The sequence below is a fragment of the Rattus norvegicus genome, chromosome 11, assembly GCF_036323735.1.
Source record: "Rattus norvegicus strain BN/NHsdMcwi chromosome 11, GRCr8, whole genome shotgun sequence".
NCBI classification, from domain to species: Eukaryota; Metazoa; Chordata; class Mammalia; order Rodentia; family Muridae; genus Rattus; species Rattus norvegicus.
This window is the reverse complement of record NC_086029.1, coordinates 81,788,760-82,072,772: the sequence shown is the minus strand read 5'-3', so window position 1 is coordinate 82,072,772 and position 284,013 is coordinate 81,788,760. Positions and strand designations below refer to the sequence as shown.

General features: G+C 43.3%; 11 protein-coding genes, 2 long non-coding RNA genes and 1 other non-coding gene across 35 annotated transcripts in view; 9 read left to right on the top strand and 5 right to left on the bottom strand.

Moving 5' to 3' along the window:
* Positions 1 to 692: 692 nt before the first annotated feature.
* Fbxo45 (F-box protein 45) lies at positions 693 to 16,316 on the bottom strand. Its single transcript, NM_001398607.1, has 3 exons — positions 15,956 to 16,316; positions 7,789 to 8,145; positions 693 to 4,235 (listed from the first exon to the last, which is right to left on the bottom strand). The coding sequence occupies exons 1-3, from the start codon at positions 16,280 to 16,282 to the stop codon at positions 4,050 to 4,052; spliced, it is 870 nt and encodes a 289-aa protein (NP_001385536.1). The 5' UTR covers positions 16,283 to 16,316; the 3' UTR covers positions 693 to 4,049.
* Positions 12,827 to 12,969, bottom strand: LOC120095776 (small nucleolar RNA SNORA79). Its single transcript, XR_005491560.1, has one exon. It is a non-coding gene; the product is annotated as a small nucleolar RNA SNORA79 (small nucleolar RNA).
* A 239-nt stretch (positions 16,317 to 16,555) lies between the features above and the next one.
* Wdr53 (WD repeat domain 53) lies at positions 16,556 to 25,099 on the top strand. 8 transcript variants are annotated; one of them, XM_039088580.2, is made up of 3 exons: positions 16,556 to 16,737; positions 20,281 to 20,836; positions 24,471 to 24,601. In XM_039088580.2, the coding sequence occupies exons 1-2, from the start codon at positions 16,688 to 16,690 to the stop codon at positions 20,825 to 20,827; spliced, it is 597 nt and encodes a 198-aa protein (XP_038944508.1). In that variant the 5' UTR covers positions 16,556 to 16,687; the 3' UTR covers positions 20,828 to 20,836; positions 24,471 to 24,601. The 8 variants fall into 8 exon arrangements, with proteins under 8 accessions (XP_038944508.1, NP_001386224.1, XP_063126777.1 ...); NM_001399295.1 differs by having other exon boundaries at positions 16,699 to 16,737; positions 20,281 to 20,776; positions 24,471 to 25,095; XM_063270707.1 differs by having other exon boundaries at positions 16,713 to 18,197; positions 20,281 to 20,776; positions 24,471 to 25,099.
* A 27,648-nt stretch (positions 25,100 to 52,747) lies between these two features.
* Smco1 (single-pass membrane protein with coiled-coil domains 1) lies at positions 52,748 to 55,631 on the top strand. Its single transcript, XM_006248472.5, has 3 exons — positions 52,748 to 52,923; positions 54,333 to 54,482; positions 54,879 to 55,631. The coding sequence occupies exons 1-3, from the start codon at positions 52,874 to 52,876 to the stop codon at positions 55,321 to 55,323; spliced, it is 645 nt and encodes a 214-aa protein (XP_006248534.1). The 5' UTR covers positions 52,748 to 52,873; the 3' UTR covers positions 55,324 to 55,631.
* Positions 55,632 to 59,466: 3,835 nt separating this feature from the next.
* On the top strand, positions 59,467 to 81,421 carry Rnf168 (ring finger protein 168). Of its 3 annotated transcripts, NM_001127597.2 has the most exons (6): positions 59,467 to 59,788; positions 63,452 to 63,528; positions 66,731 to 66,910; positions 70,480 to 70,601; positions 74,815 to 74,893; positions 78,891 to 81,421. In NM_001127597.2, the coding sequence occupies exons 1-6, from the start codon at positions 59,482 to 59,484 to the stop codon at positions 79,824 to 79,826; spliced, it is 1,701 nt and encodes a 566-aa protein (NP_001121069.2). In that variant the 5' UTR covers positions 59,467 to 59,481; the 3' UTR covers positions 79,827 to 81,421. The 3 variants fall into 3 exon arrangements, with proteins under 3 accessions (NP_001121069.2, XP_038944559.1, XP_038944558.1); XM_039088631.2 differs by lacking the exon at positions 74,815 to 74,893 and having other exon boundaries at positions 59,482 to 59,788; XM_039088630.2 differs by lacking the exons at positions 59,467 to 59,788; positions 63,452 to 63,528 and having other exon boundaries at positions 66,768 to 66,910; positions 70,485 to 70,601.
* Positions 81,422 to 107,630: 26,209 nt separating this feature from the next.
* Positions 107,631 to 139,829, top strand: Ubxn7 (UBX domain protein 7). The gene is made up of 3 exons (NM_001107086.1): positions 107,631 to 107,758; positions 130,954 to 131,101; positions 137,373 to 139,829. Exons 1-3 carry the CDS (start codon positions 107,683 to 107,685, stop codon positions 137,467 to 137,469), a joined length of 321 nt encoding a protein of 106 aa, NP_001100556.1. The 5' UTR covers positions 107,631 to 107,682; the 3' UTR covers positions 137,470 to 139,829.
* An 11,945-nt stretch (positions 139,830 to 151,774) lies between these two features.
* On the top strand, positions 151,775 to 169,538 carry LOC134481087 (UBX domain protein 7). The gene is made up of 6 exons (XM_063270938.1): positions 151,775 to 151,865; positions 152,602 to 152,729; positions 157,232 to 157,370; positions 164,297 to 164,690; positions 164,802 to 164,881; positions 167,615 to 169,538. Exons 2-6 carry the CDS (start codon positions 152,677 to 152,679, stop codon positions 167,774 to 167,776), a joined length of 828 nt encoding a protein of 275 aa, XP_063127008.1. The 5' UTR covers positions 151,775 to 151,865; positions 152,602 to 152,676; the 3' UTR covers positions 167,777 to 169,538.
* Positions 169,539 to 173,169: 3,631 nt separating this feature from the next.
* Positions 173,170 to 196,059, top strand: Tm4sf19 (transmembrane 4 L six family member 19). 4 transcript variants are annotated; one of them, XM_039088113.2, is made up of 5 exons: positions 173,170 to 182,790; positions 189,950 to 190,151; positions 190,930 to 190,995; positions 193,856 to 194,025; positions 194,154 to 196,059. In XM_039088113.2, the coding sequence occupies exons 2-5, from the start codon at positions 189,951 to 189,953 to the stop codon at positions 194,335 to 194,337; spliced, it is 621 nt and encodes a 206-aa protein (XP_038944041.1). In that variant the 5' UTR covers positions 173,170 to 182,790; position 189,950; the 3' UTR covers positions 194,338 to 196,059. The 4 variants fall into 4 exon arrangements, with proteins under 4 accessions (XP_038944041.1, NP_001099343.1, XP_038944043.2 ...); NM_001105873.1 differs by lacking the exon at positions 173,170 to 182,790 and adding an exon at positions 183,127 to 183,270 and having other exon boundaries at positions 194,154 to 194,337; XM_039088111.2 differs by lacking the exon at positions 173,170 to 182,790 and adding an exon at positions 184,456 to 184,547.
* A 4,158-nt stretch (positions 196,060 to 200,217) lies between these two features.
* On the top strand, positions 200,218 to 208,578 carry Dynlt2b (dynein light chain Tctex-type 2B). Its single transcript, NM_001109054.1, has 5 exons — positions 200,218 to 200,371; positions 203,607 to 203,740; positions 205,585 to 205,654; positions 207,268 to 207,331; positions 208,118 to 208,578. The coding sequence occupies exons 1-5, from the start codon at positions 200,250 to 200,252 to the stop codon at positions 208,163 to 208,165; spliced, it is 438 nt and encodes a 145-aa protein (NP_001102524.1). The 5' UTR covers positions 200,218 to 200,249; the 3' UTR covers positions 208,166 to 208,578.
* Positions 208,579 to 210,149: 1,571 nt separating this feature from the next.
* Positions 210,150 to 253,859, top strand: Pcyt1a (phosphate cytidylyltransferase 1A, choline). 4 transcript variants are annotated; one of them, XM_008768694.4, is made up of 9 exons: positions 210,150 to 210,288; positions 229,120 to 229,246; positions 232,907 to 233,006; positions 241,057 to 241,173; positions 242,289 to 242,440; positions 245,069 to 245,147; positions 245,582 to 245,724; positions 248,730 to 248,918; positions 250,187 to 253,859. In XM_008768694.4, exons 2-9 carry the CDS (start codon positions 229,130 to 229,132, stop codon positions 250,391 to 250,393), a joined length of 1,104 nt encoding a protein of 367 aa, XP_008766916.1. In that variant the 5' UTR covers positions 210,150 to 210,288; positions 229,120 to 229,129; the 3' UTR covers positions 250,394 to 253,859. The 4 variants fall into 4 exon arrangements, with proteins under 4 accessions (XP_008766916.1, NP_511177.2, XP_006248506.1 ...); NM_078622.2 differs by lacking the exon at positions 210,150 to 210,288 and adding an exon at positions 210,376 to 210,468 and having other exon boundaries at positions 250,187 to 250,737; XM_006248444.5 differs by lacking the exon at positions 210,150 to 210,288 and adding an exon at positions 210,441 to 210,729.
* LOC134481088 (uncharacterized) lies at positions 234,547 to 239,404 on the bottom strand. The gene is made up of 2 exons (XR_010056307.1): positions 239,269 to 239,404; positions 234,547 to 238,363 (listed from the first exon to the last, which is right to left on the bottom strand). It is a non-coding gene; the product is annotated as an uncharacterized LOC134481088 (long non-coding RNA).
* Positions 240,639 to 247,434, bottom strand: LOC120095669 (uncharacterized). Its single transcript, XR_005491385.1, has 3 exons — positions 247,341 to 247,434; positions 242,130 to 242,201; positions 240,639 to 240,936 (listed from the first exon to the last, which is right to left on the bottom strand). It is a non-coding gene; the product is annotated as an uncharacterized LOC120095669 (long non-coding RNA).
* Positions 253,860 to 254,233: 374 nt separating the features above from the next.
* On the bottom strand, positions 254,234 to 268,632 carry Slc51a (solute carrier family 51 member A). The gene is given in 9 exon segments (NM_001107087.1): positions 254,234 to 254,598; positions 255,075 to 255,180; positions 255,873 to 256,019; positions 256,254 to 256,365; positions 256,993 to 257,151; positions 257,412 to 257,485; positions 258,386 to 258,540; positions 267,124 to 267,218; positions 268,243 to 268,632. Coding segments are annotated over 9 exon segments (1,023 nt in total). The 5' UTR covers positions 268,281 to 268,632; the 3' UTR covers positions 254,234 to 254,461.
* Positions 268,633 to 278,667: 10,035 nt separating this feature from the next.
* Zdhhc19 (zinc finger DHHC-type palmitoyltransferase 19) overlaps positions 278,668 to 284,013 on the top strand; it is an 11,207-nt gene continuing 5,861 nt past the window's right edge. For 2 of the 7 annotated variants that reach the window (XM_039088116.2, XM_063270375.1), the window contains exons 1-6: positions 278,740 to 279,115; positions 279,748 to 279,881; positions 280,208 to 280,329; positions 280,813 to 280,952; positions 281,752 to 281,924; positions 282,238 to 282,343. In XM_039088116.2, the coding sequence (XP_038944044.1) occupies positions 279,095 to 279,115; positions 279,748 to 279,881; positions 280,208 to 280,329; positions 280,813 to 280,952; positions 281,752 to 281,924; positions 282,238 to 282,343 (696 nt within the window). In that variant the 5' untranslated portion in view covers positions 278,740 to 279,094. Of the gene's footprint in view, positions 279,116 to 279,724; positions 279,882 to 280,207; positions 280,330 to 280,812; positions 280,953 to 281,374; positions 281,660 to 281,751; positions 281,925 to 282,237; positions 282,344 to 284,013 lie in introns of those variants that run through there. The other 5 variants (XM_006248447.5, XR_005491000.2, NM_001039259.2 and 2 more) reach the window with 5 other exon arrangements.

The window sequence follows — 284,013 nt, the reverse complement described above, 5'->3', positions numbered from 1 at the left end:
CTAAACGGTTCTGCTTCACCTGGACACATTGTTCCTTTCTCATTTGTCTTTGCTGACGCTTTGGTCTGTGTATTTAGAGGTCATTATTCCTGATTCTTTCTTATCCATAGAAAATATGTGAGTCCCTACTTACTAGGCTTAAAGACTGGAAAGGCTGCGTCCAAGATGCTGTGTTTGTATTGGGGAGCTAGATGGCAACAGTTATGTGCAGAGGGGAAAGCCCACAGTTTGAGTCAGGTATGTGTTAAAAAACAAAACTAGGAAACTTGCAAGGAAGGAGAGAATCTGTTGAGAGGGCCTGAGAATGTTACGAGAACAGGCATTTGGTTTGGACGCAGTCTGTTCTCACAATCATCAACAGGGCCTTGCCCAGTCTCAGCTGTGGTAGTCTTGGATTATGGAATCTTTTTAATACTAATACTTTTGCAAACTCCATATTTCTGTCTCATCAAACTGCTATTTCTTGACTAAAAGATAGAAAAACGAAGTCAAGTGTAACTTCTGTAAAGTTTAGGTCTTTGCTGTTTTTCACACTTCCCAGTCACAGTCAGACCCAAGAGGCAGGCTTCGGATGCTGTCACATCTGTAAGTAAGCTTATTTGTGTTAAAATGAGATGAATGAAATGGCTTGACATTCAGAAGTCAACAATGAGAACAATGGCAACTATGAAATGACATCTACTAACACAGAGTTCCTTGTATGAACTTTTTAATGAATTATGAGCCAATGAACATTACAGAATTAAGCCTTAATATTTCTTCTTTCCTATGAAAACTTAGATAATATAACCGCCAGTTTCAAGTAGGCTAGAAGACCATAGTGAATAAGAGTAGTCATCAACGTTTGCTCCACCCCTACATGCTTCCTCACGGAATCACATTAAGAGCTTCCTACAACAACAACAAATTCAATTATCCGTTTTCGATCGCGGCTGCAGCTGAAATTGAGAACTGTGACAGATGCTTGCACTTCTACAGCGTCCTCTACCCACAACGCCAACACTCCCAGTGCGCTCTCGTGCACCCTCTGTATCCTTGTGAGGTAGTGAGGGGAGCAAGAATTTCCTACTTTGTAGATGGGAAACCTCTAAGGGAAATTGAGCACAACTGCTCTCAACCTTTGGTAGCATTCTGAAACCAGGGCATTTTTAAATCCTTATGGTCAGAGCATATCCCAGTTCTGACACCAGAATCAGGATACGGACCCAAGCTTAGTATGTTTTAAGCCACTCTGAGATCCAGCCATACTTGAGCAGCACTGACTCAGGTACAACTGTGTGTGGAAACACGCTCTTTAAGCACCAACAAGAACATGACTTCCTTCAACACTGAGCAGTTTGCCTTAATGATCTGGGCAGCCACTACTGGTCTCTAGTAACAAGATTTCTAGTAAATAGATCAGGTTATAAATGAAGGTCCTCTGTTCTCTAGATGCCCATCCTAACTAGGAACATTCAAATCTTTGAGCTAAAATGGCTTGTTGTTCTGGGAATGTAGCTTATATCTCTAATCCCAGTTCTGGGGAGGCTGACGTAGGGAGACCGCTGTGAGATCACGGATAGCCTGAGCTACAAAGTGAGAACCAGTCTTTTAAAAAACCAAAAACAAGACAAGACACAGAGAGAACAGCTTGGTGTTAAATTGTTAGGCAATTATCCGACTCTAAGTTCAATGAGAAATGAATAACCACGTGATTTTGTTTTCCAGTCAGCACCTTCAAAAACTTGTTGCGAATGAATATTTACCAACAACAAGACAAAAAACAGAAGTTATGCATCAAACTCACGAGAAGCTTGAGGGGCCGTCACAGCTGAAGAGGCAGCAAGTATATATGGACTGCTGGCGCCTTGTAACTAGTCAGTCTCCATCCTCTTAACTAGTCAGTCTCCATCCTCCTAACTAGTCAGTCTCCATCCTCCTAACTAGTCAGTCTCCATCCTCCTAACTAGTCAGTCTCCATCCTCCTAACTAGTCAGTCTCCATCCTCCTACTAGTCAGTCTCCATCCTCCTAACTAGTCACTCTCCATCCTCCTAACTAGTCAGTCTCCATCCTCCTAACTAGTCAGTCTCCATCCTCCTAACTAGTCAGTCTTCATCCTCCTAACTAGTCAGTCTCCATCCTCCTAACTAGTCACTCTCCATCCTCTTAACTAGTCAGTCTCCATCCTCCTAACTAGTCAGTCTCTATCCTCTTAACTAGTCAGTCAGTCTCCATCCTCTTAACTAGTCAGTCTCCATCCTCTTAACCAGTCAGTCTCCATCCTTAACCAGGGCTTTCATCAATTCTTAAATGCCACCATATTGAGTTGTTCTAGAGCAGAAAAACAAAACGAAACGAAACAACACAAAAAAACAGGAAAACCAAAACAATTCCTGGGCCAGCTATCTTCTCTAATACATATAATTCCACTTTGTACAAGGTTTCTTCTTGATACAGATTATCAAAAGAATCTTTAACAAATTTCTCTTTCTCAAGCAACAGATCAAATGTACAATAAATACCTGTAACCCTCTCAGGAGGCGATACAGACCGTTGTGTGGCCAAGCCTCCTGCTTCATAGCAGTATTGACAAATTTAATTATCAAGGGCCTCAAGAACCCCAGCAAGCTGCTCTCTGTCCCTAATTTTATTAGATTTAAAACAAAATATACATACAGCAATCATGTAAAAAGTACAAAGATTTTACTTGCCTTCAACAATTCTTATGTATCGGAACCATATTAATTATCCTTTTATACAGAAAGATGTTTCTGTTCTAGCAAAAGAAAAAAATCAACAGCCACCTCAGCTCATGTGCTAAGTGTTAGTGAGAAGTTTTAGGGGTTAAAACAGGAAATAACATTCACCTCTTTGCAATGAAGCTTCCATATTGCTGCCAACCTGAAGTTTTCAGCATTAAATCCCAGGGGGCAACACCTAGGTGATTAGGAACACTCTGGCCTGACCTGGTGCAGGCCGGCACTGGTTCAGACGGGTGAGTAAACATTTGATGACAGCCCCAATGGAGACTTTGAGGCCTCGACTGTTGTATAATGTAAACAATATGAAATTAAAAATTCTTCATAACATCTACAGCATTATAAAGTTAAGAAATAAAAGAACCGCTGACCATGTGTTCTGCTAGGGTTTATACTAACAGTGCTCATACTGAGTACTGTAAGAGCAGCTGAGACTGTTCTGTGTGGAGACCAGTTCTCAGAAGGCCAAACACTGAAGCCAGATGCCAGGAGGCACATTCCTATACTTCTGAATCAGCCCTGGGCATATGCATAATTGTAAGTAGACCTGCTTCCCGCCTTTAACCAACTGAGGAACCTTTATCATAATTCTCTTCTAGCCATGGACTATGAGCCCAAACACTACCAAATGAGCCAGCACATGTCTCCTCTTCTCTCTCCTACCCTACTGTCCCCTAATGTCACTCTAATGTTGTACCATGTAGTGATTTTTAAGAAATTGAAGTAGAACAAAGCAATGCCTTTGCCCCCCTTTTTTTACAGTTTTATATACATTATATATACAACTTTTAAAATAGCTGCACGATTTTATTTCTCATTGCTAGAGAAGTGCAGTCCAGGCAGACCATGCTTCTCAATATATTAAAAATATTAAATAAAACCCAGCCAGTTTCATACTTTCTAAGTCAAGCTGGCTAGAAATAAAGGGACTGGAGGAGGGACAGGCAGATGTAAGATGGGACCGAGCCTTCTCCATGAACTCTACATAAACTCCTGCGATTCCCTCCTACAGCGTCTCTACACGCTCACCTTTAAGCTGGAAGTCACACACTGCTAACTTAGAGAAGACTCTGTGACAACATGCATATGTCTGTCAACTGCCCACTCAACCAACTGCAACCCTGAGGATTTTCTGGCCCAGTGGAAAGAGGAAACACTATGACCATCTCTGTTGTAGAGTTGCTTCTCTAGTTCTCAACTTCATGTGTCTTCAGGATGTTTCTTGGGCATGCACACATGATACTTCACTTCGTGGTTCTACTTTCCACACATAGATCTCTTCTCCACTGTCCTTTCCAGAAAGCCACTGTCATCCATCCAAAGGTTTTCCAAGATAAACCAAAGTCACTTCTGTGTTGCCATATACTGCAGAAACTGCTGGGTATAAGCAGGCTTTTGGAAGTCCTCGGAAGGCAACCCCCAGGAACTCATACCCACGCTCAAAGGCTAAAGTCTTATCTTCCATGTCCAAGATGACTCGGATTCTCTCTCCTATCTGTAAATAGACATTACAAGGTTAGCAGGACATCCACCAAAGTCATGGCTACGAGAGAGGATAAGTCAGGAGTGGAAAACGTACAAAGAATCTCTATCTCTAGGCTATCTCTGGTAGTGAGAAGGGGAGTTTCTGGTTGGGGATAAACAGTTTGAAGAAAGAACAGACATTATTCTCCCCACGTTTATTCTGATTTTTTTCTTTTTCTTTTAAAGATTAATTATTTTGTATAGTGTTATGCCTGCACACCAGAAGGCATCAGATCCCATCACAGATGGTTGTGGTTGCTGGGAATTGAACTCTGGACCTCTGGAAGAGCAGATAGTGCTCTTAACTGCTGAGCCCTCTCTCCAGCCCTCTTTTTCTCTGTGTAGCCATGGCTGTCCTGAAACTCACTCTGTAGAGCAGGCTGGCCTTGAATTCAGAGATCCTCCTGCCTCTGTGTCCTGTGTGCTGAGACCAGAGGTGTGCGCCTGTGCTGCTGTGCCTGGCTTTAAAAATGAGCAGTACCTGATGGTTTAAACTGCAAACGCATTATGTCCAGCTTTTCTCCCACTTTAAAGCCTGGAATAGCAGGACTGTGTCATCTTTCTAATTGGCATCCATAAAGGCTGGCTACAATGTATGCTGAAGGCGGGAAAGAACTGGCCACAGCCTCCTCTGACAGGCTGCTTGCCTCGCATGCATGAAGCTCTGGGTTCAATCCCAAGCACCAAACTGGGAATGGAGCATGCTGGTAAGTAACCCCGGCACCTGGGTGGGAGGTGAGCATAGAAGTTCACAGTTATCACTGGCTGCACAGAGACCAGGGCCAGCTAAGACACATGAGCTCCTGTCTCCAAAGGGAGAGGAAGTAGAAAGTCCTACAATTTATAATTGAGATTTAATACTTCATAATTATGGTAACTCCTGCTGTTGTCCATAATTTTCCTTCATTTATTTCCTGTCACAAATGACCACCAACTTCTGCTTTTAGCTACTCTTTGCCCAACTGAACCACTAATATATCCAATCTCTTTACGATGCCTACCAGACAAATAGAAGGAGAACAATACTCCAGCTCTGTCAGGCAACAGAGTTTGTTATCCTAGGAGTCTGGCCATCAGTCTCAGGGACTAACCTTGTTCTGAAGCAGATTAAGGCGACATAAGTAACCCCGCTGAAACTTCCAAGTTTGGGAACCTAGGAACCTACAGCATGTATGTTCACAGTAAAGAAACTGCAAAGCACAAGTCTCCACAGTGCTGGTATCAGGGGGTAAAATACACTCTGGAGGCAGAGGCAGGCAGAGCTCTATGAGTTTGAGGCTAGCTTTGTCTACACAGTGAGTTCTAAGACAGCCAGGGCTACATGGGGCGACTCTGTCTCAAAAATTAAAAATTAAAAAAGAAAAAAAAAGTGGATGGCAGAACAAGTAGACACCGTGGAAGGGAGCAAAGCAGAGAGGAGCGAGCATCCAAATCTGAACAAACTCCACCCAAGCCCACAGGAGACCACAGAGATGACACACATGAAAAGCTCCCAGGGAAGTGGACTGAGAGAGCAGAGGCCTAGAAGACCAGAGGCGAAAGCTGCTGCTGCAACAGGTTAACTGTCTTCCTTTAATAGAAAATCAACATGCACCAAAGAATAAGGCAGTTTCTAGAAAAAGGAGACATTCTAGAGTTGTTAATACACCTTACCACACATAAAATTTTCAATTCAAAAAGAAAAATCACTAGGCTAAAATAAGAAAAGTATGATTCTTGAAGTAGTGGGAAATCCAAAGAAACTACTGGACCTAGGCTTTCTTTCTAATTTGACAAAGAATTCAAAGTATGTTTAGTTACTCTGTGTGTGGAAACAAATTTCAACAGAGACATGGAGACAGAAAAGGAGAGCATACAGTAACAGTAACTCATCAGCCTGGTTCAACAGCAGCTGAGATGGTAAAATAAACGGGCAATGGACATGAGGCCAGAGCGATAGAATCTGCAATCAAAGAAGACAAAGTGGCAAACACGGTGGTGCACACCTTTAATTCGAGCACTCGGGAAGCAGAGGCTGGTGGATACCTGTGAGTTCCAGACCAGCTAGGAATATACGTAGTGAGCCCTGTCTCAAAAGCAAACAAATAAACAACAAAGAGAACAAGGTTGGCAGATGAGGAATAAAAGATCATGAATTATGGGACACAAAGATACTATTAAGTTGTCTAACAATTATAATATGTACAAATGGACTAAACTCTCAAGAGAGAGACTGAAATGTTGTTGAATAAAGAAGACTAGGGCTGAAGAGATGGCTCAGAGGTTAAGAGCACCAGCTGCTCTTCCACAGGTCCTGAGCTCAAATCTCAGCACCCACATGGTGGCTCACAACCAAATGTAATGAGATCTGATGTCCTCTTCTGGTGTGTCTGAAGACAGCTACAGTGTACGCATATATAATAAATCTTAAAAAAATAAAAAAAAACTAAACCACCTGCTCTTGAGGGCCCCATTTAAAAGATGGATCAAAAGCAAAGGGCAGGAGGATGCCCTGTCACAGTACTCCAGGAAGAGTTGGAGTGACTACATTAGAGTCAGACAATACAGACTCAAACACAGGCATACTGGAGGAATCAAAGGTCATTTAGTTGATAGGATCTGAACTCTGGAAAAGCATCAAGTCCTCTTAACCACAGTTAACTCAGTGTTTGTAACCCTACTTAACTGTCTTCCACTCTGTTGAGTCTACAGTAATGTGGCGTCAGGACACAGCCTTGATTCTGGAACCAAGTGACATAAGACATAGGATGGAGGAACAGGGCATGGAGAGGTGGCCCAGCAGTCAAAACACCGTCTGCTCCTCTAAAGGACCCAAGTTCAACTCCCAGCACCCACACAGTGGCTTACACTGGCTGTGACTACAGGTCTAGGGGATCTTACTTCCTCTTTTGGCCTCTGGGGGCATCAGGCATGCATAGACTTACATGCAGACAGAACACCCATACCCATAAAATAAAGTTTAAAAACACATTTAAGATACTAAAAAAATAAAAAAAAAGTAGCAGCTTGCCTGAACTCATCTCTAGAGAAAACGTTACACCTCCAAGGACTCTGACTCCACATTAGTAGGAAGCAGAGTAAATATGCACGTATATGCGCATACATGCATTTGTTGTGATGAGATGACCAACAAAACCAGACCTGTGGATGTTTCATGACACTTGAACATGAACCAACGGACTGCCCGTGGCCAAACTAGTCCTGCAGCATAAATGCGGTCTTTCCCAGCACACCATGCTCCTTCATTCACAGTATCTATAGCTCATTTGATGTTACACCAACACAACTGCTGACTTTTCTGAGACATACAGCAAAACCCAATAAATCTACCCTTTAGCCTGTACAGGAAAAACTTGGCAATCCCGATCCAGGGCAAGGAAGGACTGCTCAAATGTGTGTTAAGAAATACTGAATGTAACCCTCTACCATTTATTTTAAAACTCGTCAAAACAAAGAAAAAACTTAGAGTAGCAACATTAAAACAAACTGGAAAAGGCCCACACTGAGGAAATGCCGTCTCTCACCTGATATTTGGGTGCATTGTTGCACTGTGGAAAGCTGCCATTGACTTCCCCATTATGTAGTAGATTATTGTCCACCAGATTCCAGCCCCAGCTCTGGTCGTCGCTCCCCAGCAAAGCCACATAACCTTGGCACTGCATGGGGGCCCGTTTCGTAGCAATCCCTATCACTGCCACAGTGCCCAAAGGGCCCTCCCACCAGACTTCCCAGGCGTGGCGGCCCTCACTGAAACCAATCTTGGTCCTTGCACCATCGGTGCTCTGAGCGATGGGGTTCCGATGTAATGTAAAGCCATTCTTCTTGATGTAGACATTCCTGGAGCAGTCGTTCGTGCTGAAGGCATGTTGGAAAGCACGTACCTAAAACCACAAGAAACAGAACAAAAGAATAACTGACTTTTACCTTAAAGGGCAGCAAGTGTAATGTGATGGCTCACATTTGTGATCTCAGATCTCAGAGCCCTCCGGGATGCTGAAACAGGATTGAAAATTCAAGGCCAGCCTAGGCTACTTGGCAACTAAACCCCATCTCTCTCCCCTGTCCCAAATCAAAAAACCAAAAGACTTGAGGCATTGTATTTATAGATAATAAGATTATAAACTTTTTTTTTCTTTTTTTCGGAGCTGGGGACCAAACCCAGGGCCTTGCGCTTGCTAGGCAAGCACTCTACCACTGAGCTAAATCCCCAACCCCAGATTATAAACTTTTAAATAACACTATTTCCAAATAATGACTAAATTTTCTGGTGGGAAACTGTCATTAGATACTAAGCCCTGTTAAAAATAACTCCTAGCTAGAGCTAGGCACGGTAACACATGCGTGCAGGCCTAACGACTCTACATCACTTGAGCCAGGTCACAATGAACAAGGGAAACAGAAAACTCCTGTTCAAAGAAAGAGGGGACCAATTCAACTGTCTAACTGACCAAATCCCAAACTAGTATAATTTCTACAAGTAAACTTAAAACGTAACAATGTACACAACTATTCTTGTACTTTATAGAGATATTACTAAAATGTTTATGCATAAAATAACTATAAATGGTGACTGCTTTGAAATAGCTAGAGGGAGAATGGGGTGAACATGAAACCAGATTTGTCCTGAGTCAGTGTTAACACTTGTGTGGATGGCATATGAAAATTCAGCACATCACTTTCTTTGCTTTTATTTACACTTAGGTGGTGTGGTTTCCACATCGTCAATGCTGTAATAAACAAGAATCATAGCCTACTGTGGCACACACTGAGCTCATTGCTGGGGAAGAGGAGGAAGGAAGAGCTGAAGTTTAAGGTTATCCACAGTAGATATCATGTTTGAGGCCAGCCTGAGCTATGTCAGGGCTGAGCTCACTGGTAATGTTCTAGTCCAGCATATGCAAGAGGAAAATATATGTGTGTGTTTTATATAAAATATTATATAAAGACCTTAGTCACTGCAGTTCTAAAGTGAAGAGAGGATTTTACTGACCACAAACTCCCTTAGACTCTCTGTTTACTCACTAGGCATTACTCATACACTGACATCAGCAGTCTCTTTTGTTCCAAGTTACATCCCCTAGACAGCACACAAACTCAACCAGAAGAAGCCAGGTACTAGTAGTGCAGGCCTTTAATCCCTGGAGGAGGCAAAGATAGGCAAATCTCTGAGTTCAAGGACAGCCTGGTCTACAGAGTGAGTTTTAGGACAGCCAGGGCTACACAGAGAAACTCTGCCTCAACAGAACAAAACAAAACAAAAAATAAATAAAATAAAACAAATTCAACCAGAGGACTTAAAAGGAGCAGCTATCAAGAGGATAAATGAGCTGACCTTTCATAAAGTTTTTTTTTAAGGTACTAACATTAAAACATTAAAAAAAAATAGCTCCTTTGTACAAATAATGACAAATTCTCATCTTTTAAAAATATAAAACTTAGGGCCAGGCATGGAGGCACATGGTTTTAATCCCAGCGCTTGGGAAGCAGAGGTTGGTAGATCTGTTTGAGGCCAGGCTGGTATCCAGAGTGAGTTCCAGGACAGCCAGGGCTACACGTAAGAGGGGGGAAATACAGATATATGTATTTATATGTGGATATATCTATGTATGTATGTGTGGCTGGAGATATGGCTCACCAGTTAACAGCACTTGTTGCTCTTGCAGAAGACCTAGGAACCAATTCCCAACACACTGAAGCTCTAGTTCTAGAGAACCTAACACCATCTTCTGGTCTCTGTGGGCACTGAAGGAACAAGGTATATACAGGAAGAACACCCATACACAAAATAAATAAATCTGAAGGGAAAAAAGGGAGGAGGGGGAGGTTACAGACCTAAAGAGCAACAGCACGCAGGAGAGCCTTAGAGAGCCAGGGACCCAGCTCCCAGGTCGAGGTCATTTTTCCACAGCCAGCACGTCACTGTCTCACTGCTGCTGTGCTGCACAGTAAGTCCTTGTTTCGGGCATTCTGTCTCCACAAGGAAAATGGACAAACGAAGCACTTTTTAATTTTTCCTTATCTGTTTCTGTTTATATTTTTTTTTTTAATTATGTGTTGGTGTGGTGTGGTGTGACATGGGCATCATAAACGTGAATAGGGGAAGGAAATCCCCACCAACAAGTATGATTCTAAATCAAAAGAATGACAAGAAGAGGATGAAGTTCTCAAGATAATGTTAAACTACGATTTCCTCGTCACCTATTCCTAGTCTTACAAGTTCCAGGTGCTTCTTCTCTAATTTTTCCCTTTGCCCCAGTGATATTAACAACCTCTTCCTCAATCTCCGATTTCGCTGAACTGATTCGACCACGTTCATTTACAGTGACTCCCTCCCTCTGCTCTCCAGAAGTCTCTTCTAAAACATTACTTCCACTGAATCTCATGGCAGCTAATACCTTTGGATAGCACCACAGCAACTGCTAGCCCTGCTTGGCTTCAAAGCCTTCCAGAGCAGGCTGCTGCCCTTTGTTCCCACCTCCTCGTGCCATATCTGCGTCCTCTTCTTAGTTTTCTACCGCCACCTCCATGAAGGTGTTCTTTGCCAGGACCACCCAATCCCCATCATTCCTCTCTCCTGAACTCCATTCACTAACGTCACACTTAGGATCTTGTTTTCTACCATACCTCTAAACACATGACTTTAGTAAAAAGTATTTTGTAAAAACCACCACTAACCAACCAACCAACAAACCAAACAAACAAACAGAAATGTACTGTAATCTAAACTGGTCATGCTTTGCACTGTAGAGTCTATAGGAAGGGACGGAGAAGAGCATGCTGGGTAACATTAAGGAAGGTAGATGGTGACAAATGAGCTGCAGAGGCGGGAGACAGAATCAGTCTGTTTACTAAGATAGCCTTAACAGACCTCACGACTCCTTCTCGGTTCTTTTTTTTTTTTTTCCCCCCGGAGCTGGGGACCGAACCCAGGGCCTTGGGCTTCCTAGGTAAGCACTCTACCACTGAGCTAAATCCCCAGCCCCATCACGACTCCTTCTCGAAGGACATATACAGATCCTGATTAGATAAGCCATAAGTTAAACTATATATTTCACATTTATGAGACAATACTGCAACTTCTGAATTAAGGAATTACTGTTAGTTTCATTTTGGAGATGACAGTAGCATTGTGATTATATTATGGATCTTTGTTCTTAGAACAAATACTGAAAAATTCAAATGAAATGAAAAATACCCAATTAATAAATTTTAAAGGCCAAGTATACCTACCTTTAATCCCAGCACTGAGGCAGAGGAAGGTGGATCTTTTGAGTTTGAGGTTAGCCTGGTTTATGGAGCAAGTTCCAGGACAGCCAGGGCTACACAGAGAAACAAACTCTATTTTTAAAAACAATACAAAAAATTAAAGTCATAGTTTCTGTCTCTTTCTGAAAAACGGAGGTTTCCTATTTCAACAGCATGAGGACCTAGCCCAGGGCTTCTGAGTGCACACTTTCCCCAGCTCTTAGCTCACCCTTCTTCTGCAGAGGGCCTGCCCTTTCTCAACAAGCTGTCTCTAATTCCACTTCTAAAAACAAAAATGAAAAAGGTCTAGCTCAGAATGTAAGTCTGAAAGTTAGGGTATACTTTGATACAAAATATTTGGGATGACTAAATACTACTTGGAAATAAGTAAAGCGTGAGTTATAAAAAAGAACATTTCTGGAATGTTCAATGGCACAGTGAGTGCTAAGCATGCCCTAGTTTGAGCAGCATGGAAGAAGGAGATAAGACAGAAGGACGGGGGCTGGAGAGGTGGCTCAGTGGTTAAGGACACTGACAGCTTCTTCCAAAGGTCCTGAGTTCAAATCCCAGCAACCACATGGTGGCTCACAACCATCTAGGATTTGATGCCCTCAGAGCAACAATGTACTCATACATAACATAAATAAACAAGTCTTTTAAAAGGTAGGGATAGAAAGGAAGGAGAACAAAATGAACCAACCAAACACTTCCCAGTGTTGTACTCTCCTCGCATTTGCTCAGCTGCCTTGGGAGTTCTGCTGGATGCACCTTCCCTCAACAAGCTGTTGGTCTACTGTCACCATGCAGAGTCGTTCTCTGTGGCACTCCTCCAGTTGTGTCTTTCTCTCCTCTGTATCCCATGGCCTGGTCTTTTAAAGCCCAGCTTTACTTCACTGTTCTTCTGTTCAGACTTGTATGGTTTTCCAGGTGCAGAATAAAGCCCAAACAATACATAACAGATTGTTTCCAAAGGCCCTCTTCCACGATACAGCCAGTCCCCAGTCACCTTTACAGCAGTATTTCCCTTCATTCAGTCCAACTAGAAATTCCTATCTTTAGCCTAGACTGCTTCTAACCCTTGGCTATCAGGAGCTGCCTATCTGAAATCTGACGAATATCTCAAAGACACTATGAATTCTGACCTTCCACAACTGAACTTGCTGTCATTTTCCTCCAAACTCTTGCTCAAGTGATACTTAGATTATATAAGCCAAATATCTAGGAGTCATCCTTAGCTCTTCCTTCTTCCTCGTCTTTATTTCAAAACTACTGCCACATTCTACAGATTCTTTAAAAAAACAACAACAAAAAAAACAAAACTGTTTGATCCCGCAAATTTCAGAGAGTACATAGATAATCCCAGTATCTTAATATTCTCTGAGTGAAAAAAATCAATTTTAATTTATGATGACCTAAAATCCTAGTGCCACATCTAAAGGCAATAGGAGGAACAGTCATCAAATTCTGTTACTCTATTTCCTAAGTTTGTCCATTTTCCCCCATCTCCTTCACTACCCTCTTTCTAGTGGATCTACCACATTTCTAAAATCGTATTCCAACCTGTTCTCCATAGTGGAGTCAAAACTAACCCACAAACTGATCATGGCACCACTCCCCACGGCCATTGTTCTTGCTTACAACTAGAAAGGCTTCAGTGTAGTGTGTCCCACTCCTTTTATCTTACTCAAACCAGCGTCACCTGCACTCTCAGAGCAACCACTGGCAGTCACCTTGTTTCTCATACAAGCAGAGTCCCTCCTCAGAGGCTCTTCTTGCTCCTCTTGGCCTCTATACTTATCTTTTAGGTGTCACTAAGCTTGTGCATCATGTCTTATAAGAAAGTCTCTTCCTGACCTCCGTACCTAGTTAAATCCTCCATTACTGACACTCAGAACAGATGTGACTCTCACTCATAATACTTACCAGATGCAGTTTCACAACGGCAGTGATCAGATTAATAGCTATTCCCCCAGGCTGGGGGATGCAGCTAGCACATATTCAATCCCCAGTACTGAAAAAAGAAACGCAGGCAGGGAGGCAGGCAGGAAGGCAGGAAGGCTTGTAGGCAGGCGCAGGCACATGAACACGCACACGCACTCTACTACACTGTAATCCCCACAAGGCAAAGTGTGGGTAAGAGTTTGCATTTTTGCTTTCCTTGTTTTTCTGCTCAGAGTTTTTCATAAAATTTAACATCATAAACCTCATCTTAAAGTTCAGCTTTGTGGCATCTTAATCTCAAACTTTTTCTCCACTCAGCTCCTAAGTTCTTCCTCCCCACGGACTGCTAGTATTCCTATACTACACTAGGTAGCAATGTGTGCCACATGTTAGTTATTTCCCTGTCTAAGGACTTCTACACTGAGTCCTCCTGAATTAACACTGCATTTTCACAATTGTCACCTACAAGAACCTGGGTAAGACAAGCCCACCTTGGAGCCGCAGTGCACGCAGCAGAAAGATAATGAAGATTAGAAACTTAAAACTATAATCTCTCCGGAAAAACCAAAATCAGTATCAATTTAGTCTGCAGTTAAGAGTGCCCCGGGGACTGAAGAGATGGCTCAGTGGTTAAGAGCACTGACTGCTCTTCCAAAGGTTCTGAGTTCAATTCCCAGCAACCACATGGTGGTTCACAACCATCTGTAATGAGATCTGATGCACACTTCTAGTGTGCACATACTAAATTAATAAAACCTTTTTATTTATTTAGAGAGCACATACATAAAATAAATAAAATCTTTTAAAATTAAAAAAAAGAGTGCCCCCTGATTTTCCTGTGTGTGTGTGTGTGTTGCAGAGGGAGGTCACATGTCTGTAACTCCAGCTACAGCAGTAGACATTCTAGATTCTGTGGGCACTGGTATTCTTCACATATGCATGAGTATGTGTACTTGTGTCAAAGAAAAAATAAGTACAAAAATATGATGGGGACGGTGGCAGGAGTGGTGGCACTTTTAGACTCAGAACTTTGAAGACAAGAGGCAGGTGGATTTCTGTTAACTTCCAAGCCAGCCGAGGCTGAATACTGAAATCCTGTCTCAGATAAATAAAGAAAGAAAAAAAGAAAGAAAGGAAGAAAGAAAAAAAGAAAGACAGACAGACAGACAGACAATTTATTTGGTAGTTGACATAATTGACAGCAGTGTTCCTTCTCTCATCAGACGAAAACTCGTCTTAATATATAAGAATATATCAGTACTGTGGCCCATCCTATAATCCCAGCACTCTCAAGGAACAGACAGAAAGATGGCAAGTTGGAGACCACCCGGACACACAGTGAGACCCTGTCTCCAAAAACAGACATAAAATATGTGTATACACATATTTATAATAATACATGTATATTAAAAGAAAGAGTGCACCTATTTCACATTAAAAATTACTTAGACACTCACTGGCAATATAGAATTAAAAAAGAAAAGATATATTTACTACATTCCTGGTCAGACGTCTATCATCTCTCGTATATGCTCCTTGTTTTGGACAGTCTCTCATTTTATGTAGCCCTGGCTGTCCTGGAACTCACTTGGCAGACCAAGCTGGCCCTAACTCACAGAGGTGCACCTGCCTCTGCCTCTGCCTCTGGAGTGCTGGGATTAAAGGTGTGCGCCACCACATCCAGCTTCATATGCTTTTGATGACTGCTATCCTGAAGAGCTACTATCTACCTACATGAACCTTAGTCCAAGGCCTTTTGTTTGTATGCTGGAGAATACTTGGTCCTGCCACGACCTGTTTGTTAGCATTTTAATTTTGTTATGAAAGCACAAGAATCAAGAACGACAACAACAAAAGCCCAGCAAAACAGGAATAAACATATTACATGACAAAAGAGACATCACCCCAGTAGAACTAAGAAAAGTTATCAATAACAGCAGGACAAGGCAGTTTGATGAGTTATACCGCACCAATGAGAGGAAGTAATATTAAAGTCTCTTTCTTACAAGTTAGTTAGCAGGATGCCTACCCTGATCATCACTTGGAAGCGTTAAATATTGTGGCCCTAAGAGAACATGGGTGAAAATAATGAAAACGTGCTTATTAATCAGAGCCAAGAAAGGGGATGGTGAACGCAAAAGCCCCAGCAACTAAACCCATTTTAAAGCGACCTCGAATGCATTAGTGCCATTCTACTTGGAGGCCAGGGAAAATATATGATCAAGGGTATCGGCTGGTCTTTAAGAGCAAAAACTGTTGAAAGTAGAGCTGAGGAAAATGAATGATGGGAAACCACCTAGTATTTTTAAAAGTGAGGTGGATTACGAAGCACAACTTCAATCCAAAGAAAAGATCGTTATGGAAAGGAGGGGTGGTACTGACTGGCTTAAGCCGTAGAAAGACGGGATGGTGAGATGAAACCTCTAACTCAAGCTTTCAAGGTAAACCCCAAGAACACCGGGCAGGAGAGGAACTGGGCTTCGACATGGCCCGGGATTCCCTCACCTTGGCCTTGTAGCTGGGCAGGTTGCAGAGGATGTCCGTGCGCAGAGCCTCTTCTGCTAGGCTGCGGGCGCACAGGCTCCGCCACACCTCGCTGTTCTCATCGCCGTGGAGGCAGCGGTACCAGTGCTTGCACACCAGGGCGCAGCTCCGCAGCTCGGACAGCTCCAGGTAGGAGAACACCAACTCCAGCACCCGGCTGGGCAACCGGCCGCCGATCCCGGAGGACGCGGATCCCGCGCCGGCGCTGGCGCCGGCGCCGCCGCTGGCGCCGGCGCCGCCGCTAGCGCCGCCCGAGGCTGCCCCAGCCCCCGGGCCCGGCGCCGCCATCGCCTCACCAGCCGGCCCGAGGGCCGCCGCTGCCGTCGCTGCGCCCCGTCTCGGCGCGGGAGGCCAAGCCTCGCCTAGAGACCGGAGCAGCTCGCTCACCGCCCCTTTCAGCGACAGCCGCTCGCGCCTCCACCGCTCCCGCCCCTGCCCGGGGGCGTCCGCTGCGCGCCCCGCCTCACTGAGGGCAGATGGCGCGGGCCACTCGGGTCCCCGCCCCTCGTAGCCGCTCAGCGCGGGCGCCGGAACCACCCGCCTCGCCCTGCCTGCCCGCGACGCGCCCCGGGATCCGCCATGCGGGTTGAGGGCAAGAAGCAAGGGCGCACGCCCAGCTCGGCCGCCGCGCCTCTCAGCCCGGAAGTGACTGTTCGGTGGAGGCGCCTCGCTCCCTAAGCTTGATGGGATTGGATGCTGCGCCTGAGGTCATCACTACGCGCCACCGGGAACTGGAAGCCCAGGTATGAGGCTGTTGGCTAGTGGGATTCTGATCTGTTCTCAAGTGCGTTTTTCTGTTTTTCCTCTAATGGCCTTGAGTCGGCTTTCCTTGGCCTCTCTTCCTACGGAGTTTCCCGTTTCATTTGCTTTCTGCTCATTCTCCAACTTTGTTTACGACAAAGTTTGCTAGCCAGTTCTTAGATCCTTCATCTTCAGTTCGCTTGGATCCATTAACTTTACCTTTGGGCAGTTGGAGACCTCTTGTCGTGGTCAGGTTAGATCCATTTTACTTTATTTTTTACCTTGAGAAATTGACATCGTCTTTTCCTGGCTAGGACAGTAGGGGACTCAACAGAACATCTATACAGTATCCATTCTAAAAGTAAGGTGGCTAAATCTGAGCAACCGTCGTAAATACGCAGGTTTTTATTATATTTGATATTAAACAAGTTTGGGTAATTTCAAAGGGTCATTTGAATACCAAGTGTCACAGTCTTTTGGACAAAATATAGTGAATTCGGTTCATCTCATAGTAAAAAGATTAAGGAAATATGTGTAGTTTTTTGTTTTTTGTTTTGTAATTTGTAATCCCAACAGTGGGAGGAAAAGAACCTAGCATTATTTGAACTTCAGTTCAAGGGGAGCCAAGCCTTCCAGCTTCACGAATGACCGAGGTGTACGCATACACACGCCATACACATAAAACAAAAGAACTACAGTGTGAGCCAGGCATTGATGAGATCTTTTAATCTGACTTTTATAATTCTCAAGACTATGAAGTGATTATTGTAATAGGGCCCACAGGCTCAGTAGTCAAGTCCAGTATTGTGCAATTTTTTGTAGCAAGAAACCTTGCCTGAGATCCACCTATGTGCAATCCACTTCCTGATTTTTAGTAAAAACAAATGAACAACAACTGCTTCCCTACTGGGGTATAATTACATGCTTATGCCTTGCTAATCCCTTCCTCAAGGTGTCTTCCACCAAGTAACCCAAATTTTTGTCTATTGTGTCTAGGCTAATGTCACAGTCTTTGAGTTGTTTTGGTTGTCACTTAGTTTCTCCACATCAGGACTAACTTTAGTCCAAATCTATGAAGAAATGTTGACCCACACATTATAGTAATGGCCTCTCTCTTCATGGCTCCTGAATGTTGAACCAAATTTTGTCTGAATGACAATTGCTTTTCCTTTAAATTTTGTGGATCTGAAAAGAAAGTAAAGAACTACATACATAGAATGGTTAGATTGAAAGGCATGGGCAAAGCACCATAGTACTGAGAGTATAGACTCTAGTTACTTGGGGACCCTAGGTGAGACAGATTCAGACGGTCTTTCTTTCTCTCTCTCTTTCTCTCTCTCTCTCTCTCTCTCTCTCTCTCTCTCTCCCTCCCTCCCTCTCTCTCTCTTTCTTTATTTCTCTCTGTCATCTATCTATCTATTTCAGGCTTGTACAAATGGATAGTGGAAATTCATAAATAAAGGTATGACTGAAAAAACACTGATGGCAGAGATCATCCACTTATCAAATACTTTATCTTGTCTTAAGACGAATCTTTGAAGTATCCAATGGTATCATTCTGCTCTCTTTTGTTTTTTTTTTTGGGGGGGGGGTGGTGCTTGTTTTTTAAGACTGGATTTTTCTGTATAGCCCTAAATAATCTGGACCTTGATATGTAGACCAGACTAGCCTTGGATTCACAGCCGCCTTTGTGCTAGTATTAAAAGGCATGCCCCACTGCCCAGCTTCATTCTGTTGTGTCTTTACCCCAGTTGTTCATATGACTCTAGTGGCATGTCGTCACACAACTAGAGCCAGGATGGTTTCAAAGTGTAAGAAGATGGCCTTCATCACTCCCTTCTTGTTACAGGTCCTTCACCTGCTCTTCATGAACCTCCCCTCCCCACCTCCCCCAGGACTTTATCCATTCTACCTGCTCGGAACTGCCCCCTGTGGCATTTTACCCTTTTAAAAGATTCCTTTAACATGCCCTACTTTGCTCTTACGCATTCCCTCATCAAATTAGGAGTTGGAGGAAATGAATCTATTATCTAATTAAACTAATCATGGTAGGATATGAGTAATTCTGTGCTTTAGGTGACCTCACAGTGCTTAGGAACTCGATAGGTGAGGGAAGTAATTTTGGCATGGACACATTTCTACAAGGCTGTCTGCTTCAAGTGTACAAAGTCAACAACAGCAGCTTGCAAACACTTCATTTCTAAATTGTTTTGACTTAACATATATTTAAATAACTTTCCCCTACTCTGTCATAGCACTCTGTTTCACACACACACACACACACACACACACACACACACACACACACACACACACACCATTTTTTCCTTTGAGGGTCTCAGTATGTAGCCCACAGTGGCCCAGAACTCAATATCTTCCTGCCTCAGCCTCCTAAGTGCTAGGATTACAGGTGTGCATGTGTTTAACACATTTGATACCCGGTACCCTCAGAGGTCCAAAGAAAGCACTGGATCTCCTGGGACTGGAGTTATTTGTTGGTTGTGAACTGCCATGTGGGTACTGGGAACCAAGGTGATCCTTTCAAATAGCAGCTAGTAAAGTTCTCTTAAGCACTGAACCATCTCTGTGGCTCCAAATGAGTTTTTTTTTTTTCTTTTTTCTTTTTTTTTCGGAGCTGGGGACTGAACCCAGGGCCTTGTGCTTGCTAGGCAAGCGCTCTACCACTGAGCTAAATCCCCAACCCCCCAAATGAGTTTTTTGAGGCTTTCTGAACTCTTTTTTTTTTTTTAAATAGACTCACTGATAGTTGTTTGTTATTTTTCTGACTATGTAAGTGATCAATAAATATTCACGTGATTCATTTAGTGTATGGAAATGTAATACCTCCCTTCTCATGTGTAGACCTGTACTGTTCTTGGATCTTAAAAGATTGATGTAGTAAGACTTAGTACTAGGGCTGGAGAGATGGCTCAGTGGCTAAGAGCACTTACTGTTCTTCCAGAGGTCTTAAGTTAATTCCCACCAACCATCTGTAATGGAATCCGAGGCCCTCTTCTGATGTATTTGAAGATAGCTAGTCTACTCACATACATAAAATAAATAAAATCTTTTTTTAAAAGAAGACTTACTACTAGACCTTTATGGAAAAAATTATCAGAACTGTATGTGTCTGTAATAGTCCTTTTAACTATACAGCCTGCTCATTGCCTAACTTCTCATGTTTTCTGTAGGATAGAAGTTAGCCCAAAGTACCTTTAAAATAGAGTTAATCCCTTTAAAACAACAACAATAACAAACAAACAAAACCAAAAACAAGGATAAGTAAGATTAGGAGAAAACCTAATAGTTTATTCCTGCTAGTCGGCGTGTATTTGGGTTTCCTGTAGATGTGTACTAGAGAAGCAGTCTTATATTTAACTAGAGATTTGTAGATTTAGTCCTTAAATGTCTTTTGAGAGGAGAGGGCAAGGGTTGTTGAATTTTTAAGCAATCTTTAAAAACTGTTGAAATGTTGGTAATTATATTTGTCTCATAGTATCGAGTTCTTATACAAAATCTGATATAGGTTTTCTCCCTCTTCCCAGAATTTTGCAGGCCATCATGGCAGTCAAGTGGACTGGAGGACATTCTTCTTCAATCCTTTGCCTGAATGCAAGTAAAGACGGGCTGGTGGCTTCAGGAGGAGAAGGTGGAGACCTTGTGGCTTGGGGTGAAGATGGGACCCCTGTAGGACACATGCAGTTGGAAGGGGCAGATGATGTTACCAGCATCGTGTTTTCCGCTTCCTGCCCCACCAAGCTCTATGCCTCCCATGGAGAGTCCATCAGTGTACTAGATGTCAGGTCTCTCAAAGGGTGCCTGGACCACTTTCATGTGAATGAGGAAGAAATCAATTGTCTTTCATTAAATGAAACTGAAAGTCTGCTGGCTTCTGCTGATGACTCTGGGGCAATCAAAATCCTCGACTTGGAAAAGAAGAAAGTTACCAGATCCCTGAAGAGACATTCCAACATTTGTTCCTCTGTGGCTTTTCGACCTCAGAGGCCTCAGAGCCTGGTGTCATGCGGCTTGGATATGCAGGTGATGTTTATGCAAAGAGCACTTGGGTACTTTCCGAGCAGAATTTGCTAAGAAAATCAAGTATGTTCGGCTTGGTCTCCTTGGCAGCTATGGAAATTGAGCTTAGGACCTGTACATGCCACACATGTGCTCTCCCACTAACCTCTATCCCAGCCCTTGAGTCAAGTGTTGATCGGGTGTTTTCTACTCTAACACTTTTTTTTTTTTTTTTTTACTCTAACACTTCTTACTCAGTTGTGGATCGCAGCTTACTTCTCCTAGCTTGAGTGCTAGCCTGACACCATATTTTATTCATTAGCCTTTGGTCTTCCTTTGTCCATCCTTAAAGACATTCTAAGACCTTAGGATTCAAATATCCAGTTCTAAAACTTGCTTTAAACAAAGAAGTAGTTTTAGGTCAGCTTAACAAAAAAGGGGTGGGGGTGAGATGCTGAAGGCAGAGTTGTTCTACACATTCTCTAGAAACTTAAATAGTTTAAAAGGGGGGTGGGGGGGTTGCATGGTCTCTTTTTACTTAAAATTTGAGGTGATTGAAATGCGTGTGAGTGATCAGAAGCAAAACACTGTATGCAGTACTAGACTTTGGAAACAACATCACAAATTAGCCTGACTTCAGAGGAAAGGCATGGGGGTATAAAGCACACTGTATAGGGAAAGCTGGTGGGGTTTAACGTTCTGTTTTCACAGGAGCAGATCTTGGAGTAACATGAGAGTTCTTAGGTAGCTTGAACTGGTGAGCTGGCCTTCCTCCTGCAAGAGAAAAATCTCATCACTGGAATCGAGTGCTTAGGACTTTGGGTGCTTTGCACAAACTAGTCTTCATTCCATCATGCCCTCCTAACTACTGTTCCCTTTAAAAGTAATTTCATTTTACGTGTATGGATGTGCTGCCTGCATGTTTGTCTGTGCACTGCTTGTGTGCCTGGTACCTGTAGAGGCCAGAACTAGGCATTGAATACCCTAGAACTAGAGTTACAGACAGCTGCAAGCTACCGTGTGGATGCTGAGATTTGAATCAGGGTCCTCTGGAAGAGCAAACAGTGTGCTTAACTGCCAAGCCTTCTCTCTAGTCTCCTGTTGTTCCTTGTCAATAATTATTATAAGTGAGCCACCTGACTATAATTAGACTTCAATGTCTGTCTCTGAAACCCATGCTTTTCTCTGTTATATGAGGTATTCAAAGTATTATCTACACTTGAAGTGTGCTGGCCTCCTTTAATCCCAGCTCCTGGGAGGCAAAAGCAGGCATCTCTCTGTGAGTTCAAGGCCAGCAAGAGCTACATAGCAAGTTATAGGATGACAGCCAGAGCTATGTAATAGATCCTATCTAAAAAACAACAACATACTACGACACCAACAAATCAGTATCACCCATAAGATTGAAGGCCACGGCAGTGGAGCCAATACATGTCCTGTGTGCTGGGACTCTCACCAAATAATAAAGAATTCCCCTGAAAAACATGTGTAGTGCTTCTGTAAAAATTCTATATACAAAATCATTCAATACAGAATTGCTCTGGGTGTATTTGTTCTCTGTGTTGCCCTGGCTGTTCTGGAACCAACTTTGTAAACCAGACTGTCCTCAAATTCAGAGATATCTACTTGTCTCTCTGCCTCCAAGTACTGGGACTAAAGTCATACACCACACCAGGCTTCTTCTGTATTTATAAGACACAGTTTCCCTGCAGCCTACAACTAGGTCATAACCAAAGCCTTCCTAAATCTGCATTGTTCCCCAGCAGGCTGGATCTTCCTGTGGTTTTCAGGGAGTACTGGAACAGCTAGCTGGCTGCTGGTTAGCAATACTCAGAGGTAGTGTGTTTGACTACCTCTCTCCTCCTTCAGTTTTTACCACTGGCTCACTAACTCCTACATGTAAGTTAGATATGCAAACGGGACCTGTACTCTTGAGGTGAGATTAGGAATGGACAGGAGCTAGAGAGAGGCCCAGTAGTGAGAGTTCACACTGCTCTTGCAGAGGACCTGAGTTGAGTTCCCAGCCCCCATGGCAGGTGGCTCACAACTGCCTAACTACAGCTACAGAGATCTAATTAATGCCCTCTTCTCTTCTGGACTGCCAAGGCACTGGTATTTCTCTCTCTCTCTCTCTCTCTCTCTCTCTCTCTCTCTCTCTCTCTCTCTGTCTCTCGCTCTCTCTCTCTCTCTCTCTCTCTCTCTCACACACACACACACACACACACGTAAAGTTAAATGAAGCTTTGTGGGCCGGCCATGGTGGTGCCATCTCAACATTTGGAGGCAGAGGCAGGCACATCGCTATGAATTCAAAACCAGCCTGGGCTATATAGAGAGAGAGGCCTTGTCTCAAAAAATAATCTTTTTAAAAAAATAGACATCCAGATTTTGGCATTTTGGCTCCAATTCCGTGTGAAACATTTTAGGGGCATGCATCTGCATGAGAACATTCTCAACGTTCTGTGGAAAGGCAGGGTATTTTGATTTGCCTGGTAACGTCTCACGGTGTAGCAGGGAATGAGCTAGAATTCTTGCCTCTCCCTCCCAAATTCTATTTGCTGGGTTGTACATCAGTGCGCACACACACACACAGATTTTTGCTACATTGGAAAAAAAAAGAACCTGGGGCTGGAGAGATGGCTCAGTGGTTAAGGTCCCTGACTGCTCTCCCAGAGGTCCTGAGTTCAATTCCCAGCAACCACATGGTGGCTCACAGTCATCTGTAATGAGATGTGATGCCCTCTTCTGGTGTGTCTGAAGACAGCGACAGTGTACTAATATAAATAAATAAATCTTAAAGAAAGAAAAAACAACCCCCCTCCACTGGTATTTCCTGGCCCCAGATAAAGAAAAAGAGTCAGAGCTGGGTGTGGTGATACACACTTCTGATCCTAGCACTGGACGAACAGGCAGAAGGGTCATCATAAGTTCAAAACTAACTTGCCCTACATAGTGAGATCTGGTTTGAAACAAACCAAGAATTTCTTTGGCAAGTCAACTATGAAATATTTTTTTAAGGTTTTTGTGCTTTGTATGTTGAGACAAGGGCTCACTGTGTAGCATTGGACGGTCTGGACGGGGTGATGTAGACCAAACTGACCTTGAATGCATAGATCCCTGCCTTCCATGCCCTGTGGTGGTGCGCCTTTAACCCCAGCACTTGAGAGACAGAGTCAGGTGGATCTCTGTGAGTTTGAGGACACCTGGTCTACAGAGAGTTCCAGGACAGCTAGTGCTACAGAGAAACCCTGTCTTGAAAAATCAGGGGCTTGGGGGAGGGGGTGGGAGGCTGGGGGTTTGCTTCCTCTGCCTCCCTAGTGCTGAGCTTAAAGGCAGGCATATGCTGCTGTGCTGACTGGCTTGTTTTCATTTTTTTTTTTTTTTTCTAATTTGGGGAGTGATGTTGGACGTCTCCCTTGGTTTTACAGTGGCAGATACGTGCTTGTACCACTAAGCCATATCTTTATCCTCATCCCAACTACTGGATTTTCATGGAGTCTGTTCAATAAAAGTGTTAGTATCCCTCCCCCTGTAAATTTTACCTGTGCATGTGCATTCTGGTTTTAGTCTAGTGTGGGTCATGTTATCCTGGCATGTCAGCTAACACCATTTAAAGTGTGAGAGGAACTGTGACCTATTTTATTAGAAGCTCAGTAGACACTGTAGTTGAGCAATGAGCCTAGAACACTGTGTGACTGTAATTTCACCTTATTTAAAGGTAATGCTGTGGAGTCTTCAAAAAGCCCGACCTGTCTGGATTACAAATTTACAGGAGGATGAAACAGAGGAAACGGAAGGCCCCCAGACCCCTGGTCGGCTCCTAAACCCTGCACTAGCCCACTCTATCTCTGTGGCATCGTGTGGCAACATTTTTAGCTGTGGTGCAGAGGATGGTAAAGTGCGCATCTTCAGGGTGATGGGAGTCAAATGTGAGCGAGAATTGGGATTTAAGGGACATACTCTGGGTGTATCCCAGGTCTGCTTTCTGCCCGAGTCCCATCTGCTGCTCACAGGAGGGAATGACGGGAAGATAAGGTTGTGGGACGTGAGCGGCAAAATGGAGAAACAGCAGAAGAGTCCCGTGAAGCACATCCACAGGAAGAAAACAAAGAGGGCAGTGCGCCCCACGCAGAGTGGGGACTCTAGAGCCCCGGGGGCCGAGGACGAGGGACTTGCAAAGCTTCTACCGAAGCTCGATATTGAACACGGAGAAAAAGTGAACTGGCTGTTGAGTACAAAAATAAAAGGGAACCAAAGCATATTAGTGGCCGATCAGACGAGTTGTGTGTCTGTGTATCCCCTGAATGAACTTTAGGTCCAATAAAGTGCTTTGAAAGAACCGACAAAGCCTTTGGGTTTTTGTGTTTCCTTGCTTCCTTAAGACACTTGTAGCCCAGGCTGGTCTAGAACTCACTCGCTATATAGCATAGGCTGCCCTCAAACTTCTGACAATCCTCCTGTCTCAGCCTCCAAATTCTGAGATTACAAGTATGAGCCCCCTCTGCTCTGCTGACAGAAGCTATTTTTGTTTTTCAGTCTAAGAAAAATTCTTGCTTTGAGCTGTTTGTCATGTGTAGAATCATATAAATTTGAACAAAAGAAAATCATTGGATAATAATTCATAGAGCAAGTGACATTAGAGTTTGGATAAAGGGATTCATTGAGTGTTAATTGTGCCAGCTGATAAGTTATTTCTCCACCAGTAAAATGAGTCAATTCAAACCAGATTAAATTATATATGAAGTCAGGCTTACTGGGGAGCTGCTCTCTGGCTGCTCTCCAAGGGTAAGTTCACTGAACCCAAGGAAGGAGGCCAGGGAGGTTGCCATGGGAAGGGAAACAGAGGAGGGGGAAAGATAAAGAGAGAAGGAAAAGAGGGAAAGAAGAGAGACAATCCAAAATGTTCAGATTATACAGCTAAAAGCCTCTGGGGGGAAGACAGCCCAGCCCCTGGGCTGCAAAGTTCAGGATTGGGGGCAGGGATGCGGAGAGAACCTGGAGCAGGTCTGCTTTGGTATGTAAAATATGCACCTGGGGGGTAAGGGGTGCTTGTCCCAGGGAGGAAACCAAACACCAGGTATTGTATATTGTATACAATATTTCTTTTCTCCCCATACAAAGTTTGAGGCTTTCACTGTGTTCTTGTCTTTTGATTTTCTTTCTTTCTTTTTTTTTTTTTTAATAATGTTCCATTAAAAAGTTTTTGGTTAGGTTTTACCACTTACTGCTTTTTCAATATTTTTTCTCATTTAAAATTATGATCTTAGAAATCATAATCTATCCAGTCCATGCTTGTTTCCCAGCAGTCAGGAACTTGGGCCAATGGCTGTGATTTGAACTCAGGACCTCTGGAAGAGCAGTCAGTGCTCTTAACCACTGAGCCATCTCTCCAGCCTAGAGAAGAGTTTATGACTGTGTCATTCCTCTGCCTGTGGTAATATCTTGTCCAGTGCTAAGAGAACCTGCTCTAAGGTAGCCAGCGCCAGACCCACGCGTGATTCCGCAGGTGATTTGGGTTTAGTGAAACAGCCTCAAGTGTCATAGTAAATGAATGCTGCCGCTTAAATAGTTGGAATTCAATATTTACTATTTATTGTTATAGATTTACTATTCATTTTGTTAACTTAATTTAAATAGCTTGCATTTGATATTTAGATTTGAATCATAGTTGCTAAAGAACTATATGTGTAAGACGCTTAGACCTAAAGTTGGGTTTGGACACATTTAGGCAACTTTATATACAATTTTAGCATAGAAATTAGTGATAAACCCTGACCATTTAATAATTATTTTAAAAGAATGCAGTCTGGGTGAGATGTGATGACACATGCCTTTAAAAAGCCTGACAGGTGGCTTTCTGGGAGTTCTAGGATATCCTCATCTACATAATGAGTTCCAGGCCAGCCAGGGCTACATAGTGAGACCCTGACTCAAAGGATAAAAAGAATGCAGTCCTCAGGTCCTCAAGCTTCAGGTTAACTGCTTTCTCTGTAGGCCTGACAACCTGGATTCAATCCCCAGGATCCAAGTAAAGGTAGAACAGGAGAGCTACCTCCACAAAGATGTCCTCTGGCCTTCACGTGTGTGCTGGTGTGCTCTTCACCCCTTGTCTCTGTCACACACACACACACACACACACACACACACACAGAGCAGCAGCAGCAGCAGCACCATCATTTATACCTACACTCACACGGTAATTACAAATGAGATTTTAAAAGAACGCAGCCCAGGCAACTGGGTGCTTCCCAATATCATAAATGCAGGTAAAGAATGCATGAGCATAAGCAGTTTTGACTAATCCCTACCTGATCTGCCCAGACTTGCCCAGACCAGCCATTCTGGTGTTATTACCAGTTTCAAGCAGCACGGAGCTTCTGATGCTAGTCAGCACTCTTGTTTCCATGTGATGGAAGCTACCAGACAGCAAGGGCAATGTGTCACCACAGGGTTGAGCAGACACTTCTCTCTCCTTGTTTCTCTTGCTCTAAGACTGGCTCCTTTGCCATTAACATACCCCAGTTCTTGCACACCCCCAACTCTTTTATACTTCCTGATACTGCGGATTAAGCCTAGGGATTACACATAAGTAAGTACCCCAGCATGAAATAGTATTGCTAGCCTTTTCGTTGCTTCCTTACTGTTCTGGGACCGGCTCTTTCTGATCTGTCCATGCTGTCCATTAAGTCTCAAAGAAAACGAAGGCAGGTCTCACTCTGTGTCCTGGCTCCCCCCAGCACTTCTCACTCCGCCCTACCCTAAGCCTCTCCTCAGTTGGGTGCTTTGGCTACAAGGTCTCTTGGCCTCTTGGCTGCGTGACCTCTCTTGACCTCTCTCTTTTTCATCTCTCATTCTGTTCCCCCTCCCTCTCCTTGAACAGCCCAGTTCAGTCTGCTGGCCATGTTCAGTGTGGACTCTTCCAGATGCCTGTAACTGTCTTCTCCCTTTTGTTTACGATAAACCCCCGCAACTGTAACTAGGAGCAATCAGAGACAAATTTATCACTACTTTTTATTTTTTTTCTCCTTCGTAATGAAAACAGATATGTCAGCTGATAAGTTAGATGAAATAAGCCAACTCAAGCCACTTTAGAGTATAAAGGCAGGTTCGTTGGGAAGAACTCTCTGGTGAGTTCACTGACCAAACAGGAGGGAATCAGCGAAGTCACCATGGGGAGGAAGACAGAGGAGAGGGGGAAATGAATGATAGGAGAAGGCGAAGAAAAAGAGATAGACCAAAATGTCTGCATTCTATAGGGAAGCCTTTCTGGGAGAGGGGAAGCCCCGCCCCTCAGCTGAAAAGTTCATCCAGGGCAGAGGGTAGAGGGTTGTATGCCAGCCATGCCCTGTAACAGGTAGGGACTGAGGGATGCTGGGAAAACCTGGGAGCCAGATCCACTTAGGTGTGTTAAATACGCACCATAGCTGTTTATCCTGGCTCTGAATACCAGCCATCTTGATTAAGATTTCCCCTCTATCAACTCCTCCCAGGTCGTTCTCACTTCCCCCCCCCCCATCCAGATCCACCCCCTTTCTGTCTTTCATTGGAAAACAAACATGTTTTTTTTTCCTTTTCTTCTTTTTTTCTTTCTTTTTTTTTTTTTTTTTTTTTTTTTTTTGGAGCTGGGGACCGAATCCAGGGCCTTGCGCTTGCTAGGCAAGTGCTCTACCACTGAGCTAAATCCCCAACCCCGATTTCTTCTTTTTTTAAAATCTATTTTTGGACACGGTTCTTCTGCATAGCCTAGTCTGTCCCAGAATTCATTCCGTAGACCCAGGCTGGCCTGGAACTCAGAGATCCACCTGCTTCTGCCTTCCAAGTACTGGGATTAAAGGGATGCACCACCACCTCCCAGCTAACAATCAGGCTTCTAAGAGATAATAATAATAATAATAATAATAATAATAATAATAATAATAATAATAATAAAATTTATAATATTATGAAAATAATAAGACAAAAACTAACATCTCAGAACAGAACAGAATAGCAGGAAAAAAGCCCAAGAACAGCACGAGAATGAGAGACCCACTTGTTCTCACACTCAGGAGCCCCGCAAGAACACTAAACCGGACAACATGATAGCATGCAAAGAGTCTGAGGGGTAAACGAAGCAGCTCCTCTCCATCTTGGGCTTCAAGGCCATCTTACAGAAAAGACAAACTGGGCTCATCTTCTCAAGGATTGGGTTGTACCCCACCTGTAACCTTAACTACAAATGGTTCTGTCCTGCCTGTTCCAGGAACGCCAACCACACCTGATGGCTACCTTCTTCGCCCACCTTGCGACCAGGTCTTTGTTTCAGGGGGGGATTAGTTTGCTATGCTTATGCTCTGCTCCTGTAACCCCACCTAGTTTGTCCACTGAATCCCCCATTTGGAAACCCCCTACCCTGAAGCTCTAAAAGCCTTGTCTTCCTTACATCTCAAACCCCACATTGTTTTACGTGAATAAGAAAATAAGAAAAGCTTGTTTTAATTAGTTTGGCTATAATAATTTGGATCAATGGCCTTTCTCCTCCCATTTTTGAGATTAATATAAAAGGAGAGGAGAAAAAAACTACATGAATAAACTAATAAAATGGTGGTGGTGGTGGTGGTGGTGGTGGTGAAGGGAAAGCCCAGGAATCACATAATGAGACAAGGAACCTCCAAAGATCCCATTGAGTTCTTTATCTGTTGGCCATGTATCGTTGGATGTGCAGCCTAACCTCTTTTTTTTTTTTTTTTTTTTTTTTGGTTCTTTTTTTCGGAGCTGGGGACCGAACCCAGGGCCTTGCGCTTCCTAGGCAAGCGCTCTACCACTGAGCCAAATCCCCAACCCCGCAGCCTACCCTCCTTAAAACTATATTTTCCCTTATGAGAATCCCTTGGAGGAAACTAAATTTCCTTTCGCAATTAATTATCAATTGGGAATTTCTTCTGGGTTAGGAGTGGGGTCATGAGTTCATTTCTCTCAGCTCTAGGACCCCGTCTGGTGCAGGTCCATACAGACACTTGCAGGCCCTGTGCATGCTGCCTCAGTCTCTATGAGTCCATATACACCTTGATCTTGTTGGTCTAGAGGGCCTGTTTCCTTGCTGTTCTCTATCCCCTCTGCCACCTCTTCTGTGGAGTGGGGGGTGGGGTAGTCCCTGATCTATGAGTGTATTAGTACAGCAGAATGTCATTAGATGTCATGTCATTAATACTTTTTTTTTTAAAGTACAGTTGTGTTTGGTTTTACCCTAGATCCCTGGGCTATCTAGTCTCACATTCCTGGTCCTCCAAGCAGTGCAGGGTATGGATTCCATCCCACAGAGAAGGCCTTAAATCAGATCAGATATTGGTTGGTTACTCCCACAAGCTCTGTGCCACCCGGTGCCCTAGCATATCTTACAGGCATCGTAGAGCAAAGGGCTTGTGGCTGGGTGGTGTGAGCGCTGAGTTGATTCTCTTCCAGGACCTCTTGAATGAGACTCACAGGTGCAGTGATCGATGAAATAGCAAGAGTTGTTTAATTCCAACACGTCGGGGTCCTCCCACTTCAAGGGGAGACGACTTTGAGCAGACTCTAACAGAGAGTTATATACCTTGCAAACAATTGTGGTAGAATTCAAACAATTGGGGCAGAATTCAAACAATGGTACCTAGGCAGGGTACTATGCACATTTGGTGAAGTGAAACAACTTTCAGATCGGACTCAGTGTATCATTCAAGACTTTCCCAAGGAGGGGTAGGTTGGACGCCATAGGTAGCTTTGTGTGACAGTTTGACTAAACCAGCTTTTTTCTTTCTGGAAGGGAGGGGTCCTTGTGCTCAGAGGTTTGTGGTGGGAATTTTCCCACTGGCCCCAGATTGGCCCCAACTCTGGCCAATTCAGTGGTATTTATTTTTCTCCTTTGGTAGTGTGCTGAGTACCTTCCTGTACCAAACACATATATGTAGACCTCTGCATGTCTCATGATTTGTGCAGTTGTCTTCAGCAGTGCAGCCTTGATGTCAGCTGTGGAGAGAAACCTATACTTTTGACAACACTTTGGGCTGCTCGGAAGTTCCCATGGGACACCTGTGGTCAACATCTCTATTAGTTAACCCAATTCCAGTACCATTAGCTTCATTTGGTGGCAGGAGATATACATTAGGGCCCCTGCCTCCCAATTATTTGTCGATTTCATTTAGATCACCTTCACACATGTACACATTTTAGGAAGCTTCAGTATTAGGTCTCCATACTACCCCTCAAGTGGCCTTTAATTATAGGTGTCTCTGCCCATATTCCTTTCTCTTGTCTTCCTCTTCCCTCCCACTCTACTTCCCTGCCCAACACGAGTGTCCTTGGTTTTGTCGGCCATTTTGAAGGGTGTAAGATTAAACCTCAAAGTAGTTTTGATTTGCATTTTGTAATGACTAAGGATGTTGGGCGTTTCATTCAGTATTTCTTTTTTTTTTTTTTTTTGGTTCTTTTTTTCCGGAGCTGGGGATCGAACCCAGGGCCTTGCGCTTCCTAGGCAAGCGCTCTACCACTGAGCTAAATCCCCAACCCCTCATTCAGTATTTCTTAGTCATTTGAGTTTCCTCTTTTGAGAATTATCTGTTTAAATCTGTACCCCATTTTTTAAACTGGATTATTTAGTTTCTTGATATCTAGTTTCTTGATATCTTTATATATTTTTAAAAGGTTTATTTATTAATTATATATATGTACACTGTAGCTGTCTTCAGACACACCAGATGAGGACATCAGATCTCATTACAGATGGTTTGTGAGCCACCAAGTGGTTGCTGGAATTTGAACTCAGGACCTCCGGAAGAGCAGTCAGTGCTTTTAACTGCTGAGCCATCTCTCCAGCCAGAGTTCTTTATATATTTTGGATGTTAGCCCTATATTGAATATAGCCCTATATAGAATATATCTTTTCCCTTTCTATAGGATTTTTCCCTTTCTATAGGATGCTGTTTTGTGTGAATGATGGTTTCCTTTGCCATACAGAAGCTTTACAGTCTCAGAAGGCTTCATTTCTTTTTCTTCTTTTTTTTAAGATTTATTTATTTTATATGAGTACACTGTTGCTGGTTTGTCAGACACACCATAAGAGAGCATTGGATTCCTTTACAAATGGTTGTGCGCCACCATGTGGTTGCTGGGACTTGAACTCAGGACCTCTAGAAGAGTAGTCAGTGCTCTTAACTACTGAGACATCTATCTCTCCAGACCAGTGTAGCTGGTTTTTTAATTGAAGTCTTTGATTCCTTTGGAGTTGAGTTTTATGCATTGTGATAATTATGGATCTATTTGGGTTTTTCTACATATGTCATTCCTTCAATATGACCAGCAATATTTGCTAAAGATTCTGTCTTTTTTTTTTTTTTTCAGTGTGCAGTTCTGGCTTCTTTATCAAAAAAAAAATCACATGTCTGAAAGTCTGTGGATTTATGTCTAGGTCTTCAATTTGATTCCATTGATCAATATTGTCTTTTTTGTGCTAATATCCTACTATTTTTATTATAGATCTGTAATACATCTTAAATGTTAGGGATGGTGATTAACACCAACAGTAATTGTTCTAGATATCCTTGTTTTGTGTGTGTGTGTGTGTGTGTGTGTGTGTGTGTGTGTGCGCGCACACGAGATTCCATATGATGCTGAAAGTTATCCTTTCAAGATCTATGAAGATTGAATCTGTACATTGCTTTTGTTGGAATGGCCATTTTACTATATTAATCCTACCTACCAATTCATGGGCATGAGATCTGATCTTTCCAGCTTCCAATATCTTCTACATTTTTCTCAATGTCTTTGAAAATGAGGACATGGCTGCTCCTGGGTATGATTGAGGAGAAGGTTATTGTGGATATGTGGGAAATCACAGTCAGAGTCATCTGGAAGGGTCCAGACTGAACTGGGACAGTAGAATAGACCAGGTGGAGACTGGAGATATGACTCAGTGGTTAAGAGCACTGACTGTGGGGTTGGGGATTTAGCTCAGTGGTAGAGTGCTTGCCTAGCAAGCACAAGGCCCTGGGTTTGGTCCCCAGCTCCGAAAAAAAGAGAAAAAAAAAAAAAAAAAAAAAAAAAGCACTGACAGAGGTCCTGAGTTCAATTCCCAGCAACCACATGGTGGCTCACAACCATCTGTAATGGGATCCAATGCCCTCTCAGGGTGTGTCTGAAGAGAGCAACAGTGTACTCACATACATAAAATAAATAAATCTAAAAAAGAAAAGAAAAAAGAAAAAGACCGTGGGAAGAGAGAGGGGACGGGGAGAACAAGAGAATAGAAGGGAGAGGAGAAAGGGATCAGAAGAGCACATGGGATCCAAGAGATCCCATAGCTGAAATGGCTGAATTATATAGGGAAGAGAAGCTGCAACCTAGGAAGCAAAACTCAGGGACTCAGCGAGGTTCAGGGTAGAGATAGGGTATGCCAGCCAGGATGACTGTAACAGGTACTTGTAAGTAGGGATTGAGGGAACATACACAGACCTTGATATGCTAATGGGCATGACAGACACATGTCCCTTGAGAATTAAACTCCTTTTACCAAGTAGAAATTATCTTCTTAATACCCTGGCTTTTGCCAAACACCTAACTTTGGGGAAAAGAATTTCTTGGAACATAACAGTCTTCAAGTTTTTAATCATACAAATCTTTCACTTGCTTGATTATAGTTAGCCCAAGATATCTTAGAGGCTATTGTGAAAGGTGTTGTTTCTCTGACTTCTGTCTCAGAAGTTTAAACTCAGAAGTTGGTTTATAGGAAGGCTACTGGTTTTTGTGAGTTAATTTTGTATCCAGATACTTTGCTGAAAGTGTATATCCACTGTAGGAGTTTCCCAGGGGAATTTTTAGGGTTACTTATGTATACTGTCATATTATCTGCTGTTGACACAACTCACAAATAATGTATTACTAGCTATAAAAAAGTGCGTCCCTGTGTTCTGAATTGTTAGTTAGCACTCAGTTCCTCACCTGCTCAAAAAGGAAGGCTTGCTGCCCTGGGGAAGGACCACACAGCCAACTGGCTGAGTAGGTTGGGCTTTTGCATAACAAAGAACTGGCAGTCAGAAATAGGGCGGGAAGAACAGGCAGAACATCTGGTCAGACAGACACAGGAGGGAAACAGAAGGGAGACAGGACAAAGCAGCAAAGTAGGGCAGGGAGAGCCACATGAACAGACATATGCCCAATGGCAATGGCAGAGAAGTGGGCTAATGTCGGCACCCGCGCCGCCATGGTACCAAGAGCCGGGCATAGATCTGTGAGGTTTAAGAAAAAACACAGACTCAGGTCATTCATGTTAAAAAAGAATGCCAAATCATTTACTTAGATTCCCAGAATATATACCCCAAGTTCACGGAGTGGAGAAATCCAGGAAGCACAGTGGAAAAACAGGCTAACGCCCTCAGGAACAAAGAAAGAGGAACAAAAAACAGGAACCGATTTAACAGTGTTATCACCCAGGTGTACCACCCAGGCGTGATGCTCAGGGCAAACAGAAAGGTACTGCAGCACCCAAGGGCCATAACATCGGGGGCCATTGTAAGATTTCACACAAACGTGTGAAAATAAGAGATCAAACTGTTCCTGTAAAAGCACTGACTGTTGATTTAAATTTAGAATTCCCAATTGTCAGCAACTTCTCCTGAAAGTTTACCCACTGTGCTGACCTTAACATCAGAATGGGGGAGGACAATCCCAGACACCGCAGCCACAGTGGCTGCAGCAGTAATGGCTGCTACAATAGCAGCGAAGATGCCAAAGTCTTTCCCATGACGGTTCAGGATCAGCCGACCTTCTCTGGAACAACCAGCAGGCAATGGAACCATGCCTGAGATCCGCGCAACCCGGGAAGAATTCCCTGGTCCTCAGCAGCTTCATGGAGATGGCATTCTTGTGAAGCCATGGACTGCAAAATGGCAACACCACCCACAGTGGCACAACTGCCAGGGGAACGGGGAGGGGCAGGGGTAACAACTGGAGTCCACCCTTCTCCTCTGGCATGCAGCGGTGTGCAGAGGAGTTGGAGCGCAGGCCGCAGTGGGACAGGATGTGCAGTGGCAGTAACAATGACTGCAGCAATGCCAAAATCTCTTCCATAACGACACGAGGTGAGGGGAAATCCATCTTCATCCAAGGGCACAGGAACGACTCCAGGGACCCAAAACACAAGAGCTGAATCTTCATGTTCCCAGCAAAGTCAACAGACAAGACAGCTGCTTTCTTGTGGTTCCATTGGTGGCAATCACCATTCCCATGGGCATCAGGATTGGAGGATTTTTCACGAAGCTCCAATAGGTCTCCATCCGTACCAGATTCTGTAGGGACAGGAGGTACACAGGACGTACACAACACTCAGAAATACAAATGGGTGCTTCAGCATCTCCAATAAGTCCCTCCTTCTTCACTGGCTGGCTTCCTGGGACGACCTTGTCAGGAATTCCTCACTTTCCTGATCTTGGTGGGACCTCCACTTGTTGGCGCCCACGCTGCCACGGTACCAAGAACCAGGCATAGGCCTGTGAGGTTTAAGAAAAAACACATACTTGGGTCATTTGTGTTACGTGAATGCCCTCTTCCCCACATTAAATACCTGAACAGGATCATGCTATATGCCAATATGTGGATCCTTCCATTTCACCTAGGCATAAGTGTGCCTAGTTGTAGGGTGCCATAAACACTCAGAGAGTTCCTTGGCATCAGAATTTTAAAATTTAAAAGAAGAGCATTATTTAAATAATTATATGGCAGAGCGGTAGGGATAGCGGGAGATAGTGAAGGACACCACGGGAATTGAAAGCACATGCAAAGAAAAATAAAGATTTGGGCTAGCACTGAGTAAACCTTGTTAAAAAAAAAAAAAAGGACAAGGTAATGGTAAAGTGTTTTTGTGTATGTGTTCCTTTAGAGTTATGCTAGAATCTAGAGAAGCGAAGTCAATTCTCATAGTGCTTTTAGTCTTTGAATCCTAACTGGAGAGAGTTTACACCCTAGACATGAGAGAGAATGGGTTTGAGAAAAGCAGTCCTCCCGGACTCTCTGCAGAAGCTTTGGCAAAAGAGAATGAGTGTAAGCTTTTTCCAAGCTCTCCCAGGGACAGAAGGAGATTGGAGATGTCCTGCCTCCTTGCTGTCTCCTATTGGAGAAACGCTTACCTCTGGTACTGGGTCCTTTAAGTAGGATATCCGGGTCCCTTTGGTGGGACACCATCTAGTTCTCTCCCTCTATGTCTATTGTCTGTCCTTGGTGCACCAAGCTGTCCATGTCTGTCAGTTTATGCTTTTTGTTTCATTGCTTGAATGCTGTTCTGTGTTTTGTGTTCAAAAGAAAAAATAGTTAAGGGGTTGGGGATTTAGCTCAGTGGTAGAGCGCTTGCCTAGGAAGTGCAAGGCCTTGGGTTCGGTCCCCAGCTCTGAAAAAAAGAACCAAAAAAAAAATAGTTAAAACTTTAAATGCTGGCTGTTTACCCCTTGATTTAGTTTTAACTCATTTCAAAAAGGAACAATTAAATAAAAAGCCATTTCAATTGACTTTTGGAGCCCTGCACCTGTAGCTAGGAGTCTAGGTCAGCTGGACAGGCTCCCCAGGGGCTGAGCGTCTTGCACGAGCCGATATGAAAGGGGCCAGCAGCTCCTCAGCTTCTGTGGTCAGGGAGCTGATGGCTGTTTCTCTTAGAAAAAATCTCTGACTTCAGTGATTATTGGATTTAGCAGTTGACAAGGTGCTTCTCTTAAGATTACAGCTAGAAAAGGTAAAAATTGTGTTTGGTCTATATATTAAAGATATGTGTAGCCACTTTATTGTTTTGTTTCTGATTGGTTTTAAATGTATAAATATGCTCTACATGTCTTGGCTATAGATTATTGGCTTTTAAGTTATTGGGTATGGTTAAAAATTTATAACATTGGTAACAGAAAGTTGGCTTAAAACTGGCAATTCAGATGGAGTCATTCTAGACAACACATGGCATGAGCCAACCCAGGGAAACAGGTCTAAATTGGGATAATGTTTTTATATAGTTCTTATCCTAGAAACAAGACTTATGAATTTAGGGCAATGTCTCTCTGTTGAGGTATTAGAGACTGCACCATCGTGTGTTTATATGCAGGAATTGGCAGTCAAACCTTATAGCATGAGAGATGGATTTGGTGTTTTGGAGAGACTGGATTTTGGAGACTAGATTGTTTGTTGGAGGTTGAGTTTTGCTTTCCAAAGTTATGGTTTTGCTCTGGTGTTACAAGGAAAACTTGAAGATTGTGGTTAAAAATTGCCAGTGTTACATTGGCTACAGTTTGCAGTTCAATCACAGGATCAGGACTCACACATATTTAAAATTAAGAAAAAAAATCAAACAAGTGGAGATTATTACAAGATTCAATGGAAATTAATAAAATTATGATACTCAAGAGACCTACTCAGCCCAGTCTCCCTTCTCCTGTAGCTATACCAAAAGATTGGCATATGATAGTTATTGACTTAAAGGATTGTTTCTTTACTATTCCACTAGATCCTAAAAATTGTGAGATTTGCTTTTAACATTCCTTCCATAAATTCTCAGGAGCCTTCTCCTGGCTATCATTGGGTTGTGTACCACAGAGAAGGGCCAACAGTCCTACTATGTGTCAGGTGTATATAGCCTCTACCTTAAAGCCTTTGAGGCAAAAGTACCCACAGTTATATATGATACTGATGGTTCTTCTAATAGATAAATAGTACTGCCTATGATAAAGCTTTACAGATACATAGAAAATTTCATCTTAATGCTAATTCTTTGAGGTTTCACAGTAGAGTAACTAAAGAACAAACAGCCCAAATAGTCAGTCAATGTCCCTAGTGTGCCCCATTTATTTCCTCTCCCAATTTGGGAGTTAGCCTAAGAGGGTTACATCCTAATAATATTTGACAAATCGATGATACCCATATTATTGAAATTCCTTTTAATCCTCAAGGACAAGATATTATAAAACAGGTATTATAAAACTTTAAAACAATATCTTAATAAATAAAAAAGGGGGAGTTATATCCCTGTATGCCATACAATTATTTAAATAATGCTCTTTTTATTTTAAATTTTAAATTCGGATGCCAAGGAACTCTCTGAGTGTTTATGGCACCCTACAACTAGGCACACTTATGCCTAGGTGAAATAGAAGGATCCACAAATTGGCATATGGCATGATCCTGTTCAGGTATTTAATGTGGGGAAGAGGGCATTCACGTAACACGAATGACCTGGGTATGTGTTTTTTCTTAAACCTTGCAGGCCTATGCCCGGTTCTTGGTATTGTGGCAGCATGGGCACCGACAGGTTAAGTTAGAAGCTAATTTAGAGACAGCCCTAGAAAACAGGCCTACAGCTTTAAAGTATACAGATGTCTCCTTGTCTTTATTATTAAACCTCAAGTAGGATCCAGAAACCTTCACAATATTTGCCATACAAGCATGGGGCGGGAGATCCAAGTTAGGACCCAAGATGCAGATTGAACAAGAGTTCCAGACACAAGACTCAGAGGAGAGAATCCAGGCACAGGAGCATGGAGCAGAGACAACGGCTGGTGTGGAGGAACTGAAGTCCCAGAGTTCAGAGTCAGTAATGTATGCTTGGAGTGTACAGTTCTAGAAGACAGAGTTTAGAGAGGCTTAAGTACTGAGATAAACAGTCATAGAAAGAAATATTGAATTTGAATATAATAAAATAAAGTCTCTGAAGGAAGGAGTTAGCAAAATTAAAAAGAAAATAAAATTTTGGGCTGGAGAAATGGCTCAGTGGTTAAGAGCACTGACTGCTCGTCCAGAGGTCCTGAGTTCAAATCCCAGCAACCACATGGTGGCTCACAGCCATCTGTAATGGGATCTGATGCCCTCCTCTGGTATGTCTGAAGACAGCTATAGTGTACTATATTTATAATAAATAAATTATAAAAAAAGAAAAGAAATTTTCTGTATTAAAAATGGAAAACACTATAGAGAGGGCATGTGGACCTCATTATTTTGTTTTAATTATCATTACCGAGTGAATTATATATAATGTTTGGTAATGATCACAGTTTTTTCTCTCTAAGAAAAATCAGAATAAAGTAGAAAGGAAATAATCTCTGAGAGGTTATCTCTCCACCGCAGGTGAAATGAGCCAATTCAAGCCAAATTAGAATATTAAAGGTGGGTTTATTATTGGGGAGCTGTTCTCTGGTGAGTTCTCTGGTCCCTAGGATTGAGGCCAGGGGAATTGCCATGGGGAATTGAGTGTGGAGATGGGGACAGAAAGGATGTGCAGAGAGGGAAGGGGAAGAAAGAGAGGAGGCCAAAATGTCTGGATTACATAGGGAAAAGTATCTGGGGGCAGGGCAGCAGCCCCTGGGGCTGGTTAGTTCAGGGTTGGGGGCAGGGTATACCAGATGGGACTGAGGCATGCTGGGAGAACCTGGAGACCAGATCTGCTTTGATATGTAAAATATGCATCTCAGTCCCAGGGTCTGAAACCAAACCATCTCCTCATCCTTCTTCCTTGATTTCACAGGCATAGACTTAAAGAGAGGATTGAGAGGTGGGATGCTAAATTACAAGCAGTAGAGTACAGAAATTGGACTATCTTTTTAATTGGGATATCAAGCTAGCTCAGAGAAATTCAATGTAAAGCCTATGGTGCTACCTTATAATAAGAATGCAGGATAGAAGTCCAGGCCTGTTAAAAAAAAAACTACAATAAAGGGTTGGAAAGATGGCTCAGTGGTTGAGAGCACTGACTGCCCTTCCAGAGGTCCTGTGTTTAATTCCCAGCAACTACATGGTGGCTCACAACCATCTGTAATGGGATCTGATGCCCTCTTCTGGAGTGTCTGAAGACAGCTACACACATTAAGTAAATAAAAAAAATCTTTAAAAAAAAAAACCTACAATAATTTTTCTATTTACTGTAATATAGTTACCTTCAGATAAACGAACACTACAAGGTTATCATGAATTTGTGTGGCAACCCCATTGATGCTAAATCTAAGATTTTAAGAGTCAGTGGTAGCCTATGGAATGCACTTACCTTGTGTGAAACAGGTACTTAATGACTGGGCTATGCAAAATTATGTAATTCCAAAAGATTGGAAAGATTTAATGACAGCCATATTGGATGCTGGTCCTTGGCTACAGTGGCTGACTTGGTGGAGTGAGGAAGAATGTAATAAGAATCGAGAGATTAGGGGTTGGGTATTTAGCTCAGTGGTAGAGCGCTTGCCTAGCAAGCACAGGGCCCTGGGTTCGGTCCCCAGCTCCGGAAAAAAAAAAAAAGGAATCGAGAGATTAATATTGTCAAGGATCAATCGCCAAGTGAAGGTGAATATGTTGAATGACAAATGCAAATTCTGTTTGATGATGTCACCTTAGGACAATGTCATACAGTTGCTTCAAATGCTTGGGACAAGGTTGAACAACAGGGAATGTTGTTGTAAAAATAAAAAAAAATAAAAGTATGGTTGTCTTTTATCCCCCTAGATCCAGCACCTCAGTGTCCCAAGATATCTGCTGGATATCTTGCCAGAAGCACACATTCCAATTCTGTGGCAGCCCAGACTTGCCACCCCACACTCCATTACACTTAAATCTACACATGAAAGAACACACAACACAATAACCTTAGATCTAATTGATAAGATATAATTGCCCGGGGTTGGGGATTTAGCTCAGTGGTAGAGCGCTTGCCTAGGAAGCACAAGGCCCTGGGTTCGGTCCCCAGCTCCGGAAAAAAAAAAAAGATATAATTGCCCACCTAAACATACAAAGCCCAGTACCATCCATCCCTTAAGAACATTAATAATAACAACCTATAAATACACAGAGCAGAATCTTAACGTCACCTGCCATATTGTCCTGCCACGGCTTCTCTCCCTCTCCCTCCTGTCTCTTTTCCTTTCCATCCCAGTCTCCTCCTCTTCCTTCAAACTTCTCTCCCATCCATCCTTCATTCTCCTCTAAAGACAGGCCTCTTTCTATCCTGTACCTGCCCCTCACCTGTATTTTACAAATTCAATGGGGAGAAAGTTCTGGTGAAGTCACCTGAGTCCTGAGTACTGACTAGGCAGCCGTCCTTGGGACAGTGGAATTTTCATCAAAATTCAGATAACTCCAGGGCAAACCACAACAAGGGAAACTATCTGAATCACTTACCAAGATAACCCAAGGCTCAAATGAATCCTTTACTAATTATTTTTACAAAGATTAACTTCAGCTGAAAATAGAGCAATTTCAGATCCAGATGCAAAAGAAATATTGAGTCTTTAGCTTTTGAGAATGCTAACACTGAATGCAAAAAGTCAGAACTATATGGTAATTCTCATGGCTCTATTAGATGTTCCAGAATCTCTTAATGTAGTTATTGACTCTCAATATGCAGAAAGAGTTTGTTTGCATACAGAAACTGCTGAATCCAGATGAATCAGAATTAAATTTGTTATTTATACAACTACAACAGGTAACTTGAACATCCATTATCTATAACCCATATTCGGTCTTATACAAGTTTGCCAGGACTATTAGAACTATAAATAATCATACCCTTCAATGCATTCAGAACGATACAGTAGTCAGGCTAGGTAAGTTTGTCTAATTAGATATACTTTAGACAGATGGTCCTCAAACACTTCGAGATCTGCAGACATGGCACTTAAGATATTGCAATAATAAAAGACTTTCTAACACACATCGGCTTCTGGCAGCATCTCCAATCTCCTCTGAAGATGATGAGCATAAAAGAAACTCCACCTGGAACTTGCTTCAGATATGGTAAAGCTGGGCACTGGCCTTTACCTCAACTGCTGACAGCATGCTCTCCAATCTGTGGATAAGCGGGACACTGGGAGGTCAATTGCCCAAGTTTGCCTAGAAAAAGTAGAACAGTCCCCTTCACAAAAAAAGTCTGTCAGATCCTCTGTGCCTGACGGCCATCCCCACCATCACAGAGGAGCCTTGGGTGACTGTCCAGGTAGCCAGTAAGTCTCTGTCATTTTTGCAGATGTGGAAGCTGTTTACTATGTACTTTCTGTTTAGTCAGGTAAGACAGCTGGAAAATACTGCTACTAGCTATTAAAAAAGTGTGTCCCTGTGCTCTGAATTGTTAATGGGAGCCAGGGGCGCCCTGCTAGTAGGATGTTGTAAATGTTGCTCCCTCACCTGACATTTGGAAAGGTCTCGTAGCCCACAACGCAAACTGGCTCGAGGAAGGGTGTGGCTTTTTCCATAATAAAGAACTGGCAGCCAGAGCCGGGAAAGGAAGAACGAGCAGAATGTCCAGGCAGACAGACTCAGAAAGGAGAGAAGGGAAACAGGGCAGAGCAGGGCAGTGAGAGTCACAGGAGAGGTGCAATGGCAGAAAAGATAGGTTAAGTTAGAAGCTGAGAGACTGCCTCAGCCAACAGGCCAACAGCTTTAAACTAAACAGACGTTTCTATGTCTTTATCATTAAACCGCAAGTGGGACCCTGAAAACCCCATTATAATCTACAGATAAAGATGTTTTGACTTCTTCCTTTTGAATTTGAATCTCCTTGATCTCCTTCAGCTGCCTTAGTGTTGTTACAGCTAAGAACTCAAGTACTATATTAAGTATAGAGAGAGTGGACACTTTTTTTTAAGGTTTATTTATTTACTTTATGTATGTAAGTACACTATGGCTGTCTTCAGACACACCAGAAGAGGGCATCGGATCCATTACAGATGGTTGTGAGCCACCATGTGGTTGCTGGGATTTGAACTCAGGACCTCTGGAAGAGCAGTCAGTGCTCTTAACCACTGAACCATCTCTCCAGTCCTGAGAGTGGACACTCTTGTCTTTTTCTTGATTTTAGTGGAATTGCATTGAATTTCTCTATTTAATTTGATGTTGGCGACAGGCTTTCTGTAAACTGCCTTTATTATGTTGGGGTATGTCCCTTGTATCCTTAATCTGTCCGGGACTTTTATTATGAAGGGGTGTTGGATTTTTGTCAAAAGCCTTTTCTGTATCTAATGAGAGGATCATGTGGTTTTTGTATTTCAGTGTGTTTATATGGTAGATTATATTTATTGATTTATATATGTTGAACCATCCCTGTATCACTGGAATGAGGCCTACTTGATCATGGATGATAAATTATTTCTCCTCTGGTGAAATGAGCCAGTTAGAGCCAGATTAAAGTATATAAAGGCAGGTACATTGGAAACTGCTCTTGGGATGAAAGACCGCCCCTCTCTGGGAAAATGAGCTTCAGGTCTACAAAAATAAAATAAAAAGAGTAAGTCTTAAGATCCATAGACTCGGGGCTGGGGATTTAGCTCAGTGGTAGAGCGCTTACCTAGGAAGCGCAAGGCCCTGGGTTCGGTCCCCAGCTCCGAAAAAAAAAAAAAAAAGAACCAAAAAAAAAAAAAAAAAAAGATCCATAGACTCAGTTGGGGATTTAGCTCAGCGGTAGAGCGCTTGCCTAGCAAACGCAAGGCCCTGGGTTCGGTCCCCAGCTCCGAAAAAAAGAAAAAAGAAAAAAAAAATCCATAGACTCAGAGCTGAAACAGGCCTGAATGAGCCCAGACACGCCCAGACACACAGGGCCTGGGTCGCCGTTAAAACTAACAGACCATAAAAGGAAAGGAATGCAGAACAGACCAGGAGTATCGGATCTGACTCACAGGCCATCTGGCAGGAAGAGATAAGCCCCCAGCCCCTGACATTCCAGACACCCCAGCCTGCACGTACTCTTTTACCATGTTGCAACCTCATTTGAATATGTTTAAACCTGCCAATCGTGTGTACTATATATTTGTGCCTCATTTGAATATTGTGTGAAATAGCCAATCATGTGTGACCATGTCTATGCGCCTCGTTTGAATCCGCCAATCCCTGTAACCATGCATCTGCTTCTGTATGCCCGCTTCTGCTCCCCAGGACCCTATAAAAGCCCCATGCTGGAGCTGCTCGGCGCGCAAGTCTTCCTAAGAGACTGTGTGCCTGCAGGTACCTGTGTTAATCAATAAACCCTCTTGCTGATTGCATCCAGTGGTCTCGGCTCGGTCTTTGGGCGCGTGGGTCTCCTCCTGAGAGAAGGTCCTCTCACGAGGTCTTTCAGGGAGCGTTCACCACTGGTTTCAAGGAAGGAAACCAGACAAGTTGCCATGGGGAGGGAGACAGGAAGAAGGGAGAGAGAAAGGGAAAGAGAAAGAACATGTATATGGAGAGAGAGAGAGAGAAAGAGAGAGAGAGAGAGAGAGAGAGAGAGAGAGAGAGAGAGAGAGAGAGAGGAAAGACTAAAATCAAAATGTCCAGATTACTCGGTCCCCAGCTCCGAAAAAAAAAAAAAAAGAACCAAAAAAAAAAAATGTCCAGATTACATATGGAAGAGCCCCTGGGGGAAGGGAAGTTCAGGGATGAGGGTAGGGTATGGCAGGTCGTGACTGAGGGATGCTGGGAGAACCTGGAGGCCAGGCCTGCCTTGTTATGTAGCACCTCAGTCCCTTGCTCCATGTCTGAAATCCAACAATGGTGAATGTTCTTTTTGACGTGTTCTTAGATTTGGTTTGCAAGTATTTTATTGAGAATTTTTGCATCTTTGTTTATAAGGGAAACTGGCCTGTGTAGGATGATGTCACTATGCAGGTGAAGGCAGGTACAAGATAGAATGAGGCCTGTCATTGGACGAGAAGGAAGGATGGGCGGGAGAAAAGTTTTAGAGAGAGAAGCCTGGAACAGAAGGGAGAAGCAGTGGAGAGAACATGGAGGCTGATGTTAAGATTCCTCTCTGCACATTTACAGGTTGTTATGAATATTCTTTTTTTTTTTTTTTTGGTTCTTTTTTTCGGAGCTGGGGACCGAACCCAGGGGAATATTCTTAATGGATGGATGTGTACAGGGCTTTTTATGTATAGATGAACAAATTATATATTATCAATTGGATTGGAGGTTATTGTGTTGTATGTTCTTTCATGTGGCGAGTTTAAGAGAGTGTGTGGTGGCTAGACATGCTAGCCTGCCACGAAATTGGTATATATCTGTTTGGCATGCGGCAGCCTGCCTCGGGAACTAGATGGGTAGAGAGATTGTTACCAGGCTCAGAGGGTACCCTTCGGCAGTGTGATATGGGATGGAGCAATGTGGGTGAGACGCTGACTGAGATGATATCTTGGGGCACTGCAGTGCCAGACCTAGTGAGGGTAAAAAGACTCTCTCTCTCTCTCTCTCTCTCTCTCTCTCTCTATATATATATATATATATATATATATATATATATATATATATATATAATTTTACAGCAACAGGTCTGTAAATTTCTTTGTTAGGTTTGTATGTGGTTTGGGTATCAGAGTATTCTAGCCTTGTAAAATTAATTGGGCAATGTTCCTTTTGTTTCTATTTTGTGCAATAATTTGAGGAGTATTGGCATTAAATATTTGAAAGCATGGTAGAACTCTGTGCTAAAACTTTGGTAAGTGGGGTTAGGGATTTAGCTCAATGGTAGAGCACTTGCCTAGCAAGCGCAAGGCCCTGGGTTCGGTCCCCAGCTCCGAACAAAAGAAAAAAAAAAGAAAAAAAACTTCAGTAAGTGGTATGTATTGAGAAAATTACTCATTTCTGTTAGATTTTCCAATTTGGTGAAGTATAGATTTTTTTAAAGCTTGTCCTTATGATTCTCTAGATTTCCTTGGTGTCTGTCACTGTTGTTCCCCTTTTCATTTCTTGTTAATTTGGGTTTCTCCTCTCTGCCTTTTAGTTAATATGAATAAGAGTTTGTCAACTCTATTGATTTTCTCAAAGAACCGACTCTTTTTTAATTCTTTGTATTGTTTTGTTTGTCTTTTATTGATTTCAGCCCCAAGTTTGATTATTTCTTGGAGACTACTCCTTTTGGATGTGATTTCTTTTTGTTCAAGAACTTTTTGTTCAAGAACTGGGGATTTAGCTCAGTGGTAGAGCACTTGTCTAGCAAGCTCAAGGCCCTGGGTTCGGTCCCCAGCTCCGGAAAAAAAAAAACCAAAAAACTTTCAGGTATGCTGTTAAGTTGCTCATATGAGGTCTCTTTACTTTTTTTTTTTAATGTAGGCACTTTGTGCTATGAACTTGACTCTTAGAATCACCTTCTTTGTGTCCCATAAGTTTGGGTATGTTGTATATTCATTTTCATTCATTTCTAGAAAGTCTTTAATTTCTTTATTATGTCTCAACCTATTTTTCATTCATTAGTGGAGTTGTTCAGTTTCTGTGAGTTTGCAAGCTTTTTGTTGTTTCTGTTGTAGTTGATGTCCAGTTTTAATCTGTGGTGGTCTGATAAGATGCAGGGACTTACTTAATTTGCTTTGTGCCCAAATATGTGGTGAGTTTTAGAGAAAGTTCCATCTGGTACAGAGAAGAAGCTATATTCTTTTGTGTTTAGGTAAAATATCTTACTGGGTTCATATAGTGTATAATGTCGGTTAGCTCCAGCATTTCTCTATTTAGTTTTTGTCTGGATGGCCTGTCTGTTGGTGAGAATGGAAGTTGAAGTTGCCCACTATCAGTGTTTGAGGATTGATATGTGATTTAAGCTGTGACAGTGTTTCTTTTTTTTTTTTAAGATTTATTCATTTATTATATATAAGTACACTGTAGCTATCCTCAGACACACCAGAAGAGGGCATCAGATCTCTTTACAGATGGTTGTGAGCCACCATGGGGTTGCTGGGAATTGAACTCAGGACCTCTGGATGAGTGAGTAGTTGGGTGCTCTTAACCGCTGAGCTGTCTCTCCAGCCCCGACAGTGTTTCTTTTATGAACGTGGCTGCCTTGTGTTTGGTACATAAATGTTAAGAAGTCCTCTTGGATTTTTCCTTTGATGAGTATGTAGTGTCCTTCCTTACCTCCTCTGATTAACTTTGGTTCGAAGTCTATTCCGTCAGGCTTTTAAATGGCTACTTTAGTTTGTTTCTTAGGTTCTGCCTCAGTCACTGTTCAGTGCTGGAAAGAGACACCAGGCCAAAGGCAACTCTTATAAAAGAAAGCATTTAACTGGGGGCTTGCCGATAGTATCAGAGGTTTAGTCCATTATAATCGTGGTGGGATGCATGGCAGCAGGCATGGCAGGCATGCGGTGGGAGACACTGCTGAGAGCAATATCCTGATGGGCAGAGGGAGACACACTGGACTTGGTATGGGCTTTTGAAATCTCAAAGCCAATTCCCAGTGATAAACTTCCTCCAACAGGACCACATATCCTAATCCTTCCAGAGTGCCATTCCTTGGTGACTAAGCAGTCAAATCCACGAGTTTATGGAGGACATTGTTATTCAAACCACCACAGCCCCATTTTCTTGGAATATCTTTTTGCATCTTTTTACTCCAAGGTAAGGTCTATCCTTGCTGTTAGGTATGATTCTTGGTTACTGCAGAAGGTTAGATCCTGTTTTCACATGCATTCTATTGGTCTGTGTCGTTTTATTGGGAAATTGAGACCCTTGATGCAGACTGTGTGCTGTGGCCTCTCCTCACTCTCTGCCCCCATTCACAGGGACGTAAGCAATTTCTGGTGGAACACCCTGTTTTCCTCCCTCCTGTAGACTCCCCATCACCACCTAAACCCTTCCCCATTCGGTGTATCAGCTCCCAATACCTAGTAATACATTGCACCTGGAGCCCCCAGTGGCCACACTTAGCAGGATCCCAGAAGTATTTCCTACCGGGCAAAACAACTGTCTGTTGTTTCCAGTTACATTGTGATTGTCGCTGTTTGTTGTTAAGGTGGTGGTAGTGGTGTTTGTTTCCCTCTTTTGACTTGCTAGTCTAGAATTATTTATTCCTTGTGTATTCTTGGGTGTGGTTAACCTCTTCGGATTGGAGTTGGGTTTTTTTTTTCCTAGTGCCTTCTGTAGAGTGGATGTGAGTATAGCTATTACGTGTATTTGGTTTTATCACAGAATGTCTTATTTTCTCCATCTATTGAGATTGAAAGTTTTGTTAGGTAAAGTTGTCTGGGCTGTCATCTGTGGTCTCTTAGAGTCTGTAAAATAAATACCTGTCCAGGACCTCCTGGACATTGAAAAGTTAGGTGTTATTCTAATACGTCTCTCCTTACTTGATCTTCTTTGTAGCTTTTAATATTCTTTCTTCATTCTATATACTTAGTGTTTTGATTATTATGTGCTGAGGGGAATATCTTTTCTGGCCCAGTCTATTTGGTGTTCTGTATGCTTCTCGTAGGTTGATAGGCAGTTCTTTAAACTTAAAGAAGTTCTTTAAGATAGGGAAATCTATCATTTTTGTCTAAAGTATTGTCCTGTGCCTTTGACCTGGGTTTCTTTTCCTTCCTCTATTTTTATATTATTAGAATTGGTCTTCTCACAAAGCCTCAGATTTTCTAAATACTTTATGCCAGATGTTTTTAAAAGATTTATTTATTTTATATATATGAGTACACTAGTTGTCTTCAGACACACCAGATGAGGGCTTCAGATCCCATTACAGATGGTTGTGAGCCACCATGTGGTTACTGGGAATTGAACTCAGGACTTCTGGAAGAGCAGCCAGTGCTTTTAACCACTGAGCCATCTCTCCAGCCCCAGCTATATTTTTTTTAACATTTTCTTTGGCTTGTGTCTCCATTTCTTCTATCATGTCTTCAAGGTCTGAGATTCTCTCTCTCTCTCTCTCTCTTTTTGGAGGGGTTGCTTGGTTTGTTTTGTTTGTCGTCTCAAGACAGCGTTTTCCTCTGCATTGTCCTGGCTGTCTTGGAACTTGCTCTGTAGATCAGGCTGGCCTCTAACTCATAGAGATCCACCTGCCTCTGCCTCCCAAGTGCTCGGATTAAAGGCATGTGCCACGACCACTTACTTGTCTTGTTTTTGTATTCTACTGGCAAAGCTTGCCTCTGAGGTTCCTGCTCAAGTTCCTAACGTTTTCATTTCCAGATTTCCCTCAGTTTGGGTTTTCTTTATTGGTTCTATTTCCATTTTCAGACATTGAACTATTTCATTTTTGTTCCACTGTGAGTTTTTTTTTTTAATAGAAAGACACTGTTGCTGTCTTCAGACACACCAGAAGAGGGCATCAGATCTCATTACAGATGGTTGTGTGACACAATGTGGTTGCTGGGAATTGAACTCAGGACCTCTGGAAGAGCAGTCAGTGCTCTTAACCACTGAGCCATCTCTCCAGCCCTAGATTTCTTTAAGGTATTTCTTCCTTTTCTTTTTAAGTGCCTCTATCATCTTCACAGAGTTGGTTTAAGGTCTTGTGCTTCAGCTGTGCCCCAACCTCAGAGCCTGTAGAGGTAGGGTTGCTGGGCTCTAGTGCAGACACTGTCCTGGCTGTTAATTGAGTTTTTATGCTGGCATCTGGGTAGCCGGATTGACTTTGGGAAGATTGTAATTCTAGGTGCCAATATCTGGTCTTGTCTTTGTGGAACGGGTGTTTTGTTCCTTGGTTTCTGTTGCCCTGCCTGGGTCTTAGGTAAGTGTGGTGGCTGTGTGTTGCCTGGTAGGAAATACTTCTGGGATCCTGCTAGATGTGGCCACTGGGGGTTCCAGGTATAATGTGTTTCTAAGTATTGGGAGCTCATACTTAGGAATGAGGATGGGATTTAAAGTGGGTCAGTTTAAGGGAGTCCGCAGGAAGGAGGAAAACAGAGTATTCCACCAGGATCCGCTTAGTCCCCTGTGAATGGGGGCAGAGAGTGAGGAGAGGCCACATCAGATAATCTCCCAGACTATGGGAATAGGGGACAGGATTTGGATGAGAGGAGAAAGAATGAAAATATAAAGCCCTTAGCTGACCTGCTTTGATGGCCTACTGGCTTCTCCGCCACCAGGCTCGGCTAGAGGGTTCCAAGGGAATGCCTGCCGGAGCTGTGCGTACGTGCTTGCGTGCATGCGGAAGTGATGAGATGGGGTGGCGGTGAGAAGGGTTAGCGGGAAAGACCCATGTGATCCACTGGAGGTGGGGCAGAGGGGAAGTCCAGGCCGAAGGAGGTAGTCTACTACAGAACTGGAGATGAGACTGGGGGATTGGATTGGAGGAAGGGAGGGAGAGGTGAAGATCTACAGTCACCCTACCTATCTCCTGACATGAGTGGCTTGTGGGTTCCCAGGGAATGTCTGCTGGAGGTGGAGGCTAAGATAAAGCAAAAAGGAATAAAGGTGCATGCCTTCTTACTCAGAGGTCCATATTAGAAGTGGATCAACCAACCAGATATTGTTGTTAATCCCAGCAGATGCAGAGGCAGGAGGATCTCTGTGAGTTCAAGACCAGTCTGATCTACAAATCTAATTTCAGGACAGCCAAGGAAGTTACACAGAGAAACCTTGTCTTAAAAAACAGAAACACCAGGGGTTGGGGATTTAGCTCAGTGGTAGAGCGCTTGCCTAGGAAGCGCAAGGCCCTGGGTTCGGTCCCCAGCTCCAAAAAAAAAAAAAAAAAAAAAAACCAGAAACACCCCCCACCTGCTCCCACACATCTACACATATAAAAAGAAGTGAATCAACTTATTTTCCCCACAGAAACCCATTTTGAGATTTCATTTCATTGTAGATGTAGTCCAATTGACAAGAATAATTATCACATTTTCCTTCAGTTTCAAACTCTCAGGTAGATTTATTGATCTTTTAAAATTATGTCATTAGGGGGCTGGAGAGATGACTCAATAGTCAAGAGCACTGATTGCTCTTCCCAAGGACCCTGGTTTGATTCCCAGCACCCACATGACTGCTAACAGCCATCTGTAGCACCATCTCCAGGGGGATCTGAGCCCTCTTCTGGCCTCTGTGAGCACTGCAACCACACGGTACTCACACAGGCATCCAAAACACATACACATGAAAAGAAATAAACCTCAAAACTTTAAAATAAACTGTGTAATTTAGTATTATTTTCTACTGAGGTTTTGGTGGTTTGTTATTTCTTTTAGATCTCAGTCCTTGTTTACTTTGTGACGGTAATTCTATTCTTGTTTAATTGGTTATTCTATTCTCTTGTCTTGCAGGTGGCCTCTCCATTCTGTTGACTGTTTCCTTTGCTCTCTCGAAGCATTTTGGCTTTGCTACCCTCTGCCTCTTTGTTAGCATATTCCCTGAGAGGGAGGTTTCTTGTCTTCTCATCATTCATTCATAGGTCTTATCTATTTATTTCATGTTTGTGATGCTCAATAAGTATTGAATGGGAATAAATCATTCAATTGGATTTATTGTATGGACAATGCACAACTTAGTTTTCTTAGGCTCGCATGAGTCTTTTGATCAAAATATACCTTCTTGAGCTAGACTTGATAGTGCATCCCCGTGGCCCTCACATTTGGGAGCTAAGGCAAGGAGGATCATGAGGTAGAGGCAAGTCCCTGCTAGATAATCATAGCAAACCTGTCCCAAAAACAAAGAAGCAAACACCCACCTACACTGTATCTACCTGAACGAACTAGTCACCTATCACCTCTGTGACTTTGCTCATGCAAGTTCTCCAGTCTATAATCCTTCACAGTTATGTCCCTGATTGCTACACAATACTTTCAGGATAATTCCACCTTTAATGTGAACATTTTTCTAATGACCCAACACTTCAGTAACCTACTGTTATCCTCTATGATTTTTGTAGTTTGCATGTTTTAATAATGTACTGGTTGGTTTTGTGTGTCAACTTGACACAAGCTGAAGTTATCACAGAGAAAGAAGCCTCAATTGAGGAAATGCCTCCATGAGACCCAGCTGTAAGGCATTTTCTCAACTAGTAGTCAAGGTGGGAGGACCCAGCCCACTGTGGGTGGTTCCTTCCCTGAGCTGCTGGTCTTGGGTTCTATAAGAGAGCAAGCTGAGCAAGCAGGGAAAGTAAGCCAGTAAGACACATCCCTCCATGGCCTCTGCATCCTGACCTGCTTGAGTTCCAGTCCTCACTTCCTTGGGTGATGAACAGCAGTGTGGAAGTGTAAGCTGAATAAACCTTTTCCTCCCCAACTTGCTTCCTGGTCATGGTGTTTGTGCGGGAATAGGAACCCTGACTAAGACAAATATTGATAGCACATTTTTTTTTGAAAGGGTCAAAGGGGTGAGATATGGCCCAGTTTTTTTGGTCTTGAATTCATAGCCTGGGGAGATTCTCTTGTGTTAGTGTCCTAAAAAGAGGACTACTGCCTCCAACTACCTCACCACAGAGAAATTCTGTTTCATGTGTGTCTCCCATCGATTCCTTACTTAATACCACTAGAAGCTCTCAACAGTACTCAGTAGTTTCTACCGTTGGTTAGATTTTTAACTTTAAAATCATTATTATCATTCTTAAGAAGTAAGGCACTCTTTAAAAACTGACTTAGTTCCTAATTTAGTAAGAAAGCTATTAAAATACGAAGCCTGGGGCTAGAGACATGGTTCACAGGTAAGTATTGTTACCTGGGCATAGTAGTCCATACCTTCAATCCCTGTAGTAGGGAAGCAGAAGTAAGCAGGCAGATCTCTGAGTTCCAGGCCAGCTTGGTCTAAAGAGAGGGTTCCAGGATAACCAAAGAAAACCCTGGCTTTTTTTGTTTTGTTTTGTTTTAAGTGCCAGGGGATTGTAGCACATACATTTAATCCTAGCACTAGGGAGGTAGAGGCAGGTGGATCTCTGAGTTCAAGGGCAGCCTGGGCTACAGAGATACCCTGTCTTGGGAAAACAAAAGCACTCGTTGCTCTTCCAGAGGACCCAGGTTGGATTCCCAGCCCTCCCATTAAAGCTCACAATTACCTGTAACTCCAGTTCTCTTCTGGCACATGGTGCACACACTTATGTGCACACAGAACACTTACTCATACAGCAAATAAAAATTTTAAAATGAAAGCAGCATCGCTATCAAGTCTAACTGTAGAGTAACATATACATTGTGTGGCCTATATACCTTTTGTGGTATAAACAGAGTTGTTTCTGTGTGGTTGCGTGTTGCTCTATAATGGCACGGTCTGTTTAAAAAGGCAAATGTCACAGTGCACTGCAGGACACCTCTGTTCACACCATCGGTTCTTTGAAACTGTATCTGGAAGCTATTAAAAGCTTCGTGCACTGGGTGACCTTCCAGGCAGTATTTAGATGGGATAACCCCCCTTGCCGCTGCCTGTTGCTGAGTGGAAAACAGCAGAAGATTTGGGATCTCAACCTCCACAGAGTATTCATCGGGCTGTGTTTTGTTTCCTTTCCTTTTCCTAAAGAAGATGAACCATGAAACCACAACCCTGATATCCTTGAAGGAAGCAATGAAAAGGTGGCTCAGGGCTCCAGGGAGGGAACCAGCCCGGGTCTGCTGTTCTCAGAAGATGGGGACTGCAGAAGAAGAATAGGAATAAGCAGAGAGCAGCAGACACACTAACTAGAACCCTGTTTGCTGAAGTGCTCTGAGACGGGCAGGTTCAAAAACTGAGACAGGAAAAACAAGCTGGGGCTTGGGGGTAAGCTCAGAAGTAGAATGCTTGTGTAGTTGAAAGGTCCTGGTTCTTAAATCCCCTGTACTCTACATGTGCATGTATACGTGCATGCATGCACACACACACACTCTCTCTCTCTCTGTCTCTCTCTCTCTCACACACACATGTGCGCGCACACACACATAGAATAAAGAAAGAAGTCTGCTTTGAGATGCTATAACTCTGTTCAATTTATGCTAGATTTACAAAAATAAATGTGGCTTTTCCCCTCAAGGAGTTCATGGTATTTAAGAATGGTAGAATTTGTTTTAAATACAGTTTAGAACAAGTGACCTTATACTGTGATGTTCCAAAAGGACTAGAGGAGCACGATGGAGGGATCGGTTTATTCTGCCTAAGAAACTCAGCTCTTTAGAAAGGGACACTTTAGCTGGACCAAGCATCCCAGTGAGTTTATGAGGAAATAAATACGGGGAGGAATTTTAAAGTGAAAAAACCACGTTTTGGCTTCAAATGAGACTGAAGTTAAAGATTTGCAACTAGAACGTGTGAGAAGACTCAGGAAGACACACTTCTTGCAGAAGAGATCTGGTTTGGCCAAAAAGTCAGATTGCAAAAAAAGATTCATCTTTAGCCGAGTTAAATGATCACAATATTACTTTACAGAAGTGTGTGGAGGGTGATTGGAGACTGGAGCAAGGGTCCAGTGAGACTACTGTAGTCCTAGGGCCAGGTAAAAGATGGCAGACTGGCTTATTTCGGGTGGAAGCAGGAGATGGGTGAGATAAAGATCAGTTGGAGGGGTGTTGAGATTATTCTGAGATTTCTAGTTCAAACAACTGAATAAACTGTGAAGCTTTTAAATGGGCCAGGATAGGAAATGTCACACTCAGAGTTATATTTTAAATTTAAGAATTCTTTTTAAGATGAGCAGAAATGGCCCTTGATCTCCTATCTAGAATTCACACTTTATGAAAAGTAAACTAAAACAAAAGAAGTGTGTGTGGTAGGAGCAGGCCCAGGGAGGGCAAGCACTTCCCAGAGACAGGGTTTAAGAAGGCAATGGAGAACTGGACATACTTCGGAGGTGGATCTCTTGTCCGGAAGGTATGAGGTCCTAGGTTCAATCTCCAGCATCACCATTAACACACACACACACACACACACACACACACACACACACACACACACTTATATGGGAGTCCTAGGCTTCGCTTGACCTGAACTTTGTTTTTTTTTAACCCTGTAGAGTAGACAACAAGCTCCAAGCTCTAGACACACAGTTTAAAGAACTAGACACCATCAAGGATAATCTGACACTTCGATTTGAACACCACAGCAAGACTTTGGCAAGCCAAGCAGCCCAAGACGAGATATGGACAGCAGCTCTGGCCCTGGGGTGAGCAATGGTTGAAAAATCCTGACTTTTGGGGCTTTGTGAAAGCTTTTAGCGGGCCATTCCAAACCTGAGCTTGACACGCTCCCCAAAGGTGTCGGTTGTGCTTGGTTCCTCCGTTCAGAAGACATTAATCTGGGCACCTGTTCATATGCCAGGCACCGCAGTACACCTTTGTGGGTCTCTTACCTGCTGGTCTTACCGACAGGAAATGAGTAAAGGCGTTCCCTCTCCATGCAAAGCTCATCCCATGGGTGGCTGAGAACGAGGCTACACAGTTTGGTGTAGGTCAGACTTCTGAAATACACGGCTGGTTTTTCTAGAGGGTTTACATTGAGCCAACCTAATCAGATGCAGCTTTTGTTTATCCATTTAAGGAGTTTTGAACATTTGTTATAGGTTCACCTCAATGGAACTGAATATTTTATACAGCTATGTCATCGAGGTCCTCATTTGCTTGCACACTCGAATGCTTCAGAAGCTTCCAGACCTGGTGAGAAGTCTTCCGACTTTAGCCTCTGTTCTTAGAAGAAAGACCAAGAACAAGCACATTAGAACTGTGTGGGAGTCCATCCTGGAGGAGTATGGGCTGCGAGAGAGAGATGTCACAGCACTCTGTACCTTCTTTGTTGTACATGGAAACAAAGGAGAACACTATACCGCTAATGTAAGACGGATGCACATCAAAGATGTGTCCTTCATGATCACCAACATGGTAACGAACCAGGCTCTACAGGAGGGTCTGCTTAGAGCTGTTCAGATCATCGAGAAGGGGAAAGCAGCAAGGACCCCTGAAACCTCAAGGGCTCCGCTGAAAGAGCTGATGCCCCCAGTTAAAGGCTAACCTGTTACCTCTGACCCAGCAGTTCCCCTTTCAGTCATTTGTATTGTAAAAACAACAAAAAATGCATACTTTAATTTTTTTTATTTATATGAGTACACTATAGCTGCCGTCAGACACACCAGAAGAGGGCATCAGATCCCATTACAGTTGGTTGTGAGCCATCATGTGGTTGCTGGGAATTGAACTCAGGACCTCTGGAAGAGCATCTCTCCAACCATCTCTCCAACCCTACTTTAATTTTTATAGGCTTATTTTATAGCAAAAGTGGAAGGACTGTTAAATAAATTATGACAAATTGATACAATGAACAGTGTGTGTAGCCATGTTTTAAAACTAAGCAAACTCTTTATAATGAAATAGGGTTTGGGGGATAGTTCAGAGTACTTTTTTTTTTTTTTTGTATGTATGAGGTCCTGGGTTCAATCCCTGATACCACCAAATACATAATAAAGAAATTTATAGGGGTTGGGGATTAAGCTCACTGTGCAAGGCCCTGGGTTCGGTCCCCAGCTCAAAAAAAAAAAAATGTATATGGAATCATTACTCGGATTTGGTGTTTTGTTTAAATATTTATAATGTTATATACAAAAGGGGCGAAACCAATTTGTGTGTGTGTGTGTGTGTGTGTAATTTTTTGTTTCAGGACATAGTTTCTGTGTCCTGGAACTCATTATGTAGACGCGGCTGGCTTCAAACTTGTGCTGGGACTAAAGGTGTGCGTCATGCCCACCCAGCTTATCTATAATAAGGATTTTTTTTTTCGGAGCTGAGGACCGAACCCAGGGTCTTGTGCTTGCTAGGCAAGCGCTCTACCACTGAGCTAAATCCCCAACCCCAATAAGGATATTTTTAAAAGATTTTAAAGTGTATAAGTTCAGATATATCCACTTCTGCAGTGATACTTAAGTGATACGGTTTTAGGGAGGGGAAATTACGAATCTAAGACTCAAAGGGAAAGAAATTCTTTTCACCGGATAGTGGAACTTCTCCTCTAGGCCTGACATGACATGATTGCCTCGAATCAGAGAAGCTGTGATCAGCCACGGAGCAGGGTCATGGGATCAGGCCTATCATCGCTTCCTCATTGATGGGAAGGGGAAATGTTACTTTCCCCCTGAGATTCCAACCCCAGACATCAGCTGTTAATAATCTTGCTCCAGCCGTACCTGATCCTGGGGGGATGCTGGACTGTACAGAAGGTGGACAGTTGATTGTGGTTTGGAATGGGATGATGCAGTTTTTGTGGGTCATCCCCACACTGAGGTGGGGATTTTAGATGGTTTGCCTTTGAGTCATCCGTGCTACTGAAGTAATCCCACACTCACGTTTCTGTAAGACCAGTGAGCTCACTGGTTCACCAAGCTGAACTTGGATGGAATCTCTTCTTTGGTCTGTCTTTGCCCTGTCTGGGGGAAACAGACATCTCTTTACATTTCCCTAGGAAGAGTCAGACTGCTTGCTCATTTTGAATGTTGAATGCCTTTTAAAGGGCAATTAATCAATTGAAAGCTTAACATATAGAGGTGGAGAGATGACTCCGGGATTGAGAGCAAGTAGTGTTTTTCCAGAGGACCAGAGTTCCATTCCCCACACCTATGTCAGTGTCTCAGAGGCACAGCTCCAGGTCTTGCTAATTTCTGTCAAGCTTATGGGTCTTAAGTCTTTAGAAAGGAAGGCTGAAGACCTCAGAGGACTGTGCCATAGAAAGAAATGTAAATGTTAAGTTGTCACAGGTCTAAAGATTCTCTGGCCAAGCATTCAACTTTCTGGTGAGATCAGCCTTCTTACAGATTTACAAGGGAGTGGAACTAGAGTCCGTTATACTGGGAAATCACAATTACCCAAATTGAACTCTGTCTTAGGGTTTTACTGCTATGAACAGACACCATGACCAAATTAACTCTTATAAGGACAGCATTTAATTAGGGCTGGCTTACAGGTTCAGAGGTTCAGTCCATTATCATCAAGGTGGGAACTTGGCAGCATCCAGGCAGGCATGGTGCAGGAGGAGCTGAGAGTTCTACATCTTCATCTGAAGGCTGCTAGGAGGAGACTGGCTTCCAGGCAGCTAGGATGAAGGTGAGTAGGTGGCAAACCTACTCCAACAGGTTCACACCTTCTAATAGTGCCACTTCCTGGGCAGCGCATATACAAACCATAACAGACTCCAACTCCAGATCCTACTGCTTCTGCCTCTGCCTTCGCTACCTAAATGCTGCGATTACAAGACACATGTGACCATGCCTAGTTCAGAGTTTCTTTCTGTCTTGTCTTTCTTTTTTCTTTTCTTTTTTCTTTTTGAAACAGAGTTTCTTTAAATAGTACTAAACTCACTGTATAGTATAGACCAGGCCAACCTCTAACTCACAGAGATCCTCCTTCCTCTGCCTGCAATGTGTTGGCATTAAAGGTGTGCACCAAGCCATAGGTATTTTTCTTTTCTTTCTTTTTTTTGTTCTTTTTTTCAGAGCTGGGGACCGAACCCAGGGCCTTGCGCTTCCTAGGCAAGCGCTCTACCACTGAGCTAAATCCCCAACCCCCATAGGTACTTTTCTAATGTTAAGTAAAGTTAGGCAATTGATGAGAATCCATTGACTGACTGGCTGAGCGATTGAGGAAGGGTCTCAGATAGCCCGGGCTGGCCTGGAACCAGTTATGTAGCAAAGGCTGGTTTATAATAATTCTTTAGTGGCTACTTTCCCAAATGCTGAGATTACAGAAATGTGTCTCTTTGTTGAGCTCTTCAGACTCAACATACCAAACCCAATAGGCATTTACTCATGTTAAAGTCTGGGGTATAGGACCAAAGCTAAACACCCCCAAAACCAGGAGGGAAGCAATAACAGCCAATCTCTAAACTGCTGAGCTTTAGCCAGTACCATAAAGATATTATCACCCCCACTTTAACCTTTAACAAGTATTCTTTTTTTTAAAGATTTATTTATTATATATAAGTACACTGTAGCTATCTTCAGACACACCAGAAGAGGACATTAGATCTCATTACAGATGGTTATGAGCCACCATATGGTTGCTGGGATTTGAACTCAGGACCTCTGGAAGAACAGTAGGTGACCTTAACCATTGAGCCATTTCTCCAAAGCCCTCCCCTACCCCCCACCCTCCAAGATTCTTTGAAGCCTCCAGTGTAACTTTTTGTTGCTGTTTTCCTTGAACGTCACATGTCTATAAAGCCAATATCTGCTTGTCATAAAGCACATTCTATAAAATGCTAGTGTTGCAAATAAATGCTAACAAAAATCTTTACAGTAAATTTGTTGCAATTTCTTCTTTTAGCACTAAGAACTTTAGAAAGCTTGGTTGGGAGAAAAACAGAAGGGTAGCCCGAAAAATACTAAAAGAATAATTACAAAAATTATTGTTTGTATCTTGGTTTAGAGAGTTACTTTTTAGCCAGCGAATAACAAAATTTCTACAACCTACAGTGGCTGAACCACCAAAGGCGGGAGGAGTTGCTACTGGCAGGCCAAGCGCGAGTGCACAGCAGCTCCCGGAAGTCCCGCCCAAATGGGCGGTTCCTTGGAGGAAGACAGTTTTGGCGGGAGTTGTGACATTTGTAGCGCCTGTGTACCTACTCGGGCCGCGCCTAATAGATCGACTGGCTTGACAGCGAGTCTGAGCCGCTGGGTCTTGAGACCCGGGGGAACCGCGAGGCGGCCAGAAGCTGGAGCGTGGGCACTGGAGGGCTGCCTCCACTGCAACTGCGACACGGAAGTCCAGCGGCGGCCCGAGCCCGGTTTCCGGGTGATCTTGGAGCGGCGGTCTCCGGGCTTCCGGTGCTGGCCGGCTCGGCGGCCTCGCGCAAAGAGGCGGGTCCTCCACTAAGTAAGAAGGGGAGCTGGATGCGACCTTCTGTGGCGCGGGGAGCTAGAACCCCTCTCCGCCCCGAGGCCTCCGCGCTCCGGGAGGAACGTTCTTTCATTCCCTTGCTGGACGCAGGGCATAACTGTTTACCTGACATCACAGCTCCTGTTCGCCTCGGGCCTGTGGAAACTCAGGCCGTCTGGATTTCAGTACGCTGCTGTATGTGAGAATAAACGCCAGAAGGCTCCTGATTTTCTTCATACTTTATGTGCTTAGCCGAAAGACGACTTTTGTTCCTTTCAGCTGTTGACGTTGGGTAGGCCACATTAGCATATGAAGATGGCTGCACCTAAAAACTCCATCCCTTCCTTAGCGGAATGTCAGTGCGGGATCTGCATGGAAATCCTCGTAGAGCCTGTTACCCTACCTTGCAACCACACGCTCTGTAACCCATGCTTCCAATCGACTGTTGAAAAGGCCAATTTATGCTGTCCCTTCTGTCGCCGCCGGGTCTCTTCGTGGACTCGGTACCATACCCGAAGAAATTCTCTGGTCAATACAGACCTGTGGGAGATTATTCAAAAGCACTATGCAAAGGAATGCAAGCTTAGAATCTCTGGACAAGAATCAAAGGAAATCGGTAAGTAAGATTAAACATGTTTATTGGGTAAAATCCAAAATCTTTTAGAAAGGGAACCATTTTTGTTTCTCGAGACAGGGTTCCTCAGTGTAGCCCTAGCTAGCCCCGAACTCAGAAATCTACCTATGTCTGCCTCCTGCGTGATGGGATTAAATGTACTCGACCCCACCGCACTGCTAGAACCATCATCTTTTCTTTTTTTTTTTTTTTTCTTTCTTTCTTTTTTTCGAACCTAGGGCCTTGTGCTTGCTAGGCAAGCGCTCTACCACTGAGCTAAATCCCCAAACCCCCCCCCCCCCGCCTTTTTTTAATATTATTTATTTAATGTGTATGAGTATACCGTAGCTGTGAGCCACCATGTGGTTGCTGGGAATTGAACTCAGGACCTCTGGAAGAGCAGTCAGTGCTCTTAACCACTGAGCCACCTCCCCAGCCCGAATCATCATTTTCTAATTAAAAAAAGAAAAGAAAAGAAAAAGAAGGCTAAGTAGTCTGAATCGTGAGGATTTGTGGTTTTGTAGGCCTTGCCCACACAGACGTTAAAGTCAAGGACAGACTTTATCACATGTAATAATGGTCAACTTGTGTTCATCTACTGTGAATTTAGGGCTTTTTTTTTTTTTTTTTTTGGGTAACATTTTTTAGACATGTTTTGAGACAAGGTTTTATTACTATGTAGCTTGGGCTAGCCTTAGCCTCACACATAGTGGAGTTGTAGCAACTCGAGAACACACCTGCGCTTTATTCTTAGAATTAGTGAGGGTTGGCAACCTTTTCTGTAAAGGGCAGAATAGTATTTTGTGGACTGTATAGTCTACTGAGGACCGTGATATCTGCCACCGTAGACAATACATTAATTTACATTGCCCTTTGTAATTGAAGGCAGAGCCTGTGCTTCCATAAAACTATGAAAAGGAAATGTAAGGGCAGATGTGGCCTGCCAATGAACCATGACTAAATAGCCCCCGTCTTTAGAATATCACTATTACCTTCCTAAGAATAACTATCTGTGGAGGTAGCAGAATTAAGTAACTGCAGATACTCATGAAGGAAAAACTTGAGATCTCTTTTTTTTTTTTTTTTTTTTTTTTTTGGTTCTTTTCTTTTGGAGCTGGGGACCGAACCCAGGGCCTTGCGCTTCCTAGGCAAGCGCTCTACCACTGAGCTAAATCCCCAACCCCGAGATCTCTTTTAAGTATGTATTTAATTGAGTATGCGAGTGTATGTGCACCATGTGCATGCAGTGCAGAAGAGGCACGAGATCCCTAGAACTGAGGGGCAGACCGTTATAGGCTGCTATGGGAGTACTAGGAACCAACCAAACCTGCTTACCCTGAAAGAAGAGTAGGCATCCTTAACCACTGAGCCAACTCTCAGAAAATTCTTACCCTTAAAAGAAGTTCAAGGGTTGGGGATTTAGCTCAGTGGGCCCTGGGTTCAGTCCCCAGCTCCAAAAAAAAAGAAAAGAAAAAAAAAGAAGTTCAATTGATAAATTAGATATCAAGAGGTCAAAAGAGCCTACAAAGTGGAAGAAAATATTTGTTAAGAAAGTAATGCCTAGGGGTTGGAGATTTAGCTCAGCGGTAGAGCGCTTGCCTAGCAAGCGGAAGGCCCTGGGTTCGGTCCCCAGCTCCGAAAAAAAAAAAAGAAAAAAGAAAAAAAGAAAAAAAAGAAAAAAGAAAGTAATGCCTAAATAGAAGCAAGAGGATCACTAAATTCTAGGCCTGGCAGGGATAATTTGTGAGACCCTCTTAAAAATAACTGACCAGGGAAAAAACGCACTTAAAAAAGCTCAGCAGGAGTTTAGCCAAGACTACACAATAAGATCCTGTCTCAAAAAAAGATTCCTGGGGGCTGGAGAAATGGCTCAGTGGTTAAGAGCACTGACTGCTCTTCCAGAGGTCTTGAGTTCAATTCCCAGCAACCACATGGTGGCTCACAACCATCTGTAATACCCTATTCTGGTGTGTCTGGTGTACTCATATCCATTAAATAATATTTTTAAAAAATTGTAGTGTGGGATGAAGGCTTTGTTCAAGCTGTCATTACTTAGGAAAGCATTAATTTCATTAGTGGATCAATCCACTGATAAGTTCATCCCAACTGGGCTGTTAGGAGGCGAGGCCTGTCTGGAGGAAACACTGGTCACTGAAAATGCCTTTGACAGGTATACGTTGTTCTGGTTCCTCTCTGTGTTTCTTTGCTTCTTGACTGCAGTTGAAGTGGGCAACTCTGCTCTACCAAGGCTTTTCACAATTGCATAAAACCATAAATGTAAATTTCCGAATGAGCCAAACTAAACCTTTCCCCTCTGGTGTTGTTATGTGAGGTGTTTTGTCATAGCAGTAGTGGCTAACAGGAAGAAAATTGACAGAGTCTAAATTGAAGAGATAAAGAGATGCAGGCCAGCCTAGCCTGAACTCACAACAGTCTGCCTGCTTCGTCCTCAAGCTAGGACTAGAAGCGAGTGCTACGTGCCTGGCTCCGCCTCATGACTCTAAACTATTTCTTGGTACTATTGAACTTTAAAATCTTCATTAAATTTCTAAATTGTAGGCCTGGGATACAGTTCAGTGGCAGAGTGCCTCCGATTCAGTCACACATACACACACATTAGCCTTTAAGATGGAGAGCCAGCCCTGGCGGTGATGGTGCACACTTTTAATCATAGCACTCAGGAGGAGCATCAGTTTCCTAAAGCCAGAATGACAGAGTACCACAAAGTATAAAAAAAAAATGAAAATTTCATATTAGTTTTGGAGGCTAGAAATCAAACTAAGGTCAGGGCCTCTGACATTCCACACTGCTTTGTAGCTTTTTGATCTCTTTTGTGTGATGGCGTTTTGCTTCATGTATGGTTGTATGCTGTGTACGTGCCTGGTGCCTGCCAAGGCTGGAAGAGGATGTCGGCTCTCTTGGAGCTGGAGATAGAGGTGGTCATGAGCCACCATGTGGATGCTGAGAAACAAACTCAGGTCCTTTGCAAGAGCAGCCAGTGCTCTAACCACTGAACCCTCTCTCCAGTCCCAACCCCTTCTCTGCATGTCTTGATGCCATCTCCCATTTGTGTGTGTTTGTCTTTATGTCCAAATTTGTCCCATAGTTAAAGATTACTAGTCATAATTACAAGATTCGCCTCAATGACCATAGTTAATTTGATTACCTCTAAATGATCCTGTCTCCAAATAAAGCCCTATTCTGAAGCACCAGAGGTTAGAATTGGAACTCAGCTCAACAGGATAATCTAAGGATTCCTCTCAGAAAAACTTCAAAACATTAGAGAAATGGGAAATTCAAAGACCCAGCTGGGCATGGTGGTTTGTGGCTTATATACTTCTAATTACAACAGAGGAATCTGAGGTAGGAGGATCACAAGTTGGAGGCTAGACGTTGTCTCAATTTTTAAAAATTAATTTATTCACACTTCATTAATCTCTTAGGACGCCTTTTCGTTTGTTTTCTTAAGTACTCTCTTGGTGGGTTTTTATGGCCCAGTGCATGCTAGATATGACCTCTACTATTGACCTTCACCACTAGCTTGACCTTTTGCTGTGTGTGGGGTGTGTGGGTGGGTGGGGGTAGGGGTGTGCGGTTTTAGTGGGAGGCCTAAGTTAGTCATAAAGTTCTGTGTTGCCCTAATGCTGTTTTTTTCCATGAAAACAGTTGATGAGTACCAGCCAGTTCGTCTACTCAGTAAACCTGGGGAGTTGAGGCGAGAATATGAAGAGGAGATAAGCAAGGTAGGTATGAAATAATAGTTCAGTTTTTCATTCTTTTATTTTGTTCAAAATGCCTTTTCAATCTCATAAATTCTAGATTTACATAAAAGCACATGTTTATATAACTATCATGTACTGAGAGGTTAGTTATTTTAATATACTTTATAGCTACAACACCCTCTCCCCCTCCCCATTAAAAAGTGTTTGGTTGTGTTAGGACATGGCTTCACAGAGATTGTGTATGAGTTTTGCCCGCATGTATGTCTGTGCGTTACTTGTGTGATTAGTGTCTTTAGAGGCCAGAAGAGGAGGGCATAGGATTCCCAGGAGCTATAGTTACACCAAGCCACCATGTGGATCCTGGGAATCAAATCTAGGCCCTCTGGAAGAGCAGGCAACTGGCGCTCTTCTTTGTTTATTTTTTTAAAAGACTTATTTATTATATATATGTGAGTACACTGTCACTCTCTTCAGACACACCAGAAGAGGGTGTTAGATCTCATTACAGATGTAATGTTGTGAGCCACCATGTGGTTGCTGGGATTTGAACTCAGGACCTCTGGAAGAGCAGTCAGCCATCTCTAGCGTGCAGTTGGTATTTCTCGTATATAATTAATGGTGGGTGCTTTTTATTTTCAGATAGGGGCTTGCAGTGTGGGAGTGGCTGCTTTAGTACTGTATATAGTTAGTATACATATAGTTAGTATATATACTGTATATAGTTAGTGATCCTAAACGTTGAAGTATAAGTACTTCTTTGATTTCCCTAGGGTTTTCACCTTTAAAAAGGGTGATAAAGAAGTGGTAGATCGTGGGTTTGGTGAGGAAGGAATCCATCCAGTGGGGACTGGAGTGCAGAGTGGGAAAAGGTTTAGCTTACAGTGAAGCCGTTGGGCTTCACTAGGTACGATGGTGAAGGGCACTCACTGTGTTTGAGATGGGATCCTGCTCTACATCCCAGGCTGTGCTAGAACCCACTGTATGGAACCTACCTACACTGCCCTCACGCTGGTGGTCCTCTTGCCAGAAGCCTCCTCAGTGCTGCTGTTATAGGTGAATAGCTGCATGCCAATTAGTAAGTTTGCTCTGCAGAGGAAGCAGGACAGCAGAGAAGAAAGAGGAGCTTGTCCAGGGCTGAAGCCCTCATGGTCCAGTGTAAGGGAGCTGGGTGCTGAGGAGTGGCCATGGTGGATGTTTCCTGCACAAGTGAAATAATTGATTCCTGTGTCTCGGAAGTTCCTGTAGAAGTTTGAAGTTAGGGACTTTATGACAAACTGAGAAACAACAGGCAAAATGCTAGAAATTAAATGCACCAGTTCGGGTTAGTACTTCTGAGACTGCATGCTGTTGTTAAAGCAAGCCTAGTGCTTCTTTTTTGTTAAAGACCAGTTTCCTGAATTTGTTTCAAAGGAGTATCAGTAGGGGTTGCTTTTCTAACTGGAACTCTGTGTTGTGCAGCAAAATTTGAAACTGGGCCATGTATTAAGCTCAGTATCAGTATACTACAGAGGAGCTGCAACATCACAAAAGAAAGGGTTTGTCTTTTTTTTTGCCAGCAGGTGGGGGAGGGGAACTTCACTGGCTAAGGCTGGTCTAGCAAATAAAAGAACTGTTGACTTCCATGAAGCACAGTTGTATATTATTCATGGAGGCATCATCTAACTCATGGGTGAATGAAACACGGTGCGCTTCGGTCAAAAGCTGCCACAGAATGAAGCAGAGTTCTCGAGTAAACTCTTGAGGAAAAGAAATGGGCCTTACTGAATCTACACAACCAGCTGGGAGTCTGGTGTAGTAAGTATTCAGTGTGGAACTGCTGCAGCAGCTGCTTCCTAAACGTTAATAGAATGGAAACATTGTAAGCACCCAATAGAACTTCCAAAAAGAAGACCTGTTTGATTAGGGAGGGGAGAGGTTGGGGACAGGGCCTTAAGACCTAACCCAGGTTAGCCTTGTCTGACAGGTTAGCAGCTGTCTGCCTGATTCAGTCTCTCAAGTGCAAAGTTTACAGGTGTGTATTACCACGCCCAGCTAAAGTCAAGTGTTTGGTTCTTGCTTTCTTATTGTGTGTGTACATTCAGTCTCATGGAACTTCAGCTCATCAATTCAGCTGGACAGGCTAACCTGTGACCACGTGGGATTTAGAGAATGGGGGGACACCTCCTCTGTGGTACTGGGGATCCAGACTCAGTTCCCAGTTCCTTAAGCTTGGATAGCATGCACTCTACCACACCGAGCCATCTCCTCAGCCACCTAAAGTCAAGGTTCTGTTTGTTGGTTATAAAGATAGTGTGTGCACAGAGAGAGTTCCTGTCGTGTATAGTTAGTTCTCCACCTATTCCTTTTAGGCAAAATGTCTCCTGAACCTGGGACCTGCTGTTGCTGCTGCTGCTGCTGCTTTCTCAATCTGGAAAGCCAACAAGCTTCAATGACCCTCCTGTTTCCACACATAAACAAGCAATATTTAAAAACAAACAACATGGGGCTGGGGATTTAGCTCAGTGGTAGAGCGCTTACCTAGGAAGCGCAAGGCCCTGGGTTCGGTCCCCAGCTCCGAAAAAAAGAACCAAAAAAAAAAAAAAAAAAAAAAAACAAACAACATGCCAGCATAGTGGTGCATGTCTTTAGTCCCCATCACTGGAAGCAGAGGCAGGTGGATCTTTTTGAGTTCCAGGACACCCAGGACTACATAGAGAAGAGACCCTGTCTTTAAAAAAAAAACAAAAGTAGCAGCTAAGTCTAGGGTATTCCTGCCCCGCTCCACCCCAGAAATCTTTCTCCTTTCCTTAATAAATCTGTCTGCTCTGCTAAAAAGCAGCAGCAGCAACTAGGTTGGTCTTAGGCAGCAGGTGGCTTTCCGTGAGCTGAGGAAAACACTTGCATGTCTGCTACTGTGGTGGAAACCGGTAAGGACTGAGGGCAAGCGGTTTGAGTCTTCGACCAAAGCTCTGTTGGGCTGACCAGGGTTTGTTTCCTGAGGGTAGGATTTTGAACTGGCCGTACAGAAGTTTGTCCATGGAGACTTGCATTTCATTGGAGATACCTTCTTCCTTTCTTTTTTTTTTTTCCGGAGCTGGGGACCGAACCCAGGGCCTTGCGCTTCCTAGGCAAGCGCTGGAGATACCTTCTTAGTGGCGGTTTTCACTTGAATTTCCTGTTAAAATTATTGTGAAATACGAGTATTTTAGAGATTCAGGAAAGGGTATCCTTGATTGTGTTTAAGGTGGAGGCTGAGCGACAAGCCAGCAAGGAAGAGGAAAACAAAGCCAGTGAGGAGTACATACAGAGACTGCTGGCCGAGGAGGAGGAGGAGGAGAAAAGGCGGACGGAGAGAAGACGAAGTGAGATGGAGGAGCAGCTGAGGGGCGATGAGGAGCTGGCGAGGAGGCTGAGCACCAGCATCGTAAGTCGGACCACGCGCTCCCGCCTCCGGTGCCTGAAGAAGGCGCACAACTAGGAGGTTTTTAGGATATCTTTGTTGTTCTAAAGGAAAAGAGTTTTGTTTGTTTTAATTTGTGAGTATGTACCACATGTGTTTGGGTGTTCCCAGGGCCAGAGGGGCATCAGATGCTCCTGAATTACAGGCAGTTGTGAGCACCTGACATGGCTGCTAGGAACGAGTTTTCTGGAAGGGCAGTGCGTGATTTAAACCTCTGAGCCAGCTCTCCAACTCCAAGATAATAGAAATAATAATAACAGACTTCTTGTGTTTTGTTTGTTTGTTATGGTCTGTTTGTCTGTTGTTTTGAGACAGGATCAGTCTGTAGTCCTGTGCAATCTAGGAACTCCCTGTGTAGATCTCACAGAGGTCCACTTGCCTCTGCCTCCCTCTTGAGTGCTAGTATTAAAGGTGTGTACACCACTCCCAGCTCAGTAAACTTTTTATGAATGCAACATTTCTGTATATTGTCGCATATTTACTGTGGTCAGGTACATATTAATCAGGGTCAGGGTTATGGATTAAATCCCAGGATAGGCAAATAAGTTATACCCTCAGCCAGATCCTGTTTTATTTTAACATTTATTAGTGTGTAGGCACCACATAAGTGGCAGTCAGGGGACAGATTGCAGGAGTTGGTTCTCTCTCCTCCTGTGTGGGTTCTGGGGTCAAACTCGGGTCTCCAGGAGTGCTGTCAAGTGTGTTTACCTCTTGAGCTGGCTCACTGCTCCTCCAAGCCTAGTCCTTAAATAATATATTCTTATCTTACTATTTAGTTACTGCTTATAAAGAAAAATGAAAGGCAAGGTAGTAAAACATGCTAAACCCTGAGGGTTTTAGGACCCAGTGGCTTAGACTTAAGAGATGGAAGAGAAAGCTGTAGCACATGCTAGAGCAGTGAGCTGCAGACCTAGGTTTCTTTTTAAATAATATATGTGCAGGAAACAGCTATGACGATGTTTAACTCCTCCCTACTTTGAAAAACACACCTGAGAATAAATATATATATATATATATATATATATATATTTTTTTTTTTTTTTTTTTTGGTTCTTTTTTTCAGAGCTGGGGACCGAACCCAGGGCCTTGCGCTTCCTAGGCAAGCCCTCTACCACTGAGCTAAATCCCCAACCCCGAGAATATATTTTATAAAAGTGAAGTATACCTCGAATTTTTTTATGACTCTTACCATTTATAATGTACTTTAGCTTTATGATCTTATCCGCCTTTTATTGTATAGCCTTTCGTCAGTTTGAGTTAAAATTTAGAGAGATGCACCATCAGGAAATTAGACTGACCAGCTATGGGTTAATCCTAGCACTTTGGGAGGCTGAGGTAAAAGGATCACTGCAATTTCAAGGTCAGTGTGAGCTACTTAGCTAAAACCCTGTCTACAACAATCATAGAAACCAGAGAGTGGTGGGGGAAGAGAGGCAAAGAAGGAGAGAGGGATGGCCAGATGTAATAGTGTGATGAGCTGGGTTCGGTCCCCAACTCCGAAAAAAAGAAAAAAGAAAAAAAAAATAGTGTGATGAGAAGGAGACACTGAGGATGGTGAGTGGGTTGAGAGGGAGACACTGAGGATGGTGAGTGGGTTGAGGAGACACTGAAGATGGTGAGTGGGTTGAGGAGACACTGAGGATGGTGAGTGGGTTGAGAGGGAGACACTGAGGATGGTGAGTGGGTTGAGAAGGAGACACTGAGGATGATGAGTGGGTTGAGAGGGAGACACTGAGGATGGTGAGTGGGTTGAGAGGGAGACACTGAGGATGATGATGGGTTGAGACACACTGAGGATGGTGAGTGGGTTGAGAAGGAGACACTGAAGAAGGGAATTTGGAGCCACTTGTACCTGCTAATTCTAGTTTTCACATGAGGTAGAGTAGATTTATTGAAGTTTTAGGATTATTGTTGGTTTATTGTAAAATTTTAGAGATAGGTAAACAATTAATGACTTATTTCTGTGTAATAACTTTTGCTCTAGATATATTCTTGGCTCTTTAACTAATATTTTCCACAACAGAGTAAGGTAGCTACAATTGCATGAGACTGTCAGGCTGACGAGGTAGCTCAGTGGTAAAGAGTGCTGCTTACACTCAAAGAACCCCAGTTTGATTTCCAGTACCCACATGTCAGTTTACAGCCGTCTCTAACTCTGGTTCCAGGGTATCCAACATCCTCTTCTGAACTCCCCAGCTATTCGGCATGCATATGGTGCAGACATGAACTGGTAAAATACCCATACACATAAGTAAATCTTTTTTAAAAAAACAAAACAAAGCCATGAGATTATCAGATAGAAGATTAATTAGTATCTTCATTTCTTTGAAAGAGTATTTGTGTGTGTGTTGTATTTAATTTTATGTATCTGATATGTGTGTGTATAAGGTACAATTTACATATGTTACATATGTAACATGACTAGATATATAGTAATAGATGCATTTAATTTAGCAAACTTGAATAGGCTTAATTTTGTTTATAGAGGTATACCTCTATATTTCAGTTAATTTTGTGATCTATCATACATACAAAAATCTAAAGATGATCAAATCTTACATAAAACGGCATAGCTTTGCATATAACCTAAACATGTCCTCCTGTATGATTATTTTCACTACATTTATGTGTTTGGCGAGTATGTATGCACGTGCACATGCGCTTACACGAGCAATCAGTAGACAACTTGTGAGAGTTGGTTCTCTGTTTCTATCTTCTTGATCTTAAGATGGAACTCAGGTTGCCAGACTTAGTAATGAGCACCCCTAACTGATGAACCATCTTGCCTTCCATGGACTTTAAGTCGTTACTTATGATCATGTAAATGCTATATGGATGCCTGTTGCAAAATAAAGTCTTGGGAATGAAAATGATGTATATAGATACTTGGTGGTCTTTAAATAACTTTACAGAATCTAAGTTAGGGACTAGAGTGATGGCTCAGTGGTTAAGAGTATTGATTGCTCTTCCAGAGGTACAATTTCCAGAACCCACATGTCAGCTTACAACTGTCTCTAACTCTAGTTCCAGGGGCTCTGACACCTTCACACACACATACAAGCAGGCAGAAGACCAATGTACATAAAATAAAAATAAATTATTTGTCTTAATTGGTGTTTTACTGCTGTGAAGAGATACCGTGACCAAGGTAACTCTTATAAGGACATTTAATTGGGGCTGGCTTACAGGTTCAGAGGTTCAGTCCATTATCATCAAGGCAGGAGCATGGCAGCATCCAGGCAGGCATGGTGCAGGAGGAGCTGAGAGTTCTACATCTTGTTCCAAAGGTAAACAGGAAAAGACAGGTTTCCAGGTAGCTAGAAGGAGGGTCTGAAAGCCAGTGACACACTTCCTCCCATGAGGCTGCACCTTCAAAGAGTGCCACTCCCTGGGCCAAGCACATTCAAACTACCACATTATTTTTAATTTTTTTAAATTAAAAAGAATTTTGAGTTAATACAATTCAAAGCTTTCTATTTTTCATCAAGTTCTCCTTAATAAAATGTCTTTGTATGTGTTTCTTGTTACTGAAGAACAGTAACTACGAGAGAAATATCTTGGCATCTCCTTTGAGTTCCAGAAAATCAGATCCCGTCACAAACAAGTCACAGAAGAAAAATACGAACAAACAAAAAAACTTTGGAGATATTCAAAGGTAAGTGAATATGACTGTCATTTATCCACTGATCGTCTACTGTATGTAAGCCTTTGGGTGTGTTCATATTGACTACCAAGTCTTTAAGGTTTGTTAAGGAGCTTTGGTTTTGTCTTTTAAAGACTTACTTATTTACTTATTTTTATGTGTTTAAGTGTTTTGCCTGCATGTAAATGTATGGAATGTGTGTCTGGTGCCCTCAGATGCCAAAAGACAGCACTGGAATCCCTAGTACTAGAGTTATGGGTGTCTATGAGGCAGTGTAGGCACTGGGAACTGACCCGGCTCTGTATCAGGCATGGCAGCAAGCACGTATACCTGCTGATCATCTTGCCAAAAAGCTGTTTCAATGGAAAGCTTGAGCCAGTCAGTGAGTGTCGCACACCTTTAATCCCAGTACTCAGGAGGCAGAGGCAGGCAGAACTTTGTGAGTTGAAGGCCAACCTGGACTACAGAGCTAGGTGTAGGATTGTTCTAGTTCTGTGTAGCCTAGGCTACACAGGGAAACCCTATCTCAAAACAAACTAAGAGCTGGAGAGATGGTTTACTGGATAAGAGCACTTCTTGCTCTTTCAAAGAACCCAGGTTTAATTCTTGGATTTAAATCAGGTGTGGTGGCTCCTAAACCACTCAAGGGATACCATGCATTTTTCTGGCCTCTACAGACCATGAATACATATAGCATACAAACATACATAAAGTAAACATTAAATGAATCTTTAAAATGTGGGCTGGATCTGGACACAGTGGGGCATATACATGTGCACACCTTTAATCCAAGCATTTGGGAGGCAGAGGGAGGTGGAGCTCTGGAGTCCAGGACAGCCAGGGCTACATAGAGAGTCCGAGTCTTGAAAAAACAAAACAAAAGCTTCTGTTTTGTTTTTTTTTTTTTTTTTTTTTTTTTTTGGTTCTTTTTTTCGGAGCTGGGGACCGAACCCAGGGCCTTGCGCTTCCTAGGTAAGCGCTCTACCACTGAGCTAAATCCCCAGCCCCTTTTTTTTTTGTTGTTGTTGGCTCTGTTTGGTTTGGTTTTGCAGCCTTGGCTGTTCTGGAATTCACTCTGTAGATCAGGCTAGCTTTGAACTTATAGAAGTCCACCTGCCTCTGCCTCTCAAGTGCACTACCACTGCCCAGCTAAAATCAATCAATCAATCAATCAATCAATCTCTTTTTCTTTTTCTTTTTTTTTTTTTTTTTTTTCTTTTCTTTTTTTTCGGAGCTGGGGACCGAACCCAGTGCCTTGCACTTGCTAGGCAAGCGCTCTACCACTGAGCTAAATCCCCAACCCCCCCCCCTTTTTTTTTTGAGGCTAGCCTGGTCTACAAAGCTAGTTCCAGGACAGCCAGTGCTGTTACACAGAGAAACTGTCTGATAGAAAAGAAAAAGAAAAATGAAAAGAAAGGAAACTTTTTAAAGTAACAATGAGGACTGACAAGGTAGCTCCATGGTAATCTGTGTTAGTTCCCTAGAGCCCGAGAAAAAGAGGGGACAAAGAACTCCACAAAGTTGTCTTTGGAATGCACACACACACATACACACACACACACACGTGCACACACTGTGGCAGTCATGTGCTAATAAACATCAAACCCCTTATACACACACACAGTAATAAGTAGTAAGAGATGAGATGAGAAATGGAAGTCTGTATGAGAGAGGTGAAGAAGAGGCCCTGTAGGGAGGGAACTTTATAACCAGACCTCCTCCCAACACACAACATTAAACCAAGTAGTGCGTGTGAGAGTGCGCCAAGCTCAGCAGTGTTTCCTGGGGATTTCCGCATGGCCAGAGACCCTTTGGAGTAAGGTAGAGACTATTCGTACAAGTGTCAAGTGTTGTGGTTCATGAATCCCCATACATGGAAGACAGAGGCAGGGAGAGCTCTGTAAATTTGAGGGTCTCCTGTCTTGGAGACCTTTTATAGAATACTATCTCAATTTTGGAAAGAAGGAGAAGAAAGAAAGAAAAAACCTCTTTCCAAATGGTCCCATATTACCCCCTTCTTGCTGTCTTTCAAATTCATGGCCCCTTTTTCATTAATTGTTATTACGTGCATATATGTATGCTTATATACATAACATATTCCTAAATACAATCTGATCAGTCTTTATATTGTTACTTATAGGCATGTCTTCAGCAATGATCATTTGATACTGGAATTGTTGGGCTTTTCCCTTAGGAAGAGTATTCCACTCTCAATGTTGCTTGTTTGCTTGTAGTTCTTTGTTTAGGGTCAAGGCTTTGCAGGCTTTCCCCTGTCTTTGGCATGTCAAAGCTGAGTAATTATAATCTCAAAAATAATATATACACACAGAAGTTCACATGTCATTCACTCTGGTCTTTTCCAGTGATATTCCTTTCCTATTACTGTGTTTTATATGGTTCTTAGATGTGGGCACTACTATTCTTTCATAAGCTGGTTTTTTGTTTTGTTTTGTTTTGTTTTGTTTTTGAGACAGTCTCTCTTCTTTGTGTAGCCCTGGCTGTCTAGGAACTCACTCTGTAGACCAGGCTGGCCTCAAGTTTAAATATCAGAGGCCGGGGGGCTGGAGAGATGGCTCAGTGGTTAAGAGCACTGACTGCTCTGCCAGAGGTCCTGAGTTCAAATCCCAGCAACCACATGGTGGCTCACAACCATCTGTAAAGAGATCTGATGCCCTCTTCTGGTGTGTCTGAAGACAGTTACAGTGTACTTATAAGAAAGAAAGAAAGAAAGAAAGAAAGAAAGAAAGAAAGAAAGAAAGAAAGAAAGAAAGAAAGGAAGAAGGAAAGAAAGAAAGAAAGAAAGATCAGAGGCCGACAGATCTGTCAGCCTCCGCCTCTACCTCCACCTCCTGAGTGCACCACCACTGCCTGGCCATAAATAATTTTTTTTATGCCTTATATATTTCCTTGATAAGATCTTTAAAAAAAAATCACCAAGGACTATGGTTGCTTTTTTTTTTTTTTTTTTTTTTTTTTTTTTTGGAGCTGGGGACCGAACCCAGGGCCTTGCGCTTCCTATATGGTTGCTTTTTAAAAGATGCTTCGAACTAGGTGTGATTGATGAGACATAGTCCCACTTATTCTAAAGGCTAATAAGTAAGACAGGAGAACTTGGGTTTGAGCCCAGCCTGGGCATCGTAAGTGACCTGGTAAATCCTTGTCTAAAAAGGAGAAGGCAGAAACTGCTGAAATCCACGTTTTGCGGTTGGTAGCGGTGAGTGAGGTGGGGTACTGCAGAGCCCTTTGACACTTCAGATTGCCAGGAGAGCCTTAAGGACTGCTTCCTGCAGCCATCTTGAAATCAAGTTCCAGAGGAGAAACAAAGTCATCAGAGGAGGATAATGAAATCCTCTCATCTAAATTTGGGGTGTCAGATGCCTCTATGGTTCGTGGTGTTGAAAGAAGAGCATACATCATGTGTCAGCTCTTGTACTAATTGCCACCAGTAAACCTTTTTTACCATAGGAGAGAATTGGTTTAAAGTAATAACAAATACCTATTAACATGTGTGAGAACCTGGATTCTTGCTGGAAGAAACAATTAAAGCCATTTTCTCACGCTTTTATTGTAAGAAAAAATAATAGCCAAAAATTCTGGCAAGACATAATAGCCTCCTCTTAAAATAATGATTTATTATTATTGTTGTTATTTGGGTTTTTTTTTTTTAATTTTTTTTTTTTTTCGGAGCTGGGGACCAAACCCAGGGCCTTGCGGTTGCTAGGCAAGCGCTCTACCACTGAGCCAAATCCCCAACCCCTTTTTTCTTTTGGTTATTTTTTGATATAGAATTTCTCTGTGTAACCCTGGCTGTCCTGTATATTTTTGTGAATTTTGAGAAACTTTATGGTCTTCCACTGTTTGATCCTATCAGCCTTTTAAGCCCTTTTCAAGAATTATGAGATATTTAATATGACCTCGTCTTTCTTTTTGTTTTTACACTAAAATACAGTACTGAACCCTCCCTCCATCCCTTGCTGTGTTATGCTGCAGGAAGCTTGGGCCTCCAGTGTGCTAGCCAGGCAGTCTCAATGTCCTGAAATACTCAGAGTTCAAATTTTATCTTACAGTTGTCCTGAGACCTGGAGATGCTTCAGTAAGATAGCCAGCAAACACAGCCTTTAGGCATAAGTGGTTCATCGGCCTTTTACCATATCGAATTTTTTCAAAACATTAACGTTTTACTAAACTTTAAACATTTTTCTTTTTGTTTTGTTTTTATTTAAAGATACTTGTCACCTAAGTCAAAGCCTGGGACAGCATGGGCATGTAAAACTGAGCATGGAGAAGACATGTGCAAGTCTAAGGTAGGTGTGTCGGTGCTCGGGGGGTGGGAGGGCCTTGACTCCTGCTGCGCATTACTGAGCCTGGTGCTATCTTGGCTCACTCTCCTCTAATGGACCCAGGCTGATAGACCCTTCCGTCTTTGTTATCAGAGGGCTCTGTCCTGGCTACCAGTGGATGCCTCCAGTAAATACACAATCACGTGAGCTTTCTGTATCTTAGTAAAACTTTCTCTTTTCTTTTAAGACTTTATTGATTTAGTTTTAAAGAGATTTTGAATTTTTTCTTTCGAAAGAGACGTGGTTTCTCTGTTGCCCTTGCTGCCCTGGAACTGGCCTTGCTGGCCTTGTAGACCTCCTGCCTTTGTCTCCTAAGGGCTGGAGTTAAATGCTCTGATTTGTTTTTATGTACATTGGTATTTCCCCTGCGTTTATGTATGTGTGAGGGTGTTGGATCCCTGGAACTGGAGTAAGAGACCTTTGTAAGCTGCCATGTCCTTTGGAAGAACAGCCAGTGCTTTTAACTGCTGAACCATCTCCTTTTCCTACATGTGTGTTTGTACAACACATGTGGATGCCTGGGGTCCAAGAAGGTCATAAGAGGACATCACCTTAGTACTGGAGTTAAGGTTTTGAGCTGCCATGTGAGTGCTAGGAATCAAACCTGAGTCTTAGAAGGACAGCAACAGGTACTCTTAAGCCCAAAACTTTCTCTTCAAACATAGGCATTGGCCAGATTTGCCCTATGGGCCATGGTTTCTTTTTTATTTCGTTGGGTTTTTTTGTTCTGGATGGGGTTTCTCTGTGTGTTCCTTTGGCTGTCCTGGAACTCACTCTGTGGACCAGGCTGGCCTCAAATCTGTAAAGATCTAACTGTCTCTCCCTCCTGACTCCTGATCACTGGGATAGAGGTGTGTACCACCACTGTTCAGCTAGGCCATAATATTTTTTTAAGGATTTTATATATACATACATACATATACATATATATATATATATACATACATATATATATATATATATATATATATATATATATATATATATATATATATATATAAGCTGTCTTCAGACACACCAGAAGACAGCATCAGATCCCATTACAGATGCTTGTGAGCCACCATGTGGATACTAGGAATTGAACTCAGGACCTCTGGAAGAACAGTTGGACCACTGGATCATCTCTGTACCCCCCCCTCCTTTTTTAAAGAATTTTTACTTATAGGCCATAACTTTTCATCTCTGACTAATATTAAAATGTACACAACTGGGCTGGAGAGATGGCTCAGTGGTTAAGAGCACCGACTGCTCTTAACCTGAGGTTGAGGTCCTGAGTTCAAATCCCAGTAACCACATGGTGGCTCACAACCATCTGTAAGGAGATCTGATGCCCTCTTCTGGTGTGTCTGAAGACAGCTACACTGTACTCATATATAATAAATAAATAAAATATTTTTAAAAAAATATACACAACTGAGTAGGTTACGTGTGGCTCCTGTTTACCTGGACTTTCAGAGGCAAAGGGCAGGCTGTTAGCGTGTGTTAAGGAGGAACCCTCACAGCTGAAGCTGTAAGCAGTGACCTAAGACATGACACCAAACATGGGTGTGGTGTCACTCAAACCCCGTCAGTGTCTTTGGGGCAGGGTGGTGTGGGCCTATAATCCTTTCACACAGGAGCTGTAGCCAGAGGATTATGATTTGAGCTATATAGCAAGTTCCATGCTGGTCTACACTACATGGTAAGACTGTTTCAAAAATAAAGTCAATCAGAGTCACTTCAAGCTTTGTCTTGTGAGTATTTTGCCTGTTAAGTGTGCATGTCTGTGTGCTGGTGCTGTGGAGACCAGAAGAAGGCCACAGTTCCCCTTGGAAGTGGAGCTACATGACAGTAGGTCCTCTGATGTGAAGCCTCTTTTCTTAGCCACTGACTCATCTCTTCAACCCTGCAAATTAAGTTCTTTATCCTAAGGGTTAGGTAAAAGAAAAGGTGTATTTTTTTTTAAAGATTTAATTTGTTTTATGTATATGAGTACACTGTTGCTGTCTTCAGACACACCAGAAGAGGGCATCAGATCCAATTACAGATGGTTGTTGAGCCACCATGTGGTTACTGGGAATTGAACTCAGGACCTCTGGAAGAACAGTCAGAGCTCTTAACCACTGAGCCATCCCTACAGCCTGAAAGGGTGTATTTTTGCTAATCTCTCATTAGTGTTTCTTTTATTGTTGAATGTAGACACACACACACACACACACACACACACACACACACACACACACCCAGTTACTAGTAATAGTACTTGTGACTCTGTCATTGAGAGAAAACACAGGTATTATCTAGGAATGGTAGCATACTCAGGGCTTGGGAGAGCCTGAGAAACAAAATGGGGCTGGAAGTGTAAATCAGTAATACATACAGTCTGTACATAGAGGTCCAGCTTTGATCCTGAGCACCAAGGGAAGAAGAAGGGAGAGGAAGGGAAACATATTTACTACAAATTTCTCTCTTCTTTAATATACAGATGATTTTATTTGCTACTGTATCTTATTTATCAATAAAAACCTTTTATGGGTTAAGAAATTAAACAAAAGGGGCTGGTGAGATAGTTCAGCAGTTAAGAGTAGTGGTTGTTCTTCCAGAGGTCCAGAGTTCAATTCCCAGCAACCACATGGTGGCTCACAACCATTTGTAATGGGTTCCGATGCCCTCTTCTGGCCTGTGGATGTATATGCATCAGAGTGCTCATACTTTAAATAATTTTTTTTTAAAAAGAAAAGAAATTAAACAAACAAAACAACAACAACAACAAGCCAGGATCTCACATAGCCTAGACTGGCTTTTAACTTGGGTCTGTAGCCAAGGAGGGCCTTGAACTACTGACCTTTTCACTTTCACTTTCTGGGTGCTGGAGTTCTGGGTGTATACCAACATGTCTGGTTTTATGTGGTGCTAGGGTTTGAATCCAGGATTTCTTACATTGTAGGCAAGGATTTTTGCAATTGAGCTACATCACCAACTCTTCTTACACACTTACTTTTGGGTTTAGTTAGTTTGTTTTTGAGGCAGGGTCTTAATCAGTTGTCAGGGAACTCATTATGTAGAACAGATTGGTCTTGAAATCACAGAGATTCACCTGTCGGCCTCCCAAATGCTGTAGTTAAAGGCATGCCCCACCACTCCCAGCTCACACGTTTGTTTTTAAATAATAACCTTGTTACCATTCCCCTCGTCAGGACATGTATTGCAGGGTTTTTTCTGGATATCAGAAGTAGAGCACTAACCTAGCTTGTGGCAAGGGTCCTAGTGTGATACCCATCAACACTTGAAACAACAAAGCTTGAAGCACAGTGCCACATGCCTGTAGTCCTGTCCTTGGAAGGCTAGGGTCTCAGGATCTCTTACCCAAGAGAGTCAGGTCAGTTTGATAAGTTACCAGATCCTATCTCAAAAAGTCGGTTCCTCTGAAGAGGTTTTTGTAGACACTTCATTAAAATACCAAAGAAGGGCTAGAGAGATGGCTTGGTTTTTAAAATCACTCACTGCTCTTCCAGAAGACCTAGTGTGGTTTCCAGCATTTATATCAACTGTCACTCCAGCTCCAGGGACTCTGGGGACATTTGCACTTGTGTTCATACATCTCCCCTGCCGCACACTCTTGTACACATAGTTAAAAATAAAATCTTTAAAATGTCGGAGAAGGGGCTGGAGAGATGGCTCAGCGGTTAAGAGCACTGCTGCTCTTCCAGAGGTCCTGAGTTCAATTCCCAGCAACCACATGGTGGCTCACAGACATCTGTAATGAGATCTGATGCCCTCTTCTGGTGCATCTGAAGAGAGTGACAGTGTACTCACATCCATAAATCTAAAAAAGAAAGAGAAGAAAAGGTAGGGCGACAATGGTGATGAGAATCCCTGATTAGTAATATGTGATTGTGTCCAGTGACCATTCATATAAGATACTGGTGTAGCTGGCTTATATGTCTTCCCTTTATATACTCAGGAATTTTGTTTTCTACAGGAAACAGACAGTAGTGACACGAAGAGCCCTGTGTTGCAAGACACAGACGTTGAAGAAAGCATGCCAACACATTCTCCTCAGACCTGCCCAGAAACTCAAGGGCAAGGTCCGGAGCCTTTGACAGAGATGCCTGTGCCATGGCTATGTGCAAGGAATGCTGAACAGTGCCTTGAGGGAAAAGCTGAAGCAGTGTCAACCAATCCTGATGATTCATGTATTGTAAATGATGGTGGACCTAGAGCCATAGTTTCTAACTCTAAGGAAGCTGCAGTTAAGCCTCCTACCAAGATAGAAAACGAAGAGTATTCTGTGTCAGGTGTGACCCAGTTAACTGGGGGCAACGGAGTTCCAACAGAGAGCAGAGTGTACGACTTACTAGTCGGAAAAGAGATTTCCGAAAGAGAAAACCAGGAATCTGTGTTTGAAGAAGTCATGGATCCATGCTTTTCTGCAAAAAGAAGGAAAATATTCATCACATCCTCCTTAGATCAAGAAGAAACAGAAGTGAATTTTACACAAAAACTGATAGATTTGGAACATATGCTTTTCGAGAGACATAAGCAAGAAGAACAGGACAGGTTGTTAGCATTACAACTTCAAAAAGAGGCAGATAAAGAAAAAATGGTGCCAAACCGGCAGAAAGGATCCCCAGATCAGTACCAGCTGCGCACATCTTCACCCCCAGACGGGTTGCTGAATGGACAGAGGAAGAATGTCAAAGATAGGAACTCCCCAAAGCAAACTGCAGATCGTTCAAAATCTCAGAGGAGCAGGAAAGGTGAATACTGGGAGACCTTCGAAAGCACTTGGAAGGGTTCAGTTAATGGAACGAAGATGCCAACTCCTAGGAAAGATAGTTGTAATGTATCTAAACGTGCCTGTCCCCTACAGCACAGAAGTGCACAGAAAAGCATTCTTCAAATGTTTCAGAGGTAACCAAGCAAAGCACCGGGAGAGAGTTCTATAGTCCAGTAAAGCTATATTATAGCAAAGCTAGCTCTTCTCCCCTAAAATCCTGAGATGTGTCATTAGTTTCTGCTCAGCAAACACACTTCTTCTCTTTAAGCTGTGATTACAAAGGAAGAACTTACGAATGTGTTTCTGCAAAAGTCAGTGATGAGGAAATGTCCTTGAGAATTGTTTCCCTTGTTAGCAGCTGCTGTGTTCTAAGTGTGACACCTTTACAGGTGTAAAACTCCTCGGTCAGGACATCTTCAGGGCCACTCCCTTTTCCAAACTTTTTTTTATTTTTAATGAATGGGTAAGGAGTCCACACAGGGATCTTCCGTAACACCAGTAAGTCCCCATCCCAGTTTTAACTCTAAGCATTTTAGCATTTCCTTTGGTGGAAAGTGGGTTGGTGTCAACAGCAGCTAGTTACAAAGCTGCTAGATTGTTAATGCAAGGGCTTTACGGTGGGCTGGGCTGAGTGCTGGAATGGGAGTGAGGGGAATCCCTGAACTGAATGGGTGATCAAAAACCGGGTCCAGCATGGGCACCAGATTTCCTGTGGCAGAACATTCTCCTTAGTTCCTTTGTTAAATGACAGAAAATATTTGGAGTTTACAGCTTTTCACGCCATGGCATCTTGGTGTGAAAGGGCAAATTGGTATAGTTTTACTTATCTCTTCTAGAAAAGAAATAAATTATTGAAGGAAAATTATACTGTGCTCTGCTAGCATTATACTGAACACCCGGCATTACCGTCTTTATTGCGTACTGGCTCAGACTCATGCCTGTTTGTGCACACAGGGACGTGGTGTGTGGGACTTGTCATGGATTGTCCTGGGTATGTGGGGCTTGACTTGGATTGTCCTGGGGTCCAGACTGAAGTCACCTCGTGAAGCTGAGCCTCTGCTATTCACCTTCTGTTAAAACAGCTCAGCAGGCTGTAGTCTCAGTAGGATTTCTCTGGTGTCTTGGCTCCACTTATGTCCTGCAAACATAATAAACCGTCCTAATGCACTGTTTGCCTTTATCCACACTTTGGTCATTTGAATTTCTTCTTACAAGTTTTGAGACTTTTTTTTTTTTTATGTTTATCTTGGCAGAATTTTTCTCTAAAATCAATTTAACTTGATGCTTTAAGGAGACAGTGTTGGAACTTCAAATTAGAAATTATCACATTGAGTCTTCGTGGAATAGTTCATGACCAAAAAGGGAATAAGAAAAACATTCTAGTATGATATAGTGGGAATTTATATATTCACCACTAGTTTGTCCATGGGGAGTCATCCTGATTGAAGTTGTTTTCAGGTTTTTCGTTTCTCTGTTAGCCTTTCTGTTATTCTTATTGTTGGTGCCTTTGTGTTAGAAAACATTAGATTTTTTAAAATTGGTCATTAGTGAACTGCTTTTTCCTCATTTTTGTTGGAAAATATTTAATATCTCAGTATTAAAGCTGTGCAGCTTTGAAAAAATAAAAGACGCCTAACATGGTGGCACGGCCTAATTAATCCCAGTACTTCAGAGACAGGGAGATCTCTGTGAGTTCTTTTTAAAAAAAAAATTAAAAGAATGGTTAATAAAAATTGACTCTCATGTTTATTTTACTACACTTTAATAAAAAATGGCTACAAACCAGGCATGGTTATACATGTCAACCCTATCAAGGAAGGCTAAGGCAGATTTCGGTGGCCAAGCTGGGCTGCATATTAGACCCTGTTTATGGTGTTAGAGGGCACAGCCTCACACATGCTCAGTAAGCATTCTCTCTGAGCTGCATTCCCAGGCCAAGTGAGGGAAACGGTCTCAAAAACCAAAACAAAATCGGCTGCATAGAGATCAGACTTGTGTTAAAATTCCATAAAACTTGACATACTTGCTTGGCACCATGCCATATGCCGTTTATCCCCAGCAGTAGGCAGGTCTCCACAGTGAGACCCTGTCTTCGCATTCATTTATCGTGAGGGCTGGCAGCTGTGCTCAGGTGTTGGAAGAGCTGGTCCTTCCAACATGGAGGTTGTGGGGTTGTGGTGGAAGCCATCTGCTGTCCCTACAAGGCACTTTTAATGAGTTTTAAGCGGTAGGGTTAAAAGAGGGAAAGGCACACAAGAAACGAGAGTTTTTCAAAGACTCATCTCTTTAATACTTGGGAATTCTGAATCATGCTAAAAATATCTAGTCAAAGTAGCCTTAAATGTTAAAATATTTTATTGTGTTCATAAAGCTCAGCCTGTACTACTACACATGACTTTTTGGTCTTGTTTGGCCTTTTAAATTTTTTTTAGGGTATGTTGTACATAATGGGTATTAAATTATGTCATTTTCATACATGTATATAGTGTAGTTTGGTCTTACTCATATGTCCCAGCGTCCCTCTTAACTGTACAGCACAATCTGGCCCTGAACTTGCTTCTGCCTTTTCAGCATTTGTGTAACAGCATCAGCCACAACCAGATAGTTCTTAGAATTTTAAATTAGAATTTTTCAGCATGGAAAAAATAGAGCATTGAATTTTTTTTTGGATTATTTTGCTTTTATCATTTGAAATAAAATTTAGGCTTTCCAGGAAGGATTGTGGCAGACCTACAGTCATGCTGTAAACAAAGGGAAAAACTGGATTGAAAACAATGCAAGGCAGTGGTGGTACAGGCCTTTAATCCCAGAACTCAGAGGCAGCTGGAGGCCAGCCATACATAGTCCCAGGCCAGCACTACACAGAAACCCTGTCTTGGGAGGGGATAAAAAGAGACTGGAGATAGAGCACAATGGTTGAGTACTTGCCTGACAGTCCCAAGGTCTTAGCTTCCATACTTATTATTAACCCACAGGGTTAGGGTTGGGACACTGTTTCACAACTTAGACTGGGCAGGAAGATCAGGAGTTCTAGGCTACAGGAGGTGGAAGGCAGCCTGAGAGTTATAGCTTCTCTGCCCTGGAGTTCTCCTTAGGCCAGCGTCTCAAATACAAACTGAACGACCACCCTGTGGTTATATAGACAGACGGTAACAACTGCTGAAGAGAGAAGAACTTGGTAGAACTACCTGCAAGTCCTACAGGAAGTTCCTTGGATGCAGCTTTAGTAAGCCCATTCTGGAGTGAGCCTTTAAGTGAGAGTTAACAGCCGCCTTGAAATCACCGTGTGCCTGTAAGCAACCTCTCCTTACCCGTGCTCCTGAAGGTAGCCTCAAAAACCGCCGGTTCACAAAACAAAAACCACTAAGAAAGCACAACCCCAAACTGGGTCTACAAGAAAACACAAAGTTTTGATATAGCTGGATGTGGTAGCCCACACATTTAATTCCAGCATTCTGGAAGTAGAGGCAAGTCGATCTTGTAGAGTTCGAGCCATCCTTGTCTCTATAGAGGTTCTAAGCCAGCCAGGACTGGAGACAGTGCTATATAATGAGATCTTGGTTTTTGTTTTGTTTTTTAAAAGCAAGAGCTGGAAAGATGGGTCATCAATTAAGAACACCAGCTGCTGGGGTTGGGGATTTAGCTCAGTGGTAGAGTGCTTGCCTAGGAAGCGCAAGGCCCTGGGTTCGGTCCCCAGCTCTGAAAAAAAGAACCAAAAAAAGAACACCAGCTGCTCTTCAGAGGACCTGGATTTAATTTTCAGCACTTGAATGGCAGCTCACAACTGTAACACTTCTGGCCTTCCTGGGCACAGAAATACATGCGAGCAAAACACACTTGTAAAAGAAGCAAAAATAAAACCACAGCGAGTATCCAATCTCCTGGCTAACCAGGTGATGTTGGAGCCAAAGAGGTTGTTACAGCTCTAATTGATAGCGTCCAGAATGCTGGGATTATATGTGTGTGCTACCACACTTAGCTGTATTAAAATTTTGTGTTTCGTAGACCCAGTTTTAGGTTGTGCTTTGTTAATGGTTTTCATTTTCACATGTATTGAAGATCTGAAGGGGTTGGGGATTAGCTCAGTGGTAGAGAGAGCGCTTGCCTAGCAAGCACAAGGCCCTGGGTTCGGTCCCCAGGTCCGAAGAAAAAAAAAAAAAAAGATCTGAGGGGAGAGGTATCCTGGCTGTTGGAGCCAAGGAGTAGCACGAAGTCACACCCCACAACAAACCTCACACAAGATACTTTATTGGGAGAGACACAAGAGGGTGGATGCCCATGCTTGGGCAAAAGGCAGCAGGGAATTAAGAAGACAGGCTTACATAGATTAGTCTGTCTGTACACACAGAGGGGGAGAGGAGAGGGGAGCGGAGGGGAGGGAAGAGGAGAGAAGAGTTGAGTTTTCCTGGGTGGCTATTGGTGGAATTTCAAGTCCTTAGCTTTTGGGATGCCCAGGGATTGATTTTTTTTTTCTTTTTTGAGCTCAATGATTGGTGGGTTTTCAAAACCAGGAAGTGAGCTTGGATTTTATACCCTATAGGAGAACACTGAAACTAACAGTAATTGAGGAAGTAATGTATTGCTTTCCTAAGCTATCAGGAGCTCGGTGTAGGAGAGGATGGACCCTGAAGACCTCTGAGGAGGAAATACTTCCACTGTTGCTTGTATCTTTGAGATAGTCCCATTAGTCCGCTGGAAGGCATTGAAGGCTGGAGTCAGACTGGTGCTACTGTAACTGTAAGAAAGCCCAGAGCACACCACAGCTCACAACTGTAACTCCAATGCCCAGTTCCAGGGAATCCACCACCCTCTTGGTCTCTACAGGCTGTACACACACACACACACACACACACACACACACACACACACACACAAATAACATAAAACCTTTTTCTTTGGGCGGAAAGCAAAATAGGGTCTCATGTAGCCCAGGCTGGCCTGGGACTTGCTATGAAGCTGAAGATGACCTCAAACTATTGATTCTCCTGTCAAATGTTGGGATTACAGCCGTGTGCGACCACACCTGGACGAATTTAATCCAGCAGCCATTTACTCCTATCCCCACTCAATTTTTTAATTTATTATTTTTGTTCTTCAAGACAGGGTTTCTCTGTGCAGCCCTGTCTGTCCTGATACTCTGTAGACCAGGCTGGTCTGGAACTCCGAGATCCATCTGCCTCTACCTCTCTTGTGCTGGAATTAAAGGCGTGTGCACCATACCCAGCTCAAAATCCTTTTCTTTATAGCAAAGGAGTCTGAGAATTGTTTTTTTTTTTTTTATCTTTATCTATTTATTATATTTATCTGAGTAACACTGTAGCTGTCTTCAGACCCACCAGAAGAGGGCATCAGATCCCATTACAGATGGCTCCGTGGTTGCTGGGAATTGAACTCAGGAAGAGCAGTCAGTGCTCTTAACCGCTGAGCCATCTCTCCAGTCTCTGAGAGTTGTTTTAAATCAGCAACTTAGAATTCCATCTTTGAGGGGTTGGGGATTTAGCTCAGTGGTAGAGCGCTTGCCTAGCAAGCTCAAGGCCCTGGGTTCGGTCCCCAGCTGCGAAAAAAAAGAAAAAAGAAAAAAAAAAAGAATTCCATCTTTGAGCTGAAAAAAAGAGAAAGGAAAATGTCATAGATGTTAAGGGAACTGGAAACCTATTTCTACTTAGAAACAGTCTTCTGTATCCCAGGATGTTCTTGAACTCTAGGCCTCCGGTAGTTTAGGACGATCTTGAACTTCTGACCCTCCTGTAAAGCCCGACCGACTCCTTTTTGTTGTTGTCATTGTTTTTGAAAGAAACTCCCTTTTTATGAGACCAGGGGGCTAAACCCCAATTCTAGGAAGAAAATCAGAGCCCTCTTGAGCAAACATCCTATGGCAACTCCCATCCCCACTCCCCAGTCAGGCTACAATAGCAGGGTCAAGGTACATATAGATAATCTAAGACATCCTGCAGATAGAGAATAGATAACTTAGCCATCTTGTCAGGTGGTAATGCAGGTTTTAAAATTATTAACTTGCTGACCCGTATGGAAATTCCCCAAGCCTGCTGTAACTACAATAAATACCCTGCACCCTTTGACTCAGGACTTTCACTCTGACCTACGGTAACAGGGACAGTGAGAGACCTTACTCGGGAGCTCAAAAGAAAGATCCTTACGTGTTTATATCGGAATTGGCTTTGGAGTGCCTGTAACTTGGGCATAACACTCCAATTCTATGGACTGAGCACAGGGCTTTGTACAAATGCAGGTACACTATCGATGAGCAACATTCTCAGCCCAGATACCTAGAAATACCTAAACCCTCGGGAGGCAGAGGCAGGCTGATCTCTGCGTTTGAGCATATCTTGGCCTATACAGTGTCAAGTCCCCGAGAAACTCCTTTTCCCAAAGCCTGGCATTTAGACAAAAGTCAGCATTCTCTCAGTGGCTTGAAGATAGTTTCTACTTGCTAGAAGGAGTCATGCTGTCTGGCAAAAGGAACCTATGGCTGTTCCAAGAACATCTGACTGTGGTGATATTAGCATGTTAACCTGTAGGCTCCTTCAGTCCCAAGTCACAGCCCCCACCCCCACCCCGCTCAGCTCTCAGGCTCCCTTTCCTCCCGGTACCCATTTCCATATAACCCCTACCTCCAACCCTGTTGCTCCTTCCTGCCTTCCCAAGGGACAGCCTTGGTGGATTGAAATGAACTTTTTCACCCATGGGGCAGCTGTTTTGGTTCCGTTTCATTCAGTTTGTTTTTTGAGACAGGGTCTCGTGTGACCACCTTGCTATGTTGTTCCTGTAACCCCATCTATTTGCCTTCCAAATCTCCCACTTGAAAACCCCCTACCCCTGAGCTCTGAGAACCCTCTTCTTTACCATGTCCAACGCTCATCTCTTGAACCCTGCTCTTAAAGAAAAACATCCCATGTGTACAAATTTTTTTTTTTTTTCCGGAGCTGGGGACCGAACCCAGGGCCTTGCGCTTCCTAGGTAAGCGCTCTACCAAAGTTTTTTTTTTTAAAGTTTAGTAAAATTCATTGCTTCCTTGAATTAATTTGGCCATGATGATTTGGGTCTGCAGTCTTCCTCTTGGAATCTTTGGGATTAACGCAGGGTGAGAAATGGTGGGAGGAGTCTCAGGTATCGAGTGAGACTTGTTCTGGGTTTTCTTGGGACCCGACACAAACAAGCAAACAAAACCTGTGTTCTGCTAGCCCGATAAGATGGGGTGATAATGTGTGGGGAAATGAGGCTCATCCACATACTTCCAGGAGAGGAAACTTCAGTATGGATCAGTTAAGGACAGGTATGGTAGTACACTCCTTTAACCCCAGCTAGGGAGGCAGAGGTCGGCATATTTCTATGAGTTTTGGGCCAGCCTGGTCTACATGAGTGAGAACTTGTCTCAAAAGCAAATAGAGCTGGAGAGATGAGATGGCTCAACTGTTAAGAGTACTTGTTCTTGGGCTGGAGAGATGGCTCAGCAGTTAAGAACATTGACTGTTCTTCCCGAGGTCCTGAGTTCAATTCCCAGCAACCACATGGCTCACAACCACCTGTAATGGGATCTGGTGCCCTCTTCCGGTGTGTCTGAAGAGACTGACAGTGTACTTATATACATTAAATCAATAAACAAATCTTTAAAAAAAAAAAAAAGAGTACTTGTTCTTGCAGTTCACAGTTTCAGTTCATAGCACCCAAACGGAGGCTCACAGCCATCCACAAATCTTCCATGGCTATCAGGCACACATGATGCACACACATACAGGAAGACAAAATAATCATACATAATATTTTTAAATCTTAAAAAAATATATAACCAAAACACACACAAAGGATCAACTGGAGAAAAGAGAGAACCTGAAGGATCCATAAAGGGTGTTCATGGTGACCGTGACTAAAGTTGTTCCAAAGAATGAGGGCTGTGCCCACTCCATGCCCAGGCTGTCACCTAAAGCTCCTGACAATTTCACTGGGTCCTTACAAATCCCTCAAACCTGTGCAATTCCTTACCCAGGAGGGTGCCACGAATTCCCCCTTCAAAATTGCCTCCTTATAAAATTAAGCCCTTAGACATAAGCATTAAACTCCCCATGTTCCTAGAAATAACGGACGGAGCTGTCAGGTAAGATCAGATTTCTCTCTTGAAAGAAGGGCACAATAGCAGTTGGAAATGGAGCATTAATGAAGTAACTCTCCAGAGTAAACCTGGATTACAAAAACTAAGGCTAGACCAGGAGTAACAGTTAGCAAGAGATACTGGCATCAGGTCAGTCAAGCAACATACAGCTTGCTTCCCATCATCAGTGAGTGTTTATAAATCTAAAGATTGGGCTGGAGAGATGGCTCAGTGGTTAAGAACACCCGACTGCTCTTCCAGAGGTCCCGAGTTCAATTCCCAGCAACCACATGGTGGCTCACAAACATCTGTAAAGAGATCTGATGCCCTCTTCTGGTGTATCTGAAGACAGCTACAGTGTACTTATATATAATAAATGAATAAACCTTTAAAAAAATAAATAAATAAATCTAAAGATTACAGGTGCTCCAGCCAGGCATGGTATTGCACACCTACAGTCCCAGCTATTCCGGAGACCGAGGATGACCCAACTGAGTTCCAGGGCAGCCCATTTCAAAAAGAGAAAGGGGAAAAAAATCATTTAATTTATTTTTTTTTCTTTTTAGACAAATTAACTTTTAAACCTGTCTGGTGATGGGAAACGGGGAGATGTTAACAGAGTCTTGCTGGCCTGGTAGGAGATATCACACGAGTCCTTTCTATCAAATATTATAAAACTTGTCTTTAGGACAAGAAATTCAAGTCTTTTTTGTTCTCTCTCATTTTGTAAGACTTCTATGCAAATATCCTTGAAAACACACACACACCACACACACACACACACACACACACACACACACACACATACACACACACACACACACACACAGAGTAAACTTTTGTTTAAACAAAGGCCCCTGCTGCACTCCAGGAATTCTACAAGCTGGAGCAGTGAGCCTTTTCTCCTTGGAACAGCGGCCCCTCACCCCTTTCTCCTTCATTTTCTAGTTGCCATTTCTTTCTCAGCCAGCCTTTAAGAAAAGTCTGCCTTGTCCAGGTGCTTCGGTTGAAGGGGTATCTAGGGCATGTGGGACCTTGTTACAAGACAGGCATAGGAAGTGGTAAGGCGGAGTGAGATCTACCCCGGGGAATCTCAGAATCGAGAACCGCAAGAGTGGAGCCATCCCTACCTCCCTCTACCTGCTCTAGAACCATGACAGCCCCACTGAGGACCATGGGCACTGGGGCATGTAGCATAACATCTGGAGTTCTTCTCCATGCTAATGAGGCATCTAGATGGTCCTCAGCCTTCGGCCAATGAGCTTCCCTTCCTGGGTATTCCTTCCTGCAAAAGGTATTTAATTCCTGGACTAAATTGTATGCATTTACATCAACCATCAAATAAAACAAGAAAGGGTTGTTTCAGAGCGCTGCTTTCTTAAGAATCTGTGAGGAATGTCTTCATCTTAAAGAACTGTCCCGGGGCTGGGGATTTAGCTCAGTGGTAGAGCGCTTACCTAGGAAGCGCAAGGCCCTGGGTTCGGTCCCCAGCTCTGAAAAAAAGAACCAAAAAAAAAAAAAAAAAAAAAAAGAACTGTCCCTAAGGGCTGGAGAGATGGCTCAGTGATTAAGAACACTGACTGTTCTTCCGGAGGTCCTGAGTTCAATTCCCAGCACCCACATGGTGGCTCATGACCATCGGTAATGAGATCTGAAGCTCTCTTCTGGTGTGTCTGAAAACAGTGACAGTGAACTCACATATATAAAATAAATTAAAAAAAACTCCCCGTCCACAGGCGCCCAGACAGGAGACCCGCAACCACAACATTTGTTCAAGACCCCGCTGTTTCGCCCGTGGACCACCATTTTGGACTCTGTTCTGCTTGCCCTGAGCTGCATGCCAGCGGTGCCCAGACACCACCAGTGGAGAGGCAGTTTGCAAGACGACACTGGTGGTCTCTCTCTTTGCAACCCTGAACTTCTTTCTAAGACTTGGCACTCACCGTCCTCTTCACAGACGCAGGCATGGACTAGGATGCTTAGTAATAGTGGTACATATACAGTTCTGATATCTATTTTATTATTGGAGAGGGAGCACTCTTGCTATGGCGGACATGTCGAGATCACAGGACAACCCTGTGAGGTCCGTTCTTTCTTTCCATCTTTATGTGTGTTCTAGGAACCTAACGCAGGTAAATTGGCCTGTCAGGCTTTCTCAGCCAGAGCCTTTACCCGCAGGTTCCCACAGAGGTACTTCCGGTTTTGTTTGTTGAGACGGGCTCTGGCCTTGTAATTCTAGTTGGCCAGGAGCTCCCTGTGTAGACCAGACAAGCCTCAGACTCAGGCGCTCCACTTCCTTCTGCTTCCAAGTGCTAGGACTGAAGGTGCGCAGCGCCATGTCCTGTTCTGTACATTTTTATAAAACATTTATTTAAAGCTTGGTGGCCGGGCTGTGGAGATGACTCAGCAGTTAAGAGCACTGCCTGCTCCGCTAGAGGACTAGGGTTTGATTCCCAGCACCTGCTGTCAGCTGACATCTGTCTATTTTCTGGTCTCTGGGCACAAGACATGCACAGGCATACATGCAGGCAAAACAACTATACACATGACATAAAAATGTTTTAAATTACTTTTTGATGGGCTGGAGAGATGGCTCAGCGGTTAAGAACACTGACTGCTCTTTCAGAGGTCCTGAGTTCAATTCCCAGCAACCACGTGGTGGCTCACAACTATCTGGGATCCAATGTCCTCTTCTGGTGTGTCTGATGACAGCTACAGCGTACTCATATAAAAATAAATAAATATTTAAATTATTTTCTGAGATTAAAATGACATAGAATTACATCATTTGCCTCTTCCCTTCCAGCCCTGTAAATCATTCCAAATTCAAATTCATGGTCTCTTTTCTCATTGTTGTTACAGGCATGTGCGCGTGCGCACGCGCGCGCACACACACACACACACACACACACACACACACACACACACCGCACACAGAGTGAGAACCAAAGTTAAATGCTGCAGGCCACAACTATTTATAGGAAATAACAGCCACACGTTTCCATCCCTAAACAACTGATGTGCTTAATCACATGGAGGTGAAAGGTGCTCAGGACGCGTGCTTGCCCTTGATTGGATTCCTAAGTACAGCCTGCTCAGCCTAGATCGTGTTACTTGTGTGTGTTTCCGGGGCTGACCTTTTGGTATCAGATAACCAACTGATATGCTCTTCCCTGGGGAGACTTTGTTCTCCGCATTCCTCCGTGGCCTGTGGTTCTTTGTAAAAGACAGACCTCCTGGGCGTAAATATTTTAAATTCTTTTAGTGACTAACCTGGACAGTGTTGGTCCAGGTCTTTAATCCCAGCACTTGAGAGGCAAGAGGCAGGCTGATCTCTGTGAGTTCAAGTCCAGCCTGGTCTAAAAAGTGAGTTCCAGAGCAGCCAGGGTTACAGAGAAAAAAAAGTCTCGAAAAACCAACAACCCAAAATAAAACAATTGTGGTGACTTACACATTAACTGTCCTTTGATTTTGTGCCTTAATTTCGTGGCTGTGGGTTGTGCTTTTCTGTAGCACCTTGCACGTGGTTATTAAATAAAGGGTTTAATACAAAGTCTTTGGGCTGAGAGTCTTTGAGATGGCCCAGTGGGTAAAGGCACTTGCTGCCAAACCCGATGACCTGAATTTGACCTCTGGGAACCACATGATGGAAGGAGAGAGCGAGCTCTGCTCCTGAAAGTTGTCCTCTGACCTCCACAGCTCTACACTTACACACAAGACACTCACACAAAGTCAATTAATTAATTTTAAAACAATGGGGCTGAGATGCTTTTTCGTCAGTGCTGGGGATGAAGCCAGGCCCTTATGCATTGCCAGCCACCACTCAGCTCTCACTCTGCAGCACGGAACTGGTTTTCTTCCGACATTCCGGGCTATTTATATTCATTTTTCTCTTTCAGTCCTTTCGGTTGGGATGTTCATCTTTTTCTTCTCAATTTCCAGAGAAGTCTTTATACACTGGGAAAAAATCGACTTCTTTTCTGTAGTAAGTTACAAAAAAAAAAAAAATTTCCCCAGGAGAGTAAGACTCTCTACGTTCTCAGGAAAAGATTGATTTTTCAGTCTATATCCATGGTAACAAGTAATACCAGGACAGGGTATAAACCTAACTAATCCATCAATGACACCTGGGTTTATAGACTACACCTCTGGAAGCTGAAGGAAAATGAGGACACGACCGCCCCAAGGTGGGGTTGAGGAGGATTTTATGGTAGGTATGACAGAGTACAGCCACAGGCATCAGGAAGAGTCCAGACTGAAGCCGGCCAGGAAATGAGAGAGGGAGACAAGAGATGAGGGCACGAGAGAGCTCAAGGAGGAAGCATCAAGGTTAGAAGTTCTGGGAGGAGCCAGGTCCAGCCGAGCCTAGAGTTCCCAGTACTTTGATATGCTAATACATACCACAGTCTCCCGTCTGTCCTGGGTTTCTTTGGGTCCTGACAGAAAACCAATCCCTAACAGTTTCTTGCCTTTGGTGTTTCTTCGCCAGTATTCTGAGGCTGACTGCAACCCACTCCTGCTTCAGTCAGACAGACAGTACCATCTTATGTAGCCCAATACCTTGAGTTCTTATCGAACTGCCTATCACCAGTTTGCTTTGTACCGAGTGATGTCCAATCACAATCGTTATTATGTCTGTCTTTTGCATAAGTGGTAAATTCAGATTTAGGGTCTTAATTTTGGCATTTTTTGGTCTCTCGTTTTTACACCAGTTTTTTCATTTCACCTTGCAGAGTGTTTGTATGTGTATAAGGCTGATTTTTAAAAATCCACGTGATTGATTCCTTTAATGTGATGCCCGCCTTTAATTCCAGCACCCAGAAGGCAGAGGCAGATCTCTTGAGTTCTAGGCGAGCCTCGACTTCGTAGGGAATTCAAATCCAGCCAGGGCTATCTACTGAGATCCTGTCACAAACAAACAACAAAAATACAACAACAACAACAACAACAACAACAACAAAACAACCAAAAACCCTTTGAATTTGAATTATCATCTATCTAGAGTGTCTTGATTGCGTATACACATGCCTGGTGCCTGACGAGCCAGAGTAGGTCTCAGATCCCCTGGAGCTGGAGTTACAGATGATTGTGAGCTGCTGTGTGGGTGCTGTACTAGAACCTGGGACCTCTGGAAGAAGACGCAGTGAACTTAACCGCTGACCCATCGCTCCAGACACCAGCCTTTGGGGTTTTATTGTTCCAGTTTTGTTGGGAACTGGGAGAAACTGAGGGCAGTCTGCTAGGGCAGAGTTTGAGATGGGCTTACTACATAGTTCAAACTGCTATTAAGAAATGGTCGTCTGGTGTCCTGGTTGCTTGTTTTGGTTTTTGGGTTTGGTTTTTTTGTTTTGTTGTTTTGTTTTGTTTTGTTGTTGTTGTTTGTTTGTTTTTTCTACTTGGCACAAGCTAGAGTTACCTAAGAAGAGAGAACCACAACTGAGAAAATGTCACATAGGTTTGGCTTGTGGGACATTTACTTAGTGACTGATGTGGGAGGGCCCAGCCCTTTGTGGACAATGCTACCCTTAGGCAGGTGGTCCTAGATGGTATAAGAAAGCAGATTGAGGGACTGGAGAGATGGCTCAGTAGTTAAGAGCACTGACTGCTCTTCCAGAGGTCCTGAGCTCGATTCCCAGCCATCACAACCATGTGTGATGAGATATGATGCCCTCTTCTGGTGTGTCTGAAGACAGCTACAGTTATATACAATAAATAAACAAACAAATAAATAAATAAATTAGGCTGACCAAGCACGAGGACCAAGCCAGTAAATAGAGTTCCTCTATGGCTTTTGCTTCACTTCCTGTCTCCAGGTTCCTGCCTGGACTTACCTAGATAATGGACTACAAGCTGTGAGATTAAATGAACCCTTCCCTCCACAAGTTGCTTTTGCTCATGGTGTTTTATCGTAGCAATAGAAACCCAAACTAACCGAGCCACTGGATCTGTGGGGAGAAGCTAGGCTCTGAAGAGTAAAGCTTCACAGTTGTTATCAGCCCCAGGGCCTGAGAGAGGAATTAGCACCTTTAGATCTGATAGGATGGTTATGCCTATGGGATAGCACTTGGGAGGCTGAGAACAAGGGATTGCAAGCCTGAGGCCAGTCTGGGTGATACCCATCTAAAGATAAGAAGCCAGCACACCGCCCAGCCTCACGGTGCAGGCCACTCTTTGGAAATCTACTTGGAAGTCTTAGGCAGAAAGAGCACAGATTCCAAGGCCTCCTTGGGTGCCAGCCTGGTCAACTTAGTTTTGAAACCCTGTTTCAAAAGTAAAAGAAGGGCTAAGAACACTTTTTTTTTTTTTTTTTTTAGTATCTGTGGAGCACTGAATTCCAAATCCACCTATATATAAATATGTAATCTTTAGTGGGCCAGCAAGGTGGCTCAGTGGGAAAAGGAGCTTGCCACCAAGCTTGACAGCCTGAGCATGATCTCATTCCCATGCACCACACGGCAGCAGGAGAGAACTGACTTGTCTCTAACCTCCAAATGTATGCTGTGGCACACATACATCTGCCCCTACACATAAACAAACAAACATAAAAACATTAAGGATAGGGGGATGGACCTTTGTGAGTTCAAGGCTAGCCTGGTCTACATAGAAAGTCCCAGGTCATCCAGGGCTACATAGTGAGACCCTAATCCCTTAATTAAAAATAATCTTTAGAATAAGGCAGAGGTATTTCTTATTAACATAGCAGTTTCCCTTAATCACAGGAAATATATTACAAGTCACCGGTAGATGTTTAAAACTACAAATGCCTACTATTCAACCCTATACAGACTATATATTTTTCCTATACACATATATAAAACTTAATACTGCTGACTTCCTGACAAGAAGGCAGAAGCATTGTCTGCTATGATGGTGCCTGGATGTGATGGTGTTGTCAATGGCTGGATGTCAGACTACTGCTGAATGCACGTGTGGTGGTTTGAATACGCTTGGCCCAGGGAGAGGCACTGTTAGGAGGTGTGGCCTTGTTGGTAGATTTTCAGAGAGCTTCCTCCTAGCTGCCCAAGGATACCAGTCTCTTCCTGGCTGCCTTCAGATCAAGATGTAGAACTCTTGGCTCCTTCTCCAGCACTGTGTCTGCTTGGATATTGCCATGTTTCCTGCCATGATGATAATGGACTGGACCTCTGAAACTGTAAGCCAGCCCTAATTAAATGTTCCTTATAAGAGTTGCCTTGGTCATGGTGCCTGTTCACAGCAATGGAAACCCTACGACAGCAGGAAAGTACAGGTAAGCTGAGACTGCTGTGGGTTCTGCAAAAATGAACCATTCCTAAGTCAACAAAGACCCACAATTTTGTTGTTTTTTTTTTTTTCTTTCTTTCTTCTGAGGCATGTTGACCAGGCTAGTCTCAAAAGCCTGAGCTTCTGCCTCAGCCTCCCAAGTAGCTGGGACTGCAGGCATGCACCAGAACCTGCAGGCATGAGCCAGGAACCCAGAGAGTCCCAAAAGATCCTGTTGGTTGGTTTCAGTTTCACCTCTGTGGTAAACAACTAAGGCCCTGAAATATGTCTGTTTTAAGAAGGAAGATGACCAATTACACGACTCTTTGTTTTAGATATATAAAGCTGTCAAAGGACTCCGAAAGGAACATATTAGTTACCCATTGCTATGTAGCAAGTTACACCAAGACATTGTGATGTAGCTGGGCCTGATATGAGTCATAAGCTGCACTGGAGACCCCAGGATGTTAGTGATATCAAGAATGTGAAACATCTGTTTAGGAAAACCACAGGCAATGAGTGGAGACAGTGCTGGTGGCTGTTTAAGCCGCGAGAGCAGTGCTGACAAAGACCATTAGCGCTCACATCATGACTCTTGAGCTAAAGGGTTGATGTGCAGTCTGCTGGGTTCAGACTTGCTTTGGTCCAGTTCTGACTTCCTACTCTTCCACCCATTTTTGGAATGGTAATGTTTTTTCACACTGTACCTTTGTATATTGTGGTTGTGTGGACCTTTTTTTTCCCTTCCTCTTTTCTCCCCTACCTTTCTCCTCTCATTCTCTCTCTCTCTCTCTCTCTCTCTCTCTCTCTCTCTCTCTCTGCTGGCCTATGCAGACAAGGCTGGCCTTGAACCCAAGGGCACTCTTCCTACAGCTCCCCTCCTACTGCTGGATTACAGGTGTGTGTCTCCTGAAACTTTCATCTTGGTATTTCAGGGGCTCTGGGCTAAGACTTTGCCTTGAGTCTCAGAAGAGTCTTTGAAGTTAAGACTTTTGGACTATGCTGAGGCTTCTGGATCTGATAGACTAAATGCATTTTACACTTTGAAATGGTGTGGTGATTTGAATAAGCATGCCCCCCATAGTCTTATATGTTTTTAAAGATTTATTTATTTTATTTATATGAATACACTATAGCTGTCTTCAGACACACCAGGAGAAGGCATCAGATCTCATTACAGATGGTCGAGAGCCACCATGTGGGTGCTGGGAATTGAACTAGAAACTATGGAAGAGCAGCCAGTCTTCTGAGCCATCTCTCCAGTCCCAGTCTTATATGTTTTAATGCTTGCTTCCCAGTTAGTGGACTTATTTGGAAGGATTAAGAGGTGTGGCCTTGCTAGAGGAGGTACGTGGGGGTGGGGGTAGACTTTGAGGTCTCAAAATCCCATGCCATGCCCAGTGTCTCTTTCTTTGCCTACTGCTTTAAGATCAGGATGTAAAGCTCTCAGCTTCTGCTCCAGTGCCACACCTGCTTGCTTCCTGCCATGATCATGGACTGACCCTCTAAACTAAGCAAGACCTCAATTAAATCCTTTGTAAGAGTTGCCTAGGTCATGGTATTTCTTTATGGCAATAGAACAGTGACTAAGCCATGAACCTTTGGGGACTAGGGGAGCAGAGACAGACTAAGTCCTTTGAGACTTCGAGACAAACAATCCCCTTTTTAAGCTCTCAGATGTTTAGGTCACAGCATTGTAGAAGGGACTGACACACCCACCTTTATCCAGGTCTCAGGAGTAATTTGCATTGTAGTTATGTCCTCTAACACAATCACTGTTGATGATGTTGGGAAGGTAGGTTCTTACTCTGTAGCCCTGGCTGGTGATGAGGCTGGCTTTGAAATCACAGATCTGGGCCTGAGAGGTGGCTCAGAGGTTAAGAGCACTGACTGCTCTTCCAGAGGTCCTGAGTTCAAATCCCAGCAGCCACATGGTGGCTCACAACCATCTGTATGTAATGGGATCTGATGCCCTCTTCTGGTGTGTCTGAAATAAAGAAATAAATGAAGTCATAGATTGATCTATACACCTCTGCTTCTGAATGGTAGGTGTGAGCTACCAAGTTAGGCAAGTACTTTTGTTGTCTTAAAGACAAAGGTGCCACTAGATAGCCTTTGCTGGCCTGGAACCGGACAGTATTAGACCACACTGTCCTGATGTACTCCTTTAATCTCTTGTCATCTACATGCCAAGTGTCACCATCCTCCATGACTTCCAGCTCTTCTCTGGAAATGCTTAGGGAACCAGATCCTACTAGGTTATAAGTCCCGTGACAGGGGACAGATGATGGTTTTCAGGGAAGAGGCCGACAAACACATCTCCAGGGCATTTAGAGGAAGCCAGTGGTTACTCAGAGACAGTCTTTAGACACTCCTGTGTCTGTGTGCAGGTGTACACATGTTTAAGTCCTCGGGGGGAAATTAGTTACAAGTTCAGAATCTCCCTCAGGGGTTCTGGTTCCCGAGGAGATCCAAGTATGAAAACAACTATCGAATCGAGTGGCCCGCAGCCAACCTGCTCCCTTCCAGAGTCTGTGTATGCTAAGCTGTGCTGGCTCCATGGCCCAAGCTCAACAAACGTTTCCTGTTGTGACCTTAGACACAAGTAAGCCCCTAATTCAGATACTACCCGGAAGAGACACTGATATCATCAGTACCCCCACCTCTGAAAGCTGTAGTACTTAGGGTACCCACCCCAACCCCCCTGTAAGGAAACTTGTTAGAACAAGAAACAGCCAGTTCTGGCAGTAGTGCGTGGGGTCTCATCTGTCTCCAGAGTCCCATGAAGCAATTCTATCTCCTCAGCTCCTCTGCTCTCTCCTTGGCCTTCTAGGGCTGCCAGCTGGCTTAGGAAAGGGGACATTGAACTCTGTTTATAAGGACCTTATAATAAATATCCCATTGTCATCTGTGAGAACAAATATGTTAAACATTTATTACATTTTACGGTGGTTTGCATGGGAATGGTCCCCACAGGCTCATTTGGTCCCCACTTGGTGTAACTGCTCGGGAAGTATTAGGAGGTGCGACCTTGAGCGATGGATGTCACTGGGGGCAGGTTTTCAGGTTTCAAATGCCCAAACCATTGCCAGCTGGCTCTCTCTGCCCAGTGGTTCTCTCTCAAGATCTAAGTTCCCAGGTACTGCTCCAGCACCATGCCTGCCTGCCTGCCATGCTCCCCATGATGATGGTCATCAACTCACCCTCTGAAACTGTAAGCCTCCGATAATCTCTTTATGAGTTACTTTGGTCATGGTGTCTCATCATGGCAACAGAAAAGTAACGAAGACACTTTATTTGTGTGTGTGTGTGTGTGTGTGTGTGTGTGTGTGTGTGTGTGTGTATACTCACACATATCACACCAGGTGTCTGGTGGTCAGGAGACTTGTGGGAATTCATTTGCTCCTTCTACTGCTGTGAACAGACACCTTGACCAAAGCAATTCTTATAAAGGACAACATTTAATCGAGGCTGGCTTACAGGTTCAGAGGTTCAGTCCATTATCATCAAGGTAGGAGCTTGGCAGCCTCCAGGCAGGCACGGTGCAGGAGGAGCTGTGGGTTCTACATCTTCATCTGAAGGCTGCCATGAGTAGACTGGCTTCCAGACAGCTAGGATGAGGGCCTTAAGCCTATGCCCACAGTGACACATCTATTCCAACAAGGCTACACCTCCTAATAGTGCCATTCTCTAGGCCAAGCATATACAAACCATCGCATCCTATATAGGTCCTGGGGATCAAACTGTGCTGTCAGGTTTGACAGCAATTACTGCTACCCATCATGTTATCTTGCTAGCCTGAGAATAAAATATTTTAGTGGTAAAACTGATAATAATAGATTATTCACCAGCTTAATAAAGTCAGTTTCATAACGACATCCTGGCCTGGAGGTAATGTTTAAATTGAATTATAGAAAGGTAGAAAGGTAAAGTTATTAGTGTATGACTTTGCAGAATAAGTTATACTTAATAGTATAATTTGAACTCACCTGTCTTAGGTTTCTGTTGCTGCTGTGAAAAACATCATATCCAAAAAGTTTACACATCCACGTTGCTGTCCATCATTGAAGGAAGTCAGGAGAGGAACTGGAGGCAGCAGCTGATGCAGAGGCTATGGAGGGGTGCAGCTTAATGGCTTGTGCCACAAGGATTACTTAGTCTGCTTTCTTACAGAACCCAGGTCCACCATCCCAGGGACAGACTTACCCACATTGGGCTGGGCCCTTCCCCATTAATAACTGGTTAAAAGTTGGATGGTGCTGGTACACACCTTTAATCCCAGCATTTGGGAGGCAGAGGCAAGCAGATCTCTGTGAGTTCGCGGCCAGATCTACAGAGATAGTTCTAGAACAGCCAAGGCTATTCAGAGAAACCCTGTCTTGAAAAACAGTAACAAGGGTTGGGGATTTAGCTCAGTGGTAGAGCACTTGCCTAGCAAGCACAAGGCCCTGGGTTCGGTCCCCAGCTCTGGGAAAAAAAAGAAAAGAAAAACAATAGCAACAACAACAATAAAACTAATTAAGGAAATACCTTATAGTGGATCTTACAGAGGCATTTCTCAACTGAGGTTTCCTTCTTTCGGATAATTGCAGTTTGTGAGTCAAGTTGAAACAAGACGAGCCAAGATATCCCTTTCCCCCTTTGCAGGCGTGAAGCCCTTAGCTTGCTCATGCTTTGCCCTCTTCTTCAGCGCCCCTGTTTTCTGCCTTCTTAAAAACATATCAAGCACAAACACAATATGAACCAGTAATTCTTCATCTCACTGTTTTCTTTCAGAGCAATAAGACTTGTGTTCGTACAGACACTTGTGTCGCTCTAGTAGTTTTAATTGTAATTCTTTTTTTTTAAAGATTTTTATTTATTTTACATATGTGAGTACACTGTAGCTGTCTTCAGACACACCAGAAGAAGGTTTCGGATACCATTACAGATGGTTGTGAGCCACCATGTGGTTGCCGGGAATTGAACTCAGGACCTCTGGAAGAGCAGTCGGAGCTCTTAACTGCTGAACCGTCTCTCCAGCCCCCTTTTTTTTTTTTTTTTGTTTTGTTTTTTGTTTTTTTCTGGAGCTGAGGACCGAACCCAGGGCCTTGAGCTTGCTAGGCAAGTGCTCTACCACTGAGCTAAATCCCCAACCCTTGTAATTCTTTTTTAAAAGTATTTATCCATCTATTTATTTATTTATTTATTTATTTATTTATTTATTTATTTATTTATTTATTTTTTGGTTCTTTTTTTCGGAGCTGGGGACCGAACCCAGGGCCTTGCGCTTCCTAGGTAAGCGCTCTACCACTGAGCTAAATCCCCAGCCCCTATTTATTTATTTTATGTAAGTGAGTACACTGTCCCTGTCTTCATACACACAGAAGAGTACATCGGATCCAGTTACAGATGGTTGTGAGCCACCATGTGGTTGCTGGGAATTGAACTCAGGACCTCTGGAAGAGCAGTCAGTGCTCTTAACCGCTGAGCCATCTCTCCAGCCCCAACTGTAATTCTTGAAATGATGATGATATTTATTTTGGGCTAGAAGAACACTGTAATTACAAATGGCACAGTAAACTGCAGGTATATTCAAAAAGGGTGAGGCCAGGAGAATTTTGGTTTTAAACAAGGGTCTTGGTATATAATTGCAGATTGACTGGAACTAGAAGTCCTCCTGCCTTAACTTCCTGGAATTTCACTTTTGCCACCATGCTTCCAACAAAGGGAACATATAAATGTGAATTGCAAAGGATTACCTAAAATATCTTGAGACTGACATCGTTGGCTACCAGTGTCTATAGCTTCTATGGAAGCTAGTGAGGCTTCAGTCAGGGATTAGACAGGTACTGAGCAGCTGTGGGAAGGGGTGATGGCCTCTGTGCAAAGCTGAGCTCCCAGAAGTCTTCTGTGAACAGCTCTTGCTAGCCAGCCAGTGTGAGTGGGATTTCCACCCTCATAACCTCTCACTTTTGTTTGTTCTTCAGGAGGACTTGACAAGAATGACTCTATTTTAATTCTGACAACTTTCACAATACAATACCATGTTAAATATTTTCACTTGGCATTGGTTTGAGACAGGGTTTCTCAGGTAGCCCTGGCTGTCCTGGAACTCACTCTGTAGACCAGGCTGGCCTGGAACTCAGAGATCTGCCTGCCTCTGCCCTGTAAGTGCTGGGATTAAAAGTGTGCATCACCACTCTGCCTGGCCCAACCTTTACTCGTATTTTTCCATGTGTCTAAGTGTTTTTTCGCCTCTACCCATTTCTTTTTTCTTTTTTTCTTTTTTTTTTTTTTTTTTTTGTTCTTTTTTTCGGAGCTGGGGACCGAACCCAGGGCCTTGCGCTTCCTAGGCAAGCGCTCTACCACTGAGCTAAATCCCCAACCCCTCCTCTACCCATTTCTGTATACCACCTGTAGGCAGTGTCTAATGAGGCCAGGCATTGGGTCCCTGGTATTGGTGTCATAGACCGCTGTGAGCTGGCTGCTACATGGATGCTGGGAATTGAACTTGGGTCCTCTAGAAGAGCAAGTAGTGCTCTTAACCATGCCATATTAACTTTTAACTTTCCTGTGGAGAGGTAGAAGTTTCCAGTGATTGCTTTCATGGTATTAAGGAACCTGAGAAGCTGTTGCTCAGAAGGATTCTATGTAAAAGGAGAAGCAGAATAAAGAGAAGTGGAGAAGCATTTCCTCATGTTCAGAGGGAAGTTTTATGAATGGAGGAGACTCTGTTTGTTGCCCAATTAACACCAATCCCTCCTCCTCCTCTCTCCTTTTCAAACCCCACAGTATGGTGCTTTAAAGCACTTCCTCCACAAAGCCATATGCTATACTAACTGGTTATGTTTCCCTTCCACCCGCGGCATAGGGACTGGTTTAATAAAAGAACCGTAACTCAATTCAAACCAATGAATTCAAGCCTCCAAAGCCTTCTAGGAAACGGTCCTTTTCGTAGCAGGAGAGATGGTGCTTCTTCCTCTGCCTGATGTACCTCAGTGTGGTGTTTGAAAATGCTGTAGCTCCCTTGCCATTAGTCAGGGACAACAGCAAAGGGAGTGTCTGAAGAGCTGGAGAGAAGTGTAACTGAAGCCCTGCAGCCCTGTCCAGACCCCGCCCCCCCTTCCTGTGGTTCCTGCCAGCAGAACTGCCTTTTCCTGATACAACACATAATACCCTAAACTGCCCTTAACTGAGTGCCTTAACTGAATGTTTACTCCACCTTTGTTTTTGTTTGTTTTGTTTTGAGACAGGGTTATTCTGTGTAGCTTTTTTTTTTTTTCTTTAATGACAATGCCAGGATCTAATTAAATTCACAAGAGCCTTGTGAATGCTTCTGGGCCTTCCTCGTAGACTAGCAAAGGACTAAACTCAGGTTGGTAGGCTTGGCCTCATTCCTTTATAAGGAGCCATTCCCCTACCCACCCCGCATCCACCCCTACCCCTAAGCCCTCAGCCCCAAGCCCCCACCCCTTAACCCCCAGGCACACATAACAGAAACCGTTCTCATTTCTGGACTTTTTACTTTTGCTGTATTCTATCCCCCAATCTTGTTAGCTTTTTTCAGTCTGAGTTCAAAGCCCATTTCTATTTTCTTTTTCCCTTTTTCTCTTCCTGCTTTGTCCTTTTTCTTTTGAGACAGTCTTCACTATGTAGCCTTGGCTGGCCTGGAACTCTGCAGACCAGGCTGACCTTATAGTCACAGAGACCTGCCTGCCTCTGCCAGATTTTAAAGAGATTTTTTTTCTTTCTCTCTTCCTTCCTTCTTTCCTTTATTTTCTGCTCTTCCTGTCTCCTTATCATTTCAATTTTTTTTAAGTTTTTTTTTTTTTTGGTTCTTTTTTTTCCGGAGCTGGGGACCGAACCCAGGGCCTTGCACTTCCTAGGTAAGCGCTCTACCACTGAGCTAAATCCCCAGCTCATTTCAATTTTTTATTTTTCATTTTATTTATTTATTTATTCATTATTGAGACTGGGTTTCCCTGTTTAGTCCTGGCTGTCCTGGAATTTGTTCTGTAGACCAGGCAGGCCTCAAACTCAGAGATCCCCCTCCGCTCCCCGCCAGGTGCACACGTGTGCCTGTGTGTGTATGCAGGCACTTATGTATATGGACATCAGAGGACAACTTACTTTTTTTTTTACTTATTTTATGTGCATGGCTGTTTTGTCTGCATGTACATATGAATGGGTGCTGTGGAGATCAGAAAGTAGTGGATCCCCTAGAACTAGAATTACCATGTAGTGACTCACTACGTGGGTCCTGGGGACCGAACCCCGTGTTGGAGGCTAACTTTGGGAGTTGATTATCTCTCACTTTATTGCGTCTCGGGCTCTCTCTAATTTCTGCTGTGCTATCGCCTCAGACTTCAGAGTCTGTCGTTTTCTCTCTCTGCCTCCTATCCTGCTGTAGGAATGCTGACTACAGATGTGTGTATCTGGCTTGAATTTTTTTTTTTTTTTACATTTAACTCTTTGTGTATGTTTGAGAGCCAGTGCATTCATGAGTGTGGGCACACATGTGTGCCTGCATGAGTAACATAGCATGTAGGTGGAAGTCAAGAGACAATATGTGGAGCTGGGTGGTGGTAGCACACTGGAGAGGCAGAAGCAGGCGGATCTCTGAGTTCGAGACCAGTCTGATCTACAGAGTGAGTTCCAATACAGCCAAGGCTACATAGAGAAGACCTGTCACAAACAAAGCAATGAACCAGAGGTGGGGAGGGGAGGGAGGAGACAGAGATATTTGTGGGAGCTGGTTCTCTCTTTCTGTCATGTGGGCATGGGTTCTGGGGATTTAACTCAGGTGGTCATGCTTGGCAGCAAGTGCCTTTATCATCTGAGCCCCCTCACTGAACCCCACACAACGGCTTGGTTCTCTCATCCCACTGTGGGGACTGGGGATTGAACTCAGATCATCAGGCTTGCAGAGCAAGCACTTTTACTTGTGGACCTTCTTCTTGGCCCTTCTCTTGTTTATGTTCTGAGTAAAACAGTCTTTCGCTTACATTCTTTAAATGCAACTAATAATAACTGCATGATGTGCATGGCTGGGTTTTGGTGGAGTTTAGGATTTTGGGTTCAGAACCTTCAATGAGGCTGTGGCCTCATTTGCTGTCTTGTTTGGTGTGGGTACCTAGGCAATGCTAACTTCATAGAACGCTAACACATAATGAGATGTGTTTTGTCTTTGTCTGGAAGACTCTCTATAAACTTGGCATATCTGTTTCTTTTAGGATTTCTTCAATTTACTTTACATGATTTCCTTGCATGTATGTCTTTACACCAGATGTATATCTGGTGGAGGTCAGAAGAGGTCATCATCTCCCCTATAACTGGGGATTGTGATTGGGAGCTGTCTATCTTCCATACCTGTTTCTTAATTTTAGGGGTCTTTTTATTTTACTGTCAGTCACAAGTCTACTTACAGTTGAGTCAGTTTTGGTAAACTATTTTTTTTCTTCAGGAAACTTTTGTATCTATAAATTTGTATCTTTGTATTTTATAATCCATTGGCATAAAATTGTTAAAAAAATTACTTGTAAGTATCCTTTTTTTTTTACATACATTGCTGTATTTTTTCTACTTTTTTCTCAACCAAAGTAACAATATAAAAAAAACTTATAGAAACCTACGACTTTATAATTTTGAAATAAAAAAGGAGTTTGGACACAGGTACCTTGCAGGGATGACAATACTGTCCTCAGAAGACATGAGTTGAAAATCTCAGTGCCTGGCATAGGGTACCATTCTACCAGTTATCAGGGAGGCCCCATTACTGTTAGCTTCTCACTATAACTAGACAGGAAGAATCTGCTCCACAGTTAAGAGCACTAACTGCTTTTGCAGAGAACCTGAATTCAGTTCTCAGTACCCACACTGAACAGTTCACAACTGCTTGTAACTCTAATTCCAGGGCATCTGACACTTTCTTTTGGCCTCTGCACACAATGTACTCATGGGAACAGACCCACACTAGCATACACACATTAAAATTTTTTTCTTTTAAAAGATTGTATTGCTTAAGACAAAACACACTTTGTTTTCAGGACACAAAAAACAAGCTGGAACTGACCTGAAAAGTTTTTCCCTGATGGCTTTCATAGGGTGGAAAGGTGCTATGTATGCCACAGGTGTAGGGAGGGTGGGTACAGGACCCACACACGGTTAGTGGGTGCTCAGTCAGGGTTTGAATTCCTGCACAAAACATAATGATCCAGAAGCAAGTTGGGGAGGAAAGGTTTTATTCAGCTTACACTTCCACACTGCTGTTCATCACCAAAGGAAGTCAGGACAGGAACTCACATAGGGCAGAAAGCAGGAGCTGATGCAGAGGACATGGAGGGATGTTACTTACTGGTTTGCTTCCCCTGGCTTGCTCAGCTTGCTTTCTTATAGAACCCAAGACCACCAGCCCAGGGATGGCACCACCCACAGTGGGTTGGGCCCTCCCATCCTTGATCAGTAGTTGAGAAAATACTTTACAGCTTGATCTCATGGAGGCATTTCCTCAGGGGAGGCTCCTTTCTCTGCGATAACTCCAGCTTGTGTCAAGTTGACACACAAAACCAGCCAGTACAGTGGTATTCCAGCCAGGAACCCTGAGTGCTATAAAGCCAATCTCCCAGGCAAGACACCCACTGGTGCATTACTGGTATGAAGGTCATGGGGGAAACCACTTGATTTCTGATAACAGTCTTGCTCCATGGGAGGGACTGTGTGCCTGGTACTGTAAACTTGGACAAAAACTTAGGAAGTCATAGAGAATCGACTACTGTTGTTTGACTAAATGAACATATTTCCTTTCTTTTCCCTCCAGACAGGGTTTCTCTGGGTAGTCGTGGCTGTCCCAGAACTCTCTGTGAAGAGCAGGCTGACTTCAAACTCATAGAGATCCGTCTGCTCCTGACTCCTGAGTGCCACAGCCCAGCTTGAACATAGTTTCCAACTGCCTTCTAAATATTACGTTTATATGCATTGATAAGTTTGTTCTCACCCTTGGCCAGAGGAATTCTTATTCTGGAGTGGTCGATGCAAAAACTTGAAACCGGTCGAGTGCTGAAAGTGACTATTGAGGCTCAGCCCTAACTGGGACATTTGTGTCAGCCTCATCAAGGCTCAGGGACAATCAGGGAGAGAGCAGAGAGGACATAAGAGTCGGAGGACGGAAGGGGGGCTGTCTCTAGGACATAGCAAGGCTGCTACACTCAGGAATTCACTGCAGCTACGGTTACCCACACAAGATCAAGCCAATAAGAGCAGTCCAAGAGGTAGCATTAACTGGACTCAATGGATTTAGGGGGAGGGCATGTGAAAGTGGGAGGGGACATGTAAGAGAGTGTCCAGGGGAAAAGGAGTAAGGAGTTGGAGGTGGATATGATCAAGATACCTGGTAAACATATATGAAACCATTGAAGTATAAATAAAAGCTATCTTAAATAACTGAAAACAGTGGGTTTCTATTGCTGTGATGAAACACCTGGATCAAAAAGCAAGTTGGGGAAGAAAGGGTTTATTTGGTGAATACTTCTACATTGCTGTTAACCACTGAAAGAAGACGGATCCTGAAGGCAGGAGCTGATGTAGAGGCCATGGAGGGGGACTGTTAAAGTGGTTTGCTTCACATGGTGTGTTCAGCCTGCTTTCTTATAGAACCCAGGACCATCAGCCCAGGGATGGCACCACCCAAAGGCTGGGCCCACCTTTACTGATCACTCATTGAGAAAATACAGCTGGATCTCCACTGAGGCTTCTTTTTCTCTAAGGACTCTAGCTTGTGCCAAATTGACACACAACCAGCTAGTACAGTAAGTATTTAGAATTGTGCAAGTTACATACTATTACTTTATTTAAAAAATAAAGTATAAAAACCAAGCTAGATGTCCCTTTCATCATGTTCTTTCTTTTTTAGTTGTAACTATTATCAATGATTTCAGGACCACTTTCTTTTCTTTTTCTTTTTTTTTTTTTCTTTTTTTTCGGAGCTTGGGAACCGAACCCAGGGCCTTGCGCTCGCTAGGCAAGCACTCTACCGCTGAGCTAAATCCCCAACCCCTCGGGACCATTTTCTAGTGTTTCTCTTTATTTTATTTACTATATCTATATATATATATCTTTGTTTAAAAAAAACAAACCAAAATACCTGAAGAAAGTAAGATTGACCCTGGGGGAAGATATACTGAGACATTTGTTGAAGAAAAACAGATTAAACAATCATTTACTAAAGTCTACTATAGATTGGTTCATGTTTTACTAAGCTATTAACTTACACTTTAGAATTTAATAAACACACTAATGTCACATAAAACCAAACCAAATACCTATTTTATGTGAAACCCTGAGCGTTTCATGAAGGGCTTGGTATTTCAGTTCTGAAGATTCTTTTGGATACTGAGATTCAATGCAGTATTTAGGAGGATATCTTCGGAATTCAGAGAAGGCACCAAATGTTTCAAAGAATAGCTACCAGATAGCAGTAGACTTCAAACCACAGCCCCGCGCGAGGCGGCTCGCGGGAAGTACGCCTGCGCAAAACCTGCACAGAAAGGGAGGGGGCGGAGCTGCGGGCCTGCCAGTGCGCCTGCGCGCAGCACGCAACGGCGTGGGGGAGGGAGCCCCGTGTGTGTGTCTGTGTTGTTGTTCCGCGGCGGCGGCGGCGGCGGTAAGATGGCTGCCCACGGGGGCTCCGCGGCGGCGTCGTCGGCGCTGAAGGGGTTAATTCAGCAGTTCACCGCCATCACCGGTAAGAGACGCGGTTACGGGAAGGTGAAGAGTGGGGTACGGGGAGGCTGTCGGGGCTGCCCCGGGCTTCACCTCACCTTCCTGCATTCCTCCCTCGGGCTCTCCCCTCAGCTCCTGCCCTCTCCTGAGGAACAGACGACGACGGCGTCCGGGGTCTGCGGTTCAGGCGGGAGGCAGGCTTCTCCTACCCCCACTCGCTCGTGCCCCCGAGTCCCTCGATTCGGTCTCCCCCTCATTCCCAGACAGGCCCCCACGCCCCCAGCCAGTCCAGAGCAGGGGATGGGCCGAGCCCGCGGGGCCCAGGGCCGGGGACCTGCGGGCCGGAGGAGTAGGGGGCCGCACCCGGGCCACCGCCCTCTTCCTCCTTCATCACCTTCTCTTGGTATCGTGCGGCCCGCCGACAAGGCGGTGCAGTGCGTCCCCTCATGCCATCCTCTCTTCTCGGCCAGGTCATCGTCCCTCCGCCCCTGGCCTACTCTTCCCCTCGCTGGGCCCCCCGGAGCCTTGGCGGTGGCCCTGGCGTGTGAGGGCCGTCTTGCTTTAACGGTGAGGCCGGTGGGTTCTGCCGCGTCTTTACACATCCCGGGGGACTTGCCGCCCGGAACAAGGGGTGCGGAGGAGTACCTTAGGGACGGAGGGTTTCAGATAAGAATGAGGGGGACCCCTGAGCTTAATGGGGGGAAGGCCTAGAGTAATACTGGGTGGCCTTTCCCACCTCCTCCTGATAAAATCAAACATCGAGACGATGGCGCCCGAGCCTTTGCTGATAAAATAGAGGTGGTGGCAGAAACTTCTTGCACAGAAATCTGTTTGTAGGTGTCAGTATCCGCGAAACGTTAGGCCTAGGTTTCTGTCCCTTCGGACCCCGGCAAAGGGCAAACGCAGGTTCTCTTACCACCGGGAAGAAAGGCTCTAAGCCATTCTGTGAATGCGCTATGTCTTGTTTCTCTCTGATGGTGCTGAACTTTTTTTGCATGAGTTATTAGAGGGCGGAGCAAATGATGAAGTTCTCTGTGGAGTGATTTGAGAGAACAGTACTCCATGTGCCTGAGTGTGATTTTGCTGTTCTAGTTTGTCATTTTGAAAAGAGGTCAGAAAGTTAGTTCCAGCTCTCAACAGGGCTATTCTTTCTTTGATAATAATTTGTTAGATGTGGAGAATATTTCCAGTTTGTGTTCTTGAGTCTGATGTGTAAGATCATTAAGACATGGTAGTTTAACCAATGCATGCTATTTGCAGTTTTATAATTGAAGCTAGTTTTATTTTTTGCTCTGCAACGATAATTAGATGGCTGATGCATTGTTTTCTGCCTTGTCACATAAAATATATCAAAGCTGGTAAAACAAGATTTGTAATAAAATTGAGATGAAAAGTAAGATATATTTCATATCATTTTAATCTCAACTAATTTTCACATTATGTATTATTAATTTCGAGTAATCTCAATAATAATAAAAATTCCAGCAAACAGAGAATTGTTAAGCTTTGTGGTGGATTTCCCAGTGCCTTACCAAACCAACATTATGGGAAGAAATTAGGCTTGCATTAAAAAAAAAAAATGTAGGGGTTGGGGATTTGGCTCAGTGGTAGAGCGCTTGCCTAGCAAGCGCAAGGCCCTGGGTTCGGTCCCCAGCTCCAAAAAAAAGAAGAAAAAAATGTAGTGAGTCACACAAATATTAATCTTTCTTTGGATTTCATAGATATTTCAAAGATAGTTTAAGGTCTCACTATTTAAGGAATTTTGTGCAAGTTACTATCACTTTATTTTCATCTGTGAATTGCTATCATATAGAAATTCAATTGTTTTAGCCTCACATTTCTTATGCAACATCTTCAAAATATATATGTAGAACCCAAAATGCCCTGAAATAAATTTAATACCAATTTGTTTGCCAGTTTAGTTCATACAGTTTGTTTCTGGCCTAGACCTCTGTGTTGCTGGATCAGCTTGAAGACCCCTGTAGATAGTGATTTCTGCAAATATTCAGAAGGAAAAAATCCTTCACAGTGATTTGTGGGGTAGGGTTTGACTTTATAGTTCAAGCTGGTTTCAAACTGAATTCTCTTGCCTTATCTGCTGCATTTATAGGTACTAACTGCAATACCTGGCTCCTTAGACAATTGTTTCTTTTTTCATTTATTTATTTAGTGCTGGGGATTAAAATCAAGGCCTTGAATATGTTAAGTATCCACTGTGTCACTGAGCTGTACTCAAAGCCCCCCATAAGTTGCAAGTATTTTGGGGGGAAATGATTAGTGAGTGAATGAATGCTGAATATCATTCTGCTTCTGAGCTACACTGTCAACCAGGTTATAAATTAAATCTCCCTCTCTGCCTGCCTGCCTGCCTGCCTGCCTCCCTTCCTTCCTTTCTTCCTTCCTCCCTTCCTTCCTTCCTTCCTTCTTTCCTTCCTTTTGAGACATGGTCTCACTATGTGACTCTTGTCCTAAAACTCATTTTGTAGATCAGACTGGCCTTGAACAGAAAGATCTGCATGCTTTTGCCTCTGTTTCTCCAGTGTTGGAGTTAAAGGTATAATACATACCACTGCCTGGCTAAGCTCTGAGTTTCTATTGATAAGTATTAGGACTCTTTAGAAGATTGTGATGACCTATTTGAAACTTGATTAAACCTGATATGGTGGTATCTAATTAGTTCTTCTTAGGTTGAGTTGGGAAATCTTTGATGGTTTTTGTTTTGTTTTTGAGACAGGGTCTCTCTGAGAAGTCCTAGCTATCCTGGAACTCACTATGTAGACCAGGATGGCATCAAACTCACAGAGATCCTCTTGTCTCTTCCAAGTGCTGGGATCAAAAATGTGTGCAACCATGTCCAGTTTCGGGAAGATATTTTAATCCCTGTATGACATAGTGAGTCCCTTAAGAAAAAAGAAGGCAGGGCTGGAGAGATGGCTCAGCAGTTAAGAGCACCCTACTGCTCTTCCAGATGTCCTGAGTTCAATTCCCAGCAACCACATGGTGGCTTTCAACCATCTGTAATGGGATCTGATGCCCTCTTCTGGTGTGTCTGAAGACAGTGACAGTGTACTCACCTACATAAATAAATCTTAAAAAAAAAAAAAAGTCTAAAAGAAATAGTCGGGTTGGGGATTTAGCTCAGTGGTAGAGCGCTTGCCTAGCAAGCGCAAGGCCCTGGGTTCGGTCCCCATCTCTGAAAAAAAAAATTAAAAAAAAAAAAAAGAAATAGTCATCTAGGTCATTAACCTAGCACTTGAGAGGCACGGGTAGGTGGTCACTGAGTTCTAAGACAGCCTGGTCTACAGAGTGAGTTCCAGAATAGCTAGGGTTACACAAAGATACCCATTCTCTAAAAACAAAAAACAGAAAACCAGTTAAAAGATGTATGACACTAACTAGTGGCCGAAACTAATTCTTCACTATTACCACAGAAGTATTGTCTCATCTGTTTTATATATTCCTTCTCATTTGTGTATTCAGGCTGTCCTCCTGCCTCTTCTCCCAAGTCCCGGGACAAATATTTTATATAGTTGTCTCTGTATGAATGGTATACATGATACAGAATTCAAACAACATCACTTATGATTACATCTTAAATAGTTGGTGGTCTTTGATGTGAGCTCATGAAGAGCTTACCTTTGATATATCTAAGCCTAGGTTAAAAAAAACTAGGGTGAGTGCCATTGGCTCAACAGATAAAGATACCTGCTGACCTTTCCATTCTCCAAAATGAATGAGAGGAGCTGTCCTCTGTGTATACCTCAGTATGTACACACACACACACACACACACACACACACACACACACACACACGTGCGCGTGCACGCACACAGAGTGATTAAAAACATTAACAAAAGAGAGAAGTAAGAAAATGAGTCCTACTAAATACTGTTTTTTGCTTTGAGACATGGTCTTGCACAGGGTAGGCTACTCTTGAATTCACTATATAGTGGGGTGGGGGTGGGGTTAGCTTGAACTAACTGCTGATCTCCCTGTTTTTACTTCCCAGGATTATGGTTGTCTTACTACCACATACAATTTATTTATTTTTTTTTTTCAGTTACTACTGTACTTTATTGTGTTCAACCAAATCACCATGTTATAAAAATAGCAAGCTGCCATAATAAAAAATAAGGCTCCTCTATCCAGCACCAGATAGCATCATTTTACTTTCAAGCCTAGAAATTGCACACTTGTATATAAACCAATCGAAGATGAGGATTGAGAGTTCATCTTGGTGGATTTTTCCTTTGATGAATATGAAGTGTCCTTCCTTATCTTTTTTGATGACTTTTAATTGAAAATTGATTTTATTTGATATTAGAATGGCTACTCCAGCTTGCTTCTTCTGACCATTTGCTTGGAAAGTTGTTTTCCAGCCTTTCACTCTGAGGTAGTGTCTGTCTTTGTCTCTGAGGTGTGTTTCCTGTAGGCAGCAGAATGCAGGGTCCTCATTGCGTATCCAGTTTGTTAATCTATGTCTTTTTATTGGGGAGTTGAGGCCATTGATGTTGAGAGATATTAAGGAATAGTGATTATTGCTTCCTGTTATATTCATATTTGGATGTGAGGTTATGTTTGTGTGCTTTCATTCTCTTTGTTTTGTTGCCAAGACGATTAGTTTCTTGCTTCTTCTAGGGTATAGCTTGCCTCCTTATGTTGGGCTTTACCCTTTATTATCCTTTGTAGTGCTGGATTTGTAGAAAGATATTGTGTAAATTTGGTTTTGTCATGGAATATCTTGGTTTCTCCATCTATGTTAATTGAGAGTTTTGCAGGATACAGTAACCTGGGCTGGCATTTGTGTTCTCTTAGGGTCTGTATGACATCTGTCCAGGATCTTCTGGCCTTCATGGTTTCTGGCGAAAAGTCTGGTGTGATTCTGATAGGTCTGCCTTTATATGTTACTTGACCTTTTTCCCTTACTGCTTTTAATATTCTTTCTTTATTTTGTGCGTTTGGTGTTTTGACAATTATGTGACGGGAGGTGTTTCTTTTCTGGTCCAATCTATTTGGAGTTCTGTAGGCTTCTTGTATGCCTATGGGTATCTCTTTTTTTAGGTTAGGGAAGTTTTCTTCTATGATTTTGTTGAAGATATTTACTGGTCCTTTGAGCTGGGAGTCTTCACTCTCTTCTATACCTATTATCCTTAGGTTTGATCTTCTCATTGAGTCCTGGATTTCCTGTATGTTTTGGACCAGTAGCTTTTTCCGCTTTACATTATCTTTGACAGTTGAGTCAATGATTTCTATGGAATCTTCTGCTCCCGAGATTCTCTCTTCCATCTCTTGTATTCTGTTGGTGAAGCTTGTATCTACAGCTCCTTGTCTTTTCTTTTGATTTTCTATGTCCAGGGTTGTTTCCATGTGTTCTTTCTTGATTGCTTTCTATTTCCATTTTTAATTCCTTCAACTGTTTGATTGTGTTTTCCTGGAATTCTTTCAGGGATTTTTGCGACTCCTCTCTGTAGGCTTCTACTTGTTCTCTAAGGGAGTTCTTTATGTCTTTCTTGAAGTCCTCCAGCATCATGATCAAATATGATTTTGAAACTAGATCTTTTTTTTAAAAAGTAGACATAACAGTTTTTCAACTACTATCTAGGCCCAACCCTAGCTTCAGAGATCAGGCATAATTCTCAAAACATTTAAAAAAAAATGTAGTATTGGATCAATTCTGGGAGAGCAAGTTTTTTTAACCTGTTTTGCCTTGACATTATTCCATAAAAAACAACCTTGGGCTAGTGTCTAGTTACACATATACAAAATTTACATGTATAATCAGAGTAATTCAAGAGGTAAAAAGACATTATAGAACCAGTAAAAAAAAATAAAGCCAGGCACAGTGGCACATACTTCTTTTTTTTTTTTTTTTCTTTTTTCTTTTTTCTTTTTTTCGGAGCTGGGGACCGAACCCAGGGCCTTGCGCTCGTTAGGCAAGCGCTCTACCGCTGAGCTAAATCCCCAACCCCAGGTACATACTTCTAATCTCAGCACTTGTTCATGGCTCCATTTTGTAATGGGTTCAAGGTCAGACTGGGCTTCATCAGACCCTTAAGAAAACCAACCAACCAAAAACCAAAAATTAGATAAAAATAAACTAGCGACCAAAAAATAAGGATAAATGTAGATTAGAAAGTGAGGACTCTTGCAGGGTGTGATGGCACAGGCCTTTAAGAAAGTTCAAGTCGGGGGCTTACCTAGGAAGCGCAAGGCCCTGGGTTCGGTCCCCAGCTCCGAAAAAAAAGAACCAAAAAAAAAAAAAAAAGAAAGTTCAAGTCGTGCTGGAGAGATGGCTCAGTGGTTAAGAGCACTGACTGCTCTTCCAGAGATCATGAGTTCAATTCCCAGCAACCACATGGTGGCTCACAACCATCTGTAATGAGATCTGGTGCCCTCTTCTGGCCTGCAGTCACATATGCAGGTAGAATGCTGTACATAAAATAAATAAATAAATCTTTTTTTTTTTTTTTTTTTTAAAAAGAAAGTTCAAGTCACGGGCTAGAGAGATGGCTCAGTGGTTAAGAGCACTGACTGCTCTTCCAGAGGTCCTGAGTTCAATTCCCAGCAACCACATGGTGGCTGACAACCATCTGTAATCAGGTCTGGTGCCATCCTCTGGCCTGCAGGTGCATACATGCAGGCAGAAAGCTGTATGATGTACACATAATAAATAAATAAATGTTAAAAAAAAAAGTTGGGGTTGGGGATTTAGCTCAGTGGTTGAGTGCTTGCCTAGCAAGCGCAAGGCCCCGGGTTCGGTCCCCAGCTCCGAAAAAAAGAAAAAGAAAAAAAAAAAAAGTTCAAGTCAGTTGGTGATAGTGCATGCCTTTAACCCAGCACTCAGGAAGTAGAGGCAAACAGATCTCTTGAGTTTGAGGCTACCCTGGTCTACAAAGAGAGTTTCAGAACATCCAGGGCTGCATAGTGAAAAGGAGAGGAGGCTTAGTACACTGACTGCTGTTCCAGGACAGGGGCTTGCTTGCTTGCTTTCTTTCTTTCTTTCTTTCTTTCTTTCTTTCTTTTTTTTTTTTTAGATTTATTTATTTATTTTATGCATATAAGTAACTGTAGCTGTCTTCAGACGCACCAGAAGAGGGCATTAGATCTCATTACAGATGGTTGTGAGCCACCATGTGGTTGCTGGGAATTGAACTCAGGACCTCTGGAAGAGCAGTCAGTGCTCTTAACCGCTGAGCCATCTCTCCAGCCCAGGGGCTTTATTTCTAGCATCCATCTGGTCACTTACGGCTATCTGTAACTCTAGTCCCAGGGTGCCTGACACCTTTTCCTGACCTCTGAGGATGCTAAGCATGCACATGACACATGGCATACATGTAGGCAAAACCAAAACACCCATATATACAGCTTTGCTGTCCTGAAACAGGCAGTATGTAGACTAGGTTGTTCTTGAATATTACAAAGATCTACTTGCCTCTACTGTACTTCTATAGTGCTAGGATTAAAGCCATACCCAGGCCTGAAGTAAATTAAAACAAAAAAACAAAGACAAAAATCCTGGAGGCTGAGAAGTATTAAGACCTAGGTAGCTGTTGCCTTCTGATCTTATTGTAGCCATTTGCTTATTTGTTTATTCCCAGATGCATGCTGATGTGGTTGTCTTGCCAAGGTGTTGCCTTCTGCCTTTGGTAGAATCTTCCATTCGTTGTGTGCTGCTATCCATCCTTGGTATAGGTTTTAGATTAGCATGCCTGATCGTTCTCTTTGGAGTACATTGGTTGCTCAGGCAGGACTTGGGAGGTTGGGTCACTAGCAAGTGTGGGAGAGGCTGCTTGGCTGCCCCTCGAGCTACCAGGTCTCTTTGACTCCTCTGGGGTCTGTCCTTGATGTCTAGGACAATGTATGATGACCAATTCTTTGGTAGCCAGGGCGGGGCCAGGAAGCATTAGATTTCTTGTTTATTTTTAATTGTTTTTCCTTGAGCAGTTAACAGTCCCCTTTCATGATATATTACTCTGTGAACATATGCACTAGCTCTTCCAGAGGTCCTGAGTTCAATTCCCAGCAACCACATGGAGGCTCACAACCATCTGTAATGGGATCTGATGTCCTCTTCTGGTGTGTCTGAGGACAGTAACTGTGTGTGTGTGTGTGTGTGTGTGTGTGTGTGTGTGTGTGTGTGTGTGTAATAAATAAATAAATAAATATAGAAAAAGAAAGAATTCCAAATGACTAAGGCAGTAAAGTGCAGCTAAAAGAGCCTTGAGCCCCTTTAGGGAATCTTGGCTTTATTATGTGTTTGAGCTTTTAAAAGAAAGAACTTCTTAAGCTATAGTGAAGAAAAGATATACCATACACCTGCTGCTTTAATAAAAGAAATGTTCTACAGAAAGGAAGCAGAGAAAAGTAAACTTTAAAAGATATACGAAAGACAGCTAGCTGGCTGGTGGTAATGTATGCCGTTAATCCTAGAACTCAGGAGTCAGAAGCAGGTGGATCTATCTCTTAAGTTTGAGGACAGCCAGGGCTACACAGAGAAACCCTGTTTAGAAAAAAAATACAGGAAGAAATCTGATGAGTCACAATGCAGTTTAGGATCTGATTTGAACATCTAGATGTATAACTACTGTGTGTGAAGATACAGGATTGAAGAAGAGGTTTGGGAAGAGGATTAGCTTCAGTTTTTGGATAAGTAGGAACTGCTAGTTGGTGTTTACTAATAGGTCTGTTTAGTAAGTCAGTGAATATTTGGGCCTATAAAGAAGACAGATCTGTCATATTAGTGACTAATAAGGGAATGAATGAATGAATGAATGAATGAATGTGACATTTTAAAGGATAGAACAGTGTGTGGAAATGTAGGTTCTAGGTTATAAAGCTGAAGCAAAAACATCTGGGGAAAGTACAAAGTAAGTGCAGAGAAGATTCTAAACCAGAGATGTAGGAATAAAGTCGGGAGTAATGACACTAGACATTGTAAGTATGGTGGTATCTAAGACATCAGTAAGCACTGCAGGAAGTCAAAACTCAGAGTCGTGCTTGAAATGGGCTGCATGCCTGTAATCCCAGCATTCAGGAGGGCTGAAGTAGGAGAATTGCTGCTAGTTTGTAGCTACTTCGGGTTCAGGACCTAGTACTGGGCCAGCCAAGATTAAGTAGTGAAACTGGCTCCAGTCTCAGAAACAAAAAAACAAGTGAAAACCTACTGAAGAACAAAGCCTAAAGCTGACCTCTGGTCTCTACACACACAAACGAGTACATACATTCATAACCCTCTCTTTTTCTCTCACTAGAAAAGAAGGAAAATTCTAGGAGGAAGAGGAGGAGTTGGAGGAGGAGGAGGAGTTGGAAGAGGAGGAGTTGGAGGAGGAGGAGGTGGAGGAGGTGGAGGAGGTGGAGGTTGTAAGAGTCTGGAAGATCTTAGAAAATCTTGACCCATTTTATAGGTTATATAACCAAGAATCTGATTCAGAGAAGTAAATTGACTTGGGTTATATATGTCTAGAACAGTTTTAAGACAATTTTATTACTTTGCACAGACTGACCTTGAACTTTTTTATATAGTTGAGGCTGGCTTCAAACTTAGAATCTTCTTGCCTTAGCCTCTTAGCCTGAGGGATGGCATGGTGGTAGGAGTCTACATCAGAGACGAATCCAGGGTACTTTAGCTTTTTATATTTAGTCTAGGACCCCTGCCTATGACATGGTACTAAGGCATGTCTTCTGTCCACAGATTAGCCTCTCTGGAAATGCTGTCAGATACCTAGGGGTGTATCTCCTAGGTGATTCTGAATCAGCCAAATCAGCCATGGAGGTCAGCCATCACAACCTTATACAAATCCCTACAGGCTTACTTATTGGATCATATACATGAATAAACAGAAGATGCTGCCACATTGTTTCCCAAAATCTGATGTGCCATTTTGCATTCCCCTGAACAGTTCAGGAGAGTTCCAGTTTTCTGCATTTTTTTGAGTGCCATGTGGGTGCTTGGAATTGAACCTGGATCCTCTGGAAGAACAGCTAGTGCTCTTAATCTCTGAGCCATCTCTCTAGCCCCTTCTCTTCATTCTTGTGAGCACTTGGTATTTTAGACTGTCTTTAAAGCCCTTTCTTAAGTATGTAATAAAGTGTGATATAGTTGTGGATTTAATTTACATTTCCCTAGTGATTACTGTTATAGACATTTTTATATATAATAATATTTACCATTTATATAACTCATACCTCAACTTTTGTTAGATTCAAACGACAGCGTTACTTTGTCAGGCAGCAAAGGCTCTCTCAGCAAGTTTGTACTTTGGGTAGCTGTGATCAAGGTAATGGGAGACCTGGGAACAGAGCTTGTGCTCTGTTCTTACTCTGTTAAGTTTCTATGGTGTTTACCATCTAGTTACTAGAGTGTTGCTCCCTGGTGCAGTGAAGGATTGGCTTTTTCTAGCTTGACTTAATCATCTCCTTCCCTATACTTACTAAATGTAGTTTTGATGTATACTTAAAGAAACAACACAAATCCACTTTTGTTTATTTGCATTTTATTAGTTTAAATCTGGGAGGGCTACAGCATCACACAAATTCTTTGTCCAGTGGCCTTTGCAAGAATATTACTTCAGAATTTGGCAGGAACCTACCACTGTTTCATGGGCTTGAGTTATCTTTCCTCCAGATTACTCTGGTTTTGTTTGGTTTGCCTCCAGAATTCACTGTTGTTTTTGCTTTATACATATGAGCATATCTCTTGTCCATGTAGAACTCAGTTTCATTCGGACAGAAATGCCTTCAATTTAAGAAAAATTCTGTGTCCTGTTTGTCTCCCAAGTCTTCACTTTTTTGGACAAATTTTCCATTTAGAAACCCTGTTCCTAGCAGGCATCCACAGGCAGCAAGATGGGGAAAGAGCTGGTATATATATTGTTAAAAATGTTTTAGCTGGCATAGGTGATGTCATCTATAATCCAGAGCTCAGGAGTCTGAGTTAAAAGCTAGCCTGGACTAAATAATGGGACCTTGTTTTAAAATAAAACAAAAAAATGAATAAGAACTTTGTACTGAAGTTGAAAAGCTCCAGAATTGAAGACTGGTGAGGTTAAGGTTTTAATTGTTAAGATTTCAATCTTTCACAACCATTACCCACTCCCATTTTCACTGGTAAATAGTCTGGCTTACCTTTTTTTTTTTTTTTTTTTAACCTTTACTGTGGTGGGGGCGGAGAACTGAACTCAGGTCTTCTACAAGAGCAACAAGTGCTCTTAGTCATTGAGCCATCTCTCCAGCCTCTCATGATAGATTTTTAGAAATTCACGTAGCACTTTGTAAAGTTGATAGGTAGTATTTCCATCTTAAAACTAAGAGAACTGAAGCTTAGAAAAATTAGTAAGCTACCTGATCATACAACCAGTGAAGGGCATGACTATGCTTTAGAGCCAAGTTCATCTGAGTAGATTTCAGGCTCTTTTTGTGTGTTATATACATCCCTTTGCCTATGTACAGAAAGCAATTATTATTGGGTATAGAAGCTAGACATGAAATTTTTAGAGGTCATAACTTTGTTTTGTTTTGCAAGATGGGGTTTCTCTATATAGCCCTAGCTGTCTTGGAACTTGTTCTATAGAGCAGAGGGGCCTCAAATTCACAGAGATCCTCCTGCCTCTGCCTCCAAGTGCTGGGATTAAAGGCATGCACCACCGCTACTCATTTAGTTTGATTCTAGCTTTTATACCTCTTCATCCCCAGGTACTTCAGTTTCTTTTTGGTTTGCTGCTAGGGCTTAAACTTTTCACAGATTAAACTTCCTTCTCTAAAAACTTTTTGTGTTAGATTTATTTTATGTTCACGAGTGTTTTGCCTTCTTACATGTATGTTTGTGTATGTGGTCTGCATGTGTGCCTTGTGCTTTCAGAAGTCAGATGGCATCTGATCCTCGGAACTGGAGTTCCACAGATGGTTGGGAGCTGACACTCAGGCCCTCTGTAAATGTTCATTGCTAGGCACCTTTCTAGCCCTGGTGATTCTTTTAGTTTGACAATTTTTTGTTGTTTGTTGTTTTATTTTATTTTATTTTATTTTTATTTATTTATTTATTTTTTTTTGGTTCTTTTTTTCGGAGCTGGGGACCGAACCCAGGGCCTTGCACTTCCTAGGTAAGCGCTCTACCACTGAGCTAAATCCCCAACCCCGTTTTTGGTATTTCAAGACAGAGTATCTCTATGTAGCAGAGCCCTGGCTGTCCTGGACTTGCTTTGTAGACCAGGCTGGCCTTGAATTCACAGAAATCCATCTGCCTCTGCCTCCCAAGTTCTGGGATTAAAGGTGTGCACCACCATGCCGAGCTTGACAAAAATTTTTTACAAGACCCTAAGCACATAGGTACATAAATAGTATACAATGAAATATTTAACTAATAAATCAAATTTAATTATTGAGACAAATATCTGTATAATTCCAGGCTGACCTTGGATCTGCGATATAACAGAATATGACCTTGAATTTCTGATCCTCCTGCCTCTACCAGTACTGGGATTACAGATTTGTGTCCCTGTCTTACTTCCTTTTCTATTGCTATAATGAGATACCTGCTAAGGACCAGCCTCAGTTTGGAGGAGGCTTCTGAGGAAAGGGTGTCTGGGAGTGTCAAAACAAATGACTTGAAGTCAAATCATGGGTCCAAGCTATGTTCTACTTGAGATAGCTTTCTCTTGCTGTTCTAAAAACTCGCTGGATAGCTCATCGCTTGCAAATCAAAAATCTGTCTTTTATTTATATATAAATTCAGTCATTACCCCAGGTTCCCTCTTGAGCATCCCATTAGTCAGCATCCCATGACCGTAGCCCTTTTATTCTTTTTTTTTTTTTTTCCGGAGCTGGGGATCGATGACCGAACCCAGGGCCTTGCGCTTGCTAGGCAAGTGCTCTACCGCTGAGCTAAATCCCCAACCCTGCCCTTTGATTCTTTTTTTTTTTTTTTTTTTTTTTTTTTTTTTTGTTCTTTTTTTTTTCGGAGCTGGGGACCGAACCCAGGGCCTTGCGCTTCCTAGGTAAGCCTGCCCTTTGATTCTTAAAAAGAGATGCCAAGCTCAAGCATAAGCACTGGGTGGAATCCCTCCCTGAAATAAACCATTCCTATGACACCTGGACCTGAACCTAAACTCCCTCTATCCCAGGATGACCTTGAACTCAGGAATCGGCCCATCTTTGTAAGCATAAACAAACAAACTTAGCTGGGTGAGACCTTGCCTTTAAATCACCATTCCCTAAATCTCTTTATCTCCTCCCTTAGTTTCTTTCTTTCTTTCTTTCTTTCTTTCTTTCTTTCTTTCTTTCTTTCTTTATCTTTATTGACTTGAGTATTTCTTATTTACATTTCGATTATTATTCCCCTACCCAGTTTCCGTGCCAACATCCCCCTAACCCCTCCTTCTCCCCTTCTGTATGGGCTTCCCCTCCCCATCCTCCCCCCTTACCACCCTCCCCCTTTCTGACAAGCTGCCTCATAGTGCAGCTGCCTCTGTTCCTTTACATCTGTGAAGCTCCTTATACAAGTCATATTGAGGGGTTGGGGATTTAGCTCAGTGGTAGAGCACTTGACTAGCAAGCGCAAGGCCCTGGGTTCGGTCCCCAGCTCCGAAAAAAAAGAAAAAAAAAGAAAACAAGTCATATTGAGTCCTTATATTTTGCATAGTTGAGGAATTATATATTTTTGAACTCATGTTTTTACATTCTTTCTCACAGCCTAAAGGACTGTCCTGAAGGTCACAGCATTCTACCATTTTTTTTTTTAAAGATTTATTCATTTATTATATATAAGTACACTGTAGCTTCAGATACACCAGAAGAGGGCATCGGATCTCTTTACAGATGGTTGTGAGCCACCATGTGGTTGCTGGGAATTGAACTCAAGACCTCTGGAAGAGCAGTAGGGTGCCCTTAACCACTGAGCCATCTCTCCAGCCCGCATTCTACCATTTTGCTGAGATATTAAGACACATCCTCCCAGGCTCATGCTGTCTCTGATTATCATGGATAATAAGAGGGCTTTTGAAAATCATTTGAAATTCATTTCCAATGATGTACCTCCTAATCCTTCCCAAAAAGTTCTACCAACTGGAGTTCAGGCATTCAAATATATGATCCAGTGCCGAGTATTCTCATTCAAACCATCACAGTCATCATGCCCAGGTTTATGTGGTGCAAGGTATCAAACTCCGGGCTTAGTGCCTACTGGGAAAGCACCCCAATGTCCTCAGCATAAGAATTTTAACTATTATATATTATATATTATGTATTATATTACTGTTGAGACTGCACAGTCTTGACTAGCCTAGAACTCACTATGTAGACCACCCTGGTCTGTAACTCAGTGCTGAGGTTAAAGATATGTGACAACTACCTGATTTGTGTGTCTCTGTTGAGGCAGAGGTTGAGGTTGGAGGTAGGGGGAATTGGTGGTACATGGAGTGTGTTTGTAGAGGTCAGGTGATAATTTTCAAGAATAGGTTTTATCCTTCCACTCTGGGTTCTAGGAATCTAGCTCAGGTTATTGACAAGTACTTTTACCCACTGAGACATCTTACTGTGCCAGGACATTTATTTTAAAGGAATTCTTTGGCATACATATAATTTTTTTCCATTTATTAGATACAAAAGCAAATTTTCATAATGATATGCTTACTTTTTTACATAAATAAGTCTTGGATGGATACTTAACACTATAGGATGTAAACCATCTTTAGTGCTTTTTGGAATTGGTTAGTGTTTTTATTTTGTAATCAATTCTGACAGTGCTGCCTCCCGATACATGTCATGATGGCAGAAGTATGTATAGTGCCACTTTAGAAATTGTTAGAAATTTTATCCTAATCTCAGGCCAGGTTTTTGGGGGATAGGCAGACCACAGTGTTGACAGCATGCTTTAGGGTTGACCCGTTTTGTTTTTATCTGTTTATTATCCGAGACAAGGTATCACTTCTAGCTCAGGCTTCCTTCAACATTTATAATCCCTAATCTGGCTCCCAATGTTGGGATTACAGGTACATGCCACCATGCCTTGTTCACACTGTCTTATTTTATCCAGAATTCACAATTAAAGTGTTGTTGGTGTTCTGGTAGGAGGAAATTGTGGGAAGGTAGCAGTAAAATTTTGTATGCAGTGGTCATTTGTCACTTGAACTTCTTCCCCATTTCCTTCATATCTGAATGGAATTGGATTCTGTGGTTTAGGTTAGTGTTGATCCTGCCTTAGCATCCTGGCTAAGGTCGATCTCATATATGTATATCAAGAGAGATTATGATTCTTTTTGAAAAGGAAATAGAAAAGAATTACATGTTAATTATTTTGCTGTATAAAAATATATCTCAAGGGTACTGGTAAGATTTGTTGTATCTGTTTTGTGAACCCCAAAGACCACCAAGGAGCCAAGTCCGATGCAGTCACACTAAGGTCTTTATTCAAGCTCAAGCTTTGACTACACCATCGTCATTGACAGAGGAGGGTGAAGCCCAGACCCCAGTTTGAAGCAAGCATTTATAGAGGCAAGCAAACAAGCAAGGGGGTTTCCAGCTTGCCACACATCTGATGGGGGTGGGACTATTATGGAATTTGTTGTCCTTTAAAATGATTGGCTGGTGCTGGGATCCAAACCATAAACTTTCATAAGTAGATATCTTTAGGTACAACTGTAACTTCTTGTTTTCCTCCTGATTGGTTGTTGTTGGGAAGACCTGGAGACTAGTGCTAGGTGCAGGGTTGTTAACTCCAATTCAACTTTAGGTCAGGTTCACTAAGGTGGGTCTGATCTTGGTTAAGTGGGTCTCTCTTACCCCTAAGCAGGATGACCTGTGTTCAGTCTTTGTGACTCACTTAGTAGAAGGAGAGAACTGACTCCTTCAAGGTGTCCTTGAATCATACTGTGATATGCACACACCTCATACACACAAAAGATGTGAAAAAAAAATAAAGCTAGGCATTAATACAATATAAAAACTGTGTGGGGCTAGAGAGACGGCTCAGCAGTTAAGAGCACCTACTGCTCTTCCAGAGGTCCTGAGTTCAAATCCCAGCAACCACATAGTGGCTCACAACCATCTGTAATGACAACCTTCTGTTGTGTCTGAAGATAGCTACAGTATACTAATGTATATAATAAATAAATAAATCTTTTAAAAAATTGTGTGACTAAGAAAAAGATAGCAACCCCACTATCAGATGCTTTTTCTCATTTTTCATTAATACAGCTGTATTCACACTGGTTTAAATGTTTTTCAGTAAGGAGCATGACCAAGAGCAGAGGTCTTGAAGCAAGTTTGTAGTAGGGCTTTAGCAATGGGCAAAGAAAGAGTTGGTAGGACTTGGCTGCTTGATAGTGTGTTCATAGTTGAGGAGGGTGAAGAGTCTCAGAAAGCTTCTTAAGTTTAGCAACCTGCTATTTCTTTGACTTGATTGATTTCCTGAGTAATTCTTGATCTTGAAGATAGATTTTTCACCTTATTATGAAGGCTCTTACAAAAAGGGACAGGCAAATGTATAGGGTGAGCTATGGGAGGACATTGAACTTTTGTATTCCCTTTGTGAACATGTCTCCCTCCAAGAACTTCACCTTTGATATTTGAGGTCTCTCAAGCCTGTTGCTTCTGGTATTTATGGAGATTTCATTACTTACATATAACTGGTTAACCTTTAGTATTACTACCCATCCCTAATCTGCCTTGCTCTATCAGATGATGACATTCCATCCTGAAAACTTCTGTGGGCTTCTGGCTATTAGTCAATTCCCAACTGCACGTCTTACAACACCATTTGGAGGATTCCAAAGATTTTTAGAATTTTATGCTAAGAAATGAACTGAAGACCCATGTCTACATGAAAGATAATTCTTCCAATTTTCTCCTCTCTCACAAAAGATGTTTATTTTTGAACTAAAAAGTAATTGGGATTTTGTTTTTGTTTTGAAACAGGGTTTCTTTGTGTAGTCCTAGCTGCCCTGGAACTCAATCTGTAGACCAGGGTAGCCTTGAACTCAAAGATCTGCTTGCCTCTGACTCCAGAGTGTTGGGATTAAAGAGGCATGCACCACCCCCAGGCAAAATTAATTTTTTAACTTTGAGGGGGGCGGTGTGCATACAGCTTTCATAGGACAACTTGAGGGAGTGGTTTTCTTTTCCTACCATGTGGGTCCCAGGCATCAATATCAGGCCATCACACCTGGCACAAATGTCTTTACCCACTGAGCAGTCTCGTTGGTCCATCCAGTCTCATTATTTATTTATAGCTTAGATATATACCGTGGCAAGCTAGCAGAAACAGCTATAGATACTTTTTGACATCTAAAAGTCTGTTGGATAATGATCTTTGCCATTTTAAATTCTCTTTATATTGAGTTACAACTCTTTAAAATTTGTGTGATTTTTCTTTTGGAAAATTTCTGTCAGAAACATTAAAAGGGTTTTTAGTGGTTTTTGGTTCCTTTTCCTTTGGTGTATTATCTATTGAGCTAAAGTGCTATGAAATATGATTTTAAGAGAGGGTCTGTATGTAGTGCTGACTGTCCTGGAACTTTCTAGGTCTTGAACTCAAGATATTAACTTGCCTTTATCTCCCAAGTGCTACCACACCTGGCCTTTTGGGGGCGGGGGTAAGATTTTGTTTTTATTTATATCTGTGTCAGCTACACGTTTGGGTTCCCTTGGAGGCCAGGAGAGGGCATCAGAGTCTCCGAAGCTGGGGTACAGTTGTTATAAGGTTCAGAACTTAGGTCCTCTAGAAGAATAGTAGCAAGTGATCTTGATGGCTGAGCTCTTTCTCTAGACCTCGCTATGAAGCAGTTCTAAGTGAGCTCATTGGTAACAGCAAGTACAAATGTGAAGCTACAAGTCTTCCAAGAAATTTTTAGTGAATGTGGTGGCACACATCTTTAATTCTAGCACTGGGGAGGCAAAAACAAGCAGAACTCTAGAGTTCAAGGCTAGCCTGGTCTACATAGTAAATTCTAGATAATCAGGGCTATGCAAGGTGCATATATGTACAATACATATATGGAAGTCTCTCCTTTTATACAAGACACACACACACGGTGTACAGACATACATGCAAGCAAAAATTCATACACATAAAAATAAATACAAATATAGTATTTTAAGTATCTTTTTATAATTCATCATTACGCTGGCAAAAAGACTAAAAAGTGAAATTAAGTTGGGAATGAATACCTGTCTCAAGAAACAAACAAAGAACAAGTAAACAAAAAGATTTTTTTATTGTGTTTGAACTAGAAAGTAAACCAGCATGTACTCCTTAGTGATAAGTTTGTGACTGTAATAGAAAAGTACCACTGGTTGTGACCCAAGAGGTTAGGCAGGTCAGTGGTCAAGCTGACAAGTGAGCACTTTTGGTGATTCAGCATTTCTTTTCTTTTTTTTTTTTTTTTTTTTTTTTGGTTCTTTTTTTCGGAGCTGGGGACGGAACCCAGGGCCTTGCGCTTCCTAGGTAAGCGCTCTACCACTGAGCTAAATCCCCAGCCCCGTGATTCAGCATTTCTGAACTAGATGGGGGAGAGAGGTGGATATAATGGCATCCCAAGCATTTTGTTTGTTTTGAGTTTAATAAATTTTATAGAATGAAGAGGAGGGTTGGCAAAGCAAGAGAAACAAGCTAGGACCTTGTCATGAACAATGATCCTTCTAGGGGTTTGTTGTAATTAAGTAAAAGGCATGCAGTACTTGAACTAAAACCTTTGAGTTAATAGTAACTGAAGTATATAGGAAAGCCAGGAGTAGCACATACATCAATCAATGATAGTACTTAGGAGGCAGAGGCAGAGGGGCAGAGGGGCAGAGGGGCAGAGGAGAGGCAGAGAGGCAGAGGAGAGGCAGAGGCAGGAGGTTCTCTGTAAACTAAAGATACTTAGCCTGTTTTACATACTGGGTTCCAGATCCACTAGAGCTATAAAGTTGAGGCCCTGTCTTTAAAAAATCCTCTCTCTCTCTTTCTCTCTCTCTCTCTCTCTCTCTCTCTCTCTCTCTCTCTCTCTTGCATGCACGCATACCTTTAACACCAGAGGCTAAGACACTTTGGTCTACACAGTCTTCCAAGCTTTCCAAGGCTACATAATAAGAGACTGTTTCAAAAATGTATGTGTGTACGTGTGTGTGTACTTGTAGTAGTGGAAAATGAGAGATGTTAGGAGTAGAGCTAGTACTTCGATTTTTCATAAAATGGTTAAAATAGAATATCATAAGTAATTCCTCTTCATATAAAAATTGAATAAAATGTGTGGTATTGAGGACTGGAGCAATGCATTTGCAGAGGACTGGGCTAAGTTCCCAGCATCCACATAGTAGCTCACTACTAACTCCAGTTCCAGAGGATGTGAAGCCCTCTGCTGACGTTTTTGTGCACCACACAAACATTTGATGGATATATACATATGTGCAATCAAAACATTCATACACAGAAAATAAATAATAGTGCAGAATCTTAAAAAGCTTTTATAGTCCATTATTGTGCTGGCGAAAGGCTAAAAGTGAAATGAAATTGGAATGCAGATGTTAGCTAGCTTTACTGTGTATCCTTTCATCCTGTGCAATCTGCCCAAATTGGTTTTGATTTTTTTCCCAGCTTTTTTATTAATTGGATTTTTTTATTTACATTTCTTCTTTTTTTAACATTTTTTTTAAATTAACTTGAGTATTTCTTATTTACATTTCGAATGTTATTCCCTTTCCTGGTTTCCGGGCAAACACCCCCCTAACCCCTCCCCCTCCCCTTCTTTATGGGTGTTCCCCTCCCCATCCTCCCCCCATTGCCGCCCTCCCCCCAACAATCATGTTCACTGGGGGTTCAGTCTTAGCAGGACCAAGGGCTTCCCCTTCCACTGGTGATCTTACTAGAATATTCATTGCTACCTATGAGGTCAGAGTCCAGGGTCAGTCCATGTATAGTCTTTAGGTAGTGGCTTAGTCCCTGGAAGCTCTGTTGATTTTTTTTAAATATAGTTTTATATATATATATATACTGTAGCTGTCCTCAGACACACCAGAAAAGGGCATCAGATCCCATTACAGATGGTTGTGAGCCACCATGTGGTTGCTGGAATTTGAACTCAGGACCTCTGGAAGAGCAGTCAGTGAGTGATCTTAACCACTGAGCCATCTCCAGCCTTGACATCTTTATATCAGTCTTAGCAGTATGTCTCATGTATGGAGAAGGATATCTAACAAGGCTTGTTGCAGAGTTATATTTCCAAGTGGTCTTGGAAAACTATGCAGCCAACTATCAACTCTTGTTTGCTCATACCTGTTACTGTGCAGAATCCATCAAGATTTTAAGGGGATGCCAAACTTAAAACAATCTTTAGGTAAAAGTTCCAGGGCACACTACACTAGATCTTAATAAGCAAATAAATCTCAGATGAGTTCTAAACAAAGTGGTACATACTGTAATCCCAGTACTTGATGGCAAATATGTGTATCCACTGAGGCAACCTTCTGGTCCCTGGTTTCAGCACTTGAGATACCAAGGCAGAAGAACTTGAGTTTGAGGCCAGCCTGGGCTACAGTGAGATTGTGTTGCAAAAAAAGCAACAGGGGAGGGGAGGAGGATTGGGGAAAGATGGCTTAGTAGTTAAAAGCTCTTGCCATGTAATCAAAAGACATGAATTTTTGTTGTTGTTGTTGTTGTTCCTCCTTTTTTCCCTTTTTTTATTATTTTAAATTTTTTAATATTATGTACATTGGTGTTTTGCCTTTATGTATACCTGTGTGAGGGTGTTGGATCCCCTGAAACTGGAGTTACAGGTGGTTGTGGTCTGCCATGTCGATACTGGGAATTGAACTTGGGTTCTACTGAACCCATCTTTTAGGTTTTTTGAGACAGGGTTTCTACATAGTTCTGGCTATCCTGGAACATTCTCTGTAAACGAGGCTGGCCTAAAACTCAGAGACCTGCCTGCCTCTGCTTCTCTAACTGAATTTAAAAGCAACTGCCACCACTGCTTGGCTAGGACCAGAGTTTTAATCCCACTATCATGTGACAAGCTGGTCTTCCGGCAAATGTCTAGGACTCCGAATCCATGAGGTCTGATTATACTGTATAATGGTCTCTGTGCTTTTAAATGTGTGTAACTGCACATACATGCACGCATATTCATGCAGATACACACATAAAATAAATGATGGGGAAAAAATTTACAGGGATGGAGAGATGGCTCAACAGTTAGAGAGCACAAACTGCTTTTGCAGAGGACCCAGCCACATGCACTGACTCAAAATCACCAGGTTGAGGGGATTCAGCACCCTCTCTGGATCCATGTGTACACACACACACACACACACACACACACACACTGAAAGAGTAATAATAACACAAACCTATTGTATGAGTGAGCTCACAAGAGATAGTGATCTATAGAGATTATAGAAAGTTTATATTTTATTATTATAGTATATGTTTCTATATTATATAGGTAACTGAAATAAAAGATTGAAGTAGGAATGTGAATTAAAACTCAAAACATGACCAAATGAGAACTAAGCAAAACTAGAACCTTAGAAAGGATTGAATGGTTGGAAGTCAGTTGACACACTGAAGGAGAAGGTATGTAAACAGGAAGATAGCAGTGAAGATTCTACCAAGTCAGGCGAGCTGCTTACATGCCTGCAATTTCAGGACTGGGAAGCTGAGGCAGGAGGAGGCCAGTCTGTGTTACAGAGCCAAACCCTGTCTCAGAATGAACTAAGGAACAAGATACAGCGGAGAGTGCAGCCTGGAGATAGAAAAGACAACTTTTTTTTTTTTTTTTTTGGTTCATTTTTTCGGAGCTGGGGACCGAACCCAGGGCCTTGCGCTTCCTAGGTAAGCGCTCTACCACTGAGCTAAATCCCCAGCCCCGAAAAGACAACATTTAAAAGATTGAGATAAAAGTCATTGTGAAAGGTAGGCATGGTGGTACACGCATTTAATCCCAGCACTTGGGAGACAGAGGCAGGTGGATCTTTGTGAGCTAGAGACTAGCCAGGTCTGCAAACCAAGTTCCAGGATAGCCAGGACAGCCAGAGCTATTACACAGAGAAACCATGTCTTGGAAAACAAAAAAGTCATTGTGAATAATTGTAGCATATCTGATTGGATTCCTGAAAAGAAATAATTTTGAAAGGAAAAATGAAGGAAAGTTCAAATTATATGGCTAAGTTTTTTTCCAGAATTGAGAACAGAAAATACCAAAATGTTACAAATCATTTCCCTTTAATCCCAATACTGAGGAGGCAGAGGCGGGTAGATCTCTATGAGTTTGAGGCTACCCTGGTCTTCGAAGTGAGTAATGGGACAACCAGGGCTGTTACACCAAACTGTCTTGAAAAACAAAAGAACAAAAAGAAGTCCAGTGAATCCCAAGGAATAAATAAGATTAACTATAAATCACAGTGGAACTGCAGGCCAGTGACAGAAACCTTAAAAGCAGTTAGAACCAACAGACTGCTATAAAAATTATTTTCTTTAATCTGAGAACTGATTTCCCAGCTATAGCAACAGAAGCCAGAGAACATTGGGAAGTGTCTTACGTACTGAGACAAAACAGCTGTTAGCCTTGAAATGGCATACTCACTAAAATGCTTTCACAATAGAATATTGAGACAAAAATCTTAGAAGAGCTACCAACAGAACAAGATTCCAAGGTATAGAATTCAGATAAAGAAAACTCATCTCAAATAGAAATCTCAAGATGCTTTGCAGTAACCCTATAATACTTAAATCAAATATATACTGTGGTTCTCATTGTACTATTACAGGATGCTTTATGCTTCAAATTTTGCATCATTAACTGCATTACTCTAGACATGTATCTGGGCACATTTCTGCATGTAGTATTTCATACTGAGTTGATTCTAGAAGTCTGTACTAATGAAAAGGCATACTGTGGCAGAGGCAAGAGGCTTTCTGAGTTGAACGCTAGTCTGAGGTACAGTGTGAGACGTCTCAAAAGCAAAAAAGAAACAAAATCTGCATATCCATTAAAAAGAAAGAAAAAGAGAAATTTGCTTTCTTGTGATTGTGGAAGGGTGTACTATTGCCATGCTGCTGCCTTCTTTCTAGTTCTCTATATTTTTACCAGGCAGCCAGCAGGACAGCAGGAAACAAATGTGTTAACATATGAGCCATTTTTAGGGTGGGGGGAGGACTGTTAATTTGTTTTGGAATTCTGTTTTAATGTGAGCTTGAATATGAGATGTCATTTTAAGCTTTATTTTCTGTTCCTTTGCTGTTCCAGGTGCAAGTGAAAGTGTAGGAAAACATATGCTTGAAGCTTGTAACAACAACCTGGAGATGGCTGTCACCATGTTTTTGGATGGAGGAGGAATTGCTGAGGAGCCCAGTACCAGTTCAGCAAGTGTCTCTGCTGTCAGACCACACACAGAGTATGAATTTATTTATTGTAGCGGTTACTCTTTTGCCTAAACTAACTAGCTGCATTTTTATCAGGGTGAGGTCAATTTTCTAGTCTTGAAAATTTTAAAGGTTGAAAGCCTCTGAAAATAGCACATGGAAGTTTTTGTATTTAATATAACCTTAAATTCTCTAGAGCGCTGTCCTTGTCTGCTTGATCTTCTTTTCTGTTCAGTTCTCAAAAGAACTGTGTGGGTTAGAGGCAGGTGGCAGAGTGCATGGTACAACTGCTTGATTGTAATTGGCTTGAGATCAGGGTTTATGTGTTCCACAGCCAGCAGCTATACAAGAAAAATAATTTTGTTGGTTTGGGATTTAGCTCATTTGTAGAGTGTTTGCTTGACATTCAAGAATTTCTCTGCTAAATCCCTAACACTGAATAAACCAGACTAGGTGACACATGCTTTGTAACCATAGCTTAGGACGGGGAGATGTGAGGATTTGAAGTTTGTGATAAACTGAAGCCATATTGGGATACACCGGAATATTTTTTTTTAATTTATTTATTTAATGTATATGAGTACTCTGTTCAGACACACCAGAAGAGGGCATCGGATCTCATTACAGATGGTTGTGAACCACCATGTGGTTGCTGGGAATTGAACTCAGGACCTCTGGAAGAGCAGTCAGTGCTCTTAACCACTGAGCCATCTCTCCAGCCCGGGAATATTTTTTTAAAAACCTTTGTAGATTGGCATTATTATTTTTCCTATGAGGAAACCAGAGCATGGCCATTTTTTTTTCCTAAGCTATATAGCAGTTAAAAAGCAGATATAGTCTAATAAAGTGGGTATTTCCAAATATAGATTTTCCTATATTTTCTCAGGAAAGTGAATTACCTTGAAATGTTTGCAAGAGCTAAGGCTGAAGGTATGTATAGCTTAGTGGTCAGGTGTGTGAGTAACGTGCATGGCACTTAAACATGGTTTAAGATGTAGCACTTAAATGTATAAACCAAAGTGTGTGTAAACAAAAGCCTTTAAAAAGTTACCTGCCGGAGCTGGAGAGAGAGCTCAGCGGTTAAGAGCACTGACTGCTCTTCCAGAGGTCCTGAGTTCAAATCCCAGCAACCACATGGTGGCTCACAACCATCTGTAATGGGATCAGGTGCCCTCTTCTGGTGCATCTCAAAACAGCTACACTCTACTCATATAAGTAAAAATTAATAAAAAAATATTAAAAAAAAAAGTTACCTGCCTTAGCATTAAAGGCATCTCCACTACACTCAGATGGCCGTTGGTTTTTTTGTTTTTGAGATACCATTGCTATGTAGCCTAGGCTGGCCCTGAATTCATGGTCTTCCTGTGAATTGGGATTCCAGGTGTGCCCACAATTCTTGGCTAAGCCATTGGTTTTTAACAACAACAACAACAACACATAAACAAACAACCTTTTAAAGAGGCCAGGGCTTTATGGCTCATGCAAAGACCAGAAAGGTCGGGGTTGGGGATTTAGCTCAGTGGTAGAGCGCTTGCCTAGGAAGCGCAAGGCCCTGGGTTCGGTCCCCAGCTCCGAAAAAAAGAACCAAAAAAAAAAAAAAAAGCACTTGCTGCTCTTCCAGAGGAACTGGGTTCAATTCCCAGCAACCATATGGTGGCTCACAACTGTCTGTAACTCCTCTCCTATTCTAGGGGATCTGACACCCTCATTCATATAAACATACGTACTGACAAAAGCTAGTGCTCTTAACCGCTGAAACAGTTATCAGCCTCTAGAGTTTTATTTTTATTAAATTAGATGTACTTTAAGAACCAGGTCACATACAAGTATAACTGTTGAATTAGTTTCAGATTAGTAGAATGTTGTTTCTGTTAGAGTTAACTTTGGAGATCATATTAATACCTTACAAAGTTTTTCTTGTTTTTTGTTTCTATTAACCATTTATCTCAAGTGTAATCCCATTCCTCATCATGGCTCACCAGTTAATAGAAATCGCTATTTTTTTTTTCCTTTTTCTTTTTTTTTGGAGCTGGGGACCGAACCCAGGGCCTTGCGCTTCCTAGGCAAGCGCTCTACCACTGAGCTAAATCCCCAGCCCTGGAAATCGCTGTTGAGCCAGATGAGATGTTAAGCACCTTTACTTAGAGTATTCTGGAGGGAGAGAAGAGGATCTCTGAATTCGTTGGTCTTTTTGTTGTTGTTGTTTTTAAGATAGGGTTTATCTGTATAGCTTTGGCTGTCCTGGAACTTGCTCTGTAGATCAGGCTGGCTTTGAACTCATGGTGCTCTGCCTGCCTCTCTGCCTCTCAGGTACTAGGATTAAAGGCTTTGTGCCACCACTGCCCAGCTTTCCTAGGTCATTCTTGTCTACATGGCACATTCCAGGCTAACCCGTCCCAGTAAATCAATAATACTGAAGAGTTATATAGTTGGTAGGAACTTCAATAGTAGATATTCACTTTTGATTTAAGGGAGCATATATGTATTTTCAAAACATACATTTATCTGTGTGTATGTGGTACACACACACACACACACACACACACATACACACAAACACACACACAATTATATCTAAAAGAGTAGTTGTTTTTGCTCTGATGCAGCGTCTTACTGTATATTCCTGGCTGGCCTGGAACTCACTGTATAGACCAGGTTGGCCTCAAATTCAGACCTGCCTGTGTCTGCCTCCCAGCGCTAGAATTAAAGGTGTGTGCCACCATGACTAGCATTTTGACTTTTTTTTATATGTCTTACAGCTCTGTGTGTGTGTGTGTGTGTGTGTGTGAGAGAGAGAGAGAGAGAGAGAGAGAGAGAGAGAGAGAGAGAGAGAGAGGGAGGGAGGGAGGAAACCCAGGGTGTCACCATTGCTGGGTATTCTGTCATCCAGTTAAATGGCAGCCCTGCAGCATTTATTTTTTAGATTATTTTTACTAGTCTCAAACTCATAAGCCCCAGACATGGTTTTGACTCAGCTTGTAAGTAGCAAATTGTTCCCACAAATGAGTACCTTCTAGTTAGTTACATCATGATTTGGTTAGATTGTTTATATGCTAACTGAGGAACATTTAATAGTAGCCCCTAACTCCTTAACTAGAATTTCCCTTCCAATTCACCTTCTTCTGTTATCTTTTCACTCATTGTATTTAACATTGCCAAATATCTTCAGATATACAGTAATTAAGTCTTACCTTATAGGAGCTTCTTTTTTTTTTTTTTTTAAAGATGTGTGCATGTGTGCTTGTCCTCATTCTTGTTTGTGAGTACCCATGGAAGCCTGGAGAGATCATCAGATCCCTTGGAGCTAGAGTTACAGGTGTTTGTGAGCCACCTGATATTTATGGTTATAATTCTTTTTTTATATCACTGTTATGTATTATGTATTTGGGCATATGGGTGCCATATCACTTATGGGAAGGTCAGAGAAGAACTTGAGGGAGTCGGTTCTTCCCTTCTAAAAGTTGGTTCTAGGGATCCAGTAAGTTGGTCAGGCCTTGGTGACAAGTGTCTTCCCCACAGAGTCATTTTGCTGATCTATATGCTTAGAAATCTTACAAGTTACAGTTTTTCTATGACAGTTTAGCCCAAGACTACTAAGTACTTTTTAATATTTGGTTACAACTGTAAATAAACTGATTTTAAGATAACATACCATTTATTTTTTATTTTTTAGTTTTTCAAGATAGGTTTTTCAAGTAGATTCCTCACTGTCCTGGAACTCAATACATAGACCAAGCTGGCCTCAAACTTACAGAGATCCACCTGTCTCTGCCTGCCAATAAAGGCATGTGCCACCATGCCCAGATCCATTTATTTGTGTTTTTAATTTTCTTAAATGTGTACGGATATTTCCCCCTTGCATATATATCTGTGCACCATGTGTATTCCTGGTGCCATGGAGGCCAGAATAGGCTGTTGGATCCCCTGGGAATTGTTTTGAGCCACCACCATATCAATGCTGAAAATCAAACCTGGAGTCCTCTGGAAGAATAGTCAATGTTCTTAACCACTGAGTCATCTGCTCTAATACAAGCCACTTTAAAGTTTATCTAATGCTTTAGGTTTCACCTTCCTAGGTTAAAAAAAAGGAAAAAGTTTATAAAATAAAATTTTTACTGAGTAATTATATTGTTTCTATGTTGAAAACTTTGAAAAGAAATTTATTTTAAATGTATTTCCAGTGCTGGGGATCATAGGCAGGACCCTGCAGATATTAGGCTTTTATTCTACTGCTGAACTCTATCCCTCACTGAGAATAGGGTTTAATTTATTTGTTTAAAATTATTAATGACGTTTATCACTGTGTATGTACAGATGTGCTCATGTCTTGGCACATATGTAGAAGTTAGAGGACAGATTTTGGAAGTCAGTTTCCTCCTTTCACCGTGTATATACTGGGAATCAAATTCAGGTCATCAGACTTGGCAGCAGGCATCTTTACCCACTGAGCCATCTTCTTAGGCCTAAAATTTCTATGAGTAGGGAGATGGCTCAATATTCGGAGCACTGGCTGCTTTTCTAGTAGACTAAATTTTTACCAGCTCCAGGGCATCCTAGGGTACTGCATGCACATGGTCTGAAGAAATACACTGAGGCAAGCATTCACATACATAGAAAATAACGTCAAGAAAATAAGAGTTTATATTTTAGTGTATATATATATATTATATTTTATATAGAAAATTCCTTTTCTGTATACTAAGATCTGTTGAGTAAATACCTTCAAGATTACACCTATGTGGGCTGGAGAGATGGCTCAGTGGTTAAGAGCACCGACTGCTCTTTCAGAGGTCCTGAGTTCAATTCCCAGCAACCACATGGTAGCTCACAACCATCTGTAATGAGATCGATGCCCTCTTCTGGTGTGTCTGAGGACAGCTACAATGTACTTATATATAATAAATAAATCTTTAAAAAAAGATTATACCTATGGTAGCTTCTTCCTTTATAGACTAGAATTTATTACCTATTTGTTGAAGCTTCTTTACTATATCCTTGTGTTTTAATGTGTGATACAGCAGTAATTCTATCAATTCTAGTAAAGCCTATATTTCTGTTTTGTTTTATGTTTTGTTTTTTGAGGCAGGGTTTCTCTGTGTAGCCTTGGCTGTCCTTGTTCTGTAGACCAGACTGGCCTTAAACTCAGAGACCTGCCTGTATTTGCTTTCTGTGTGTTGGGATTAAAACTGTGACCATGCCAGTCTTATTCCTTATCTTTAAGAATTCAGGGAGGCTGGGCACTGGAGAGATAGCTCCACTTTTAAGAGCCTGTAACTCCAGTTCTAGGGGTGTCTGTCACTTATGGCCTCTGAGGGCCCTGCACTCATATACACATACTCCCACACTCATAATTAAACTAAAAATCAAATTTAGGGAGGGGTAAAGATTTGGCTCAGTGGTAGACAAATTGCCACCTAAATGAAAGGCCTGGGGTTCAGTTCTTAGTTAGGTCCAGGGAAGGAGGAGCAAAAATTGAATTAAAAAAAAAAAAAAAAAAAAAAAAGGCCAAGGGACTGGAGTGATGGCTCAGCAGTCAAGAGCACTGATTGCTCTTCCAGAGGTCCTGAGTTCAATTCCCAGAAACCACATGGTGGCTCACAACCATCTGTAGTGAGATCTGACGCCCTCTTCTGGTGTGTCTGAAGTGTACTCAAAATAAATAAACAAATCTTAAAAACAACAACAACAACAACAAAAGGCCAAAACAACTTCTGCAGCTTGGATGTGGTGTGGAACAAGCTTTAATCCCAGCACATGAAGGCAGAGGCAGGTCTCTGTGATGCCAGGTCAGACAGGGCTACAGAGTGGGACTTGTCCCAGAGAGAGCCGGGGAGGGAAGGAGGAGAGGGAGAGAAAAAGAGTCGGGTTGGTTTGAGCCTGGAGAGATGGCTCAGTGGTTATGAACATGGACTGTTCCTGAAGAGGGCTCAAGTTCCACTTCCTGCAACTACGCTGGGCAGTCACAGTGACCCGTAATTCCCTCTGCAGGGGATCTGACGTTGCAGCTATGCACGTATCTCTCTTACACCCCATCACTTTAAAACATATTTAAGGACCTGAGATGGAAAGAGATCATTTTTTTTACTTTTGTCTTTGTTCTTTCTTTTAAACCATTTAAGCTTTCTGTGCTATTTTATTCCAGTTAATTTCTGTAGAAATCATTTACAACTTTTATCTTGATTATTGTAGTTCCTAAAAACTTATGTGTTTTACTTGATGATTTGACTACATTCCTAATTAAGAAGGGAAACAGGTGTCATAAATGGTTTTTCATTTTGATATCGTCTCACTTTCTTTTAATAGAGAAGAAGTTCGTGCTCCAATTCCTCAAAAGCAAGAAATATTGGTGGAGCCAGAGCCTTTGTTTGGCGGTGAGTTCTCTTTGCTTACCCTTCTCTGACTTCTTCGTTATCAGGATTTTAATAAAGTTAACTGGAGATAACAAGCGCTTGCTCAGAGATTGTTTCTTTATTTATAGAATCAGTGTTTATCTTACATTTCTGTATTCCCTCTTGGGAAGCTACATTCCTTAATGGAGAATAATGTTATACATTAACAATTGACAATATGTTGTTAGAAGGCCAAAAAGTAGGAAACTTACCAAAATGAATTGCTGTCTTTTTTAAGGATGGGCGTCACTGTGTAGTCCTAGCTGGCCTGGAACTCAGAGGCTGCCTGCTCTACATTCTAAGTTCTAGGATTGAAGACATGCACTGCTGTACCTAAGTCCCCACCTCCCCACTCCCTCTGGAATTGCTGCCTCTTATGGAAATCAGTTCTATTATATTAAAAAGAACTGTTAATTTTATGTTACATCTTTTCCTCAATATACACTTGACTGGTAACTCTATTGTTTTGTATACTTTATCTTCTCTTGTTTTAATTTCTCCAAGTTCTGTTCCTATTTTGGACAGAGGGGGGAAAATAGTTCTTATTGCATGAAAAAAAAATTAGTAGTCTTGGCATATCCAGAGTATGCTGACATATGGGGCATTTAATCACCTTCAGAGAACAGTGATAGTTTAACAAGTACCTACTTACCTATACGAGGCAAACATTTTTAGGTATTGTTTTAAAAATAGAGGATTGACTCTTACTGTAGTAGGGGAAACAGATGGTGAAATGTATATTGTATTGAGAACACTAGGACAGGAAAATGGTTTGAAACACGAAAATAAGAGACCCATTTTAAGTTTTATAGAAAAGTTAGCATAGGGAAAAAATTTAAAATTTTATTTATTTACCTATTTGAGATAGGATCTCACTGTGTGCCTTTGACTAGTCTGGAGCTTGATATGTAGACCGGGCTGCTCTTAAACTTGGAGATCTGCCTGCCTCTGTCTCCTTAGTTCTGGAATTAAAGGTGTATACCAGACAAGAAGGGGAAATAATTTTTTTTTTTTTTTTTTTTTGGTTCTTTTTTTCGGAGCTGGGGATCGAGCCCAGGGCCTTGCGCTTCCTAGGCAAGCGCTCTACCACTGAGCTAAATCCCCAACCCCGAAATAATTCTTTTAAAAGACAAGAAAATTATCCATGAGATGTCAGTACTTCCTCCCTAAGTAGAGCACTTACCTAACATGTAAGACACGAGGCTTCATCCCTAGCATTGCAGAAATTCCATCTGTATTGAACATATATGGACATTTTTCTTGTCAGTATTACAAAACAACAGAACAATCATTTAGAAAGCATTTACATTGAATTAGATCTTTCAAATCTAGAGATAGTGTAAACCATAAAGTGCATGCCCATGTGTGCATGTGCATGCATGGGAAGGCCAGGGATTGAGCTCCGCCTTTAGTTGCTCCTCTGCCTTACTCATCGAGGCAGGGTCTCTAAGTCAAACACAGAACTCTCTGCTACAGTTGCTTTCCCTGGCCAGCTTACTCTGGGGAACCCCCTGTTTTTGTAGTGTTGTGTGACAGAACTTTCTGGGCATGCACAACATATGTCTATTCACCTCAGATATGGGGCCTACTACAGGTACAGATTCCATCGGAGTTCAACTTGATGAACTAATGGGTTTTACTGGGATTATTTAAAGGAGCAGAATATCTATCTCAAAGACAGCTGTGTCACCAAAGCCCATTTAGCACGGTGACAGCTCAGAAAGCTGGGAACCTGGAACACACTGCACAGCCTTCAGGCAGCTCAGTAGGTTGGACAGCGTCCTTTCCACGTGCCTCAGCTGTTTAAACCTCTTCCAGGCAGCCCACCTGGGTTTTGTTTCTTCCAGGCAGCTGGTCTGGTCTGGGAGACTTCTTTGTGGGCCAGCTTTTATTGCTGACTTTGGCAGGAAAGAGCCTAATGAATCTGGTCAGTCTCAGGAATTCCCTGAAGATGTTTTGAGTTACCTTCCCGCTTAAGTCTTTTCCTGCAGGGTGGAATGTTTTAATCTCTGAGGAAATTTATATACCACCTTCCAAGGCTGGGATTACAGATGGGTTGCCATGCCAACTAGATATTTTACTTGGTTTGAGGATTCAGACTTAACTTCTCAGGTCTGCATAGCAAATACTTTTACTACTAAGTCCCATCCTGCCCTGGATATTCACCTACATGTTATAGGTAATGAGAGACAGGAAGTAGTAGAGCTTCACGTCACAGTTATAAGGTAGTCAAGTTAGTCCTCTTAAACAGAGGACACTATTTTAGTTCCCTCTTGGAGGTCTTAGTGGGCCCTTTGCTGTTTTGTGGTAAGGAAGTATACATCATAGGGAGCAAACGGTGTAAGAAGTTGCTTAGTTCTTGGCAGCCAAGAAACAGAAAAGAAATAAAGGAGACCAGGGTCTCACACTCCCTTCAGGGATGTAAGCCCAAGTGATCAAAGCCCCTCTGCTAGGTCCCAGTTCTTAAAATCTCCCAATAGAACCAAGCCGTTAACACAAAGGCCTTTGGGATGACACCCAAAATCATAAGCAGCATTTCTGTCAAAGCTGTTGGATAGAGATGCTGTATCATCAATACAAAGAACCAATGTCTGTGACTATGACTTAGAACAATGGATTTTATCGAGAAAGAATATAAAAAGCTACCTGACTATAGATTTTGGCTTGCACAAATCATTTTTAAAAGGTTTTTCTTTTATTGTTTCTTTGGTTGTTTGGTTTTTTTCCTAGACAAGGTTTCTCTCTTTCGCCCTGGCTGTCCTGGAGCTCAGAGATTTGCTTGCCTCTGCCTCTAAAGTTCTGGGGTTGAAGAAAGGTGTGCACCACCAATACCTAGCTCAAGGTTTTATTAAACAATGTTAGGTGTGTGCGTGTGTGTGTGTGTGTGTGTGCGTGTGTGTGCAGGAGTACAAGGAGATATCTTGGAACTGATATTCCAAGTAAGGTGTGTATGTGTGCATGGGTGTGTTATTCTGGGACTGACATTATAGCTTAAGATTAATCTCTCTCTCTCTCTCTCTCTCTCTCTCTCTGCCTCTGTGTGTGTGTGTGTGTGTGTGTGTGTGTGTGTGTGTGTGTGTGTGATCCTGAAGCTGGCATGGGCATTATAGGTAATTGTGTGTGTGTGCACAAAAGTGCATTATTAACTGTTGAACCAACTCTTCCAACCAAGATTTAGCCAAATCTTTAAAGAACCATAACTAGTTGAATTTTGGTGTGGTATCAAAGAATATTCATGTTTATCTAAAATGATATTGTTTCTCTCTTTACTACTATATTTCTATGTGGGGCTGGAATTTAATATTCTCCCTATACTTTAAATAAAGCAGTAGATTTTAAATTATGCCGATGATATGAAAATCCCAGGTGTTTTTCTCTTAAGCTAAGTACTAATAGAAATTTATAAAAATATGGAACCATATTGGTCTTCTCATTAAATTGTTTTTCTCTGCTAATCCTTGTATTCTGTGTTACCTTATGTGCTTTCCTTATGCATCTGGACTTCTTTTAGCTTTTATATAGCTTAGTTTTTTTTGACCTTAAAGAATATCATGCCTATTGACTGGGCAGAAAGAAGACTGATTCCAGAGGAAAGGTGTTTGCTTATGGTAAATGGTTTGCAAGAGCCAGGAGTACTTGGAGTAAAAGACATGGGTTAAAAGGCTTGTCTTGGTAGAGGTATGATGGCAGCAAATAGCAGATGATGAGCCCAAGAAATCAGAGGAGCTGGCTAGAAGGCTGTCAATATGAAGTGACAGTAAGAGCACCAAAGCTCTCAGATCGGGCGTCTCCCAAAGGGACAGATGAGTGGTGAGAGGAGTGCAGGGAACTATTAGCTGGGCAGTTTAGGAGTAGAATATTTCCCTACTATACTGCTCTTCTATATCTAGTCATGTGACATGCTTGCTCTGGCGCTGGTAGGGTTAAAATCTGTCAGAGTAGACAAGTGACTCAGCATAGAAAAGTTGGTGCCTGATGACCTGAATTTGATCCTTGGAGCCCATGGTTGAAGGAGAGGATCAACCACTGTAGTTGTCCTCTGACTCACACGTGGACTGTGGCAAGCACACACAGTAAGATAACCCTACATATAACCAGTTTTCAAGGCATTATTTGGGAGCTAGAGATGGAAGTACACAGCTGTAATCCTAGCACTTAGAGGGCTGAGGTTTTCACCTGGCTTTAAAAAACAAAGGAACAACAAAGGCATAGAGCCAAAATATTCTGCTACAAACATACATTTTAAATAGGAAATCTGGATTAAAAATAGTTCAAAGACTGAAAAGAATTACATTCTCCAGTTCTTTTCTTATTTTTTTAAAATAACTTAACTTTTATTTTATGTGCATTGGTGGTTTGCCTGCATGTGTACCTGTCTGAAGGTGTCAGATCTTGCAGTTAGTTTTGAGCTCCCATTAGTTTGAGCTGGAAATTGAACCCAGGTCCTCTGAAAGAGCACCCATCTCTTCAGCCTCTCCACCCTGTTTTTGTTGTTGTTGGTTTGTTTGTTTGTTTTTAAACAGGAAAGAGAAGCAGAACATAAAGGATTTTATGGATATAGGATGTAGGTTTAATTTGTTTTGTTTTGTTGAGACAGGGTCTTTCTATGTAGCTATGGCTGTCCTAGAACTGGCTATGTAGACCAGACTAACCTTGGACTTAAGAGAGATGTGCCTGCCTTTCCTCCTGAGTGCTGGAATTAAAGTGATGTGCCTGGCAAAGATCTATTTATTTGTGTGTGGGGGTGGGGTGGGGTCCAGGTCTGTGTGTATACATATGAGTGTTGTTTTTTTCATGCACACCAGAAGAGGCCATCAGATTCCATTACATGGCTTATGGTTGTGAGCCACCATGTGGTTGCTGGGAATTGAACTCAGGACCTCTGAAAGAGCAACCAGTGCTCTTAACCGCTAAGCCATCTCTCCAGCCTGTGGTTTAAATTTTTAAAAATTCAGATAACCTTTTTTTTTTTTTAATCTATTCCTGAAGGTAATTGTGATTCTTTTATTTTTGAGACAGCCCAGCTTTGAAGTTACTTTCTAGTCCATGATGACCTTCAACATTTGATTGTACTGAGGTTCCAGGCATGCAGTGCTATACCTGGCCTGTTAATTATAATGATTTAGCATAACCATTGGTGTGTTCTGTGTGCCTCTGTGAATGACATAAACATGATAAAACAGTGAATTTGTCTTTTGCTTTTGTTTTGTTTTGCAGTAGGCCTATGTAGCCAGCCCAGGTTGGCTTTGAACTCATGTAGTCAAAGATGACTTTACATTTTTGTTGTGATTACAGGCGTGTGCCACCACTACATGTATATGAGGTGCTGGGGGTCAAATCCAGGATTTCATGCTAGAGTTTTTTTGTCTCTTTTTTTTTTTTTTCAGAGCTGAGGACCGAACCCAGGGCCTTGCGCTCGCTAGGCAAGCACTCTACCACTGCGCTAAATCCCCAACCCATGCTAGAGTTTTTGACTTTTGGTTTTAAGTTTTAAAATTTTAATTTGTGTTTTATGTTGGATCTCTTATAGTTGTGAGCTGACCCCTGTGGGTGCTGAGTTTTTTTCATGCACACCAGAAGAGGCCATCAGATTCCATTACATGGAACCTGTAGCCTAGCTCCTGAGTTTGTATTTTTAATTGTTTTGCTTTTAACTTAGTAATCCTAAGAGAGAAGTAATTATGCTAAGTAATGAAACACACAGTTTGTAGAAAAAGATGCTTTGATATGGGGTAAGAGACTTTTGGACTCTGCCTTCTAATCATTATTTGTGTGAGACATTGTTTTGATTGGATCCTGGCCAGACTTAACATATATAAGTCAATTTAAACTGTTACAGTGAAAGAATTATTTAAAATCTCCATTTTTCAGTTGGCCATGGTGGTGCAAAGCCTTTAAATCCCAACACTCAAGAAAGACTGATCTGGTGGTGACCAACCTAGTCTGTCTACATAGTTACAGGGCAGCCAGAGCTATGTAAAGGGAACAGATCCTGTCTCAAAATGCAAAAGAACAGCAGCCAAATCTCCATTTTTCTATGATGTACATAAATAATTTGTTACTTCTTTTTTTTTTTAAGTTTGAGAACATTTTTCTAAATGAAGATAACATTTTAATTAAGGTATTTTAAGTCTTATGTTAAAAAGTATGATTAACCCCTAGGACTAAACTGAGTTAATTTTTCTTTTTATTTTGGTCTGGTCTCTTCTTATTAGTATGATAAGATGATTGAGTCATTATGTGTTCATAACTTGACTTTTTATTTTGTTTATTTTGAGAACAGCATGTGCTTTACCCACTGAGCTTTGCTTTTTTAGGGGGGGGAGGTGAGGTGGGATTTAGGGTTTTTGTTTTGTTTTTTTTGAAACAGGGTTTCCTGGAAATTTCAGTTTTTGTTTGTTTTAAGGGGCAGGCACTATTAAGAAAATAGAGTTTTTAAAAAATACGTTGAGGACTGGCTCAGTAGCTAAGAGTACTGACTACTCTTTGAAAGACACAGGTTCAATTCCCAGGACTCCTGTGGTAGCTCATAGCTGTCTGTAACTCCAGTTTCAGGGCATCTGACATCCTCTTCTGGTCACATAGTTCACAAACTTACATGTAGGGAAAGTACTCAGACACATAAAATAGAACAGTAAAGAGAAATGCTTATATAAGGAATATCTTTAGAATTTTCAAAATTAATGTTTTAATTTTTAATTAGTTCTGTTTTTCTCCTACAGCTCCTAAAAGGCGAAGGCCAGCACGTTCAATATTTGATGGTTTCCGAGATTTTCAAACTGAAACGAGTAGGTATTTGTGGACCAGTCTCTTAGCTCCCTCTTCCCCTTCCTTTGTATATTAAAAAGAAAAAAAAAAAAAGATTAGTAGTATTCCTAAATACTTTGTAGTTCACCATGTTTAAAAAGTGAAACTAAAGACATCAAGATTTTGGGTAAAGATTACTGGCTACCAAGCCTAAGTTTTGGACCCACATGGTGAAAAGAGAGAATTGACTCCTGCAAATTTTACTTGACTCCACATGTATACCCCGACATCCACGAAATTACACACACTGTCCTAGTTAAGAATATTATTGCTGTGATGAAACATCATGATGAACAGCAAGTTGGAGAGGAAGAGTTTATTTGCTTATACTTCCAGGTCATAGTCCACGGTCCATAGTCCATTGAATGAATTCAGGAAAGGAACTCAAACAGGGCAGGAACCTGGAGAAGCTGATGCAGAGACAGGCCATAGTGGGATGGGAGGGATGCTGCTTCACTGCTCTCTTAGCAGAACTCAGGACCATCAGCACAGAGTGGTACCACCCACAGTGGGCTGGACCCTCCCCCTCAGCCACCAACTAAGAAAATATCCTACAGCTGTGGTTCAGCCTATGGGTTGCAACCTCCTTTCATGAGAGTCTCATATCAGATATCCTGCATATCAGATATTTGTGTTGTGATTATAACAGTAGCAAAATTGCTGTTATGAAGTAGCAGTGAAAACAGTTTTTATGATTTGGGGTCACTGCAAAGTGAGGATCTATATTGAAAGGTCACAGCATTAGGAAAGTTGAGAGCCACTGGTCTACATTTTCTCATTTAAGGTTCCTCTTTGATGACTAGTTTGTCAGATCGACATAAAACTACTTAGCACAGTGTATACCTTTCTATGGAATAGGTCAGAAGTATCTTGGCTCATGCTTGTTAAAAAATTCTAAGGAAAGGTCAATGTGTATTTGTTTATTTATTCAGGATGGTGGACAGGCCATGATGTACACTTGTCCTCTAACTGGAGGACAGCTTATTGGAGTTTGTCTTTTCCTGCTGTATGGGCCCTGGGGATCAAATTGGGGCCACCAGTCTTGGTAGCAAGAGCCCCGACTTACTGAGCCATGTAGTGGCCCAGGACAGTTATTTTAAATACTATACGAGAAATGTTTGGACTGTGTCTGGTTTTGTAACTTCAGTGAGCGGTTCAGGGCACAGATAGGTCCTATAACTCTAGGAATGGATGAGAGGGAAGGCTTAAGTTATCCAAGGAGCCTGTGCTCTTCTAGTAGATGGTGACAGCAGTGTCCATAACCTCAAGAGGAGCTAGACACATGGATGAGTTAGGATCACTTTGAGAGCTAGAGAAATAGTTCTGAAATCTTTCTTCTGTTGCTTATGAGTATGTGAAAAAAAATGAGTTGATAAGGTTATTGTGTGTGTGTGCTGATAGGAACCAAATCTAGGCAAGCACTCTACTACTCGGGTAAATCCTCATCTCATAGTGAATTCGATTTTTGTTTTTGTTTTTGTTTTTTTAATGATACTGGGGACTAAACATCCCCTGTGTATACTAGGGTCCTGTGTATACTAGATAGGTACTAGTAAGCTAGAACTCAACTACTTTTCTTATTGTGAGATAGTCTCTTGGTAGATTGTACAGATTCACTTGAACTCACTCTGTGGCAGAGGTTGGTCTTGAACCTTTGATTTTCTTGTGTGAGGCTACTCCAGGTAGCTTTGATTCTAAGTCTGCACCATTAGGCTTGGCTCATCATGGCTATTTGTAACTAATTTAATTTTCTACTTTTATCCTTTGGCCTAGAGAACAACCTTTAAATCCTAAGATTTTCTTAACTCCTCTTTGTATTTTTTTTTCAGTCATCATTAGCTTTTGTATTTGAGGCCAATCATGCTGTTCAGTATTCTTCAGTCAATACAAGGTCTTTTGTTTATTATGTAATTTAATACTTTTATGGCTAATTAAAACTTTTTCATCTTTCTGTGTTGCAGTTAGGCAGGAACAGGAATTAAGAAATGGAGGAGCAATAGATAAGAAACTAACCACCCTTGCAGATCTATTCCGGCCCCCAATCGACTTGATGCACAAGGGCAGCTTTGAAACAGTAAGTTGTTGGAGACTCTAATGAATCGTTTTTACCATTCCAGTGTCTTGTCTGTGTGTCTGTCTGTCTGTCAATTTTATTTTTGAGACAGCGTCTTATGGGGCCTGGACATACTGTGCAGACTAGGCTGGTCAAAAAAATCAAAGATTGGCCTGCCTCTCCATCTTCTGTGTGCCATGTGCCTTTTCTTTTCTTTTTTTTTTTTTTTTCTTTTCTTTTTTTTTCGGAGCTGGGGACCGAACCCAGGGCCTTATGCTTGCTAGGCAAGCGCTCTACCACTGAGCTAAATCCCCAACCCCGCCTTTTATTTTCTAAGAGAAAAAAATCATTTCTATAAAGAATTGATATCTTAACTATTTCCATTTTTGCATAATATACTTAAGGGTTACACTGACTTCTATTTATTTATTTATTTTGAGACAGAGTTTCTTTGTGTAGCCTTGTCTGTCCTAGAACTCACTCTAGACCAAGTTCACCTTGAACTCACAGAGATTCACCTGCCTCTGCCTCCCTGGTGCTGGGATTAAAGCATGTGCCACCACTGCCCGGCTCAATTTGTAATGTCTTAAACAAGCATTGTTTAAGTAACTCATTTTCCTTAATTGTCCCAAAGCTTAACTAGTGATATTAGTAATTTGGTATGTCAAAGGCAAACTATAAAGTGTTTCTTCTTCTTCTTTTTTTTTTTTTAAGATTTATTTATTTTATGTGTGAATACACTGTCGCTGTCTTCAGACACACCAGAAGAGGGCATCACAGATGGTTGTGAGCCACCATGCGGTTGCTGGGAATTGAACTCAGGACCTCTGTAAGAGCAGTCAGTGCTCTTAACCTCTGAGCCATCTCTCCAGCCCAAAGTGTTTCTTTTAAGTAAAAAGGTGAAAGTTCTTGGTCTATAGTAAGAATGGATTATGTGGGGGTTGGGGATTTAGCTCAGCGGTAGAGCGCTTGCCTAGAAAGCACAAGGCCCTGGGTTCGGTCCCCAGCTCCAAAAAAAAAAAAAAAAAAAAAAAAAAAAAAATGGATTATGTGTGAAATTATGAAAAAGGTAAAAGAATTTGTGCTGGTTTTGCTGACACGCCTGACATTTTACAAGTTTGGTCTCAGTGTGGCAGTGCATTAAATTTGTGTATATTTGCTATTTGTAGTTGCAGGCCTGTACCGGGGATGTTGGAAGTACATCTTTTTCTAATTGCAAAATATGTTCTCCCTGTTCTTCCTAGCTTTATCTTTCCTAAAGGCAAGGAAAACTTCCTGGGACTTGCAACTGTTATGGACTTTTTGTGCCTTCTACCTCTTAATAAAGACAGGGAGGTTTACATTTATAATTAATACTTAAGGTTTTGTTTAGGCTTGTTTCAAACTAGCTCTTATAATTTAAATTAACCTATATATATTAATCTGTGTCCTGCCACATGGCTCGGTAGTTACCTCTCTTTCAGTCTCTGTGTGCTTCTTTCTCCCAGTTCCTATCTCTGCTGGAAGTCCCATTATTTTCTTCTTCTTTGCTCTAGGCCATCAGCTTTTTTTTTTTTTTAAACCAATCAGAGGGTGAGAGAGGGAGTGCTTACAAAATATGATGTAGCCAGAAATTAGCATTTGTATAATACAAAAACAGACTTTACACAGCACTTAAAAAGATAACCCCAACAGAGGCAGGTTTACTTGATTGTCTTACCACAGTGAGAATGTCTGTCATCTAGAAAACAACAGGGGCTAGAGAGATGGCTTAGCAGTTAAGAGTATTTGTTGCTCTGAGGACCCAGGTTCAGTTTCCAGCAACCATATGGTGGCTTATAGCTGCAGTTCAGGGGGATCTGATGCCCACTTCTGGCCTCCAGAGCCAACAGGCATGCACTCAAACATATAAATCTTTAAATACAAACTTGATAAAAATTAAAACCATCACATCTTCAAGATACCTGACATTTTAGAGAAGATTTGTTGAGGAGTAAGACTATTGTGAATGTGGGCAGCACAGTTTGAGAGGTGGGGCACCAGCAGCTAGCTAGAAGCCAAGATTCTCCTCTCTGCTTTATGTACTAATTGGAGTTTTCTAAAGGGGCAGCAGAATCACTAAACTATTGTGTGTGTGGGGTGGGGAGGGGATGACTGACTGACTAGCTTAGCTTATCTGTGTGCTTGAGAGACCGAGCACAGCAGCTGCTCAATCCAAGAAGCTATGCCTCAGCTACTCCAGTCTGGTGCTGAAGGCTTAGTAGCTTCCGGGGAGCTGGAGCCTAAGGATCCAAATAAGCACATCAAGGAAGAGTTGGCCTTACAGACAGGCACACACTTCTTCCTCCCATTTCTATCTGTCTAATGGCTGTGCCACAGCTCTGTGCTTTCTAAAGTGCGCCAGAGACACAGGCACAGTTCCCAGTCCTGTATTTCCTAATCCAGTCACAAGGATTCTGTATGTATAAAATAATACTGTATAATACAAAAATTATAGATGTCATTTTAAAAGATTTATTATTTATGTATTATGTGTGCATATACATGCTATAGAAGTTGCTGATGGGGGCCAGCAGAGGGTATCAGATCCTTTGGAGCTGTGAGCCAGTGGCCATAGGTGCTAGGAACCAAACTCCATTTCTCTACAGAGCATCAACTACTTTTTAACTTGTAGACTACAGCCCAGCCTCTAGATACCATTTTAAAACTATACTTACTAATCATTGATATTTCTTTTGGGGGAGACAGCAGAATATGAGACAGGATCTCTATGTAGCCCTGGTTGTCCTAGAACTCAGTATGTATTTTATGCTGGCCTTGTACTCAAGAGTTCTACCAGTCTCTGCCTATCCAGTGCTGGGGTTTAAGGTGTGCACCTCCTACACCCTGATAGAATTTGTTACAATTCATTTTAATCATGTTTATCCTCTATTTTCCTAACTCCCAGATTTACACCTCCAACCTGGGCAATTCTCTGAACATTTGTAGTCTCTGTCTCTGCCTTGTCTAAAACCCATCGAGTCCAATTTGTGCTACTCTTACCCTGATGGTCCAGGGGATATCCGCTGGAGCATGGCCACTCTACCAGGGATGATATTCTTAAAGAAAATTGATTCTCTGCCCCAAAAACCATTCTCTGTCAGTAGCTCCTCAGTTGGGAGTTCATGTCTTTTCCTTCATACCCTATTCTAGGATGTTGACTGTCTTGATTTTGTATAGGTCTTGTATGGATTACTCAGAGCTGCAATAAATTTTAGAGTCCTGTCATGGTCTCAGAAGATAACTGTTGCAGTCTGGTCCTCTCCAATTTCTGGCTTTTAAAATGTTGACCCTCTGTTTCTTGATGGTCCCTGAGCCTAGGGCTGGGAGGGACAGTAATATAGATGTCCCATGTGTGACTGAGAACTCCACTTATACTTTTCTCTGCGCTTGGACCAATTGTGAATGTATGTACTAACCACTGTCCTCTGTACAAAGAAGTGATAAGTCCTCGATGTCATTTTTAAAAGAATGCCGAGTGTCTCTATGGAAATTTTACTCTTACAGGCCAAAGAGTGTGGCCAGATGCAGAATAAGTGGCTGATGATAAACATTCAAAATGTACAAGACTTTGCATGCCAGTGCCTCAACCGTGATGTATGGAGCAATGAAGCTGTGAAGAATATCATCCGAGAACATTTCATTTTCTGGCAGGTGAGAACGACAATTACTTAAAAAATTTGTAGTATTTGTTTTTATAATACAGGATGTTGAGACAGAATGGGCTGTGAACTGGAAAAAGTGAGCTCAGCTAGCTCATATGTACTTCAGTAGCATCTTGACAAGTCTGTCTACAGTTCCACCACTCAGGAGAAACATAGTATAAGCCACACCATTTACATGTCTCTAGACGTACCCTCTGAAAAACTTCAAGGGAAATGGGAAATTAGCTTTAATCATATGTTTTAAGTCAATAGATGATATACATTAACATTTTAATGGCATGATCTGTTTCTGTTTGAGTGTGTGTCTGTTCGAGTGTGTGTGTTAAGTTCTCAAGATAAGGTCTGTATTTCATGCTTATAGCTCATGCCACCTTAAATTCATCTACTTCATCTACTTAATAACTATACAAGGCCAATGGCCGTCTGTAGTAGATCTGAGAGCATTGGAGAAACATTAAGACATGCTCTATCTTGTGTTTGTTACTCTTTTACTGTTCTTCTTTTAGTGTTCCTTAGTATTCCAACTCTGATAGCGTTTTGTATAAATTGTCTAGTTAAAACAGATAGTCTACCTGTCCCTGTCATTGTTTGGGTTTTATTGCTGTGATGAGACCATGTCCAAGGCAACTCTTATAAAGGCAAACACTTGGGGCTGACTTACAGTTTCAGAGGTTCAGTCCACTATCATCATGGTAAGAGCACAGCAGTGAGAAGGCATCCATCCTCCTTAGTTTATTTTATTATTAAGTTTTTGAGACAGTGTTCCTCTGTCCCTGGCTGTCCTGGAACTCACTCTGTAAACTAAGTTGGCCTCAAACTCACAGAGACTCACCTGTCTCTCCCTCCTGTGTGCTGGAATTAAAGGCGTGAGCCACCTGGTCCAGCTCCTTTTTCACTGTTTGAAACCACCTCAAGTTAGGCCTTGGACTCCTAATCTCTGACCTCAGCCATCTGAGTATATAGGCAGGCCCAGTTTTTTAAAACATTACAGAAAACAACAAAGTAAACTTATCTAAGATGTACTAGTGCTATTCATTTACCTGTTTGTGTTTCACATATGATAAATTCAGAGGGATTTTTTTATTATAAATTTGTGTGTTTGTTCTATATGTATCCATGTGTGATATGGAGGTTTGAGGACAACTTTTGGAAATTGGTTTTCGGCTTCCGGTGTAGGTTGTCAGGCTTGTGCTGCAAGCACTTTTATCTGATGAGTCAGTCCTTTGCCAGCTTCCAAGATTGTTTTTAATGGCACAGTTCCTTTTATTTTAGTCAAATATTGACTGAACATCTCTGCCTAATAACATGTTGGGTTTTTAAACTTATAATAATTTATGTGACTTACTAGAATACAAATACAGTGCTAAACATTGTGGTACACTTGGGAGGCAAAGGCAGGCAGATCTCTGTGAGTTCAAGGATATCTTGGTTACATGGTGAATTCAGGACTGCCAGGGTTATATAGGGAGACCCTGTCTCAGAAGAAAAAAACAAAAAAGTGACAGATGGACAAACACTTGGAAAGGAAGTTAGTACTAGTACTTCTTCTGAACTGAGAAAGGAGGCGGGATGTGTTGGTATATTTATGATGCTTTCAGAAGGGGCTAAGAATAGGATGTTAAATCTATGTATCATTGTTTCTGCTTTAATACGGGGGGAAGAACCTACCATGTTTGCCAAGGCTTATTTGGAAAATTCATTGCCTTTAATAGATAACAAGATCGCAATTAACTTTTTCTAAAGTGGCTTTTTTAAATTTTATTGGCTTAACAGGTTTATCATGACAGCGAGGAAGGTCAGAGATACATACAGTTTTATAAGCTAGGGGATTTCCCCTATGTTTCCATCTTAGACCCACGGACAGGTAAGTTATATCAAATTATAGGCTTGCTTTTTCACAGCTCATTAGGTTTTGACTGGATCTGGTTTCAGCAATGTGATGGTTAAGGGAAGTTTTCTTGCTCGTGTAAACAACTTTGGGTGGATATATTTAGGGATTCTATTTCTTGAGAGAAATACACCATTTTGTATTTGTACAGTTTATTCTTTCAAAGAAAAACTGATACAGTCATCTTTTTATAGGTTCTCCTTAGGGTTTCTGTTATTAAATTAATGAGATTATTTTAGGCACTTGTTGTATTCCTCTAGAGAACTAGAGGTGAGTTGTCCTTATTACTAGTTACATTGTATTTAGATTCTGCTTTGTTTGAGATTTTTCTTCCTAATTGGCTATAATGCAAACACATACTTTTCCTTTCATGATGGATGAGAAGCTTATCTGAGTTTTTTGTTTTTTTTTTTTGTTTTTTTTTTTTGTTTGTTTGGTTTTTTTTTTGGTTCTTTTTTTTTTTTTTTTCCGGAGCTGGGGACCGAACCCAGGGCCTTGCGCTTCCTAGGTAAGCGCTGCTTATCTGAGTTTTAATTGATGTTGTCAATAGGTTATGAAGATACTGGGTAACTTCAGTAAGTGAGAGATGGGGATAGGAGTTTGTAGCAAACTTTAATTATGTATATGTCGATTATTTAATGACTGGCTAGAAAAATTATTGATTTTATGTTTATATGTCTCGATTTTTATTTATTTATTTTTTAATCTTTAGGTCAGAAGCTAGTAGAGTGGCACCAATTGGATGTATCTTCTTTCTTGGACCAAGTAACAGGGTTTCTAGGTGAACATGGGCAACTGGATGGACTTTCTAGCAGCCCTCCCAAAAAATGTGCCCGATCAGTAAGTATAAGTGATAGACAACGGAGTATACCTGTATGTTGGCATTTTTTTGTAAAATGTTTGATGTTAAAATGATATTTATAATAAGAAGTGGAGCTGGCCTCTGGTAGCACACATCTGTAATCCCAGCACTTTGGAGGCAGAGACAAGCACAGGTGAATCTCTGTGAGTTTGAGGCTAGCCTGGTCTACAAAGTGAGTTCCAGGACAGAGAAAGCCTATCTTGAAAAAAAAAAATAGTAGTAATAATAGTAGTGTAAGTAGGGCAGGAGAGATGGCTCAGTGGTTAAGAGCACTGACTGCTCTTCCAGAGGTCCTGAGTTCAAATCCCAGCAACCACAGGGTGGCTCACAACCATGTGTAATGTGATCTGATGCCTCCTTCTGTGTGTCTGAAGACAGCTACAGTGTACTTATATATAAAACAAATAAATCTTTTTTAAAAAAATGTAAGTAATGAACAGTTATGTTTTCTGGATGTACTATATCTTAGCTATCTTATTTTTTGATAGTTTTCTCAAGAAGAATTTCATCTTAATGAAGTCATAATATGTGTCTGTGTGTGTGTGTCCACATAATTGTGTGTGTATGTATATATACATACACACGTATACTTATTTTTGTGACTTAAGCTTACTTATAGAAGAGTAGGTGAGAAATTATTTATAGGAGCATTGGCACCTTTCCAGTGGTTACACCACTAAAGAAAATGTCTTTCCTGTTCCCAGCAACCATTAATTGCTTGTATTCAGGGAGGGTTTGGGCCCTTGTGAGTCCCTTCTATGGCAGGAGGTTGATGGGTCCAATGTTGTGTAGGACTTAGGCAGGTGACATAGCCACTGGTAAGAGCTCCAAATTTTGTCATACCCAGAAGACACTGTTCCACATCCCTCCACCCCACCCCTCACATCTTACATTCTCTGTGCCCTCTCTTCCACAGTGTTCCCTGAACCCTGGAGAGAATGTTATGGATGCTGTAGTCCCATTTACGGCTGAACATTCAGCATGTATTTTCTGCATTTTAACACTTAAGAGTCTTTGCAATAAACCATTGTCCACTGCAAAAGAAAGCTTCTGTAACTATAGCTGACAGCAGCACTAATCTGACTGCTGGAGGCTGTTTCCTACCCCAGGTCCTGGAGACTTGTCTCACCACTAGAAGTTTCTCTGTCTAGTTTTTTTTTTTTTTTTTTCTTTCTTTTTTTTTCTTTTTCCGGAGCTGAGGACCAAACCCAGGGCCTTGTGTTGCTAGGCAAGCGCTCTACCACTGAGCTAAATCCCCAACCCTCTCTGTCTAGTTATATATTTCCTTTTTAACTCGCATCTGTGTGGTATGTTTATATGTATGTATGCCCCTCCCTCCCCTGATATGTGTGTGTGTGTGTGTGTGTGTGTGTGTGTGTGTGTGTGTAAGCTCAAGGTTGACATTTGCCTTCCTTGCCCTCCTTCTTTTTCACTGAGGCAGGGTCTCAGTTGAGCTCAAGGCTCATCAATATGGCTGGTCTGGTTAGACATTGTGTTATAGGGAACCCCCGTTTTGCTTACTGAATGCTGGAGTCATGGGTACTTCATCCACTGAGCATTTATAAGGGTTCTGGGGATCTGGAGATCTGGGGATCTGGGCAATGGTCCTCAAGCTGTTGAAGTAAATGCTTTAACTACTGAATATCTCTTTAGTCCATATGTTTCTTTTAGATGTACTTTGTCAGGCCAATGAGATTTTCTCCTTTTTGGAAGACAGGGAGCCAAAGTGGGCTCAGACTCACTTTATAGCCAATGATATCCTTGAATTCCTGATACGGCTGCCTCTGTCTCCTACCACCATTCCTGTATTCCTTTTCTTCTTAGTTTGCAGGGTATCACATGCCTATGATCTCAGCACTCAGGTATCTGAGTCAAGAGAATTACTGCCAGTTTAAAGACAAAGCTATATAATGAATTCTGCGCTAGTTCAGGCTATGGAGTGAAACCTGTCTAAAAAGAAGTCATAGACAAAATAAGTAAATAAAAACTATAGGGCAAGTAGTACACGAACTTTTTAAATTAGTAAGTAATTTTTTAGGTGGGTTTTTGCACATGTGTGTGTGTGTGTGTTTGTATGAGTATGTGTGTTTATGAGTGTGTGTGTGTTTTGTTTGAGTGTGTGTGTGTGTGTGTGTGTATGTGTGTGTGTGTGTGTGAGTGTTTTGTTTGTATGTGTACTACATGTGTACACTGCCTTCAAAGACCATAAGAAAGTGTTAGATCCTCTGCTACTGGAGTTATGGATAGTCATGAGCTGCTACATGAGTCCTAGGAACTGAGTTCAGCTCTAAGCACCCACAGGTAGCTTATAACCAGCTCCAGGGGAATCTTGACATCTCTGGTATCTGTGGACACTTGCACTTATGTGTGCATATCCACAGACAGAAACACATACAGATTATTAAAATGATAAAAGTAAAATTTTAAAAAAGTAGCAGGTTCTATTAATCTGAACCAACTCTCTAGCCCTAGATGGACTAGAAAGAAACTGGAAAGATTGCTCAGTGGTTAAGAGCACTGCCTGCTCTTTCAGAGGTCCTGAGTTCAATTCCCAGTAACTGCATGGTGACTTACAACCATCTGTAATGGAATCTGATGCCCTCTTCTGGTGTGTCTGAGACAGCAACACTATACTCACACATTAAAAAAAAAAAAAAACAAAAACAAAAACAGAGAAGAGAGTGAGTATTGGATAGTAACTTGTTTCTGTAGACAACTAACGCTTACATTTTAATATGCCTTAAACAGCTCAATGGTTGGGCCACTTCGTAACTTCCATGTGGCTAACACACTCTCCCTTCCAATATTTCTAACTCATCTTTACTAAAGCCTACATTCGATCTTGGCTGCCCCAGAGTCAGACCTGCAACCCTCCTGGACCATGATCCCAGACTCTTTAACATGCTAGCAATGCTCTCTCTTCTGCACTTCTTAGGCCTGGTCTTACTCCTTTCCTGGCATGGCGACTCTCTCCCCTCCTGCTGCTTCCTCAGTCTTTAGCCCAGGGATCCTAAAGTCCTGGCTCTGTCTCCCTGCCACTGGTCACTGGCAACTCTATTTACCAATCAAAATCAACTGGGGACAGGGTTCCTCAGTGTCTTATGTGCAATTGTGTGGATTCCTTTGCGATTTTGGGGACCAAATTAACATAAATAGCGTTATGCCAAATTCACAACATTTCCCCCTTTTTGTCCATTAAAAAGGCCTTTTCTCATATATTGAACATAGTAACAACAGTTATGTAAACTATAAGGTATGATATATGCTAATAATGTCCAGTCTATGAATTTTGTCAACTTAGGAATATTACTCTAACATCTATCCTAACTTAATGAGTTTACAATTCTTTATCTGAATTATGTTTTGACTTTAACTTGCATTACCATCTGAAAACCATCCTTTCAAATCTATATCATCTTTCTTAATGCTAAACAACTTAAGTTTGATTATGAGACTATCATTAGTCTTCAACCGTGTCAGAGAAATATTCCCTGAATATAGAGGAAGCACGAAAACATCCTTCCAAAACTGAAACAGTTTCCAGAGACAGCTGACTGCCTGGACAGTCCCCCATTCCTCATATGCCTTGTAGCTTCTGTCTTCAGCCTTCTGGCCCCGAATTGACAGACCGTAAGTGAAGCAGGAACTGTGAAGGACCAGCGTATGCTGTCTTGGCAGAGCTAAGCTACTGACTGTCCTGCTGACATGGGCGATGGAGATGTATGTATATACATACACGCATACATACACACACACACACACACACACATACATATATACACAGTTCATATATACACATAAACATAAATAAAATCTTTTTTTTTTTTTTTTTTTTTGGTTCTTTTTTGCGGAGCTGGGGACCGAACCCAGGGCCTTGCGCTTCCTAGATAAGCGCTCTACCACTGAGCTAAATCCCCAGCCCCAAATAAAATCTTTTGAAGGGGGATTGGGGTAGGACAATTGGTTAGACGTAAGAAAGCTAGCTTTAGCATCTGTTATCCAGTCTCATGCTTAGAAGGCTCAGGACTTGACTGAAGTTTTGATTGGATCTGTCTGAATTGCTGGGTTAACCAAGGTCTTTGGGAATCACCCGCTATTCCTAAAGCTCTTCTAGGAGCAAGTCTCTGGAAACAGCTTCGGGAGGCAGGGAGCTGGAGCAGCAGGTCATTTCATCGTTCCCATGATGAACTTGTCAGAGCTGCACATGCCGCAGTATATGACTCTTACAGCCTAAGTTCAGTTCTGTACAGATGATTATATGGATTGTGCAAGTGCACAGATCACTTAAGGATGAGTTTGTTTGCTCTTTGTTTGAGCAGATGAAAGAGAACTGTCTTTGTATGAGTTGATTTGATCAATAGCCAATTGTAATGAATCTTCATAAGTGCCATGTGAAGGATAGCATGATGAATCTTTTTCTTTTTAATTTTTTATTGGTTATTTTGTTTATTTACATTTAAAATATTGTCCCCCTTCCCAGTTTCCCTTCTGAAAACTCCCCATCCGCCTGCCTCCACGAGTGTGCACTCCTACCCCAACGCCCTGGCATTCCCCTACTCTGGAGCACCAAACTGTCACAGGACCAAGGGCCTCTCCTCCCACTGATGCCAGGCAACATGGTGAATCTTATTTCTTTATTCCATGTATGTGAGTACAATGTTGCTGTCTTCAGACACACCAGAAGAAGGCATCAGATCCCGTTACAGATGGTTGTGAGCCATCATGTGGTTGCTGGGAATTGAACTTAGGGCCTCTGGAAAAGCAGTCAATGCTCTTAACCACTGAGCCATCTCACCAGCCCCAGCATGATGAATCTTAAGGATTCCATAAGCAACAAGATTTATTGTCTAATTTTAGCTGAAGTTTTGGCTAGAGACATTTTTATATCTAAACCAGGTGTAGGACTGTTCCCATGTGGAGGAGTCAGCACATAAGTAGCATTAGACCAAATCCACAACGTTAACCTGGTGCTGTCTGTTATACAGTGTTACGGCAAATCTAGTCATGTAAGCCATCGCATGTCCCATAAATAAATCTACCTACTTGATGTATGTGATAAATTAGACTTACGTTTATTATTATTATTTGTTTTTTAAAGACAGGTCTCTGTTACATAGCTTTAGCTGTCCTATAACTCACTTTGTAGATTAGGCTGGCCTTAAACTCGCAGATATCCACCTATCTCTTCCTTTCACGTGCTGGAATTAACAGTGTGTGCCACCACACCAAGATACTTTTTTAAAAATTAATTATGGGGCAGTAGGAAGAAGACAGAGAGAGTTCAAGACCATCTGGAACTACATAGTGAGTTTTGGGTCAATCTGGGCTATATAAGACTCTGTAAGAAAAGAAGACAATAATACAGGGCTGGAGAGATGGCTCAGTCCATATGAACACTTGCTTCTCTTCTAGAAAACCCTAATTTGGTTCCCTGCACCCACATCAGACAGCTCACAACCACCTACAGCCCACTTCCCAGGGGATTCAATGCCTTCTTCTAGACTCTGGTACCAGGCGTGCACATTGTATAATACACAGATGTTATAGTCTGACCCTTCTCCTCCCAGAAGAAGTGTAGCCATCTTGTTCCATGCCTGCCAGCTCTTTCATATCATTGCTGTAACATGTCTGCCAGTCATTGACACAGAGAAGTGACTTGGCTTAAGACGTGCTGACCACACACCCTGTTTTATTCTGTATGTTCTGAATGTTCTGTATGACATTTGCTAATCTTAAATTCTACAGAGCTTTATGTAGGACCCATCAAATCAAAGGTCAACATGAACTGCTATGCCTAAAATATCTTGAATCAGAGCTGACCACTGGGCAGCCCTTCCTGTACCTACATATGAGCTCACTATGGTTTTCGTGACTGACTCTGAAGAATGTTACAAATAAGCCAAAAGTTATGGTTATAATACTCATGCTTTGTTATCTCAATGATCTGAAATTCCCCTGTTCACCACCCAGCCACCACCCTGCTTACCTTATTCAGGACCAATCAGCTTAAAGCTTAGCTGGTGATATTTTGCCTAGTAAGCCAAGAGCTCACCTCCTTGTCCTTTACACTTTTGAACCTGGTTGTTCCTATAAAAAGCCTGCCCCAAGAGCAGACTAGTGCCACAGTTAGGATTTTCCTTCTTGTGGAACTGGATGTCCAGTATGATGGTGTGTTCAGTGAACTATTCTTGCTTCTCTGAGAATGGTGTCTGTTAGGATCGTGTGACAGTTTCCTGAATACCAATGCTAAATAAAGAAGTTCCATTCAGATGGTCCCTAGTTTGTGATTTTTAAAAACGAAATCTGTGATATTCAAAACTTGACCAAGAAAATACAGAAATTTGCATTTCTCTGGCTGTTAAGATCGCTCAATGGTGGGGGCTGGAGAGATGGTTCAGAAGTTAAGAGCACCAGTTGTTCTTCCAGAGGTCCTAAGTTCAATTCCCAGCAACCACATCGTGGCTCACAACCATCTGTAATGCAATCCTCTTCTGGCGTGTCTGAAGACAGCGTACTCATATACATAAAATAAATAAATTGATCTTTTAAAAAAAAAAAAAGAAGAAGAAGAAGATGGCTCTGTGGGTAAAAACACTTCCTACCAAACAGGATGACCTGAGTCTAATCTCTCTACAACCAGTAGAGAGGAAAGAGTGGACTCCTGATTGGTGTCCTTTGATTTACATGTGTACACACTGACTGAACCACCTTAAACCCACCAAATTTAAAGAATTTGCACTTCTCATCATTATGAAGTTTTTATTATAATTATTAAGCTTTTGGGAATTTAGTTCGTTCACTCCTATACATCATCCAAATGTATTTCTTTTCTTTTTTGAGACAAGATCTTACTGTATAGTGCATGCTAGGATTCAAACTTAAAAGCTTCCTCCCTCAGCCTCTCCCAAAGTGTTAAATCCTGGGATATAGCATGCATCATCATGCCATATTTTGGTAATGTTATTTTCTTGTGTGTGTTTTTTTTTCCTTCCCCACCCACTATCTTCTTGTTTTGAATGTTAAGAATCATTGCATTTAGTGAAAAGCAAGGGAGACCTGTTTTTCTGATATTTAATCATTTTAAAGAATTGTAGTTTGGCTTTATTTAACTTTTTTTTTTTTTATTTTGACCCAATTGGTAAGATATAATTGCCCACTTAAACATACAAAGCCCGGTACCATCCATCCCTAAGAACATTGATAACAACCTGTTAACATCACCTGCCATGGCTTCTCCCCTCTCTCCAGTCTCCTTTCTCTCCCGCTCTGTCCTAGTCTCCTCCTCTTCCTTCAAACTTCTCTTCCGCCCATCCTTCCTTCTTCAATGATAGGCCTCCTTCTATCCTGTACCTGCCCCTCACCTGTACTTTACAAATTCAATGGGGAGGTGGTTCTGGTGAAGTCACCTGAGTTCTGAGTACATGACTAGGCTGCTGTCCTTGGGGCAGTGGAATTAGCATCAAAATACAGATAACTTCAGGGCAAACCACAACATTTCCCCCCCTTTTGTCCAGGTAAAAAGCCATTTCACTTATATATAAATTGAGTACAATTATTACCATTCTACAATTTATAAAGCATATGATATACTCAACACCCAGTCCATCACTATATGAGTTAGATAGAACATTTAGTTCTTCATTCCAGCTTAAGAAAGGCTTAAAATCTATATTATATCTTGGCTAGCTTGTATACTATCTGATAACTATCCAATAAAATATGTATATTCAGAGTTATACAGCCTGATAAGCTATGAGACTATAATCAGTCTTCAACTCCGTCAGAAATCTGGGAATGACCAAATCTCTATACACATAGGAAGCCTAACACAGCTTCCAGAACTGAGAGGTTTTAAAGACAAATCTCCACTAGCACAGTCCCCTGTTAGCAACATGTGAGCGCAAGTCTTCAGCCTTCTGGCCCAAAATCAACTGACAGACTCTTGAAATGCAGATTTTGAAGGGCTGATCACCCTGTCTTGGCAGAGTTTATCAGTCAACTATTCTGCATAATGTGTCCTTTTCTGGACAGTATTAATCTGCAGATGAAACAGGCAGTTTTGTCCAGCGGCTGCCTAGCCACAAAGTATTGCCTCACCTGGAGGTAGAGATGTTCAAATTCTTCATTAAATCCACCAAAGGGGAACTGTTAGGAGCTCAACAAAAGATAAATAATTTTAAATCTCAAATTTTGTGGGTTTCTGACGTTTTTGAAAACTACCTATATAAGACAATCTGAACTGTTGTCTTTATATCTTAATAATATCTTGAAAGTTCTCTCACAAAGTCAGCAATATGTTTGCTATTTGGCCCTTAACTCACATGTGTAATCAACTCAGAAGTTTGTAATGACATCAATAGAAGGACTGGCTCTAAACCTTGTACTTTTAATCTCTTTTAACAAATAAATTCTATATCAAAACAAAGATATGGTTTTAGCTTAGTTAACAAATAAGATTATGACTGTATAACTCAATCTACCTAAATCCTCCCTGTTAAATTACAACCAATTTTAAGTACCTCATAAAAACAACTTTAGAATAACCACTTTCAGCCCCCCAAAGTCCAGGGAATTGGGGCGATGACTCCTCCATAACTTCTTCAAGCTGTACATGGGTGTTGAGATATCCTTAAGGGTAGGGTGTAGGAAGAATGAAACAAATGCTGTAGCTGATGTGTCCTGACTGGTCCCAGCTGTAAGTCCTTGAGGGGGTTGGGGATTTAGCTCAGTGGTTCGGTCCTGGGTTAGCCCTGGGTTCGGTCCCCAGCTCCAAAAATAAGACAAAGAAAAAAGAAAGAAAGAAAGAAAGAAAGTCCTTGAGACCAGGAATCCAAGTAGGCATACTCTGTAAAATCCAACTCTCAAGACAAAAGTTTAGAATCGAGATATCTTTTTGTTTGATTCTCCTGAATCTAATTTTCAGGCGGTCTACCTCTATCAAATCTGATCAGTATGACTCTGTGATGTTTCCAGAGCCTAATCACACTTTAAAAACACAAAGACAAAATCTTTATCCCAAAATACTGTTCCTTTCTCTGAAACCAGAAAAGCTTGTATCTTGCACTCTCTCCCAGAGTAATAATATAACCATAAAACTCAAAGTCACACCCATTATGAAGATTAAACAATTTTTAAAAAAGGAAGTAAGCTAAACAATGAGCCTGATAGGCTTTTGTACTCTATAATATCAGGAAATGAACCCAGAATTTCTGTGGAGCCCATGTTAAGAGACTTCGAGCTTCCTGTTGTTATAAATATCAAGAGTAACCACAAACCCTCGCTAGCCGGCATCAACGAGCCATATGGCCTTTAGCAGGGTAATTCATAAGACAAACCAAATACTTTCCATCAATTCCAATATCAATAAGCAACATATCAAACCAGAACTTTAGCCCAAAATATCTCAAATCTGTCAAACTCTCTACCCGGAGCCACAGATTTTTATTTAACCTTAATAACTTCTATAATATATGCCTGCATTCACTGTCCCTGGTGTTACAGACGTTTATCACAACTCTCTACTTGGAGTTAGTGACCAATTTTTCCCTATCTAAGTTCTGAACCATAGATGAAAATCCCCAGATGATTCCACCACGTGATTCGGGTAATCTCTGTACTCTCCTTAAAACAAACTTAAACACCTTCTATCAATTCTAAAACCAACAAACAACTTAAAACTCAGGACTTTAGCCCAAAATATATCCATCTGTCAAACTCTCTACCCGGAGCCACAGATTTTTCTTTAACCTTAATAACTTCTACAATATATGCCTGCATTCACTCTCCCTGGTGTTACAGACATTCATCACAACTCTCTACTTGGAGTTAGTGACCAATTTTTCCCTAAGTTCTGAACCGTGGATGAAAATCCCCACCTGATTCAGGTAATCTCTTTACTCTCTTCTTTCTAAAAACAAACTCAATCACTTTTTAATAATACCTGTAATTAAGAAATAGCTTGTCTAACTAGGATTTCAACCCAAAATTCCTGTGGAGCCCACGTTAAAAAGAATATGAGTATCCTGAAAGACTTTCTAAACAACTTTCTTTAAAAAGCAGCTTTTAATCTCTAACTCTCTGATCTGTCAATACTTCTCACACAGCAGGGGACCTACAGCCTGCCAGCCCAGGTGGCTTCCCCATTTCTTTGTTTGAATTCCTGCATTTAAGATACCACATGACTTAATATGGCACCTGCCTCCTCTTTTTTTTTTTTTTTTTTTTTTTTTAGAGATTTATTCATTTCTTATATATAAGTACACTGTAGCTGTCTTCAGACACACCAGAAGAGGGCATCAGATCTCTTTACAGATGGTTGTGAGCCACCATGTGGTTGCTGGGAATTGAACTCAGGACCTCTGGAAGAGCAGTCGGTGCTCTTAACCGCTGAGCCATCTCTCCAGCTCGCCAGCCTCCTCTTACTTAGAAAATAAAAACTTTCTCTCAACTCTCAGGATTACTAGTGGATTCTTGCCCATCACCTTGGCTTGCCATCTGTTGTAAAAATATAAAAATAAAAAAGTAAAGCTGTCTTTTACCCCGCTAGGTCCGCACCGCGGTGCCCCAAGATATCTGCTAGATATCTTGGCTGAAACACATTCCAGCCACACACTTTCCTACACTCAAACCCTCACATAAAAGAACACACAACGGGGTTGGGGATCTAGCTCAGTGGTAGAGCACTTGCCTAGCAAGCACAAGGCCCTGGGTTCAGTCCCCAGTTCAGAAAAAAAGAAAAAAGGAAAAAAAAAAAAAAAAAAAGAACAAACAACACAATAATCTTTGACCCATTTGATAAGATATAATTGCCCACTTAAAAATACAAAGCCCGGTACCATCCATCCCTTAAGAACATTGATAACAACCTGTAAATACACAGAGCAGAATCTTAACATCACCTGCCATGGCTTCTCCCCTTTATTTAACTTTTATTGAACTATTTTTTCAACCTTTATTTCTATTTACTTATTTATTTGCTTTTTAGACGAGGCTATTACACTTTTTCTTTTTTCTTTTTTCTTTTTTTCGGAGCTGGGGACCGAACCCAGGGCTTTGCGCTTGCTAGGCAAGCGCTCTACCACTGAGCTAAATCCCCAACCCTTAACTTTTTTTTTAAAGCAAAAAATAATGAACTCTTTTCTTGGCTTTGTTCATTTGATGCCAAAAATTCTGGGCTTAAAATACCAGTGTGCTAAGTTCTATGAGATCTTTGTGTTGTTTTTGTTTTAGACATGGTCTCACTGTGTCTCACAGGCTAGCCTAGGACTTCAAGCAATCTCACACCTCTGCTTCATGAATGCTGGCATGATGTTACACCGTATCCAGCTTAATGATAGTCTTTTATTTTTGCTTTTAAAATATTCGTTCCAATTTGTCTTTCTGATACTGAGTTCTTGCCTTCACATGGTATAAGAGACAGATTCCACTTTGGCAGAAAATCATAATGGCAAGTTGACTGGTTTGTTAGACCCCGTTTGGGTGGGTTTGTTTGTTTGTTTTTTGGTCTAACTATTCTTTCAACCTTTGTTTTGACTGCACCTCACAGGAGAGCCTCATAGATGCCAGTGAAGACAGCCAACTGGAAGCTGCCATCAGAGCCTCCTTGCAAGAGACACATTTCGACTCAGCACAGGCAAAACAGGATAGCCGCTCAGATGAAGAGTCTGAATCGGAACTTTTTTCTGGCAGTGAGGAATTCATATCGGTTTGTGGCTCTGATGAAGAAGAGGAGGTAGAGAATCTTGCTAAGTCCAGAAAGTCTCCTCATAAAGATTTGGGGCATAGAAAAGAGGAGAACAGAAGGCCACTGACAGAGCCCCCAGCCAGAACTGAGCCTGGCACAGCCACAAACCATCAAGGATTGCCAGCCATGGATTCTGAGGTCTTGGAGATGTCACCTGAAAAGTCAGATGGAATAGTGGAGGGGATAGATGTAAATGGTGGGTTATGGTATAGACCTGCTTTACCTACTAAACTCGAATGTACTGAATGACTTGCTTTAGCTAATCTCCCATATTAAACACCTATGTATGTATATAACTCTTCCTTAGGACCAAAAGCACAGCTGATGCTGCGGTACCCAGATGGAAAAAGGGAACAGATTACTCTTCCAGAGCAAGCTAAATTACTGGTGAGTTTACCCCACTGAAACATTTGTTTAAAGCAACGAAACTAATTGTTTATGCTGGTAGGGGTCAAACCCATAAGCTAATGCATGCTAGGTAAACCCCTACAATACTATACCTTACCTCAGAGAAAGGAGGAAACTTAAGTAAGTCAGATTCTTGACTCGAGAGTCTATCTGATACCTAACTGGAAACTCATCTGACAAGGGTCTTAGTTTTTTGGGTTTTGTTGTTTTGGTTTGTTCATTTTTTCTTTTTTTCTTTTTCTTTTTTTCGGAGCTGGGGACGGAACCCAGGGCCTTGCGCTTGGCAAGCGCTCTACCACTGAGCTAAATCCCCAACCCCTGTTCATTGTTTTTTGCTTGTTTGTTTGTTTGTTTTGGTTTTGAAGCAGGATGTTACTATGTAGCCCTAGCTAGCCTGTAATTCACAGCGATTTGCTGCCTACCTCAGCCTGCTTAATTCTGTGATTAAGAGTGTGGAGGTTTTGAGGTGAGGTCTCACTTCCTAGTCTGGGCAGCCTGAACCTAAAGCAATCTTTCTGCTTAGCCTGCTAAGTGCTGCAGTTACAATCATGAGTTGTCATGCCTGTCTTTTTTAATTATTTTCTTTCCTTCTCATTATTTTAGGCAAGCTACAGGCCAGCCAAGGCTTTTCAGTTTTGTGTTTGTGTGGAAACATACTTACTTCTGAAGGTCCACTGTCATTTTTTGGTTTATTTGTTTTCAAACTTTTTTTCCGCGTGTGTGCGTGCGTGCGTGTGTTGTTTTCAAGACAGGGTTTCTATGACTAACATAGCTTAACCTTTGGATGGTCCTCATTCCTAGCCCCTCTTTGGTCAAGTACCTGGCTTGTTATTGTGCCTGGGATTAGTCCCTCTCCTCATTTCTACAACAAAATACCTGCTAGAAACAACTTAAGGGAAGAAAGGTTTCTTTTGGTTCATGGTTTCAAAAAGATTTCAGCCCTCCAGAGCAGGATAGGTGTGGCTGTGTGAGAGGGTGGCAGAAGTCCTCTGTCTTGACTGGGTACTAGAGACTCGTTTGTGTGGCTTTGAGCCAGGAACAGAGCTAGAAGGGTGGATAGGCCCTTTAGAGTCTTGCCTGTGGTGACCTACTTCTGCCAGCCGGGCCTAGCCCCTAAAAGCTCATAATGTGAGCCGTAGGGGGAGAGGCCATTTAAATTGAAACCATACAGCTGAAGATACTTAGGCTAATTGTTGAAGACTGACAAGTAGTAGTTTCTGGCTAGTGCCCAACACCAAAGACCACTGTTTGAAATGGGACAAAGGCAAGAGAAAGAGCAAATCTACTAAGTGCCTGTCTTAGTCAGGGTTTACTGCTGTGAACAGACACCATGACCAAGGCAACGCTTATAAGGACAACTTGGGGCTGGCTTACAGGTTCAGAGGTTCAGTCCATTATCATCAAGGCAGGAGCATGGCAGCATCCAGGCAGGCATGGTGCAGGAGGAGCTGAGAGTTCTACATCTTCATCTGAAGGCCACTAGAAGACTGGCTTCCAGGCAATGAGGATAAGGCTTAAAGCCCATGTCCACAGTGACATACTTCCTCCAACAGGGACACACCTCCAAATAGTCCACTCCTGGGCCGAGCATGTTCAAACCACCACAGTGCCCTTCTCAGTCTTCTTGTTTTGCTACCAGACTTTGGTATAGAAATGTTAAGTGGAATATTCCAGAATCCATTCATAAGTTTTAAGTTACATACTGTTCTGAATAGTACAATGAAAAATCCTACCATCACATTCCATCACCTAGGATGTGAACCACTCCCATTATAACTAGGCTGTATACCTGAGAGTCAGTAGCCATCTTAGTTTATCAAATGAATGTTATAGTTACTTCCAGGTTTCTGGTCAAGAAGCTTTTAAAACTTATATATTTAGGAAAAAATACACTTTCAAGGCTAGAGATGGCTCAGCGGTTAAGAGCACCAACTGCTCTTCCAGAGGTCCTCAGTTCAAATCCCAGCAACCACATGGTGGCTCACAGCCATCTATAATGGGATCCAATGCCCTCTTCTGGTGTGTCTGAAGTGAACAATATACTAACATACATAAAATTAATAAGTCAGTGTGAGTGTATGTATTTTTGCAAGCTGTTTAGTAACTTTTATTATAGTGATGTTCCCGAAGCTTAAGAGAAGTAATGCTGACATTTTATTACAATATGGCATTTTATTTCTAGTTGTTTATATAGAGGTCTGTACTATTATTAGACAAGTCCAGTGATCGTGGTGTATATTTTCTAGGGACAAGGGTTACTACTGAGTAGACCATTCTTTTGAGAAGTTTAGTTGGAAAACTGAGTAGAAAACTAGAGAATAGGTAGGTAGGTAGATGGCAGGTAGACATCAGATGACTGATTATCTGACAAGAAAGTATTTGTGGAGAGGGAAGTTCTGAAGAAATTGTAACAGACAGTTGTGTGGTCATAGTTGACAGAATGAAAGGACATACTCTCTGATGAGGGAAAAAAACTGGGTGCTATATTTTATAAATATTGCCTGGATTTATGTATGGAGGGGTTAACAATGACTTTTTCAGTATTGATCACATAGTAATCCTAAATTACTGGATATAGGTTTATCTTACTATCCAAAGGGTTATGTTGACCTTCTGTTGGCTTTGATTATTTGAATTAGAGTACTCTTGTAAATTAGTCATCATGGTATTTATTTCCAGCTAATGGTTTTGTCTTACTCTGGTTTTTTGTAGGCTCTGGTGAAGCATGTCCAGTCTAAAGGATATCCAAATGAACGTTTTGAACTTCTCACCAACTTCCCTCGGAGGAAGCTCTCTCATCTGGACTATGACATTACCTTACAAGAGGCTGGCCTCTGTCCTCAAGAGACTGTCTTTGTACAGGAAAGAAATTAACACCATGGCCTGACCTCTCTCAGCTTACCCCCTTTTCTCTCTTCCTGTGAGATACCATGTCACTTAAGTATGCATTTTGGCTCATAGGACTATAGAGCCAAAGCTGGGCAAGCAAGTCACCTGCCTTTTCTCTATCTCTTTCTGTCACTTGTAAATCATTCTCCTTCCCTTATCTCTGTCTTCTTTCTTCCTTTCTCACTTTGTTCTTTCTTACCAAATGTGGTGACCAAATGGAAGTGTAAGAATAAGGATAGCATCTCTCCTAGTGCTGGCAGCACCAAATGTGGCTCTAATCAGTGGTCTCTTGCATGACACCTTTTGGGGACCTAGTGTTATTACTTCTAGACTCTGTTGACAAAGAATGGCTAGAATCAGAATTAAAACGGCCCCCATTTTTGGTAGGAAAAGGAAATTCTTTTAACATGAAGTTTGTTCATCATGTAGGAAGATGTCATGATGAAATACCCAGGCTTTTGTTCATGTGGGAAAAGCATCCTTTATACTGTTGGTCATCATACTTAAAATTTCTCTGAAGGTTTCCCATCTTCTAGTTACAAGCTGTTTCCATGATGTGTGTTTTGGCAGAATCAGTGCTCAGTGTATTGTGTGTAGCACAGGGTGGTTTTCAATGTCCTAGCCTGCAACACTTTCCTTTATTAATACTCTATCACTTATCTTCCTCTTTTCACTCCTAGGATGAAACTTTAGTAAGCATCTTGTGTCTGGACTAGGAAGGTGCTTGCTGGTTTTGCCTGCACAGCAAATTAGTTCCTTTGCTCCATTGTCTGACGTATTCTGTAGGAAGGCAGGTGTTCAATAATCATGTAGTACGATGGCTTTGTAATTGTAACCACTGTGGTTATTGATCGTCCTATGTGCTTAAGGCATACTTGGGTGTGTCCCAGCGTTCAGTGGGGTGGGAGGTGGGGACAAAAGCCTGCAGCTGAGAGTTGCTAACGATGTTCTTTTGGTTAGAAATAGTGATTTGTTTTTACCCCCAATTGGAATAATATCTAAAATGTTTAATAACTAATTGGCTTTAATTCCTCATGCTGTTTTATTTTAGAAAATATCAAAACTCAGTCTCTGAGAGGAAGACCTTCAAACTTGGTCCATACGACAGCAGTTAGTAAGAGAGAGATTACTGGTAATCGTCAGATGTGAGTTTTTTTTTTCTGCCAACAGAAGTCACATTCAAATTGTATTTGGTGAAAGCTTTTCAGTGTTACTTAGAAGAGGCCACCTGAGCCTACGTAGTACTATTCCTCAGCTTCACTCCATGCTCGGTTCTTTCCTTGAGCTTTAAGTAGAGTTCTCTAGCAGGGCGGGCAGAGTGATTTGGTGGGAAAATCAGAACCATGTCTGTAGAATGACCTGTCTCATCAGTTGAAGATCCGGAGGATTCTTGAACCTGTACACAATCCAAATTGTGATTACTCAGGAATCTTTAGATTCCTGTGTACCTGCACACCTCTCTCTTGGCAACTAGGGATTAAAAAGATAAGCTAAAAGATGTGGTGTGTTGCTAGTATGCAATTATAGAATGTGGTTATTAATGGTTGGATTTTGAGGGACCTCCCTAAAGAATGGGTTATGTATCTCCAAAGGAAATCATGGAAAATTCTGTTATTTTTCAGTGAGTCCTTTTGAATTAATGTTCTTACTTTTTTTCTAAGTCTGTGTAAGTGCTTATGTATAAGTATATAATTGTATAAATATTTATAAATATATTTATATAATTACAATTTCATTTATACCTTGAGTCAAAGTTCTCTCTTTGGATTGGTGACTGAATAACACCACTTTGGTGTTTTCATAGTGCTAAGGCTCAACCAGCAGTTTGGATTTATTTAGCAAGCATGTTAATTCCTCAGTTGTATCTCTCAACTTGAATAAAAACTGGCTGTCTGAGGAATAGACTCTCAGAGGCTTAAAAATAAAACTAGTCAAGGTCAGCAGTCTGATGCTTCGGGAGCCACAGGGTAAAGAGTGAGAGAGTACCCGGCTACGCTACACTGGCACTGTCTCCTCTGCTGGTGTAGGCCCAGCTAACGCCCAAGTCAGTCAGAAACGTGAAGTCAAGAATTTCCCCTTAGAAGACTCTGCTGCACCTTCTTGTCCTTGTGGGTTAGGTTCTCTTTATACAGCAAAACCTATCTTGAGAACCTGAGGCAGGATGTTCAGAAGTGAGAGGGTGTATACAGTTCTTTTTTATATGCTTAGCAATGGCAAATCCATTGATGAGAAACCAAAGTAAGATGACCAAGTATATATGTGAGCTAAGAGAACAGGGCGTTATATAGTCAAGATGTTCAGCTATAGAGGACGTTCATTTAAGGTTGACAAGGAGTATGATTATCAGGGTTGGCCATGGGTGGAAGGGTTATGGATTATACATGAGAGAAATAAGTGGGGATGTTGCCTTTCTTAAGAATTTAATCTGCATAAGGAGTTTGCCTTAGTTCTGCAAGTTATTTTTCTTTCAAGGGACAGTCAGATAAGGTCTGTGTGGTTAGTAAGGTATAGTGATTCCCTGTATGTAGTAGAAATAGCTCAAACGTTGTTTTTAAGAAAGGAGGAAAGGGACAAGATAGACTTGAGTGACATATAGAGGGAATGGAAATTTGTAGGAAACGTGAAAGGGGTGCTGTGTGGACTTGACTAGAACAGTGCCAGGGGAAGGGAGCAGCTAGCTTATGTGGTGTGTACTCTGTGTGCATTGCCTCCTTCAGTCTTCATGCAGTCCCTACACAGTCTGTTTGCCTTCTACTCATCTGTAAGTGTGGAAGAAAACTGGAATTCATACAGCTTGTTCAATACATTGTTACTAGTAAGGGCCCAATTAGAATTAGAGCCCGAGTCTGTTCTTTACCTTGTGTGCTGTGTCGTCCTATGTCAATTGGGGTCCATTTACTCTAAAGGTCACCTTATTATCATTACTCTAAGGCCATCTTAATATTATTTGGATTTATAAACTAAAGATCTTTGTTTCTTTGAAGATGGAAGACATAGTTGGGGTCAAGATTATGGGACTTGCACTACCCTATAGAAATCTTAATTATGCCATTTTAAAGAGAATATTTTTTTCTGATAGATTATCCATGATAGATTATTAAACAACACTTTGTTTTTATACCATGTTCTATCTTGTATTCAAATCTACTGTATTAGTGCTCTATTTACTCTTTAATCAAAAGTTGGAAATATTTGGAAAGCTAAAATTTGGTTTGACTGTTTTATCTAGTTAGGGAGTCATTTATATACATGGATAACAGCCAAAAGGTGAATTTTATCTTTTTCAGGATTAAACTGTTATTACAGTAGGAACTTAGGAGATAAGGGTAGTGTAAGTTTAGTTAGGGCTGTCTTCGCAGAGAAGACAGACAGACAGTGGCAAGCACGGTAACTCATTCTTTGACTCCCCCTCTTGTAAATACTAGATTTGAAGCATGAAGTTTATCAATAAGGCAAGACAAAGGTACTAAAGGATTTTGAACTCCAGTACTAAAAACCCTTTAAATTAGCAAGGATCTCACTTGAACACTTAAGAAAAATGTCAGAGGGCTCCTGAAAACTGAAGGCAAGATTTCCCTTACTGGGTACAATACATGGTGTTTGGCACTGAGAGGAGGAGCCTGCCTGGTGGGGTCAGTGCACCACTGTCAGGAGCAGCTTTTCTTCCTCAATCTTGAATTTCGTTTTTGAAATACAGAATTGGACTAGATTAGTAGTTCAACTCAGAAGACTCTACAGTTTCAACATGGGTGGGGAATGGTGGGGTCAACTACCAACAGAAGTCAGCTCGTGGAGGAAGTATAACGTGGGCCTGGAGTCGCCCTACTGAAGACCTTAGGTCCACCCCGAAGTTTTAAGCATCTGATTATTTTATGTCATCCTCAGACTGATTAAAGTACGAAAAGTGCACTTGCTAATCAGTTCATTTGGGGCTTTTCCCCGTATTCAAGTATCTTTTGCCCAGTCTTTTTACAGACCTCATTGTGATGACTGAAATCCCTTAGTACAATAATTACAGATCTAGTGATCTTTAAACAGCCAAGTATTTGTTTTTAACAATGACTTAACTGTAATGAATGCAGAACAGATAATGTCTCCAGTATGGGAGCTGTGTTTGTGTGCTTTAAGCTAAGGACTGGCAATCACAAAGCTGAATGGTGTGAGTTGTGAAGTTCATACTTGTTTTGGGCAGAGGTGACCTTTTCAAGATTTCCATCAAGTTGATGTTTAAAAATAGTTCTTGTCCCATAGAATGGATTTTTGTCTCACCTTTTAGAGATCTTTCATTTATGTACTTGACAATAAGTTACAGAGTACAAAATTGTGAGTAGTGTCATGTGTAAAACTAAAACTTGAAAAGTAATGAGGGTAGGAAGAGCCGGCCCTGCGAGGGCTCACACTTCTCCAGCAGCGTAAGCCTTAATGAATAGGCTGCTTCTAGGCAGTCACTCTGCCACCCAAGTTACTCCCCAGTCACTCCCTGAACGAACACCTGAAGGTCCTGTGAGCGAGCAGTGAACAAATTCCAGTGTTACTGGTTTGCCTTACTTAACGTTTCAGTTCTTTACTGTGAAACTTAGAATACCCAGTCCACATTTTAGAGTGGGGAAAGTATGTTCTTCAGAACTCAAAATAACCAAAGAGAACCATTCTAATATATTGATTTCTGGTATAATACAGAGATTTAAATACTTCAGTGATGGTTATTTGGATTTTAGACTCACCTTGTGTCAGTTCTGGTAATGAGAGAGCTTGGAAGTAAAGGTATTTGGCTTGTACAGTTAAGAACAGAGATTAGCATAGCTTTGGTCAGTTTTTTTGTTTGTTTTTAGAGACAGGGTTTCTTTATGTAATAGCCCTGGCTGTCCTGGACTCTCTTTGAGGACCAGGGAGCTAGCCTTGAACTCATAGAGATCTGCCTGCCAAGTGCTGTGACTAAAGGTGTGTGCCGCCACACGTCTCTTTATGAATAATCAGATGGCCAGATTATCGGATATGATGAAACCCTGAAATAGAACATCAGTTTAATCCTTCTTGTCCATTGGGGGGTGGGGGGTGTCTTTTAGTTTGTTTTCAAATGTTCTTACACAGTTCAGGCTAACCTCTCCTCTTCTTCCTCCTCTTTTTCCCCACTTGGAACAAGTTTTCTTTATGTATTCCGGTTGTCCTGGATCAGGCTGTCCTCGTAAGTGACCGTGTAGTTAGTTGAACATGACCTTGAACCTCTGGGTCCTCCTTGGGTTAAAGTGAGCCACATGCCTGTCTCTTCTTCATTCTTTTCCTAATTTCTCCAAAATTGGTCATGGTCTTCAATTCACTTAGCTATGTTTTTAAAATTATATTTCTAAGCTTGTATAATATTTCTTGTTTTTATAAATTAATATAGAAGAGAGTATTTTCAGGCAAACTTCATTTTTACAACTCATTTCTTGCCTAAGGATAATTCTTCCAAGAGGATGGCTGGCTCTGTGATAAACCTCCAAAGTAGTTGGTTTGTTTGTTTGGTTAAAGATTTTTAATTGTCCTAACTAAATCTCACCATTTTCTTTTTTTTTTCTTTTTTTTTCGAAGCTGGGGACCGAACCCAGGGCCTTGCGCTTGCTAGGCAAGCGCTCTACCACTGAGCTAAATCCCCAACCCTAAATCTCACCGTTTTCATAAACATTTTGTTTTTTTAACAACACAGCTCCTGAACCAGTACTTAGTTTAAAGCACACTCAGTAGCCCAGACTGGCTTGGAACTCCAACCCAGGTTGGCCTTGAGCTCTTCTGGGATTAGAGGAGCAAGCCACTAGACCTGGCTTAGCCTGATTAATTTTGCCTACTTTATTAAGCATAGTGAAGAAGTTAGAAAAATTTGCTTGTGGGGCTGAGAGATAGCTTTTAGCTTAGTAGTTAAGAGCACTCGTTCTTGCAGAAGTCCTAGGTTTGAGTACCAGCAACCACACAGCAGCCTACAACTGTCTATAACTCCAGTTCTAGGCATTGCAACTCTTCTGAGGCTGAGACCACCAGACATAAACACACACACACACACACACGAAGCTGAGGCAGGAGGATTGCTAGTTCCATGTCAACCTGAAGTTGCATACCAAGACCTTAACTCAAAATTCTCTTTGCCTCTCCTGTTTTGAATTCTCTATGGTTTGCTGTCCCAATTAAATACCATTACTTTTTGAAGAATTACAATGAAAGCTATTATGAGGCCACATATAAGTGTCTATAAGAACACATGTTTCGTTGCTCTGAAAGAAAATAGTGAGATATGGAAGTTTGGTTTATATGTTGTTTATGTTTTATAAGAAGTCAGAAAACATGGGGGCTGGAGAGATGGCTCAGCAGTTAAGAGTACTTGCTGTTCTTGCAGAGGGCCTGTGTTGGTTTACTTCTCAGTCCCCACACAGTGGGCCTCCACCATCCCTAACTTCAGCTCCAGGGAATCCGGTGCTGTCTTCTGACCTCTGAAGATTTTGACTTCTATACCACTAGACATGCATGTGGCACACATATATACATGCAGGCAGAGCAGCCATACACACAAAATCAGTAAAAATAAAAATTTGTTTTAAAGATTTGCTCTCACGTATTAGAGCTGTGAATACCAATGCTAGTATTTTACCTAAGAACTATCACAGTATGGGAAGTCACATTTCTGCACTTAATTCTTTGGCAGTGAACAATAAGTAGACTTACACTGTCTAATGGTACTTCTAGCAACTAAGATTTTTATATGCCTTTAAGGTCACTTAGGTTTTCAAATGAGAAAGAGGGAAGAGTCAAGCAAAACTGGAATAATAGGTCTTACCTAATGAACTGTCTTCACCAAAGAAGCAGCTATGGGCTGGCTGGTGTATAGCTCAGGACCCCTGTTTAGATCCCCAGGGTATCTTAAGAGGTTTTTTAATCTAACTGGGATAGTCAGAGTCCTTTATTGGTCATCAAAAATTGGGAACTGTTTTAAATAAGTTCTGACCTGAAATCAAATTTTCCCTTTCTTAAAATCCTTTATATTTACTCATACTCATAGTCTCGTCTGGGAATCTTAACTAACAGGGAACCATTCGCTACCTCCCTGTTTCTTTCCTGCATCAAGGTAACCTATGGTACAGTGTGTGTCACCAGGATGAGGTTATGGAATGCTTTTCTCAAAGCTGCTGTGTATTCTCAATGAAAACTATCAATAAATACAAAATGATATGACTCAAAATACAAATAGGCTCATGAAACGAATCATGTGCTCTAAGCTGTGCTGACACTCTGCCTGCCTCTCGAGTCCCCATGTGACCGACCAGCTAATTAGAGAAAGTAGCTGGGACCGCCACTTTTCATTACTGCGTAACAAGCCTGTAGTAGGAGCTGTTTGTCTTGCCTTTGGCAGACTTGCGCCATATTTTCTAGGGTTACCCCTCCGGTTCATAAAGACTATTTACAGTACCTGGGAAACAGACAGGCGAGCTGTACGGCAGCCTAGCTTCAGATGCCAGAAGCGAGTGCTGTCCGATGCTGACGTGATGTGCAGACTTGGGAGGCTTCTGTCCAAGTTTTGGCATGAATGTTTTACACACAAGTTTTTTACTCCTAGGAATTCTTTTTTCCAGACAATTTTTTTGTTGGTTATTAAGAAAGTCTAAGCATCTAGATGTCTTGTGGGGTTTTTTTTTTTTTTCTTCTCCTTAACTGTTAAGAACGTTGTCTTCCCAATAAGTGTTGTTCTGTGTAAACTTAAGGAGTTATTTGTCATTTTTGCATGTTTTATGAGTTCAGTTTGAACAATGCATTTAAAATCATCTGGGATGTCCAATTCTGGCACTTTTTGTGTTTTAAACATGTCTCGTGTGTTTCCAAACCTCATTTTGTATCTTACTTGAGATAATTGAAGTTGATTGGGGGTATTTGCTTTACAAGTGTTTTTTCAAGAAGTTCTTAACACACACAGTGTTTAGATATTTCCTGGGCTGTTTATATGCTCAGTTTGCCCTGGACAAAGTGGTGGTCTTACTAAGATTTGAATTCTTAATACAAAACGGGTTCTACGTTTAATCTATAGTTCAGCTTGTTGCTGAATCCCAGACAGTGGTAGACAGCTAATTCTTGTGGTGTGTTCCTGACCAGTGCCCTCTAGTATGCATGTGAGTTTCCAGGTTTCTGGGCATCAATCCCACAGTGCAAGGAGATCATTTACTGTTACAACACTTTTCCAAATTGGAATGAAGGCTTTGAGACAAAGAAGCAAGGTGGGGAGATCATGCCATCCACTGCAGTTTTTGTTCAAGATGCACGAAAGACCCTCCAGTATCTAGTGATTGTAAAGGTGCTAGGAACACACAGAGACAGGAGAGCTCTGACTCCTGGCTGAGACTCCCTGGACTCCACTGCTCTGAACCTAGGGCGTGTTAGACACCTCCCCATGCTGTTTCCATGGATACACATAGGCTATAGGCACGTGGTTTGGGCTGTACCAAATTGTGAATACTCGCTGTGTTGTGCCCAGTTGTTTTATATTAATACTGCAACTGGAATTGGGGTGGGTGGGTGGGGCAGCAGGGTGGGGGAGGGAGGGGAGTGTCTTTTGAAGACGTCAGCTCACTGTGCTGAGAGAGGGACCAAACTCAAGGAAACCTCTGATCTATAAATTCAACTGCTGCATTTTTTTTATAAATACATGTAAATGTCCTGTTGTAATATTTGATCTTGGAAATAAAAACAAAAACTTTTCAGTATTATTTTTTGAGCCATTTTTTTTTGTCACCAGTGGGTATTTAATTTCATGTAATTCGAATTCCAAAAGTAAGAGGTTTTTTTTATTTCTTTGAAACGTGTTTCCCAGCACTTTAAGGCAGGAGGATCAGCTATTGAAGGCCAATCTTGGCTACATTGCAAGTTCAGGGTTAACCAGGGCTACATGAAACCCTCTCCAAAAACAGCTAGACATGGTTGGTAGTTCCAACACTAGGGAGGCAGAGGCAGGCAGAACTCTTGTGAATTCAGAGCTGACCTGATCCTTAGATCAAGTTCCAGCACTACCAGAGCTACATAGACCCTGTCTCAAAAAGAAAAACCAGGGCTGGGGAGATGGCTCAGAGGTTAAGAGCACTGACTGCCCTTTTAGAGGTCCTGAGTTCAATTCCCAGCAACCACATGGTGGCTCACAACCAACTATAGTAGAATCTGATGCCCTCTTCTGGTGTGTCTGAAGACAGCTACAGTGTGCTCATATAAATAAATAAATAAACAAACAAACAAATAAATAAATAAAATTAAAAGAAAAACCAATAAACAAGACACTTGGTTTTATTGACAAAGGTTAGTTTGTGTTTGCCAGATGTTGTTTGCTAGTATATTTTCCCTAAGTAACAATTGAACATTTTGACTAAAATGTTATGAAAGCGTTGGGTTAGCTGTAAGCCTTGAAAGCATAACTATATATTTATAAGCTTAGCAACGAAGTATTTATCTTTGAGACCACTAATAGCAGGACCAGAAGTCTACTAGATGGGCATAGAGGTGTCTCCTTGTGATCCTATCACTTGTAGGTGGAGAGAGAACAGCCCGAGGGGTCATCCTTAGCTACATGGCAAGTAGATCTGCCTGGGCTATGTAATATATATATATATATATATATATATATATATGGTTGGGGATTTGGCTCAGTGGTAGAGGCCCTGGGTTTGGTCCTCAGCTCCGGAAAAAAAACAAACAAACAAACAAACAAAAACAACAACAAAAAAAAACCAAACCAAAAGTCTCCACTTAAACAAATGAGGGGAAATACTGCTAAATGGGCAAAAAGTCCAAGAGATATGGTCAAGTTGTATCAATAGGCATTGGATTATTGTATCAATAATTGGATGCTGCCTAACTCACCAAGGGTCAGTTTGTGCTTTTCCTTTATTTGAACTGTTAGTGTCCCTTGTCTTGTTCCAAAACACCTATAACCCCTGCATTCAGAAGGCTGAAACAAGGGGCTGGGGATTTAGCTCAGTGGTAGAGCGCTTACCTAGGAAGCGCAAGGCCCTGGGTTCGGTCCCCAGCTCCGAAAAAAAGAACCAAAAAAAAAAAAAAAAAAAAAAAAAGAAGGCTGAAACAGAGGGGCTGGAGATTTAGCTCAGTGGTAGAGCACTTGGCTAGCAAGCGCAAGGCCCTGGGTTCGGTCCCCAGCTCTGAAAAAAAGAAAAGAAAAGAAAAAAAAGAAGAAGAAGAAGGCTGAAACAGAAGGATTGCTTTGAGTTGGAGGCCACCCTAGGCTACAGAATGAGACCTTGTCTCTCAAAAAATAAACAGAGAAAAAAAAATGAGAAGATGGTAAATTAACACAGTCCCTGTCCTCAACAAATGGGTAAAACCACAGATTTGACTACAATATGAAAATGAGCTTGTGAGGGCTTAGTTTTAACTAGAATATTGATGGGATAGAGATAATAAAAACTGGTGGGGTGCTGTCTGCCTTTTTAAAGGCTCAGTCCTTAGTGTTGGGTTTTTTAAAAAGGAGCCAAGGATATGTTTTGTAGATCGAGGTATGGTGAGGTGGAAGGGGGTGCCTCTGGAGGCCCATGCTGAGGCATCCCTTCCCCCTGAGGTATCAGCCACAGGACAGATACAGAGTTTAGGGCATGGGAGGGGGGGTTGAGAAGGGAGACAGAAGGAAAAAGAAGAGGCTCACTGGGAACACAGAGAGAAGGAAGGAGAGAAGAAAAAAGGGATCATAGAAGAGTAGTCAGATTGAGAAGAGGACAAATGGCCCCTTTTCTAGCAAACCAGGCCAGCCTGGTTGTTGCCAGGTATCTGCATAGACAGGAATGCTAACACCCAGTACAGGAAAGGCAGGGCAGGGGTTGGGGGGCCATAAATAGGATGTTGGGGAATTCAATTTATTACTGAGGCCTGATCTGAAGGCTGGCCAAGTAATCTAAGAGCAAGAGAATAAATGCAAAAGTATTTATTATGCAAAAAAAAAAGGAGAGAGAAGTTGAGGTTCTGAAGGGGTTGTGTGGCATGTGGCGAGTGAAGGGTGGCTTGGAGAATAAGTATCCTGTGGTTTAGAAGCACTGGGAGGTGGAACTGGAGCTTTCAGTTTCATCTGGGATGATGAGAAAACATGAATGATTCAAGTTTCTGGCATGTTGAGTGCATCAGACATGATTGACAAAGCGATTTTATTCTCTGTGTATGAACTTCTTTTTTGTTCTTGTTGTTGTTTTATTTATTTATATGAGTACATTGTAACTGTTTTCAGACACACCACAAGAGGACATCGGATCCCATTAAAGATGACCACCATGCAGTTGCTGGAAATTGAACTCAGGATCTCTGGAACCCTAGTACAGGAAACTGACACCAGAAAGGCTACGAGGAGAGGGGAACTGGAATCAGATCTGAGAAATAGTGGCAAAGGTGGAGCTCAGTGCTGAGAGGGATCCGGTCCCCTAGGGGGCGCCAAAGTCTAGGATCACCCTGTAGAGAGGGTCTGCTAGTGAGAGAGGAGATCCCAGGGAGGTGTCGGGGAACCAGTGGACAATGTACAGGAATCAAGATCTAACTACCTCTCAGGCTGCAGGGGTCAAGTAAAAAGGGCCAGTCAAGTGTTTACTGGAGTCAGTCACTAAAAACCAAAAGCATTTTCAGGGCACTGGGATTGAACCCTAGCCTGAATAGGCTCAAGTTTGTAATACTAAGGAAGTAAAATAAAACACCCACACTTCCTCCCAGGTGACTGATAGTGTCTCAACTTCTTGAAACTTCCTTTTTGTTCCTAGTAAAGGAATGTGCTCTATTCTGTCAGCTATCAGTAGAGGAAGATTAGTCATTCTGAAGAAGACTAGAAAACAGCTGGCCTGCTGGACCTGTTGTTTCCCCTTTCCCTTCCTCCACATTCTTAACTTCCTCTTCTCCTGGCTCAGAGCCTAACTCTGAGTAGCCCTGAGAATGGAACATCTGTCTTTTTTTTCCCTAGGCCTCTCCACCCAGAAGAAGCCTTCTGTGGCACTAACTTTCCCACCCCAGCCCTATTCACAATCCAACCTCCAATATTCCTTTGATCCTGCCTGCAAATGCACTGTGAGGGCTGGAAGAGCCAAATTGTGAGGCCAGCAAGTTTGTGAAAGGATACATCCCAGTGCTCTGTTGCTTTCAAATGCTGAGCAGGATGAGGAAACCAACCAGATGCTGGTCTTTGTAAACCTGTTTATTACAAGTATATATGGAGATTGTTTTTAAAAATTTAAAAGTTGGGCTGGAGAGATGGCTCAGCGGTTAAGAGCACTGACTGCTCTTCCAGAGGTCCTGAGTTCAATTCCCAGCAACCACATGGTGGCTCACGACCATCTGTAATGGGATCTGATGCCCTCTTCTGGTGTGTCTGAAGACAGCTACAGTGTACTCACATACATGAAATAAATCTTTTTTAAAAAATTTAAAAGGGTTGGGGATTTGGCTCAGTGGTAGACCCTGGGTTCAGTCCCCAGCTCCGAAAAAAAGAAAAGAAAAAAAATTTTAAAGTTACATTTACTTGTGTGTGTGTGTGTGTGTGTGTGTGTGTGTGTGTGTGTGTGTGTGTGTTTAAGTGTCACCACTTAGGTGGAGGTCAGAGGACAACTAACACCATTTGGGTCCCAGAGAACTTCACTCTTGAAGGTAAGTGCCTTTGCCCACTGAGCCATCTTGACAGCCTGCATGTATATAGTTTATTTATTGTGTTGTTCATAAGATTAACCATTGAGTTGTCACAAATTGACCCTAAAGCAGTGATCCAGCTGCCATTACTAGTTCCCCACTAAGCTCTGCTCTTAATGTTTTAAAGCAATTAAAGCCCTTTCCCTTATTCCACAGGTAATGTTCTCATAATATTCATACAAGCTGAGCAGGGACTCAACCTTTAATCCCAGCACTCTGGAGGCAGAAGCAACTGGATCTCTGTGGATTCAAGGCCAGTCTGGTCTACAGAGCAGTGTTCTAGGACAGCCAAGGCTACTCAGAGAAACCCAGTCTCGTAAAACCAAAGAAAAATAAATAATACCCAGGGCTGGAGAGGTGACTCAGCAGTTAAGAGCATCGACTGCTCTTCCAGAGGTCCTGAGTTCAATTCTCAGCAACCACATCTGTAATGGCAATAGATGCCCTCTTCTGGTGTGTCTGAAGACAGCTACACTGTATTCGTGTCCATAAAATAAGTAAATAATTCTTAAAAATAAATAAATAATAGCTATACAAGATTGTCAGCCATTAAGTAAGCCTGTGGGGTGGAAACAGATACTAATAGCTGACTTGATAACCTGTGACTAGGATTCCAATTATACTAGTTGTATAGATATAAGATGTGACAGAAACCACATATAAGATTCCTGTTGTTAGGCTGAAATCCAAGAATAGAAGGAAAAAAAAAACTAAAAAGGTACATTTTACGTCTTATTTAAACCTCAAAATTTGTGAGGGGCTTATTATTTTTAACAGAAAAATGGGTTCTGAAGCCCTTTCTGGCCTCCAAAGTTACTGCGTGCCTGCAATCCACATACTCAAGATACACGAGGGTTTTCCCAAGTCTTTTTGGTTCATTTTGTTTGGTTAACAGGAGTAAACTCTGTACAGAGATTATGCGCGTTATTTTATCTGGTATAAGAGTGAACTCACGGGGCTGGAGAGATGGCTCAGAGGTTAAGAGCACTGACTGCTCTTCCAGAGGTCCTGAGTTCAAATCCCAGCAACCACATGGTGGCTCACAACCATCTGTAATGAGATCTGATGCCCTCTTCTGGTGTGTCTGAAGACAGCGACAGTGTACTCATATAAAATAAAACGTTTAAAAAAAAAAAAAAGAGTGAACTCACTAGTCTAATAGTTCTTGAATTCTTAGCATGCTGGGTTCAGGGTATTCAGATCAGGAACAGATCAGATGCAGATACAGCCTTCCCTCCCTAGGACAGTGGTTCTCAACCTTCCTAACGCTGCAGTCCTTTAATACAGTTCCTTGTGTAGTAATGACCCCAACCATAACATTATTTTCATGGCTACTTCATAACTGTACTTTTGCAGCTGTTATGAATCATAGTGCAAATATCTGTTTTCTCATGATCTTAGGCGACGACCCCTCTCAAACAGTCATCCTACCCCAAAGGCTCTCTACCCGCAGGTTAAGAACCACTGCTCTAGGACCAGCTGTGTGAACTGAAATTCCCAGAAAACATTCTGCAGGATCATTTGAATGACTAAAATGTCTTTGGTTGGGGCTGGGAAGGCGGTTAAGAGCAAAGGACCTGGGTTTAATTCATGGTATTCACATGGTGGCTCACAACCATCTGTAACTCCAATTTCAGGGGATCCGACGCTCTCCCTGGTCTCAGCTGGTACCGGGGAGACACGGATAAAATTCCTATACACATTATAAGAATAATTCCAGAATTTGTGAACTTAATTCTACCTTCTATAAATTCTTTTCCCCCCTCTTTTTGTTTTTTTGAGACAGGGTTTCAGCTCTGGCTGTCCTGGAACTTGATCTGTAGACCAGGCTAGCTTCAAACTCAAGCGATCCTCCTGCCTCTGCCTCCTGAGTGCTGAGATTAAGGGCGTGTGCCACCTCTGCCTGGCTTGTTTCCTATAAATTCTTAAACTGGCGGTGACAACCAAGGACCAAATAGAGTGCATTCTGCATTTATAAGTATCTCTGCTAAGTAGGAGAAGGAAGGTAATTAAGGAGAAACGTTTACCTGGCTTCTAGGAAAAATAAACAGAAATTCTTGGATAGTAGTCGTCATTTTTGCGTTAATGTGACACAGACGGATTTTAACCTGTTTGCTTTTGCTTTTGTTCTATCTTGCTTTTGAGACGGGGTTCCTGTTTCCACTTCTGTCTTTTTAGGATTGCAGGGAGTTTCTATATCTGGCTGCTGGGGCCTTGAATAGGAGCTTACCTAAGGCCAGTCCGGAGCCATCACAGTGGGGCATAGTGTTTGTTGTGACGGACACTACAGGACGATGCGCTGTGCTTGAACAAGAGAGGGAGAAGGCTGGGTGAGAAGGAAGAAAGGGTGGGCTGTGCTCAGGCTTGATCCCTCAGAGGAGCCTAGATTGTAGAGGGAAGGATGACACAGCAGGATGGCACAGCTTGTGTGGGAAGGGCGCGCTGGTGGCAGAGGAGGCTGAGTTATTGTTCTTGGGTGCATCCAGTGATTCATTAAGACCGTTAAGCTTGTGAGTCCATGTTTCCTTCCTTGGAGTCACATGAAAATGAGCAGAGAGTGGTCATAAGCACAGGGTTAGCCTTGACAGAATGATTTTTCAGTGGAGGCCCGTGGGCAGCTGTGGACACACACCCCCACTCCAGTACACAAGTATGCCCGGGTGACAGCTACATAAGCAGAACCTTCCTGACCCTGCAAGCCCCGCTCTGTGGGAATCCTGCCTGGGGCTGCCAGAGCCACGGCCCATTTTGATCAGAGTATCTCCTTCACTTTCCTATTCTTCCATCCTGATTCTTGCCATCAGAAACAGGTAAGTGGAGATAAACGGGTCCACTGAAATGATATACCCTACAGCAGCAGGGCTTAGCCGTTAAGAGTGCCAGTCTTGCAAAGCAGAGTCCTGGCCCTGCCGCTCAACCACTGGGACTCGAGGCTGCTGCTCAGTGGACAGTCGTGGTGAACTCCGTCTGTGCCTAGAATACCTTTCCCATCCAGTGCCTCCTTATAGTCAAGTTTCGCCATGACAGTGCTCCTTCTAGGAGGCCTTGTCCTACAGGCAAGGGTCAAGCAGTCCTGTGAGAGCTTCTGCCCTTACTGGACTTTATTCTCCTGGCTTTTTGCCTGTTTCCCTAGCTTTATAGTCCTCAGGGAAAGGGACTGTATTTTTTTCCACCATTTTCTCCCTAGGCTGTAGTATAGTTGACTGGGTGTTTGCTTAACATCCACTGAGGGATGCAGGGGAAGATGGGAAATAGGGAAAGTGGACACAGAATTTGTGCTCCTCCTCCCGGGCAAGTGCTCCTGTATCCAGACAGTGGCTGATGATTGCTTCACACAGCCTGCACCTCAGGTTCGAACAAGGACCTCCTCTACAGCCTAGTTTTAAGAATTGACCTTTGGGGGGGTTGGGGATTTAGCTCAGTGGTAGAGCGCTTGCCTAGGAAGCGCAAGGCCCTGGGTTCGGTCCCCAGCTCCGGGGGGGGGGGGGGGGGGAAGAATTGACCTTTGGATCATAATGGTGTGCCTGAGGTCCTAGCACTTGGGAGGTAGAGGCAGAAAGATCAGAAATTCAAGGCCAGCCTCTGCTACAAGAGACCCTGTCTCAAATAACAAAAAAAAAAAAAAAAAAAAAAACAAAAAAAACAAAAAAAAACAAAAACAAAAAAAAAAATACAAATTTGACCTTCTAATCCCGCCTGCCTCTTTTTTTTTTTTTTTTTTCCGGAGCTGGGGACCGAACCCAGGGCCTACCGCTTGCTAGGCAAGCGCTCTACCACTGAGCTAAATCCCCAGCCCGCACATCAGTTTTCTTTTCTTTTTTTTTTTTTTTTTGGTTCTTTTTTTCGGAGCTGGGGACCGACCTCTCTGCTAATCTGACTCACATGTTTGGAAGGCTGCAGGATGATGTCATCACGCAGATGAAGGCAGGTACAAGATAAAACGAGGCCTGTCATTGGACGAGAAGGAAGGATGGGTGGGAGAAAAATTTTAGAGAGGAGGAGGAGGAGACTGGAGCAAGGAGAGAGGAGAGAAGCAGCAGAGAGAACATGGAGGCTGATGTTAAGATTCCTCTCTGCACATTTACAGGTTGTTATGGATGTTCTTAAGGGATGGATGTGTACAGGGCTTTGTACATCTAGGTGGGCAATTATATCTTATCAATTGGATCAGAGGTTATTGTGTTGTGTGTTCTTTTATATGGTTCTTTAATTGAATTCCAGAAAGTTTGTGGTGGCTTGAGACACTGGGCTGCCACGGAGTTGGGATGTGTATGTCTGGCATGGTGGCAGCCTGCCTTGGGAATTAGGCGGGTAGAGAGATTGTTGCCAGCTTGGAGAGTAGCCATCGGCAGTGTGATGTGGGATGGAGCAGAGCGGGTGAGACGCTTTGCTGACTGAGATGAAGACATCTAACAGATGTCTTAGGGCACCAAGGTGCCAGACCTAGTGCAAGATGAAAGACAGCATTTATTTAATTTTACGGCAACAGAAGACTGTCTCAGAATATAGTGGTTTCTTCTTTTTTTTTTTTTAAAGCATTTTCTTTTTTATTTATTTATTTTTTCTTTTTGGAGCTGAGGACCGAACCCAGGGCCTTGTGCTTGCTAGTCAAGCGCTCTACTACTGAGCTAAATCCCCAACCCAGAGTATAGTGGTTTCTAAAGGAGCAGCCCCGGAGAGGAAGTGAAAGGCAAACCAAGTCACAGCATCCCCTTTCTTTAGATGGAGTAGAGCTCCCTTGCTCTTCTCAGGGCCGGCCAACCAAGGGTTCCTAGGGACGAAGCAAGGCCAGCACCCTCAGGGACAGACTCTTGTCTTAGTTCTCCTTCAAGGTATCCTTTTCCTCCATTTTCAGTTAAAATCTTATGTGGCAAGCTGAGCATGCCCAGAGACATTTCTGCCCATCGCTTCTACATATATGTACCACCCCCTTGAAAAACTTTGTTTTTCACTTTTAGTTAACAACATGACTTGAGCTTGCTCAGATGACTTAACTGAGCATGCTCATGTGTATACACTAGGACCACCCTAGTATGTCTATGAAGCAGGCCCCGGAATAAAGTACTCTTGCTCCATTCGCTCTCCTGGACAGTACATGAAAACATCCTTCCCCACTTCTTTATATCTTAGCCAAGCTAATTCTGGCCTGGCACTCACCAAGACATTGTGAGCCTGTTGTGTTTGATTATGTGGTCTCTAAATTCCACTCACCCAAAAGACTGCACTTGGGTTTGCAGTTTTTCCTCTATTTATTTACATCTGGGTTTGGTTGGTTGGTTTTGGTTTTGTTTTGTCTTTTTTTTCTTTTCTTTTTTTTTTTTTTTTTTTTTTTTTTTTTTTTTTTTTTTTGCCTAGGTTTATGTAGCCTAGGCTGGCCTCAATTATACATTGTAGCTGGCCTTGAACTCTAAATTTCTTGTTTCCAACCCCATGTGTGTGGTGCTGGGATAGAAGGCACACACCACCATGCCTGACTTCAAGAGTTATTCATTTTTTGATTATCTAAAGTTTAGTATAACTGAGAATCTTTTCTTGTTTCTTTGTTCATTAAGGCAGGGTCTCTTGTAGCCATGGTAGGCCTCAAACTCAACTCCTAATCTCCTTGACTCTTTTTCCCAAATCTGGGATTATAGGTGTGTGCCACCATGCCTGGCTCGGGCTCACTAATGTTCCAGCCCTTCCTTTGACTTTCCTGAGAGGAAATGACACAGGAGAGTTTGGTTTTGGTACTTGGTGGGGGTCTTGAAACAGTCGTGTGATTTGAGCAGGTGCTGAAGTCATTCCTGTTAGCATTCTGTCTAGGCTCCCCCCACAGTTAAATGGCAACAGCCAAGTAGGGACTCACTATAAAAGGGGCTGCTTGCCCCTCCTCTCTCTCTCTTGCTCCTCTTTTGCCTTCTTGTTCTTACTCTCTCCCCATTCCCCTCCCCCTGTCTCTCCACTTGCTCATGGCCTGTCTCTACTTCTCTTCCTTCCCTCCCTACCCGCCCCTGCCTTTCTCTGTCTCTATTAACCTCCTAACTTCCCTCCCCATGCCCTAAATAAACTCTTTTCTATACTATACCATCATTGTTGTGTGGCTGGTCCCTCAGGGTGGATACCTCAACATGGGTCCTTGGACGCACCCCTTCCCCCATACCTGACCACACCTCCATAGAACATATCCCTTCTCTCTTTATCTTTTTTATAAGCACATCAATTCCTGGGCCTGATTCAAAACACATTCCTGGATGGTCAGTAACCTGTCAGCCCGTCAGTCAGCCCCTCCAGGGCCCTGACAAAATCAGTCTTCGGAGAGGTAGTGGGTTAAGTTAATGTCACAAGCGGAGCACTGCCCTTAAATGGCAAGGAGGGAAGACTGCCTAGGTCACAAGATGATGAGGGACTCGGTACAAGCCAGGGGAAACCCCACAACCTCCAGCATGGCAGGGAGGAATGTTTTTCTAGAGGGCCTTTCCTCTCTGTGGCTGGACAAGGGTTGAAGCAGAATCTGGAGCAAGGAGGTGGGCGCTTCATTTTTCCTCACTCCTCACCACTCCCTTCCCTCCAGGTCTCAGGTTAAGGCTGCCCTTCACACCCACCACAGCTACTAGCAGGACCCAGACAGTGTGAAAGGGCTGGGTAAAGGCCACTCACCACATACAACAGGGAAATTGCAGCGGGAAGTAGGTGGCTGGGGGGAGCAGGGAGAACATAGGCTAAGGGGACTCACAAGCCACCAAGGGCAGTGGAGACCAGCTGAGGAGAGAGCCTGCCTCTTCAGTGCTGTTTCTGGCAACCATCTTCTTACCATAAACTATAGCTTACACAAGTAGAAAAGAGGCTAAAGATTTTTGGTTTGAGGTCTTTTTTTATTTATTTGTGTGTTGTTTTTAAGACAGGGCCTCTCTTGGTACTCTTGGGCTGTTCTGAAACTTATCATGTAGCCCAGGCAGCCCCCCACACTTATGTTCTTTTTACTTCATATGTCTAATTTTAGCTATTATGAATAAAGCTACTATGAACATTCAAATATCAGTGCTCATGTGGGCAAGCATTTTCATAAACCAGTGGAATTACTGCTTGATTTGGTAACTGAATATTTACTCACAAGACAGGGCCACACTATTTCCCAGAATGGTTTAACCATTCCATTCTCACCAGCAACATAGGACCCTTCCCATTGCTCCTCATCCTCACTCACAATTTATGTACATTTATAAATGCTAAGGGGTTGGGGATTTAGCTCAGTGGTAGAGCGCTTGCCTAGCAAGCACAAGGCCCTGGGTTCGGTCCCCAGCTCCGAAAAAAAGAAAAAAGAAAAAAAAATGCTAACAAGCTGGGTATAATTGGTGATGCACTCCCAAGGCAGAGGCAAGCTGATCTCTGGGAGTTTGAGGCCAGGTTGGTTTACATAGTGAGGCCCAGTTCAACCAGGCTACACAGTGAGACTTTGTCTCAAATAAAACAAACCTCTAACAATTGCAGGGGGTATAGAGTCAATTGGTCTGTCTGTCTGTCCCTTCATCCCTCCCCTCCCTCCCCACTCCCAGGTTAGCATTAAACTCCTGGGCTCATATGATCTTCCTTCTGCCTTGCCTTCCCATGTTGGACTACAGGTACGCACCACCATGCTGGCTTTGGTCATTCATGGTTTCCTTTTCCCCCACAATGGAATTCTCAGCACACACACCCAGTACCCATTGTTAAAGATATCCATGAATATTTTTGGTTTGTGCTATTATAGATATCTTTTTTTAAAGATTTATTTATTTATTATATATGAGTACATTGTAGCTGTCCTCAGACACACCAGAAGAGGGCATCAGATCTCATTACAGATGGTTGTGAGCCACCATGTGGTGGCTGAGAATTGAACACCGGACCTCTGGAAGAGCAGTCAGTGCTCTTAACTGCTGAGCCACCTCTCCAGCCCTATAGATATCTTAAGTAAACATTCCACCTTGCCTGTATATAGGATGGAATACCATATTAATATTTTGTTCTATATCCTTTGCTAAATTCACCTATTGGTTCAAGCAATTTTTAGTTGATTGCTTAGGATTTTCTACATATATAACAAGATTATCTTTGAGTAATGTTACTTCCTGTCGATGGCTCTTTTTTTTCTTTTTCTTTTTTCTTTTTTCTTTTTTTTTTTTTTTTTTTTTTTTTTGGTTCTTTTTTTTCGGAGCTGGGGACCGAACCCAGGGCCTTGCGCTTCCTAGGCAAGCGCTCTACCACTGAGCTAAATCCCCAACCCCGGCTCTTTTTTTTCTTACACACTGGAGAAGCAACAAAGAACACCGCTTGGGGTTGGGGATTTAGCTCAGTGATAGAGCGCTTGCCTAGGAAGCGCAAGGCCCTGGGTTCGGTCCCCAGCTCCGAAAAAAAGAAGCAAAAAAAAAAAAAAAAAAAAAAAAAAAAGAACACTGCTGACAGCCAGGTATGGTGGCACATGCCTTGGATCCCAGCACTTGGGAGACAGACAGATCGCTTTGAGTTTGAGGCCAACTTATTCTACATGAGTGACCAGCCAAGGTTACATAGTGAGACCCTGTCTCAAAAACAAATCAAAGAACACAAACAACAACATTGAAATACTTCTATTGACAAGAAGCATGGAAAACGGGCATCTTGATTGACGCTTTTCAAAGCTTTACTGGATGGAAACAATCACTGGGCTGTTGAGATGATCCAGCAGGTTCTTGCCACCAAGCCTGACGAGTTGAGTTCAACCTCTGGGACCCACATGATGGAAGGAGAGAACAGACTCTTAAAAACTGTCCTTTGTGGGCAGGAGAGATGGGTCAGTGGTTAAGAGGCCTAGCTGCTCTTCCAGAGGATTAGTTCCTAGCATCCATATAGTGACTCACAACAATCTGTAACTGTAGTCTCAGGGGATCAGATGACCTATCTGGTATAAAAATAGATGTACAGGCAGACAAAACATTTATATACATAAGAGAAATAATTTTTCTTCAAAGAAAGTTGAGCAGGGTGGTAGGAGCATATACCTTTAATCCCAGTACTGGGAGGTAGAGGCATATCTCTGAGAGTTCGAAGTCAGCCTGGTCTACAGAGGAGTTCCAGGACAGCCTAGGCTACACATTTAAACCCTTGTCTCAAAAAATTAAAGAAAAGCAACAAACAAGAAACAAAGAAATATTGTCCTTTGGCTTCTAAATCTGTGGTATATCACACAAATGCCCCCCACCTTTTTCTCTCTCTCTCTTTCCTAAATGAATAAAATACAATTTTAAAAGAAAATAGAGAAATAACCTTACTGGTTCTAATAGGGCACACACGAAGTACGATGGACTATGGAAACGTGTGTAGTCAGAGCTCTGCAGAAGACAGAGGATATAAGTCGTATATATTGGGGAAGCCGTAGAAAGGCAGCCTGTTTAAAAACCTCTGCCACTGTCCTTGATATGGCCTGTTCACAGAAGCCATCTCCACTCTGTCATGCCTGCCCTGCCCGGTCGTGACCCTCTCCCATTGTTTCAGGATGCTGTCCTTTCCCCGCGTGGTGGCCTGCTCACGGACCTGTTCCCGCTTCCTGGGGCTGAGCCTGGGGACCGCATCCCTGTGCTCTGCTGGTGCCAACATTGCGCTCCTCTTTCCTAACTGGGATGGGACCTACCTGATGAGGGGCCTCATTGGCAAGCATGCAATGCTGGGTGCTGGGCTCTGGGGAGGAGGCCTCATGGTATGTGTTTTGGGTTCAGGGAGGAGGAATTTCCAAAAACCTCCTTTAGGAATGGAGCTGGGAGGTGGTGTTGGGTATTCCAACAAGTTGGTTTGGGGCCATAAACAGTCCAAAGAAAAGGAGGGGGCTGGAGAGATGGCTCAGTGGTTAAGAGCACTGACTGACCTTCCAGAGGTCCTGAGTTCAAATCCCAGGAACTACAGGGGCTCACAACCATCTGTAATATGCATTAAATAAATAAATATAAAAAAAAGAAAAAAAAAAAAGAAAAAAAAAAAAAGAAAAGGAGGACTTGTCATGGATTGCTGGATTTTTAGCTTGGATCCGGGAAGCCTAGATGAATGTTAGCACCTCAGAGTCAAGTCAGGCTAAACCAGCAACCTGGGCCCTAAGGCCATTGCAACAGCTGTGCGTGGCCCGAGAAATGCAAATCACCCAGTCTTTTCTTTCAGATGTATTTATTTTTATATGATGTACGTATGTATGTATATGTGTATATGTGTATGTGTGTATGTATGTATATGCATGTATGTATATGTGTATGTGTGTATGTATGTATATATGTATGTATGTATGTATATGCACCACGTGGGTGCAGGAAATTTCAGAGTCCAGAAGAGGGTGTTCGATTCCCTGGAACTGCAGTCATAGGCTATAAGTCTCGGTGTGTGTTGGAAACCAAGCCTGGGTCCTCTGAAAGAACATCAGTGCTCTTAATCACAGAGGCATCCCTCTGGCCCGACCTGGTCTCCTGGTAACACACTTCTCTGTTCTCCAGGTACTCCTGGCGGCAACTCTCATCTCCCTGACCGGACGCTTCAGCAAGAGTGCACCCTGCCTGCAGGTAAGCAACAGCCCCACCCCTTTGTCACAACTCCCACATGTTTTGCTCTAGAGGCAAAGGGCTCCAGGGGCAGTTTTAGTTTTCAGGCTCGAAGTCAGTTCCTAACTGTGCCCTTTAACAACTCTAAACTCTTGACAAGTAGTGTTATTTTTCCAGCTCATCTGTAAGAAGGGAATTGCTCAGGGCAAAGGAAGAAGTGGCTAATGAATCACAGATGTCCACAGAAATGTGATAAACTGCTATTTTCTCTGATATACTGAGTAGTATGAGTAGGATTTAAATATACTGTAATCGTATATCTTTTATAGAAAGTTTCCTGGTTGACTTCTTATATATTTACTTAGGGTTTTTTGTTTTTTTAATCATCTGCTTTCATGTGTGTCTGGTGTTTTGGCTGCTTGTGTATTCATGTGCCACTTGTGCGCCTTGTGTCTGAGGAGGCCAGGAGAGGCTGTCAGATCCTCTGGGACTGGAGTTCCAGATAGTTGTGAGCTGTTATGTGGGTGCTGGGAATAAAACTCATCTTCTGGAAGAGCAAGCAAGCTCTCTTAATGGCTGAACCATCTTTCTCCTCTCCGATCCCTATTTGGGAGTTCTTGAAACAGGTCTTCACTAAGTGGCCTGAAGCTAGCCTTGAACTTGTCATCCTCCTGCCTCGTCTCCCCTGTGCTGGCATTATGGTGTGACACACTTTGCTGGTGCTTGACTAGTTTAGTATTTTCTTAGAGGGCTGGGGTGTAGCTCCCTGGTAGAGCCTTTGCCTAATATGCCTGAGGTACTGGGGTGGGATCTCAGCACTAAAACCAACACACAACCAAACAAATCACACACGTGTATGACGTACACGGACACCTGATTATGTGTGTGCCCACACACTTAGAGATTTTTCTTTCTGTTATAAATAATCCAGCTGGGGCTGGAGACATGGCTCAGAGGTTAAGAGTACTGGTTTTTCTTCCAAAGGTCCTGAGTTCAATTCCCAGCAACCACATGGTGGCTCCATCCATAATAAGATCTGGTGCCCTCTTCTGGCCTGCAGGGGTACATGCAGGGAGAGCACTGCATACTGAGTAATTATAAATCGTTAAAAAGAGAATCCAACCAGCAACCCACCAATTGATATCTAATTTATATCCAGTTTATATCTAATTCTTTTAACTCTATTTTCAAAGATCTCGAGCTGAGTGTGGTGGCTCACCCCTCTTGTTAGGACCAACGTTGGGGTTTAAGGCCTGTGCCCAGACAGAGCACACCAAGCCAACGTGGTTCCATGTGGAAAGGTTTAATGAGAGAAGAAGAGGAGAGGAGAGGAAAGACTGGCCATGAGCACGTGGTGGGAAGTGGGGGATGGGGAGAGAAGGTATAGGGAAGAGAAGAGAAGAGAAGAGAAGAGAAGAGAAGAGAAGAGAAGAGCAGAGCAGAGCAGAGCAGAGCAAAGAGGGAGAGGAGGAGGCAAGCAGCCCCCTTTATAATCAGGCACAGCTGGCTGTTGCCAGGCAACTGTGGGGCGGAGCATACCTGGCTGTTTCCAGGCAACTGTGGGGGTGGAGCTTAGACAGAATACCAACACCTCTTTACACCAACTTTTGGAAGGTGGAAACAGGATGATCAGGAGTTCAAGGTCATCCTGAGCTACATAGTTATGATCAGTGAGGATTCTATGTATATGTGAGAGTGTGTGTGTACACATGTGTATGTATGTATATATATTCATACATCTTGTTCTAGTTTGCCTTCTATTGCTGTGAACACCATGAACAAAGAAACAAAAAGAAAAAGGTTTATTTCATCTCATAACCTGTAGGTTACAATCCACTACTGAGGAAAGCCAGGGCAGGCACTCAAGGCAGAAACCTAGAGGCAGGAACTGAAGTGACCATGGAGGAAAGCTGCTTATTGGCTTGCTTCCAGGCTAACGGTCAGTACCTCCAGGACCACCTGCCCATGGATGGCACCACCACAGTGGGCTGGGCCCTCCTGCCTCAGTCAACAGTTAAGAAAAGTCCACGCACTCATGCTTATGGGCCAATCTGATGGAGACAAATGCTCAATTGAAATTCCCTCTTCTCTTCTGCTGATTTCCACAGCCCACACACACACATGGGAAGTCCTCTGACTGAGTTCCATGCTAAAACGTTAAATATAAACACACACTTCATTCACTGATCTCTGTTCTCTTATGCCTGAATGAGTGACTTTTAATCTTGAATGAACATCAAATTTTCTGAAGGATTTGCTAAAACAAATTTGCTCAGTCTCATCCTGCGTTTCTGACCCAGGAAATCAGGGATGGAGTGGAGAGAGTCTGCACTTTAACATGCGCTCCCAAGTGATGTGCCCTTGCTACACTGGGAGAACCATGGTGCTGGGCTTCTGTCAGATTAACCAAGTTTGAGTCCTGTAACATTGGAGTCAACTCCTTATCTGCTTCCTTCCTGCCTTTTGTACTTGATTTGGAAAAGAGACCAAGAGTGGGAAGTTTGGAGCTTTAAAACCGATAGCTTGTCACTAGGGGAGAAAAATGGATGTGCAATAAACAGTTTGCTAGCTCAGAGCTGAGACACTGAAGTAGATGAACAAGAGGGTATCAACCGCCAAAGACCCTGAGCAGTGAGGAGATGCAGATCTGTGTGTGTGTGTGTGTGTGTGTGTGTGTGTCTGTCTGTCTGTCTGTCTGTCTGTCTGTCCTTTCTCAACAATCTCATCCTGGCTCTATCCAGTAACAGACACCTCATCAGCCATGCGTAGACATGTTATAAGGGTAGGAGAACGCCTGGCCTCCAGAGAAGACTTGGCCATGTCACCCCAGCTCCCCCCGGACCACAGCTCTGTGTGAGCTCTGTCTCTGCCTCTCCTGCAGGTGTTCGTTGGTCTATTGTCAGGTGGCCTGGCTCTGCTTGGGGCTATGATTTGCTTTCTCACTTCCGGAGTAGCCTTGAAAGATGGTCCCTTTTGCATGTTTGACGTTTCATCCTCCAATCAGACACAAGCTTGGAAATTCAGCTATCCCTTTAAAGATCTGCACAACAGGTAATGGTCACTCGTAAGCCCAGACCCATGATTTGAACCAGGGAAGTCTGATCTTGGGTTTTCTATTAGAGTTCCCTAATTGTCTTTTCTTCTTTATTCTTGACCCCTGACCTTGTTCTTGGGTCTAGGAATTATTTGTATGACCATTCGCTCTGGACCTCCGTCTGCCTGGAGCCCTCTAAGGCTGTGGTTTGGCACGTGGCCTTCTTCTCCGTCCTCCTGTGTATCAGCCTCCTCCAGCTTCTCCTGGTGGCCATCCATCTTGTCAATAGCATCCTTAGCCTGTTCTGCAGCTTCTGTGAGAAGCGCTAGGTAATGGAGCTCTCAGGGTGAGCTCCCCCAAATCTTTTCTGCAAGAATAGGTTGTGAATCCCTCTTGGGCCTTCCTATAGGATGACAGGGCTTCCTTGCTCATAGCAGGAATGACAAGAATCCGAAAGTCATGCCGTGTTCTTTGAAATGGTGATACAGCAACAGAGGAAATGCTGGTATATTAATGATCTCACTTCAGCCTCTTAAAAACCCCATAAAAGTTGGCCACATGTTAACACAGAGAAGTTGGGACTCCCTGATAATAACGAGCTTTCTAATCCCAAGCACACAGCGAGGTGACCCTCAACTTCTTTTATGTTGTTGTTTATTCTTTTTGTCTATTTTTTTAAAGATATATATATTTATTTATATATGTGAGTACACTGTAGCTGTCTTCAGACACACCAGAAGAGGTCATCAAATCTCATTACAGATAGTTTTAAGTCACCATGTGGTTGCTGGGATCTGAACTCAGGACCTCTGGAAGATCAGTCAGTGCTCTTAACTACTGAGCCATCTTTCCAGCCCTCTTTTTGTCTTTTTTAAAGACAGGATTTCTTTGTGTAGCCTGGACTGTCCATTGTCCTGGAACTAGCTCATAGACCAGGCTGGCCTCAAACTCAAGAGATTTGCCTGCCTCTGCCTCCTAAATTCTGGGATTAGAGGTATGTGCCACCACTGCCTGACTGACCTCCTAACTTCTAAATTGAAGTTTACTGTTTTAATAGACCTGTGTTTCCTCAATCATAGGCTGATTGAAACCCTACTCACCAGTATGACTACTGGTGCCAGGCCCTTACACGGTAATCAGAGATATACCAGTCACAAAGGTGAGATCCAGATCCATTAGGATTGGCAACCTCACATGAAGAGCTGGTGATCTGAGAGCTACAGCCGGGAGCATCGTCAGTTTTAGACCAGCCTGGGCTACAACACTGAGACCCGGTCTCCAACAAAGAGACTCAGGGCATAAGGGAGGCAGTGGGTAGGGAGTTCTGGGAAACTGAGAGAGTAGTTGAGTAGTTTACTGGTACAGCATAAGTGATGTGTTGGGTCAGTTTCCAACACTGGAGAAGGAAGGAAGGAAGGAAGGAAACTACTCTGGGAGAAAGCTACAGATGACCATGCTTATTAGCATGAAGAGGATTTGGTGGGTCCCTTATTAGCCAGTGATTAAGAGCAGGCTAGTGCCTCAGAACGCTGGGTAGAGAGCACGGCATGCAAGGGTTATTAAAGTCTGAAGGCTGAAATCGCATTCACCAGGTGCAGGCTGAGGGCTGGGTTTTAAATAATAAGGACCCCTTTCCCAATAGGGAGGGAGGAACACTTTGATCTCTAAAACCTCAGACAAGTGTCCTTTCTCACAGAAGAGGTTCCTTTACATCTGCTCCTCTCCCAGCAGGGAAAGAAGGAACCTTTGACCTATAAAACATCTTACAAGTATCCTTCATCAGGAGAAGAGAAAAACCCTTTATTTATATTCAAGATGGGGCTCCTAGGGGTGAGGGGTGTGGGGGTTGGGGGGGAGGTTAGGAAAACCGGGACCTTCCCTAAGCCAGTTCAAAAGAGAGACCAATGAGATGGCTCACTAGGTAAAAGTGCCTGCGCTAAACCAAAGTCCTGGGGTTTAATCCATATTGCAGAACTGTAATTGCCCTCTGACCCACACCCCCCCACAACTCCTACCCCCATACACAAATAAATGCGAATTTTTTAGTTTAATTTTGTGTATATGGATGTTTTCCCTGTATACTTGATTGTATCTACAGAGCCCAGAAGAGGGTGTGAGGTTCCTTGAAATAGATACTTACAGATGGTCATGAGTTACCATGTGGGTGCTGGAAATTGAAATCTGGGTCCTCTGTGTTGGTATCTCTTGTGCGCTGTGTAAAGGTTATCTTTGTTATGATTTCAATGCTGATTTCTGTACTGCGGAGGTGCGCGTACAGTCCTGACTCTGGTATTGTTCCTTTTATGAAGCATCACCCATTTCAGAGTTTTGTAAACATCTTCTCCATCCCCTTCTGATTGGTTTAATAAAGAGCTGCACGACCTATAGGAAAGCAGGAGAGGAAAGGCGGAACTTCCGGGCAGAGAGAGGAACTCTGGGAAAGAGTCAGAGGCCAGTACTGAGCAGAGGTAAATAGCGAGCCACGTGGCAGACCTTAGATTACAATAAACGGATTAATTGGCACTAGTTGGGAAATAGCCTAAGCTAATGAGCTACATAATAAATAATAATTGTTTGTGTGTCATTACTGGGTGGTTGGTGGTCAGGGCCAGTCCGGCAGTACCTCTGGGAGAGTAGGTTGCGTTCTTAATCGCTGAAACCTCCCAGCCCCCCAGATCGTTAAAGGATGAAGAGAAGGGAAGGAGAGACTCAGATCTCACTTGTTACCTGAGAAGAAAAGGCCACATGAGAACCCAGAGGGAGTCTACCATGTGCAAGCCAAAGAGGCAGGTCTCCATGGAAACCAAAGCTGTTAGCTTGATCTTCATTCTAGGAGGAAAAAAAACATGGATGGTAGGCAGTTCATGCTTATAACCCCAGCCCTCAGGAACCCGAGGTAGGAGAATCACAGTCAGTCGAATAGAGAGAGCTGTCTCAGCAACCTGGTACCACGGGCTTCTGTTGATTAATCCATCCCGACTGAGGAAACATGGCAGTGGGGCCCTCACAGGCTAATTCGTCAGGGTTCTGTAGAGTTCAATGTAGGCACAAATTCTTTGCAACCTACCTTTTTTTTTTAAGTTTTTTTTTTTTTTATTTCATGTATGTGGGAACACTGTTACTGTCTTCAGACACACCAGAAGAGGGCATCGGATTCCATTACAGATGGTTGTGAGCCACCATGTGGTGGCTGAGAATTGAACTCAGGACCTCTGGGAGAGCAATCAGTGCTCTTAACAGCTGAGCCATCTCTCCAGCCCACAACCTACTTTTTATAAGGGTTCAACTTCTCTTCTTTAGTCCACCACCTAGCAGAGGTACTGGGGGAAGTGGACCTGTTCAGCAATAGTTCTTTGAGGGTGAGCTCAATCTTTTTGGGCAGCATTTCAGTCCTGTAACAATCACCAAACATGACTTAGCTGCAAACCAGTCCTCTAGGCAGACAGACAACAGGCATGAAGGAGCAGCTACAGCCAATCCTTTCAGCAAGCAGACACCAGGCAGCTGTAGTTCAATCCTGAAGAGACCACTAGGCTCGCCAATCGGCCCCAGGCGAGGTCGCAGAAGCATCAAGCTGCCATAGGAACCTCACAGTTCTTGGGAAAGTTTCTCTCAATGGCGGTGTTATAAGTTGAGCTCAACAACACTATGTAAGGTGAACCAGTGCGAAACAAATGAAGCCAAAGCACAGTGCTCATCTCCCACTGTCTGCCAGGTCATATTTATACTCCTTCATCAAGAGTGCCTTTCACGTGTCTGCTATATCCAAAATTCTTTCACCTGTGTCTACTTCAGGAAACCGTGTTTGTTTGAGCAAGATATCCTTTCACCTGTGTGGCATAACCAACTTTCCAAAGAACTAGAAGTTCCCACTTGAGTTCAACGAGTAGTGCATTCTGAGTGTCCATTGTATGCCTGTGCTGCTTGCTCCACAGGCTGCAAATCCAATCCATCCAAAGGTGCCTAAGATAAGCTCCTTGTCCTTGGTCCCTGCCCTGCCTTTCAAATTGATCATAATTTGGACATCTTGTGGTAAGAACTGTGTGCCGAAGAGCTGAGAGGAACAGCGAGCTCCAGAGAAAGACTGAGGAATACTTTAGTTGTATGGGTGCTGATGACAGTTTGAAGAGTTAGTCCAGCAAAGAGGGTGGGTGTCTTAGTTCCTTCTCCACCTCTGTGAAGATGCACCATGACCTGTAGTAGAGTAGTACTCAACGCTACGCAAATGATCCTGGCAGTGGCAGCTTGTTCCTCATGACCCGCCCAGTGTTTTGGATTCCTGAATGAAAGGCAGGCATACACACACACACACACACACACACACACACACACACCGCATTTATATTTTCATATGCCTTTAACAGCTCTACATCTGGGCCACTTCTGAACCTCCATGTGGCTAATGCCCCCACCCCACCCCCCATATTCCCGAGGTATTAACTAAAACCTATATTTCATCTTGGCTGCCCCAGACCCAAATGTGCAGCCCTCTCCAGCCATGTTCCTCTGCCTTCTACACAGTGACTATGTACTCTGCCTCATACCTCTCAGGCGTGGCATCTGGTTCTGGGAAACACAGACCTAGGCCTAGTCTCCTGACCTGCCAGTGTCATGGAGTCAGCCTGTCTCAGTTCACTCAAAGCTTCTTCTGGTAGTAGTTGGAAACTAAAACAGAGACTCACAACTTCTCCCCTCGGGGCTCAGGGATCCATTCCACAGAGGAAGTAGAAAGGACTAAGAGCCAGAGGTGATGGGTGGCTCCAACGAAGCAGCGTCTTCCCCGCAACAGGACTGAAACACACGTGGACTCCCAGCCACTGTTGCACAAAATCTGCAGGTTCAAGTCAGACAGGTCCCGGCACTGAAGGGTAGAAAATGGACACAGGCTGCTACCCCTAACCAAGAGGCTATCTAAATATGCCAGAGGCATCTAAATAGTCCAGAGTAGAGAGGGAAAGGAGTAGACTTAGAGCATAGACAGGAGACTGGATGTGGCCTGGGTATCTTCCAGGGAGCCCAGCAACCAGGATGCATTTTGAGATGCCTGGGTAGACTTAGATCCCTTCTACCAGAGGTAGGGAAGCAACTGCCTCACAATTTCCTGAGTAATGCTAGCTTTTATCTCACAGCTAGAAATACTGTAGTCCAGTTTGAGTTCATATCTGGATATTTGGGCTGTCACTGGAGTTTAGAGAGTTTCCTTGAACCTCATAAAGGGGTGGGGTTGGAAAGTGCGGTGAAAATATATTGTATGACAAAAATTTAAAATAAAAACAAGAAAACAAAAACGTGTGCTGGGCTTGGTGGCCAACACCTTTAATTACAGCATTTAGGAGTCGGAGGCAAGTGGATATCTGAGCGTTTGAAACCAGTATGGTCTACAGAGTGAGTTCCAAGACAGCCAAGACTATGTAGAGAAACCCTGTCTCCAAACAAAACAAAACAAAACAATATATAGGTTCTACTTGTCTCCTACTTTTTTTTTTTTAAATGTTATGAGTACACTGTAGCTGTTTTCAGACACACCAGAAGAGGGCATCGGATTCCATTACAGATGGTTGTGAGCCACCATGTGGTGGCTGAGAATTGAACACCGGATCTCTGGAAGAGAAGTCTGTGCTCTTAACTGCTGAGCCATCTCTTCAGTCCTTGTCTCCTATTTTTTTTTTTTTCTCTCTCTTTTTTTCGGAGCTGGGGACCGAACCCAGGGCCTTGCGCTGGCTAGGCAAGCGCTCTACCACTGAGCTAAACCCCCAACCCCTGTCTCCTAGTTTTTAAGTCACAGGTTGTCCCAAAGCAGAAGGGACCGTGTGCAGATGTAGTACCGGTGCAGCAGAGGTCTAGTTCCAGCACCCATAAAACTTGGCGTGGATGTTCTGTTATCCCAAACCCGGGGAGATGGAGGCAGGAATTTGAGGCCAGTCTGAGCTTCCTATATCAAAAAATAGGAAAGGAAACAAAAAGAAGTTAGACCAGGTTTGGTCCTGCCTCTCACTGGCTCTGAGCACTCACTGGCTCTGAGCAGGGGACCAATGGTCTAACTTCTCTTAAAAGGTCCTGGTCTCTGTTTGCTACTCATTTCCCAGTGGGCTCTAGGCCTGCAGCCAGTGCGCAGGCGCAGCGGTGGCTACCGACACGTCACGTGAGCGGCCTGTTGCCCTAGCGACGCGCTTCTGGATCTTCCATCGGTGCGATCGGCCGGCCTTTTCTCTTGAGACCTGCTGGATCCAGACACAGAGATATGGCTGTGTCCGTCCGAGGCCAGTCCTTAACGGCTGGCGCCTCCGAGGGCCTGTCCGAGGCCGACAAGACCTCAGGGGAGCCTGAGAACACCTATATTCTGAGGCCCATTTTCCAGCAAAGGCGCGTAGCGGACTGGGCACTGAGGGCGATGTGGGGAGAGGGGCCGGGCCGGGCGAGGGATTGGGCGGGTTTTGGCGTTCGGACCTGGCGATTTCTCCACCACCGAACCTTGCAGTTTGCCTAGCAGTTCTTCCCGGGAACATAGACTGGCGCTGTGGAAGTGGTTGACTTCTCGGAGACTTTAGTGGGTGCGCACGCCGGACAGGAAAAATAAAAGCTGGAGACAAGCAGCTTGCAAGGAGTCCTCCTAGGGTTACTGTGTGCATACCTGTGTCAGGATACGCTTACTGCTGGCACCCGACTTATGTCTTTACAAAGCCCTTCCCAGATAGGGTCGATTGCTACCTCAATAGGTGGTTGGCTAATGGAGGCCGGTCAGTTTAGACTGTAGGATAGATACATCACTAACTTCATCTTACTAAAGAAAAAAACAGGGTGCGTGTGGTTGAGTGTTTGGGTGCACAAGTGGACAACTTTTGGGAATTGGTTCTGTTCTGTTCTTAAACTATATGGATCCTGGAGGTTGAACTCAGGTTCAGGCTTGGATGCAAGGACCTTTTACCAGCTAAGCCATCTCACTGGGCTCAAGAGAGGACCCACCCCCCCTCCCAGCCCCCAAAGGGGTGTACATGGTTGGTGAGTGGCAATACACATAGCTCAGTCTGTCGTGTGGGGAGTGGGGCTGGGGCGTTTGGGAAGCATGAGTTGAGTTCCTGCACCCTTTTAAAAAGTCACTGTGATCCCAGTGATGGAAATTTGATCCCAGGAATGGAGAAAGAAGACTCTAGGACTCCCTGGCTAGCCAACCTGGCCTCATCTGCAAATCCCAATGAGATACCCTGTCTCAAAATCTTGGTGGAGGGCTGGAGATTCATCTAGGTGGTTAAGAGCACTGGCTACTCCTCCAGAGGACTGGGGTTCAGTTCTCAGCACCCACATGAAGATCAGATGCTGTCTTCGGTGGGCAGAGGTTGCATGTGGCACTTACTCATACATGCAAACAAAACACCCATAAACATAAAATAAGTAATCCTTAAAAAACCAAGGGAGGGGAGCTTTGACTATATGTCCATAGCAATGCCATGAAGCAGTTTCTCCATGAATGTAGGAAAATGTACTGTTACCTCAGTAAATGTCCTAAGTGTATAGAATGGGATTGAGCTATATTTCTCTTGTAAACAGTGAAGAATGATGTCGGCAACAAAGGTGCCAGCGATCCTATGAGCTCATATGCGACTCATCTGAAGAGAGGCCTAGCATCTTAGGAAAGACTGGAGGAGCATAAGCACGGCTGGAGAGATGTGCTGTTCCTGCAGAGTAACCAGCGCTGCTTCCCAACACCCACGTGGCACTCACATTTGTAACTGCAAGGGCAGCAGGGGTTACATACACATACACATGGACATACACACACAGAAATAAGAAAAGGGAAAATCGTAAGCAGACCGGTAAGCAAGATGGCTCAGCTGGTAAGGCACTTGTTTTCAAATCTGATGGCCAGGGTTCAATCCTGAAGACCTAGGTAGTGAAAGGGAAGACTCAATCCCACACACATGCCATGACACAAAATAAATGTTCAAAAGCTTAAGGGAGAAGTAAATAATAATATTGGGCTGGGTCAGTGCTAAGATTTCAGACTCTCAGGCATGCAGGCAAATTCTTTACCTCTGAGCTACACTCCCAGACCCTTAGATACAGTATTTTAATAAGGCCACATTTTGAACAGATCAAATTGAGACAAGATTATATGTACCTCAGATTGGTTTCAAACTTCCAGTACAGAGAAGACAAGCTTGAATGTCTGATCCTGTTACCTACACCACCCAAGCTAGGACTGATTACAGGTTTAAACCATTACTATGCGTACGTGCATGCTGGAGACTGGATCCAAGATTTGAGCTTCCTTGCAAGCCACTCTTTATTAATTGACATTTCAAATGTTATCCCCCTTCCCAGTTAACTCTCCACAAATCCCCCATTCCCTCCCCCTGCCTCTGAGGGTGCTCCCCCACCTGCCTACCCATTCCTGCCTCAGCACCCTAGCATTCCCCTCACTGGGTCATGGATCCTCCACAGGACCAAGGGCCTCTCCTTCCATTGATACCAGATAAGGCCATCCTCTGCTACATATGCAGCTGGAGCCATGGGTCCCCCATGTGTACTCTTTGGTTGGTGGTTTAGTCCCTAGGTGCTCTTGTGGGGGTCTGGTTGATTGATACTGTTGTTCTTCCTATGGTGTTGCAAACCCCTTCAGCTCCTTCAGTCCTTGCCCTGACTCCTTCATTGGAGTCTTCAGGAACCACTCTTAACACTGAGGCCTACAGCTCAGACTTAGAAATCTAATGAAAGCCAGACAGTGGTGGTGAATGCCTTTAATCCCAGCACTTGGGAGGCAGAGGCAGGTGGATTTGAGTTCAAGGCAAACCTGGTTTATTACTCTTGCAGAGAACCCTGCCTGTCCCATCACCCCCACCCTTCAGCATCTACATGATAGCTTACAACCACCCTATATGTAGTTCCAAGGGCTCTGTACATACCTATGGATAAAACACTTATACACATGAAATAGAAGTAAATCTTAAAAAAAACAAACAAACAAGGAAGCACAGGGACTCAGGCAATATAGACTGTAACGGAGACTGGGAGTAGTGGGCATAGCTTCGTAAGAATGATTAAACTTGGGGTTGGGGATTTAGCTCAGTGGTAGAGCGCTTGCCTAGGAAGCGCAAGGTCCTGGGTTCGGTCCCCAGCTCCGAAAAAAAAAAAAAAAAAAGAATGATTAAACTTTAGATTATTGGTAAGAATGATTATTTTGAAGGTAGAACATATAAAATTTACTCACCAACCAAACTGATTCCCAGGTGTTTAGCTTGAGGCCCTGGAAAACTGAGCTGAGAGACAATGAAGACACAAGCTGAATGAGGATATCTAATTTTATGTGGGGCACTGATGATAGAGCCCAGCGCCTCAGCCTATCAGGCAAATGCTTCACCAGCTGAGCTACATCATCCCAGGATGTTCATTGGGCTGCCTATTAGACTTGGAATGTGTTTCGGTCTGACGTTCATGAAGGTTATAGGTGTAGATGTGGGTCATGAGTTGTTTGCTTGTTTATATTACCTTTATAATGAAAATGCAAGATAAAACACAAACCGCTAAGGCTACTGATCAGCAAGGATGAAGTGTGAAGGCAAGTCAGGGCTCTGAGCTGACCTTTAGATATTCTTGGCCTTAGGTTTAGACCCTCTGTGGTTAAAGACTGCATCCATACTGTGCTCAAGGAAGAACTGACAGGTGCTGAATATTCTCCAGAAGAAATGCCTCAACTCACAAAACGTCTATCAGAAATGATTAAAGATAAGCTAAAAGGTAACATGGGCTGTAAGTAGAAATACTGTTCCCTTCAAACACCCAGCTCTACCCATTTGTTCTTGCCCACCCCCTTTTTGTTTCTTAGTTTGTTTGTTTGAAACAGTTTCTCTGTGCAGCACTGGCTGTCCTGGAACTCACTCTGTAGACCAGACTGGCCTCAAACTCAAAAATCCTCTTGCCTCTGCCTCTTGAGTGCTGGGATTAAAGGCATATACCACCCTGTCCCATCTTTAAACCCAGGATATGAACTATGTATTTTTAAAAAGACATTATTCTTCTTCAGTGTCTAGAATTCTATAATTATTTGGTGACTTTTACTTAGGTGGGATTTTGCAGATGGTGGGAAAGAGTAAAGATTTGCACTAAAGCATAGAGAGCCGCTGTCCATCAAACCCAGGCATTCAGAAAGGCCTTCTTTCCCTCCAAATTATCAACTGTTTTTCTCTCCAACCTTCTGATTGTTCAGTCAGTTCAGTACCTTCCCAGGCTGTCCTAGCCCACCTCTTGCTGAGTCCTTAACTGCTTTTCTTCTTCAACCCTCCATTCTTGCCAAACTCAACCTCTACATAATACATTTTGGACTTTTGTCTGATTGTATAGCTCTGGTGGCCTAAGGCTTGCTCTGTAGACCAGGCTGGCCTGGAATTCAGAGAGATCCACCTGTCTCTGCTTCCTGAGTGATGGGATTAAAGGTGTGTGCCACAATGCCTACCACAAGGCCTACCCAAAATGCTATTTTAATGTTGTCCTATCAGAAGTTTTTTTTTTTTTTTTTTGGTTCTTTTTTTTCGGAGCTGGGGACCGAACCCAGGGCCTTGCGCTTCCTAGGCAAGCGCTCTACCACTGAGCTAAATCCCCAGCCCCCAGAAGTTTTTTTTAATCTGTGCCATCCCCCTTCTGAGTGTCAGGGATGGAGCTCCAGGCCTCCTGTATGCCACACAAGTGTTCCAGCACAGTCACACACCCAGCTCTGCCCTCCTTTTCATTTTTTCTTTCTCTTCAATTTATTTGGTAATACGACACAATTTTTATTCCTTCTAGGCCACTCTGTAAGAGTGGAGGATTTGTTCAAATAGTGTTTGCTCAAAATAGTGTTCCATTTTCATCTAATACATGAAAATGAGAGATATTCACAGTATCTTTTTTTTAAAAGATTTATTTATTCATTTATTATATACAAGCACACTGTAGCTGTCTTCAGATACACCAGAGGAGGGCATCGGATCTCTTTACAGATGGTTGTGAGCCACCATGTGGTTGCTGGGATTTGAACTCAGGACCTCTGGAAGAGCGGTCAGTGCTCTTAACCCCTGAGCCATCTCTCCAGCCTGTGTCTGGATTCTTAATATCATCCACCCAGGCTGTTACTTGCCACTCATGTTTAATATCTATAAATTTATTTTTTCTTTATTTTTCCCCCCAGGATAGATTGTCCCCTGCCCAGGCTAGCCTCAAACAGACTGGAGAAATTTAAAGGGAAAGTTAGGGGTTGGGGATTTAGCTCAGTGGTAGAGTGCTTGCCTAGCAAGCGCAAGGCCCTGGGTTCGATCCCCAGCTCCGAAAAAAAGAAAAAGAAAAAAAAAACCTGGGTTCGGTCCCCAGCTCCGAAAAAAAAGAAAAAAAAAAAAAAAAAAAAGGAAAGTTAGGCTTTAAGGTTTTACTGCAGGGTGACTTTATAGTTAGGGTTTATCTCCAGGTCTCAGAGCCCTAACCCCACCATCATATTCCTCAAGTACTTGTGGACTGAGTGCTTATGTCTCCTGTGGAAGAATGTGTGTTCACTGAGTAATTTTACTATGTACTTGAACATAGATAATAGATAACCTTCTTTTCCTTTCTAGAATTGGGATATGACCGGTATAAAATGGTGGTGCAGGTGGTGATTGGAGAACAGAGGGGTGAAGGAGTATTGTGAGTTGTTGATTTTTCTTGTCTTTGTGTTCTTGGGAGTTACTCATTGTGTGGATAGATAATTCAGTAAGCATATGTCTTTGCAAAAATGAGGATGGTTTAACAGATGCAACTGTAAACTGAAGAGGTTCTGCAACTGAATTGTAAGGCTGGGTGGGTTCCAAGGCTTAAGTCTTAGAGTCAACTCTCAGTCATGACACTCTTACATGCTCTGGGCTTGGATACCAGCATTGTTTAGCAGCACCTTGTCAGCAGGGCCCGACTCTGACCTGACAAGCCAGAGTATTTGGCTTGCAGTGTATTTTTGTTCTTTTTTTTTTTTTTTTTTTCCGGAGCTGGGGACCGAACCCAGGGCCTTGCGCTTCCTAGGTAAGCGCTCTACCACTGAGCTAAATCCCCAGCCCCTGCAGTGTATTTTTAAAGTGGCAGTATTTCTTTTTATCCCCAGCTAGGTTTCAAATGACACTAAAGTATTAGACTTATTTAAACAAACTTTACAAGTCATTGATCTATTCTAAACATCTAACTAATCTGGCTATCCCCTAGCCAAAATCCCGTGATATTTACAGTTTAGTATTGGTCTGGCACTCCAGGCTTCATATGTATTCCTTTATGTTATCTCTGAGACCTTCCTTATGGTAAATACCCTCTTACTAGGTTCCCTTCTGTCCCCTGAATGGTAGAAGTTCCACCTTATTCTCTATTCTGCTGAGCCACTGGCTGATCAGCTTATTGACAAGTCAGAGAACAAATGGGGAGCAATGTTTACACAAATCTGAAGCAGGAGAAGTATCACCATAATGACTACAATACTGTGTCAGAGTGAAACCAGGAAGCAGGATGGAAAAATCAGTGTTGGATAATCTTTATACAGTGCACAAAAACATGCCTATAAAGGTATTTTCAAATTCTACTTTTGTTTTTTTTCTGAAACAGGGTCTCACTGTAGCTTAGGGTGGCCTCAAGTACATTTATGTGGCTGAGGGTGACCCTGACCTCTGGATCTCCTGCCTCCCATTCCCAGGTGCTAGGATTACAGGCTTTCAGGACTTTACCTGGCTTTTGCTTATTTCTGGAGCAGGGTCTCTCTATAGCCCAGGTCTCAGTAGCCTCAAAAACGTTTATTTTACTGGTCTGAGCTCCTAATCAGTTAGAGGATTGAATTCTAGCTCAGAGTTGCCCCTTTCTTACATAGGTTTTACAAATTACTAGGCTGGATGAAGTATTCTGTTGGGTCCTTCGTAAGATGTCTTTTCCTATTATTCAAGACCTGAGTCCTCTGAAAGACACATGCAAGTGTCTGAAGTAACATACAGTGGAGTTCCACTCCAAGAACCAGAGACTGGAAGATGTTGAGCCCTACAGATTTCAGAGAGCTGGCTGGGGGGTGCTGAGGTAGCTAGAGGCCCTGGGCCCTCACCTCTAGTTGCAAACAGTCACCCATGACTCACATACTTCCTGGTTTTCCAGCACACGTTGCTTTACAAACAGAATTCTTTCCAAGTACCATGAAAAGGTTTGGAAGCAAGGGCCTGTCAGAATGTAGAAAATGGACTCACTTGGGCAGGTGAATAGAGATGTAGACTGCTGACCATTCTTCATTGGCATTTTAGCATGGCTGCTCGCTGTTTCTGGGATGCAGACACAGACAACTACACTCATGATGTTTTCATGAATGTAAGTGGGAAACTCCTTTCTACCTCCTAGAGACATAAGGCCATTGTACATCAAACTACTAAAATTTGAGGATATTGTGGTATTTTTGAGACACATCTCTTAGACTTATGGATAATGTGTGCTTTTTTTGGGGAGTGGGAACAATGTTTCTCTGAATAACCCTGGCTATCCTGGAACTATACACCATGCTGGCCTTGAAATCAGCAATCCACCTGTCTCTGACTCCCTAGTGCTGGGATGGAAGCCATGTGCCACCACCACCCAGCATAGGTGGTTTTATTTTAAATTTTACTGTTTTATTTGTGAAAAACTACAAACAGAATTCATAGACATTTCTACTTAAAGCAGGAAAATGATAAAGTGGCTTCTAATAACATAGTTGTGTACATGCTCACAGTGTTATAAATGATCCTTAGGCAGGTATAGGGGTGCATTCCTTTGATTTCAGCACTCAGGAGGTAAAGGCAGGTGGATCTCGGAGTTCAAGGCCAGCTTGCTCTACTGGGTGAGTTCCAGGACAGCTACATAGAGAACCCCTGCCTAGAAAAACAAAACCAACTAACCAAGCAAAGGAAAAGTTGAGAATGCCTTCCCTACACTTGGAGGCTGAGGCAGGAAGACATTTCAAGTTTGAAACCTTTTGTGTTACATTGCTATATTCTCCAAAAACCAAAGGGAAACAAGAAAATTGACAAGGATCTAGCAGTGTCAATTTCATTTGCCAGCCTGACCTCCTTTCTCATCAGTACTAATGTCATGGGTCTGTTCTCTGTCTTTGTATTCTAGGACAGCTTATTCTGTGTTGTGGCAGCATTTGGCTGTTTCTACTACTGAATCTTTGGAAAGTGACTGTGACTTCGAGGAAACCTTAACTTTTTTTTTCTTTATTCTTTTTTTCGGAGCTGGCGACGGAACCCAGGACCTTGCGCTTGCTAGGCAAGCGCTCTACCACTGAGCTAAATCCCCAACCCCAAACCTTAACTTTTTTATATTGTTAGATTTCCTGACCAAATAAAAAAGCTGGCACTTTGGTACCTAAAATCTGTTAAGTTTTATATGTTTAAATGGTTTGATTTTATTTTCCTATCTGTGTCCTTTCTACATTTGGAAAAAGTAGAGAAAAGGGAGGGGAAAATTCATTTTCATATTTCAGGTGACTAGATACTTGGGTATATTTTTTATTTATTGTTCCTTATAAGATGTAAAAAAAAATCATATATAAAATAAATTGTGTGTCTTCACCCCTTATGTCATGAATAGTGTTTATGCTGTTACAGTTTTTATGACTTTCATAATAGCTGCATTTATACCAGTAAGTTATATTTGAATTTTGATCTTTCCTTATCGAGGGGCTAATTTCAAATTTTGCACCACTATAAAACCTCAAAGATGAAGTTGTGTATTATGTTCTTAGTATTGTTACTTTTGTTTCTTCCTGCCTATTGTTGCTCATAGGATAGCTATTGGCTATCCTATGGCTTCCACAGCTCATTAGCCTAAAGGTATTCCTTTGGGTCTGAGGAACTTCAAGTGTACATGAAAGTGGAGCCTTAATCTTCAGGGATTTCAGCAAGGCAGTGAGTGGCGCATGCCTTTAACCCCAGCACCCAAGAGGCAGAAGCAGGTGGATCTCTGTGAATTAGAGGCTAGCCTGGTCTATAGAGAGACACCCTGTTTAGAAAACAAAAACAAAACAAAAACAAAAACAAAAAACCACCACCACAAAAAGATTCCTAGGTTTCTATGTTGGCTAAACTACTATCTTTGTGATGCCCATCTTCCCCAGAGATGCCTTTCGTGTCTCTTCCAGCTATGAAGTCCTTTTTGGGACTATTTTATCTGCCATGTCCAAATACCTATTTGAACTTAAAAGTGCGTTAGATTCTAATAATTTTTTTCCTTGGAAGCACCTCAGCAGATGTACAAGTTTACCCATCCTCTTTCATCTCAGTTATCTTCAAGTGAAAAAGGCAAACAAATACATTAAAGTCCCCCTCCATATCCACCTTTCTCCTATAAAGTTACGTACCCACTTGTCTTACAGCTACAAAACTGCACAGGGTGTGGTGGCTAAAGACTGAATTCTGGAGGCTGAGGCAGGAGGACCACTGCAAATTCAAAGCCAGCATGGGACAAATAGTAAGTTCCAGGCCAGTCTGGGCAACAGAAAAGGCTATGTTTAATAGTTATTTTTAATTCCCCTCAAAAAGCTACCGCCACTATCACCACCACCCCTCAAAAAGGCTGGAGAGAGAGTTCCTCGGTTAAGAGTTAAGAACACTTACTGTTCAATTAAGACTAGAGTTCAAGTCCCAGCACCTAGGTATTCACAAAGGCGCGTTAACTCCAGCTACAAGATATGTCACCCTGTTTATGGCATCCGTGGACACACATAAATAAAATCTTTTTTTTTTTTTCGGAGCTGGGGACCGAACCCAGGGCCTTGTGCTTGCTAGGCAAGTGCTCTACCACTGAGCTAAATCCCCAACCCCCATAAATAAAATCTTAAAAGTGGGGGGAAAAAAAACCTCCACAAAACAAAGTCCACCCCCCCTCGACAGTTCACCGTAGGAAGTTCGTTCTTTAGACCACACCCTCGCCGGTGCATTTGTGCCCTGGTCTCTACTCCTGCTCGACTACTTCCCCGGTCGATTTCTAGGGATCATTTTCTGGTGAGTCAACCTAGGTCAAAATAACTGGAAGAAAGAGGGTGATCCAGACCCGAGTTCTCCTGACGTGGCTAGCGGGCTCGAACGCTTCGGTGAAGTCGGACTTAGGAGCCAGCCCTGTGGAGAGTTCGAGGGGCGACCGGCGCAGGGAGACCACAGGCCGAGCGCGCGCTGGGGCCGCAGGAGGTGCTACACATCCGGAATTCCGGGGCGGCTGACCCCGCGCCAGTGCTTCAGCTCCGTCACTCCACACGCCCGGCCCTGCTGGAAGCGGAACTACTCTGTCAGGTTGTGGTTTTCAGGAATGCGGAGGTGGAATTGACAAGAGGGAGGGCGGTAGGCGGGACTTCCGGTCCGCAGTCCGGTCAGATGTTTCCCGGGCGTCTCCCCGCAACCTATTTGACTTCGCTAGTCGGTGACGCGGCGCGGGGAAGGAATCCGAGGGGACCGGAGCTTAGAGGAGTTGAGGTAATGAAACCCGGGGTAGCGGACGCTTGCGAGGACAAAGGCGGGCTGGGACGGTCAGGGGGCTGTGACTGAAGAGTGGGTCAGTGACAGCCAGGGAAGTGTGAAGCAGGAGGCTACTGTGACTGAGGTACAATGACAGCCAAGAGGACTGTGACCCAAGGGTGGGCGCTTGTGAGGGGTCTGCGACCCCCGGAGCAGTAAATGCGAGGGACTCTGACCTCGGAGAGCACGAGGCAGAGGCTGCGACGGGACCATGACCGAGTAAGTATGCAGCAGTGACTACCCCGGGAATGACTGATCATGGATAGTGACTGAGGGGATTGACCCGAGGGACCATGAAGCAGCGGCTGCGAGGGCGCGCTCACCAACAAGCAGTGACTTTGAGGGCTGACTTGGAGAAGAATGTAAGATCAGGAATTGGGGGTGGTGCTCTGAAGTTGTGTTTGTACAAAGTGTGAGTGAATGAGTGAGTGGGTGACCCGGCATAGGTCTTCAGTAGAAGCCGCACTGGTGTGAGACTTACCGGGCAAGAGTTTGAATTTTACGGGCAAACTTCCGTGGGTGAGAAACTTAATTCACCGCTGAGTTAGTTTCTTCATTAGTAAGTGGGAAGTTCAGATTCGGATTGTGTCTCCCAACTATGAGTCCCAGTTTACTGTTGGGTTGTGAAGATGGTTTAGTTGGACGGCAACTGAATAATTAGACAACTGGTGCAGAGTAGAAATTCCCACTGTGTTCCCATAGTTAGGATTTATGAAATGGGTTTCAGGTGTGTTTGCAATGAGGTTGTAAAGTTAGTTTCCTACATCTTACATGGTATGCGGTGAAATGTAGATAAAAGTTTGAAAACTGGGTGTGGTGATACACATCTAGAATTCAGACACCCAGGAGACTGAGAACAGGTATTTTGAGTTGGGCTTAAAATTTTGGTGGGCCTAAGTTGTTTTGTTTTTGTTTCTTTGCTTTTGCTTTTGGGTTTGTTTGTTTTCAATCAAGGTTTCTCTATGTAGCCCTGGTTGTCCTGGAACTCATTCTTTAGACCAGGCTAGCTTTGGACTCAGGACTCAGAGATCTGTTTGGCATTGGTACAGGATCTCACGATGTTCCTCCACTGGTCTAGAACCATCTAGACCAGGGTGACCTTGAACTCACAGAGATCCCATGCCCTCTGCCTCAAGAGTACTGGGATTCTAGCTTTTTTTTTTTTTTTTTTTTTTTTTTTTGCTGTTGTTGCCTTTTTTGGTTTGAGAAGCCGTGAATTGGATTATTTCTGAGTTTTTCTTTCTGTGATGATTCTATGATTAAGGAACTGCAGGGAAGTAAGTATGGAGATGAGGAACTGGGACCTGTGCTGGGCACAGGCTCCAAGAGATGGCCTCTACTGGAGAAAGCTATATGAACATAAGTGAGATGGCTAGTTAGGATTGAGGACTAAAACACAGCCTTTGTTGGGAGAGCCTAAAGCTATATTGAGACAGGGATGGTGATAGAGAAGCAATGAGGATATAGGAGTTTGTAGTGGAGAAACTGCCAGGAATAGGCATTGAGGAAGGAGGAACTTTGAGGATAGGAAAAAAAGTTTGAGAGCAGAACTGAAAACACACAAAACAGTTTGGTAAGAATAAAATAGAAGTAGGGAGAGATAGGATCTTCATATTCAATCTTTATGTTTGGAGAGTGTACAAGTAAATAGAATTGCTATTAAGATGGCATTGGCCAGGTATGGTACCAAATGTCTTTTATTCCAGCACTTGGGTGGTACAGATAGGGAGATCTCTGAGTTAAGGCCAGCCTCATCTACATATGGAGCACCAGGACAGCCAGGATTACATAGAGAGACTATGTAAAGTTAAAAAAAAAAAAAAAAGATACTGGGCCCTGGCCCAGTAGGAACATACTTTAATCTTAGCACTTGAGAGCAAAGACAGGAGGGTCCCTGTGAGTTTGAGACCAGCCTCCTCCCCATCATAAGTTTCAGAACAGCCAGGAGAGTCAGTCTCAAAACAGCTGTGGTTGTGTATAGCCTATCATTTGGGAAGTTGAGGCAGGAGGATGGTGAATCCTAGGTTAGCCTGGGCTGTATTTTAACTTCACCACACATTGTATTAATCTGGTTACCTACCTAGCCACCCTTCTCACTGTGCACTTTGCAGTAGGGAAAGAAGAATCAGAAAGATTCTTAAGTGGAAATCACTTCGGGTTTGGAGGAATATTCTGGCCTTACTAATTACATCTTTTTATGGACTTGACATATAGACTTGACATACATTCTACATAACCAGGAAGAACTGGAGAGAATATGTTTCAACTTCACTTCTCTAGGGAATTGGTTCGTTTTTGCTTCTTACTTATGTATTGTTTGTTTTTGTTTTTAATTTGTTTGTAAACGATGGCTGATTTGCAGATTTCCTTCGAAACAAGCTAGCAAAATGGCTAGGTCTGATGGTACAGTCCTGTACATTCAGCAACTGGGTGGTTAGAGGTAGGAGGATCAGAAGTTCAATGTCAGGCTGGAGAGATTGCTCAGTGGTTAAGAGCATTGACTGCTCTTCCAGAGGTCCTGAGTTCAAATCCCAGCAACCACATGGTGACTCACAACCATCTGTAATAAAATCCGATGCCCTCTTCTGGAGTGTCTAAAGACAGCTACAGTGTACTCATATAATAAATAAATAGATCTAAAAGTATGTTTATAAAAAGAGAAGTTCCTCGGCTGCAGAGAGAGTTCAAGGCCAGCCTTAGTGAAAACCACTGTGGTGACTTGATTGAAAGGGAATGATCTCTCCTTGTATAAATACAGACTTTGTTTTTCCTGGGGACCTCCTCATAAGGAACATGATCTCTCTGGGTGGAGCCTTTGATCCTGAAGTTCCAGGCTGCTCCCCCTGATGTTAACACGAGCTCGCTCTGATTAGGGGAAGGAGTATTTCTTTTCTTTTCCAACATAATATTTTTATTTATTCTTTGGGAGTTTCACACAATGATCCCCATCACATTCACATTCTAGTCTGCCCAGTCCAACTGCTACCCTTGTGACCTCCCTGAAAAAAAAGACAGAAAAAAAGGTCAGCTTTGTGTTGCCTGTCGACTTACTGGAGCAGGTCACACTACCAGTGGGGTCATTTCTTACCCTTATTTTAGGTTTAGATTTCCTAAGTAATTGAATTATTGTTGTTTGTGGTTTGAAATACAGTTTCTAGGTAGGTGTACAGCAGGGCATTCTCCCACTCCAGCCCCGCCCCTTCTGGTTAACTGTCACAACCACAAGTTGAAAACCATGTTAGTTTGAGGCTTTCTTTGTTTGAACTAGGATGAGTGCCAGTGAACTAGGGAAACCCTCTCCTTCTGGTCTGCAAGGCTGTTATATCACATTCACAGTTGTTTACAAACCGCTCTTTACATGAGGGCTGCTAAAAATAGTGACATGGGTTTTGCTCCATACTTGAGAAATGAGTATATGACTCTTAAAAGGAGTGGGTTTGGTTTGGATTGGAGAGCTACCTTGGATGTGATTACTTGCTTACTTTTTGGTCACAGAAAAGGGTTCTTTTTTGGGGTATTATTAAGCCTCATGAAGTCTATTTTCAGAGAAATGTTTTCTCTTTTCTTTTTAATTCCTGAGTGCAGGGATTAAAAGTGTACACCACCACTACCCATCATGTTTTCCTCTCTTTCTCTCTCTTTCTTTCTCTTTCTTTCAGGATGTGTGTATGTATGTATATATATACATTATGTATATATATATATTTGCTATCTTCAGACACACCAGAAGTGGGCATTGGATCCCCATTACAGATGTTTGTGAGCCACCATGTGGTTGCTGGGAATTGAACTCAGGACCTCTGGAAGAGCATTCAGTGCCATTAATCACTGAGCCAGCTCTCTAGCCCCAGAGTTATAGTTCTTACAGTAAAGACCTTCTTCCTCATTTTGGGTTCGTCCCATCTTCCCTTAAACTTCAAAAGACTTTGCAGAAGCAGTAATGCTGATGCAGAAAGGCCTGAGTGACAGTAGATGACATGATTGATGCCCAGAGTGTTGGGTGTACTCCTTGGAATTCACAAAACTTACTAAGGTCCAGCATGGCGGACACAGGTAAAGGTTCCACATACAGAATAAGTTTACAGAAGCATGAACAGACTGCAGAGGGGAGCTCCATCTCTCATGTTCTGCAGATAGTTCCCTCTGGTAATCAGTCTAATTGTTGGAGGTTGGAAGGGAATGTGTAGTTTCAGTTTGGAACTAATGAGGCTGTCAAATACTTCTGGAACCATTTCCCTTTTTGCCCTGAGGTGCTTGCTAAGTCTAATAGCAGTAAGTGTAATTGAAGGGTTGGGTGAGAGTCCCTCAAACTATACTTATTAGGAGCCTTTCATCTTGAAGACACAACCATGTGCTTGCCTGAACTAAGGTTCTGTCTCCTTCAGGACATTCATCTTGAAAGAGTGCTTGGTAAGACAAGTCCAGTGGACAAAAATACTTCAGTAGATGACGGCGTTGTCACGAAACCCGATGACCTGAGTTCCATCTGTTGAACCCACATTGGAAGTAGGGAAGGAGAGAACCAACTCCAGCAAATTGTCCTCTGACCTCCTCACATGTGCAGTGGTACACGCACACTGATACACATGCTCACACACTTGCATGTGCACAACAATGTTAAAAAAAACTTCTAAAACTTAAAAAACTTTTAAAATTAAATAAAGATAAAAACACTTGAGGAAGAAGGTTCTTCCTTAATATCTCCTCTCTGCTGCCCCACCCCCTCATATACATTTGTACATCTCTAGCTGAGTCCGTGTGTCCAAGAAGGCATGTATTGAACAGTGAAGAACAAGGCTGTCAGTGTGTACTGGGAGGTGGGCCAGCAGAAGCGCTGCCAAGTCTTGTGCTTCTGAATAGAGATAGACAGCAGGCACAGATACTGTACTGTGAGTCTTGAGAGCACTTGGGAGATACTACTGCAGCTAGTAGACTGGGTGGGAGGAGGTGGCATTGATGTCCACGTTTAGAATGTGTGACTGAGAAGGTGACAGGCAGGGGAGACATAGGTCACTGTTGTCCCCTGTATCTTTGCTTGTTACTGCTGTTTGGGAAATTTTTTCTGAAGGATAAAGCACCAAGAAGGAGAAAAGAAATGTTTGCCTTCATGGATCTAAGGAGAGAGTTCTATGTTGTGTGCAACTTATTTCCTTCCTGACTCTTCCCTGTTGAATGAACTAAGAACTGGATATTCCCTGAGTACTAGTGGTCATTACTATATACTGCATTATGACTTATGAGTCATATTTTTATTTTTTGCAAGTGGTAAAGAACAAATCGCTATTAGCTGACTTAGACAAAAGGGGAATGTATTGGTTGTCATAATAAATAGTTCTGGGTGGCTTCTCCCCATCAAGTCCTCTTTATCTATGCTGACTTCCTAGTCTTTCCTCCCAGTTATATAAGATGGACACCAAACAGGTCCCAGAGTGTTTCTTTTTTTTTTTTTTTTTTTTTTTTTTTTTTCTGAGCTGGGGATCGAACCCAGGGCCTTGCGCTTGCTAGGCAAGCACTCTACCACTGAGCTAAATCCCCAACCCCCAGAGTGTTTTTTTTTTTTTTTTTTGTTCTTTTTTTTTCGGAGCTGGGGACAGAACCCAGGGCCTTGTGCTTCCTAGGCAAGCGATCTACCACTGAGCTAAATCCCCAACCCCGCCCCAGAGTGTTTCTTAAAGTCACACTCCCAGGGTCAAACCCATAAAACGAGGAGTGATAACTCAGTTTGCCTGAGTGTTTTCATCTCTGCAGTCCCATTTTCTCCCGTGTGGACTGGCTTAGGTCATATACCACTGCCACCTTTTCAACAACTCGTAGCTGGGGGGCTTGATGGCTGATTGGTTTAGGTTTGCCACTTGAGATCAGTTGCTAGGACGAGGGAGAAGGCACATGGAGGAAATGGACTTCCAAATATAAGAAGTCTTTTTAAGGCTAGGGAGATCAAATACTTGGAAAGACAAACAACAAATATCCAGTATAGTCAGGATTCATAGTCTAATTCTTATTTGATCTTTGCCATGACTCTGGAATTAGATATATTTATTGCAGCCTTTCTTAATCATAGGAAGAAACTCCCGGCCTCCTAGAGCTAAGGAGCTGGGAGGACCTAGAATTAAATTTTAGTTTAATTGGAATCCTGAGTACTTGTGGGAGGGGAGCCTAGTGTTTCTGAAAAGTGAGGTTAAATCCTGCCTGACACTGGACCATACAAAAGTGATATGGTGCTCTGATTGAGAGCACAGACTGTAGAGACAGAGCTCCTGAGTCTAGATCCTTTTGAGGGCATTCAGTTATCTTATGTACTGGACACCTATGCATTTTAGAAATAAAACGTTGTGTGGAGCCCAGAAAGGAAAACCCTTTTTCCTTGTGTTAGGTGGGCGAGCTCAGTGAAGTCATCTAACCTCACTGAGCTTCAGTCTTCTCATGCACAAGGTGAGGATGAGGCCAGAGCTGTTGCTTAGGGTGGTGAGGACGGTTACATTATTTAATATGAATAGGGGCTCCTGACGTCCTGACACAGAAATACTCCATTTGCCGTGATTATTGTAACCACTGTCTTAACATAATCTTTAGGGCTGCCATGTAGGAATGTGGAGTGTTTGTTAGCACAATAGAAAAAGATGTACATCTGTTTGAACATACTCATTAAGAATTCCAAATATATTCTATATTTTATATATCTATTTATTTATTTTGTTTTTTCAAGACAGATTTTTCTGTGTAACAGCCATGGCTGTCCTGGAACTGGCTTTTTAGACTAGGCTGGCCTTGAACTTGCCTCTGCCTTCTGAGTGCTAGGATTAATGATGTGCACCACCAAGACTGGCTGAAAAAACTCTTTTATTGTATTTTACCCAAGGAATATTAGGGTACTTTTTGGGAAGGAAGACTCTCATGATATATCACATTGTTATATGAGGATATCCATTTATCCTGATCAACATTTTCAGTAGTACCTTATCTATTAAAATCATTAAACCAAGCTTTTTGACAGATGTGGTAGCACCTATAACCTCTATATGTGAAAGGCTGAGGCAGGAGGATTGCTGTGACTTTTAAGACTAACCTGGGCAACGTAACCAGGCCAGTGTGAGATCCTGTAATAGCTATTCCTGGTTGTTAACTTGACTCTATCTGGAATGAACTACCATCCAGAATTGGAAGGCTCACCTTTGATCCTGATCTTGAAGCTGGGAGATACAAGTTTCTTACCTGGATCTTGGCATGGAGATCTTGAGGCATAGTGGCTATGAATCCAGGAGACTAAGGCAAGGAGGTCTCTGAGGTCAAGGTCAGCCTGGGATAAAACAAGTCCCAGATCCAGACATGGTGTTACACACCTTTAATCCAGGCCACACCTTCTGCTGGAGACCTTCATAAGGACATTGGAAGAAGGAAGGTTCTCTCTTCACCTGCTTCTATTTACTTGCCAGCACATCTGTTGGGATCTACTAACCTTGTGAGATGGAGCAACTACTAGATCCTTGGACTTCCCACTCATAGCTGATCATTGTTAGGGGGTTGGACTACAGACTGTAAATCATCATAACAAACTCCCTTACTGTATAGAGGCTATCCATAAGTTCTGTGACTCTAGAGAACCCTGACTACTACAGACCCTGTCTCAAAAAAGAAGCAAAAGTTAGCTGGGCGGTAGTTGTATGTAACTTTAATCCCAGCACACAAGAGGCAGAAACGGGCAGATCTCTGTGATTTTGAGGCCAGCCTGTTCTACAGAGCAAACTCCAGGATAGCCAGAACTACACTAAGAAACTATATCTCAAAAAACAAACAAACAAACAAAAAAAACAAAACAAAAAGAGGAGGAGGAGAAGGAGCAGCAGCAGCAGCAGCAGCAGCAGCAGCAGCAGCAGCAGCAGAAGCAGAAGTTGCTTTTTTAATCTATTGAGTATGTGAAGTTGTGGTAAGGAACTCACATGGTAGATGGCATTCAGATTAAATTTTCTCAACAGATTAGAACAAAGAACAGCATGAACTTTTTTAGAATTATGATTAAAATTAACTTTAAAAGGAGTAAGTCTATACTGTCTTAGATGTAAAGGTCAGTTGGCATTTCTGTATCACCACAGATAATGGTTGTGAGTCTGTTCTGGGAAGAGTTGTTTCTCCATGCACATCTGACTTTTCTTTGTACTACTGTACTGCAGTAGTATCTCTAGTGAAATCTATTCTGAAATGCTTTGTGTTGCTCCTGAGGTGCCTAGTCCCTTGGCAGGTAATTCCTGAGAAGAGTTTATTATATCACATTAAACCTATGTCTCAAGCTGTAGAGATGGCTCAGTGGTTAGAGCACTGACTGCTCTTCCAGAGGTCCTGAGTTCAATTTTCAGCAACCACATGGTGGCTCACAGCCATCTTTAATGGGATTCGATGCCCTCTTCTGGTGTGTCTGAAAACAGCTACAGTGTACTTATATAAATAAAATAAATACATCTTAAAAAAATTATTAAAAGAAACCCCTGTGTCTCAGTTGAGAGGTGGTGGTAGGCACCTTTCATTCTAGCACTTGGGAGGCAGAGGCAGACCAAACTCTGAGTTCTAGGCCAACCTGATGTACAGAGTGAGTGCTAAGATAGCCAGAGCTACATAGAGACCCTGTCTTACAAAACTAATGTGTCTGGAACCTTCCAGTAAGTAATCTACTTTTTGTTGCCTGGCCCTTCAGAGAGTAAGCTCTGCCCTGTCCAATGTGACACATTGAAGTGAAAGATTAAGGACTCTGTGGAGAGTCCGTTGTGTTGGATGGCGTGTTGCTGGGGCAAACACGTGAAGGAGTGTTTCATTGAAGTGGGCACAGGTGAAAGGCTAAGGCAGATTCGTGAAGGAACGTTTCACTGAAGTAGGTACAGGAGAGATGGTCTGCTAAAGCAAGCCCGTGAAAGGACGTGATGAATCTTCACAAATGACATGCATGTATTGGTCCACTTTACATTGCATAGTTGAGCTCCATTTCTTGGAACTCTATAGAGAGAAAATGCACCAAAAAACTTCTGGTGGTGTGCTGCAGACTCAGTGTAATTGGCAGAGTGATGTCAGCTGAGAAAAGATCCGTGGTGAGGCAAGGCCTGGAGTGAGGCAAGACCCGTGGAGGACACATGATGTTTAGAGGGTATAAATAGGACTCTAACAGTGACAGAGGCTGAGCTTGGCTTGTTTATAGAGCTAGCTGTGCAACACCTGATTTTGAGTCTTCACTGATCTTTGCTGAGGTGCATGGCAGATATTTTCTTGGTGGTCCTGTTGGCCCTGGTCCCTCCTGCTCAGCCTGGTCCTGTTGTGCCAAGGCTGAAGCCTGGCTGTCTCTGCTACGTAGTGCCACTGCTGCTGATTCCTGTTTGCTATCCTTACTCTACCAAACTGGACTGCTGATCTATCTGTGAATTGTTTGACAGTGGATTGAGCTGCCACTGTTGACCTGTGAACTCAACTGCTGACCACACAGATGGGAGTTGCTTCAAAAGAACCGTTTCTGAACAGGTCCACTCCCCCAACATTGAGGATTGCATTAATAAATTGTCTAATAGTGTTTTCTGATATCAACTGATTGAATTTTATTTTTTCTTTCACATATTTATTTGTTGGATAAGATCTTTCTATGTAGCCCTAGCTATCATGGAATTCACTGTGTAGACTAAGTTGGTCTTTAACTCACAGAGATCTACCTGCCTCTGCCTCCTGGATACTTGGATTATGGATGTTGATAGAGTTGGGAATAGTATTGTACCTCTTTAACCCTAGCACTTGGGAGGCAGAAGCAGATCTATGTAAGTTCCAGGCCAGCCTGGTCTACAAGTTGAGTCCAGGATAGCCAGGGCTCTGTAACACAGAAAAACCTTATCTCAAAAATAGGGGGGAGGGTTATATGTGTGTATAGGTCAAAAGGTTGTGAACACTGAGTTTTAATAATTTTAAAGTGTCTTTGGCAGGCAGGTGTTGCATAAATGCTCAGCATTAGTAAAAGTGTTCTTTGTTTTTGGAGACAGGGTTCCTCTGTGCAGCCCTGACTGTCCTGAAACTCACTCTGTAGACCAGGCTAGCCTTGAACTCAGAGATTCCCCTGCCTCTGTCTCACAAATGCAAAGATTAAAGGTGTGGTGTGTGTCACCACCACCACCATGTGGCTGTAAATAAGTCTTAAGAGAAAAGGGCTTTAGACTGGCCTTTGACCTCCAACTGTGAAACTAGCATCTTTCTACAGAAATGGGCTCAGGTATTTCCTTATAGTAAGGCAAAATGGACTAATACAGAAAATTGGTATGAATGAAGGAGTGAGCTTGCTGATATAGACCTCAGACTTGGCCCCTGCATAGGGATCAGCCATGTTTATATACTGTCCCTGAACTGCCTAGTGTAGCAGCCACTTCAAAGGACACTAGGATTAGCTTCTTAGAGAGATGGCTCAGCTGTTAAGAGCACTGACTGCCCTTACAGAGGTCATGAGTTCAATTCCCAGAACCACATGATGGCTCACAACCATCTGTAGTGGGATTCGATGCCCTCTTCTGGTGTGTCTGAAGACAGCCACAGTGTACTCACATACATAAAGTAAATAAATAAACCGTAAAAAAAAAAAAAAACCAACCTCGTAGTCTACCTTCACTAATCTGCAAAAAAGTAAGAAATTTCCTTTGTTTTATGCATTGCTTGGGTCCCTTAGTATCCCCCACTGCAAGTTGGGATCATTACTACAGGATATTTCACCTGGGAGCTATCTCAGTGTATCCCTATATCAAAAAAGAAATGTTTTTAAAGTGCATTCTCTCTCCCTCTCCTCCTTTCCCCCTCTCCTCCTCTTCCTCTTTTCCTCCCCTCCATGCCACCCTGCCACCACCCCTTTCTCTTTCTCTCTCTCTCTCTCCCTTTCCCCTCTTCTTCCCTTCTTCCCCTCCTTGTCTCTCCTCTCCTTTCCTCCCCTCCCTCCCCCCTCTCTGTCTCTGTGTGTGTGTGTGTGTGTGTGTGTGTGTGTGTGTGTGTGTGTGTGTGTCTGGCCCAGGAATGATTTTCTGTTGGAAATTGGATGAAAGGCCACTCTTGTCACACTGGCAAAGAAGTTACCAGATTGGGTTCATCACCTTTTGACTAATCTAAAATTAAGAATGACAGACTAGCCGAGTACAGTGATGTGCGCCTTTAATTTCAGCACTTGGGAGGCAGAGCAGGTGGATCTCTGTGAGTTCAAAGCCAGTTGGTCTACAGAGTGAGTTCTGCCAAGGCTAAGTAGAGAAACTCTCAAAAAAAAAAAAACAAATAAAAGATTAATTTATTTGGTAAAAGGGATTCTGTCTGTTTGTCTGTCTGGCTATCTTCTGTATCCCTTTTGAGTCCTGTCATGTTCTGCAAACACTCTTATTATTGAGCTGTATCCCCTTTTTTTACTTTTGAGACACTGTCTTACTAGTTATCAACTCTGGTCTGGTCATTATGTGGCTGAGGCTGGCCTTGACTTTTCAATTTTCCTATCTCTTTCTCCCAAGTAGTTGAGACTACAGAAGAGACTTTTTAATTATTTTATTTTGTTTTATGTGTATGGGTGCTTTGCCTGCATGTATACCTGTGCACCTTGCATATACAGTACCTGAAAGAGGCCAGAAGAGGTTATCATTATCACTTAAACTCGAGTTATGATTGTGAGCCACCATGTGGGCGCTGGGAACTGAACCCAGGTCTCCCAGAAGAACATCTAGTGGCTTAACCACTGTGATGGTTTGAGTGAGAATGGTCCACAAGTTCGTATGTTTAAATATTTAGTCCTCAGTAAAACTGTTTGGAAAGGATTAGAAGGTGTGGCCTTGTTGACAGAGGTGTATTATTGGGCTTTGAGGTTTCAAAAGCCCATGTGGGCGAGGCCCAGTTTCTCTGCTCTAAGCCTGTGGATCAGTACGTAAAGCTTTCAGCTATTGCTCAGCACAGTGCCAACCCACTCCTTCATGATGATTGTGAACTCACCCTGGAAAACTGTGAGCAAGCCCCAAGTGAATTGCTTTCTTTTATAAGAGTTGCCTTGATCATGATGTCTCTTCCCAGCAATAGAACATTAGATAGAACTAAGATGCTGGGTGGCAGTAGCATATGTCTTTAGTCCCAGCACTCAGGAGGCAGAGGCAGGCAGATCTCTGAGTTGGGGGCCAGCCTGGTCTACAGAGTGAAGTTTAGGGTTGCCAGGGCTATACAGAGAAGCCCCATTTCTTAAAAAAAAAAAAAAAAAAAAACAAAGAGGAACAATAAATAAGACACAACCACCAAATTATCTGTCCAGCCCCTGGTGGAAGGGATTTTAAAACAAGTAAGTATCCAGGCTGAGAAACAGAAATCATTAATTATTTTTACCCAGATTTACAGTGAGGCTAAGGAGCAAAGGAAGCAAGACTTGGAAAATATGCAGCCAGAGAAGGAACAAAGAAAAATGATGGAAGGACGAATCCAAGAAGCTGTGTGCTAGAGAGTGATGCTTAGCACTGGGACAACTAGAAAACACTAACAGTGTAACTCAGAAATCAGGCTGTCCCTCCATCGCAGGCCCAGAGGACTGGCAGAACAGAATTATTGCAGCAAGTGCCTTGGGGAGGAGGTGCCTTAGAGTCATTTCCCTGTTTCAGAGTGACCGCGCACTTGGCATGAATCACATGGATCTAGGCACAGCTTGTACTCTGGTGTCTGTGTGCTGAGTCTGCAGAATGCAAGGGTTATGGGGTCATGGTAGCACCCATCAAGATTTCAAAGGAACCTAGGTAGGAGGTCAGGCTGAGAGTTCTCACAGGGTAGAACTTCCTCAGACAGCCCAGATACACCATTTCTAGTGCAGTCAGGCATGTTGAGCAGCAGTGTGCCTGCCAGGCAGAGCTTCTGGCAGCATGGAAAGCCTGCCCCCAGTGATAAGGAGCGAAGTGTGAAAGATGTGGTCTTGGGCTTCATCGGTTAGCGTCTTCCTTGCTGCCTTTTCAGACTGGCTTTGGACTGCTTGCTTCTTTCTATTTATCCCTAGCTTTCTTTTGGAACTTAAGTATCTATTCTATCCCCATCCCACCATTTTATCTTGGGTATATGTAACTTGCTTCTTGTTTTAGAGGTAATCACATATAGACATGGTTGCTATAACTGTAACTTGGCTACTCTAGTGGGTTCTTTTTACCTACCATCCTTCTCCACCCCAATCCCATCTAACACACCCCACTCCCAGCCCCCAACACTAGGTAGGAGAAAAGGAAGGTTAGAGGGAAAAGGAGGCATTGATCTCATTATTCTACTTCCTGCTGATAAGGGGGCATCGAGTTCTTTGGGGGCAATGTTGATCTTAGCAGTTTTGTCTTTGCTCACGACCACTACTTTATAAACCATAGCAGCAGGGGGAGCAGCAGCCTCTTGGGGCTGTGGCATTTATATCCCCTCTCAAGAGTTCCCAGAATTCCAACTGACCTTCAGCTGGCAGGGTCACTCCCCTGCCAGAGCAGGGGACAAATCATAGTTAGCTTCTGTCACAGTCTGAAGTGGCCCCAAATCCCACACACTCACAGAACATAACTCTTTTCTAAGAAACCAAAATTCTCACTACAGGTTGCCTTGAGTTTCAGATGAGACTTTGGACTTTTGCTTGGCACTGGAGCTTGTTATGACTTTTGTGGAGAGAAGTGAGAATTTGCACTGTGAGGTGATAAGGATATGGGTTGACATGACTACAGCCTTGAGCTGTAGCCACCATGTCTGCTTCTAAGTGACTGTTTTTTTTTTTTTTACACACTTTCAGCAAACCATAAATAAATGAAAATCACTCGAGTCACATGTATTGATTTATCATAGGACCCTTGATCCAGGGACACTCCCGACGCTTTCCTATCATCTTAAGATAAAGCAGGTCATTCCAGCCATGATAGTCATTTTTGCCCTGATCATACATAACACCACCCCCATTTGACCCAGCTTTGATGCTGCTTCTGACCATACTTCTGTCAGTATGTCATCCTCCAATCAGCTGTATTCTGTCAGTAAGTCATCCTCCAATCAGCTGTATCCTATATAGCTAGGTCTGTTTGCTTCTTTCCTCAGTCTCCTGGTGCCTTGGGGACTGCACTGGGTTGTTTCAGACACATAGACGGGAACTTTGAGGGCAACAGGCAGAATGCTGTGGTTTTTATAGACTTTGAGTGAGTCCCCTCGGGGTTCATTTGTGAGGGTATGGTCCTTAGTGCAAGAGTGTGATGAATGGACCTTTAAGAGATGGAGTCTAATGGGAGGTTTCTGGGGGCTCTGCCTCTCGGTAGGTATTAAGGTAGGTCTGTGGAACTTGAGTCTCTTCAGAAACTTGTATAGGTAAAGCAGCCTCTCCCTGTGATTTCTGCCTTTTGAATGTTTTCATTTGATGCCATCTGGCATTAGCTCTCAGCAGAACATGACTAAATCAGTATTAACCTGACAAGGCGGTGTAAGGAAACTTGAAGGTGTTGGATATGCTGGTGTTCTTGAGGTCTGATTTCACAGGCATATTTGTGTGTGTGTGTATGTGTGTGTGTGTGTGTGTGTGTGTGTGTGTGTGTGTTAGTTTTTTGAGACAAAGTCTCTCTATGTAGCCCTGGCTGCCCTGGAACTCTACATAGACCAGGCTGGTCTCAAAATTACCTCTTTTGCCTGCCTTTGCCTCCCAAGTGGTGGGATTAAAGGCGTGTATCACCACACAGTTAATAGTTGGCTAATATGAGTCCTGGGCTTTGAACTGGGGTCCTCTGGAAGGCAGTCTGCTGTCTTAGTCACTGAACATTCTTCCAATTCCCTCACACAGTTTAATGCATGTCAATTATATTTCAATAGAGTTGTAAAATGCAGCATGCATTATATAGCACATGCTATGTGTATATATACATATATAGTACATGCTATGTGTGTGTATATGTATAATATATATATTATGTATATATTCTGTAGTACATGAATATGTGTTATGTAGCATATGTTAGGATCCAACACAATGGTGAAAGACCCCCAGAGTGGGGAGACCATCACTCAAGTCTCGGGATGACGCAACCCCCCAAGAACTCACACAAGGCCGTCCTTGTTGTAATCACATGAGGTTTATCGATAGCAACCAGTGCACTGGGGTCGAGACTCGTATCCCACGCAGGGGCAGTGGAGTTCGACCCCGAGAGGCTGGGAGAAGAGGTATTTAAAGGGAGAAACCACAACCCGAGGGGGCAGGGATGGCGTCATAGAATAACAGTGAAAAATCACAAGGAAGAACTCTCTGTCTCCCAAGATTGTTTCCTAGGAGAAGCTGTCTCCTACTTCTCAGATTGTTTAACTTCATGGTCCGCTAGTTCTTAGGAGAAGTTGTTTCCTGCTTTTCAAGATTGTTCTCTAAGATTTATGGTCAGCTAGTTTCTGGGAGAAAGCTGTTGAGCTGGCCAATGTAATTATCCATTCTATAGCCCTAGGAGAGGCTTCTTGGAACATACAATTCTGGGGCCTAACCTGTTTTCTTTTTCTGCTCTAAACTTTGTGTCTAGGGGGGCAACTTTAAAACTTTTATCTTTCAATGGGACTGAGAAGGAACTAGTTACTTGTAACCCCAGAGATGATCTCGTATAAGGGCTGGTCTGTGCAGGATACTGTAGAGATTTTTAAAATAAAACCTTTTATTTTGAGATAAACTTCTCTATGCTCAGTCTCTATGCTTTCTCACTTTGGGATCCAGCACAGGACCTTGTGACTGTTAGGCAAATGCTTGCAACTGAGTCACACTTCAGCTCTGCTTTTTTATAAATATGTACACGTTTTCCTTGTTTTCCCTTCCTTTGTTTGTATTGGGGAAAGTGTATAAAAAGTGAAGCCCTGGGGTTGGGGATTTGGCTCAGTGGTAGAGCGCTTACCTAGGAAGCGCAAGGTCCTGGGTTCGGTCCCCAGCCCCGGAAAAAAAAAAAAAAAGTGAAGCCCATCACAATGTTCAGGAATGTTAAAATAAACTCCCGTATGCCCCTCTGAGATTCATGTGACATTCACCATTGTCAAATAAGATATTTTCTTTCTTCTGCTTCTCTTTTTCCTTGTACTTGGAGTAAGCTGTAGCTCATGCTTTTCTGTTTGAAGACACTTCCTGTGTATGGCTTCTCAAAGCAGGTAGCACGTGGCAGTGTAATTAGCAAGTTCTGGAGGATTAGTTTGTCGGCCTTCCATGGCTTTTCATGACTAGCAGTTTTTGAAGACTACAGGCTCCTTTGGGATGTCCTTCAGTTAGTTTGTTTCTTCCTGACACACTTTGAATGGGTGATATGTCTTTAGTACCTCAGAACAGGAGGGATTGTGGATGGTTTTGTGGAGTGATTTTTCTATCCCCTACTGTCAGGGTACCCTTTCCCCTTTGTAATTAGTAATCTATGGAGAGATGTTTTGACATTGTGTAATTCTTCTTAGCAAACTGTCACATGACAGGTTTGGGATCCTTTATCAAACATTCTAAAGGTTCACCCTGCACGTGGCTTCCATGCATCAATTGCAGCCTCCTAGAAATAGTCATTACCTGAATTTAGTCTTAGTACACTTACCATTTTTATTTATTCATTTATTTATGGGAGGTGCGCGCATGTGTGGAGGTCAAAGGACAACATGAAGGAGTTGGTTGTCTCCTACCATGTGGGACCTGGACATTGAACTCAGATCATCAGGCTTGGCAGTGGGCACTTTTACTCACTGAGCCATCTACACCTTGATTATGTGTTTGTGGTGCTCAAAGTTGGACCAAATGCCTTTGCATGGTAGGCAAGTTTACCACTGAGCTACATTTCCAGGTTTTCCTTTTCTGAGACAAAGTCTTGGTGTGTAACTCAGACTGCCATGGAACTTGCTGTATAGACCCAGCTGGCTTTGAACTCACTCTACAGCCTTTGACACTCAAGACTCAAGTATTGAGATTACAGGCCTGTATCACTAACCTGCATACTGTGATGTTTTATATACGTGCTGGTTGGTTGTCAACTGCACACACACACACACACACACACACACACACAGTCACCTGGGAAGAGGGAAGCCTCGGTTGAGAAACTGAACAGATGCTTATAGAAGAGGCCTGCAGGAGCAAGTTAGAAACTGGACTGACTTCATTCTTACCAAGCCTCAGATCACCCACATTTGGAAGAACAGTTGTTAACTGGGAGAACTCAGTCTCTCCAGACACTGCACCTTGTTCTATGCCAGTTTGCGTTTGTAAGGAAAGGCAGTTTCTGGGTGTGCTCGCTCCCCTGTCACTCTAGACTGCTATCTCTCTAGGTCAGGATCCTGCTTAGCCATGACTCACGGGGCGTCACCTTCAGCCTCTGAAGACTCTGGCCGGGTTTCTTTAGGTCTTGCCACGTTTCCACACAGACTTAACTGCAGGAAGGAAGGAGAGGCAGAACTGTAGCTGCTCAGAAGAATGGCTTGCCTAGAGGGCTCACAGGATGCATGGGGGCAAAGGGGAAGGCCTCATGCTGTCTGTCTGTCTGTCTGTCTGTCTGTCTGTCTGTCTTTTGTTTTCCCTGCCATTCATTCCCTTAGGTAGAAATGACAGTTGTCCATAGAGCTTCCCCTCTCTGTTCCGGGGAGCCTAATAACTCATCATTAAAAAGAAATCACTTCCTCCATGCAGATTGTATTACCCAAGAAAATGCAAATTTGGGGGCTAACCGGGTGGTTCTTTAGGTAAAGGTACTCTCTTGAAAGGTAGGTGCCAGAAACTCTCTGTGAAGTTGGATAGAAAAGTGAGTTTTTCTTTTAGAGAAAGATTTAGTGTGTTTTCTTAGCCGAAGATTCTGACCTAATTTGAGGTAGTGATCCTGAGAGAAGAAGAAATGGCGTGGTGACTCTCAGCTGTAATCTCAGCACTGGAAGGCTGAGGCAAGAGCATTTTACCAAAGACAGCTTCTCACATTGCACCTCTGTTTCTATGACAGATACAAAGAATATGAAGGGGAAGTGGGCGCGTTCCTGTAATTGTAGCATTTGGAAGGTAGAGGCAGGAGAAACACCACAAGTTTGAGGCCACCCTGGTCTATCTATAGGTTGAGTTTTAGGCCAGTGCTACATAATAAGATCCTGCCTCAACCTCCCAATACATACAACACACACACACACACACACACACACACACACACACACACACACACACACACACCAGTCTGTGTTGGTGGAATATCCTTAGTGTGCTAAAAATAATTCACATTTCACAGTGTTTTGTATTTCAGGTTTTCATGGTAGGAATTTGTAATCAGTAGTCTAAGGATAAATGTTCCTAAATCCAAAAAACTTTAAAGTCTGCACTTCTGGTCACAAGCATTTTAGCTAAGTCGATTTGAATTGGTATCTCTCTCTCAGCCCAGTCATTGCAGCCCTCTGCACACAGCCAAGATATGAAACAGGCCGTGTGCAGGCTGCAGTGTTGGGAGGAGTTTCAAGGTAAGGAGATTAACTGCGGCCATTGTTGCACAGTGGTGTTTTATGAATCCTTGTTTTTGCCATTGGCTCATCTTGGTGAAATGTGTGCTTTGTAATGAACACTTTGCTGAATGCATTTGTGTCTCTGAAATACTGGTTCAGACTTTTTTTCTCACACACCCCCTTTTTGAGCAGTTAAAAGAAGATGGATGCACAGAGTTCAGCTAAAGTCAATTCAAGGAAGAGGAGGAAAGAGGTACCTGGCCCTAATGGAGCAACAGAGGAAGATGGAATTCCTTCCAAAGTGCAGCGCTGTGCAGTTGTAAGTGAAGAGCTGTGACTGGAAACACCCTGGTGGTGGAGGTAGAGAGCAATAGGACATTGATGACATCATCGGCGTTAGTGTTCTTAATGGGAAGAGTAAACCGTGAGAAGGCTGTCAGCTTTCTTGCCACATGAACTACAACTCGGTTGTAGGAGCTGTACATGGGGACTGTGGAAATCTGGAGGGTGTGCAAGTGTTAGGTAAAAGTCAAATCCGAAGTAGCAAAGTCAAGGAGCGGTGGGTCCCGCTAGTGATTTGGGATGTGTCCTGTGCGCTTCTGTCCTAACTGTGTCAATCCTTCACTTTACTGCTCCTTATATACTCCATCTCTGGGCCATTATTGGCATACTTCATAGACTACCGTAAGCTTAGATGAAGGACACCATTAAAAACTTCCTATCTTGTCTCAGCTTGGTACCTTCTTAAAGCTTTCCCTAAAATTACGTCAAAAGACACTTGGAGTGAATATTAAACCATAGGTGGATCATGTTCTAGAAAGTAGAGGTCTGAAATGGGTGTAGGGGGCTAAAAGCAGTGTTGGCAGAGACAGGAGTGCTGGGGAAGTCCGTTCCCATGTTTTTCTCCAGCTTCCAGAGGCTGGCTGTTGTGTGGCACATGGTGCTGGCAGCAGATGCGACACTCTTGTCACTGGTGCTTCTGTCATCACATTGCCTCTGACTTGCCATTCCCTGGATTATCTTTCTAGTTACAAAACTTTTGTGATTGCATTTTCCATATCTATGTCATCCAGAATACATTTCTTGCCTGAATTTAGCCATATTTATAAAACTCCTTATGCCATTTAAGGTGACATTTTCACAGGCTCCCTAGAATAAATGTGGACATTTTAGGGGGTATGATTCCACGTGTCATAGAAGACTCAGAAGATGGCTCAGTAGTCAGCAAACCCATGTTCACCCCCGCACACCAGTGCTCCTGAACTCGGCAGGCAGGCAGGCAGTAGGCAGAGATCTCTGAATCAAGACCAGCCTGCTTCACATCTAGAGTGGAGGCCAGCAAACACTACAAGTGGGATACTGTATCCAAGAACAACAACAAAGGGTTGGGGATTTAGCTCAGTGGTAGAGCACTTGCCTAGCAAGCACAAGGCCCTGGGTTCGGTCCTCAGCTCCGGGGGGGGACGGGGACAACAAAAAAATGGTTCAATGTTTAATTTCTGAAAGTTTCTCAGAGAATTTGAGAAAGAGATGGTGGCTGAAGTTCAGTTGTCCACCTGGAATAAGGACAGCTGGTAACCACAGAGCTGCAGGCTCTGCAGGGAACAGAACAGAGGCTTTCAGTGTATTTGGAGAAATGAGCTTTGAGAAGACTGAAATTCCTTGGTTCTTAGATTTCATGGCTTTAAATTACTTTGCTTCCTAGATTCCTATAAAATTTTACATGGATTCAGTGACTTGCCATCCCAGCTCCTGGGTGTACACCAGCTGTTTAGCCTTGGTCAGTGGCCTGGACCCTCACCCAGCACGCTGCCCGACCCTAGAGGGAAGAGCATCTGCCATTGTTTGTTATCCATACTGTACACCTGTACTTTGAGCTCCTTTTGAGCTCTGTAGCAAAAGCAAACAAAACGGTTCTTCCCATGGGACAGCTGCATTGAACTGTAATTGATATATCATGTAACCTATCAGCCCAGCAAGTTAGCCGTTTTCTGTATATCACAGATTGTTTTTTCAGTCATCACCTGTAACCAGTTTTCGAGTGTATTTACCACTCCACAGAAGCCTTGTATCTACTAGCAAATCAGTCATTTCTGCTCAGCTTTTGGACACCACTAATGTTTCTTCTCTTCGGTGTTGCTTTGTGTAGACATTATGAAAACGTACATTATGTGGCTGGCCTTTTTTACTGAACACATTTTCAGGATTAGCTCACATTGTGGATATGGCACTGCTTAATCTCTCATTGCTAAATGACACTTCATCTTGTATCATACCACATTTATTTTTGCACTTACCTGTTGATGTTTGAGTTGAGCAAACAGGATTATATTGCATAGCTATAATATGCTGTCATGGCAGTAGACACTAGAACAGTGGTTCTCAGTCACCAACTGAGAAGAAATGCTGCAGCCCTTTCATATAGGTACTCAGGTTGTGGTGGCCCTCAACAAGTTATTTCATTGCTATTTCATAACTGTAATTTTGCTACTGTTATGAATCATAATGTAAATATCTCAAATGTAAGATGTCTGATATGCATTCCCCAAAGGGGTCAAGACCCACAGGTTGAGAACCGCTGCCTCAGCCTAGTTTTTTAAAAAAAAAAAAAAAAAAAAAAAAGTTAGACAAGTCACAGTACATGTCACAGCGGAAGATTCACGGTTTCCCTGCTACAAGACTAGGAGTGAGGTAAGGACTTTACCTCCTCACTTCTGCTCGGCACTGTACTAGAAGTTCTAATGGCAACATGGTGTGCTAAAGAGATAAACCATCCAGACTGAAGAGAACTGCATTAAATTGTACTAGTTCACAGACAACAGTGTTTCATGTATAGAGACTCACTCCTAAGGCATCAACCAAACATGACAACCACTAAAACTAATAGGTGAAGCCAGGCAAGGTGGCACACACCTGTAATCCCAGCTCTTAGGAGGGAGAGGCAGAGGATCAGGACCCTTTCTCAAACAAAACAAACCTAGTAATTGAGTTATGCAGAGTTACAGTACCGAGGAAATATTCAGAAGTCTATTGCAGTCCCACAAACACAATCAGTTTTGTCACTGTGTACTAATATAAGAAACAACCAAAGTGCTTTCTTTAAAAGCTCCATTCAGGGGTTGGGGATTTAGCAAGCGCAAGGCCCTGGGTTCGGTCCCCAGCTCCGATAAAAAAGAAAAAAAAAGTTCCATTCATTAAAGAATCCAATAGAAATAAAATTTTAGGGATAAATTAAGCAAAACCTCCCAGGCGAAGCCATGCACAGAGAGACAAGCACGCCCACATTCTGGTTTCAGCTTTGCTTCTTAGCACATTTGGTTCTCATAACTTCTGACCCTTGTTTCCTCTGTAACTGGATGTGTGCTATAGTAGTCCTTGCTTCCTAGGGAACATTTCAACATAATCACAGTAGGCATTAAGCAGCCAGGGTTCTCCTGAGGAGCTAAGGAGCCGCTTGCCTTCCCGTTGTCTAGTTGAAGCAGTGCAGAAGTTTTGTTACAGGGTCCAAGGTTTGCTGTTCCACCGTGCTGGGGGGGCCATCATTCCAGAGCCAGTGCTTAGCTTCCAGGTCAGACTGTCAGTTTAACCCTGAAATTGCTAGAAAGGTGTTCCTTCGTCACGCCACAGTTAACTCTGCCTGAGGACGGCTGCAACTTTCACTCTTCACTTTGGAAGAAAGTTTTAGTCACAAGGTTGAATAACTAACTTTTTTTTTTAAGATTTATTCATTTAAATATGTGAGTACACTGTAGCTGTCTTCAGACACACCATAAGAGGGCAACAGATCCCGTTACAAATGGTTGAGCCACCATGTAGTTGCTGGGATTTAAACTCAGGACCTCTGGAAGAGCAGTCAGTGCTCTTAACTGCTGAGCCATCTCTCCAGCCCACCTGACTGTTCTTTAAAGCTATCTTATGTTGAGAACCTCATTGAATACCATTGAATTTAACTTCATTTTCTGTCAACATTCTTGTTCAGGGTTTACGGCAGCCAGCTCCTTTTTCTGATGAAATTGAAGTTGACTTTAGTAAGCCCTATGTCAGGGTGACTATGGAAGAAGCCTGCAGGGGAACTCCTTGTAAGTAACTGCTTAACTGTTTTATTTGCTATAATGTTCAGCGTGCTAGTCTGCCTCAATGAAAGCTATAAATTGTTTTCCTTGTTATACATTTGTTTCCTGGGTTGTTTGCATAGTGATCATGAGATAGAAAAACAAAACCCAAAACAACAACAAAACCACCCTAACTATTAGCATGATGGCTGAGAATGTTGCTCATTGGTGGGGTGCCTGCCTAGCATATTCAGGGACCTGAGTTAGATCCCCATGGTGGCAGAAAAGACAAGAATCTTTCTAGCTCTAGCTGGATTATGACTTGCTTGCTTTGTGTGTGTGTGTGTGTGTGTGTGTGTGTGTGTGTGTGTGTGTGTGTGTGTGTTGCAGAGAAATCAAACCTAGAGCCTGGCCCATGGTAGGCAGGTATCCTATATTCATCTGTATTCCTTACCCTATGATTGTGTCTGTTTTTACAAATATCCAAATGATTAATATACTGACATACTTTTCCTAGCCTCAGAATTTTCTCCACAGTTCTTTCTCACAGTGTCAGTCAGCTACAATATTGGTGACTGACAGAAGACAAATATCGCAAGTTGGGAGAGACTCATCATCTAATTTTACCTTTAATGGCAATTGTATGCTTTTTCATTCATTCATTTATTTACTCCCACCTTTTTGTTTAGTTTTTAAACAAAAAACTAAAGGCAGAGATTTTGTTGTTGTTGTTGTTGTTGTTGGTGGTGGTGGTGGTGGTGGTGGTGGTGGTGTGTGTGTGTGTGTGTGTGTGTGTGTGTATGTAACTGGCTGTTTGTAAAAGTATCTTTTCTTCTGTTGTAATTGTTGTCTGGGAGGCTCCCTGCTGTCTGCTAACCTAGGCCTAGTCCTGGAAGCTTCTAGACTCCATACAAACTAATCTAGGCCTAGAATGTTTTCAGCCTCCGAGACTTGCTGTGAATAAGCTCATCCTCTTGTTCTTTCTGAACTCTGGCTGGCTGGGTCAACTCAGCTCTTCTGACTCAAACTTCTCTCCCAACTGGGTTATTCAATCTGGTTTTCTCTCGGTCCCTGAATCAGTCTGTCTCTAAAACTCTCCTGGGCAAGCTGCTTCCAACTCTACTGCACTGCTCTCCACAAACTTAACTGTATCCTATACTATACTCTCCTTCCTGTGCTGTCTGTCTCTCCCTTAAGGAGCTTCCCTTCCTCTCTCCTGAGAGTTGGGCATATCCTATTCTGTCAAATCTTTCTTCGATTCCTCACTTTGTCTGCCACTCAATTAGACATGACTTTTAAACATGAGTGTTTCGTTCTACAAACTAATTTTACCTTCATTGTTTGAGATTTAAAGGTGTGTACTGAGGGCTTGTCTGTACCCCAGCCAGAGAGAGCAAAAGTGTGTGCTAAGGGCTCAGCCACATCCTAACTAGAAGCAGGTTCAGATATCCTGTAACCATGAACTGGAACTTAATCTACACACTAGGCTGGCCTTGGATCCTCCTGCTTCTGCCTCCTGAGTGCTGGGATTAAAGGCTCAATTATATGCTTCTTTAAAAGGCTTGTCTTATTATTTTGAAAGTCCATTTTTTATTTATATGATTAATTTATATCATTTTGCCCAAGTAATTTTTTAGCGAATACTCTGTGTGTGTGTGTGTGTGTGTGTGTGTGTGTGTGTGTGTGTGTGTGTGTGTATCTATGTGTATGAATTCTGTATATGTGGGCACATATGTGTACATACTATGTATATGTGGGCATGTGTGCCTCATAGCCCATGTGTGGAAATCAGGAAACTACCTTCTCATGGGTTCTGAAGATCAAATTCCTGTCACCAGGCTTGTAGACAGTTGGTTTTGGAGATCACCATAAATGGAAGCACACCTGTAATCTCAAGCTGGGGGGTAGAAGCAGGAGGATCATTACAGATCATTTTTGGCTACCACATAGCAAATTTGAGGCCAAACTGAAGTTGAGACACTGTCTCAAAAAGCCGCCCACCCTGGTAGAAAAAAATGTCTCACCTATTGTCTTAGGGTTTTACTGCTATAAACAGACACCATGACCAAGGCAAGTCTTATAAAGGACAACATTTAAATGGGGCTGGCTTACAGGCTCAGAGGTTCAGTTCTTCATCATCATCAAGGTGGGAGCAGGGCAGTATCTAGGCAGGCATGATATAGGCATAGCTGAGAGTTCTTTTTCTTCATCTGAAGGCTGCTAGTGGAAGACTGGCTTCCAGCCAGCTTAAAGCCCACACTCACAGTGACAAATCTATTCAGCAAGGCCACACTCCTAATAGTGCTACCTCCTGGCCTAAGCATATACAAACCATCACACCCATTAACTCCACTTCCAGGGCCTTGACAGCCTTTCTGGCCTCTGTGGGCAATACTTGCACAAGATATACAGACACAGCAGGGTGTGGTGGTGCACACCTTTAATCCCAGCACTCAGGAGGTAGAGGTAGGTAGATCTCTGAGTTCAAGTACAGCCTGGTCTACAGAGTGAGTTCCAGGAGAGCCAGGGCTAAATAGTGAGACCTTGTCTTGAAAAACAAAACAAAACAAAACCAACCTGTCAACCAGCAAACCAATCAATCAAACAAAAACCCCCAAAGACAGGTATGCTGGTAAATCACAAAACAAACAGAAGCACAGTAGACCACCTCCCACACAAACAGAGCAGCTCATAAACATTTGTCGCCAATACCAAGTCATGCAGGTGGTCAGGCGGCTGTTCTTCCTTTTCTAAATCCCCTTCCTTTCTTCACTTCCTTCTAATCCCTTTTCTGTTCTAATTACCCTTGTTAGTGTTTTACCTATTCTACAAATATAGGGCTGAACTTAGCTCTGGGCAAGCACAAAGAGTAAGAGGTCATTACAACCGAAATACATTTTCACACATATCCAGTGAGTTTATGAACCTTACCTCTTACCCTTGTTCCCTTGATCCTGATTGGCCTGGAACTCTGTAGACCTGACCAGGCTGATCTGGAACTCAAAGATCCGCCTGCCTCTGCCCCTTGACCCCTACCCGTGCATTGGGATTAAAGGCGATTGTGGTTTGTTTTGTTTTTGACAAGAGTCTCTCTGTGTAGCCCTGGCCATCTTGGAACTCCCACTATAGACCGTGCTGCCCTCAGACTTACAGAGACCCACACCTGCCTCTGCCTTCCAAGTGTTGGGATTAAAGTTGTGTACTGTGGTTACTTCTTAATTGTCTTTATTTTTGTTTTTTTCTAAGTAATGAATAGTAAAATATGACTAGATATGGGGCTAGACAATGTCATTCAGGCGAGGGGATCCCAAGACCCGTGGACCGTATTTATTAGAGTCCTAAAACAACAACAAAAAACTAGCCCCTGAGATTATTCTTTTTTCTTCAAAAGTATTTACATATGGGTCATGTTGTACCATGTCTTTCTGATACATGAAGCAAATTTAATTAATTTATTATTTGGTGGGACAGGTTTTCACCGTGTAGCCTCTTAAATTTTTTAAAAAGTTACAGTTATCTACTTACTTGTATGTATGTCTGTGGTGTGCATGCCACCGTATCATGTTAAGATCAGGGACGGGCTGGAGAGATGGCTCAGCCGTTAAAGGCTAGGCTCACAACCAAAAAATATAAGATCAGGGACAACTTAAAGACAAATTTCAAAATGCCAGCAGACAGTTCATGTTTCACATTCAGCCATAGTATAGAACCTGTTGGAGTCACAAACTCTTTTAATGTATAGCATAATGACACACATTCAGAATTCATACTCACTCAGCTCTGTTCATAGTCACCCAGTGTTATTATTTATCCACATATCATCTTGGTAAGTAGGGAAGTGGGAGTAGGCTGAGGGTGTGGACGGAGGAAGAGCATGGGCTGGGCACTCTGCAGACCTCGGGTTCAGTGACTGGTGACAGACTGATATTTGACAGAGTGTCTCAGGAGACAGTGAATTGAAGCTAGGTTTGGCCTGGCTGGAGAAGACATCTGCTTACTTGGCAAGAGTGAGGCATCCACCTTATTTATAACCTAGAGAGTAGCAGGAGGTTGCTCTTAGCAAGCTGAGACAGTTGCCAATCAGGGTGTGGTTTATTGGTGCTTGCTTTCCCCCAAGACCTGTGCAACAGTGGCCCCTTCTGGCCATTTTGTTAAAATACCAGCGTGTGTATCGGAGATTGGAGGTGAGGACACTGCCGTCAAGGGCACTTGCAAGGGCCTCTGGGAGGGGCACTGTACAGATGTGGGTGTAGGTTGGTTGGGGAAAGGTTCAGCCACGTTGTATTGTTCAGGCAAATAGCCTTCCTCAGTAACGTTCTGCTGTCCCACTCCCTAGACAGTGACTCCTCGGCCACACCACCCCTTGCTTTGCCGTGGCTATTCTACAGTATGCTTGTAGCTTTTACAGCCTGCTCTTTGCTTTCAGGATCAAGTAAAATGCTGCCAGAGCCCCTTAGGCCTTGCTTCAGAAAACCCAGTGTTAGTTTCTTCATGAATTCATGGATTTTAAAAAATGATAATCTAGATAAAAAACAACTCATGACTGTTTTTGTTATTGTTTGTTTTGTTTGTGAGATGGGGTCTCTCTGTGTATCCCTGGCTGTCCTGGACCTCACTCTGTAGACCACGCTTAACCCAAGAGATCCTCCTGCGTCTGGCTCTGAAGTGCTGGGATTAAAGGCATTACCACTGCCCAGCTGATTCTAAGCTCATGTTTTATTTCACTTTGTTCTGTGGATAAACACACCAGGCTTAAAGAGGAAGGAAGCTGGTTGACAAGTTGAGCTACCCTTTACATTATAGAACAATAGTAAATATGTGTCCTTTAACTTCAGTAGGACAAGGGCATAGCTCAGTGCAACGCAGGTGCAGGAGTCCCTGGCTTCAATTCTAAGCATCAAAAGAAGAACACATCAGGTGATGGCAGCACAGCCTTTAATCTCAGCATTCTGAAGGCAGAGGCTGGAGGATCTCTGTGAGTTCAAGGCCAGCCTGGTCTGCAGAATTATATTGGTCTGTTTTACTTTATTCTAAAATTTTGGGCCAGCAAGATTGACTCAGTAGGTAGAGGAGCTTGCTGCCAAGCCTGGCGGACGGCCTGAATTTAGTCCCCAGAACCCACATGGTGGCTCCTGCAAGTTGTCCTTTTGTGGCATGATGTGGCATCCGCGGCACTGAAAGACTGCAGACTGAGAAGTCTTCCTCTCAGCCTATCTCCCAGCACTCATGTCTCTCTTGAGAGCAGCCAAGACGATCAGCTTCTTGTGGATATCTAAATACTTAGCTATTGGCTCCTGCATCGTGTCTTGAGTTCAGCTTCCCAGTGAAGTATTTATTGTCTCCCCACCGTTGCTGTTGCAAACAACGCCACAATGAGAGTATATCTGAAAGACAGCGACCATGGCTGGTTCAAAGGAGCCAAGCATTTGCCATTTGTCTTGTGAATTATGTTGCTATCAGCAATGTATGATTTCTCAGCTTAAACATTACATGTTTATGGATAAAGCTATTTTAAAAATCCAGAGCTCTTGACAACCATTTTCCTCTTCCTTGACTCACAGCCCTTAAGAGGCTTTTCTGATTTGTTTTAGTTTTGGTTTTTTGACACAGGTTTTCTCTGAGTAATCTTGTCTGTCCTAGAGCTTGTTCTAGACCAGGCCGACCTCGAATTTATAGAGATCTGCCTGCCTCCGCCTTCTTAGTCTGGGATTAAAGATGTGCGCATCCGGGGCTGGGGATTTAGCTCAGTGGTAGAGCGCTTGCCTAGGAAGCGCAAGGCCCTGGGTTCGGTCCCCAGCTCCGAAAAAAAGAACCAAAAAAAAAAAAAAAAAAAAAAAGATGTGCGCATCCATTTCAATTGGCAATGACCATGCCCTGGGTAAGCCTCATTGGTGAGATACTGCTGTGCAATTCCTACCACCCCTGGGACAAGGGAGAAGTGCAGCATCAGATGGGGCTCTGGCCTTTCTTTCCTTAAGAGGTGGCCATGTTCCTATTGCTGCCCTCTGCTGCCACTGTGAAATAGTTCCTCCTTTAGTGTTCTTAGGCTCCTGGGATTTCTCATTTGAAACACAGTGAGTGGTATATGTCCGTGTTTATTTGACCTGGGAATTGGTCTCGTATACTCACAGGTAATTCCCTGACTTTTCTTTTCGTAGGCTACTACTCTAAAAATAACAGACAGTTCTTTTTTATTCTAATTAATGGGAAAAGGAAAAGTCCTAAAATAATTATATTTTATTTTCAAGTACTCGGTGTATTTGAGGAATGTTTTACCATAGTTACTTACCAGGAGAGAGAATGCTTCCAGAGACCGTGTTATCTGCACTGTTATCCTTCCTCTTCTCCAGCCGAGGCCTCCAGCCCGTCCATTACTTTCAGACAGCAGTGAGGCATGTTTCCTTTGTCTGGGTTTTTGTTTTCTTTTGCTTTTGAGATAGGGTATCACTGTGTAGCCCCGATTGGCCTGGAAGTTGCTGTGTAGAACAGGATGACTTGAACTCAGATCTGCTTGTCTCTGCCTTCCGAGCACTGTTGTTAAATACATGTTTCATGCCTGGCCAGGGTTTATTTTCAAAGCAAAGTGTTACTTATAAGTAATCAAGGCAAACTGAAAATGAAAGTGCTGGTGGTCAGAGTGGAGTTTTCTAGTCTGTTTAAACAAACCTGAAATGTCAGGGGAGTGTCTGGGAGCTGGAGAGACGGTGTCGTGGTTAAAGACCCCAGCTCAGTTTCCAGCATCCGTGGTGGGCAGCTCACAGTCACCTCTAAGTCTGGTTCCAGGCAGTCGGCTGTCTCTGGGATAGGTACTTGCATTTACATACATACACCTCCTGCATACACATATTAAAAGTTTATTCTTTTTTAGGCTCATTTTGAAGTTCAGGGTAGGTATTCCTTGACTATATATTTACTATCACTTCTAAGGTAGCATTAAGGAACAAGTGCTCAGTCTGTATAAAAACATGGACTGCAGTCTAAATTCCAGATACCAGAGATGGAGATTGCCTTCCTACTGAGGGCATAACACCTCAGCCTTTGAGCCTTGCTTGTGTTTGGTTCAGGTAATCTGTACAGTTAATCGGACTGTAAAACAGCAGTAAAGTGACTTATTGTCCCGCGCTGTCTCTCGCCAGCAAGAATACACGGGACACACGAATCCTTGCAGCTAAACGTTCATTGAATCTTAAGGAGAGGCGCCGCGCGCTGGCATGGCGCGGCTTATATACACCCTAGTGTGGCGCATCCACACCTGATTGGTTGCTTACCCATGATCTCATTAGGCACGGCCTGGAGTGGGCAAAGACCTGGCACGAAGGCACTCTTGGACATGCGCACAGTTAACTTCCTGAAAGGAAGTCGGCTGGCGTGGCAGAGGCCAGCGCCATCTTTTTTTTTTTTTTTTTTGGGGGGGGGGTTCTTATTTTTCGGAGCTGGGGACCGAACCCAGGGCCTTGCGCTTCCTAGGTAAGCGCTCTACCACTGAGCTAAATCCCCAGCCCCCAGCGCCATCTTGTAATGGCGAAAACTATCCCAGCTTTCCACGTGGGGCGCAGTGGAAGTCAGCGCCATCTTGTGGTGGCAAATGTTATTGCGGCCCTCTACAACTTATGCTTGTGTTTATTTTTTTATAGAAATAGGCACTGAACTTAGGGCCTTATTCAAGGCCTCTACTGTTTATGCATATATGAGATGTACATTGAGATGTGCATATGTATATGTAATGTATCTGTGTATGTGATATATGTGTATATGTGTATGTATATGTGTAATATATATCACAATAGGGTTATATACCAAACTTTCTTTATACTTTTTATTTTGAGATGGGGTCTTAAAATTGTCCAGACTGGCCTTGACTTAACTCTGTAGTCCAAGCTGGCCTTGGATTTGGTAATCTTCCTGCCTCTGCTTCCAAAGTGGCTGGGGTTACAAGTGTGTGTCACCAGGACTGGCTCTAGAGAACATCAAATAAGAGAGGCTCTGTTAGAATGAGTCACACAGCGCTGTTTGAATGTGTCAGGTGTAAGGAATTGAGTAAATATGTTTTGTAATGAGTTCTTTCATTTGGATTTAGGTGAGCGGCCTGTGAGAGTTTATGCGGATGGAATATTTGACTTATTTCACTCTGGTCACGCCCGGGCTCTGATGCAAGCAAAGAACCTTTTCCCTAATACATATCTCATCGTGGGAGGTGAGAACCCTTTCCCTAATACATATCTAATCGTGGGAGGAGAGAACCTTTTCCCTAATACCTATCTAATCGTGGGAGGTGAGAACCCTTTCCCTAATACATATCTAATCGTGGGAGGTGAGAACCCTTTCCCTAATACCTATCTAATCGTGGGAGGTGAGAACCCTTTCCCTAATACATATCTAATCGTGGGAGGTGAGAAGCCCTCTATTCACGTGAGGTGTTATCCAGAAAAAGAGTAATCTCCTCCTGTCTGTGTGTGTGAGTGCATTGGCCCAGGTCTCTTTTATTAAAGGAATGATGTGTCTGTGTGGGACAGCTCAGCAGCGGGCTCACTGAGAGGTCCTAGATTATGTTCGTAGCTGAGGGTCTACAGTTATATATGGTTATAGAGCAGCACTGATCAGTTGTCTACTTAAAAACTCTGGTTCTGGACTTGGCCTCATCGGTTTTGAATCAACAGAAGGAAAATCTGCCAAGCAAATGTTATATGGTCAAGTCCAATCTTATAAAATGAAAATAGGAAAAAAACTTTAAAATGTTTTTATTTCCAGCTCTGAAAAAAAGAAAAAGAAAAAAAATGTTTTTATTTCATGTATATGGGTGGGGTTGGTTGGTTGGTTGGTCTTCATGTGTGTTTCTATACCACATGTGTGCCCGGTGCTCAAGGAAATTAGAAGAAGGTATCAGATACCATGGGACTGGAGTTACAGACAGTTGTTAGCCACCACATGGGTGCTGGGAATCAAGCTCAGGTAGTTTATAAGAGCAGCCAGTGCTCAGATCTCTCCAGCGCCAATAAAACATTTTTGAAAACTTCACTGGTGTAGAAATACGTAGCAGGTTCACTTCAAAGTCAAGGTCTGAGTTCCATATATTATCCTTTTTGTAAGTGTGAGCCTTACTGTAGCAAGTGTTACCGAAATCTAGTCTTACATTAGGAAAAACATTGTTACCCAGACTGAAGTACATACAGAAGATTCTTCTTCTCCATACTGGATGTGGGTGGGGTGGGCATTGTCACAGACCTAGAAAGTAGGAGATGGGAAAGGTTGGTGACGAGGAGGGTTACACAGGGGACCTTGACTTACAACTTTGTGATGCTGTGACCCCAGTCTGCAGTGATGAGCTAACGCACAACTTCAAGGGCTTCACTGTGATGAACGAAAATGAACGTTACGACGCGGTGCAGCACTGCCGTTACGTAGACGAGGTGGTGAGGAACGCCCCCTGGACTCTGACGCCCGAGTTCCTGGCGGAGCACCGGGTAAGAGACTGGCCACATGGACTAATTTCTAGTTCCAACATCCTCTCAGTGTTTGGGGGAGAAGGATGGTTTTCCATTTGTCATGCTTTATTTATATAGAGATGATGACAGCATTACTCCTTATACTACATCTGCCCTGTGGGGATAGTTATTGTTTCCATTAACACACGGAGAACAAGGTGCAGAGAGGCTGAGTAATGTGCTCCAGGTTCACTGTTACAGGACTTAGATGAACTGTCTGCCTACACAACATTTCCCCACTCAGCAGCTGTGTCCTCCCTTATGGCCTGGCAGTCTCTTTAGAATGTCCACAGTCCCAGCCGTGCACACAGAGCTTATCTCTCCGGGTTAGGAAGGTGGTTCAGCGGGTAGAGGAACTTGGTGCTTGACTTGATGACCTAAAGTTGAACCCTGAGCCCACATGCTGGGTCCAGGTGAGATATGACTCTTACAAGTTGTCCTCTGGCCTACATGCACAAATGTATGAATAAGTAAACACATACAAAATAAATGTAAAAATTATGCTTATATTCCAAAGCTAAGGGACTGATGCAGGAAGACCACAAGTTTGAGGTCAGCTTGAGCTACATAATAAATACCTTGTCTCAAAAACATAGGTTGGAAAGATGGCTCAGCAGTTAAAAGCATTTGTATTCTATCAAAAGACCAGAATTTGTTCCTAGTCACCCATCAATGGCTTGTAATTCCAGCTTCAGGGGTTCCAATGTCTTTAAGGCTTCATAGGCACCGGTATATGCATGTACATGCACACACACACACATGTACATGCACACACAAATAATAAAATAAAATCTTTAAAGCCTGGAGAGACCAGTGTGTTAAGAGCACCTTCTGATCTTGCACAGGACTGGGGTTGGTTGCCAACAGCCACGTGGTAGTTCACAAGAGTGCAGCTCCAGTCCCAGAGGATCCAGCACCTTCTGGCCTCCCCGGACTCCACGGACACAGACACAACACATGTGTTGAAAAAAACACACACCAGGCAACACACTCATGCACATATGAAATATAAAAGCAAAATCTTTTAAAAAACAAAAATGAATTTAAGAGGAAAGCTTCATGTTTTAGGAAATAGTACATTTTTCTTACCTTGATAAGTCTGCGTTCAGCTTTGATTTGGGGCTAGGAATTGTGAATTATTTTAAAGTTCCCAGGGGCCTTTGAATTCTCTCACATAAAGCATGGTTTCTACAAAGGTGGGCTCGAAAGACATGGGTTTATTACACCAGCTATTACACCCTCAAGCTTGGAAACCAGTGTGCACAGTGTCACCTCTCCGCACGGGTGTGGGGTTGTTGCAGGAGAGTTATGCAGTGCGGCAGGGAGGAACAGAGAGGGCTGCTGTGCTTCTGAGGCAGGACTCGAGGAGACTGAGCCAGTGTAGACAGACTGTGACTGTGGGATTAGGACAGACCTTTAGTACATTTTATTTACTTACTCTGTGTGTGTGGGGCCATAGCTCACAGGTAAGGGTTAGAGAACAACTCGGGGGCACCAGTTCTCTGAAGGATAGAACTGGAGTTAAACTCAGCAGCAGTGCCTTTACTCGCTGAGCCATCTCAGCAGACCAGAACAGTCCTAGCTTTCCTCCATTGGCACTTAACAGTGGCACCAAAGGTGACAGGCAGCATTATTCTCTCAGCACAGCCAGCCTGGGTGGGGTGTTGGAGAACTTGCAGCGTCCCCTTCCCCCTTGTAAGCAGTAAATCTCAACCACACAGCCTGCTTCCAGCTGAGAATTGCCTCTGCTGTCCTGTCAACTTGGTCATGGGTGATGGAGGTGCTCTGGGGGTGGGTTTGGCAGGGTAGTAATTACACTCGCAGAGGCTCATGGGCTTTCCAGAAGGAGCCAGTAAGTGAGGGTTTGCCGTCTCTTCGTCTTGTGACATGTATTTATAGCAAGACAGTCACAGACGCTCCTTCATAGTTTTAGGTTTTACCCTTTTTTGAAGAATAAATATATCTTTTCTGGTAAAAGGAATTTAGTTGTTACTTTTAAATTTTCCTTTTCTCAGGAACTGAGAAGCAGTAACCACATCCTTCATGCTTTTAGAAGCCTATATATATATATATATATATATATATATATATATATATATATATATATTTTTTTTTTTTTTTTTTTTGGTTCTTTTTTTTTTGAGCTGGGGACCGAACCCAGGGCCTTGCACTTCCTAGGCAAGCGCTCTACCACTGAGCTAAATCCCCAGCCCCTTAGAAGCCTTTATGTGGCCCATTGTTATAGACCTGGGAGGACAGGGTGACTCCCTTGTTCTTAGGCTCTGGCTTACCGGAAACCCCTGTCCCATTGACCACAGCATGCGGACCATACAGAGGGAAGGTAGCACTGTCTTAGGCCTGAAAGAAATAGCTAGAGAAGAAACTGGCAGACCTGTTTGCCCTAAGCCATAAATGATCAGACTGGTGGATTTTGAGGTTTTTTGAGCAGATGGTAGAATGTATGAACCATGCAGAAAGTACAGAGAAAAGGTTGTTCTGAGGCATGGCCCCTGCCAATTTCCCTTTTTCTGAGCTCAAGAATGTTTGCAGGTTCTTTGCAAATGGCAGTTATCCTGGGGTTTAACATGATCGTTTTCTTATTTTCAGATTGATTTCGTCGCCCATGACGATATCCCCTACTCTTCGGCAGGGAGCGACGATGTGTATAAGCACATCAAGGAAGCAGGTGAGTGGGCTCAGGCCCAGCCACACTGGGCGGGGTCTTGGCGATCGCAGAGATTCAGCCATGACACTGCTGACAGTGGAACAGGGTTCTGAGAGATTTAACTGTGGACAACGTTGTAAGTGAGCATAGCCTCAGCACCTGCTGGTTCCTGGCTTATCATCTCTTTAACTTTTCTTAATTTTAGGACAAGTTCCATATTTTTCTTATTTGGACAGTGTGTGCCTCCTTCTAGTCTTTCATTCAGTCCCCTGGGTGCCAGGATCTCTAAACTTCACTTAGAGTAATAACAGAGTCTGCTTTTTTTTCCTAAAAAGAATGAATTTTATCTTGGAACTCACTGTGTAGACCAGGCTGCCTTTGAACTTAGAGACCCTCCTGCCTCTTCTCTGCCTCTGATGTGGCAAGACATCAACCGTTTGTCTGTTTCACCTTAGGCATGTTTGCTCCCACACAGAGGACAGAAGGCATCTCCACATCAGACATCATCACCCGCATTGTCCGTGACTATGATGTGTATGCAAGACGGAACCTGCAGAGAGGCTACACTGCCAAGGAGCTCAATGTCAGCTTTATCAACGTGAGTTGCAGCCTCCCCTCATAGCTCCCTGCCTCTTTAGGCACACGTTGCTTCTCGTGCTGTCTGCCCTAGGCTGCTTTCCAGTGTGCTGTGCGGTTATCACTCTCCAAAGCTAACTCATGTCTCTTTTGAGAAGCATCATGCTGAGCACTTTACAAAGAGTAGAGCGCAAAGGGAGTTTCTGTCCTCATGGTCTAAGTCAACATATTGATACAAGGACAATTAAACAAAGCCAGGCATGGTAGTGGTACCTTTAACCCCAGCATTCGGGAGGCAGAGGCAGGCAGATTTCTGTGTGAGCCAGGCTAGCTCGGCTGCACAGTGAGATCCTGTCTTTAAAAAAAGAAAGGAAAAAAAGATATACAAATCGATTTAACAAATAGGCATTTAACAAATGCCTGCCTATAGTCCCAGCACGGATGCACCTGTTCCAGTGAAGGGACTGGAGACAAGGGGACCAGAATGTTGGAGGCCAGTGTTAGGGACATGACACTCTGTCTCAAAAAAAAAAAAAAGACAAAAGTATAAATTATATAGCACATTATATCAAAGAGTGGTTCTTAACTGTGGTTGACTTTTGCTTTTTATAAAAAATTATGTGATCTTTTGAGCATAAGATGAAAACTACAGATCTTTCCCTGTGTGGCTAATGATGCCAGTGTTTTTTTTTTTTTTTTTTTTTTTAAAGATTTATTCATTTATTATATATAAGTACACTGTAGCTGTCTTCAGATACACCAGAAGAGAGAATCGGATCTCTTTACAGATGGTTGTGAGCCACCATGTGGTTGCTGGGAATTGAGCTCATGACCTCTGGAAGAGCAGTCAGGTGCTCTTAACCGCTGAGCCATCTCTCCAGCCCCTTTTTTTTTTTTTCCCCGGAGCTGGGGACCGAACCAGGGCCTTGCGCTTCCTGGGTAAGCGCTCTACCACTGAGCTAAATCCCCAGCCCCTCGATGCCAGTGTTTTATATATGGTTCCCCCACATTGGTGTATTTCGCAAGTCCTGTCTCAAAAACAAACACAGAAAAGCCACACAGGTACTTTTGATTAATATTGGCTTTTAGAAAAGATATAAATTGTATATATAAATAATGCTTCAATAAAGTTGCTTTAAACAGAGCAAACCTAATAACTATATTGTATGCAATAATTATTTACCCAAACTCTTTGCTTGCTCCCGGCTCTCTGAAAGCATTAGATAAACCAGAATAGGGCTTAGTGGTCCATCCCATCACCCACAATTTGGAAGGCAAAGGCAGGAAGACCACTTCAGATTGAAGGTTTCAGGTCAGCCAGGGCTACATAGGAGACCCTGACTTAAAACCAAGGGAAAAAGGTAGGTGAGTCAAGTGTGCTCAGTGCTTGGAAGGCTGAGTCAGGAGGGTTACAAATTTGAGGCTACATAGCAAGACTGTGTCATAAAACAAAAGCAAAAGCATAGAGAGTGAGATCTGTGGTTGAGCCAGCACCCACGTGGCAGCTCACGATTCTCTTCTGGTCTGCTAAGCACACAAGTATGAGGTGCACAGACAACAGAGAGCTACCAGTAACATAAAGGAAAGTAGAGGGGAAAACCCCAAATGATGCCTCTTCCTTCTCTGTCTCCCCCTTACCTTGTGCAGCCAAGGGCTGCATGTATCACTGAGCTGTACTTAGTGGCCTCTTCCTTCTCTCTCTCCCCTTTACCTTGTGCAGCCAAGGGCTGCGTGTATCACTAAGCTGTACTTGGTGGCCTCTTCCTTCCTTATAACAGAAATTAAGAAACTAGCTTTTTTTTTTTTTTTTTTTTGCATTGTTTTGTGTAATAAATGTTCTCAGTTTATAGCCCAGGCTGACCTGGCACTTGTGATCCTTCTACCTTGGCCTCCTGAGTCCTGGGGTTACATGGCAAGTGGCAGCATGCTCAGACAGTGTAGTACTTTACATTAGCCTTGACAGAACTACTTCTCCATCAGAGTGCTTATACCACTTTACACTAATGTTTAGGGATGTTTGCCGGACCAACTTTTTGTCACTTTGCAAATGAGCAAGCAGATCTCCAGCTTATAAAAGGCAAAACATGAACTTCTGAGAGGATGGCTTGGTGGGTAGAGTGGATGCTATGGGCAAGTAATGACCTGAGTTCTGGTCCCCAGCACCCATGTCAAAAGCTAGGTGTGGCAGCACATCCTTCAAAACAGAAGGATCCCTGGAAGCCTAGAAGAATTCAGTGAGCCAGGTTCAATGAGAGACCATCTCAGAAAAATAAGGGGGGAGCGGTTAATTAAAGAAGATACCTGATGTTGACCACACACACACACACACACACACACCACAACACGTAATTAAAGTCAGTCTACCTAAAGTCATGGAATGAGTTAGTGACAGGGCATCCAGTATCGTGGGTTAATTAAGGATGTAGTCTTTCCATTTTGACTCTGTCTAGCACATTGACTGCTTCTTGGAAGTGCTGTGTGGTGATCTTGTGCATGCACTCGCCCATCTGAAAGAGCCATATTGGATATATTTCTAGTTCGCTTTATTAGATTTATCTTAAACCTTGACTTCTTTTGGTTGCATGCTAATCTATTTCTGCCCTCACCCTTAGAGTTTACAATGTTGAATTATCACACTGTCATAGAAGGTTGTCCAGAGATGATCTTTCCTGTTATTATGTTAAATAAACACAGAGCAGATTAAGCAAAGTAGAATTTTTTTTATTTTGAAAACAGTATCAGTAGCCAAACTCTCTTTTCTGGTAGGTAAAGTTGGGTATTTTTTAAATTAATATTATTTTTAAATAAATAATATTTTTAAATCTATGGTTTGAGCATGTGAGTTCAGTGTCTGTGGGGCAGAGGTGTCAGATCTCTCAAGAACTGGACGTACAGGTAGGTGTGAGCCTTCAGAAGTTCCCGCTGTGAACTGAACTCAGGTTCTCCGGAATACAGGATGTACTCACCCTCTAAGCCATCGGGCCAGCCTGGGTATTATTCTTAAAAACCACTTGTTTCTTGTTCTAGGAAAAGAAATACCACTTGCAAGAACGAGTTGATAAGGTAAAGAAGAAAGTGAAAGATGTGGAGGAAAAGTCAAAAGAATTTGTGCAGAAAGTGGAGGAGAAGAGCATCGACCTCATCCAGAAGTGGGAGGAGAAGTCCCGAGAGTTCATTGGAAGTTTCCTGGAAATGTTTGGTCCAGAAGGAGCGCTGGTGGGAGCCTTTCTTCCTGACACTTGAGGGAATACCAGGGAAGGGGGCTGCTTTTCTCTTCTTTTGCTGTTTCTGTTGTACTGGCGATTGAACCCAGGCAGAGTACACATGCTAGCAAGCACTCTGCCACTGAGCTACAACCTCAGCCCTATGTTGGTTGGTTGATTTGTTTATTATTTTTTGAGACTAGAACTCACTAGGTAGCCTTGGTTGACTTGACACTTGCAGTGTAGACCAGGCTGGCTTAGAACTCAACACTGATCTGCCTGCCTCTGTCTCCCAACTGCAGGGATTAATGGTGTGTGCTACCACACCAGGCTTATTTATTTATTATTTGAGACAGGATCTCCTTGAGGCCTAGACTGGCCTAGAGCTACCCATGTGGCCCAGGCTGGCCTTGAACTTGTGATACTAATAGCTTCAGCCTCCAGTCAATATACAAGTGAATTTAAGAGAATCACAATGCTGTGGAGTAGAAAGAAATAGAGAATCTTTGCGCAGAAAGGACCATCAAAATTAAGAAGTTATCTAATATAGTTACATATCTTCTAGTAATTTTGTCAGCTGTTTTATCAGCCTTGACAACCTCTATGTTTTGGGTTTATATTGAAGAGAAGGAAGATGGATAACAGATAGAAAACTTCCTCTCTATGAAGATCCACTACGTGTTCCCCAGTGAGGGGATCTGTCCTGAGGAGTAGCACAGCGTTCTCAAACCAAATAAAGAATTCCGGTTGGGGATTTGGCTCAGTGGTAGAGCGCTTACCTAGGAAGCGCAAGGTCCTGGGTTCGGTCCCCAGCCCCCGGAAAAAAAAAAAAAAAAAAAAGAAGAGAGCAGTGAAAAAAAGGGGTTGGGGATTTAGCTCAGTGGTAAGGCCCTGGGTTCGGTCCCCAGCCCCGGAAAAAAAAAAAAAAAAAGAATTCCACTAGTGAGCCTTGGTTTTTGCTGGAGTTTGGACTGCACACTAGCCCTTGGATGCCTCTGACGGAAGTCAAGGCTAGGCTGGCTGCAGTGAGCAGGTGGAGAATGCCTAGGACTACAGTTATGCCCTCCTGTCTTCTGGAGTCACGGTTAGCACAGTAGGGGCTAGGGAAACAAGTCAGTGGCAGGGTGTTTGAGATTAGTATGCTTGAGACCATAGTTTTGATGCCAGCAATGAGGAACAGTTGCCGGGAGAGCCATAGAAATTTGAGGTTTCAGAGGCTCCAGTAGTGACACATGCGGTCTGTAGGTATCTTCTAACTCTTCCTTTTGGTCTCCTCCCCAGAAGCACATGCTGAAAGAGGGAAAAGGTCGGATGCTGCAGGCCATCAGTCCCAAGCAGAGTCCCAGCAGCAGCCCTACTCATGAGCGCTCCCCCTCCCCCTCCTTTCGGTGGCCCTTCTCTGGCAAGACTTCCCCATCTTCCTCCCCAGCAAGTCTCTCTAGGTGCAAGGCTGTGACCTGTGACATCAGCGAGGATGAAGAGGACTAACTTTTCATCCCTGTTCCCTCTCTCTCCCCCTGCCCGTCACCTCCAGAAGCTCTGTCGAATTCCATTTTGTGATCCCAACACTAAACCTAAGGACATCTACAAAGAACAGACAAACGGGGCAAGAGGACCTGGGAACGGGGGAACCAAAACAGCCCATGCCCTGCCTGAGACATTCTCAGCCACACCACGGAGGCTGCCCACACCTTAGAAGCCTGCTCTGCATCCATCTTTCCTCCCCAGAACGTTGCTTTACTGTTTATTGCTCATGTAATCTTGACAGGGAGATTGTCATTTACATCATTTCTTTTAAAAAGTAGTCTTTCAAATATAGTAAGTACAACTAATTTTTTGCCCCTGAGGAGTGGGCAGAAGAAGGAGGCGTGGAGTGCCCAGAGGCCTTTCTTCCTGAACACTAGTGCTTGCCTTCTGCTCCGAAGCAAAGCGGCTTGCCAGGTCCTTCAAACAGGGAGCCATGCTGCTGGGTAATTTGGGGAGAGTATCGTAATTTTAATGTCCCTAAAAAAATCTCAAAGCCGTATTAGCTCCAGATTCCCTGAGTGTCCTGCCGGCCCATGTGTCAGCGTGGCTGTGGGGGGAAGAGCTGTGAGCCTGACTTTTCTTACTCCCAGAGGAGTTTCTTGTCGGACCCAATGGGGTCCATGAAGACACTGATGGGGATGGACCCAAACCACAGAGCATCAGATGCAGTTTTTCCACTGTGTTCATCTTCTCAGCAAATCCTGTTGCCCAGTTATTCGGGAGCTCTTGCCAATCTCTTTCCTGCATCCTTCCTGTGAAGGAAGGGACACAGGGCTACTGTGACTGGAGAGAGGAGTGGGAGAAAGTCAGTCCGGCTCAAGAGCAGTTGGGGTTGAGTTCTGCTGAGCTCACGTCCCTCCCTGCAGCTGCCCTCTCAGCACGTCCGGCTTATACAAAGGATACTTTGTAAATGTTTGCAGCTTGCACTTGACCCGTCCTGGATCCATGCTGCTTATTGCAGTAGTCAGCACTTAGACTTTCACAGAGCACACAGGCAAAAGCACCTGGAAACACTCTCCTCAACCTCTGACCATCTTAGAATGTCCTTGGGTCAAATGAGTACCACATGGAGTCTTTGCTCCGAGAGCTGCACCTAGCAGGGATTTCCTCCAGTCCACCTCCAGAAGCAACAGGCACGGGTTAAAACTGCTAGCACACAGAGGTCATGCCCTCTTGCCTGCCTGTGGCTGGTGGCCCCAAGAGGAAACAAGTTGACTTTGAAATCAGAGAGTACTGACTCTCGGCACTTACTGTTGGGCAGGAGCCGGTGTTTCCGGCCCCTGGCACCCCATATCACTACATGGCCCAGCAAGCTCATGGCCATCAGTTATCCTGTAGCTGGATGTAGGGTAAAGTTGTTTATGTCCAGGGCCTACTAGTTGTCACTCATAAATACCCCTCGTGGGGGTGGAGCTTTGTGTTTTCAGCAAAGAAAACATTTTCTTTTTCCTCGTACCTCCTCACTGGTCCGTGCTGGGACTGTGAGCATTGTTCAGTCCTCCCTAGACACACGCTAGTGGAATCTGTGCTACTGCCTAAGGGTCTGAGGCTAGCACCACACAGTGCCTGCAGAACAGGACTACCTAGGCTTCTAAACTATCTCCCAGGCAAAGCTGAGCAGAGGAGAGGGGCAAAGAGGCACCCCCTGGTGTCCCAGTGGCCTGTGGAAACGCCATTGCTAACTCCTCATGAAGCATTGCTTTCTCTCAGACCTGATCCAGATGGCCTTGGCCTGGGATCCTTTCTCTGAACCTGTTGAAATTAGTCTTTTCTCACATTATGTACTGCGGAATGGCTCATTTTAACTTTTCTACTTTAGTCTTCTCTTTGGGGATCCGTTTCTCTCTGCCTTATTCTCCCAGGTATACAGAGGTGGTGATGTCACTGCTGGCGCTCACCTGCTTGTTCTCTCAGTGCGTGTCACTCAGGTGTGGCCTGTGGAAATGCAAAGGGAGCCATTCATGTTCGACTTTCCTCCATGTAGTCACTCAAGTAGACAGTCCCAGACATCAGAGCGTCTATGCTGACTCCCTGCTAGGACTAGCCGATGCTCAATACTCACCCGTTACTGTCTCCTAACACTCAGACAGTTTAGACATAAGCAAAGGCATTGGGGGTGTGGCTGCATGTATGTATGTGAGGGTCAGTGTGCTCCTTGGTGCTAGAAAAAGGTACTGTTGAGATGGTGCACCATGTGGGTAAGCTGTGTAACGCTCGATCTGTGATTCAGTCTGTCTAAGAAAGCAGCATGGAAGGGCCGGGGGAACCGTAAGTTGTTTGGCCTCACAGCCTCTATACCATATGAGGAGGCTGAAGACAGGAGCCCTGTGCCTGGGGTTGAGGAGGAGCCAGTGCAGCAGTTAACCTTGGCACGGGCTGAACAGGAAGTTTGCTTATTCGTATACTGGGCCGGAGACTGAAAACCGAGGCTGCCACTTAGAGAAAGTAGAGTTGGGTCACCAGTGCTGCTCCTGGGGCTAAGCCAGAGACCCTCACGTGAGGAACGGGGGAGTTGAGGGCAAAAATCCTGATGAGAAAGATTGAGAGACCTTTTCTGGTCACTCTCCTCAGCAGCACCTCAGTTATTCTTGGGGCTGCACATCTGAGCAGCTATCTAGGACGCCCTTCCATAGTGGCTCCTCCAACTGCTTTGTCACTGTCTCCAGCCGTCTTCACTTGTGTAACTCACATTCTGGGGCCTGTTGTCTTTGAGATCTGTTCCTTATCAACTTTTCAATCCTTTCCCAAGTCCGTTCTGTTTCTTGCTTTGGTTTAATTCCCCAAGCCATACCTTCTAGATTTCTGTCAGCATAGATGCGCCGAAATTGAACCCGCACGGTTCAAAGAAAGCTTCCTCAACAATGTTTTAAGACTAATGGTATTTTTTTTAAGCATACCAGTATAAGTATTTTTAAAGGTATTTTTCAAAGTCATAACAATGATTGTTTTATCTCACAGAATAGACTATCATGGGATAAAGAATGGTCCCTAGCTTCTATTTTTCAAAATAAGTAGGACATGTTCTTGGACTTAAACTATTAAAAGTTAACTCTCCTAAAAGAAAAAAGAAATATATTCAGCTTGCCAGAACTTTTTGTTGGCATGAGATTGGGGAAGAGAACAGGAATGCCAGGATTAACATTCGGACGGCCCCAGCTGGGTCTCACTAGGTTTGACGTGAGCACCTTCCACTCCATTGGAGAAACTGGCTATTCTGAACAGTTAGTTGGTTGGTCGGGCGTTTAGCTTTGAGGCTCCTGAACAGAAAACACTGTTGGAAAGAGTCACCCATGACATCACCAGCGTCAGTGGGGAGTTAGCCTCTGAGTTCAGTGTATCACGTTACTGTCTAATGCTTTGTGCAGAATTATTTTGGCTTTTGTCATTTAGCCAAATAAAGGCCACGCGTTTTTGCCTGGTGTTTCAATTTCCTGTAGTTTTGACCAGACATACACATATGTGTGGTATTGGGGGCTTTTATTTGTATTCTCAGTTCCTTTGATTTTGTGTCCTAATTTTCTGTTCTCAATCCTTACTGAAAACTCAAAAGGTCTGGCACAAAGGGACCTCAGACCTCCCGAAAGCCAACTGAAACTCCTAAGGAAAGAAGGGGTTCCAGTGCAGAGCCTAGCGTGGGGAAGCTGGGCTGGTGCCATTGTGCCTGGCTAAGGTCTATTCCCATTCTCATATCAGATAAGCCATACATCAACTATGTCCTCTTCTCCCCTTTATTCTGCTGTGCAGAAGCTCAGGGTGACTTTCGACACATTCGGGTTTAATAGTGACACCAACAGAAGCAGTGTATTTTGTGCAAGCATCTCTGCTTTCACCATTTATTACAAAACTTTCCTGAGAAAGACTCAAAACAGGTTCCGTCTACTGCACTTTACCCTCATTCCTATAGTCCCATGACGGCTGCCAGCCTGCCCTGTCAGTGGGAGCCTTAACCACTGATAAGGCTCAGGGACAGAGGAAATCCACGCTCTTCCGAGGAGTGCAGTGACTCTTCCATAGTCCAAGCCGCTCTTGTCAGGCTTTGAGCGTTGAGTCCAGGTCTGGCGGTAAACAAGCCTCATACCCAACCTTGTTATCTTTCTTTCGATAGTACATGCGTGTCAGCACTGTCAACAGGAAGGTCTCCAGGATGAGCATGTGACAGTTCATCACTGCAATGCGGGGTGGAACATAACAAGTTATACTGTGTCACAGAGGAGGAATCCACAGCAGCCTTAGGAAGCAAGCTGAAAGACTCCAGTTTACCTCCAAACCAGGACCTAGGGATACTAAACTGTTGTGTGGAGCAAGGCAGGTCAATTATAGCCAGAACTTGGCTCTGGCTTCTGTGATCTGAGACCAGTCCATGTGTTTCCTTGCCATAGTCTGCTTCATAACCATACCCAGACCTGTCCCAAGATGAGAAGTGAACTTCCTGGTTTGGTCCTTACTCAAGCTGGGGACGTTGAGGTTCTCTGATCAGAGAAGAAAGAGTAGTAGTCTCAGCCTCCCTCTGCCTCATTTCTTGGATCCTTCCTGAATATTCTGAGCAGACATCAGACTAGCCCAACTTCTGGTCCAAGCTCCTTTTCCCCCTGATCTGCTCCCAGTCTCACCCATAAGACAGAAAGGAGCCCTACGTGCTTACCTTGGGACCTGATTTTAGAAGAATAGGGAGGTGAGCAAGCGATCTGCCCGCTGTTAGCCAAGATGGAGAAAATGGAGGGCTGCAGGGCGGTCAGGATGACAAGCACCTGCAGAGTAGAAGAGACGGGAGAGGGGCTGACACTTGCCATTCCTGGTCCTGAGGTCAGTGCAGACTAGGCATACCATTACATATGTTAGTGGGGTTAATAGAGGACTGAGTTAATGGAGGACTAAGACTTAAGCTTAATTGAAAATTGGTGCATCTTTGGGCAAATTATAATTCTGTTTCTGCCTCATATTCATTAGGATTGCTCTTTTAAAAAATCAGCTTGTCTCCCTCTCTCTTTCATGGCCACCATCAGATACCCAGCAGCATCTAGCACATAAAATAGAGATGGATTTATGGATGAGGTCATGTGATGATGGAGGCAAAGATCGGAGAGAGACAGAAGACGACCAAGGAAGGACCACTATGGATTGCTGGCCAATTCCAGAGAGGAAGTAGCAAGCTGGGTTCTTCCAGGCAGGTTCCAGAGAGATTACAGCCCTGCCTGCATTTTGATTTTGGGTTTTCAGATTCTAGATCTGTGCAACAATAAATATACTTCCGTTGCTTTAAGCCTGGTTGGTGGCACTGTGGTACTGAAAGGCAAACAATAAAGGTAAAATGGAAGGGGTGGAGATAATGTTCCAAATCACCCAGGAGACCCACAGGTTAAGACTGTTGGATCTGCCTTTGCCTCTAGTGGTTCTAACCCCAGTCATTTGTTGGCCAACACCATTTCTGGCAGGTAGTTACCTGGAACAGAGCAAACTTGGATCCCATATTCTGTTCACCCAGGTGCAACTTGGCTTGACGGAAAAGGATGGCCAGGGACCAGAGAGCCAAAAGGGTGGACACAGCAAGGAAATTGCTGATCCAGAGAGCTGCGCTCTTCTCAGAAATCTGGTGGCAGGTCAGAAAGCAGTCAGGAGGACAAATGGTTTCTGTCTTCCCTCTTTCACGTGGAGAAAGCTGATATGAAAGCCCCAAAGCCTGGACTTCATCTCTTCCCACCATATTCTCTGGGCGGCTACTCTTCTCTGGCCACCCAGCCCTTGTCCCTGTGTTGCTAGAGCTCAAATATTATTACAGAACCTAAAGGTAAGTGTTAGACTTTGCTGCTGACTTCTGGCTTACTTCTGCTGGGTCATAGATGCCATCAGGAATGAGAAACAGGCCCACTATGCTCATCACTATCTTGAAGAAGGCATACTGGAAAGGGCCCAACATGAGCAACTGTAGCTTCTTCCTGAGGAAGAGAATGGATCCATAAACCACACACCCAAAGGAAGCTTAGTCCCTGCACCCAGATCCTGGGCTAAGACTGGACTCCCATCATGACCAAAAATGTCTTGTAGATGAAGGCAAGGTAGAGAATGTTGGGAGCCCTAGGAATGCCCCTTGCCTCCAATGATGCCCCTTGTGAGCAGGAACCCCAAGTATTGACTTCAAGTTCATTACTCAAAGTAGGCAGAGGGGCAAGCAAGCACCCAAAGTTTTCTCTTTGCCACTAGAGTGTGCAGTGCAAGGTGGGCATGATAGGACACACCTTTACGTCCAGCACTCACAGGTCAGCCAGGTCTACAACGTTCCATGACAGCCAAAGCTGCATAGTAGAGACAACTGGTCTCAAAAAACAAACAATAAAAACCAATAAAGTAAGTGAATAAACAGGGCAGTGAGCTGAGACTTAAGAATTCTTCCTCCTTTCCCCTCTCTCCTAGGGCTTGAACCCCATGTTTGGGGTTCCTGGCTGTGGGTGCCTACCATTATTGTTGGTTTTGCCCTATACAGGCCTAATTCCAAGAGCCTTGAACTGGGGTTACAGAGCCTCTTGACTCATTTGTCCCTCTGGGATGCTCCTCTCCTCCCTTACCTGGTAAGTATGAGGGGTGGGCAGCAGGGACAGCAGCAGCAGCAGGGACCTGTGTGCACCCTCATTGGGGTGTCCTTCAGTGTCCTTAGTACTGCTTCCTTCCCACCAAAGCCTTCCACCATGACCATCATCAGCAGGTAAAAGCATACGGCATAAAACCTGGGGAGAAAAACAGGATTACAAGTTCGTGCGTGGGAGCACCCTGGCTGCTAAAGAGGAAGGTTTCAGGGAGAGGCGGGGCTCACTGAGGGAAAGCCCAGATTGAGCGCAAGCAGAATCCAAGAGCCTCATATTAAGATAGGTTAGCAAGAGCTAGACTCCTATCAATGGGGCTTAAAGACATGGACTCTGGAGGCTTGGTAGTCAGAAAGGAACCCCAAAGTGAATCCCTAGTGGTAGGGGTGGGGCCAGACACTCACGAGGTTATGGCCATTTCCACAAGTGTGAGGGCACGTGGGATCCAGAGACCAAAGCAGCAGAACACAGACACCACCTGTTTGCAGAAGAGCAGGATGCAGGTTAAGGCAGGGGCAAGGCGATCTAAGCGTTTTGTAGCAAGAGCTCAAAGAAGCCAGACCTGCGTATCGAAGGCCCAGAGCCTTCCACTTGTTAGCTGCTGGGTCGGTGGTGGAGCAAGAACAGGGCCCTGGGCTCTGCATCCGGGGCCAACAAAAAGAACCAGGACTCAGATGGCTCAGCATGTGAAGGTGCTGCCCAGGAAAACCTGTCAGCCCCAGTTCAGTCCCCAGAAACCATAGTGGAACAAGAGAACTGATGCCACAAATTTGTCTTCTGACCTGTACATGGGAACTGTAGAGCACATGCTCCTCCGTCATGGGCACACACACACACACACACACACACACACACACACACTACTACCACTACCATAATAGAAATAATAATAATAATAATAATAATAATAATAATAATGCATTTTTAAAAGAAACAAAAGATTCCAACAGGAAAATAAATCCAAGTCCCATGCAATGCTGCACAGGTAACTTTAAAAGGACTTAGAGCTGCCAGAGTTGTAGCTCAGTGACAGAGTGTTCAGTGCAAACAACAGGAATGAAGCAAAAAAGCAGGCCCACAGCAAAAGGGCAGCATTGAGTATGACCCAGAGGAAACAAATGTCTGTGTATTGGAAGGCAGCCTGCTTTAAACAGCAGTCATAGCAAAGGGAAAAAGAAAGACATCTCTTGGTACCCGGTGGACTGCTGCCTCTACACCCACTGGCTGGCCTTGCAAACAGGTGGGGATCAGCTCACATTACCAGTGCCGCATGGTCCTGGCACACAGCTCTGTTCTGGAGCAAATGAGCTTAGGAGAACTCTCAAGACAGCCTGCCCTGTCTCCAGTCCCTCTTCAGTCCCCGTGCCAGCATCCTTACCGTGGGCGCAGAGCTACTCCAGATCAGAGTCCTCTTCTTGATGGGGCAAAGGGTGTTCTTGTATAGGTAAATAGCATCCTCCAGAAAAATGGCAACTGATCCAATGGTAAAAAAGGTCAAGATGATGGTGAGGGCAATTTCCACTGAGCCCAATTCTAGAGGAGAAGGGAAGTAGATGCCAATGAATTGGAGGGCAGATGCTATTCCAGGAATGCCTACCAGTTGTTAAACACCAAATAAAGTCGAGGATGAATGGTGTGTGTGAATGTGTGTTTTGAGACAGGATCTCGCTGAGTACCCCTGGCTAGCCTGGAACTGGAACTCAATATGTAGAGCAGGCTAGACTTGAACTCACAGATACCCTTCTGCCTCTGGCTCCCAAGTATGGGGATTAAAAGTATGTTCCATCATGCCTGGCCCTACAGAGATTCTATATGTTTAGAAATATTGTAGAAATAGTAAATATCATCCTGAGTGAGGTAACCCAGACCCAGAAAGACAAACATGGCATATACTCACCTATAAATAGATATTAGCTGCATAGTAAACAACAATAACTTACAATCTATAGACCCAAAGAAGCTAAGTAACATGAGGACCCAAGGGAAAGAAACGTGAATCTAGGTACTTGATAATAGAAGAAAGAACAGCTGAACAGCCCACCAGGGCCCCTGCTTCAGCCGTGGAGGTAAGTAATATGAAAGTATAGAAGGATGTAAGGAATCTCACTGATACAGTGTATATATATAAAATATAATATATAATATATATTAATTAGCTGGGACCTCATGAAACTGAAAAGCTTCTGTAAAGCAAAGGACACTGTCAGTAGGACAAAACAGCAGCCTACAGAGTGGAAAAAGATCATCAACCCTACATATGACAGAGGGCTAATATACAAAATGTATAAAGAACTTAAGAATCTAGACATCAGGGCTAGAGCTATGGCTCAGTGGTTAGAGCTCTAACTGCTCCTCCAGAGGTCGTGAGTTCAATTCTCAGCAACCACATGGTGGCTCACAACCATCTGTAATGAGATCTGGTGCCCCCTTCTGTTGTATCTGAAGACAGCTACAGTGTACTTATATATAATAAATAAATCTTTAAAAAAAGAATTAGACATAAAAAATTAAATTACACAATTAAAAAAACAGGGTACAGATCTAAACAGAATTCTATCAGAGAAATGTCTAATGGCTGAGGAGCACTTAAAGAAATGTTCGGGCTGGAGAGATGGCTCAGTGGTTAAGAGCACTGACTGCTCTTCCAGAGGTCCTGAGTTCAATTCCCAGCAACCACATGGTGGCTCACAACCATCTGTAATGAGATCTGGTGCCTTCTTCTGGCCTGCAGTCACATATGCAGGCAGAATGCTGTACATAAAATAAAATTAAAAAAAAAAGAAATATTCAACATTCTTAGCCATCAGAGAAATGCAAACCAAAATGCCTCTGGGAGTCCATCGTACACACATCAGAATGACTAAAATCAAAAACTAAAGGGACAGCTCAAGATGGCAAAGATGTGGAGCAAGGGGAACACTCCTCCATTGCTGGTGGGAGAACTTGTACAACCACTCAGGAAATCAATCTGGCAGATTCTCAGAAAATTAATTTACCACAAGACCCAGCAATCCCATACCTGGGCATATACCCAAGGCACAAGGACACTTGCTCAACTATGTTTATAGAAGCTTTATTGGGGGGTTGGGGATTTAGCTCAGTGGTAGTGGGTTCGGTCCCCAGTTCTGAAAAAAAGAAAAAAGAAGAAAAAGAAAAAAAAAGGAAACTTTATTGGTAATAGCCACAAACTGGAAACAACCTAGATGTCCCTCAACGAAAGAATGGATAAAGAAAAATGTGGTACATTTACACAATGGAATATTGCTCAGTTGTTAAAAACAATGACGTCATGAAATTTGCAGGCAAATGGATGGAACTAGAAAAGATGATGATCCATGAGGTAACCCAGACCCAGAAAGACAAACATGGTATGTACCCATTTAAAGATGGATATTAACCATAAAGTAAATGCTAACAATGCGAACAATTCATAGACCCAAAGAGGCTGAGTAACAAAGAGGACTCAAACGCATGAAGCTCATTGAGAAGGGGAAATAGAATAGACATCGTGGGTGGACAGGAGGAGGAGACTGAAGGGGGATGTGGGTAGGGATGGGGATAGGAAGGACTTGGTGTGGGGAGGATAGAGGAGAGCACTAGAACAAACAACTGGAACCAGCAAGGCAGTGGGGTGGAGCATCTCCGGGACTAGCTATAAACCTAGGGTGATGGAAACTCTCAGGAATCTATGAGGGTAACCTCAGATAAGACTCCTAGCAGTGGGAGATATGCAGCCTGAACCAGCCATCTACTATGACCAAGCAGGATCTCCAGTAGAGGGATTGGGACACCAACCCAGCCACAAATCCTTCAACCTACAGCTTTTCCTGCCAACAAGATGTGCTGAGGTAATGATGGTGCAGAACCTGTGTGAGTGGCCAACCAATGATCAGTCCAGCTTGTGAGTTCCCTGCCCCGGTTTATGACATTCTGCTATACTTGGCAGAGAGGAGCCTAGCATAACTATCATGGGAGAGGCTTCACCCAGCAGCTGATATAAGCAGATCCAGAGACCCATAGCCAAACATTAGGCGGAGCTTGGGTGGGGAAACTTGTGAAAGAGAGAGAGAAAGGATTGTAAGATCCACGGTGGGTCAAGGACACCACAAGAAAACCCACAGAATCAACTAACCTGGGCCCACAGGGGCTCACAGACTGAACCACCAACCAGGGATCTTGCATGAGACTGACCCAGTTCCTCTCCACATGTGTAACAGCTGTGGTCTTCATGTGGGACTCTGAACACCCATCAAGAGCAGAAGCTGTCTCTGACTCTGTTGCCTGCCTTTGGGACCTTTTCCCCTGACCCGGCTGCTTGGACTAACCTCAACAAGACATGTGTCTAGTCTTACTGAAACTCAATATGCTAAGGCTGCTTGATAGCCATCGGAGGCCTCCCCTTTTCTGAAGAGAAAGGGAAAAGGAGTGGATGGAGGGGCAGTTAGGGGAGGGGGAGGACTGGGAGGAGAGGGGGAGGGGAAACTGCAGTCAGGATGTAAAATAAATAACATAATTGATTAAAAATTAAAATATATATGAACAACAATGCCAAGCAACCAGAGCTTCCAGGGACTAAGCCACTACCTAAAGACTATACATGGACTGACCCTGGACTCTGACCTCATAGGTAGCAATGAATATCCTAGTAAGAGCACCAGTGGAAGGGGAAGCCCTGGGTCCTGCTAAGACTGAACCCCCAGTGAACGTGATTGTTGGGGGGAGGGCGGCAATGGGGGGAGGATGGGGAGGGGAACACCCATAAAGAAGGGGAGGGGGATGGGTTAGGGGGATGTTTGCCTGGAAACCGGGAAAGGGAATAACACTCGAAATGTAAATAAGAAATACTCAAGTTAATAAAAAAAAAGAAAAAGAAAGAAAGAAAATTAAAATATAGGGGCTGGAGAGATGACTCAGTGGTTAAGAGCACTGACTGCTCTTCCAGAGGTCCTGAGTTCAATTCCCAGCAACCACATGGTGGCTCACAACCATCTGTAAATGGGATCCAATGCCCTCTTCTTGTGTGTATGAAGACAGCTACAATGTGCTTGTATAAATAAAATAAATAAAAAAAAGAGCTGAGAGTTTTTAAAAAATTAAAATATAGATATACAATGCTGGAGCCCAAATTCAGGACTCATATGCTAGCAAATGCTCTACACTGTGTCACAGACTCAGCCCTTCCTTGGTGTTCCTGTCAAGAGTGAATTGAGTCACAAAACCAAAGGTGATATGGAGAACCAACTTTATCTTTCAAATTCATGGTTTAATTTATTCATGACATATGTTTCTAACCAACATATGATAGTTTTAAAAAGTCTAGTACAGAGCTTGGCCAGCATGCATGAGGCCCTGGGTTTCAGGTCAAGCACCCTTTCTCTCCTAGAAAGATTACACGGCATTGGTAGTACACAATGGTAATCCCAGCAATAGGGATTGTTGTGAGTTCAAGGCCAGCCTGGTCTACACAGTGAGTTCCAGGGCAGCTAGAACTATACAACAAGACCCTGTCCTCAGAGTCTATACTAAATAAATAATTACAATAAAATAAATATATACAATAAGTTGTCTATATAAATGATATCTTACAAACTCAAAATGTTTTTTGGCCCAATGTTTTTTCTATAACTTTTACTACTTCATTGTGAGAAGCTGATGCTGCAAATAGCATCCGTGGGTGTGTCTCCTAGAAGCAGATAGGAAAGTTTCTCTGGCATACACCTGGAATTAGAGATGAGGACAGGAGAAGGTTGGGTTTCGTGGGTACTATATATTATATATGTATCATATATTATTCATGAATGTTACATATTATGCCAGTGTGGAGGCAGAAGCATTTAATCTCAGCACATGGAAGGCTGAGACAGGAAGATCTCTGTGAGTTTGAGGCCACCCTGGTCTACAGAGTGAGTTCCAGGACAAACCAGTGCTACACAGGGAAACCCTGTCTTGAAAAAGCAAACCAAACAAAAAGAAAAGAAAGCCCAGCTACACTCCTGTTGGCCGTGGTCCACCTCTGTCTAGCTTAGCCTGTGAATTCCTTCCTCCTGCCTTACATCTTGCTGCTTCCCAGAACACAATTCTGTCTATAGAAGTCTAGTAGATTGCGCCGTTTGCCACCCTGGCTCTGTATGCCTTTGCCTTCGTCTTTTGATATATCCCTCTGGGGTTTGTGGCCATTTCTCAAACAGTGGGATTGAATTTTTTTCAAAACAACTTGGTTTCAAGATTATTTATTTACGACACTGGAAATTGGACCTACAAATTTATCATTATGATTGGGAACAGAGAACAATTTCTTAAAGCACAAGACAGGAGCCAGTGAGCTGGTACAGCAGGTAACAAGGCTGGCCGTCCAAGCATGGAGACCTAAGCTGGACTCGATAGTGTGCATCTGGAACCTACCTCCGCAGCATTCCCACCACGAGATGGGAGACAGCTCTGCTTCTGGAATCCTCTGCTCTGCTCTGTCTGTCCTATCAGGAGACATGGGGTCTCATGCACACTAGGCTGGTGCTTTACCGCTGATCTATACTGCAGCACTCTTCTTTTTTTTTTTTTTTTTTTTTTTCCCGGAGCTGGGGACCGAACCCAGGGCCTTGTGCTTCCTAGGCAAGCGCTCTACCCCTTGCAGCTAAATCCCCAACCCCTTGCAGCACTCTTCTTAAAAGGAAAGAAACTTTTAAGACAGAATCTAAGTTGCCCAGGCTGGCCTAGAACATACGACTCTCTGGCCTCAGCCTCCTGAGTGGCTGAGATGACATACCTGCATTACTGAGCCCATGTGGGCTTCTTTTATGAAATGTTTAGCTGAATATATGAGTCCCATCCCATGATCAACCTTCTGTTTGCTAGAGGTTTGAAAATACCTTTTCCGTGTCTGTGTATTAGTTTTACTTTGTTTATGGTACCTTTTGTTGTCTATACAGCAAACAAAAAGAAAAAAAACCCGTGTTACCTCACATAGTTAATGCTTGTGACTGATATCGATTATGTTCATGATTGTTTGTGCTTTCGTGTGTGCCTGTATGTGCATGTGTGTGCAAATGTGTGTCCGTGCGTCTGTGTGTGCATGTGTGCAAGCATGTATGTGTAAGCACATGAGAGCATGTTCATGCTTGTATGGGTGCCTATGTGTGCACCTGCGTGTGTGTATGTGTTCGTGTCTGTGCAAATGTGTGTGCACTCCCATGTGCATGTGTGCATGCCTGTGTGCATGCCTGTGTGGCTGTGTGTGTACCTATGTCTACACACATGCGTGTGTGCATGTTTCCTCCTCCCTCTTGTGTGTGTGCATAAGCACGTGTGATTGTGGCAGAACATGCCAAAGTACAGGTGTGCAGCTGAGAAGACACTTTCAGGAGTCGTTCTCTCCCGGTTTGAGGCAGGGTTTCTTTTGTCCCTACTGCAGCACCTCGGCTCCAGGTTAGCTAATGGGCAAACTCCCAAGCCCATGTCCTGCCTCCCCCGCATCTTGCAGCAGAAGTGTGCCATGATCACAGATGCATGCCACCTCATTGGCACTTTTATTTTTGAAACATGGGTCCTGGGAATCAAACTCAGGTCTTCAGGCTTGGGCCACAAGCTCTCCCCCAACCCCGCTGAGGCATCTCACTGGTCTTTTCTTAAATAAGAAATTATTTGCTGTTTCTAATCATGCAGACGATTTCTATTTATTAAAAAAAAGTTTGCATTTTATGCTTATGTCCTTAATCTGTCTGAATGTATTTCCTTGGGGATAGATAGCTGCTGTCCTGTATCTCTTCCTAGGAGCATCCTTTTGTGTGGACCCCCATGAAGGTCTGGCACTGCCTTCGGACCCTCTGCTTTATCCTTTGTCTCCCCCAGGCCTCTTGCCCTTGCGACTTCATTGCTTCAACTGCCACAACCTACCACAAGCCTCCATGCTGGCAGTCCAGTTTTCCTTCTCACACCTTCCCTAAGCCACCTCGCCTCTTCTGAATCAACAATTAGGTTAGTTTAATTAAGGGGGAAAATTAACGATTATAACTGGAGTCATATCAGAAACTCTAAAACACCTGGTTATTGAAAGCTTTCGTAGTTCTAGAATAGTTCGTTTTAATCACTTAAGAAACAAAGGAGTGGGGGTTGGGGATTTAGCTCAGTGGTAGAGCGCTTGCTTAGGAAGTGCAAGGCCCTGGGTTCAGTCCCCAGCTCCAGAAAAAAAAAAAAAAAAAAAAGAAACAAAGAAGTGCCTGGGAGATGGCGGGCGGTGCACACCTTTACTCCCAGCATAGGAGGAAGGGGGAAGATTTCCGAATTCCCGGTCAGCCTGGTCTACAGAGTGAGTTTCAGGCAGCCAGGATTACATGAGAGAAATTCTGTCTCAAAAACAAGCAAAATGAGTGACTGAGTGAGTGAATGAGTAAAGAAGGAGAAGAAGATGAAGGAGGGGGAGGAGGAGGAGGAGGAAGAGGAAGAAGAAGCAGCAACAGCTGGAAGGAGTCTCCTTCCTCTTTGGGTTCCCTGCTGGTAATTGCCACTGCTCAGAACCATACTCTCCTGTCTAAATATTTACCAGGGCTGGTTGTATTTTCCATGTCTTTCTTTCCTACTGCCCTGGCTACACTGGGTCAACAACCGCTCTGTCTTCTCCCTGCCTCTCCAAGGCTCTTTCCCCCTGAGTCACTCTGATTACTGATTAATGGTCCTTGAGCACCCCATCCAGCCCTTCCCAGTCTTACAGCTCTCACTACTGGCTCTGTCTTGAGGACAAAGTACAACCCTTGGACTTGACCCCATTCAGGCCCTACCTCACCTCACCTCCCAGCCCTCTCAATTGCTTCAAGCTCCTCCACTAGTAACCTTTGACCTTGCCTGATTTAGCTTCCCAGTGTGGGGACCCCACTGGTTCATTCCATCACCACCCACACCCCAGGAATGCTCATCACCTACTCCGGTGCACTACCCAGATCTCTCCTCCTCCAGCCCCACCAGGCAGCCTGCTTGACTATGAGACCTGGGGAGTTAGCCTGCTTCCAAATCCTCCAGGGTTCTACCTGCCACAGGTCGTCACCTGCGGTGGCAAGGTGACATGAGAATTATTGTTGTGTGACACAAGGCTTCAGAGCTTGAGTACCACTGACAGTTTTGAGTTTAAGATCTGTACTATGGAAGGCTGTGCTGTGCCCTACAAGTGGTTTTGTGCCCTCCTTGCGCTCTATGTATTAGATATTAAGGATGGGCCACCTCCAGTGTAGCCACACAAACTATCTGCAGACATGCTAGACAGCTCCTGGGCTGGGGACTGACATTTGTCCCATTAGCTCTACTTTCTAAATAGGAGGTGCTTTGGGGCTAGATGTAACAGCCACCTGCTGGTACTTTCTAGAGTGACACTAGGTATCTCTGGACATCAGTGGTTGATAACGGTCTAACTCAGAGCATCTGAAACAGAACTCTCCTTAGCCCAAGAACCTGGCCACATCTGCTTTCCAGTGCACACGACCACGCCCCTTGCTTGGAAGGAATCTATTTTGGAAGGAGCCATCAAGACTCCCACATCCCAGAAACGGTTAATCGTGGTGTAGGAGACAAAATAAAACTGGCCAGAACATTTTCCCTCCTAGCACACACAATCACTTCTCTCTCAATAGTTTGGAGGCCCAAGGAATGAACTCGGTTTCACCCTGTGCCTTCCACTTTCAAAAGCAGATCCATACTGGGAAAAACAAGTTTTCAGGTTTATCCAGGTCAAGCCCACTCCTCCCAGAAGCCTCTGTAGTGCCGTGAGCTCTCTTAGGGACTATGTGCACAACCAAGGGAACTGTGAGTCTTGGGTTATTTGGTACTATCTTGAAAGTTGAGAACACAAATAAATGTCCCAGGTCTCAGTGTCACAAGTTTGAATGTGTCTTGAGACTGGGGTGAGCCTCAGGTTTGTCCCCTGGGCTAGATTTTCATGCCTCATTGCGGTCCATTGATTCCTCAAGAGAGTTGCCCTTCTCCGAGACCTTGGCTATTATGAACACAAGGCTGGCCATCCTCTCAGGTTGACCAGATGTGAACCAGCTCTCCTCAGCTCCCTCAGCTGTCCCAGCTTCCCTCTGGGGTATGAATGTCCTCCCTCCAGCTCCTCCAGGAGTTGCCCCCACTCACCTCTCAGGAGCTGGGCTGCAGTGGGAGGGTGAGAGAAGCAGGCAGGGGAGATGCTGTAATTGGTTTCCAGCAGCTCCAGAAGATCTGCTGTGTACCTGGAGAGACACGCACGGGTCTGCTCAGAAGCACGTACCTGGGGAAGGGCTGTGGCAGACTGCACAGTAGGTGTTTGGTACATCTCAGATACTCCTGAGTGCAAGGAGATAGTCCACTGTTCATCAAGACCCTGGAGAACTGGCTTAGGCTGGAATATGAAACAGGCTGCCTGTTAGCCATAGGCAGCTCCATCAGGGCAGTAGTTCAACTGGCCAGGGAGGTGAGCAAGAGAGAGTAGACTCTTAGCAGGCACGGTAACGCAAGCACTGGAGAGGGGGGCTGAGGCAGGAGGATCTTAGTTCGAGGCCAGTTTAACTGTATAATGACATGGTAAGACTGTCAGAAAAAAAGAAAAGAAAAGGGAGCGAGCGAGCGAGCGAGCGAGCGAGCGAGCGAGCGAGAGAGAGAGAGAAGAAAAGTGAAAAAGAAAAGAAAGAGGGCTGGAGAGATGGCTCAGTGGTTAAGAGCACTGACTGTTCTTGAGGTCAAGTCCCAGCAACCACATAATGGCTCATAGCCATCTGTAATGGGATCTGATGCCCTCTTCCTCTTCCAGTGTGTCTGAAGAAAGCAACAGCATACTCACACACATAAAATAAATAAATCTTTTTTTAAAAAGAAAGAAAAGGAAAGGAAAGGAAAGGAAAGGAAAGGAAAGGAAAGGAAAGGAAAGGAAAGGAAAGGAAAGGTGGTCCCACAGTACCAGGATGGGCCTGCCCTCTGTTGGTCAGGGCCTCTGTGCCTGTCTAGGAGTGCCTTCTGCAGCCCTAGCCTCTGTAATCTTCCCTGCTCATGTACAGAGGCAGTTGAGAGCCCTGAAGTGGCCACACATGACCCGGTCCCACAGTTTCCCCGAGGCCCAAGGGGACTGTCACGGGCAGTTCTCAATCTTATCTTGTTTGGAATGCTAGAAGTCAAAGCGCCCAGTGAGGGAGCCAGGGAGGCACAGGCCAGGGCTCAGGGGCTGCAGCTGCTGTTCCTTAGCAGCCGGCTCCCAGCCTAAGACCTGCCACCCTCACTTACCTGGGGTCAAGTTTTATATGAGTCCTGCCTGGCTCCATCCTTCTTTTCTCTCAGGCAGATGCTGCCGAGGACGAGGAGGGTCAGGTAGGGACAACCACTGAGGAGTGGGGAGGTTTCTGCCCGGTTCTGAGGTGCTCAGGGCCTCTTGTCCACTGCGTGAGGGCCAAGCAGTAAGTGGAGCTTCCACTTCTATTTTCTTTACCTCCTTAAGCCTCCAGTGTCAGCTTTTTATCTCAGAGTTCACCACAGAGGAATTTGATCCTCTGCTGTGCCATCTCCCAACTCCTCCCCATGGCTTAGGCGTGGTTCCTTCCACCTCTTTCAGACAAATGCCTTTGATCGCAACCTTGTTCTCAATCTACCCAACCCTTCCGACTTCACACTCCCTTAAGGAGCCTTCCAAGCTCACTGGACCCAAGGGAAAAAAAAAAGTTCCCGTCAGGCCAAGAAAAGAAGGACAAAGTCCTCACCTGGTCAATAATCCTGGGTGATCCAGAAGAAGAAGCATAGGCTCTGGTCCCTTGGAGGTGGGGAGACTCGAGGATGAGATCTTACTGGGTCTGGGTCTGTGTCTTAGCATGTGGTGGGGATGGTTGACTGAAAAGGCTGAGGAGGACCGCGTGTCTCTGTTGCTGCTGTTTTTAGACAATCTTGCTATCTAGTAGTCCTACCTGGCCTAGAACTCACTATGTAGACCACGCAGCCCTTGCCAGCTTCTGCCTCCTGCATGCTGAGATTAAAGGTGTGCATCACCATGCCTGGCTTCTAGGATTTGCTTCTTAAAAGTCAATCCAACTTGGCCTCAGAAGGGACTTAGCTACAGAGCTGGACCTGAAGACCCAGCCAAGTGGGGCTGCACAGCGTTTAAGTGTCAGAGCTTTGAGGTCAGATTTCTGAGGGCTTGGACAGGGCTTCGTTTAAAAAGCCAAACTGGGGATGGGGAGATGCCTTGGCCAGTAAGGACTCACCCTCCAAAGAAAAAGACCTGACTTTGATTCTCAGGGTCCACATAAAAATGCTAGGTTTGGGAGGGTAAGTTTGAAATCCTACAGCTGGGGAGGGGGAAATGGAAGGGTTCCTGAGGCCGGCCAGCCAGTCTAGCTGAATCAGTGAGCTCCAGGGTTCAGTGGGAGACCCCATGATGCCAATGAGCAGAGGCAAATGCACCAGGGTAGCAGGGACTTGGCTGTGGAGGCTCAGTGGGAGATTTTAGAGAGTGAGCCTTGGGAGCATTGTGTCCTTGGGAGTTACGGCAGTAACATGGCGGGAGTACAGGTCTCAGGGGCCCAGCTACCTCATGTGGAGGTGTAGGGAAGGGCAGGAAAAGAAAGTAAGGATGCTGACACTGAGGGTCAGTGGCCTCGGCCACACCTAGGAGACACGAGCTGACTCAAGCCACTTCCACCAGAACATACCTCAGGTCATTCCTCTGTGGCTGGTGAGAAGCCTTGAGCTTAAACCACTCAATAGCCTTGAACTTTAGACTTCCCTGGAGGTGATATTCTCAAAACAGGAGGGCAAGAGAGGGTTGGGAGGGGCTTGAGGCAAGGCCAGAGACCCCGAGGGAGATGGCGCAGGTGGAGGGAGGCAGCTTAGCGGATGTCCCTGTCCTGCCCAACGTCTCTCTAAGTAGCTGTCCCTTTACAGTGTGTCAAGTTGGGCCAGAGTGTCAGCCTGCTCATCAAGGTCCCACAACTAGGAAGGCCCAGCTGGGCCAGCCAAATTCTCCTGAGAGCTTTGGACAGCCAGCTGCCAGCCATACTTTTAAAGATTTATTTATTTATTATATATAAGTACACTGTAGCTGTCTTCAGACACACCAGAAGAGGGCACCAGATCTCTTTACAGATGGTTGTGAGCCACCATGTGGTTGCTGGGAATTGAACTCAGAACCTCTGGAAGAGCAGTCAGTGCTCTTAACCGCTGAGCCATCTCTCCAGCCCCATACTTTTAGAACTAATAAGAACCAATCAACCTTCATTTTTTTTTTTTGTAGTACTTTAAACCAGCATATGTTAATTGTATAAAATAATGACTTTGTTGTGCGATTTCATTTTTAACTTGGAAGCCAGCCTAGGCTACAGAATAAAATCCTATCTTTACGTTAATAAACAAACAAAATGTTTAAAAAAAAAAAACCCTACTCATTTAACCATCTCGTGTGGTATTTATTTTTTTAAGGTGGTCCCTAGCACTGACTTAGCAGAACACTGTCAGATCAGTCAAGGCCTGTTGGTAGTGCACTGTACAGAGCATTCTTCCTGGGTAAGGTTGTATCCTAGGGTTTCTATTTCTGCACAAACATCATGACCAAGAAGCAAGTTGGGGAGGAAAGGGTTTATTCAGCTTACACTTCCACATTGCTGTTCATCACCAAAGGAAGTCAGGACTGGAACTCAAGCAGGTCAGGAAGCAGGAGCTGATGCAGAGGCCATGGAGGGATGTTACTTACTGGCTTGCTTCCCCTGGCTTGCTCAGCCTGCTTTCTTATAGAACCCAAGGCTACCAGCCCAGGGATGGCACCACCTACAACGGGCTGGGCCCTCCCACCCTTGATCACTTGTTGAGAAAATGCCTTACAGCTGGGTCTCATGGAGGCCTTTCCTCAAGGGAGGCTCCTTACTCTGTGATAACTCCAGCTTGTGTCAAGTTAACAAAATCAGCCAGTCCAGGTTGAGGTTCCTCATCTATTTTGATTGCCCGCATTTTCACTCCCTAAAATCTCCCACAACTTGTATTTCTTCTAAGAGTTTTATAGTTCTAAACGCTGCCTGTTGACGGACACTGAGTCTTAACGGCTCTGAGCAATGTTGTTCGGAGAGCAGACACACATGCATCTGAGACTGTTCAGCGTTGTTTCCCACACACCCCACTATGGGCTGATCAGGCAACTGGTGGTTCCATTCTGATGCAGTTTCTTGGGAAACACCACAGCGTTTTTCACTGCAGCTGTAGCATAGTCTACTCTGAGGGTGCACAAGGAGCCCAGGAGCAGGACGAGGTCCTAAAGCTCACAGACGCGCACTAGCAAAACCAGAAATGCTAAGCACACCGGCTTGCCTCTGTGACAACAAAGATGCACACGCTTGTTTTGCACCCAGAAGGCTGGGAGTGGATGTTGTGAGGGTTTCACGGTGGAAGGAAGAATGCCTTGGTGGACTGAGGCCAAGTAATTGCTCGGCAACCACACCGTGCAAACAGATCTCACGCAGGAGATGCAAGGGGCTGAGGGGGAGCAAAAGTTTGATTCAGAGCAGGGATGAGAGAGACCGAGAGAGACAGACAGACAGAAACACAGAGAGACAGAGAGAGACAGACAGACAGACAGACAGAGACACAGAGACACAGAGAGACGGAGAGACGGAGAGAGACAGAGACAGAGAGACAGAGAGACAGACAGAGACAGAGAGACAGACAGACAGACAGCGAGACAAACAGAGACAGACAGACAGAGAGACAGAGAGAGACAGAGAGACAGAGACAGAGAGAAAGCAGACCTTGAAGGCAGGGACCTTTTAAAGGGTACACACATTGTATTTGGTGACTGGTGATAACATGACTGCTGACGACATACAAATACTCTGCACACACATGTGCACAACACAATAACAAAAAAAAATAACATTTAAAAATGTAAGGGGCTGGAGAGATGGCTCCATGGTTAAGAGCACCGACTGCTCTTCTAGAGGTCCTGAGTTCAAATCCCAGCAGCCACATGGTGGTTCACAGCCATCTGTAATGAGATCTGATGCCCTCTTCTGGTGTGTCTGAAGATAGTGACAGTGTACTGATATATAATAAATAAATAAATAAATCTTTAAAAAAAAGAAATCCTGACTAAGATATTTGGTTCATCTTTTTTAAAAATGTAAAACATTTAATTTAAATAAAAAACATTTAAAAAGAGGGGAGATCGTGATTCCTAACACGATCTGTGTGTGTGTGTGTGTGTGTGAGAGAGATGTATGTGTGTGTATATGTGTGTGATATGTGTGTGTATGCATGTGTGTGAGAGATGTATGTGTGTGTGAGAGAGATGTGTGTGTGCACGTGTGTGAGAGAGATGTATGTGTGTGTATATGTGTGTGATATGTGTGTATGCATGTGTGTGAGAGAGATGTGTGTGTATGTGTGTGAGAGATGTATGTGTGTGTGTGTGAGAGAGAGATGTGTGTGTGTGTGCGTGTGTGTGAGAGAGATGTATGTGTGTGTATATGTGTGTGATATGCATGTGTGTATGTGTGTGTGAGAGATATGTGTGAGAGAGATATGTGTGTGTATGTGTGTGTAAGAGAGATGTATGTGTGTGTATATGTGTGTGATATGCATGTGTGTATGTATGTGTGTGTGAGAGATATGTGTGAGAGAGATATGTGTGTGTATGTGTGTGAGAGAGAGATGTATGTGGGTGTATGTGTGTGTGATGTATGTGTATGTGTGTGATATGTGTGTATGAGAGAGATGTATGTGTGTATATGTGTGCGTGATATGCCTGTGTGTGTGCACGCGCATGTTTGAGAGATGTGTGTGTGCGTGTGAGAGACAGATGTATGTGGGTGTAATGTATGTGTGTGTGCTGTGTGTGTGTGTGTGTTTATCCATTTTTGTTTGTCCATGCATGTGTGTGTGGAAACCAGAGGTTGATACTGGTTCTTCTCTTTTGAAGCATGCTCTTTCTGAGCCTGGAGATAGACAAGTGGACAGTGAGCCGCCAAATCCACTATCTCTGCTCTCTGGTACCAGGTCATAGACCGGTGCTCTTGTGTCTGGCTTTTACTTGGATCCTAAAGATCTGAGCTCAGGTCCTGGAGCTTAAGCAGCAAGCCGTACCCACTGAGCCCTCTCACTGTCCCTATCATCTTCCCTCCTCATTCACCCTCTTCCCTCCTTCCCTTCTTTTCTTCCTTCCATTACATTACAACTTTTATTTCTTCTAAGAGTTTAATAGTTCTAAACCTTACATTAGGTCTCTGAAGCACTTTGAATTAATTTTTTATATAGGATGCAGTTAATCTTTTTCCTGGCAATACTGGGCATTGAACCTAAGGTCTCGCACGTTAGGTAAGAAATCTGGCACTGAGTTGCAGCCTCAGTCCTGTGGTTGAGTCTTTCACACATGACTCTTCAGTCGTTCTAGCACCGTTTACTGAAAAGCCTGCTCTTCACACATGGTATGCACTCACTGAGAAGTGGATATTAGCCCAAAAGCTCGGAACACTCAAGATGCAATTTACAGACCACAGTGAAGCTCAAGTAGAAGAAAGAACATGGATGCTTCAGTACTTCTTAGAAGGGGAACAAAATACTCACAAGAGGAAATACGGAGACAAAGTGTGGAGCAGAGACTGAGGAAAAGGCCATCCAGAGACTTCCCACATGGGGATCCATCCCACATGCAGTCACAAATCCCAGTCACTATTGAGGATGCCAAGAGGTGCATGCTAACTGGAGCCTGATATAGCTGTCTCCTGAGAGGCTCTGGCAGATGCTCACAGTCAACCATTGAACTGAGAATGGGGTCCCCAATGGAGGGGTTGGAGAAAGGAGTGAAGGAGCTGAAGGGGTTTGCAACCCTATAGGAAGAACAACAATATCAACCAACCAGACGTCCCCAGAGCTCCCAAGGACTAAACCACCAACCAAAGAGTACACATGGAGAGACCCATGGCTCCAGTAGAGGATGGCATCAAAGGGAGGAGAAGCCCTTGGTCCTGTGAAGGCTTGATGCCCCAGTGTAGGGGGAATGCCAGGGCGGGGAGGCAGAGTGAGTGAGTGAGTGAGTGAGTGAGTGAGTGAGTGAGTGAGTGGGGGAGCACCCTCATGGAGGCAAGGGGTCGGGGGATGGGATAAGGGATTTCTGGAGGGGACAACAGGGAAAAAGGATTACATTTAAAATGTGGATAAAGAAAATATCCAATAAAAAATGGGGGACAAAAGTCTACTCTTGGGCTGGAGACACGGCTCAGTGGTTAAGAACACTTGTTCTTGCTAAGGACCCCAGCCTTGGTCCATGAAACATCTGTCAAAAAAAATGGTTCAGTGATTAATGTGCTTGCTAAGCAAATGGGAGAGGACCAGAGTTCAGGTCCCCAGGAATCCACCTATGATTCCAGCTTCAGTAAACAGAGACAGGAGATCTGCAAAGCAGGCCGGCTAGCAGGATTAGCCATGTTGACAAGCTCTAGGTTTTATTGAGGAATCCTGTCTCAAAGAACAGGATAACCTCAAGCCTCCACATACATGTGCACACATGTGTATGCTCCACGCATACACATACGCCCATATCCATGCAAAAGCACAAATACACACACATGTGCACACCCACTTGAAAAAATGCAAATGGAAGAATTCCAGTGATAGCTTCTCCCAGAAATGGGGGTGTAGCTCACTCGGTAGAGCGCTTGCCTGGTACTCCTGAAGCCTTGGGTTCCATCCTCGGCATCACACAAGCAAGTAATGCACACCTGTAACCCCACCTTTCCAAGGTCCACGTGGGAGGATAAGAGGTTTAAAGCCATCCTTGATTCAGTACCGACTTGGATACCAGCTTGGGGTACAAGAGATCTTGTCTTGGATGAACAGAGAAAAGAAAAAAGGAACTGGCACTGATGTACCAACTAGTTGGAGACGAGTGCTATCCTAACGATGTCTAGTCTTCTAACCATCAACACGGGATCGTTATTAACTTAGGTCTTCTTTGTCCTTTTCACCTGTACTTTGTACTTTTCTGCACATAAGAATCATGCTTCCAACTGAGTGGTGACACACGCCTTTAATCCCACCACTCAGGAGGCAGAGGCAGATGGATCTCTGTGTATTTGAGGGCAGCCTGGTCTATAGACCGAGTTCCAGGACAGTAGCCAGGGCTACGCAGAGATGGCTCAGTGGTTAAGAGCACTGACTGCTTTTCCAGAGGTCCTGAGTTCAAATCCCAGCAACTACATGGTGGCTCACAACCATCTGTAATGAGATCTGATTCCCTCTTCTGATTTGTCTGAAAACAGATAGAGTGTACATTTATAGAATAAATAAATAAATCTTAAAAAAAATAAAAAGAAGGGCTTCTGAGCCTGGCCTGATGTTGCAAGCCTTTAATCCCAGTGCTCAGGAGGCAGAGGCAGGAGGATCTCTTGAGTTTAAGGCTGGCCTACAGAGTGAGTTCCAGGACAGCCAGGGCTACACAGAGAACCTGTCTGGACACCCACCGAAAGGGGAGCTCTTCTTGGCAGTTGCTTGGGTTAGCTTGGTAACTATCTAGAAGGAATCATATTCTGGTTAAAATAAATGATTATTAGCTCCAATTATTAGCCAGAATCAGCTAGTTAATTATCACACACAGAAAGCCCCGAACTTTTCAAACTTTTATCTCCAACTGAGCTGATCTTTAAAGTTGTCTTGGTTAGCATTGTTAAGTGAGTATGTATTGCCTGTTACTTTGTGTGTGTGTGTGTGTGTGTGTGTGTGTGTGTGTGTGTGTGTGTGTGTGTGTGTTCTGCAGGGGGCAGATGGGGTGCCTTAGGTCCTGTCTATGAGTACAACAGAATATTATTAGGCACCCTTTCCCCCACCACCCACCCCAGCATTTTTGGTTCTATCCTAGGTCTCTGAGCTATCTGACCTCTGGTTCCTGGCCGTCCAGGCAGTGTCTGAGGTGGGCTCCCTCTCTGGCATGGGTCTCAAGCTGGACCAGTTGTTGATTGAACACTCCCACAATTTCTGCACTACCTTACCCCAGCACACTTTGTAGGCAGGACAAATTGTAAGTTGAAGGATTTGTGATTGGGTTGCTGTCCCAGTCCCTTCATTGGAAGTCTTGCCTAGTTACAGGAGATGGCCAGTTTGGGCTCCATACTCCCATTGCTACGAGCTAGGGCCACCATCATGGATTCCTGGGAGTTTCCATTGCAGTAGATTTCTAACTCAGCCCTGAGAGGACCCCCCATCCCGGCCGTCTCTCTCAGTAGTCTCTCCCTCTCTTCTCCCTCACACCTGAGCCCACCTGTTCTGGGTGGTTCCCCGGTCCCTGAATGGATGTCCATCCATGATGTCTACTCCATTTCTCCTCCGCAGGAAGATCCATCCCTGCCCCACCCCCCAAACCTTTCCTCGGTCTGGATTGTAGCATGGTTACCCTGTGCTTTATGGCTAATGTCCCCTTATAAGTGAATACATACCATGTTTGTCTTTCTGGATTTGGGTTACCTCACTCAGGATGATTTTCCCATGCTTTTGCCTATAAATTTCATGATATGTTTAACAGCTGAGTAATACTCCATTGTGCAAATTCACCACATTTTTTTAATCCATTCCTCGGTTGAGGGATATATAAGCTGTTTCCAGTTTCTGGCTATTACAATTAATGTTGCTGTGGACAAAATTGAACAATAATCCTTATGCCCAGGAGTGGTATAGCTGGGATTTGAGGTAAATCTATTCCCATTTTTTTTTTTGAGAAACTGCCTAATATTTCCAAATTGTCAGTACAAGTTTGTATCCATACAATGGAGGAGTGTCTCTCTTGCTCCACATCCCCACCAGCATGAGCTGTTGCTTGAGTGTTTGTTCTTAGCCATTCTGACAGGTCTAAGGTAGAATCTTGGAGGCATTTTGATTTGCAATTCCCTGACCACAAAGAATGTTGAACACTTCTTTAAGTGCTTCTCAGCCATTTGAGAATTCCTCTGTTGAGAATTCTCTGTTTGTACCTACTTTTGATGTTGTTTGTTTGTTTGTTTTCAAAACAGGATTTCTCTGTGTAGTCCTGGCTGTCCTGTTCTGGGGACAGCATACCATGACAGGGACTGCCAGCAGTAGGCCGGCCGGGATGGAGACATTTCAGATGTCCGAGGCAGTTCCTTGTTTAAAAGGGTGGCATCTGGGACCCTGAGAAGCAGGAGACACACCCCTCCAGGGGACCCGCCTATGAAATAAGAGGCTGCCTGCAGTAGGCCGGGATGGAGACATCTCAGTAGCCCACAGCAGCTCTCTGTAAAAACTGGTTGCTCCCATTTCTCCTAACCTTAGCCCTGGACAACGGCTGCATAGATTTCATTTGTGCATGACTGCCTTTCAGTTGGCGTTGGTGTGCATAATTATTCTATTATATCTGACTTTCCTACTTCTTTCTCCTTCTGCTCTGGCGAATTCTGTGAAACTATATGTTCCTTGATGTTATGATTCTTAAACAATTGGAAATTGAGGCATAGGGGCACAGCACAGCCCTAAGGGCCCAGGTGCATGCTGTGTGTTCTCATCTTGGAAACAATGTAATAACTGCACAATGGTAGTTCCAGATTAATGCTTGACTTGCCAAGAAAGTTTGAAGAAATTATTAGAAAATGAATTAGAGTCAACATTGGGACCCCAAGAAATGAAAAAGTTATTGAAGCTATGAAATAAGTTTTGCATAACATTTGAGAGTGGTTCCTGGATAAGGAAGTATAGAATACATAACATTATATACTAGGAAAACTAAGTCAAAATACTGGGACTCTTACGAGAGTCATTGTGTGCAAGGAACAGAAAGCTAGCGGAACTACTGAGTTAAGGGTTAACTTGATTCTTTCTGGCCACTGCCTGGCAGCTTTGCCCATGTCATTTATCATTAGAGCTTCCCAGGAAAATGCAGGTAGCTGAGCTCGGAATTCTGAGTTCTGAAGTATAATAAATCAAAAGTTAAAGTTTAAATAATGATAAGTTTGAAATTATTATTATTTTGGAATCAGGAAAGCTTGAAACTTTGGAGAACAATTGTAATTTTTTTTTTAGATTTAATTATTTTATTTATATGAGTACACTGTAGCTGTCTTCAAACACACCAGAAGAGGGCATCAGATCCCATTACAGATGGTTGTGACCCATCATGTGGTTGCTGGGATTTGAACTCAGGACCTCTGGAGGAGCAGTCAGTGCTCTTAACCCAGCCCCAATAACTGTAATTCTTAATTCTTTGTGGGATGTGTTTTTTCTTTTGAATTTGATTTGGCAATGATTTTACCATGTCTTTTTTTTTTTTTTACCTGCTTTTGGAGGCTCAATAAAAGACTGGGGCAAGAGAAAGGCTAGAGAGTGAGTGAGGGACGTATGAGGGAAGAATGAGAGAGAGAGCGAGTGAGAGAGCATGTGTGAACATGTAAAGAGCACGTGGAGAGCGAGCGGAGAGCGTGAGGTACATGAAATTGTGTGTGTGTGTGTGTGTGTGTGTGAGAGAGAGAGAGAGAGAGAGAGAGAGAGAGAGAGAACGAGAAGAGCATGTGGAGTGGAGAATGTGAGGTGTGTATGAAGATTCTCAGAGAGAAGAGAAAGTAACTTTAAGCCTTGAAAAATTGCCTGTCAGTTTGTACCCAGAGAGCAGTCTGTGTATATTTATTATGCGCCTTCCAGATATCCCTGCGCCTAGTTGAGATCCTGTGTTGAGGCTGGACCCCGACAGTCCTGGAACTCGATCTCTAGGCCAGGCTGGTTTGGAACTCAGGGAAGTCATGTGACAGAGATTCTGTGACTGGGGAGGGATCAGTCCCATGAAGACTTCACATAAATCCCTCTGAGACTCAGTATCTTTGCTAACCCCTCTCTTAACGTCTCCGGCACACCAACAGGGCTCAGTACGTGAATTTCTGGGGGATGAACCCCAGCAGCCTCCAAGGAGGCACAGCTGAGGCTCCTTGGACTCTGGCATAAGTGATGGGGAGGAGGAGATGGTCAATATCGAAAGTGACCAGAAGTAGCCAGAGCCACCGTCCCTCTACCTCTGTGACATCACACTGAGATCTCTTTTTTCCTCTCTCCTGGGCTGTGGCTTCTGTTGCTATGGCAATGAAATTCTGAGTCCTTAAGGGAGAGAGCAGCTAGAATGACGTCTCATCCCCTACCTGTGAGTATGGGAGTCACGTCCCACGTGTGCGTGTGCGTGCTCCAAAGTCAGTTGTCTTCCCTAGTTAATTAATCTCACCTCACTTTTTTCTTTTCTTTTCTTTTCTTTTCTTTTCGGAGCTGGGGACCGAACCCAGGGCCTTGCGCTTGCTAGGCAAGCGCTCTACCACTGAGCTAAATCCCCAACCCCACTCACCTCACTTTTTGAGACAAGGTCTCTTGCTCTACCTGGAGCCTGCCAATTTAGCTGGACCCCCTTGGTCAGTAAGCCCCAGGGACCCTCTTGTGGCTGCTGAAGTTATGTGCATGTGTGTGAACACAGATAAACTCTGCTTTTACTGAGACCTGAGAACTGAGTTCGAATCCATACACTTGCACAGCAAGCCCTTTCCCATTGAGCCATGTCCTCTGCCCTAGCCGTGCCTTTTTTTTTTTTAAGATTTATTTTATTCATTATATATAAGTATACCGTGGCTGTCTTCAGACACACCAGAAGAGGGCATCAGATCACGTTACAGATGGTTGTGAGCCACCATGTGGTTGCTGGGATTTGAACTCAGGACCTCAGAAGAGCAGTTCAGTGCTCTTAACCACTGAGCCATCTCTCCAGCCCTAGCCGTGCCTTTCTTAAAGGATGACGCTGTGACCCCTGTGAAGGAACCACAACAGCTGCCCGAGATCCCTCTTTCATGGTTCTTCCCGAGCCTGTTTGCTGCCTTCAATGTATCTCTGCTGGTGTTCTTGAGTGGCCTTTTCTTCGGATTTCCGTGAGTGTCCCGTGTCATCCGTTGGGTTTCTTATGCAAGACAGGAATTAAAGTCCAGAGGCAGGGGAATTGCAGGAAGGAGCACTAGAAGGCCTGGGGAACATCGATCTAGTTAGAGGGAAAGAAATGCGCAGGCGTAGAGTTCTGGAGCACTGGTGCATGGTGGGGGCAGATAAACGTATCTAGTGATGCTGCCGGCGGCGTTTGGTGGGGCCCCTGTGAGTCCGCCCCTCGCCTGGATTCTTAGAGCCGGTTTTAAGCTGGACAGGGTCTGGGGAGGAGCTCTGGGCTACTCCATCTCCAAACTGAAAGTGGCTCTGGTCTCAGTTGTAGGTGGCTGGTTCAGAACGGGGAGTGGGTCTTTCCCGCGGTCACAGGACCACTCTTCATCCTCACCTTCTTCAGTCTCGTCTCGCTCAATTTCTCAGACCCGGGTATCTTACATCGAGGTGAGGACTCAGCCCCCTTGGAAGGAGCTGGCACCCCACCTCCAGCCTCTCGCCTCAGGACTTCACCCTGAGGCAACGCTTTTCTGCCCTAACATCTCATTTTCCGAGCCACCGAGGTGTTGAAAACACAACAATACAAGAACCTTCCAGCTGCTTCAGAAGAGTGGGCTGTGCAGGCTGAGAGAGAAACCTGTAGGCTTGTCCAAACCATGCCGTTTACGCGCCCTCTTCACTACACAGAGCTCCAAGTGCTACTAACCTTTGAAAGGCAGAGTTCCCCACACAGGAGCATGCCCCGCCCATCCACCAGTACGGTCCCCCCTCTCTCCTCCCCCTCCCTGATGGTCAGCTTGCTCGGTAAGGTTAGGAATTCTCTGTCCAACTCTTCCTCATATCCCCTGTGCCCAGGACTGCTGAAGGGCTGCTGTAGGGCTGCCCAGAGCAGGAGTGTCAGGTCAGCGGCCTAACTCTCTCCCATGTCAGGCTCCGTCAGTGAGGATCCCAGGACCGTGCATGTGGTGCGAGTGAACCAAAGGGCTTTCCGCCTGGAATGGTGCCCAAAGTGCCTCTTCCATCGCCCGCCCCGTACCTACCACTGCCCATGGTGCAACATTTGTGTCGAGGTGAGTGTCCCCTCACTGCCTGTCACGTAGACCTGGCCAGAACCTGGAGCCTCATCCTGTGTGGGCGAGGGATCAGTGTAAGAATTTTCCATGATGAGTTGGAGAGATGGCTCAGTGGTTAAGAGCACTGACTGCTCTTCCAGAGGTCCTGAGTTCAATTCCCAGTAACCACATGGTGGCTCACAACCATCTCTAATGAGATCTGGTGCCCTCTTCTGGCCTGCAGTCACATATGCAGGCAGAATGCTGTACATAAAATAAATAAATAAATCTTAAAAAAAAAAAAAGTTTTGGGGCTGGGGATTTAGCTCAGTGGTAGAGCGCTTACCTAGGAAGCGCAAGGCCCTGGGTTCGATCCCCAGCTCCGAAAAAAAGAACCAAAAAAAAAAAAAAGTTTTCCATGACGTCCACTTGTTCTTGGTCCCTCACACAGGTCACTGCCATTGTGCCTGCGTCTGTTCGGGAAGGGTGGCACGTTAGTGCAGGCACTGTCATGTTCTGCTCCTGGGGAACTGGGCAGGGAGGACAGTCTCCTGATTTGCTGACGTGGGCTATCTAAACCCATTGGCTATAGGCTCGGTCTGGGGACTTTTCCTGCCCTCCTTTGGAAGTTTAGGTTCGGGGGTGGGTGTCTCAGTTTATACAAGCTTGGACTAGCGGACCAGTTTACAAATGTGTGGAGGGACGCTGTCTGGGCAAGGTTAAGAGTGAGTGACCCAAAGGACCGAGTTGTTTGGGGCCCTGGAAGCTGGGCAGAAGGATGGGTCCCGGAGGCCTGCTTCTTTCTCTCCTGTAACAGGACTTTGACCACCATTGCAAATGGGTCAACAACTGCATCGGTCACCGCAACTTCCGCCTCTTCGTGCTGCTGATCCTGTTCCTCTGTCTCTACTCTGGAGCCCTGCTGGTCACCTGCCTGATGTTCCTAATTCACACGAGCCATCTGCCCTTCTCCCTGGACAAGGCGATGGCGTATCTACTCACGCGCGCGAGGAGCAGTGGGGAGGGGTTGAGGGAGGTGAGAGATAAGGTCTCAGAGGGTGGAGTCAGTGATGGATGAAGCTAGCTGAGGAAGCCACTTCAGAGGCTCAGTATGGGCCAATGAAAGTGGGGAATGGGCGGAGGAGGGGAGGGAGAGAAAAGAACCTAGTAGGGCCATAGAATAATGAAGGCCTAAAAGGGACAAGCAGAGCAACAGCATGGTGGGATAGAGTGGGTGAGCGGGAGTAGTGGTGGAGGTGGAGGTGGAATGCCCTAGATCGGGCGTGGCTCCTTAGCTGGTGAGCATCCTGGTGGCTGTGCCCGCTGCGGGCTTCCTGATTCCACTCTTCCTGCTGATGCTGATCCAGGCCCTATCTGTGAGCAGGGCGGAGCGCTCCTACGAGAGCAAGGTATGTGGGGCCGAGCGTGGACGTCCAGATGTCTGACTGTGGGAAGCATCCTGAGCCCTCAGGAACTGATTTTCCATTGCCTTTGGCTCCTGAGGGTAGGGCCTTGGGGACTCACTCTAAGTGGCAGCTCGGACCACAGCGCCACCTGCTGGAGTCCGGTGGTCGCTCTCCATCCCGGGTGCGCCGCTGTATGTTCTAGGCTGCCTGCCTGTGAGGGTCTGGTATAGCGGAAGGCTACATCCTGCATTTATCTGACAACACCCTGGACCACATTAAGAATTGTCAGTCTAGAGCTCCGTAGTTTGGACTAAGAGAAGGATCTAGGAGTTAAGCAGGCCCGCTACGCCATTCTGCATCCTGAAGTGATTTCAAAGGGACAGAAGACAGAGGATTGAATGTTGCCAGCTTTGCAGAAAAGAACCAGGGAGCTAGAAAACAGAACCTTTTCCCTTCCAGTACTGGGGATTGAACCCAGGGTCTGGAAAATGCCAGGTAAATGATTTACTACTCAGCTGTATCCCAAGTCCCCTTCCCCTCCTAAAAAAAAAAAAAAAAAAAAAAAAAAAAAAAAAAAAAAAAGACAGTCTCAGGTAAGCCTTGAACTTTCGATCTTGCTGGCTGCTGGAGTTAATAGCTTCGAGTCCGGCTTGAAAGAATGTTAAGAGAGTGGGGAAACAGCTCTGATTCAAGCGCTGGCAATTGGGCAAACCCCCCCCCCAGCCGGTCACATTAAAGTAGGCTGTGAAATCAAGTGTGGGACAGTCTTGGAGCAGTAGAAACCCCGGAGTGATCGTAGGGGTATCTGAAAATAGTATGACGTTATTCTAGAAGTTTCTTTCATGGCCTTCTGTAGTGGGTTTGTCTTCCTATTACAGCCCCCGGTAATGGTGGTTTGTTTTCCACTCAGGTTTTTTGTTTTTTAAAAAATCTTTCAAAATCCCACCCAAATGAAATCATTTTCTGCCTTGGCTTGCTTACCACAGCACACCCGAGTTTCGCTTGTGCCGTTCTCGTCTGTGTAGCGTTGCATTGTACTGTAGGATGCTCTACAGATTATCTGTGCACCAACGGAAGGATTTTCCCGTCATTTCTAGTTTGGGATAATTAGAAAATGAACTCCAAACATTGGTGTCCAGAACTTAAGCTTTCCTGTTGGGTAAGTTCTTAGGAGTGGCACTGCTGGGTCATTTGGCAGCTGTGTTTCATTTTATAACAAACTACCTCACAGCCAACCCCTTAACTGAGAATGGGGTCCCCAATGGAGGAGTTAGAGAAAGGACTGAAGGAGCTGAAGGGGTTTGCAACCCCCTAAAAACAACAGCAATATCAACCAACCAGATACTTCAGAGCTCCCAGGGACTAAACCACCAACCAAAGAGTGCACATGGGGACCCATGGCTCCAGTCACATATGTAGTCGAGGATAGCCTTGTTGGGCACCAATGGGAGGAGAGGCCCTGGGTCCTGTGAAGGCTCCATGCCCCAGTGTAGGAGAATGTCAGGGCGGGGAGATGGGAGGGAGTGGGTGGGTGGGTGAGGGAGAACCCTCATAGAAACAGCGGGAGGGGCGGATGGGATAGCAGGTTTCTGGAGGTAAAACCAGGAAAGGGGATGACATTTAAAATGTAAGTAAAAATATATCCAATAAGAGAAAAAACAAAAGGCAAACAA

What these genes read in the sequence shown, in the direction of transcription:
- Fbxo45 (NM_001398607.1), bottom strand. Translation starts at nt 16,282, where the DNA reads ATGGCGGCGCCGGGCCCGGGGGCTGGGGCAGCCTCGGGCGGCGCTAGC. An exon ending in TGCCCAGCTACAAGGCCAAG is followed by an intron (nt 8,146 to 15,955) that starts GTGAGGGAATCC and finishes TTGTGGTTTTAG; the next exon opens with GTACGTGCTTTCCAACATGC. An exon ending in ACAATGCACCCAAATATCAG is followed by an intron (nt 4,236 to 7,788) that starts GTGAGAGACGGC and finishes GTCTATTTACAG; the next exon opens with ATAGGAGAGAGAATCCGAGT.
- Wdr53 (XM_063270707.1), top strand. Translation starts at nt 20,297, where the DNA reads ATGGCAGTCAAGTGGACTGGAGGACATTCTTCTTCAATCCTTTGCCTG. An exon ending in CATGCGGCTTGGATATGCAG is followed by an intron (nt 20,777 to 24,470) that starts GTGATGTTTATG and finishes CCTTATTTAAAG; the next exon opens with GTAATGCTGTGGAGTCTTCA.
- Smco1 (XM_006248472.5), top strand. Translation starts at nt 52,874, where the DNA reads ATGAACCATGAAACCACAACCCTGATATCCTTGAAGGAAGCAATGAAA. An exon ending in TTGAAGGAAGCAATGAAAAG is followed by an intron (nt 52,924 to 54,332) that starts GTGGCTCAGGGC and finishes TTAACCCTGTAG; the next exon opens with AGTAGACAACAAGCTCCAAG. An exon ending in ACAGCAGCTCTGGCCCTGGG is followed by an intron (nt 54,483 to 54,878) that starts GTGAGCAATGGT and finishes CATTTGTTATAG; the next exon opens with GTTCACCTCAATGGAACTGA.
- Rnf168 (NM_001127597.2), top strand. Translation starts at nt 59,482, where the DNA reads ATGAAGATGGCTGCACCTAAAAACTCCATCCCTTCCTTAGCGGAATGT. An exon ending in AACTTTGGAGATATTCAAAG is followed by an intron (nt 70,602 to 74,814) that starts GTAAGTGAATAT and finishes TTTTATTTAAAG; the next exon opens with ATACTTGTCACCTAAGTCAA. An exon ending in AAGACATGTGCAAGTCTAAG is followed by an intron (nt 74,894 to 78,890) that starts GTAGGTGTGTCG and finishes TGTTTTCTACAG; the next exon opens with GAAACAGACAGTAGTGACAC.
- Ubxn7 (NM_001107086.1), top strand. Translation starts at nt 107,683, where the DNA reads ATGGCTGCCCACGGGGGCTCCGCGGCGGCGTCGTCGGCGCTGAAGGGG. An exon ending in GCAGTTCACCGCCATCACCG is followed by an intron (nt 107,759 to 130,953) that starts GTAAGAGACGCG and finishes TTGCTGTTCCAG; the next exon opens with GTGCAAGTGAAAGTGTAGGA. An exon ending in GCTGTCAGACCACACACAGA is followed by an intron (nt 131,102 to 137,372) that starts GTATGAATTTAT and finishes TTCTTTTAATAG; the next exon opens with AGAAGAAGTTCGTGCTCCAA.
- LOC134481087 (XM_063270938.1), top strand. Translation starts at nt 152,677, where the DNA reads ATGGGCAACTGGATGGACTTTCTAGCAGCCCTCCCAAAAAATGTGCCC. An exon ending in CACTGATGCCAGGCAACATG is followed by an intron (nt 157,371 to 164,296) that starts GTGAATCTTATT and finishes TGCACCTCACAG; the next exon opens with GAGAGCCTCATAGATGCCAG. An exon ending in GGAGGGGATAGATGTAAATG is followed by an intron (nt 164,691 to 164,801) that starts GTGGGTTATGGT and finishes ACTCTTCCTTAG; the next exon opens with GACCAAAAGCACAGCTGATG.
- Tm4sf19 (XM_039088113.2), top strand. Translation starts at nt 189,951, where the DNA reads ATGCTGTCCTTTCCCCGCGTGGTGGCCTGCTCACGGACCTGTTCCCGC. An exon ending in AGAGTGCACCCTGCCTGCAG is followed by an intron (nt 190,996 to 193,855) that starts GTAAGCAACAGC and finishes CCTCTCCTGCAG; the next exon opens with GTGTTCGTTGGTCTATTGTC. An exon ending in TTTAAAGATCTGCACAACAG is followed by an intron (nt 194,026 to 194,153) that starts GTAATGGTCACT and finishes TCTTGGGTCTAG; the next exon opens with GAATTATTTGTATGACCATT.
- Dynlt2b (NM_001109054.1), top strand. Translation starts at nt 200,250, where the DNA reads ATGGCTGTGTCCGTCCGAGGCCAGTCCTTAACGGCTGGCGCCTCCGAG. An exon ending in GATTAAAGATAAGCTAAAAG is followed by an intron (nt 203,741 to 205,584) that starts GTAACATGGGCT and finishes TTTCCTTTCTAG; the next exon opens with AATTGGGATATGACCGGTAT. An exon ending in CTCATGATGTTTTCATGAAT is followed by an intron (nt 207,332 to 208,117) that starts GTAAGTGGGAAA and finishes TTTGTATTCTAG; the next exon opens with GACAGCTTATTCTGTGTTGT.
- Pcyt1a (XM_008768694.4), top strand. Translation starts at nt 229,130, where the DNA reads ATGGATGCACAGAGTTCAGCTAAAGTCAATTCAAGGAAGAGGAGGAAA. An exon ending in AGCCTGCAGGGGAACTCCTT is followed by an intron (nt 233,007 to 241,056) that starts GTAAGTAACTGC and finishes ATTTGGATTTAG; the next exon opens with GTGAGCGGCCTGTGAGAGTT. An exon ending in TACATATCTCATCGTGGGAG is followed by an intron (nt 241,174 to 242,288) that starts GTGAGAACCCTT and finishes CTGTGACCCCAG; the next exon opens with TCTGCAGTGATGAGCTAACG.